The sequence below is a fragment of the Phyllostomus hastatus genome, unplaced genomic scaffold, assembly GCF_019186645.2.
Source record: "Phyllostomus hastatus isolate PE091 unplaced genomic scaffold, TTU_PhHast_1.1 phas_contig_159, whole genome shotgun sequence".
Taxonomy (NCBI): Eukaryota; Metazoa; Chordata; class Mammalia; order Chiroptera; family Phyllostomidae; genus Phyllostomus; species Phyllostomus hastatus.
The window spans coordinates 41,577,613-41,853,624 of NW_025333640.1; the positions used below are offsets into that span (position 1 = coordinate 41,577,613).

At 46.9% G+C, this 276,012-nt stretch overlaps 9 protein-coding genes across 19 annotated transcripts; 3 read left to right on the forward strand and 6 right to left on the reverse strand.

Moving 5' to 3' along the window:
• Positions 1-5,236: 5,236 nt before the first annotated feature.
• Positions 5,237-22,388, reverse strand: LARP7 (La ribonucleoprotein 7, transcriptional regulator). 5 transcript variants are annotated; one of them, XM_045831227.1, is made up of 13 exons: positions 22,203-22,388; positions 16,739-16,939; positions 16,151-16,251; positions 15,990-16,073; positions 15,709-15,873; positions 15,530-15,623; positions 15,097-15,450; positions 14,846-14,990; positions 13,158-13,291; positions 12,236-12,351; positions 9,180-9,339; positions 8,855-8,946; positions 5,237-5,570 (listed from the first exon to the last, which is right to left on the reverse strand). In XM_045831227.1, the coding sequence occupies exons 2-13, from the start codon at positions 16,935-16,937 to the stop codon at positions 5,490-5,492; spliced, it is 1,725 nt and encodes a 574-aa protein (XP_045687183.1). In that variant the 5' UTR covers positions 16,938-16,939; positions 22,203-22,388; the 3' UTR covers positions 5,237-5,489. The 5 variants fall into 5 exon arrangements, with proteins under 5 accessions (XP_045687183.1, XP_045687184.1, XP_045687187.1 ...); XM_045831228.1 differs by having other exon boundaries at positions 22,246-22,387; XM_045831231.1 differs by lacking the exon at positions 22,203-22,388 and adding an exon at positions 21,951-22,069.
• A 153-nt stretch (positions 22,389-22,541) lies between these two features.
• ZGRF1 (zinc finger GRF-type containing 1) lies at positions 22,542-73,736 on the forward strand. Of its 3 annotated transcripts, none has more exons than XM_045831267.1 (31): positions 22,542-22,677; positions 24,161-24,228; positions 25,370-25,460; positions 27,015-27,095; positions 28,486-28,545; positions 29,860-30,045; positions 30,352-32,536; positions 35,601-35,674; positions 37,221-37,283; positions 38,371-38,454; positions 40,107-40,292; positions 42,820-42,922; positions 43,029-43,117; positions 45,800-45,923; positions 47,403-47,992; positions 48,650-48,788; positions 49,248-49,429; positions 50,512-50,708; positions 51,768-51,907; positions 58,388-58,531; positions 59,516-59,630; positions 61,129-61,391; positions 63,360-63,519; positions 65,133-65,210; positions 65,408-65,555; positions 68,087-68,214; positions 70,618-70,741; positions 71,901-72,077; positions 72,214-72,348; positions 73,053-73,314; positions 73,469-73,736. In XM_045831267.1, exons 3-31 carry the CDS (start codon positions 25,440-25,442, stop codon positions 73,636-73,638), a joined length of 6,408 nt encoding a protein of 2,135 aa, XP_045687223.1. In that variant the 5' UTR covers positions 22,542-22,677; positions 24,161-24,228; positions 25,370-25,439; the 3' UTR covers positions 73,639-73,736. The 3 variants fall into 3 exon arrangements, with proteins under 3 accessions (XP_045687223.1, XP_045687224.1, XP_045687225.1); XM_045831269.1 differs by having other exon boundaries at positions 22,564-23,137; XM_045831268.1 differs by lacking the exon at positions 24,161-24,228 and having other exon boundaries at positions 22,554-22,677.
• Positions 73,737-84,894: 11,158 nt separating this feature from the next.
• Positions 84,895-85,641, forward strand: NEUROG2 (neurogenin 2). Its single transcript, XM_045830808.1, has one exon. It carries the CDS (start codon positions 84,895-84,897, stop codon positions 85,639-85,641), a length of 747 nt encoding a protein of 248 aa, XP_045686764.1.
• Positions 85,642-96,889: 11,248 nt separating this feature from the next.
• On the reverse strand, positions 96,890-153,297 carry ALPK1 (alpha kinase 1). The gene is given in 16 exon segments (XM_045831825.1): positions 96,890-98,515; positions 101,788-102,035; positions 103,166-103,352; positions 104,590-104,752; positions 105,746-105,899; positions 108,001-110,059; positions 110,744-110,848; positions 112,098-112,193; positions 114,909-114,985; positions 115,576-115,662; positions 117,058-117,117; positions 119,086-119,284; positions 131,845-131,999; positions 132,165-132,296; positions 133,901-134,054; positions 153,173-153,297. Coding segments are annotated over 14 exon segments (3,807 nt in total). The 5' UTR covers positions 134,013-134,054; positions 153,173-153,297; the 3' UTR covers positions 96,890-98,515; positions 101,788-101,814.
• Positions 153,298-156,591: 3,294 nt separating this feature from the next.
• Positions 156,592-162,046, forward strand: TIFA (TRAF interacting protein with forkhead associated domain). Of its 2 annotated transcripts, none has more exons than XM_045831412.1 (2): positions 156,592-157,053; positions 161,175-162,046. In XM_045831412.1, exon 2 carries the CDS (start codon positions 161,197-161,199, stop codon positions 161,752-161,754), a length of 558 nt encoding a protein of 185 aa, XP_045687368.1. In that variant the 5' UTR covers positions 156,592-157,053; positions 161,175-161,196; the 3' UTR covers positions 161,755-162,046. The 2 variants fall into 2 exon arrangements, with proteins under 2 accessions (XP_045687368.1, XP_045687366.1); XM_045831410.1 differs by lacking the exon at positions 156,592-157,053 and adding an exon at positions 157,682-157,958.
• Positions 162,047-163,976: 1,930 nt separating this feature from the next.
• Positions 163,977-183,564, reverse strand: AP1AR (adaptor related protein complex 1 associated regulatory protein). Of its 4 annotated transcripts, none has more exons than XM_045831493.1 (10): positions 183,187-183,561; positions 178,017-178,065; positions 176,969-176,995; positions 174,985-175,010; positions 173,232-173,328; positions 171,882-171,980; positions 169,997-170,052; positions 169,287-169,360; positions 168,398-168,526; positions 163,977-165,807 (listed from the first exon to the last, which is right to left on the reverse strand). In XM_045831493.1, exons 1-10 carry the CDS (start codon positions 183,258-183,260, stop codon positions 165,527-165,529), a joined length of 912 nt encoding a protein of 303 aa, XP_045687449.1. In that variant the 5' UTR covers positions 183,261-183,561; the 3' UTR covers positions 163,977-165,526. The 4 variants fall into 4 exon arrangements, with proteins under 4 accessions (XP_045687449.1, XP_045687448.1, XP_045687451.1 ...); XM_045831492.1 differs by having other exon boundaries at positions 169,997-170,055; XM_045831495.1 differs by lacking the exon at positions 171,882-171,980 and having other exon boundaries at positions 183,187-183,564.
• A 19,214-nt stretch (positions 183,565-202,778) lies between these two features.
• Positions 202,779-220,089, reverse strand: LOC123813927 (uncharacterized protein FAM241A-like). The gene is made up of 2 exons (XM_045831373.1): positions 219,870-220,089; positions 202,779-203,211 (listed from the first exon to the last, which is right to left on the reverse strand). Exons 1-2 carry the CDS (start codon positions 220,005-220,007, stop codon positions 202,966-202,968), a joined length of 384 nt encoding a protein of 127 aa, XP_045687329.1. The 5' UTR covers positions 220,008-220,089; the 3' UTR covers positions 202,779-202,965.
• A 1,496-nt stretch (positions 220,090-221,585) lies between these two features.
• Positions 221,586-232,442, reverse strand: LOC123813673 (histone-lysine N-methyltransferase PRDM7-like). The gene is made up of 10 exons (XM_045830809.1): positions 232,374-232,442; positions 232,116-232,242; positions 231,924-232,031; positions 230,862-230,911; positions 229,166-229,322; positions 228,449-228,550; positions 227,975-228,246; positions 227,496-227,563; positions 226,141-226,334; positions 221,586-221,728 (listed from the first exon to the last, which is right to left on the reverse strand). The coding sequence occupies exons 1-10, from the start codon at positions 232,440-232,442 to the stop codon at positions 221,586-221,588; spliced, it is 1,290 nt and encodes a 429-aa protein (XP_045686765.1).
• A 13,262-nt stretch (positions 232,443-245,704) lies between these two features.
• On the reverse strand, positions 245,705-256,319 carry LOC123813674 (histone-lysine N-methyltransferase PRDM9-like; the record flags this gene model as incomplete). The annotated part of the gene is made up of 12 exons (XM_045830810.1): positions 256,225-256,319; positions 255,897-255,993; positions 255,501-255,596; positions 255,000-255,123; positions 254,606-254,713; positions 253,575-253,621; positions 251,389-251,545; positions 250,667-250,768; positions 250,196-250,467; positions 249,717-249,784; positions 248,390-248,583; positions 245,705-246,390 (listed from the first exon to the last, which is right to left on the reverse strand). Coding segments are annotated over exons 1-12 (2,046 nt in total), but the record flags the coding sequence as incomplete, so codon positions are not given.
• Positions 256,320-276,012: the final 19,693 nt, after the last annotated feature.

Here is a 276,012-nt window from a genome sequence, read left to right on the forward strand (position 1 = left end):
CTGGGTTGCAGGCCATAACCCCCAGCAACTGCACATTGATGTTTCTCTCTCTATCTCCCTTCCCTCTCTAAAAATAAAAATAAATAAAATCTTAAAAAAAAAATAAGAATGAGCCCTGGCTGATATAGCTCAGTGGATTGAGCTCGGGCTGAGAACTAAAGGGTCAATTCCCAGTCAGAGCACATGCCTGGGGCTGTGGGACAGGTCCCCAGTAGGAGGCATGGGAGAGGCAACCACATACTGATATTTCTCTCCCTCTCTTTCTCCTTCCCTTTCCTGTCTCTAAAAATAAACAAAATCTTTAAAAAATGAATAAGGATTAGACAGGTACGTGTTTGAATGGTTACTCTGTAAGTGATTCCATAAAATGTTCAAGTAGAAGAAAGTAACACAAACTCCAAGAAGCCGGACAGCCGTTACTCAGTCACAGCACGCAGGACTTCCGGAAGCACAAGTCCGGGTGTATTCCAGTCAAAACAGACCAAAGCAAGAGGCTTATCAAGTGGATTCAAGACGTAAAACAGCCCTTTCTTTTCCTGTCATCAGCTGAGCCTTTTGTAGAGACCGAAGTGCTTGACATTCATAGATGATTCTTTCATCTGAGTAACTGAGTCAGGACCAGTGATTACTCTCAATACTACCATTGGTTTTTGGCTGCACTGTAGTTCCTCCATATTGGCTGTCCAATATGGCTTACTACTGAAATGTAGTGTAAGCCACATAAAATAATTTTCTAGTGGCCACACTGAAAAAGTAAAAAGAAACAGGTAAAATTTGTTTTAATAAGATATTTAGTGAACCAAAGTGTCGCAGGTTCGATTCCCAGTCAGGGTACATGCCTGGGTTGTAGGCTATGACCCCCAGCAACCGCACATTGATATTTCTCTCTCTCTCCCCTCTCTAAAAAATAAATAATAAATAAAATCTTAAAAAAAGATTAAAGGCATTAAAAAAGATATTTAATACACAAATAAAAATATTTCAATGTTTTCAATATGAAAGATTAATAACATCTTATAATTATACCAAGTCTTCAAAAAGTTGGTATCGACATATATATTCTATACTTACACCTGAATTGACCTAACCACATTTCAAGAATTTAACAGCCACATGTGTACTGAACTGTGCAGCTCCAAGTAACTATAAATTAATTAAATAAAGAAAAAATGTACATAAGCTTTGGATTTCTTTATCCTAAAGAGATATGCCTATTTGCTTCTACAGCAATCTCTACAGATAGTTCCAAGAAAGAAATTCCTACAAAGACCCGACTGCAACGTTGTCTTACACACCTGCATGCTCTTCAAGGCCTGGCCTACCCCTGTGGACAGGAAGGGGCTGGCTTTGTTTCTCTGCACATCTTATCACCTCCCCTAAAAGAACTGCATAATTTCCTTTGTAATATGAAAATATGCTGAAGTCATACTGTCAGATTCCACATTCATTTTGAAATAGCTAAAATATACTAATAATTACATTTTTAAACATATTTTTATCAAGTAATGAACATTTGCAAAAGAAAGTACCTGCTTCCTGACATTCTCAACAGCAGGGTACATATGCTCTAAAACCTTGTGCTCTTGCCCTGGCTGGTGTGGCTCAGTGGGTTGGGTGCTGTACTGCAAACTGAAGGGTCTCTGGTTCAACTCCCAGCCAGAGCACATGCCTGGGTTGCTAGCCAGGGCCAGGTACCCACTTGGGCATGTGCGAAGGACAACTGATTGATGTTTCTCTTGCACATCAATGTTTCTCTCCCTCTCTCTTTTCCTTCCCCACTCTCTAAAAGTAAATAAATAAAACCTTTACAAAAAACCACACAACTGTGATCTTTGCCAATTTAGTACGTGGAAAATGGCCTTTTGGTAGTTTTTACTTGTGATTTTTCCTATTATGAATGCAGATTGTATTTTCACATACCTTCAAGCCACAGTCGTTTGTAGTTTGTTTTCTGTAGACTGCGTTTATAGTATATACTCTTTTATTTTGATTTGTCAAATTTTCTTTCAATACAATCATATCAATTCACAAAGCACTATGCCTGACCACACTGGACAATACCAATCCTTTTATTTTTGTCATTCTAATCAATCAGGAAAGATGGGAGGGTGCACATTCTACTTTTGTTTATATTTCCTTCATTCCTAATGTGTGTTTATGTGTCTATTCACTATGTTTATGTTTATTGCCTGTTTGTACTTCCTAATCCTTGCCTATTTTTCTATTCCTCATTGATCCATAGGGTTAAAACCAAAACCACCCCACTTTCCTTATGACCCAGCCTTGGTACTCAAGACTGAGCCAATTGAAAGTCTCAGTGGCTGTGTGGAGTCCAGCCATGATGACAGCTCTGAGCACTGCTTGGAGTATTCCTGAGTCAGGGAAAGCCACCTGTCCTATGACAACTGCAAAATTTTTTGTGTGGGGGGCAGACCCCACCTAGAGACTCCTATTTAGTCTCTGTCCCTGAAGTCCCCACTCAGGTGATGATCCAGTCTGTGTGCTATGAATCATGCCTTAGACCTGCACTGCTTGGGATGCTGTTCCCTTTGCCTTGTGTGCTGGGCCGCCTGTCTGCGTGCCAGCATCTGGGAAGTCACCAGACAACTGTGGGAAAAGCCCAAGAGGCAGGGTTGCCTTCCTGGTGTGCCGTCTAATTTCCATTCTTGTTGCTCTTCTATATTACAAGCTTCCCAAGACACTTAACAAATCAAATGTGTGATCTGTCTTTTTAAAGAAAAGCACTGCTTTAATTGAGGTTGTATTTGGCTGCAAAGAACCACCTCATGCTAACCCAGAAATACTGCTGTCCCACACCATCTCTGGACCTCAGAGGGCAAGAAGCAGAGCACAGACATGCAGGACTCACAGACACCCCATATGGGAAAGCCATTTTATATTTATAGAGATGTTAATAATTACATAAAGTTTTTCATACCAATCAGTAGTAAAATCCATCCTATAAAAAACACAGGAGAGTAATTCACTGAGGACAGAGTTAACAAGCACGTGGAAAGTTCATGAGTGAACTTGGTGAACGTTCACCAAGCTCATGAGTGATCAGGGACTCACATGTTAGTGACATGCATTCTTGCCTCTCAGAACAGGAAAAATGAAAGACCAATTAGATACGGTATGAATGACAGTTTAGCGTAAGAAGTGCCTGAATGCACCCTGGCCCACTTGCTTAAAACGTGAGGAGCTGCACAGCCCCCTGTGCTGTTTCAGATGTACGGCCCCACACCCCTCGGCCACCAGCTCCTCCAGGGTCTGTGCTGAGATGGGGTGTTCACTGCAGCAGAGACTTGTGTCTGAGCACAAGTCCCCACAGACCAGACGACCCAAGTGACAGTATGTGCATGTCTGCACAGCAGTGGCTGCAGATAAGGAAATGAGGAAGAAAGAAGGAAGGCAAGAGGGTGGGACTGAGGTTGGTGTCTGGAGCAGGAGAGTCCAGACCCCACGCCAGCCAGTAACCAGGACCTTTGACAAGTGCTTCAGTTTCTTCACTTGAAAGTGGTGATAATAAAAGCACCACTTTACTGAGGTAACACAGCAAACATATTAACAACAAGGGCCAATAAGATTTTGTTTTGTGAAAGTGATACTGAGCTACTGCAAGGTGATTAAATAACAATCAGTTTCACAGTTCAGGAAGCAAACTCTGCTGAGAGGCACAAAGATAGGTACACAGTAGGCACTTTAAAAACAGAAATGTGAATCCTGAGAATCCGCAACCTGAGAATGAAAATACCCTTCATACGACTAAATCATAACATTTGCAACACACATTCTACTGAACTCATTTAAACAAATATTTATTAAGCAATTACTATTTAAAGTGCTGGGAAAAGAAGGGTGTTCACTTACCCACAGATTACAGGCCCACAGAGACCTGCAAGATCCTGGACAATGAGGACTTGACTGTCACCTACAGTCTTGATCGTCACCCTGCATTCCCAGGGCTGCAAATCCCCAGGGCAGGGGCCTTACCTTTTCTTTGTAGTTCTAATGCCTACAGTGTCCTTGTCTGATATTTAATGGAATAAATATTCCATTAAATGAATTCAAGAATAAATGCAAGTGTAAGTGAATGGAGTTTCTCCTCCTCCACCTTTGTTTGTCCCTAGGACTTATCCCACAAACTGTGATTTTCACTTATTCTCACTTACTGTCTCTCCCTGTTCCTGGGGCAGAAGCTCCAGGAGAGAGGGATCGGAGTCTGAACTGCTTCCCTGTCATCTCCTGTGTCCACACTCAGGCATTTGTCTAGGGAGCACTTATGTTGTCTTAAGACTGCCAGGGGGAGACTTTCTGAAATTCTACCTAATAACCCGTCCAAAGTCACCTTAAGACCATCTTACTAAGGTCAACTGAGCTCTTGGAACATACGTTTACTGTTGATGATTCTGGATCAGCTGGAGCATAGGGAGTCACAATGCTCACAGCAGTGTTGAGCAACTATTAGTTAGGTCTTTCTCTCCCTCATTCAGTATGCCTACCAGCTCTGCTTCATGGATAGAGGAGAATGAGTGAGCCGCCAGGAGACCTATTTTTGGAAGGAATAAGCTTCCAAAAATAGGTATGTGACCCCAACAAGAGAGGGGGTCACCTCTTCCAATCTCTGGCTGCAAGCCCCCACAGCGCACCAGAGGGGCAGCCAGACAAGGGCCCACCTCTGGACAGAGCTGCTGGAACAGCGCTCTGGGCCTGAGCAATGAGCCACAGGTTGCCCAGGGCCTTTCCACACACTCTGGGGAGACCGAGTCGCAAGTGGCACAGGCCCCCGGGGTGAAGGTGGGGGCGGCTCTGGGAAGGCCTCCCCTGCTCCAGCCTGGGACTTCCTGGATAACACGGGAGACCTGAGTCATGCTAATGCCAGCCCCTGGATTCCCGTCCATGTGTTCTTAGTATCGGGTACATTTTATTCTGTCTTCACTTATGGAATCCAAAGGCAATGCTTTTGAAACTGGATATTTTAATTGAAAACAGGTCATAGGGTCTGTTCAGTGGAAACTCAGACAGGCCAAGTGCAATCAACAGAACAAAAGATCATGTACATGTCTCCGTAGAGTCAACCTGAGCAGGTACGCATGATACCTAGAATGCAAAAGCACGCTACAAAACAGGTGCAGGGAAAGCCTGCTCCTGTTTCTCAATGATGTTTTTATGTAGTACTGGTTTTTCATGTGGCAAGTGTTATTATTTTAGTAATATAAGAACAACAAAATAACAATAATGTTCAAGGCATTTATTTACTAAGTCACTTTGAAGTTGATTTATGTAAGATAATTTCACACATAAAATGTTTAATTAAAAAGCATGGTTTACAATGTACTTGTTGCTACAAAAAGAATCTTATTTACAAGTTCTTGTAAGTAGATGTAAGTTAAAAAAATTCATTATGCACTACTAATATAATGAAAATGCATTTCTTAAGAGCAGCTCAAGCATCCAGTGAAATCTTAAGAGATGAACCAACATTTTTTTCATTCATACTCAGAAAATCTAATGTGCTTACTTGCTTGTTGAGTCTTTGCAAGTCTGATCTTTTCAGCTTTGGTGATCAACTACAGAGAAAGAAATCAGAAATGAGAATGTATTGTGTACCTAAAAACAAAAAGATAATTATGACTAGAAAAATTATACAACTATCAGCTAGAATAAATTTTTTTTCAAAAGACAGAGAGAAAGACAAATAAGATAGTAAGGCTTAGGTCAAATCAACGACAGAAAGAACTGTCAAGATTATGATTTTCTAAGTAGAATAGGTGTTAAATCTTTAAATTAGCTAAAACCCTCCTACTTTAATGCCAGATCACTAACAATTTTTCAATTAAGAACAGCCACACTCCATGCAGGCAATTTTTGTTACCTGCTAGGAGGGTTCAAGACCCACACCTGTTTGCTGCTGCCTGTTGCCCTGGGTCTGTGTGGTGACCCCCACAGACACTCCCTACAGGCTGTGCGGTCAGTGAGCACACTGGGCTTGAAGACTCCCACGCTACTGGAATGAGACGGCATGTCTCAGGCTGACTGCTATCCAAAGGTTTGCTTACAAATTTAAACATGAAAATATCCCAAATACAATCTGCTACTCAGAGTACTTATTCGATATTTATTACACCAGAACACAAACAAGAATATTTTCAAAGGTGGCATGAAATTATGTGGAATGAAGAAGACCAATAAAAATGTCTAAATAATCTAGAAACATTTTACATGTTTTATTTGGCTTTGGAAAAAATGAAAATCTCATTCTCATAAAAATACAGATTCTAATGAGCCATCACCAACACAGGTTCTTTCAAGTGTCTGGGGACATGTGGCTACTGGCAGGGAGTCACTGCTAGGTTACACTAAAGGCCTGTTCCTCAGTGAAGCGAGTCAAGATGTAAAAGCTGTCACATCCACACGCTCTTCATGAATTTTATGAATTCTGCCTTTACCTGCTGAATGTCTGACATCAGTAACTTACAGAAAACCACCATTTGATAAAAACAACAAAAATTCAAATATTCTTCCCTTCACTCAGCTATGGACCAGGTTGGGCTGTCATGCCGGGAAAGCATCTCTGTCTCACTGGGGGCTGCTAACCTCCTCAGGGTAATGCACCTCCCCTTACCAAGGTGCCTGCGCCCCGCTCTCCAGCTTCGACCCCTCGCCGTCACCCTCCGGTCAAGGCCTCTGCACCTCCCATGGCCGCCCTGGGGAGCTGTGCCCGAGTGCTCTGGCTGCTACCTCCCTCTCCTGAGGTCCCGGAAAAACCCAGCTGATGAGTAGCTACCATGCAGAACCTCATGGAATTTTCTGCACAACACTGTCACCACCTGACTGTGCTTGTCCTTCACGGCTGTATCCTCAGTGAGTGCTAACCACAATGGACACTCACAAATATTAACTAGCCCTGGCTGGTGTGGTTCAGTGGGTTGGGCATTGTCCCGAAAACCGAAAGGTTTCCAGTTCAATTCCCCATCAGGGCGCATGCCTGGGTTGCAGGCCAGGTCCCGGGTTGGGGACATGCAAGAGGTAACTGATCAATGTTTCTCTCTTTCTCCCTCCCTCCTATCCCTCTCTACAAAAATAAATAAATAAAATTTAAATGAATATTCACCAAATGAGCCAACAGAAAAGTCAGATGACAAGCGAACCGTGGTCCACCCTCTCCTCTGAAAAGCCTGGCAGTACCTGCTTCCTATGGCTCCTGTATTTTTCACTTCACCACACAGGAGCCACCTGGCTGTTCTGAGGACAAGCCTGCAGGTGCAACAGCTAAGTGGGGTTGGTAGGACCCCATGATTCAGTGACAGAGCTTCTCATGGTGCTTCAACCCAATTTATAAAACTCCCAGTGTTTACTTCCTTGCCTCAAATTTACAAGAATGGGCCCTGGCTGGTATGGCTCAGTGGAGTGAGCATGTGTCTATGAACCAAAGGGTCGCCAGTTCAATTCCCAGTCAGGGCACATGCCTAGGTTGAAGGCCAGGTCCCCATGGGGGGCACCTGAGAGGCAACCACACATTGATGTTTCTCTCCCGCTCTTTCTCCTTCCCTTCCACTCTCTCTAAAAATAAACAAATAAAATCTTTAAAAAAATTTACAAAAATGGGATCTTTCTGAAAAAAAAAAAAAAATTAATTTTACAAATATAAAATTTACATAAAATTACACACCAATTAAAGGTAAAGTATTATTTAACAGAGTGATTCCATTTCATTTTGGTGCTAAATTCTGGATTAATGACTTTAACATTTAAATAATCCCCAGCAGGCTTTCAGATTAACTGCTCCCAGACCTGAAAGGGCGCTTAGGAAGGAAGGAGGCCTAGCTTTTGAGCAAATGTCTGCATTCAGGGAAACAGAATTAACAAAGACCAGTAGGAAACCTCCCCCCAAATCACCTTAAATTTCAATGAATGCAGGTGACGGAAAGCTGATGAAAAACACCTTATTTTTAAGTTTAAGGAAAAAATAATTTTATAAATACAAATCCAAACTAATAAACCTAGAATACAGAAAGTGTGACTTTTTAAGTGCTAGCCAACGAGAAAAGGATGTACATTTTTGTAGGTTTACCCGACTATAATAATTTACATTTAAAAATTTTGATAATAGTTATTTAGTTATCACGTGCCCTGTTTTGGTCTAAGCACTTTAAAATGCACTAGCTTTCACACGCATTACAATCTGTTTTAAAATAATATACTTGACAGTTCACTAGAAACCATGATTTAATAAATCACTCATTGTCATTTAAAATAAAATGATTGAAAGAGAAGCTTGCTTTACATTATTTAATGTATTTAAACTTGTTTACATCACCTATTGACTGTTCTAGAAAAAAGTAACAAAGCTTATCGCTGATGTAGGGAACATCATGCATAAAGTTGCTCAATCTTATCTCTGAAGGCTCACATCCTTAAAAGCCACACTCTAAATACATTGTATCTTTGCCCTTAAGACAATGTTTAAAGAATCATTTACCACCCAACTGAAAACACAGCGGCCAGAAATCAAGACTGCTTTAAGTTATATCACTCATTAAAAAAAAGGAAGGAGAAATAGGGAACTCTAAATTAAATCACACACGTGTGGGAAAATAATTCTAATTTCATGTATTTCAAAATCTAGAGAATAAGAATTCCCTCTCAATTTAATGTACAGGATATACCATGTAAACATCTGTTATGTACAGCAAAACCAAGGATATTTTAGGAGCATACATCACTTTCAGAAGTATGTCAGCCTCCAAAAACAGTTAAGGCTACAAAACAAAATAAAACAAAACAACACACACACACACACACACACACACACAAACACCTAAATGAAAACAAAATGAGAGTAACTGATTACCTTCTCAGTGCCTCTTTTCTTTTCCCGAGGCTGGTTCAGTTTTGCCTGTCTGTCTACCAAGATCTTCTGCCAATACCTCTGTTCATGATCCCCTTAAAAACAAACAGTAACATTGATCACTGAACAGAAGGGCACACATGAGGAAGCATATTCGAGGCATTGCACTCTCAAAAGAAATGGAATAGTTGTCAGATTGTATTTAATGCTACTTTATGCATTTAAGAGTACCAAAAAAATATTCATTTCATTAGCCAAACTCAGAAAATATAATACAAGCACCCCACAAAACCATTGTTAAAAAAAGGAAGATTCCATGAAGTTTTACCAGAAAGAATCTCGAGTTTCCAGCAGTATTTCTTTTTAATTTCTGCATGTGCATCTATTACTGCTTGTGCATCCTCAGGGGATTTGAATCTCACATGGCATTCTGTGTCTCCTTCCAGCAAATCGACGTAAACCACCTCTGAAACTGCTGCCAAGGTGTCCTGCAGAAGAGGTTAGAAAGGTGAAATGTAAATGAAAAAGTTTCCTAAGGATGCTAAAGTTTTTATCACGGTTATGTTAGAATGTGTTATACCACCTGAAGCTTAAAATGACAAGTATCCTACATCAACATCTTTTCTAAAATATAAGCAAATACTCTTAAAAATTGACATGGACATACTTGAGAACCAATTTGACATCTACTCTAGTCATAACTTTCTTTAACTCAACCACATCCTTAAAAATCTCACTAGAATAAAAACGTTGCATAAGGACAACAGGTTCGTAGAGCAGAATGAACAAAAATCTCCTTTCCATCCCCACGTCAACAAGGGGGGTGCCAAGTCTGGGTGTAGTGAGAGTAAGAAACAGAACTAAAAACAAAATTAAAAACCTTACAATGGATTGTGGTGGAAGGTGTGTTTCTCCTCACCTATAACAAGTCAAAATAACTTATGACTTAAAATACACATGACAACATTCAACTTTTTACAGCAATTCATGCAAAACAAAAAGTTTCAGTGAATTCAAAATTCGAGGTTCCTGAGTGGGTCTTTAAAAACACAGCTCAAAAACCCTTCGTTTTTGGTGGAACACCTAAGCAGCCTCCAAAACTAGCTGCAGTCCCGCAAGAGTGGAAGTCCTCCCCCCTCCGAGGCCTGCTGTGCAGGCCAATTAACAGCATTCCTGCATTTGGAATCATCTCTTCACGGCAGGTTCTACAGTAAATACAATGTAATTATGCAGGAATGTTACACTAATTCCTCATTTATCAAAATCAATTCATAAAGCTAAAGAAGTAACTGAATATATCCCCCCCCCAAAAAAGGAAAGGTAACCATTTCATACCCTTTACCTTTGTCCCAAAATTTCAAGCCATGACTCATTTAGATTGATTTTAGAGTTGGGGTTTTAAAGTCTGAATTACAGACAGAACTGAGAAACAGAGAAATCTTATTTCATCAAAGAATGAAGGAAGTTAGTAGTTGATAATGAACGGTATGTATGTATGTAAACACCTGTGAGTCTGCAGCAGCCAGGGACTAAGTCTTAACATTTACCATTCTGCCTATCACAATGGAGGCACTTAATAAATGTTTGCCAATTCAATGAGAGAGAGAGAGAGAGAGAGAGAGAGAGAGAGAGAGAGAGAGAGAGAGAGAGAGAGAGAGAGAGAAAAAAAATATAATTGTCAGTCTTTCCCATTTCTTTACCTAGTTGATAGTACTAAATTTACACAAAAGGTTGAGTTGATAAAATCTGGCCATTCACTGGTAGTATAGCCAGGTAATTGATTTATGTAACTTATTAGAGCACCACCATTCCAGATAGTTACGAAATATGCATTACAATGTCAGCGTAATCTCTGGGCTGCAAAACCTCCCCAGAAAGACAATTAGTCTGGACTCCCACTGGGCAAGTCACCAGCAGTCAGCACCCTCACAGCTCAGTTTTGTTTCACACAGTGTAAGTAGCTATGAACTTGATTAATAGTTATTTTATGATTGATGACCATAAATGAAGAATTTATAATTGACATAAATCTGTCAGTCATTTCAAGTAACAAACGTTGAGTAGTTTTTCTATTAAATCTTCTGCAATCTAACCAACTGCAGCAGCATTTACATCCTCAAGTTTATCCCACCTATGTGAAATTCGACATTGCTACAATGCACTGCAAGCTGGTAATATCAATTTGGAACAGACCAAACCCCTCATCAGTATTACAAGGAGACTCTAAACTCACGAATTAGTGACAGCAACAGAATTTTAGGAGAGGGTTTCAGAGAAAGGGTGCTGATTACAGTGAGCAACTGAATGGTTATGCAAGTTAAAGTGTGACTAGTGTAAGGACAAAAATCAAAACATACTACAACTTGTCTCGGCTACGTTGAACACCTTCTCACCTAACTGGGTGACAGTCTAAGGGTAAATAAAATACTGTACTGCCTCACCAAAGAATACATCAGTAAGAAAGGAATATTGCTGTCCTAGTGTTCAAAAAGCTGTTAGATGAATTACATGAAGTGGAAAAAAAGACTGTCGAACAGTACTTGCAATGTAAATTATGGAGAACTCTGGATATATTTGAACATGCACACAAAACTCGTCGTTTTTTTCAAAATACTTGACACTTTTCTGTAATTGCTTCAAATTTTTTAAACAATGAGCATGGATTGAAAATACCAAAAAAGATTTAACATAAAATTTTAAAAAAGGCTTTTTTCCCTCCAAAACAAAAAAACTGTAATTCTCAATAGGATTCATCAACAGACAAAAACACTAAATACAAGCGAAGAAAAAACATATACCTATTATCTCTTTTACTCCAAAATAATTTTGACTTTTATGGGGTGAAAAAACTTTTAGGAGTTTACTGAAAGCTAAGAACGCTAGTGAAAACGAAAAGGATCCAGTTTGCTTCAAAACCTGACACAAGCAGATAATTACCGTTTTAAAATAATTTCAGACCAAGCCTAATGTTGATTAAATATTCTAAAAATGTTGGCACTGAGTATTTTTCTAAAATCTATTTCTCTGAAAACAAAAAAAGAAATAGTCCCCTAAAAATGGGATACTGGGAGAGCATTTTAGTGCATCCACTCCTCCAGTTAACAAACTGACTACAGCCGGGTCTCCGTCGCACAGCCACCGTCCTTAGGGGCGCCCATCAACACACAGAAACCGCAACTTCCCTGTGGAAGGGCGCTCGTGCTCACAGCAAAGGTGACCCAGCCAGGAATTCGGTCTTTCGATTCTGCTTCAAGTAGAATTTAAGAGTCACTGTGGACTCAAACCCCACAAGCACCAGAGGAACAAATTCTACTGCAACGTGTTTTCCACATTCCAAACAAACGCTCACAGAGGAGCCAAGCACCCTGGGACTCTGGACCTTACCCTGACTTGCTTCCTGCCCGGCAGAGGCTCAGTGCTGACGATCTTCACAATCACCCCGCTCACAAACTGCGGCCCCACCGGAGGGACCTTCGGGGAACAGCACTCCTCGGTTGCCGCTGATTGGGTAGAAAAAGGCCAGAAATAACTTACACTTAATCATTTAACACTTAGGATGTCTCTTTAGAATAACATCACCATTTCCTTGGTTGCTTTAAATACTTAATTTACTTAATTTAAAACTTATTTATGTAATTAACTTATGCTGTAAGTTACTGGGGTTCAGAACAAGCCTCCCTGACAGAGTCACACAGCTTGTTGTTGATACCATGAAATGAAATGCAAAAACTATTATACCCGTAAGTGCAAACTGTTACTTTTAGAAGAAAACACTTGTAAATTCTTAAAAAAAACAAAACAAAACAATGCACCCTCTCCCTGAACCGAATAACAAAAAGTACTTAACAGAGAAATACACAGGCATGGAATAATATAGAATATTCAATATGATAATTCAGATGTGAAAATTTAAATAATCCTAATATTAAAGATTTCACAAGAATCTTGTTTTGATTTGTTTCTGCTTGTGGGTAATACTGTGGAATGAAATTACAAGTGAGCAATTATAACCTTTGTCTATAGAAATTTAATTCATAAACTATGAACTTGTTATTAAGTCTGATTTATGAAAACTAGGGAAAATTTAAATAACTGCTTATAAAAGATACTGGTTTAAAAGAGCCCTTCAAATGTTCTTATATCAAGAATAAGTCACAGGTCTGGACAACTTGCCAATCAATAATTTTTCTAATGACAACTGCATACTTAAGTTTTTGAAAATTAAACTTTATCCTATAATAACTCAGAAATAGTATTTTAGTATATAATACAATGTATATGTTACAAAAACGATCATATTGTTTACATTTTTCATTTTTTCCTCCATGGTCTATTTCCATTCCTGACTCCAATTTTATTTGGGATATTGTTTTTTTCAAAGAAGCCATACTGGCTTTCTGCAGTGCCAAATATTCTTTTTTCAAATCCATCCACTCAGTCCTGTAATGAAAATAAAAATGTACATTAGAAATAACGAATGATTAAATATGCACACTTACTTAAAACACTCACATTATTTCCATAGCTCTAAATCCATCCAGCAAGCAAGTATAGGGAAGTTGCCCTCTTGCCCCAACATTCAGATTAAATGTTTTTCATTTGTCAATTCAAGTCTTGAGCATACTTCAATTTTAAACTCTTGGAAATAAAAGTTTTAAGTTAATTAACTGGTAACCTATACTACAACAGTCATTTCTGGGGGGGGGGGGAATGAGAGATTAAAATTTAAAGATTACTTGTTAAACTGCTTCCAATTTCAGAGATAACATTCCTTAGTATTTACTAGAACGAAAAGGAATTCCTAAGGAAAAAACACCCCCTGGAAGCAACTTATTTACATGCATTTAACATGTAGATGCTTCTTCCAGCAGCTTGAGCCCCTCCAGACAGAAACACAATGGCCCTCCGGGCTCCTCTGAGCCCTTATTGTTAACCCTAATCTCTGCCATCAAACAAGCAGATAGGAGAGGTTTTTAAAAAGGAGGAGATCTTGTGGTAATGGTTTTAGCTGTTAACATTGACATCTGTATACTTCAAATAAAAAAAAAAAAGTTCCAGACCCACCCAGGATCATCCCATCCCAGAGAGCTGAGACATTAGAATATCAAAAGGCTCTTAATGATTCTCAAAGATAAAAAGGCAAAAGGAATTCAGAGTTAAGGATCCTATAAATACAGGAGCCTGAAGCCTTTGCCTTTTAACCTTCCCGAGGAGGACAAGACTCTGTGGAGGTTCTAGTCCAGGAAGACTAAAAGCTTTCTCCCAGAAGGTATGCCTGCCGCTCTCTCCTCCTTGGCTCTCACCCTCGAGTCCAGGGGCTCCCTTTGACTTTAACATGGAAGTGCTTTCTGTGACCTAAGTAGTAAGTGCTTCCATGTTTTAGTAGAAGTGAGTCCCAATTACTGCTCTGGATGCAGCATGGTAACCTCACCCATTTCCAGAGGCCACGGGGACCCCCTTTGCTCTAACATGGGAGTGCCTGCTGTGTGAAACAAAAGTAAGTGCTTCCATGTTTCAGTGGAGGTGTCTCCAAACCCATACTTCTGGACCCAATTTTATTTTGTGAGCTCACTTTACAGGTTAAAGGAAGATCAGGACTGCAAGATTTCCCGAGACTAGGCTCCCCACCACTTAAACGTGGATGTACTTGCTTTGGAACTAAACAAGTAAGTGCTTCCATGTTTTAGTGATGGTAAGTCTTGCTTTGCATTTTTCAACCCCGACCTGCCATCTGTGGTGTATTTCAGTGAAGCCCTAAGTCGGTTAAGAACACCCACTACTTTAACATGGAGGCATTTGCTTGGCAGATAGAAATAAGTGCTTCCATGTTTTAGCGTGGTTGTTGCTTTTTGACCCTCCATCGTGTCCTGCTGTGCGCAGACCTGGGCTGAGGCCATCACTGTTGCTAATATGCAACTCTGTTACCACAAACTGGAATTGCACTTTAGCAATGGTGACGGCCTGGGCTGACTGTCGACCGTGCCACCTACTTACTTAGATAGTACACGCAGGGGAATAACCTCTTCCCCCATTCTGTGCCTCTCCTTGTGTTTTTTCTTATGCTTCCTTTTAGCTTTTAAGAGCAATCCCTCTTTTACATCTCCTGTCTCCTTTTCCTCTTCAGTGGAGACTTCTAAATCTACAAAATAAAGATGGGGAAATTGAAACAACTGTAACAGAAAAATTAAGACAAATCAAGAAATAGTGGTTTTGAGTCCCAACCTTAGTTATAAAGAAAGTCATACCTTTGTTTTCTTTAGACACTTCTGAGGCTTTTTCCAGGTTGTCTTTCTGGTCCATTTTCTTGACTTTGGATTTGGGAGTTGGGCAGCCTGCATCCTCAGAGCTACTTCGTTTCCTCTTCCCTGTTGGGACCAAAGGTAAGCTGGTCCCTTCAGCTTTAACCCGCTTTTTTTTCTTCTTTGAGGGTGGCTTTTGGGGTTCAGTGCTCTCCCCTTCAGAGCCCTCTGACGTGGTCCTGGGTCTCTTCCCTTTGCCAGCACTGCTCGCCTTCCCTGTGTCTGCATTTGCCTCTTTGGTCTGTGCACGGTCTTCCTTCTTCACCCTGCCTTTCTTCTTCTTTTTCTTCTTCTTTTCTTCTGTAACAACACTAACATTAGTGTTTACTACTGCAACTACATCCACTTAAATATTTTTTAGTTAAAGGTCTTAACTCACCAGCTACTCTAAGGGCAGGAATGGGCTTATTTTTCACGGTTTTGGGGAATATCCCAGGTTTCCTTGGTGCTTCCTCTGGTGGGTTGTTAAGAAACTGAAATAAAACCAGCAAAATTCTGCTGCCATTTCAACACTCGCTAATTTTCTTGGCTTATTTTCTTTTTAGATTCTGGACCTACCTCAATAGCTTTTGTTGCTTGTTCTTTTGTCTCAAATTCCACAAATGCAAACCCCTTTGGATCTCCAGTAGACTTGTAGTGTGGTATACTTATGTAAACAACATTGCCACATTTCCCAAACACTCTTTCAATCCAGCTGTGGTTAACATTTTTGGGAAGTAACTCCTAAGATAAATTAGAAGCAAGGATTCTTCAACTTCTTGGTCAATGAACTTGTTACCTGGGTTGAAATGTTCTGCTCTGCCTGGCGGCTGTGAGCGCCTGGGGAAAGGCAGGCTTACCACGTACACGGTCCGCTCGTCCTCGTCCTGGGGCCTCTCGCCCAGAGGCTTCTTTCTCCTCACCCGGGTGCCTTCCAAGTCCAGCTGTGAAGGCATGCACAAAGTTAGTAATCCGGTATAATTATGCGAGGTAAATACTGTGTGATGTGAACAATTCTTACCTCTACAACTGCTGAACTTCTCAGTGCTCTGGCTATTAATTTTTCATCCGTGGTCAATTTTTTCATTTTGTTAAAAGACACCAGAAGGGATATGTCAACATCTAATGAAAATGTAAAAAAGTGAATATAAATAGTTTCAATCTCCTGTAGTCATAGCTAGAAATCTTAACATTTCCCACCTTTTAAAGCTAATAAAAGGGGTTTCAGAATTTGTTTTATGAAACTGCCTTGTCTTGAATTTCACTCCTAAGCACGGGAGATGTCTCTAATGTTTGTCCATTCACATCTGAAAAATACACATGGTAAATGAAATTTCTAAAATTTGTCTTTAGAAGGATTTTGGAATAACTGCTTTGGTCTGAACTTCTAGAGTTCTATTAAGCTCTTAATCATGAGCTACAGTAGTTTTTAAAATTGAAGTTAATATGTGCACATGTTCTCAACTAAGTATATATAATACACTATAATATAGAAGCAATACAGTACATATTAGAATTACATATTAATTCAGAAGTAAATAAGTTAGTCAATGGCAGCACCCATGAAACCTAGGCCTTAAGTAATTTTTTCTTATTGAAGCAAACTTACATCCATCTCTAGATTTCTCTATCTGCTCTCGAAGAAATCTATCCTTGTGAAGATTGGCATCACCAAACCAGAAGTCCACTTGCTTAGTGATGTCTGCAAGCACCTGTTTAACTCGGGACCGCTTCTTTTTCTCTACCTCTTTTTTTTCTGTACTTTCCTCTTCCATTGCCTTTTCTGGGTTTCCTTCTTCCATTTCCATTCCTATGAATTAAGAGATTAAATGTAAGTCTGGTAAAAGTGGAAAATTTAGATCAGTCCTTAAGTGTCTGAAGGGAGAGTAGTCAACTGGATAAACTATTGGCCTGTGTTCCTTTAACCAGATTATCCTAGTATATAAAATCTGTACCACTAAGCTACACTTTAAGTCTTAAATCAAGGTGTAACATTAAGGAACTCAGACATTTCATTCCCACAGACCTCAAAGTTATTCACATTTTTATATACAACTTCCAATAAAATAATTAATTCTTGATGTTGAATTTTTAGACTGTTCATTTCAGCTCACTATGCAGAATTTGACAGGTCAGCTGTGGAATCACCTTTCACAGGTGACCATCCCAGACCACCACTGATTTATTTTTTGGGCACCAATTCCCAGCCCCTCCTCTCAAGCTGTTCTGAGTGGCTCCTTAGCTCCCTGAAGCTCTGAAACATACTATACTGGGGTAATATGGCTGCTCCCTCACTTGCTGAAGTCTTTTCTGTACCTTCCTAGGCGCCGAATGGATGAAATCAGTGGTTTTTGTGTTTTTACTGATGCACCCATCCCCAGTCCCTGGTACACAGGAGTTACTCAAACATTCATTGAGTTTTGTCATTTTAATTAAACCACGAGAGATACACAAAAAATGAATACCTGAGCAAAGCCTTAACATTGGGCCTGGGTCGATGCAAGCCTGCCTGAGGAAAGGTCCAGTCTCGTGGTTTTCTTGGAAACAGGAGGGTTCAGGCACATGGGGAGAGTTGAATCTGCCCCTCTGGACCCTATCAGCTGGTATGCTGACCTTGGGCCCACTTGACCAGACGACATAACAGACTGGAGGGCAAAGGGAGCTGAAACTTACCCATGCTGGGGTGACCTAAGATGCTTTGGCATCTCTGTGGAAGCTGCACACGTCTGTGGCAGGTAAGGGGCAGTAGCTGTGGGTTAAGTGCTGGATTTGGGCAAGTGCTGGGGCAGGCCTCAGAGGACAGGAAAATGCTGTCCCTACCCCATCTGCTGCCTTCCGTATCCTCCTGTAAAGCTCAGTAAACAGCCCTGGATGATGCCTACTTGAGTCTCTGAGTCTCAGCGAGAACCTGTCCCTGCAGCAGATGCTGTGCCCAGTGACAGGGCACAAAGCCCCCTTCAAATGTCCACAGTCAGCACGAGAGGACCTTTAGAACAGGCTTCCCCTGACCAGCCCAGTGTGCACTTTTAACATAGACCTGTAAGGAAGTATTTATTTAAACAATGCTAGCATAACACACAAAATGGAGCTGCAGATGAGAACTAGTCTCAGAAAACAAGCGGGTGATTTCAGTGCAGCAGCCACACCCTTCACCCGATACTCTCACCTGAGCCCACCCAAGGGGCTCCCTCCCACCGTTCTGCAGAGCCTGAAGACCATCGGCAGTTCCACCATCCGACCTCAGCAGCGTCTGAGGTGAGAACTCCCCGAAAGACTTTCTTCTTCCTGGGGCTTCCAGGAGATTTTTCCTCCCCAACCTCCTTTTCTGGACCGCTGCCCCCGCCCTGCCTTTCACCTGCTCTGCCCACTCCACTGTGATGCTGCCTAGCACTGGCCTCAGTCCTGGCTCTCTTCAGACCCACACACATCCTTTCAGAAGGTCCCGGTTTAAGCTGCTTGGCTTTAACTGATGGTTCACAAATCTCAATTCTCCAGCCCTGACTTCTCCCCTTAGTTCCCCATTCCAATATTCAACCATCTATGTGACATCTCTACTTGTTTATCTGAACTATATCTCATTTAAAATGGGAAAAAATTAAACTCTAAAATTTTAACAAGCTTATTTTTTGCCTAGTTTTCCACACCTCAAAATACCAATTACAGAACTGCAGAGAGGGCAATCCCAATTCTTACTCCCCCCTCCCCGCCCCGGGGGCAATCAATCAGCAACACAACCACCTGGTCTGAGGCAACACAGTCTCTGTGGGCACTTCAAACTTCAGCCAGCTTCAGCTGGCCTTCCACCAGCATCCAGTCACCAGACAACACACATTTATGTATGAGAGCCTGTTAACCTCTTGCACAAAATCCTCCAAAGATTTCTTACCACACTCACAATAAAGTCCCAAGTCCTACTCTTCTGGCGGGGGATGTCTCACTGACTCTTCTCACAATCCTCAACAGCAGCTCACTGCAACCAGGACCCACCACCTTTCTGTTCCTTCAACAGGCGAAGGCCCTGCTCACCTCAGAGCCTTTCCATCCTTAGCCATCACTTGCTACTTCATTCAGGTCCCTGCAAGGGTCCCTTGCTCAAAGGCTTTCTCTTGACTCGAACTAAGGTGTTCGCTCCCTGCTAACTGTACCCCCACGCACCCCCAGCCCCCACTCTCATTCTGTCTGCTCTTATCACCACCTGGAATTAGGGTTTTGTCTGTCTGCCCACAGAATGTACACACTATGAGGGCAGGGACTGCACCTCTACATCTGTTGAATAATTGACTCATGTAGTTTAAAGGGTCTTATGAACTGCGAAGTGTTAAGCATTTCAAGTTCTTTTGTAAGGGGGTGGGATTATAAATAAAATTCAAATGTATTTATGATTATTAGTATAACAGGATCCACTGCTAACTTTCCTTTCTGAAAAAACTAGAAATTACAGAGGGCAGACTACCAGCTCTCCAATGCTCTGCTGGTCAAAGCCAGCATTTGAAGACGCAGCGACAGCTGCACACGAGCCACAATTCTCCAGGAGGCCAGTTTTCCATCATCCTCATATCTCAGCCCAGAGAATTTCCTTCACTGCTTCTCCCAAGAATTACTTTGGTGGCTCGGAGAATTAGGTCAGAAACTCTCGCCTGGGTGCATAATACATGCCTGCAATTGCGATTTAAAAACTATTCTCTGTAGATAAACAAAATATACCTTCGTTTTAGAGGAAGTTATGGGTTAAATAGAAGGCAACAAGGCCTGGTACAATTCCGCTCCTCTGCACAATGACCGAGGAGGACAGGAAGCTGCCCAGTCGGCTTTCTCAGTGTCCGGTGATAACACACAGCTGTGTAGCCACCCCATTCATTCCAAATGATTGTTTTTCCCACCCAGGCTTGTTCTTCTCACCATCCTCATCTTATTTAAGGATCCATATTCCCCTGAGCTAATCAATCAAGCTATTTACTTAGCTGCATGGATTTTTAGCAAGTCACCTCATCTCTCTATGGACTTTACATAATATGGGTAAAAATCATACCTACACAATAGGATTTTGTGAAGATTAATCAAAATAATGTACACAAAACATTTGAAATTGCTACTATATAGCACACACTCAATAATATGTAACCATTATCATTTATCATTTACCAAATCTGTCCCCAAATCCTAGCAATTCGATGTCCAGAAAGGCTCTTATCTCCATCTGGTGTTCTCCACAACTACTGTCACTATAACATGGGGACAGTTTATAAACTGTCGTAACAGTCATCCATTCTTCCCAGAAGCTGTGTAACTAAAACACATCTGATTTTGTGACTGATGCTAAAACTCAGTAGAAGTTTCTTAGCACCATTGTGTAACAGAGCACGTATTTTTCAAAAACTTAAATGAACCAGTGACATCTAACTGGCTTCTAAAGAGAAGTTTTAGACAAGGGATAAAAGTTACTGTGTAACAACCAGTTTACACACATTGTTTTAAATCCTCACAACCCCAGGAGGTGGTTTTTTTCCAATTTCTTTTTACAGAGGCTCAAAGGTTCAGCGATGTGGACAAAGCTCAGTGAGCTCAGGCAAGGGGACCCCACATCGCCTCCTGTCCCCAGGCATCCATTCTGTGTTCTGACTCAGGACCTCTTAACCTGAGTACATGGAATTTGAGGTGGGTTTCAGGAATTCCTGTGGAGCTCATGAAATTGTTAAACGATAAATTTCAATGGTAAGGTAAAATTATGAGTCTTGTACAAAGAGATTTTTCAGTAATTAATCAGGGAAATAGTAGTTTTAAAAACCAAAGGCAAATTAAAAAATCAGACACACACAAATATTGGGTTGGCCAAAAAGTCCACAGTGTTTTCTCCATAAGATGGCCCTAATAGTGATTAGTCATCTTTAACTTCTTTCAAAACAATTTTGTTAGACTGTATTGTGACAGTCATATCAGCGTGCATTAAAAAAAACTTATCAAAATTGAATTTTTGTGTAGCCATTTTAATACTGAAGGTTGAAGAAAGTACACAATATTTTCGGCATATTATGCTTTATTTCAAGACAGGTAAAAACACAACTGAAACGCAAAAAAATGATTCCTGCAGTGTATGGAGAAGGTGCTCTGTGACTGACCAAACATGTCAGAAGTGGTTTGTGAAGTTTCTTGGTATTGTTGACATTTTGGCCAGATGACCCTTTGCTGTGGGGCTCTTACACATTGGAAGGTGTTTAGCAGCACCTCTGCCCTCTGCCCCCTGGAAGCCAATAGTGGGAGGGAGCCGACATATTCAAATATCCAGCTCAATGACGTTACTGGTGAAAATGAAAAACGTGTATTTTATGGGAAAAAACCTATCGGGCTTTTTGGCCAACCCAGCATAAGCACCGAGGAAGGCTGAAATAAATTGGTTAATAGATGCAAAACTGGTCAGGGAAACAACTGCAGAAGGTATGAGCTGCAAGACCAATTCCACTGTTACCGTTTTCTGCAAGTTACCCAGTCGCAAAGCAGCCCAACGACTGCGAAGGGCACCGAGCACCTGGAAGAGTGGTAGACAAGACACCAGTATTTCCTCTTCTCCGCCACTTCAAAGGCTCACAATCTCTCCTGGCAAGCTCTGTGCACGTGTCTTGACACTTGCACGCATTTCCCCGGGAAAGCCTGTCCGTGGTTTTTAAGGAACATGGTGCGCTGAAAGGGCTGACAGCCGTGGCGCTGGACGCCGCTGACTGGCCTCTGCCTTCGGTGCCAGCCTCGCCGCCTCCACGCCAGGTAACGACCCTGCAGCGCGCCCCCCCCCCCACCCTGCACTCGGCGCACCGGGTTTGCGTCCTTACGCAAGGGCTCAAGTCCTGACAAAGAAAGTGACTTAGAGGGAAGATTCAGGTCCTCATTTCCGATCTCCTTGGGCCACCACAGCTCAAACCTGTGACGTAGCCCAGCTTCCCCTCCGACTCCCGCCCTAGCCACCCGGTCCCAGGCGGGGACGCAGCGGGACACCCGGCCCGCCTCCGCCCCCCAGCCCCGCGCGTGCGCACTGACGAGCTCGCGGGGGCGTGGCGGGGAGACAGACAACGGGATGCACTGACCTATATCCCCACCTGAGCCGCTTCGGGCCCAGTGGGAACTTACTCCTTTCAGGTCCCAAAACACAGGCCAGAGACGCGTCCTGGAGCCCTTTCCGTCTCCCGAGTCTCACAGTCGTGGTTGTGACCGCGTCATCGGACCAGCGACACCTCAGAAAGCGACAGGGTCTCCCGGACGCCTCAGAAAGACGCTCCGAGGCGTAGCGCCGTCGCTACGTCCCAGGCGTGCGGCTCAGGGGCGGGGCGTCGGAGCTGGAGGCTAAGTTTGATTGGCGGGTGGAGATGGCGGCGCGGGCGGAGCGTCGGGTCGGCTCCTGGGTAGTGACGTGAGGACCCTTGGCGGGAAAATTGGAAGTGGGTTTGTGCCCTGGATGGGAGACGTGCGCGCGTCCCGGCTTCCCGGGACTGAGGGCGTGGGAGCCGAGGCGGTGTCGCCGGCCGGGGGGAAGAAACGGAAGAGGCGACCGCTGAGCGGGCGGTGAGAACGCCGTGCAGGGCGGGTGGTCCCGGGGTGCGGGCCCCGCAGACGCGTCCTGGCTGACGCGGGGGCGGGGCCTGGGGCTCCTCATCCCTGGTGATACAGGGCTCGGCCGGTGAGATGGGGCCGCCCGTTAACCGGGCTTTCCTAAGAAACCATCCGAGTTAGGGATTCGGAAGGAAGACCAAACACGTGTGGCACTTCCCGGAAACAGTGGCCCGGACGTGGCGAGAGCGCCGAACGCTCCGCGGGGTGTGCTAACTGCACGTCGTGCGAGCGGGCTGGCGGCTCCGCACTTCGTGGCCGTCCCCTCCCCCTTTGAAAACACTTCCGTGCGTTTGAACTGTCTCCTAGCGGTGGGTCGACCCGGGAGACCCCGGGATCGTTTGACAGGTGGACAGATGGGGACTTGCTGGGAATGTCCTGACACGTCTCGTAGATACCTTTCCCCCGTTAAATGGTAAGGAAGAGGTGTTGGCTCTTTTTTGAATGTAGAAAGTAAGGCTCTTGTGAATATTCTAAAATCCAATCAGCCTTTGTGTTTGAGGGTTGATCCTTGCCGTCTAGCTTGCCACTTAGGAGAGTTTTGACCCTTTCACTTTCTTTTAGGTTGTAACTCCCACAAGTAAGACCTTTAAATTAGGAAAACAAGGTATCGTACTGGCAGGTCCTGAACAGCCTCTGAGGCATCCTGATCTGTCGGTTGTGGTGCCCGCGCCGGCTCTCCTGGGCGATGGACGATGAGTGTCCGGTCCAGCCCCGCCCGGCACAGTGGGCGCTCGGTCTCAGCCGCGGAGCGGCCACTGTGGGGCACCAGCACCAGAGTCCTGACTGCTTAGTCTTGAATTCTGAACCTTCCTTGTACTTTAGGGTCTTATAAGTTGCATAAGCAACTTAGGCAAATTGCTTATCTACCATGTACTACAGTTTCCTTTTTTTGTAAAATGAACGTAAAACAATAGTATCTGCACCTGTAAGGTTACGAGCATTTTGCCAGTGTCTGGCATATGCTTGCACTGAATAAATGGTAGCTGTGGTTACAGAGAGCTGATGGGGGTCCCTGCCATGTGCCTGACACTGTCGGCCATCTCATGGGCATCTGCAGAATGTGAGTCCTGCCCGGTGGCTGGGGCCTGGTTGTTCCCGAATTGGCAGTGAGTGCCTTGTTTCTCTGGACCTTCCTAACCCTAACCCTTGGCACCAGCACCTGCAGTGAGCTGGAGGGATGCAGGATGTGGGAGCTGTGTTTCTGAAAGGCAGTGTGATGCCTCTCTGGGTCTGCGCCCGGTCCTGCGACCTGTGTCACGGAGCAAGCACTCATGCTGCATCAGCCCACCCCAGAGCAGTCTTTGTAAGTCCCAGGTCAGGCTGTCATCGAGCGAAAATCCTGTGGTGGCCTCCTCTTGTCTTTAGACAGAGTCAAAACCACTCGGCATAAGATGGAAGAGCCTCTGAATCCTGTTACTGTTGTTCGCTTTTTCAGTCGCTTACACTTGATGCCTTAATTGCACTACTCCGAGTCTCCTGATCGTGCCTTGCTGATTTCCGCAGGTCTGTATATGTACATATTGATTCCTATTTGGAAGTACCGTCCTGCCATCTTCCATGGTTAATGGTATTTGCGCTACGGCTAGACATTGCGTCCTTCCAAAAGCCTTGTTTGATGAGCTGGGTGTCTCCCTCCCCCATGCTCATTCCTTTCACATTTTATTGTAATTACTGTTCATCGCTGCAATACTGAAAATTTTTTGAGGTTAAGAATAGTGTTTTGTTCACTTTAGTCTGTCAGGTAGTAAGTACTAAGTAAATGTGTGTAATTTATAAGTAATTTGTAGAGACCTGCTTTATATGTATAAATGAGAAATGGAATCCAGAATTACAAATTACAGCTTTATTGAAACGCCCCCACCCCTGCCCTGGCCTTGAGGCCAGGGGCTCAAACCCAAGCCTATATCAGTGTCACCTGCAGGGCTTGTTGAAACACTGCTGGGCCCTGACCCCACACTTCATGATTTCATAGGTCAAGGGTGGAACCCAAGAATTTGAATTTCTGACTAGCTACAGGTGATGCTGATGCTGTTGGTTCAGGGGTCTTATCATTGGAACCAAGGCTTTAGGGAAAAAATAATTTTCTTTGGCATCTTGGCGTCTTCAGCAGTGATTTTAGATTTCTAAATTTGCCCACAATACCAATTTTATCCAGTGACATAGAATAACTGCAGAACTTGCTGCAGCAATATTGAAAAATTTTTTCCTTGCAGAGATTATATATATATATCTGGCATGAGATAGTGTGGTATATTGACTTTTCAGATGTAAAAGGAAAAATGTCAAATACAAGGGGGCCCTCTTGTGGTGACAATAGCAATTCACAAAACTTGAAAAATCAAAGCTCTACATAAAGAACCCAACCTGGGGGCAGGAGGACTTGTATTTCTGATACATGTTATGGTACCTGGAGAAATTTTTGCAGACTTCTAATCATTTACTTGTTTTACTTTGTTTTCTTACCTGACAAATGAGAGTGCTGTCCCTCTCATTGTGTCCCCAGGGGCAGGTAATTGGACAAAACCTGGGTTTACCTTGGTAACTCTCTGACTCCTCTCTTGAGTCAAGAGTTTGTGGGGAAAATTACACTTGATACTTAGTTTTTTCATCAGGGTTGAGTATTCTTTGTCATTTTTCATTTTAGGTGTTATAAATAGTTGAATAACCACTGATTATTTTCTGGACCTTTATTGTTTATAACTTCAGAAGAAACCATGGAAAACCAAGAATTTATTGTAAGTCTTACCTCTATTCTTTTTCTTCCTTCCACATTTTACAAATTTTGCTAGAGTTTCCATATTTAGCAAAAAATCCTGAAGTTTAAAAGCAGGACTCTTGGTTAAATTTGCATATCAGACAAACAGTAAAGAATTTTGTGGTTAAAGTGTTTGTGTTTCAAACATTCCCCGATAGTTTAACTGGCAGCCCTTTCTCTTGTCTACTATGCACATTTGTGTTACAAAGTCCTTTAGAACAACATCTGGGGAAGCTTCGGGATCAGAAGGTAATTTACTTCTCTTGCAGGACTGGTGCACCTTTTCTATCTAGACCTGTGGTCTTAAACTGTTTGGTCTCAGGACCCTTTTCTATTCTTGAAATTATTGAAGACCCCAAAGAATTTTTGATTATGGGGCTTACATCTATTGATCCTTTTTATATTAGAAATGATAAGAGAAATTTTAATAGTACTTATTAAAAATAATAAACTTATTACATTTCACATAAATTACATTATGTAAAATGGCTATGTCTTCCAAAACAATTGCAATAACAAACATTGACAAGAGTAGCATTGTTATACATTTTTTGCATATCTATCCCCTTAACAATTGACTTAATTCTCAGATCTGCTTCTGCATCCAATCTGAAATTGAATCTTACTGTGTTGCACATGAATAACCTATACATAACTCCACTATGCTTTCCCTAAGGAATGAGAGGGGAAAGGCAAGTAACTTCCTGAAATTAGTTTTGACCTCACAGATCCCAGAGAAGTCTTAGGGACCAGCAAGTCTCTGGACTGCACTTTGGGAATTCACAGAGTGGGAGTACTGTGTAACCCAACACATTTTTCCCTTCCCACGATGACTAAGAAGCTCAAAATTAGTTTTGTTACTCAGTTAACTTCAGTTTTTACTTAGATTTTACTTCTCTTTTCTCTCCTCACTTACTTTTTACTACCTAGTTTTTTTAAAGATTTAATTTATTGCCCTGGCTAGTGTAGCTCAGTGGATTGAGTGCCAGCCTGCAAACCAAAGGGTCGCTGGTTTGATTCCCAGTCAGGGCACGTGCCTGGTTTGCAGGCTAGTCCCCAGTTGGGGGCGTGTGAGAGGCAACCAACTGATGTTTCCCACTGATGTTTCCCTTGCACATCAATGTCTCCTTCTCTTTCTCCCTTCCACTCTCTCTCTGAAAATAAGTAAATAAAATCTTTACCAAAAAAATTTATTTTTAGAGTGAGAGGGAGAGAAACATCAGTGTGCAAGAGAAACACTGCATACTCCCTACTCGCATACTCCCTACCAGGGGATGTGGTCTGCAACCAGGCATGTACCCTGACCAAGAATTGAACTGGCAACCTTTCAGTTTGAGAGACAACACCCAACCCACTGAGCCACACCAGCCAGGGCTGTATTTTTTTTTAAATGCTTTTTTATCATTGTTACAATATCTGTGCTTTTATTTTGATAAAAGATGTCTTAAATATATTTTGTTTGTAGAAGGGTATAAAATATATAACATTTAATATTTATAAATAGAAACCATTTCTTTATGCTTTTGGATATAAGGTACTATATACTCATCAAAAGATGAAGAAATCAAAAGTGTGGCAAGATGGCATTCTGAAGATCACTCACTTAGGAAACAAAGTAAGTACAAAGCCATCGATGACAGAAATCAGGAACTCTATGTCTAGTTTCAGTAACTGCAGTCCATATGAGGTCATGTCCTTTAGAGAGGGTTGGTATTTGGATATCTCTATATCACGTCATTATAATTTTTTCTTTTCTTTTTTATTGAATTTATTGGGGTAACATTAGTTAATTCTTCTGATTTGAACAGATGAATGTTTAGCCTGTCCCCATCTACGTATCTATCTATATCTATATTTTTACATCCTTACCTGAGGATATATTGATTTTATAGAAAGGAGAGAGAGAGAGGGAGAGGGAAAGAAAGAAACATCAATGTGAGAGAGAAATAGCAATTACTTGCCTCCCATATGTGCCCTTACAGGGAATCGAACCCACAACCTCTTTGGTGTATGGGGACAATGCTCCAACCAATTAAGTCACTCAGTCAGGGACCCCATTTATGTATTTTTTAGTCGCTTGTCTTAAACTAATTAATTCATTCACTGTTCAATGTTATTCTGTATAGTTTTTTCTTTAATATTCTTTCAGTTTGGTTAGAGCCAAGTCTTCAAAATCTTACGGAATTTGTGTTATATTAAAAAGACGTCTGACTGGACTGTGAGTGTCCTTCATGTCTTCTTGTGATACAAAATCATAATATTAAGGTCAAGCTAGTGGTTTCCAACTTTTATTACCTCATGTATTTATGTCTCCATTATACACCTCACACAGGTGGATTACAGGAGCTCAAGATACCATATTTTTTGGACTATAAGATGCATTCCCCCAAATTTGGGAGGAAAATTGGGGTGCATCTTATAGTCCGAATGTAGCTACCTGGCTTGCAGCAGGGGGCAGCGGTGGTGGAGTGAAGTCACAGGTTATTAAATATTTTACCACATTTTTTGCTTCAAAAATTTTTTTCCTATTTTCCTCCTCTAAAACCTAGGTGTATCTTATGGTCTGGTGATTCTTATTGTCCTAAAAGTACGGTAAATTCAAATTAGCCCCAGAGGTTTTCCATGATTCCACTATTAAGTGATACTTAATAACTTAATAGTATCACTATGTCCTTAGCCACTGCTCACACTAATCCTCTGCTCTAGTAAGGCCTTTTTCTCTGCCCATGCAAATTCTTGCTGTCTTCCATGAACTGGGTCATCATTCACCAGACATTGCTGGTTGGCTCGTTGGTCAGGAAAGGGACAGAGTTCTGTGTGTGCCTCTGCTCCCTTCACAGAGTGAGGGGCGTTGAAGACAGACACGCTTGCTGATCCAGGTCAACAAAGCGGGTGATCCTTTCAGGGTATGATTTACAGACAGAACAATTTTAGATTTGCTTTTGAAGATGTTTAAGAAAAGCAGAATTGTGTTCCATTTTAACATTAATTTTGTTTTAATACAGGCAATCTTATATGATGACAAAGGACAATGTTTGGAGAGTTTATTTCTGAAGTGTCTTGAGGTATTGTAATGTGTCTACCTTATTTTGAGTAGGGTTTAAAATCTTTAAATATTTTTTTCTATGAATGTTGTTAAATAGTATAGTTAAGGTACTAATACTGATCATTATAGCTAGTGTTTATTGAGCATTTATTATTAGCCAGACTCTGTGCTAGAAGCTCTTAGATATTGTTGGCTGTGACGCTCACACAGCCCCGTGACTGCAGATTAGGAGTGCAATGTGGAAAGCTGGTAACGAGTCCACGTTAGTGTGGCCATGGTGGGGCTGGGCTGTGAGCCCAGGCAGTGACTCTAGTCTGATTCTATGACATGGTTTTTGACGGGCAGAGCATGACAGTAGGAACTATTTGTGGAGTTACTCCTTTTTAAAAATCTTGTCTCGTACATTGGTTCTGTGTTTCCTGTTGGACTGGGAAGGGAAGGGGACCAAAGGCAGGTTGAGTGTGAAGACTTCAGACGGTGAGCTGCGTGTTCCAGGTCATTTCCCACTCTCCTATCCTCCTGCAGCTCAGCGTACGTGTCTGACGCCCCTCTGGGACATGCCAGTGTGGACAGACCGCTGGCCCGGCTGCATCTGGGGAAAGCGCAGTTCAGCACAGGGACTATAAAGGTGTTGAGACATATCTAGTCATTGTGCTGATGTGGGCCATAGAATTTAATCTACTTTTAAATTTTATGTGACACTAATAGTGCTTGTGATATTTCTATCAAAAGAGGGTCTAGAAGCACTGTTTTAATTGGTGCTTCATTGGTGGTAACTCCTGTTATTTCATTTAGAATCATTTTACTAATTAAGCACATTATCTGTGATAGTACACAGATTTTATCAACTAGGTTAGTAATTTTATTTTTATGCTACAGTCAGAGATGGTGGCAAATGTTATACTTTGTTTTCTTCGGTGATTAAAATACTTTTTTGTAATATGGCTTAAGCAACTAATAATTTATAATACTTGTGATACAGATATATATTTGATAGTTAATAGCTCTAGTTTTAAAAATTACAGTTAGTTGTATGGATTCTGCGTGAACTTGAGAGGAGCTGTACCTTCCTCGCTTCCCTTTGTACCTGCAGCCTGTCACAAAGGGCCTCCTGTAGGTTCCCGGTGTAGAGTTGCATAAACACATTCGTGACGTTTTTGTTATATTATTATCCTTTTTTTGTGCATGTTGGTACTTAACTAGTACATGATAATAAATAAATAATTTAGATACTGTCCATTATGTCTTACTAGTGCTAGTAAGCTTACAAGAACACATAAGCCATCAAATAATTAGATGTATGTGATTTTGACATTTGTTCTTTAACATCTAGGTGAACCCTGGAGATGACTTAGAAAGTGATCGGTACTTGATCACAGTGGAGGAGGTTCGAGCTGCCGGAAGCAGAGCTGTTCACCAGAAGGTTGACCAAGAGGCGTCCGCGCTCCGTCCAAGGCAGTTGATGTCCTCTGGCCGGTCCCTCGGATGCCAGCCTGCTGGCTTGAAAAGGAAGTTCACTGTAAGTTCTCTGTGAAAGCACTGGCTCGGTGTACACCTGGGAAGTCATTTCAGGAAGCAGTGAATTTTGAAGTGGTTGTAGTCTCATTGACGTGGCACTTCATAGTAGATGCTTAGATAGAAGGTAAAACCTAATAAAAACTCTTAATAAAACTCTTAATAAAAATGAGTTTATATTTTAACTCTGCAAACCTTATGTCTTAATTATTACTTTACCTTACAAAACATACACATTCCTTTTTAGCCTGTTCATTTCACATTTTTTTATAGGCAATGGAATAGCTAATGATTGTTTTAATATTTTTAGGGTTTTCAAGGACCACGTCAAATGCCAAAGAAAATGGTTATTATGGAAAATGGTGAACCCACTGTGTCACCGGAGGCTGCAAACCCTGGCCCTATTTTTCTTTCTCCATTCTTGAGGGTACCTCCTTTGTTTTCTGTTGCTGGCAAGAAAGACGTAAACAGTGTTGCAGCAGACCCTGAGGACAGAGGACAGTTCCTCTCCAAGGACCGAGGGAGAAATGGCCCGCCTCTCTCTTCAGTTGGCTCAGCCCAGTCCTCCAGGGGTGACCTGGAGGTGCTGTGGGGAGGGGAGCAGTCCGTCTCTTTACTGGCCAGTGAGCCCATGGAAAGAGGTAGTTTGGCATCTCACTGTTTAGGAGCTGCACAGAATGTCAGGAGCAAAGCACAGATCCTAGCTCTTCTGAGGTCCAGATCTACTAGTACGTGCAAGGAAACAGATTCTGCCATGGCAGGACATTTCCCTCGGGTGCAACCACAAGGAAGTTTAAACATTCCTGCTAACCCAGAGTGCCTAACTGATCAGGAAGAGTGCGCTGAGGGGAGCACAGGAAGCCTACAGTACCAGCAACCATCAGGAAGTACCGTGAGAAGTAAAAGCCGGTGGGCTGCATATTTATCCTCACAGAGCTCACCTGTTCATTCTTCTGCTGTAGATGGAAATGACCTAGAAGGGAAACCCATGGCTCCAGGAGATAACATAGATTTAAATTTGAGAGACCTTTTGGTACAAAAAAATGTACAGTTCTTTGAACCAGATGCTGAAAATAGGAAAAACTATGATGAAGACAAGCCAGTAGTCAATACTGATCCATTCTGGGATCGGGAAATAAAATTAAAAATTCCTTCATTCTGTGAAAGCAGCTTACCTGTTACCTGTGGCAATGTGGAAAATAATGGCTTAGTATCAAAATCTGATGCTCAAGAAAATACTAACATACCTGTCACTCAAAATGATTGGATGTGCACAAAAGGATCACTCGTTAGAGAAAATGTTCAGGAGATAAATACATGTGGAGTACCAGAAAAGGGGTGTGAACAAACAGTGTCTTCCCTGCCAGAATCTGACTGTCTACAAATGGAATCTTCACTAAGTAGCACCTGTAGGATCTCTGATGCCATTACTGACATGTTGTCTAGAAGAAGTGCTGATTGTGAAAGTCTTAGTATTCAAGAACCCATAAGGAATGTAACACAACCATTTTTGGAGGTAAATTTTAATCTGAACAATTTTGAAACCAGTGACTCCGAGGAGGAATCCCAGGAAAATAGCGGAATGCCCCAGGATCCAGAGGGCTGGGAAAAGGACACCTTGGCTGGAGACTGCAGTTCAGGTGTTCAGAAGAGAGGTGAGGCTGTGCGCTGTGAAGAAGGTGGCAGCGCACCTCTGACTCTCTTATTGCCTGTTGGGGGAAAACCTACAGGGACATTTCCTACCAAAGAGGCTCTGCTGTCACGGCTCTGGAGTAAAGCTGGACCCGGTGGAGATGGAGTACAGGGGTGGGGTGACCCAGCTGTACAGTGGCCAGATGAGGTGTATGTGGTTAATGAAGATGTTGAAACACCCACACAAGTCAGAAGTAACTCTCATTTTGCTTTACTCCCAAATAAATCTAAAGGCATGAACTCGAATTTACATATTCCTCATTTTTTAAGCATGGACACTAATCAGACTCTTGAAAGCAACCTATTTTCAGAAACGACTCAGCACCAGCCTTTCATTATGGAAAGTGACTTAGGTGAAAATGATAACCAGGTTTTACCATTGACCTCTGGCAGTGACAACAGTATCCAGCTAGTAAGTGCCAGTCAGAGTCATGCAGACGGGTGCATTGCTCTTGATAAATCAGACCCCCAAGTTCCCAATTCTTTGTTTTACCCTCTGGGAAGAAAGCAGCCTATTTCCAATGACACAGAAGCATGCGTTCCTGAATCTGAAGATGTGGGAGGGATTCCAAGTTTAGCCCAGGACCATACTGAAGGAGATAGTGCTGGAGAAAACAGACAATACTGGAAGAGTCCTAGACATTCTTCAGAACCTTCTGGATTAGGAAGCAGCATTTCCCTTTTAAAGTCATTGACTGAACATACTACAGCTTTAGAAGGCTTGGAAATACTGAAAAAGAAAAATGCTACATATACACCACGAGGAATGCTGCAGACCCATGGGCCAGCAAGCAGTCCTGAAGGTTAGAATGCATGTCTGTTCTGGATTGTTCTCTTTAGAGCGCAAAGGATGGGAAGATACTTGCTCTGGAGGCTGCATTAGAGAATTACGTGATATTTCAGTAGGTAATACACAGACTTGGTGAGATCACTTCTAATGCAGGAAAATACAGTGAGAAGTGAGTCCCCCTTCTTTCACAGCTCTCAGCCCACTCCTTCAGCAGCGCACTTTCTGTCCAGAAGTGTCCTATGCACACCCAAAGGCCCCTGTCATCTCACGTGTGTATGTGTATGTGTGTATTACAGTCCATTCCTATTGTACCATGCATTTTTGGGCATGTGCTAGGTGCCACTTTAAAAAAAAGTCTTGAGTTCATAGTAATGATCTCTGATTGCACCTCTGCACCACATGGTTCTCTTTCCTCCATCCCCTAGTTGTTTCTTTCTTTGTTCCCAATGGGAAAGGGCCCAGGTTCCCAGCCATGTGGTGTGTTTACCGCCTCAGGGCTGCAGTGCACACCAGGTGGTTTCCAGCCTGCTGCCCCAATGTCACTGCCAGTAAAGAGCAACATTTGTAGAATTCATCAATCCTTTGCAGAGTTTTTGATTGTTTTTGGATTATATCCTACTGAGAATATAGAGTTGCATGTTACGTTCAGAAGTTGCTTGGGTTCCTTTTTTTTCTTCCGCATGATTAATATAAGTATAGCTGTTTATTGTTTAAGTTCAGAAGAAGAGCTTTTTTGGCCGTCCATGTTGATTTACTTCTGACTGTAAAATATTGGCCTGGTTCAAAAGTCAAAGCCATGTAAAGGCATGTACCGGGCTTCCCTTATGCCTCCCACCCTGTTCCTGCCTGCCTGCTGTGGGTAAACTCTGAGTCATACCTGTGTTTCCTTTTGCAAAAATAAAAGAACTCCATGTAGAGTTTGTTTTCCCTTGTTCAACAAAAGGTACCGTGCTCTACACAGTTGGTAGAACCTTGCTTCTTTCCACCCGGCCATACATCCTGGAAGTCCCCTCATTCCTGGGACCCGTGCTCCCTCTGTTCACAGCTCTGTAAGACTCCTGTGCAGAGGGACCCTCAGTTCCGCAACCAGCCCTCCATGGCTTTATGCTTATGAACAATGTGACAATAAGTAACCTCATAAATCTTTGTAACTATATATGGGCTTTGTGACTATTATTGGAGGTATGCAAATACCTAGCAGTAGGGTTGCTGAGTGAAAGTGTATTTATAGAGAACTTAAAAATTCCCTCCGTAAGAATTACACCATTTTCTCATCCTACAAGCCACGTGTGTGTGCCTGTTCCTCCACAGCCTCACCAAACTGGCAGATGGGAATTGGCATTTCATTGCATTTCAAATTTGTATTTCTGTTACTTCAAGAGAAATGGAGCTGCTTCTCATATGTTTAAGCATGGTTTGTATATATTTTCCATGTACTGTCCTACCCCTTGTCAGTTTTCTAATGGTTGTTTTTGTTCTTGTTCATTTGTAGGAGTTCTTTATGTATTAGCCCTTACCAGTGCTATATTGCAAATATTTTCTTTCGGTGTGTCATTGGTCTTTTGACCTTGCTTATGGGGTGTTGGCAGCAACATCTCTAAAAGCATTACATACAGGACATATTAGTAAATATACACGTTTATACACATGTGTATGAATGAACTGTGTACTTTACAGTATAGAAAGGTTAAAATTAAGCTCCTATTTGAACATCTCAAGGAATTCCTAAAAAAAAAAAACAGGGATCAATGATTGTACGTGCTAAAATGTTTCTGTAAAATGTAGTTAAATTTGATGATCATTACAATTTATTCTCTAAAAAATTAACAATAAGCAAAAAACTTAAATAACTTGGGTAGTTATAGTTATATACTGTTATGAGGATACAACTTCCCAATCTGAAGATTTAATTACAGAATTTCATTTCTGGAAATTGGTCTTTTTTTTCTTATCAAGTTGGAAAAGGGCTACAGCTGATTCTCTTGATTTTCAGTCATTATGTTACATCAGGTCACCACAGTCACTGACAGAGGGACCAGGAGCCATTGCTTTCAGGGCAGATACAGGGTTGGGCCCCTTCACACCTCTGGTCAGAACATCTTCATCAGCTCTTCAATAGGAAGCCTGGTTTTATGTGTGTTTCCATTTAAAGACACCTTAATTTACATTGTCAACTCAGGTCTATGACTAAAGGTATACTAAATAGACTAGGAGAAGGACTCAGTTTACAGTACTCATAAGATCTGAAATGAAGTTAGAAGTGCTAATTTAGGATTTTTTCCCAGGGTGAAGGCAATAAAGGGAAAAACATCAGTTCTCATCCAGTTCTTTAAATAAATAACATCAAGTTCCAAAGTCCACTTTTTTTTTCTTCATTAATGCATTTCGAGTTTTTAACAGCAAAATAATGAAATGAAAAATAAACAAATTGGCTAAAAATGAAGTTTTTACCAGGTATAGATATGATGTTTTTTGCAGTAATAATTACTTTAAAATTCTCGTGTTTTTTAGAAGAAATTGAGATGACTAAAAATGCACTTTTTCTTTTAAGAAAAGAAATCTATTTTTAAACAGATACTGTTGAGGTGATCTGTCCCAGCCACCCCCTGCCACTCCACTCTCCCTCTGCGGGGCCTGTGGCCCTGCCTCTGAGTCCCTTCTCCGACAACTGGATGTTGCCCCACACAGCGGGGTTTCCCTTGTCGGGTCTGCTGAAGGGTCTGCTGAAACGTTACTTCCTGTGAGAGGCCTGGTCGTCATCCTGTCTGAAACTACTCTCCCGTTTCATTGATCTGAAACCCTTTGTGTCTCAATCTGAATTTAGCAAGTTCATTTGTTTATTTTCTTTGTCCCTCCCTTTTTGAGGGACCTTGTTTGACTCGCTTGCTTTCCATTGCGTGGCACACTGAGCTTTGAAAATAATGGGAGTTTTTTTCCAACAATTATCAAGATTTTGCCACATCTTAAAATTTAACTCATATTTCTTATTTCATTTGGTTTTAAAAATAGGTTTAAAAATTTCTTAGAGCACTGCTAGATGTATGATGAATAAAATCATTGGGTTTTGTCCATTGTAGCCAGGAAACCATTGGTTACAGTAGTTTCACCAGCTGTTCCAAAGTCTCCTCATCTGACCCAGGATTCTCAGCAGGTACATTACTTTATCACTGTATGTGTGTTTTGTTTTGATATTGGATGTTCTGTACTTTGTAATGAGGCCATAATAATACGGAGGGCCCCACACTATCTAGTTTCACGACCTCACCTCTCATCTCAGTCGTGTTTTCATCTTTCAGCCAAAAGAAGCACCGAGCAAGTCCACCTGCCCAGTAGTTAGTGGTACTGAACAACTGAAGTGTTTATTTTTCTGAGTTTTATTGAGATGTATTTGACATGTAACATTGTATTAGTTTAAGGAATACAATGTAGCATGATACACATACATTGTGAAATGATTACACAAACATTTACTTTTTAAGTAAACACAGTTACTAATGGAATGCGGGCACTCAAGGGCACCTCACAGCTTCTCAGACCTTCTCAGATGAGATTTCTGTTCTAGGCTGATTCTCCCAGGTGAATGGATTTTTTGCCATAGCATTTCCGAACACCCCGTTTCTCGGGACACGATGCTGTTGGGAGAAACGGCCTGAGAGCCGAGCTGCCCCGAGTTAGCAGGGGGTCAGGGTCTCACGTCGGGAGACACTATGCTTCCCTCAGATGTGGAACGTTGGCAGAGCCCCAAAGCACCACGCCGCACAGTTTGGGAACCATGGCAGTCACATAAAAATGACAGTACTAATGAGGGCGAATTGAAATTCTAGAATAAGTCATCTAGATGTGTGCCTGTCAGTGGGGACAGCATTTTTGGAGGGACAGCTCTTCCATTGTAGGCACTGATCTTTCTAGCAGGTGTGTTGAGAAGAAAAGGTGAAATGTTCCATTTGCCCCTGTTTTGTACCTTACTCTAGTTTCCATATTACCGGTCTTTTTTTTCTTTTAATCTTGATTTTTCCCTCTTCTTTTTTAAATACAGAAAAAGATTAAGATAAAACAAAACCCTACCACTCAGATAGTTATTACATTTCCAGATAGTTATTACATTTTTTGGCCTGTTTTTAAAAACATGGTGAGGTTGATGTGTACAAATAATTTTACCTGACATTATCCTTTAAGGGGAAATCCTTTCCTCTTAATGTCATATTGTATTTTCTCACATTATTAAAAACTTCGCAAATGTCTTTCAAAGGTTATATACTATTTCATCTTGTGCATACCCTACACTTTAGACAAACAATCCACTAGTTTTGGACATTTTAGTTATTTCCAGCATTTTGCTATTTAAGTAAAACCTTAATAAATGTTTTTACACATAAATCATTGTTTACATTTAAGTTATTTTCTTATATTAGATCCCTGGAAGTCTAACTAACCTGAAAGGCTAAGAACATCTTCCTCTGGTTCTTGATATAAATTGTCAAATCTAAGTATCGTACTGTTTACAAAAGGGTACTTATTTCACTTCATATTCATCAGCAGTGTTAGTCTTCTGAAATTTTTGCAGTGTGAAAATGGTGTTTAATTAACATTTAATTTTTTTATTTCTTTGGTCATTATGGTGTTCTTGCATTTATGTCTATAGAAGTTTGTATGTTATTTTGTAACTTATTGTTGCTTTTTGGTTCCCCTTATGTTAGTGTTCTCCAGGGACGAGGGAAGAAAATGAAGTTGAAGCAGGCGAACCACTGCAGTCTTTGCAGGTGAGTTAACTTTTAATTCGTAATAAAGTAGCTGGAAGTTACATGTGTGCATGTGGGTGTGACCTGTAATTCATGTTTGCATTTTATGTAGTCAGTTTTCAACCTCATTTGGAACCAGTTAGCTGAACCTGCTGTCTTCTGTATAAGTGTCCCGTGTGGGTTATAGGATTTGGTCAATAGCCATAAATTGCCATAAATAACCATAAATAGCTTTTTTCATAAAGCCATTTTACAAACTCGCAATTGTCCCCTGACCCACAAACTGCTGTTGCTGGTTACAGTGGTACTCACAGCCCTGCTGCCCAAGACAGAGCAGGACAAGTGGTCCCTGTTGGGGTAGCTCAGTCAGTCATCACCATAATGATGAAGTCCAGCAGGCAGCAACTGCCCCGTTTCGCTTACCAATGACCACATTCTTGGTGGGTCTTTTTCCACTTGAAAAAATAGGGTTTAACTTTTCCAAGGACAGTTACCACCAAGTATGACCTGCAGATAAACACCATCAGTGTATTTCCCTCCAGAATGAATTGCCATTGAAAATAAATGTCACATTTTTTAAGTAAAATCTTTTGTAATCTTACAGCCTTTCAAAACAGATTTTTAATCTGTTTAACATTAATATAGGAGTACATTTGTATTTTTCTAATGATTTTACTGCCTTGAACTAAAAAGGATTAGTTGCTGTTATTGATGTCTTGTGGTTTTCAGTTGCTAGATGATTCATTCTTAGATAAACTGTTATACAATTAACAGTTTTTCCTCCTTTAATTTCATACTGGTTTTTTAATTAAATAATGCTCATTAACATAAGCATTAGGTCTAATGGGTGATTTGTAATGTGCCTAATAACTTTTGTGTAGTGTCAAAAGGTTCAATTAAAGTTTTGGGATTAGGATTTTGTAATGAGGGTGAGGTCGGTCCGCATGGTGCCTCCTCTGCTGCAGTGCTCCTGTGTGAGCTGCTGGTCACATGACTAGAGAGAAAGAAGCAAGATGGAGAAGACAGGGTATTTTCAGAGGGAAGCCTGACTTTCAGTTTTGGAGTATTTTCCCATCAAACTCATGCACACACTGATATTTTATTCTAGTTCTTTTCCTTGGGAAGTGAAGAAGAGCCAGCTTTTCCACCTGTTACTCCTAAACAAATAGCAAGAGAAACCTGGGACCCTCAGGTAAAATTTGTGAAGAACATTGATTTCCTAACAGTGTGTTTTCCTGCTGTTTTTACAGAAGCATTGGAGTTTTCCTAGGCAGAAGGTGCGTGAGTGTAAGGCACAGGTGGCAAACACAAGGCCCTCAGGCCGAATCCCGCCCTCCACCGTGTTTTATCCAGCCCTGCACCTTGTTTCTATCTGGCGGCAGTGCCGAGTTCTCACTTAACTCTTAAGGAGCAGTTACATTTATACAGACCTCAAATTACATTCGGCCCTTTGAAGGCAACCGGGAGGCTGATGTGGCCCCCCGTGAAAATGAGTCTGACACCCCTGACGTAAGGAGTTCTGATTTTAAGAACAAGAGAAACAAGAGACTCCTTCCCTGTGTTTGAACTTGAGTCCTCTCCCTGTTACTGGTGAGCTGAGCGGGGCGTGCATGGGACCCCCAGGGGGCTGGTCGTGAGGGTGTGCAGCACAGTGATGAAGGTTCCTCTCAGCCTGGGTTGCACGTGGCGCCCCGAGTGGGCTCCGCTCCACGTCAGAAATTGGTGGTGACAGCAGTGCCCAGTGCCTGGCTGCTGGACCGACGCCGCTCCCGAAACCCTGCGGGCTTCGGGAAGGGAGCTGCGGCTACTGGAAATGAGGAGGCCCCGTGGCCCGTGGAGAGGCGGCGACTTCCCATCCACCTGAGCAGAGATGCTCAGCCTTTGAGAGGCGAGACTGTTTACATTGAAATATTTCAAAATTCAGAATACTGCTTTCAGCAAAAATCCTGTCAAAGGGGCATTGTAGATTTGATTTTCCTTTCAAATGTATGATTTAGAATATTCATTTTAATTAAGAGGATATTCAGATTATGCATTATTGCCATTTTGTTCGTTTATCAGAAATATATCCGTCCTCTAGGTACATCCTGTTGGCCCTATTAGCAGTCTTATTTCCCACGTTCTGGGAGGGCTCGGCCACCCTGTGCAGTTCAAAATCCTGGAACTCGCCAGGGGCAGCGGAGAAAGCCACTGGGAGCCTGGAGCCTCGGCCTGTGTTGGGTCGGGAAGCCCTCTCCAAGCTGCTTCCGTGTGGGGCTCACACAGGCCTTTGCTCCCAGGCACTGGGGTCAGATCTTTGGGAGCCAGAGCCCTCCACCCCTCGGAGCGGGGCTGATCCTTGCTAAAATCTGGAGTGAAAAGGCTCCCTGCACGCCTTCCCTCTCCGCCTGCGCCGTGTCTGCTGGGCATGAAATGGTTTTTGGTACGCTGGGGAAGCAGCGGTCCAGTCCTTGGGTGGGGGGCTTGTGGAGGGGCTGGTTCTCAGGGTGGCGGCCGGTAAGTCTGCAACGGGACATCTAGTACACTAAAGAGTGGGGAAGGGGGCAACCACGAGTTTCCAGCTTAATTAGCTCATTATTTCTGTGTCCTTGCACTCAAAGTAAAAAATTTCATACTTAACTACTGTTGAACCGGAACTCAGTTAAATCGATGCACTTTAGTTACCTCTGACAAGTTCTAGGATAACAGTATTTTCTGGATTCAGCCATAGTCCCTCATTAATTATTTACATTCAGTAATGCTGGGTAGGAAGTTGAATGGTGTCTTCTTTTCTATGCATAAGCACATTGTAAGTGCGTATGTTCACCTACACTCATGCAGTGCTCGTTTCTCATTTACTTCCAGCCTGTTGAGTTTCAAGGGCATCGAGTGCAAGGATCGGCCACCAGCGCCGTGACGGTCCGAGGGTACAGCTCCCAGCCGGCCTATGGTCAGGCTCCCGGCTGCCTCGAGCCGCGTGGCTGCATGGCAGGCACGCGCTTTCCGGTGGCAGGTCCTCCTGGGGCTCGTCTACAGGCTGCCCTCTTGCAGGTACAAATATTTTTATAGTTGCATTTTGCCAAATCATTTTCTTTATGTCAGTGGTAAATTTTGTAAAGGGAGAATATTTAAATATTTGTACAGTCATAAATTAAAATGGACTTTAGTAACTTGACAAGAAGTATAACACCTGAAATCAAACTAAACAAGGCAAAAATACTTTATTTGAAAGATTTACTGCTTTTTTAAGAACGGGAATTTAAAGGATTACTTTTCACTTTAGAGAAGATTAGGAATTTGTGACCAGAGTGCATGGGCAGGTTAAACCCAGAAAATTTTTTCCCTTCAATTATGCCCCTGAGCACGTGTGTTGCCACCTTCAAGGCCAGGCAGGTCCATGGTATTCGTGCAGATGGAAAAACATCCACGGAGCCGTCGGGATGTCTGACATGCCTTCATTCATGGGTAGGTGAGCCACGCACACTGCAAGCTGCGTGTGTCTGCATGTCTCATGACGTGGCCCCTGCTCGCCGGCGTGGCACCGGTCCCTCTGCGTGTCTCTCATCACCATCGCCCCCAGCAGGGAGTCCCTACCTGTTTGAGTACTAGAGGGGAACAAAGCTGGAAAACTGCCAGAACATTACGTAACATAACATAATTCTACATAATTCCGTGCGTGCGAGCCCACTTCACGTCATGGGAACAGTTAATCAGACCCAGTCTCGAGGCTGTGAGAACACTGGTTATAGGCCCCTCCACGGCTGGGGGACGCTGCTCCCCTGAGTCATGCAGACACCTGGGTGAGGAAGCCAGGCTGCCTCCACTGACCCTGCAGCATGACACCGAGTTGTTCTCATTGCTACCAGATGGAGTCATGCAGAGAGGGTGGCATGCATCTTTGAAACTGTCTGTTAAAGACATTTTAAAGCTTCCCTTTTGACTGAGCCATAATGCACACACAGAATCCACGCACACACCGCCCAGTCATTACCACAGAGCGAACCGCCCTTAGGAAACAGCATTCCCAGAAGTCCCCCTCTGCCCAGTGCTGCTTTAAAAATCGTGTATAGTTTATAAATAGAGTGATAGGCACTTTCTTGTGTCTTCCGTTCAGCGTGGCAGTCTGGAAATTCATCCCGTCGTTGCCTGCGGCTGCAGGCAGTCGTTTCTGTTGCTGGGGTGTGTTCCGTTGTGTGAATACGCCCCAGCCCCAGCGGAGCCGGGCTGCAGGCCGGGTTGTTCGCATCTGGGGCAGCCACAGCTGAAGCTGCTACAAACACGTGTGTGCTGTCGTGAACATGGGCTCACAGATGTGCTTCTGCTGGTTACACCGTCAGCAGCAGCGTCTCCTGTTGTCACTTCTAGGAGACGCGGCCCAGCTGCTCTCCCAAAGGCAGCGCTGCCGCTCCGTCGTCTGGGCTCTCCTGCGGTGGGCGCTTTGGCTCCACTTGGTCTGAGTCGACAGCCCACACTCTTTCCCCTCCCGCTTCACACGGATTGCAGTTCAGGATTACCATTGTTCCTTACTGTTCTTACAGATAAAGACGTGTGTTTCTCATGCCCTGTGTTTTTGGAGAGGAGTTTACAGTAGAAAGGTGCTCTGTATTGGAAGACAAATTCATGTCCACTTGCTTTGTGTCTAATTGTTTTCCACACCTCAGCATAGTCATGTTTACATTGTGAGTTTGTAAGCAATGTTCCAAATGGCTGGACCTGCCAACAGAGAGGAGCGTCTCTGGAGTCAGTACAACAGAGGTCCTGCAGAGAGCAGTCTCGGAGCTTAAGAAACGCGGCTGCATGCAGTGCTCAGCCTCCGTCGCTGACTGAGGAAGCACCGATGCGCACCACTATGGAAGGGGGCCGTCGCTGGCAGGACACCACGCTTCACCACCTAGACCTGGACCTCTTTAGTAAACGTCTTTTGTGGTGGTAAAAACCATGACATGAAGCGTACGGTCTGAGCCATTTTTTAGTACAGTCAGTAGTGTGAAGTTGACTCACAGTGGGATGAACAGGTGTCCCGAACCCTCCCCTTTCACTTAGATTTTTCATGTCACATTTATTGAACCAAGTCTTAGATGGGTGTGGGCTTGGATTCTTGCTGTGTATCACACTGCTGTGTTTTCCTGCCTTTCTGTGAACACAGTACTTTTTTGTTCAATGATAAATCATAGTGCAGTCTTTTTGAAGACATTTAATCAGCAAAATGCCTTCACATGTACTGTTAGCAGTGCACAGCTCATACTGAAGTGAGCGCTGTGTAGCCTGGCTGATGTGCGTGTTGCTGCACACGCCCAGGTGGGAACGGTTGCCACTGTTGCTTGTGCTGTAGGTGTAAACATGTCATCACACGGAGGATGCACTCCTGTTTCTGCAGTGCCAAGGTGTAAGAGATGTGGTTCATGAGAACCGATGAAATGTGCTGTGCCCTGCCCTCCATGCATAGTACTGGCTTCAAAGCATTCCTGTTTTTCTGTCACAAACTGTTTGTATGTGTGTAAATATAGAGAGGTACAGATATAGGCATGTACACACACACTTCTTTCTAAATAAGCTGATAAATGGATCTGTTTTCTAGTTCCCAGATGAAGAAAACTTTCCAAAAGGAGGTGATATCTTTAATATTGAAGACAATTTTCAAGTGGTAGCTGAATCTAATGAGGACTCAACTGCAAATGATTGTAAGTAAATTGTAACCATGAATACAAGTAACATTAAAAAGTTATTTGACATCGAACACATGGTTATGTAAAGATCTTTGCTTTTCTTTCCCCATGACAATTTTAGATTTTCTTCCTAAAGATTCAGAACTCTCATGTCATTATTTGGATTATAATTTCAAATCAGCGGAGAGGACTTCATGGGAAGCAAATAAGGTATAATGTCAGAAAGTTTTACTAGTTGGGAGTAAAACGTTTTGGTGGTCTTATAAAAAAATGAATCTATTAAAAACTAAAAAGATGAAAATGTTAACACTGGATGATTTTTTAACATGATCAAGAAAGTCTACCAACAACTAACCAACATTATTTGAGTGATGAAGCGGCAGAGTAACTTCCGGTAGAATGAAGAGAATGCCCATCACTGCTATCTCCTTTGCTACTTGAGGATGTTTTGACTTTTGCAATATGACATGAAATGAGAGGCATACATAACTAGAAGAAAGAAATAGAGTTAGAATAATCAATTAAAATGAGAAGTTAAGAACTTTAGGAGATGTACAGCCTAGGCATTATCTTAATCAGAAGTGTGGGAGACGTGTGGAATACACTGAAATTTTACTGCGAATTATAAGACTCTCGAGTAAATAGGAACTCATCAATATTTACTGAACACCTTCTGCAGGTCAGAAACTTGTAAAGGCAGGTGTAGAGCGACGGGCTGGACAGCTGTGCCTTCAAGGCCAGCAGGGGAGACGGGTGTTAGTCAGGAGAGCAAACCAGCCGGTAAGTGGAGCTGGTGGCCGCTTCTGCAGCCCGGAGACCGAGGTGACCAGGGAGAGGACTCCTGCTGTGGGGGCGCCTGCTCCGAGGTTGCAGAACTGGTGGGCCGAGATCAGGGAAGATGCCCGCCAGCGGGGCGAGGAGGCGCAAGAGAGCACAGGCGGTAGCCGAGGCTGGGAAAGCGAGCCGCGGGACCACGCGCCCCAGGTCCTGCCGGTGGAGGAACCACCGGGGTGTCGTCACCGAAGGGGTTTCCATGGGGAGTTGCGTGACTGAGTGTCCACGCCTACAGGGCTTTGCTGCAGACAAGGACGGGACCCACAGGGTGAGTGTGGGAGCAGAAAGCCAGCGAAGAGGAGCCCTGGGTGACAGTGACCAAAGCAGGGGTGGTGGCAGGGGCCTCACGGAGGACTAGACCTGCAGGACGCTCATGGAGGTGTCTGGGTGGTTGTCGAGGCGGGGAGAAGGGAAGAGGGAGGAAGGCGCCTGACTCCCGGGGGTGGGCTCAGGCAGCGTCCACGGGTGGGTGAGGTGGAGGGGAGTGTCGGTCAGCTTGGCTGCCGGGACAGAGAGCCCCAGCAGAAATGTGCTCCTCCCAGTCCCCGGGGCCCGAGGGCCAAGACCCAGGTTCTGGCGGCTGCGGTTCTGTCCCACCTCACAGGGGGCTGCCTTCTTCTCTCTGTGTCCTCCCCTGGCCGTCCCTTGAGTGTGCAGGGATCAGGGACCCTCCCCTGTGACTTCGTTTAGCCTCTGTTACCTCTTAAAGGCCCTGTTCCCGGATACGCTAACATGGGGGCTTCAACACCCATTCTGGGGAGAAGGACACGCGTCAGTCATACTGGATTTTCAAGGCAATTGATCTCTGGGAGCAGCCACCAAATTAAAGGTTTCTGAAGAGAGTAAGAGGGAGTGATGGGACCGTTGAGGTCCGGAACACGCCCAAACACGGCACTCGTTTCGGAGCAGTGTCTGGCAGTTTGGGTGAACCGCAGAGCCACGCCAGACCTGTCGCTCCTGGGTCTTCCTGCTCCCAACGTGATGTCTCTGCCTGAGCCCCTCAGCCTGGAAACCGATCTTCAGAACCAAATTCCCATGACCCAGATCACTCAAGTCAGGATCTGACATAAATCCAGCAGGTTTTATGTTCTGTAGTTTACATAGTTTTTTTTGAGTAGCAAATAGTTTATTAGTAAGTACTAAGTACATGGTTTCAGGGGCAATAATAAGTTCTCCTGAACAGGAGACAGTAATGAAGTGAAAAGAATAACTGCTTGGTGACCATCAGAAACTCTGTGGCCTGTTGGGCCTTTGTGTAGAAATGCGGAATCGCTCAGGGCAGGTCCTGAAGAAGACCCGTCCTCTCATTAGTCAGTACGAATAGGTCCATGGTGCCCAGAATGTGCAGCTTGTGCCGATCATCACCTTCTCACAAACGTGACCTGCTGGCACAGGACTACAGCTTTCAACGAAATCTGATGGACTGTTGGTAGGAATCTCTTCTCCTTCCAAATCGATGACTCTTACAAATACTTGGTTTTGGGTCACTTGGGCTTTTTGCAATCCCAGTGCCACCTGTTTGGATGCCATAAAAATGTCAGCCGAGATTTTCTGTGAAGACAGTACCTGGATTTTGAGTTGTAGACTGCACTGCTGGTCCGGGACAAGTGACACCGCCTGCCTCAGAAGCACGCGGGGCGACAGCCGGGCTGACAGCACAGCCTGCAAGTTGCCAGGTTTTCCCCGAGAGCCCCACGAGGCATGTTCTGTGCAGGCTCCGCCGCCGTTGGCTAGGGCCTGCTCACAGTGCGCTCCTTGTTGGGTTGTGGCAGAGCTTCCACAAAAAATCCTTAAGAGTGTCTCAGAGCAGGAACGGGTGATCCGTGGTTTCAGGGTTCCTGGGACTCGGGGGCCTTTCTCACCTGGTCCCGCAGAGGTCCCTACTGTTGTTGACACTGGTGAATTTATCCTGTGACTTTTGGGAGACTGCCCACCATGGCTCTACCTCATCTGATCGAAGGCAGCATTTTTACAACATAAATCACTAGAACTCATTCAAACTGGGGACAGTGCAGCAAGAAGATTTTGGTCTGTGACTTAGTTTCTTCTTCTGGATAGGTGACGTCACCAGAGCAAAAGGTCTCAACATTAAGCCCTGTGTCTACTTTTTCTCTGGACTTGCAAGACGAAGACTTCGAGCTGGAATTTCCTGAGGAGTCCCTGAAAGCCAGGACCTCACCGGGTGAGCACCACCGTCTCCACTTGGAGAGATGTCCTTGTTGCTCTAATGTCGTCGGGGGGGGAAATTTTATTGTAGCGATGGCTCTCCCTTCCCTCTGGCTCTGGATCCTCCTCCCAGCTCCTCTGCTCTCCGAGGTGACCCCCGAGCTGGGCCCCCTGTGGCCCCTCCTTCCCAGGGGGGTATCTGGTCCACGCCATCGGTTGACCAACATACCCGCTGTGTCCCCTTTTCTGCTCTGGGGGCCTGGCAGTATCAGCAAGGTCTTCCATTGCTGCTACCCCAGCTGTGTGCCAGTCCCTGGGTCCTACTTCCCTGTGAGTAACTTCCTGCTTCTTGATGAGTGTCCTTCCTGTAGGATCCTGCCACTGATGCTTTCCTCTCTGTCCCTGTGATCGTCAGTGTGTCTCCCCCGATTCTGGAGTTAGGTTGGATGAGAAGTGGCATCATAGGCAGTTATTTCGTCGCGGGTGGATGATATGAAACCCTCGTGCATGGGTGTTTTGGCTGGAGCAGGTTGTGGGGGTGGTTGGTAGGCAAAACAGCTAGGAAAGGGTTGGTGTGGGTGGTGGGGTGTCTGAGACAGGTGAGGGGACGGTGCGGGGACGGGTGCCTTCACAGTCACACCGTAGTGTCTGCTCTGTGCTGGGGCTCTGACCTCCTGTCCCTGCTGCTCAATCACTTGTTAAAAGTATCGTTCGCTCACCTACTGCTCTGCTAGCTTCTCAAGTGATCTGCGGTTTATTTCCAAAAGAATGGAAACTGTCAAGAAGGTACGTTATTATAAAATAGGAAACACAGCACCATCCGATAAAATCTTCAAGCTTAAATAGTTCTCATGCAGCATTATTTGTTCATGTATTTATTCAACAAATATTGCTTTTTACATTTTTAGGAATATATCTATTACTGACAGCCAAAATCTGCCAAAGAATGAGTTTGCAAATCATGAACTCTTCTCTCATACCAATAGCTCAAACTAAAACTAAACATCTTTACCCTGAAGGTCAGCATATCAGCCCATGGTTGTAATAAAAATGTAGAGGAAGGTATAATGACACAGATAAAACATGAACTTCAGTCTCTGGAGAAAGAATATAGGGTTGAGAACAGGTTAGTTCTGGGGTCTCTGGATGTGTTGCCCTAGGCCTCGGTTGTCCCATCTGTGAAATGGGGGGTGATTCTGTTCTTGGCTGAAAATTTCAGTGCAACGTAAATATAGAGTGTAGTAATAGGTGGGGGGGAGGGTCCTTAGCTAAGGGGGTAAGAAAGTTTCTGGTTCATCCACCTTCAAAAAGTTTCAGAGTCTATTAATTCATCTTTTAAGATGTTTTTGAGACTGAAACCATTAAATTTTTTATTTTAAAAAAGGAAATAAAACTATGTGATTTTTTTTTCAAGGCAAGTTGGTATTTTTCTTTTGCTTAACCCACGGGTGTCCTAACCTTGATACATTTTTATTTAATCGGTTTTTTTTTCCAGTAACGAAAAAGTTCAGTTCCCCAGAGAGCCATGACCTTCCAAGGCACCCTGCATTAAGTAGAACTCGCTTTCCCCTGGTCACGGTGCCCGCAGCTCCGGGACCCTTGCCTGGCGGGTGTGCAGAGCCCGTGGTGGGTCCTGTGCACTCCAGGCCAGAGGACCCGAGTGAAGCCTCCTTGTGCCAGGCTCCCAGGGAAGTGAGCCCTGGGGCGGCTTCACGTCTCCATGGAACGCCTGTGCGAAGCAAGTGGCTGAAGTACCAGAACACGGCCCAGGGCGGCCCGTCCACTCCAAGCGGAGCTCAGCCGAGCGCCTCAGCCAGCTGTGCCGGGGCAGTTTGTGGGATGCGCTGTGGTGCTGCAGGTGGGAGCCCCTGCACTGTGGAGGACAGTCTCCTGGGGGGAGAGTCCACTCGCCTGTGGGTGCTGAGCTGTGCGCTCCGCGGGCAGCAGCCGGGCGCTGGCCCCCAGGACTATGTTTGCAGAAACAAAGCCCTTTTTCTGAGTTCAAAGCTGGCTTCGGACACGGAGGAAGTCCAGAGTATGTCGGGAGGGTCTGCGTGCTGCGGCCGTGACGTGACGCATTCACAGGTGAGGCGGTGGTCCGGGTCACAGGTGAGGCAGCTACTTTCTCCAGTAGCTGTTGTGTGAGTGATTTCACTCTGGGAGCTGATGGCTTTTTGATTTTGAGTTTTCTGTAACGCTAGCTACAGCCCTATGTTCTTTGATGTAAGATCTTTCCTTGCCTTTTGTGAGCGTTAACTGAAGTGACACATTTGGAAGTGGCAGGTGCAGAGTTTGGCACACAGTAGGTCCTCAGTCACAGCTCCTACTGTTCCCACCCCACTCCATTACTGCCATTATTGTGGCTCTTTATTTCACACTGTCAGCTCCCTGTGCTGATCAGTTGTCTTCCAGGTAAAGGTGCATCTCGTGACCCATTGATAGTTGTAATCAGGGAGGGAGATGTGCAGTGATCCCTTCTCATCAGCTGACTGTTTCCTAATGAAACTATTTAAAGCTCATTAAAGGGCTGACAAGAAAAGTTAGTCTTTATTGAAAGTGCCACATGTAGCCATTCTTGCTATATGGGCTTCTCATTTAAACTTAGAATACTATTTTTAAGGATTCTGGAAATTTTAAAAAAATTGTTTATTGCCTTAAACATATACTATATAGAAGTAATTTACTCATTAGTAAATAGCATTTTTTGTGGTTGTTATAATAACTTGTATTATTCCATTTTAGGAGGTAGATGTCTCTGAACTGTGCTTCCCAAGTCAGCAGAAAACAAAATGCGTGGCTCTTCCCCGAAGGCAGACTCACATACCGGCGGTGTTTCAGTCTCCCTCGCAGTACAAGCAGGTCTTCACGTCCTGCCTCACAGGTACGACGACACCACCTTGTCATGTCGTGACACCACGGCGGCCTAGTGTGAAGGGCGTAGCTGTGAGCAAGTGTGCTAGTGCACGCTGCGACCTTACACATTGCATTTCCTACCTGAGACTTGTTGTTCTCCATGTTTACTCCGGTTTAATATCAAATCAAAATTGAGTTCTAAAAATGGGAAGTGGCAGCATTATCTTTTTTAAGTTACAGGTTTTCACTTTCTTTTATACTTGAAGTGTTACAAATGGTTTTGTTAAGTAGGAAATTTTAAGTATGACGAATGGTTTGGTAGCTTGTTTTGTTGTACGAGGGCAGAACTTAGCTGTAAAAGTGTATATTAGTATTAAATTACATTTTACTCTTAAAAGGCTCCTTTCAAATTTAGCTAACAAACAGCACATATGTGACTCAAAGACAAAATTACTTTGTTTAATTTCCACCTGTGTCTTTTTTGTAGAGCATCTGAATATACTGCTCTTCGGGCTGGCACAGAGGCTGCACCAAGCTCTGTCAGCAGTTGACATGTCGTTTTACACATCAAATGGAGAAAAACTGAAAACTGTAGAAAATAAGGCACCGTCCTGCCATCACCATCAACCGGCAAAACTTGTCACGGTTCAAAAGGAAGGCCCAAACAAGGTCTCGCCCCCCTCCCTGTCCCGTTGTCCGCTGGCACTCGTCTCACCGACGGCGTGTGTGCCTGTTGCTTTCTGACAGGTTTGGCAGAAGTTGAGTCTGGACGCAGAGCCCTCGGCTTGAGGCTTTGGTAGCTAACAAACTCTCAGTACCTTTCATGCAAAGATGATCTGTGTGCAGGGACACAAACAAACGAGTGAAGACCAGTCTTCAGGTAGCTTAGGAACTCACTGCACAGTAGTGGGCAGAGAGACACAAGAGGAAACGATACCTTTGTGGCTGGTAAGGGCGGAGGGACACGCCCAGCTTCCAGAGAGAGCCGATGAGCCCGAAAGCGGTGGCCCTGCACTAACACCAGAGGAGGCCAGGGGACAGAAGAGCACCCGGACAGATGTATTTTGTTGAGTACAGACTGGGAGGAGTTGGTAAAATGTTTGTGTATCGACGGGTGGTTGGTCCTCATTATAAAACACAGGAAGAGTTTTCCTCTGCTGTCTGCATACTGAGTGTATAAACTTGCATTAAATGTGGTTGTTAGAAGTAAGAGTTCCTAGATAATGTTAGAACCATAGAGTAAAATGTTGTAGAACCACTAACATTTTTTAAAAGATTCTTTGGGGACATGGTTGCTATACTCATAGTATATTGTTGGCTATAGGGGTTAGGTTTTAGAGTAGAAATGTATTGTTACCTCAGTGTTGTTTTAAAATAAGAAACAGCTTACACGAGTGTGTCCTGTGTGCGGACGCCTCAGTGAGGGGGAAGGCTGGGCTGAAGGGTGCCCGGTGCATAGCTGATTCTAGGCAGCTTGCAGGTGGTCTCTAGCGATCATTTTAAATAAAAAAAAACAATAAATTTTATTTTTCAAATAAGCTTATATTGTAAGAATAATGTAACTTTTAGATAAGAAGAAAGCAGAAGGGAAACTACATGGTTTTAAATTAATGAAGAGATTAAGTTGTATAGTGGCTAATTTCCTGGAGTACATTAATGCCAAGCAACCTTTGTAAAAGTCTTAAACTATACAAAAACAGTAAAATGTAGAAACATTTCTCTCACTGAACTTTATTATCTTCTTCCCTTAGGGTCGACTTTTTTACACCTGTGATGCACCCAAAGCTGACCGATGTAAGTTTTTTAAGTGGTTCGAAGAAGTGAGCTCAGGGCATTTAACACAGGAGGAACCCCCGCCTGCCACCGTGCTGAGCGACGTGAAGAGCGTTGGCTTGTACTTACGAAGTCGGAAAGTGCCCCTCTATGAGGAATGCCAGCTTTTGGTGAGGTATGTTTTATGATAACAAATCATTGCCTCCAATTATATCAGGAAATAGTAACATCAGAGAACTATCATCAGTTTTAAAAGAGGTTGAGATCAGTGAAGTCTCTGAAAGACAGAGACCCTCGGTGTTTCTGGCCAAAGGGGCCGTCCTCTGAACCACAGGCCCTGCCGGCGGTCCCTGGGCCACTGCAGGAACGTGACTGCTCTAACTGTCGTGATGGACACTCACAGTCCCCAGGGAAACCCTGCTGGAGAGACCACAGTCATGGCTTTTGTCCGGGCAGGATGACAGGGGGCGCCTTTCGAGAGCCGAACGGCCTGGTGTTCAGGGTAATAAACCAGCGTGTTTTGGACACACGTCTCATAGAAGTGGGATCACCCAGAAAGTAAATATAATGAGCATTCGCTTGACAATGTAAAAATAACAACATGTGCTGGAGGCCTCTATGTGCTGGGCATCTTCCTCAAACTTGCGTGTCTTGGTGCATCGTCTTCATGACCTGTGAGGCGTGGACCTAATGGGGCTGGCATTTCACTCCCGTTTCACAGCTCCCACAGCTCCTCGGTCGCGGAGGTCTTCCAGATGCTCTCCCTGTCTCGGTCTCTCTTAAGACAGGTGATCGTTCTGTGAGGCCGCTCCTTTCTTCCTTTGACAAAACAGTGTTTTTATTTTGTGTGGATGCAGGAAAGAATATAAACATACACACATCCTGGTCCTTTCCGTACTGTATTTTAAAACAAGATTTTTTAACAATTGTACCTTCAAACTTCCAGCTATAAAACTGTAAGTCAGTCCTGGGAGTGTCATGGACGGCGTGCTGACTGGTCAGTAATGCTGTATTTAGTGCATTCGAAAGCCGTGCACAGAGGAAACCTTAACAGTTCTCATCACAAGAAAAAGATTTGTAACTCTGTGTGGTGATGTATGTTTATTAGACTTACCGTGGTCCTCATTTCAGTATATATAGAATTATAATGTTGTACACCTGGAGCTGATGTGATGTATATGCCAATGTGTACCTTAATATTCAAATTCATTTCTGTTTGTTACTCATTTTGCAGAAAAGGATTTGATTTTCAAAGGAAACAGCATGGCAAACTGAAGAAGTTTACAACTATGAATCCTGATTTTTATAATGAACCTAAAAGCAAACTTTATCTTAAGCTGAGTCGGAAGGAAAGTTCTTCAACTTACAGCAAAGGTCAGTCGATGTATCATGCTGGTGCATACAGCTCTGAAGACTCATTATGGATATGTATACATTTTTTGAAAATTTGATTGCTTTTATTTAGTTAACCAGGAACCTTTCATTTCTCCCAGAGCAGCGAAAGTACAGCTTTTGAAGGGATTTTTAAAATTCTCTTTTCCTTTTAATAACAGTGCTATGACGTATAGGGTGGTCCCTTCCTCAGTGGGTCATCTCATAACCTGTCCCTTCAGCTCTCGGTGGCAATGCTCTTTCAGCCGTACCTCCTCCCCAGTTTGTTCACGTAAATCCAATCCACGATTCCTCCCAACGTGTTTCTGTAAGAGCTCATGGCCATGTAAATAGATGTTGTACATTCTGGGTGTAACAGAAATATTTATATGCAGTGAAATACAAAACTAATTTTTGGTTGTATTGCTACATTTAAATGATGTGTGTTGCATAAATAATTGAAATATAATTCAGAAATCCAAAATTGTCCTGGAAAACTAAAACTGTCAAAAAGTACAAAACCACAAACAAAACTATAGTAAAAGTCAGTATTTACTTGTATAATTTATTATCTGTATATCTATAATAAGTATTACTATCTTAGCTCTGGCTGCTGTGGCTCAGTGGATTAAGCACCAGCCTGCAAACCAAAGGGTCACCAGTTTGATTCCTAGTCAGGGCACATGCCTGGGTTGTAGGCCAGGTCTCCTCTAGGGGGCGTGCGAGGGGCAGCCACAAAAAGGTGTTTCTCTCCCTTTTTCTTCCTCCCTTTTTCTCTGTCTAAAAATAAAATAAATAAAATCTTTAAAAAATATATCACTATCTTAATCTTAATTTTGCTAACAAGAATAACTTTTGGCAAAAGTGATCTATTTTAAATATCTACAATTTTCTTAAATTTTTTCACTACTATTTTAAATATATCTCAACAACTTATTTTCAAGGCAAAGAAACACAGACCTAATCCACTTCATGATAAGCACAAATGTGGAAATCTGAGAGTTATAATCTCAAAATTCTTTTATAAAGCAACCAGTCTAGGCACATTTTTTTAAAAGATTTTATTTATTTATTTTTTTAGAGAGGGGAAGGGAAGGAGAAAGAGAGGGAGAGAAACATCAATGTGCGGTTGCCTCTTGTGTGCCCCCAACTGGGGACCTGGCCTACAACCCAGGCATGTGCCCTGACTGGGAATCGAACCAGCAATGCTTTGGTTCACAGGCCCACGCTCAATCCACTGAGCTACACCAGCCAAGGCTAGTCTAGGCACATTTTTAAAAATCAGTTTATGTAGTTCATTAATGGGATGTTTATATAAACACATTGTATACGTTTTACGTTGACTGATAGTAGAGCGCGCGATAAAAACTACCTGCAAACAATGTGTAAATAAATATAACGTGAACACTTAAAAGACAAATAAAGACAAGAACAAACTTATTTCTGTACTCCCTTCAAAGAGACTTATTCAAATACAAGTTTAAGTAACAGGCTGGTTAAAAAAACAAACAGAGGAAGAAAAAATAGTTTTAGATGGAAAAGTTCCTTTGTCGAATGTGATTTTTTCCCCCTGAGATGCAGCCATTCTCGATGACTGCTCTTCCCCTCCGACTTGCTCCTTCCCAGGACGCAGGGGCAGCTGCGCCTGCTGCTCCACAGTGCAGGCCAGCTGCCCCTCCTCCCCTGTACACTCTGAATGACCCGACCCTCGAGCAGAGGCTCATTGCTGAAAACGTGGGGTGTTGCTCTTGGAGCCTGTCGTTTCCCCCAGAGCCTTCAGACCCACATACAGAACGGAGAACATGGGCTCACACTTCCTTGCTTCTGTGCTTGGTTTGTTTCTGTCATTTCTTAACCCTGGTGGGTTTCAAGTACGTCTTCTTCAGGGAACACTTTTGGGGAGAATTTCGTTCCAAACTGAAGAATGGCAACTACTTCCCTTCCGCCGGGTTTGTCTGCCGGCCTGTCCAGGAAGCGGTCTCATTCTGTCACTGAGCTCAGGCTGCAGGACTCTGCGAGTCATCAAAACACTGCCCTTCTCCATGTGCTCCTCTCCGTTGCTGTGACCCCAGAGAGCTGTGGGACTCCTTCTTTTTCCCTGGTTTGGAGTAACATTTCCGTTTTGGGTCAGCAGGTGTCTCCCGGGTCTGGGGGGAACTGCAGCGTCCCCTTCAGAAGGCTGTGCTGGAGGGTTTGCCGTGTTGCTGCTCTGGCTCCACGTTCCGTCTTGGCTCTTTTTCCTTTTGAAACACTCGCTGGCTTCTTTGCCAATATTTGGCTTCTTTGTGGTTTTGTTCAGTGGTAATAGTTCCTGCCTGCTGTAACTTAATGGCATGAAGTGTCCTTGGATGATGTTCTTCTGAAGCATCTTGGATGATTTCATGGCAGTGTCATTTTGTCTTGGTCTTAAAAGGCTTTGACAGCGGCTTTTAGCACATCCACCTTTTTCTTCAGAAGAGGGTGCCTTGCTAGTCTGGCATTGCTCTTCCAGTTGCACTGAAATCAGGCTTTCTGCAGATTTTTTTCAAAGTTGATATCATTACCAAGAGCAGATTTAGTTACTAATCAGATTTCAGTTCCTCTGTGGCATGGATCTCCTCAGGCGATCTTGTGGGCATCTTTGGTTTCTGAACAGTGAGTCTTCAGGACCCTCGTTGACTTTGGTCGGTCTGCTGCCCTGCAGTCAAACACCCCTGACAAGTTTTCAGATAACCAGAACCTGAATTCTCACTTCTTTTCCTCTTCTCCTTATTGATGTTCAGAGTCCCATGCTGAGCCTTGGAAGATCTAGGGCACAGGTGGCAAACACAAGGCCCAAGAGCCGAATCCGGCCCTCCACCTTGTTTTATTGGGCCTGGCACCTTGTTTCTACCTGGCGGCAGCATTGAGCTCCTTACCCCTAGTTAAGGAGTAGTTATGTTTATACAGTGCTAAAATTATGTTCGGGCCTTTGAAGGCCACCATGAGGCTGACGTGGCCGCCCTGATCCAGGGAGAGTTTGACTCCCCTGATCCAGGGAGAGGACCCACGGCTCCGGCCATGAACTGTCCCTTTCCAGAAACTTTCTATCAAAGAGGATTTTTAAAGGGATGGTTTAATGTAGTATATGTTGCGAATTACTGTATAATAAACCATTTCTAAAAGACCATTTTCTCCTCTTGGGCGCTCTCTGGACCTTTTAAATCTCGAGTCTGTTTCCAGAGGCCACTGGGTAGTCAGATGCTCACAGCTGTGTGTCCTCCGGCCTCCAGCGGCTGGACTCCCCTCCTCGGCCTTCCCGCAGCTCGCTGCGCGTCGGACACCAACAGCGTGGGCGTCCAGTCCACGTGTGCACACTGGGAAGCGGTTCCTTTTTAGTTGCGGGGAGTTGGCCTCCATCATTCCTTCACATCATCTCCCTCTGATTTTTATTTCCCTCTCCAGGACTTGCATTGTTCAGATGCTAGACCTTCTGAGTCTGTCCTCTGACTCTTCCCATTTCTGCTGTATTGTCCGGGATTTTGTCCCGTCTTCCTTCTAAACGGCTTATTTTTTAAATGCATCCATTCTGTTTTTATTCTCTTCAGTTATCACTTCACTTCATCTACCATACATTTCCAAACTGATATTTTTGTTCATGTCTTTTTCCCAGTTTCTTGCTCTCCTTTCGTGTTGCTGCTCCCTCCCCTTCCTTTTCGTCTCTCTCCCAGCCTCCCTTGAAGTCCCTCCTCCATCTGTTCTGGTGTCTCCTTTTCTGAAGGACTCTAACCCAGTGTGTTTTTCTCTTGAAGTCTTTGTGCCCCTCAAGTGTCTCATTATTTTGGCCTATAAACTGATTTTCCCCTGGGGCATCAGCTGTTCTTTCTAGCAATGCGGTGGGGGTGGGGGGGGCTGGGGGGGGCGACCCCGTCTGGTGCTGCAGTGAGCTCAGGAAGTTGGGCTCCGTTCCAGCTCTGCCATTTCCTGGCCCCCTGTCTGTGGATAATTTGTTTAACTTCACTGTCCAGAGAATAATAATACCTCTCTGACATTTAGGATGTCTATTGACCTGGAACATAATACAGGTTATTGTGTTTAACTGACAGGAAAATCCTCATAGATCCATAACCTGCCGTGGGACTTGGATCTAGTCACCTGTCGTTGGTGCCCAGCAGTCGCTGAAGTTGCCGCCCCTCCCCCAATAAGAGCCCTCCCTTGTCTGTGGTGCCCCTGGAGTCCACCCTGGTAGCCCGTGTCTGAGAGGGTGACATGCCCCAGTTCAGCCTCAGGACAGACCCTGGAGTCTGGGGTTGCTCCACCCTCCTTCCTTGCACCCCCGAGGCACCTCTTCTTGGGGCTGCTGAGCTTGGGGTTTTCCTGGGAGCCCACTGGGAAAATTCTCTTTTTTTCCCAGATTTTCTAACATTGGTAAGGACTAGTGATTTCCCAGCTTTGTAGGATTTCATCATTCTCTTTCTCACTTCCTGGGGCTCCCATAAGGATCACTTCCGAAGTCGGGGTGGCTTTCCCAGCCCTGACCTCACGCACTGTGCTGGGCGGCACTGTCATTTCCGTGGGGCACAGGACTTTTCCTGTCAGCTGCCTTGAATTAGAAGTCTCGCCCTGGCTGGCGTAGCTCAGTGGATTGAGCGCGGGCTGGGAACCAAAGTGTCCCAGGTTTGATTCCCAGCCAGGGTACATTCCTAGGTTGCAGGCCATAACCCCCAGCAACCGCACATTGATGTTTCTCTCTCTCTCCCTCTATCTCCCTCCCTTCCCTCTCTAAAAATAAATAAATAAAAAATAAAAATCTTTAAAAAAAAAAAGAAGGCTCATTACAAGTTGTGGCAAATGTTAAATAAAGTCAATATTAGCAGTTGGGAATAAGTTGTTTAAATATGTGTTACCCGAATTGGCAAATACTTTTAAATAAATTAGGTATAAAATAACCACGATATATAGATCAGCTTTTTCTAAAGTAGTTTCCTAAACATATTTACTAAAATAATAGTCCTGGGGGGCAGTGGAAAGACTTAATTTAAAGAAAATGTGTCATGTGGCTAAATAAATGTGGAAATCACTGTTAAACACATCACCTCAATGCAAGATTTTCCACAACCTTTCCTTTGTTGGTGTGCATTGGACTTTTCAAGGTGGGGTGTGGCTGAGACTCGTAGTTGGTCAGTTACTTTTAAAATAATGCATATGAACATTAAACATGAAATCTTAAAATGTAAATATATTTTTATTTAAAAAATAAATCTTTTGAAAAACAGCCAAGGCTTCTGTTCAGAATGTAGGTTTTCTGATTAGAGATCCTTTCCATCTTTCTTGTATGAACTATACCCACAAATCTACCACCCACAAATATGCCATTTTGAATTGTTAAGTATGGAGCAAGAACTTAGACACTTCTGGAGCGATCTAAGTGGAGAATGACTTAAACTTTTCCACTCCTTTTTCTAGTGTTTTGCATTTATCTCATCTGTACTTGAGTCAGAAGCAGTTTTTTGTGTTTTGGACCCCTTTGTTTAGCAAATCTTTTTAACTGTCTTTCTAAATTGTTTGCTTAAGTTTTCTTAAAACAATTTTTTTCTTCATACTCATAGTGGTTCAGATAACATGATTAAGTTATATAATTGTAACAATAGATACAGCTGGTATAAATAAATTTTAGAACAAATACAGTTGAGTCTTTGTAAGTGTAACTCTGCTGCTGGTAGAAACTGTGTGCAGGTGTTCTGGACAGTGGCCTGGCCTGCCGGCTGCAGGTGTGCAGTGTGCTGTGGGCCGGTGGGCAGGTTCAACAGCGAGAACGCAGACCGTTCGTTACTCCAGAGACTCAGCTGGAGGTTCATTACTCCAGGTCTGTTAAGAGAACGTGTATTCCATCCACGAACTGCTAACCTTATTTGAGCATGGAAACCGCTATGTGCTCTCTCTAAGACCGTCGATTTTCAACCCATGTGTCACAAGAATTTTTAAAACGTGCAATACCTGACTGTTTGGTCAGGGGCACTGACCCCTTTTCCCTTAGATTGTCAAATAAAAAAAATTACAGTGGACAACAATAGCCTTGTGGTATGAATGAAGTAAAATTATACTGACTTTTTTTGGTCAGATTGGCAAAAAATGTATTTTTTGGTGTGTCACAGAATTTTAATAATTAGTTTATGCCACCAGACAAAAATGGTCGAAAACCATTGTCTGAGGCTAATAGTCTACCTTGGGAACATCTGATGTAGCCATAGAGCTGTTTTAGAAGAGAAAGATGAGTTAGATGTCTTTGCTTTATTTGTACTGTTTTTTATAATTATAAAATAAACTTTAAAAAATAAAAGTAATCTAGTTAAAAACGTGGAAATGAAATGTTATATGTTCAGGTCCTAGTCTGGGTGGAATCTTACAGATGACAATAACCAATTTTGTTTTTTGAGAAATAATGTATAGCTGAGCATCTAAGAAATCCAAAACAGCTTTGGATTGAGCATGGTTCCGAGTCCTTTAAAAGGTGTCTTTTTTCAGACGATCTGTGGGTGGTTTCCAAAACCCTGGACTTTGAGTTGGACACTTTCATTGCCTGCAGTGCTTTCTTTGGGCCGTCGTCTGCCAACGAGGTGGAGCTGCTACCTTTGAAAGGCTACTTCCCCTCCCGCTGGCTCACAGACAGTAAGTGTCACCGTGCCCGCATTAATTTACAGTGAAAGAGAGAAGCCGTGAGACGCACCGTGACCAAGATGCCACCCGGTGTGCGATTCTTTGATTCAAGCCGAGAGACAGCACCCGCTCCTGCTTTCTGCCCTGGTGTCCCTGGAAACACGTTTGACGGTCGTCCTTACAAACATCTCTGCAGTCCAGTCCCAGCGGCATCAGTGCGATAAGATCTGGGGCCCTCACTCAAGTACATTTTGTTGAAGTTGAATTTGCACAGCCTGTGCCTGATATTAAATAAGAAATCTGACAAATAATTTCCTATATCAAATTCTAATTCTTTTAGTTTCTTTACTTTCCATGGCTTGTTATTCTAATAGTACAGTCAGTAAAGAAATTGTTTATTTTTGCACGGAGAAGTTCCCGGATTTTGAGGAGACCCTGACAGCAGTTGGGCGGGAGGGCAAGTGATCTGTCCTGGGAGCCCTGGACGACACCGGCTGCCAGCGGGCCCTGTCTGTCTCTGTGCCAGGAGCCCGGGTCAGTCTCTGATAGGGTATGTGGTCCGTGACCAGTTAAAGACACACAGTTTTAACTTCCGATGTTTTCTGTTATAATTAGTTGCCTCGTGAAGTGGACATTTGTCACTTTCCACACATCTGTTCACGTTTGTTTCAATTGTTTCCTCACCAATATCAGCATCGAATTTCCTGCTCTCCATGTATTTCTATGAAATCATTAAGGAAGAAATGCAACAAAATGCCCAAAGAGCACACAGATGCTGCAGGCATAGGGCAGGCTGCTGACTGTCACCACAGCTGCGTGGCTGTGCAGCTGTGCGGGGTGCTGTGTCCTCCGTGTGGCCTGGGACCCTCATGCAGCGGTGCCTGTGCTTGGGGACTTGCAGTCGTGGGCTTCGTTCTCTGGTTTATGTGGATCCTCCACTGGGTCTCATGGTTTTTTTTCCTCACGCCGAGTGTTCATTCTCTATCCTCTCCACAGCAGTGGTCCACGCCCTGCTGGTGTGTAATGCCAGCACGGAGCTGACCACCCTGAAAAACATCCAGGACTACTTTAATCCAGCCACTCTGCCTCTCACGCAGCACCTGCTAGCGATGTAAGTCATTCTCCACGGGGCCATGATTCAGTGGGAACATGAAAATGCAGCAAAAGCACATCCCATAAATGTTGCCAACAAAATTTTAATTGTCTTTCAGAGACTGTGAGATTACTGTCAGTAGTTGGAAATTAAAAGAGAAAGGGAAGTAAGCCTTGTTTCCCATCAACCGCCCATTCACCCATCTGGCTGTTGACTGTGGTTGGGCTAATGATGTGACTGCAGATTTGTTCCATTCGCCTTAAGGAGCAAGAGTGTGGGGTTGTTTATCCATCTGTACTTTTTTGCCCCAAATTATTCAACACTTAAAGGAATAATTTTACAGTATCAAAGTATCATGTTGTGCACTTTAAATTTAATGTTATATGTCAGATTTATTCAATTAAAAATACTTAATAATTTTACAGCTTGATTCCAGTATGTATATTGGTACCAATTTTATTCTTTTTTTGGTAATTTTTATTTTAAAGATTTTATTTATTTATTTTTAGAGAGGGAATGGAAGGAGAAAGAGAGAGAGAAACATCAATATGCGGTTGCTGGGGGTCATGGCCTGCAACCCAGGCATGTACCCTGATTGGGAATCGAACCTGCGACACTTTGGTTTGTAGCCCGCACTCAATCCACTGAGCTATGCCAGCCAGGGCCCAATTTTATTCTTGATATAACTTATATCTCATTTTTAATTTCTCAAGCACCATACCCCCTTTAAAAAATTGGAAGTGATATTTTATTAAGCTAATTAAAATGACAAAAAGCTAGTTCCAGATTTAGAATGTTATGATCTGTTTGGTGGTGTTTCATTTTTCTCACTTCATTGAAGTCTTGTGTAAAAAAAAAAATCCATATTCCAATATGTGTTTTTCCTACTTTGAAATAAATTCAGTCTTTATAGAACTAAAGCCAATTAATTTCTTGACAGTTTTACTTGAAACAGAGGCTATATTGGCCCTTGCTCAGTTGTTTAGAGCATCATCTAGATACACCAAGGTTGTGGGTTTGATCCCCAGTCAGGGCACCTACAGGAGTCAGCCAATTAAATAAAACATCAAATCTATGTTTCTGTCTCCTTCCCTCACTCCTTCCCTTCCTCTCTCAAAAAAAGAAAAAACCTGAAAAGAAACAGAGGCTACATTAATTATCTAAGCCAGCTCACATAAAAAAGCATGGGCTTCAGTGTTGGTATAACACTTAAGTAGCTGTATGCTTTCTGGGAAGAACGTGTAATATTTTCTGTATTTTTGTTGGGGTAAATTAACTACTTCCTAGTATTGTTGTGTAGATTACAACAAATAATATATGCAGTGCTTAGCATAGTGTCTACACGTAGTAGGTATTCTACAAATGTCAGTTCCTGTCTCTCCTGCCCTCCTCCAAATTGGAGTGTACACGCTTTTGTGCCTACAAAAAGATGTCCTCTGTGATGGTTGTAAAGTGAACTCACCTATTTCAAAAGCCCCTCATTTATCTCTGATTTTATTTGCTGCCCTTCTATTAGGTCATCGTCAATTGCAGTTAGCAACAAGAGAGTGGATAGAAGAAAATTTATCCCTCCAGCCTTCTCAAATACCAACACAAAACGTGACCTGCCCAGCCTAGAAGCAGCATTGCAGTTAGCTAACGAATTAATCGAGACACACAAATTAAACGAGGATCAAGCTACAGCTCTCACCCAGATAGCTCGAATGGTGGCGTCACACGGACGTGCCGAGGAAGGGAAGGGGCCGCACACCTGCACCCTCCCCATCACCATCGTCCACGGTGAGGAGCAGGGAGAGCCACCAACACCGGGCTGTGTGTAACCCTCCGTCACCCAGTCTCCTGCTCAGAACCTGATTGGAAACCCGCCTCTGTAACTTGGTCTGCTCCTCTGTCACTTCCCAGTCAAGCACAGTTCCAGAAGAACTAATGAGATGCTTTGAGGCCGCTTTAGAAAGCTATAAGCAGCACATGAGCGATGAGAAGCGCTGTGCACCCATCACTAGAGTATCCAGATGTCTGTGTGTCGCTGTCACGGTGGACGTCACCTCGGATGAGCAAGGCCTTTATTAACTCCTGGTCGGCTCACTTCCCCAGCGTCCCCACAGCTGTCCCAAACCTTCCTTCGTCTTGTAGCTGAGCTGGCCCCCGCCCTATGCCCTGAAAGTGATCTTTCCTCCAACATAGGAAGATGCAGATCAAAACAACCTCCACTGCTCCTGCGCTTTCTATTCCTGCCCCTGGATTCTGTCCCCGTGGAGGAGCTTTACTCTCCATCTGGTTCAGTTCCCTCCTCAGCATCTTTCCTCTCTCAGAAGTCCACCCCAAAGCAGATCTGACTTTCTGTCCTGTTGACCGAGCTAGGCACCAAGGACTCATCCTAACTTAATCTTTCTCGCTAGATGAAGTGCCTTTCTCTTAATCCCCCTCCTCCCTGTCCTGTTCCTCTGCTGCCCCATCAGATGGCTCACTGAGATGTGTCACTTCCTTGTTTCTGTCCTTCATGGTGATCCTCTCCAGTTCCCTCAATCCAACCCTCTACCTACCTCCTCAGTCCCAGTGGGTGAGGTCGGGCTCTAGTCAGTCTTGGGTGGAGACGGAAAGTGCGCTCCCAGAGCCAGGGGGCAGCTGACTTGTACAGACTGAGGTCCCTGCCCCTGACCCATGACCGAGCCATCCTCGTGCAAATGAGGACTCCAAATTCTTACAGTTTGGTCCAAAAGGCACTGTCCTAATTGGTCAGAATAGAACTGCTATGATTGGTCAGTTATGGCTGCACGTCTCCTGATTAGACAGGGAAAGCTTCAGTCCCATTGGTTGAAACAGGATTCCAGGAGCTCCCCTGCAAGGGCGGCTCCGAGGGCAGGAACCCTGTGCCGCTGCTCCCTGCCGTGCAGTGTGCGGCTGGGCCCCCGTGCAGAGACTGCTGCGGGCTCTGTTTGTTCCCTGGGGCCCAGTTGTCCACCAGTTTCCCTTCGTATAGGTGCCTTCCTTCTCAGGGTTCACACTTTATATTTCTAAAATGCAATCTGAAAAACTAGTTGTTCCAAAACACAATCTGATTAAGTCAATTCCACTGCTTAAGATCCTTCAGTAACTTCCCCTGGCCCTCAGGGCAAATTCCATTTTTTAGCCATATCAAGCAGAACTCTTCTGACTTGCCCCCTTGCCTACCTTGTCAGCCTCTGCCTAGAGCGACCCTTTCTTTCTGGATCTGGATGTCTTACTTTGGGAGATAAGTTCTGCTACTTCCTGTTTTAAGAAGCATTGCCACCCCTACCAAACCAGAGAGAAGTGCTTTCTCTGATACAATCACAATGTTTCCTACCATGTTAATAACTTCTTACTAAATTTACTGGGGTAACAGTAATAGCATTATATAAGTTTCAAGTATACACGACTATCGCTTGACATCTGTGTGCGGTATTGCGTGCATGCGAGCCTCCCAAAGTCTAGTTACCTTCCATCCACACCCTTGACCCCCTTTGCCCACTGCTCCCTCCCAACCATGTGGTTTTATTATTGTTCCTTTCCTTGTCTGTCTTCCTAAGTGCATGGTGGTCTCACTAAGAGGTCTTCTGGTTATTTATCCCTGTGTTAAGCACATACTGGGCACTCTGCTAATGGTTTGTTTTTTTTTTAGATAAATTAGTTAAATAAAAGAGAGAGGAAGATAAATTATTTCTTGTGCTTTCAGAAATTTGCTTACAATATTCCCTTTATTTTTTTCTCCTGCTTCCAAATAATTAGGTGTTTTTGGAGCAGGAAAGAGCTATTTGTTGGCAGTGGTGATTTTGTTTTTTGTGCAGCTGTTTGAAAAGAGTGAAGCTCCTACAGTTGGAAATGCAAGACCATGGAAACTTCTAGTTTCTTCTTCCACGAATGTAGCTGTTGACAGAGTACTGCTTGGGTGGGTACGACACGTGTGTTTAAGGCTCGTGCTTTAGGGTTACTGTTGAGAGAGGTACTCTCTGCTTCGGGCCTGGTGCTGGGTTTGCCAGAAATGCAGGGTCTTGGTCTCCAGTTGGAGCAATAGCCAGGAGACACTAACCAGCTAACCTACTAGTCTGTAAGTTGGAGAAACTCAAATGTCAAACCTGACAGTTTTGGCACAAGGGTGGGGGGCTTGTGTAAAAATCCGAATTCAGCCAGGAGCACGTAGGGCTGAGAGGTGTACCCCCACTGGGATGCTGAGGACTCGGAGCCCTGATGGCCCTTATCCAGGACAGGCCCCAGGGTCACGTGGGCAGCTGGCAGCCTTGACTGACGGCTGGTGTCTCCTGGGACAAAGAGCTTTGCTCACTGCTTGAGCTAGGGTTCCCCAAGCTCAGTGTTCCTCGTACAGCTCACGTGCAGGCTCCCTCTGGACCCCTCCCCTGCCCCTACAGGACTTGGGGACCCAGGGGGCCAGTGCAGATGGGGTCTCTGGCTGGCCCCAGTGCCACGAGCGGGAGCCCTTGTCTCTGGGTCTGTTACCAGGGAAGGAGCTGAGGTGCAGATGTAGGAGCCCATGACAGTAAAACAGCTGAATTAGGGTTTTGGTTTCGATAAGGAGGCTCTGAAGGCAGTAACACGAGCTGTTCTGCAGATACAAAGTTTTTGTGATTTTTAAAAATTTTATTTAGAATGCAAAGAAGATGTTACAAGTACTTTACCAATATTCTAGTCCAAGGGTGTCAAACTCATTTTCACCAGGGGCCACATCAGCCTTGCAGTTGCCTTCAGAGGGCTGAATGTAATTTCAAATCCTTAACAGTTAAGGAGTAGTTACATTTATATAGTCCTAAAGTTATTAATGATCTCAATGTCAGCATAAATGACAAAGTTTAATTAGGAGGAATAATTTTTATGTGTAAGTGTAGGCTTTTAAAAACTAACTTATAATTACATTAGTTAATGCTTATGGTAAAAAATATGCAGTCTGTACAGGTATTGTATTTCTTTACATTTTTTTATACATACACACATTTTGTTTTCCAAACTTAGTATAAACAGTATATATTGTTTTGTGTTCTTTTAAATCTTCTTAGAAAACATAATTTTTGTAGCTCTATTATATGCCATGATTTGCTTATACCATACTTTAAGCAATATTTGATCAGTCAGTTCTTTCTAAATTTTTCCCATTGTAAATAATATTGTGACACAGATCCTTAAACATAAATCTTTATTTCCACTTCTGATTTTTTTCTTAGGAAAAAGTCCCTGCCCTAGAATAAAAGACAGGGACATACTTTGCAAGCCTGACCTTCAGAAAGGTTCTGCCAGGGTGCAGCGCCCCAACACTTAATGAGCCCTCACGGAAGAGAATGCGTGTTTTGAAATTCTCTATAAGATGCATCACAGTGAGAACTTAGCCACTGTGCATTTACTTTGAGTTCAGGCATTTCACATTGAATTATATGGCTGTAAAGTATATTGTCACACAACATTAATTTTAATAACACAAGTATTATATGAAACTTTGTTTCATACTCTACTTTCTAAATAATTGGAATCTATTTTACTATGTTTTGTTTAAAGGCTTCTCAGTCTTGGATTTGAAAAATTTGTCCGAGTCGGGAGTATCAGGAAGATCGCCAAGCCGGTTTTACCTTACAGGTGAGAATGCTCCGCTCCAGAAGTCACAGGGTGTTCACAGGAGTGCGATGATGTTACAGGACTCTTACCTTAAATCTGGTTTCTGTAGAGGAGCAGAGAAAGTTTCTTGGTTAACTTGGGAAATCTGTATTTAACTTTTTTGGAATATTACAAAAATGGAATAAAGAGGGAGACTCTTTTATGTCAACCTTTTTCAGCTTGCATGCTGGCTCAGAGAATGCAAACGAGCAACTGAAAGAGCTGCATGCGCTGATGAGAGAAGACCTGAGCCCCGTGGACAGAGTCCACGTGAGGAGGAGCATCGAGCAGCACAAGCTGGGCACCAACAGGACCCTGCTGAAGCAGGTGAGGGGACCCGGCCTCAGCTCGGCTCTTCACAGAACCCGTTTGGACCCTCCTCCTCCTCCTGCCGATGGGGAGTACTCCCTGTGAAGGACACAGCCGGCCTCGATAGCTTACATTTCACCGAGGTGTGAGTTTGTCCGGCTCACCGCCACTGAGTCTCCTTTTCCCTGTCTCCCTGTTTATCTTTTCTTAGTCTTAGAGAGGAAAGTGAAGAGGTGGGAATATATCCCTGGCAAGTTAAGTGAAACTTGATTTTTTTTTTTTAGGAGAAATAGAGGGAGAGAAGGTCTGACCCTGGCAATATGTCCAAGTGACATTTGTCTTTGGTGCTCCCTCGAAAGCCACTCTCAAGGGTCCGTCTGCGCCCAGGAGTCCTGGGGCCCAGACCATGTCCTAGGTGTCGGGAGCCACAGCAGGGCCCGTGGGGCTGTACTTTGTCCAGCTCTGGTGCGAGGCAGCCCGGGGCCAGAGGGGAGGAGACAGCAGTCCCTGGAGAGCTTGGGGAGAGCGGGGAGATGCAGGGAAAGAGGGCTGGGGGCTGTTGGACCATGTGGCCGTTGCTCACTGTCTGCAAGACACGTGGGGAAATCAGCCTGCGCCCGACCCTGTATTGGTCAGCGGTGGCTGAAATAATGCTGCCTAACAAATAAAACTCCACCCTGTGGGACAACAAAGTGAAGACTCTGGGCCAGTGGGCCGGGCTTGTTCTGAGACTGCTGCCCCTGGTGGACCATCCGTCCCCTGACAGGGTGGCCGGAGTGTGGTGCGAGAGGGCATCTTCGCCACCCAGCCAGCCTCCTGGGTCAGGACACTGCCCAGTCCTGGGCGTGGGGCAGCGGGCAGGAACTCACAGCCATCTGCCACAGCTTTGGGTCCACAGTCCTCGGAAGGGTCGCACTGGCCTTCTGCTGCCGGAGCTACAGAGCCAGCTCAGCGGCCCCAGCCCGAGCCCCAGGGCTTAGCAGGGCTGTGCTCAGTCCCCGAGGACTCGCTGACCACCCCCCACCCCCCACGTCCTGTTGACGTGTGAGAAGGGCTGTTCTCTGAGGCAGTTTCCGAGGGAGATCTCCATTACTGGGATGTGTCACTCACCGGTCTCGCCTGTTCACACGTGAAAACTCTTTCAGAGTAACATTTTTAAAAAAGCTTAACAAATTTCCAGTTATGCATTTTAGACCTGATACGTTACTAAGATGACATCTTTACAGTGGAACTAATTTTTAAAAATGCTTTGTAATTGATTGCTTCCTAGCTCAATAATAAAATATTTTGTTGTCAGAGTCTCAGCAATATGATAAATTAAAAGATACAAATAATATAATTTTTTAAAGAAAAAACTTTGTTCTTTTGGTTTTTGTAGTAGATATTTCTGTAAATTAAAAACCAATTGCTTCCTGATTCACAACTTCAGCCTTCTCACCTAAGGTGGTCTTTGTCAGATTCAGTTACAGACACAAGGTGCTGAGGGACCTCGTCGAGGGCGGCGAGCAATGTTGCTTGCTGAAAGGTGTCCTCTGCTGGGTCGTTTTATTTATTTTTTTTTTAACTTCTTTTCTTAAGATTTTATTTCTTTTTAGAGAGAAGGGAAGGGAGGGAGAAAGAAAGGGAGAGAAACATCGATCACTTGCCTCTCTCACATGCCCTGTTGGAGCCGAACCCACAACCCGGGTCTGTGCCCTGACTGGGAATCGAACCAGTGACCCTTTGCTTTGCAGGATGACATTGAGCCACACCCTTCAGGGCTCTGCTTGGTCACTTTAAAGGAACTGAGTGTTTAAAGGAATGGAGGTTCTAATATAAAAGTAGCTTTAGGATTTCTGTTTTGTAAAGAAAGAAAACCTACCTGACAGAGGGTTATGTATGTGATGAATGTTATTTACCATCAAAGAAAACAGTGTTGATAACATTTTCCTGTCTCATTCACAAGACCTCTGGAGGGAGTGTCTAATTGTAAAGCATATTTTTGTCAGTCACATTTGTTGATAGAAGATATGGTCATTGATTTTCCTCTTTTACATATTTCATTCTAGAGATTAAATATTAGCTTTTATCAGGCTTTTGCCTTGAGGATAATGCTGTTCTGGCAGAGTATTTACGGCTGTGAGGGTCGGATAAACTTACAGCTGCTGTACAAGTGCACTGAATACACTTCTGAGTCGCGAGTGCACTAGACAGCCAGGCCGAGGCTGCTGGTCGCAAGTCCAATGCGCTTCGTGGAGAACGTTGGCCTGTGCTGTGTTTGTTCAGCCTCACCAAGGAGGACAGATGATGTATGTTATGCTTGACGTCTTTAAAATCTTGGGTGTAAAAACGTGCCTTTCGTTCTTATTAATAGGCTGTGGCTTAAGTAGCTGTGTCCTGGGATTTCCACTTCTTATGTGGAGGTAGTGACTGTGTGGCCATAGTGACTCTTGGTTTCTGATCACCAGCCATCACCACCGACAAGTTCTAATCTCACTGCAAATCTTTGGAAAATACAGCCTCTCGTTCTTCAAGTAGTTGACAGTGACAGCGTTCTCCCTGTCCTGCAGGTCCGCGTGGTCGGAGCCACCTGTGCGGCCTGCCCTTTCCCGTGCATGGACGGCCTCCGGTTCCCCGTGGTGGTGCTGGACGAGTGCAGCCAGATGACCGAGCCGGCCTCGCTCCTGCCTGTCGCACGGTAATCCCGGCCCTTTCCGAGGGCGCGCGGGTGTCACAGCTGCGTCAGACACCTCCTCGGTCCAAACCCTTGCCGGCATTTGTGACAACTCTAGCAGTTCAGGCCCTAAACTGATTGTTTCTTAGAACGCAGAGGGAAATTTGGGGGTTAATGAATCAAACTTTTGTTAGATCGCAGTTTAGAAGTCCGATGACGTGACCCTTAAAGCTGGGTCACTCCCGAGCCGGGCGGACCCTCCCAGAGCCTCGCGGGCCCCTCCCTGGGCGAGAGGGGCCTCTTGGGCCTTTGTCCGAGACTCAGCTCCTTCAGCTGCCTCCACAGAACTCCCGTGTTTACTTTCTGAAGATGAATCTTAGATGATGGTGGTATATAAAGTATATGAAGAAAACAAGTTGAAAATTAAAATTTGTCTTAGAGTTTAGGGGACTATGAAGTCTAAGCTCTGAAACATTGTGCTTTTAGAGCGTCTCTCACTGAAGGCTCTGGAAGGCGGCAGATGAGTCCCGGCCTCAGCAGGCCTGTCCCCGGGGGAGGCGGGTGCTGGTCCCGGTCGACAGGGCTGGCAGGATCGGTGGGTCCCGACCACGGGCTTTCACTATTTCGACCGGCCCGTCCTGAGCAAACGAGGGGGCATGGGTACCCCTGCCTGGGAGCGAGGGGTGGAGAAACTGGAAGGTCCTGCAAGGAGGGGGGGAGGTTCGCTTTGGAGCACCCTCTGTACACGAAACACGTCACGTATGTGCTTCCTGAAGTCCTCACAGCAGCCATGCAAGGCACTTTCATGTACAGGTTACTGGTAGAATGTGAAGCTTGTGGAGATTAAATAACTTGCCGTGTCCATAGAATATAACAGAGCTAAGATTTGAATATAGGTTTTTGAAATGGGGGTTCCCATGCCGAATTCCAACCTGGTACTGGGAGGGGTTCCCCACCACCAAGTGATTCTCTGATACCAGCAGGGTATCCAGGAACTCAGCTCAGTTCCAACACTGTGTCCCGGGGACAGCCCCAGACCCGCAGGGTAAGGGCTCAGTCCTGCAAGACCCCACTTCAGGCGCCAGCCGCAGCCCTGGGCTTCTGACCACCTGGGTGCACACTGGGAGTTCCGGTGACCCCTCCAGCTCCAGGACGATCACAAGTCTAAGTTGTCACCTGGACTTCTGAGCAGCTGGCTGTGAATCTGAGGTTCCCGTGGTCCCCCAACCCCCCACCTCAGCCTTGGGTTCCATTAGTTTGCCAGAGAGGCTCACGGAGCTCGGAGGAACACATTAGCCCCTGGGTTGCGGCTGCCGGTGAAAGGAGGTAAGTCGGAGCAGCCGGGTGGAGAGCGAGATGCACGGGACAGACAAGGTGTGGGGGGCACGGAGCCTCTGAGCCCTCTCTGGCCTCCACTCGACCGGGTCTCCCCGGGGTCGCCAGCCCGGAAGCTCGGGACCCTCATGCTTTTGCGGAGGACTCATCACCCAGGTGCGATCAACTCCCCAGCCAGTGGTGACGGGTCCACTCCAGCCCCTCGCCCCTCCCTGGGGGTCAGACCGAAAGTTCCATCCCTTCAGTCACATGGTTGCCCTGGCAACCAGCCCCATCCTCAGGTGCTTTGCAGAAAGTTGCCTCATTCACAGAACAAAAGGCCTTGGTCACTTCAGGGTTTCTGGGGCTGGGAGCCAGGAATTGTGGATGAAGACCAATATGTGTGACAAACAGATTTTAGTTAATCTCAAGGACCAAGTATATATTTCTTATAAATTACAATATTGTAGTTTTTCTATAAAACTTGGGCATTTTCCCTGTCTTACTCCTGTTTGGAAGACATAAGCCCCTGAGAGCTGAATGTACTTCATCCTAAAGCAAGAGTTGAAGCCAAGTGACTTCTAAGAAAGCTTCTAAGTCTACATTTAAGATCCTAAAAGCCGTTGTTTCTCCACATGTGTTCTGTGGAACATGGGTTCCACGCAGAGACAGGGGACACTCAGTAGGCTTTATGTGGAAAACCATAAAGTTAATAGAAAGGGTTTCTTTACTGTGGAACTGCTCCACCATTTAATTTATGTATTAGCACTGTTAAGCCTTGTTCTCAGAGTGGTGGTGGTGTTCGAAGCCTTTGAAATGCATTTTAGAAAACAGTGCCGTGCCCTGGCTGATGTGACTCAGTGGATCGAGTGCTTGCCTACAAGCCACGGGGTCACCAGTTTGATTCCCAGTCAGGGCACGTGCCTGGGTTGTGGGCCAGGGCCCCAGTAGAGGGTATGCAAGAGGCAACCACACACGGATGTTTCCCTCTCTTTCTCCCACCCTTTCCCTCTGCCTAAAAATACATTTAAAAAAGAAGAAAGAAAATAGTGCCATAAGTGTCAGTGCAAGCTTTTCCTGTTGCTTGGGCTAACTTGGAATTCTGTTTTTCAGGTTTGAGTGTGAAAAGCTGATTCTTGTTGGAGATCCCAAACAGCTTCCTCCCACTGTTCAGGGATCCGATGCAGCTCATGAACACGGATTGGAACAGACTCTTTTCGATCGACTTTGCTTAATGGTACTGCTGCTAAACTCACACAGAACTACCACTGACTGGTTACACATGGCGTAGGCTGACGGGAAATGAAAATATTCCCACCAGCTTAACTGGAGTTGTTTAGAAAGCACTCACCTCAAAGATAAGTAGAACCCCGTAATTTAAGTTCCCTTTGTAAAATGTCTTTCTCCTGTGTATTTTAGTAGTAAATAGAAAGCATATTGACTTTGCTCTAAAATAAAATAAAACTATAATCTATTATCTATGTCCCTTGTCTACTTCACATTTAAATTATTTATAATTAATCGTTGTTATATTTTTAATGGAGGTGATGTTCACGTGACATAAAATCAGCCTTCTCAAAGTGAGTGAGCAGCATTTCCTACGTTCATAACGCTGTGCGGCCACGGCCTGCCTCTGCCTAGAGGCAGGCTTCCCCAACGCACCATCCCCCAGAATAAACCCCACACCAGGCAGCAGCTCCCCCTGCCCCCGGCAGCCTCCCGCCTGCTCCCAGGCCGTGTGGGCTGGTCCCTCTGGACCTCTTGCATCTGGCTTCATTCACCTAGCATGTTTTCGAGGTTCACCCACATTGTAGCACGTTTTAATACTCAGTTACATCACAGTCACCGTTACGCGAGGGGGTACGTCCCGAGACCCCAGTGGACGCTGCAGATGCGAGCCCCGCACGGACTGGGCGTTTGCTCTGCACACACGCACACACCGTCTGGCTTCTCTGGGCCATAGCTGGATTGCCAGCATCGCTGCTCTTGTACTTTGGAGCCCTTATTAAGAAAGTCGGGGTGACTCGAACACGAGCCCTGTGATACCGTGACAGCCCACCTGACTGATAACTGAGACTGCTGAGGGACTGACGGCAGTAGTGTCCACAGGGCGGACGCGCTGGGCAGAGGGAGGACTCACGCCGGTGGGACAGGTCAGGAGGGTGCGCGATTCCTCCACCCGGTCACTGGATAGTGAGTCCAAGGCCCGGCATGTGACGTAATAGTAACTTACCATGACGATATTTTTAGTAATTAAAAATATTTATTTACAGTCTACTTTATTCATTTACTAAGTACAATGTGGCAATATTTTTAACTTTTAAAATATATCTTTTTTCCCCTTCAGAAAATAATGCTGTTTCAAGTTCCTATTTTTCTGCATTTAAATGTCTTAGGGTCACAAGCCGGTTGTGCTGAGGACCCAGTACCGATGCCACCCTGCAATCACCGCCGTCGCTAACGACCTGTTTTATGGCGGGACCCTCAGGAACGGCGTGTCGGAGACGGAGCGGAGCCCACTGCTGGGGTGGCTCCCCACCCTGTGTTTCTACAATGTGCAAGGACAAGAGCAGGTGCCTGGTGCAGCGTGGCTGCGAGTCAACCCCGCTTAGTGTCCTGGCTTAATTTTATGGCTGCTGTTTGTATGGTTTTCTTGGTCTTTCCCAGACTTTCTGGGAAATGTAATTTCGGATCTGTTTTTCATTCCAGATTGAAGGAGGTAACAGCTTTCACAATGTGGCAGAAGCTGCTTTCACGCTGACACTGATTCAATCACTGGTTGCGGGTGGAGTGGCGGGCTCTGAGATCGGGGTGATAACGCTGTACAGAGCCCAGGTGTGCAAGGTGTGTGTTGCATCTCTGACTTTACTGGGCATTAAATAGTATCATTTTCCAGCACAGGGCTTGATATTATATTTGTAATGGTTTGGTTTGGTGCTTGAAAACTTTTGGGACCATAATTAATTTATTCAGAAGAAACATTCTAATTAGTGTCTGGTCTGGCTTTTTTTTTCTGTATAATTAAATGTAAACTTAACAAGGTTTAATTAAATTCAGTTTACAGCTGTTGGGGCAAAAATGCAAATAAACAAATTAGAGGGAAGAAAATGTGCTGTGTGCTCTGTGTTTTTGGACAGGTGGGACTGACTCTCTGTTTTCCCAAATGGTCTCTCATGATTATTTCATTTTATCAGTAAGTCAAAGATAGATACCAGATATTAATATGTATATGAGCCAATGACTTGTGACACGTTATTTTATTTTTAATTTTTTAAGAGTTTTTCATGTTTCATTATCAGTGTACTAATTCTAAATTAGCGTATCCAAGCCAGCTTCCCAGCATCAGGTAAATCAACACCTGTCAGCCTGTTTCATGATTTATAGTGTCACCTAGTTACTTATTTGTCATTTTAGAAACTAGGCAAACCCTTGCGAGCCCTGGAAGAGAGTGAAATTTCCGCTCGGGCTAAGCTGAAGGGGTCACTGCGAGGGCTCCGGCTTCGTGCCGCCTGCCCCTGCGCACGTGGTCACCGTCCTCTCGCCCACAGCTGTGCCACTCGCTCAGGGCTGTGGCCTCGGACCAGCCAGGCCTGCGGGCCGTGCAGGTGTCCACGGTGGACGCCTTCCAGGGAGCAGAGAGGGAGGTCATCATCCTGTCCTGTGTGCGGACCAGACAGGTGGGCTTCATCGACTCAGAAAGGAGGGTGAACGTGGCCTTGACCAGAGGGAGGAGGCACTTACTCATCGTGGGGAACCTGGCCTGTCTGAGGAGAAACCGGCTCTGGGGCCGTGTGATCCAGCACTGTGAAGGTAAAGCCAAGAGCTATAGGGGTCAAGCATTTTGAACTAAAATTGGCTTTGGATGGAGCGGGGCAGTGCTGACGTGGCCACGCTGGGAGGTGAGGAAAGGGCTGGTTTGGGGCCCACTGTGAAAGTCGTCACCTCACAGCTTGTGTCTCTTTAGGAAGGGAAGGTGGGCTGCAGCACGCCAGCCAGTGTGAACCACAGCTGCGCCAGCTCCTTCAGGACCGCTCTGGACACCACGCAGCAGAAAAGCAGAAGAAGAAGAGAGGGCACGACAAACCTGAAGATACCTCTCATTCACAAAAAGGCGTAGAGCCTTCGTGTTTGTAGAAACTCAAGCTCATTCCACACTGTACGTTTTCCATGTTTTTATTACCCCAAACCCCTAGTTGTCAAAAGTGCTTTATGATATTTAAATAACATTAAACAAAGGCATGCGAAATTTGCTCTTCAAGGAGTATACATTATTTATATTGATATAAGCATATGTTGAATGTAGTACAAAATCTTACTAATAAAAATGAGTAAAAGTTCTTGTAAAAATTAAGAATTCTGCCAAAAACAATTATACAAGGGGCAGGGGAGAAAGCCTTCATGGCTTTTTCAGTGTAATTTTAAATTAAGTGAAGATTTCAGAAGCTCACCTACTAGAACATCCACATAGTTATACCAAGATGTTCCTTCTGAGTGACAGCTCTATCAGAGTGTCTTAAATCTTATGCCCTATCATTTTATAACTAAGACATATTCACGATAAAAAATTTAACAAGTACAAAAAGAAGAAAAACACTGGAAGTCCACCCTGGAGATGCGGAGCCAGGGGCCGGGCCTGTGAGGGTTGTGGGGCGCATGAATGAGGGGCGAACAATTGGACGACCACCTTCGCTTTATTTTCTTCTAGCTCTTTTCCTATGTGTTCATTTGCCTAGTAATTATTGGTATAGATAGTATATAATGGATTTTTAAATTATTTATTATACATTGTGCATGTAGAAAATCATTGCTGACTTATTGCCTGTCTTTTTTCTATGCTTATATTCTGTATGTGAGTAAACTAAACAATTTGTCGTGATTTTGAGATATTAACAAGGGAGCATTGACTCATCCCACATGGAAAAATGGCCAAGGCTTGATAATAATCGATTATCAATGCAGTCCTTACCCATTAACAAAATCTGCTATCCAAGTCACTCAATATTCATCTTAAAGATGTGGAAAACGGCTTACTTGAATTACTTCGCAATAAAATTGACAAGTGTACCTCTTTAAAACCAGGACTTGTTTCGTGAGCCTCTGTCCCCGTCCCAAATGCCGACCAACTGTGGCCCAGGTGCTGCTGCCCCCGCCCACCTACCACGTGTCTCAAGCGTCTGACCGGCCCACGCAGGCGCCCGTGGCCCGAGTTCTGTCCCAGCTGCCCCTGCGCACCACCTCCTTTGGAGTTAGTTCCCAGCTAGCTGGAGCTGGGTCTCGGGCTTTTTTCCCAAGAAGAGTCTGTGGATAGGACACATTGGCGTCTGCCGGGTGAGGGCATGTCTGTCGCGTCCCTTAGGGCACTCGCTGCGTGAGCACGAGTGGCATGTCCCCAGCACAGTCACACAGGTGAGGGGGATGCTTTGCTCTTCAGAGACCTGGTGAGGGGAGCCAGGGAGCTGCTGACGTCCTCAGAGGTTAAGTGTGATCCATCGAGGGACACGGGTGCCAGTCGTGGTGGCTGATTTGTGATGCGTGCTGAGCAGAGCCCTACTAGCTGAACCCTGAACGCTAGCACGGCCTTTATTTCTACTTTCAGAAAGAAAGCCCATGACAATACTGGACATGGAAAATCAGCAAATTCCAGGCCAATGCCTGCTCTGTCTATTCTCTCACATTTCACCGTTGGGTAGACACAAATTGAATTTTTAGGAGTGTCCCATTCAGTAAACAACAGTAAAATTCCTCGTGATCTTACACGGTACTCAAAGTAACAGGCCAGTGCTACCATGAGAGCTGTTGCCTGTCTGTACACAGCAGTGGCGTGGGAACAGTGGTCTCGCCTGTGGTGCTCAGTGGTACAGTCACACAAGAACGCTCTAGATTTGTATCTGTGGAAAAGGTCTCTGCATCACACAGATGGAATGAAATTGTAGGCTTTAATCTATTCATCGGTTGCCTTTTTGCTTTGCAGGGTATGTGTGTTAGGCTTTTTTTTAAGATTCTTTCAAAACATGACATTAAACCCTAGTGAGGACAGGACCTTTCCCCAGTTTATAAATGAGGAAGCCAAGGCTCAGAGAAATCGAACCTGCCAGAAGGAGCGCCAGCAGGGCGGGACCCAGTCCCATCGCCAGGCTCTCCTGCCCAACCGCACACAAGCCTCGGACGCCAGGTCCACAGCCCTCACAGACCCAGACACCCACTTCGCAAGGAGTTACCTTGGTCTCTTTATTACGTAACAATGTGTTAACTGTTTATTTGTAGAACCTCCATCCTTCCGAGTGAGTGTCGCTGGAGGAACGGAAGGGTGGGCTTTCCTTGGACGGTCTCCATTGGCTGCTGGAAGACCCATTTTGCTACTTATTGAAACAAAAACTGATTGTTAACAAAAATGTATTAAAAGCTAAGCTGGTGATTCTCTTATCAAAAATTGATTTTAAAATAATACATTTTCATGCTCATCTCTGTAGCCCGCCCTGTCCTTATGAATATACACTTCAATATTTGAGTTACTTGAGAAAAATTGTCATTTAAAGTCTGAGATTATGAAGCCCAGCTTGAAACTTCATAATAAAACATAACTTTTAGTGTCCTTTAATATTTGAACAGAAAGACTATTTGAGTTGGAGATGCCAAAGCAAATCCCAAAGGCTGCCTGCCCTTGACTGTTTAATCTGAAGACAGCTGTGAAATAGCTTTGCATTAACTCAATTCTTTTATATTAAATAAGAATAAAAAGGAAATTGGTGATTTACTTGACAGATACTGGACCCCGAAAATTAACTAATTGTTCTAGAAACATTAGCTCAACACTGATTTGAAATGCCTGCTGTGTAATTAGTCATGAGTGAAACGTATGTTTACTTCTGTTGTGTTTTTTGTTCATATCAGCGTGACTCGATTATAAAAGAAAAATACAATCCACACATCTCTGACACATCTGCGGTCCTCTTACCCTGACACACTAGTTAGGTTGGTATTTTTAAACTCTGTTAGTCTTAGTTATGGATTCTCCTTACCATTCTTTCTAATTGGGCAAATCTGGTCCAATTTGTGTTTGTGTGTGATTGTGTGTGAATGTATTGAGTTGGCAAAAGAATTCCTTTTTTTTTTTTATACAATAGCCCTACTAGTGCTTAGTTCTCTTTAACTTTATTTGAAACACTTTTGTTAGATTGTATGGTGATAGCCATCATATCAGTGTGCATTTAAAAAATGAATTTTTGTAGCCATTTTAATATTAAAGATGGAAGAAAATACACAATGTTTTCAGCATATTATACTCTGTTATTCCAAGAAAGGTAAAAACACACCTGAAATGCAGAAAAAGATTTGTGCAGTGTACAGAGAAAGTGCTGTGACACATCGAATATGTCAAAAGTGGTTTGTGAAGTTTCATGCTGGAGGTTTCTCGCTGGACGATGCTCCATGGCCCGGTGGACCATTTGAAGTTGATAGTGATCAAATTGAGACATTAATTGAGAACAATCAACATTCTACCATGCGGGAGATACCCAGCATACTAAAAATGTCAAAATCAATAAAGTTATTGGTGAACATGAGAAATGTCTTTTATTAAACAGACTTTTGGGCCAACCCGGTATGTGCGTGTGTGATCAGATGGCATCTCCCACTGGTCTGTGACTCTGCTATCACAGGCCCAGTGCTGTGAGTGGGGAATGATGGCCTCCGGCCCCACATGGTGATGTCACGCGAAGACAGAATCAGGGCCTCAGGCGGGGTGTCGTGAACAGCCATCCAGGGCGATTGTGTGTGTTTTTCCATAAAATACACATCATCATCCAGAGAGAAATCTCCAGCACAAAATTCCGCAAACCACTTTTGATACATTTGATCTGTCATAGCACCTTCTCCACAGACTAAACAAATCTTTTTTTGTGTTTCAGTTGTGTTTTTACCTTTCTTGGAATATTAAAGCATAATACACCAAAAAGATGTTGTGGATTTTCTTCCATCTTCAATATTAAAGTGGCTGCACAAAAATTCAATTTTGATAAGTTTTTCTAAATCCACGCTGATATGACAGCTGTCACAATACAATCTAACAAAAGTGTTTTAAATGAATTGAAAGACAGCTAAGTGCCACTAGAGCCAGTGTCCGGAAAAACCGAACAAACACTTTGGCCCACCCAAAAGGATGTGGCTTCATTGCTGTGACTGGTGCTGCCCAGATGCAGAGTTGCAGTAAGAGTCCCACCAAACCCCCGAGGTGCGTCAGGGTAAGGATGGCGTCTGTCAACTGGGAGAGCCGAAGGCCTAAAAGCAGAGGAAAGCAAACTCAGAATCAAACATTCTCTCGATCCTGGTGACTTTTTTAAATGGAAGCTTTAGATGCTGTATTTTGAAGCACAGAGTGAAAGGGGAGGAAGTTTTTAATCACTATTGAGGGTAGAACAAGAGGAAACATATTTGAGAAAGATAAGATGTAAAAATTGCCTGCTAGCCAGTGTTATTGAATAAGGGAACATAATACTTTGAGACATTGGTGGGGGGTGGGCGAATCTTCAGAAATCCATCAAAACCCTATGATGTGAGCTCATCCCTGGGAAAATTAGATGTGATTTACCCAAAACACAGAGAATGGCACCACTGAGCAGGTTGCCTAGCGTTGACTCTCTGTCCTACGCAACAATGTTAGTTATATGTAGTTAAAGGGAACGTTTAGGTGTTCTTATCCAAGTTACAGCACCCCAAACAGCCCGACTCCCCGGCCTCGGCGTTGACTGGGGACACGTTCATCTGTGACCTCACTCACCCGCCCAGCTGTCTCCCAGCTGAACCTCACTTCCAGTCTTTGATGATGATCTCAAGAGCCAGAAGGGCAATGCTCGTAAAGTAATAATTTCTGACTGTAAATGTTCCACATTGTTTTACTGGGAAAACACAAAGAAGAAAGTTTACCCCTGTCCAATGGCAAAAAGGCGAGCACTGTAAATACTTGTTTCCCCAGGAGGCGCCTGGTCTCTGTCCCCTCCACCGCTCACGGTACGCACGTGGTCTGCGAATCGGGGTCCTGGTAAGCACCTACCATGATTTCCAAAAATTAAATAACCATTAGAAAAACTGTAAAGTCTGCGCGTGACTTGTGCTCGCGGCAGCACTGAGTCGCGTGTGGGGCGTCTCCGTGGGTGCACGTGGGCAGCCGAGCGCGCTCAGGTGGAGGGGGGCGTTCCCCCCGGCGCGTGGAAAGGCGCAGTTGCCGGAGAAAGTGAGGGCAGCACACTTCGCGGGGAAGAGACGGGGACCGGCCGGGGTGGGGGGGCGGGAACGGGAGTGGGGGCGTCCGAGCCCCGGGCGGGGCCTGGCGGGCCCGGCGCGCGTGCCGTCCTGCCCAGAGGGGCGTCCAGGGCCGAGTGAGAAAAACGCCCGCGGCCCGGCCTTCGCCAGCCGGTCGCCGCGGGCGCCCCTCCCCGCGCAGACGAGCGACGTCCGCGGAGCGAAGGGCGTGCGGCCCGGGCTCGCCCTCGGCCTCGCTGCCCCCGGGACTGGCGGGGCGTCCCGTCCGTCCCCCCGCGTGTCGGCTCCGGGCGCGCCTCCGATGCGTCGGCGTCGGAAGCTCCGGCGCCCCGGGTTTGCGCGGGAGCCGCGGCGAAGGGGCTGGGCCCGCGGGGGCCCCCGAACGCGCAGGGGAGCAGGGACGGGGCGTGAGCGCGGCCCCGGGATAGAGCCTTCGGTTCGCCTCGGCCGCCTCCTTCCTGTCGGCTCCGTCCTGCCTCCGGCGGAGGAAACCGCGGCCCCGCGTGTCGGGGGCCCCGCGTGTCGGGAGGGGGGCCCCCGCTGGAGTTTGTGGCGGTGGGGGCGGGGGCGCGGCTCCCGCCGGGGCACCAGACCCACCATCGGGGCCCCGGGGCGCGCAAAGCCCGCCGTGGCTTCCTCGGCACTGGAGAGGTGTCCGCGGCTGCAGCCTCGCGCCAACTGCGCGGGTGTGGCGATGGCGTCATCATGCTAATTGGTGTGACGTCAGCTATTGCGTCATCGTACGGGGCGCAGTGGACGCACCGGGCACGGTTGGCGCCGGGAAATGTTTTGGGGGCGGGGCGGGGCGGAAAGACCGGGTCGGCTGCGAGGTGCCCCCCCACCCCGCCCCGATGTCCTGGGAGCTGGAATCTTACTCGGGGTCCCTGAAAGTGAGGCGGCCTCGCCCTGCGCCCGCACTCAAGTCGCGGAGTCTGCACCTTCGCGCGGCGTAGAGCGCTCGGGTCGTGACCTTTGCTGTCTCGTGTGGCGCCGGCTCCCGGGATGGGTGGTGGCGCTGCTCCCGCCCCCGAGTGGCCTGTGCTCATCGGGACCTGTGCCTGCGTCCGGGGGACCCCAGGTCCTGTCCCCAGGGGCAGGTCATGCAACTTTCTTCGTTGAACCGTCCAGCGAGTTCACCGCGCCGTCGCCCTTTAATTTCTACCAGCGACGACCGGACTGCCCGTGTTTCCAGGAGAAAATGCATTTGGGGCCTTTCCACGGTGGGGACAGCGGCGCACCGATCCCCCTTTGGCCCCTCGCGCGTCGCTTGAACAAGCCCCACGCGACACGGGCCTGTCACCACCTCTCCGCGTCGCCACTGCGCTGGTCTCGCTGGTCTCGGGTCCGAGGCGCAGGAAGGAGAGTCCTCGGTGAGAAGGCGCCTGAGGGAAGCCGCTCCGGGGACACCGACGGAGCCGCCTCCGAGTGACGGTCGCCGGGACGGGGCCGAATGATCTGGGCGACAAAGCAGCTGCTGTGGCGGCGTGGTCCCCACGCGAAAGGGGATGGGCGGGACGCGGCAGGGAGTCCCACAGTCCGCCGTGCTTTGTGTTTGTCCCAGAGGCTGGTGTCCCTTCCGCGCTTCCCCGGCCGGCGCCCCCCCCCCCCCAGCTCCTGTCCGCATCATGCCTGTCACCTGAGGACAAAGGCGGGGACAACAAGGGCCACAGAGAGCCCCGCGCAGGCCCGACACTGCTGCGGCCTCGCCCGCGCCCCACGGCCCGCCAGCTGACACCTTGCCACCTGCGCCCGCCCACCCCCAGCGCTGCCGCGGTGCCCGGACCCAACGGGGCATCCTGCGGTTTGTTACCGGGGGGCTGGCTCACCGCCGGCGGGGGGGGGGTGTATTTGGGGGGAAAAGCACCCCCCTCCTGCAACAGCCGAGTCTGGCGCGGGGACCACTGTCCTCTGGCCATTTGTGAGGCGGAAGTGTGCACGTCGCCGGTGGCCCTGCGGCAACACCCACACTCCACGCGGGCGGGTCGTGGAGGAGTTCAAGCTCCTTAGAGCAACAAAGACTGTGACACCGCCTCCGCCCGTCCCCGCACGCACCCGGCCCCCTCTTCCTGAGGCCGGCTGAGTGTAAATCATTGTGTCCCGTTCCTTGATGACCGCCTGCTTTGAGCTTTTGTTCCCTTAAAGTGGGATCACGCCGTGAAAGGGGCTGGGGATGAACAGTTTGACCCTTCAGGACAGTTCACGCGGTGGACAGCGCGCCCTGGCCGCCACCCTCGCTGAGGCCACCCCGCCCTCCCCCTCCCCCGTTTCAGCCCCGCTGCACCCGGACAATCTTGTGGACCACACAAGTGCCTCTCGAATTCATTCCAGCTAAAAGAGGACTAGGAGAATCCAGCTAAGGACACTGGCATGGGTCACGTGTGCAAATCTGACTGCAAATACAAATTGCTTTCTTTCAGCAAAACCGAGCAAAATACTGAAGACAAAGAATTCTGGGACTGGGTATGAAACATTGGCTTCTTGAGTTCACTAGGTTGTTACATTTTTTAGTATTGTTTCTTCTAAAAAATAGTCTTCATAGTAGGAGATATTTCCAGAAGTGTTACCAGATATGATGCTTCTCTTAAAAGCAACTACAACACACACAACCAACATCCCTAGATGCACATTCAAGGTGCTGTACCTGGAGGCTGCTTTTGAAAAGGCCTGCCACCTGCACAGTCATCTTACACACCACATGGCATATACCCAAAGAAGTCCTTACTTTATTTTTAAAAAAATTTTTTAAAGATTTTATTCATCCATTTTTAGGGAGGGAAGGTGGGGGAGAGAGAGAGAGAGAGAGAGAGAAACATCAATGTGTGGTTGCTGGGGGTTATGGCCTGCAACCCAGGCATGTACCCTGACTGGGAATTGAACCTGCGACACTTTAGTTCCCAGCCTGTGCTCAATCCACTGAGCTATGCCAGCCAGAATAAGTCCTTACTTTACAAATAAAGTCCCCTGGCTGGCATAGCTCAGTGGATTGAGAGCGGCCTGTGAACCAAAGTGTCCCAGGTTCGATTCCCAGCCAGGGCACATGCCTGGGCTGCAGGCCATGACCTCCAGCAACCACACATTGATGTTTCTCTCTCTTTCTCCCTCTCTTCCCTCCCTAAAAATAGATAAATAAAATCTTTAAAAAATAAAATAAAATCCCATAAACTCTATGGTATCTTTACATTTACATGGAGACCGGTTTATGTCACCCTTTGAATATGTACACAACCTTAAGTTTCTTGGCATGCTTTTTCCATTTGAAGGAAATTTCTAGAATCAAAAACGTGCAGTTGCCCCGGATGCTTCACCACCACTGTGCACACGTCACTGCGTTAGTCACGTGCTCAGAGAGTACCGACGGCTTGGGTTTTGACAAAGGGAAGCCTCGACCTTCCAGTGCACCATAAAGACATAAAATCTCAGGAGGACACCAGCACTGGGGGTCTGACCCTCAATGCTCTGCACAGTCAACTAAAGGAGCCCCTTGTGTGTGTCACTAGCGCCGAGCAGTCTCTGTTCTGTGGTTACACAAGGCTCCTTGGGTTTTCCTTAAGTCTCCACCAAGCTGCATTCCCAGAAAATCAACCCGACACTTCCTAGCTAAACCAGCATTGTAAAACCTCCCGTCTGCAGAGGCACTGAAATATATCGTCCCCTTTTCTCCACTGGCTGTGGTGAGACGCAGATATGCAAGGTGCATGCCATCATTCCAGGGTTTGTTTCCAGCACTTCAGCCGTCTCCTCAGAACCTGGCTTTCTCGTTCTGTTTCAGAAGTGCCAGGAGAACCCCGCATCCACTCCCACGAGTTCCTCTGGTCTCCACCCAGCCAGCCACAGCCCTGGAGGGTTTCCGCGTCGTCTGGCATCACCAGCACCTGCAAACTCGTGCTACTGTGTCTTATGGCGTCTTTCTCTCCTGTCTTGTCTTTCACTCGACCCAAGTCTTTCATGAGGTTCTGATCCGGCAGGGTCATGGTGCAGATGGGACCAAAGAAGGATGGGAGGTGGGCGCTGCCTTCTGGAGAGGCTGGACGTGTCTCTCCGCTTTCTAAGTGTCTGCACCCCTAACAATGAAATGAAGCTGTTCTGAAAGGACTCAGGGGAACTGAGAAAATAATGCTTTTAACTTTAGGGAATTTGTTTTAAAAGGCGGGGGAGACGCAAAATAAATGCCAAGGAGCGAAGTGAAGATCGTGGCAGGACAGGAGGAAGTCTGGCGGTGGGAGACCCACTTCAGGTGACAGCCTGTCTCCTGGGACCCTAGGTTTCACCTGTTACTCTGTGCCCTCCAGCCCTGCTGTTACCTCCCTGAAGGAAACGTCACACGGATCGAAACCACTTCCATCTCTTCTGAAATACAACTTGCTTCCAATCCCTGCAAACCCCACAGGAGAGAGACGCACAGACACTATTCTTTTGTCACCTTTCAACTCCTAACATTCCAAGTGCTCTGGCTTCAACCTGGTTTGAAGACGGGATCCCAATAGACTGCCTCGCAAGCTGGAGCGGGGATCCCCGCAGGCAGCGCAGACTGCTCGGGGGCTGGGGGCTCTGTCCCGGGAAAAGTCCGCCAGGTCGACTAGGGGATGGGCGTGAGCGCAGGCGGAGCAGAGAGGGGCCTGCGAGCCATTCAGAACAAGTTCCCCTAGAGCCCAGTGGCCCTAGAGCCCGGTCGCCCTTGAGCTCTTTTTTTCTTCTTCTATTGAAAGGCCGGGAGAATCGGGAGGATGGGCCCCTTGTCCCTACGACGCCCCCAGCGCGGAGCAGGGGTCACGGAAAAGTCAGCGCAGCCCCTGCGCTTTCGGGACAGCCACTCGGCAGCCCAGCGGCTCAGCTCCTGCCTCCCGTGCGGGAGGGCTCCCGGGGTCACCCCGGAGAGGAGCCGCGTCAGGGCCCGGAGACTCAGTGTGTCAGACGTCCGTCCGGGGAAGGCCCCGCGCCCCCCTCCAGGTCCCTCCGGAGGTGCCTCCAGGCATCCTGCCAGTCCGGTCCTTCACCCTCCGGCGTCGGTCTCGGCGGAACCGAGTACACTGGTCCCCACGTGCCCACCGCGCGCGCCCCACACCTCGCTCCTCCCCAAACCGAGTGCTGCGTTCACAGGTGGTGCGGCTCCTGGGAGGCTGTGCCCCTCTGGCGCCGGGCGGCACCGGGGCGCGCCGCTCTCCCGGGGGTCGGACCCACATCTGCGGGCTGGGGGAGGGGGTCCCGCCGCCCGCGAGCCCCGGCCCCCGCCGAGCTGCTGAAAGGGAGCGGGCTCGGTGCGCGTGGCTCGCGGCCCTCACGCGGTCCCGGGCGCGGGGATTGGCCAGCTGCGTCTGGCGACCTCCATTCATTAATAAATTAGCGGCACGCTCCAGCCGAGCGCGAGCCACCAATCGCGAGGCCAGGGCCGGCAGCCTCGGCCTCCGAGCTCACAGCACAGCCTCGAGCTCCAGCGGGAGCTTTGGAACCACTTTATGCTGATTAGAGAAAGGGGGAGGGGGGGCCGGGCAGGAGGATGGCGGGGTGGAGGGAGGTTGGCAGGCGGGGAAGGAGGGGGAGGCGAAGAGAGAAAGAACTGAATGGCCATAAAGCGAAGAAAGGGAGCAGCGGGGAGGGGCGGGCGTGGGGAGGGGGAAGGGGCCTGGGGGCGATCCGATTGTCTTCTGAGGGGTATATAAGGGGTTTTAAGGAGAGTCGTGTGCCAGACACGCAGCCACTGAACCACAAACCGCTTCGCTTTAACTGGAGTGCCGGGGGGTCGCGTGCCAGGCGCCGCTGGCCCGGGGCTGAGTGACAGACGGACACGCACCGCGAGCACACGCACGAGACCCGCGCGGGAGGAGCACGCGTCCTGCCCTGGCCGTGCGCGCGTTTGGAGAGCGAGCTGAGTAAGTGTTTAACTCGGCGGGCGGTTTCAGCACCACGTCCCGCCGCTTGCAAGCGCTCTCGGGTCGCGCAGATCTTTGTCGCAGGGCCTCGGCCCCTTCCCGGGCGGACGCAGGATCGGGGGGCTGGCGCGGGTCCCCCGGCGCCGGAGGATTCCTGCCCAACTGGGCTCCTCTCAGCTCGCGCCCCTGGGATACCTCCGCTTCGGCGTTGACGCCCGTTTGGTGTTCTTTCACCCCCTCCCCGGCCCCCGCTCCCTTCGGTAGGATGTTCGTGAAGTCTGAGGCCTTGGAGGTGAAGGAGGAAGCGGACACGCTGGTGCTGCTCGGCGCAGCCTCCCCGGCGGCAGCGCGGACTCCACTGCCGTCCAGCGCGGACGAGGAGGACGAGGAGCGAGGCGCGCCGGAAGGGGCGCGCCGGCCGCTGGGGGGCGGGCCCGGGGCGCGGCTGTTGGGCCTGGGGCACGAGTGCCGGCGGCGTCCTTCCAGGGCGCGAGTGGCTTCTCGAGGCGCCAAGACGGCCGAGACGGCGCAGCGCATCAAGAAGACCCGCCGGCTGAAGGCCAACAACCGCGAGCGTAACCGCATGCACAACTTGAACGCGGCGCTGGACGCCCTGCGCGAGGTACTGCCCACGTTCCCCGAGGACGCCAAGCTCACCAAGATCGAGACCTTGCGCTTCGCGCACAACTACATCTGGGCGCTCACCGAGACCCTGCGCCTGGCTGACCACTGCGGCGGGGGCCTGCCCGGCCCGCTGCGCCCGGAGGCCACGCTGCTGAGCCCGGGCGGCGCCCTGGGCAGCGTGGGGGACAGCCCGTCGCCCTCGTCCACGTGGAGCGGCACAGACAGCCCCGCGCCGCCCTCCTCCGCGCCCTCCACCTCCACCTCCCCCTACAGCTGCGTCTTCTCCCCTTCCAGCCCCGTGGGGTCGGATCGGGACTGCTGGCAGCCCGCTCCACCCGACAAACGCCGCTGCGCGCCTCGCCGCCCAGCGGTCCGGGAGTGCGCCTAGGCCGCGTCCCCGCCTCGCGCCAGGCCTCGCTCCCTGCTGCCCCGCCTCACCCGCCGCGCCCCTCTCTGCCCCACTTCCCGCGCCCTGGAGACCGGCTCGAGCCCAGAGCAGATGCAGACGCCCGGCTTCGCCGCCGCCTGCCGGTCCCCGGCGACGGGCTTCCTTTATTCAGACAGGCTCTGAGTTACTGAGGCTGAGATGGAGACCGTCGCCAAAGGGATGGCCGAGTGCGGGGAGGGGGCAGCGCTTCTAGGGCTAAAAAGACGCTGGGCGGAGGCGGAGGCGGAGGGTGTCGCCCCCCCCCCCCCGGCAGCGCCGAAGACTCTGCCGTCGGAGTGAGTCTCCGGGGGACGCCCCGGGTCCCCGCGCCCCGTCCCCCTGGCTCCTGCATAGAGATGTTAATGTCGAGCAGAAAGAAACGCGTCCTGGCGTCTGAATGACGTCGCTGGTAATAATATTATCCACAGATTCGCGGTGCCTGGCATCTGCTCCGTTCCCAGCGCTGCCTGCGGGCTGTGGGAACTTCACCTGTCAAACCAAACTTCCCCTCTCTGACGTGCACTTTGTTCCGTTTCCCAGACTCGTCCCAACACCTATTGTCCCATCCTCCTCTCTCCTTTTTCTTCTCCATTTTGCCATCTGTCTCTTATGATTTATAAGGGAAAAAGTTGTTTTGTTAGAGGGCCAGGTTAGAAGTCATTGTATAATTTGTAGGCTTTGTGCTGATTGAATGCAAGCGTGGAAATCCAGGCTGAACTCTCTATCCAAAGCAAAAATGTGGAGGAAAAGGGAAGGGGGGGTTGCTTCATGCATTATTTATCTCGACCTTTTAGGGGAGAGGGAACTCCCCTTTCTTTCAAGAGATTAAAAATAAATCAACAGACTGAAAACCTAAGCAGACACGGAGCTCTTTGGGGATCAGCCACACACGTGTTCCCCTCTATTTATTATAAAGAAAAATTCCATGGGAAAAGTATGTATTTTTTGTATATTCTACAGAGTTTATTCTAGTATGTATTTACCTCTTGAAAAAGTGAGAAAATTGTTCTTGTGATTGAACTATAAATAAAATATCTAATTTTCATAATAATGGTCTAGTATTATAACTTTTTCCTGCTTATGTGGTTTTCAGAAGAGTAAGTTGTATTTTAAGAAGAGAAGAGTAACCTGTGTTTTCATGAATGTTTGTCTGTTAGAATCACACTAATGCATGAGGCCCAAGAAATCACAAGGAGCTGAATTATATGTGAAATGCTGGCACTGCGTGTAACTCTCAGCACAAACAAAACTTGGTTTTTAAGAAATCAAAAAATTGTTTTTAAAATCTTGTTTCTGAGCAAACACGACTAGTTAAAAAGGGGGGGATAATTAAGTCATGGTAATCTTCAAAGTTCAGAAACCCTGACTTGATAAATTAGTGAAGGTGAAATTTCTTGGTGGAGTATGTAGAAATTTGGTTTTTACACTTAACTCCTGGAGTTTCAAGGGCCATGTGTAAGCTGCAGGGATTTGGTGGTGATTTCCAAGGGCCCCTTCCAGCACCTGTGAGTAACGACTATAAAGTCCTTGTTGAAAGCTGATTCGCTTTCATCCCTTTTAACAAGCTTGTTGGTCTGAAAAGCAAACTCCCATAGAAAAGAAAATATTCAGAGTGAGCTGAAAGAACAGCTCAGCTTTCCAATCATCTTTGTTAAAATTTACATAGTCAAAACTTCTCCAAAGAGAAAGTGAAAATGTTTTCCTAATCTCCAAGATACATAATTCTAAATCTTGCACCTCAATCTCCAAAGCAGAGATAAATGACCTTTGCGTGGCCTTGGGTCAAGGATGACCAAGGAAGGCTGACCACATTTTAGGCTGGAGCCCCTTGAGGGAGGGTATCCATGACAACACAAGCTAAAGTAAAACACGTCTGCAAAGAAAAGTTGGTTGTTAAGCTTCCCCTGCCCCGTAGGTTTCCCATCTTCCTGTGGTTTGGGCCAAACCCTCCACTTGCACAAAGCTGCGCGTGTGTTTCCTGAGATGCGTCTCCGGAACCCCTGTGCCCACACATGCGGAAAATGTGAAGGGCTTAGTGTCTTACATCACTCCAGTTTTCTTTTTTGAGTCAAAGGTAGAACCACCACAGGGTCTGCTTGCTTTTCACAGCTGGGCTTGAGAGAGGCCTCTTGGAACATGCCTTCTCCTTTAAAGATTGTCGTCTTGTTGTCTGATGGGAGGAGACAGTGTTTCTTTCACCTTCACTCACGGTACTGGTACTTAAAAAGCCAAACTACCAAGCAAAGCAACTGTAGTGCGAGAGTTTTGAAACATCAGCGTTTCAAAGCTGAACAGCTGTTCTGGGTGAGGCGGCCCCGGGCGCCGTTGGAAACTCGCGGGGGAAACGGTTCCTGGCCCAGGCCTGTGGCCGCAGCCCCCCGGGCGGAGCGACTCTTCTGGGACGAACGGCGACACGGAGGACACCGGGGACCCCCCGCCGCCGACAGAAGTCCCGCAGCCACCTCGGCCGTTTCTCCGGCGCCAGAGCCCCGTCCAGCGGAGCTCACAGGTAGGTCCCCAGACTCGCCGGCAGCACGTGCCACCGGCCACCTGCGCGCGGACCGTCGCGCCCGCATCCGGAGCGGGCGTCGTCTCGCCGCAAACCGGTGCCGTTGCCCTGGTGGCGCCCCTTTTCGCGGCGGCTGAGAGGACGTTTCGGCCGCACGCGCGCTGCCCCCACCCGCACCCCGCAGCGTCCCGCCCCCGCCCGACCGTGTCCCCCCCTTCCCCGGCGGCGACAAGCCGGGCCCGTCTGCTCCCTGCGCTCCGCCCCCGGCCGCTGGCTGACGACTCGCTTCGCACGCGGCCGCCGAGGAGCAGCCGCCCGGGTGGCCGGGCCCTCGCAGCGCCGCGGCGGGCTCTGAGCTCCCGCCCGCGTCCCGCGGCAGCGGCCGTGCTCGTGCGTTCCGCGGGCCTGGCCCGTGTTCGGGCTCACTTCTCCCTCCGCAGACGTCACGTCGGTCCGCCCGGGGATGGATGTACCCGCGAGGGGAAGGGGCGGCGAGGTCCGGGCGCCCCGGGTCCCGGTGGCCGCGCACCCTCCGTCGGGCGGCCCTGGCCGGTGTCGCCTCGGGCGCGCACACCTGGCCCCGCGGGCCGCGCCTCCGCCCGGTCCCCGCTGGTTAAATGGGGCGGCAGTCCGGGTCGCGCCCGCGCTGGGCTCCGAAGCCCGAAAGTCCCGGCGTCCGGTCGGAGAAGGAAGACGTGCGAACCCGGAGACGCGGGGCGAGACGGGCGACACGCAGCTCCGCGCCCCGGGTCGCTGCAAGTGGTCTGCGAGGCTCGTTGTGTGACGGACAGTCCGCTCCGCCTTGTTTTTCGTAACAAGTGGGTGTTCGCACAATCACCGCTCTGGGCGCCGAGGCAGCGGCGCGGATTTGCGGGGAGGTCAGCCGTCGCCTCTTTTAAGGGCCCACTTTAATGATTAAACTTAAGGAATGTTCCCCAAAGGGAGGGGGCGACAGGCGCAGGCTGTCCCCTCTCGGACCGGAGACTCTGCGTGCTGCCCGAAGCCGGGGTCGGTGCGCGTCCCGGGGGCTCGGGGCTGAGGGGCGGCTCCACCCGGGGAAGTCCGGGCCCAGCACCGCCCTTGGGAGGTTTCAGAGGCCCCCGCGTCTGGGACCAGAGCAGGACAACCGCGTGGCCGGGCGCCGGCTGGGTGGCGGGGTGAGCGCCGCTGCCAGTGACTGCTGGTCCGCGGTGCCGGCGTCGCGGGAGCCGGGGGAAGAGAGCAGGGCCCCGGCCACACACCCGCTTCAACGGCCGCGCCAGCGCGACAGGGACTAGGCAGCCTGGGCCACTGACGGGGAACCGGACGAAAGGGTGGGACGGGGCAGGCGCCGGGGACCCGAGCACCAGGGAGTCCGGGACGCGGAGAGGAGGCGGCCCCCGAAGCGCCGGGCAGACTGTGGGGGCTCCTCCGGTGACCCACCAAGTCGGGGTCAGCTCCGTATCGATGCCGTTTTCACTGATCTTTCGTTTTACTGTTCGAGGCAACAACTGTGAGCATTAGGTTTTCTTCATACCCAGCGTCTGGCAAAAATCAAATCTCTTAAGAAATAGAAAGACTCGGGATCCAAGATTCCTCCGGATGGTGACACGCGTCACAGTGTTCGTTTTGGTTGGGTTCACCTGAGCGGGTGGACACGGTGCGGTGCGTGTGTTCCAAAGGCCCCAGAGACAAACAGTGAAAGTTATTTCAAAGGACCCTCGTCCCCTGGGGCGACCCAGGGTCGGGTATGCATCTGCTCTGGTCCGGTTGCTTTTGGGCGGACCGGGGCGCACCTGGAGCCAGTAAACAAGGGAGCAAAGAACCGACACCTCTGCCCCACCTCGCAGGACGGAAAACAACTAAGGGAAAGCGCTGCAGCCATGGAGAATGGAGGCAGGACCCTTCCAAACAGGCGGAGACCTGGCGCCAGTTCCCATGGCAGCAGCTGGCCATAAAGCCTAATTCCTTGTGACAAAGAGGTCATCTTCCTTTTGAGATGAGCTTGTGGTCCTCTGCGCATTGTATTTGCCCATGAAGGCTTCTCTGCCGTGCCAGGGCTCTGCAGGGACTCGCAGTGGGAGGTGGGGCGGGCGGTGGCTCCTGCCTCCCTGGCATGAGAACAGCAGAGGAGCCAGACCAGAACGGGGTGTGTGTGTGTGTGTGTGTGTGTGTGTGTGTGTGTGTGTGTGTGTGACGGGCGGCCCTGACACCGACATCACTTCCTTCCCACGAGGCGCAATCTTGCTCTGCGTTGAAATGGTTTTAAAATGAGGGCTCCTGAGATACCTTTGCCGGTAATTTGATTTTGCTTTTTTTTTTTCAACCTTTTACTTCTACTGAAACACCACATGCAAGCCAATGCAAAAAGATGGATTCATTGTGAGGACATGATTAATTTATTTCCTTGCCTTAGTTTCCAGATAATTCTGGAAAAGAAATCAAATGAGGTAAGCCTTAAACACCTGTGAAACTGCCCTGGCGACTGTGGCTCAGTGGATTGAGCACCAGCCTGCAAACCAAAGGGTCATGAGTTCGATTCCCATTCAGGGCACATGCCTGGGTTGCTAGCCAGGTCCCCAGTAGGGGGCATGAGAGAAGCAACCACACATTGATGTTTCTCTCTTCCTCCCTTCCCCTCTCTCTAAAAATAAAACAAAATCTTTAATAAAAACACCTGTGCAACTATGGGGAGGGAAGTCTAATCACAAACTTAAGCAAGTATTGTATTGATACATTAATACTCCTTTCATATCACAGTGTCTAGAATGGTCAACGTGTTTTCTTGAATCAAAACTGTGTAAACTAAGATATCTTCCTTCACTCTCAAAATCCCAGGGCAGCCGCTTAGAAGTGGACAAGGGAGAAAGTATGACTTACCTGGCAGGGTGAGAGAGCAGCTCTGAGTCTTGGGTTCAAGTCCGCATTTCTCTTGGATCTCGGGAGATTCGTTCGCTCCTACAGACACCCAGGCCTGTGCCCAGCAGCTCTCCAGTGGGATGATCGCTGGCCGCTGCCCTGGACGCTCCTGGCCTTGTCTGCAGACCTGCATGTCCATCTGACCGCAGCCTCAGTCTGGGACGTTCCAGAAAGGGCACAGCGCAAAATGAGTTTCATGTTTTTGGTGTGTGTGTGTGTGTGTGTGTGAACAAACAACTCTACAAGGATTTCAGTTCTACTTGAGTGGAACTGGTCAGGAATCGTAGCTGACATTGCTTTCCAATGGTGGGGAAGGTTTTCTAGGCTTCCCAGAGCATTTTCAGAGCACAGCGGTTCTGGGCTGCTGAGGGGCTGGCCAGGGGTGCCCAACCCGCCGTCCCGGTGTTCTGAGTCTCTTGGACCCTCAGCACACAAGTGAGGTGGTGATGACACACTAGACAGCAGGCAGGAGCCAGTCCCGATGAGGCCACGTCGGCCTTGGCCTTCCTGTAACCGCTGCTCCTGTCTCTTCCCCCAAAGGAGAGCAACGTTCAATCTTCTTCAGTGGCCCTCTTTTCCTACCCCGGCGAAACCAGGGGTATTACGAGATCTGGGACAAGGAGGCATCATAAATAGATAGCATCATGACTGTTTTATTCATGGCACACTTTTGAATTTTAGGAATTTCGCTAGCATGTTGGAAGGGATTGGGAGTCTGTGAGCAAAACGGAACAAGGCAGCTCCAGTCCCCCCACACAGGACCCTCACTGTGTTTCCCAGAATCCGTAACGTCGGCAGCCTCGGGCAGCTGTCCTCCCACCTGGCATTGCCGTGGGAGCAGGACAGGCCTTGTGCTGATGGTGCCCCCGCATAACCGAGGCAACCCACATGCGTGTTCTAGCAGACATGCTTCACATTGTTCCTACACGTCTCTGCCACTCCTGCTCAAAGCCTGTCACTTAGTTTCATTGCACTGCCTATTGTGGATCGTGCCCCGCTCTCTGCCGGCATCTGAGGTTCCCACCCACGGGTCCTCCACAGGCCCCTGGCAGCCACAGTATCAAAGCTGCTTGGGTTTCTGAGTGGCCACGTGAAGAGCAGTGGTCCCGTGAGACACCCAGTGGATGCTGCCTGAGGGAGAAAACCTTGGGAGTTACTGTATTTTCTGGACCATAAGGTTTTAGAGGAGGAAAATAGGAAAACAAATTTTTTTCAAGCAAAAAATGTGGTAAAATATTTAATAACACAAATAACATAGTATTTCACCAATGTAAATGTAAAGCTACATTCGGACTATAAGACACACCCCCCTTTCCTCCCAAACTTGGGGGGTACATCTTATAGTCTGAAAAATACTGTAAAAGCCACTAAGATTTGATGATTGTCAGTATATAAGACTGCGCTCAAATTAATATGGGTCTGTCTTTATCTGAGGACCACATAACTTATTTGTAGCAGAAAAAGTCTTACAACTAACTGAAACTTGGTGCTTCACCTCTGAGAAGTATGAAGATTCTGTTATAAACACCCTTTTTATTTGTATTCACTAGCTATGTAACAAAACTTTAATGCCTTGAAGTCTGCAGCCATCCTAAGAGTGATTCCTAAGGAAATCATTGTAATCGTTTTTGAGTGTACAGTTCAGTAGTGCTAAGTGCACCCAAGCACTGGGCAGCCAGTCTCCAGAACTTTTCACTGGAAAAACTGGGACTCCACACCCCTGAAACAACCACCCCTTCCCCTCCCAAACCCTGGGCACTGCCAGCCTTCTGTTGCTGTGAATTTGGGGGCCTTGCTTATTTTATGTAGCAACAGGTGTTATTTTTAAAGCATGAAGTGTCCATGTGCCCATTTTTCTCTATGTCAAAAATAGATGGAAAAACCAAGCATTTAGTTGCCTTTTATAACTGTGTCTTTGAAAATGGAAGCTGGGCACTGGCCAGGTGGCTCAGTTGGTTGGGACATTGTCCTGTGCACCAAAAGGCTGCAGGTTCGATTGCCGGTCAGGGCTCATGTCTAGGTTGTGGGTTCCATCCGGGTTGGAGCACGGTACAGGAGACAACTGATCGACGTCTCTCTTTTTACTTCCCTCTCTCCCTTCTTCCCACTCTAAGATCAATGGATGTGTCCTTGGCTGAGGATTAAAATAAAGTAAAAATGGGAGCTGGAGGCTGGAGGAAGCAGCCGGCTGTCCCTTGCCCGGGACAGCAGTCACACTGACATCTGAGACACGCTGGGTGTTTGAATCTGGTCTCGTTTTTTGTTCAGCACCGTGCTGAACAAAAGCTCATAATTCTAGGTGGGGGAGAAAAGCAAACTTTCAAAAATGATTTTTAAAACCTTTAAAAAACATTTTAAGCTGCTTTGAGGCACACGATGACTCTTTCTGTGATGCAGAGACTCCCATCCCCTCATCTCCCTCCACCGTAAGGAGTCTCTGATCTGGGCATCCCCAGTCCATCTACACATCACACAAGTAATTTAAAATTGTCCTTCTTAGCGGGGAAAACAGATTAAGTCTCAGCTCCCCATGAATAGCTCTGCTCTATCCTTTTTAATAAAGAAGAGTTAGACTGGACCAGTGCCGATGGCATATTTACCTTCGTGAGCCAAAAAAAAAGAAAAAAAGAAAAAAAAGTTAATTACTGCTCGGAGCAAGTTAGTCCGGCTGTCCTGAGCTGCCTTTTATTACTTGCTCCCTTCATTAGTTTCCCTCCCTGGGTTGGCTGCTAATAGCTGCCTGGTCGCATAGGCTCAAAGCTGCATCTGTGCCCTGAGCAGAGAAGCGGGACCCTAGCCAAGGGGGTGGAGCCGGGGCAAAGCGGCTGTTTGCACTTCAGCTCCTGTTAACAGGACGCCTGGCTTGCCCAAGGAGCACTGAGGTCGTGGAGTGTGGCGGCTGGCAGGGCATCCAGCATGGCATGGTGGTTGGGAGTCATGCTGGCCCCTGGGAGCAGGGTGCCCCTCTCATCGGCCAGAGAGATGTCTTTTCTCGAAGGCTATTGGCTGCACCACTGGGTCACTGAACCCTGTGGAACAGAACAGGAGTCCCAGCCTTCTGGCAAGTTGAGAAAAGTTTTACTTCTCAAAAAAGTCAGTATTTGACTGAAGACACTGTTGCCTGTACCATAGGGTAGTTGATGGTTTGATTAAAAACCGTGTGGAGCCCTGGCTGGTGTAGCTCAGTGGATTGAGCTCAGGCTGTGAACCAAAGTGTCGCAGGTTCGATTCCCAGTCAGGGTACATGTCTGGGTTGCAGGCCATGACCCCCAGCAAACGCACATTGATGTTTCTCTCTCTCTCTCTATCTCCCTTCCTTCCCTCTCTAGAAATAAATGAATAAAATCTTAAAAAAAAATCGTGTGGAGAGGAAAAAAATAGCATCTCTCTGTGGAAATCTGAATAAGTTACTTAGTGGTTCTGAACTCTTCTTTATTGATGTATAATTGATATATAACATTGTATGAGTTTCGGAGGCACAACACACTGACTCCATACAGGCACAACTCAGAGGTGCTCTGGGTTCACTTCTAGACCCCTGCAATACAGCAAATACGACAATAAAGCAAGTCACATGAATTTTTTATTTCCCAGAGCATATAAAAGTTGTTTATACTATACTACAGTCTATTCAATGTACAATAGCACTATGTCTAAAATACAATGTATGTGATTTAATTTAAAAATACTTTATTGCTAAAAATGCTGATCGTCCTCTGTGCCTTCTGTGAATTGTCATCTTTTTGCTGGTGGAGGATCGGCCTTGATGTTGGTGGCTGCTCAATGATGAGGGTGGCTGCTGGCAGCTGGGATGGACGTGGCAGTTTCTTAAATAGAACAACAAAGACCTTTGCTCTGTTGGTTGACTCTCACTCTCAGAAAGATTCTCCTATAGTGGGGGATGCTGTTTGATAGCATTTTACCCACAGCTGGGCTCCTTTCAGAATTGGAGTCGGTCCTCTCAAACCCAACAGCTGTTTCATCAACTAAGTTTGGGGAATATTCTAAATCCTTTGTTGTCATTTCAACAAGTTTCACAGCATCTTCACAATAAGTAGATTCCATCTCAAGAAGCCATTGGCTCATCCGCAAGCAACTCCTCATCCATTCAAGCTTTATCCTGAGATTGTAGTGATTCAGTCTCATCTTTAGGCTCCACTTCTAATTCTGGTTCTCTTGCTGCAGTTACTTCCTTACTGAAGTCTTGAACCCCTCAAAGTCATTCATGAGGGTTGGAATCACCTTCACCCAAACTCCTGTTAAGTTGCTATGTTGGCCCTGGCTGGGTAGGTCAGTTGGTTGGAGCATCATCCTGATACACCAAGGTGGTGGGTTCGATCCCTGCTCAGGGTGCATGCACGAGTCAACCAATGAATGTGTAAATGGATGGAGCAATGTGGCAATGTTTTTCTGTCTTCCTCTCTCTCTCTAAAACCAATAAATTTAAAAAATGGTTGCTATGTTGACCTCTTAACACAAATCATAAGTGTTCTTAATGACATCTGGAATGGTGAATTCTTTCCCCAGGTTTTCAATGGACTTTGCCCAGATCTATCAAATGGGTCATTATCTGTGGCAGCTACAGCCTTACAAAATGTATTTTCTTAAATAATAAGACTTGAAAGTCAAAATTACTCCTTTATCCATGGACTGCCGAATAGATATTATGTTAAGCAGGCATGAAACCAACATTAATCTCATTGTCCATCAGAGCTCTTGGGTGACCAGGTGCCTTGTCAGAGAGCAGCTGTATTTTGAAAGGAAACTTTTCTTCTGAGCAGTAGTCCTCAGCAGTGGACTTGAAACATTCAGTGAGCTGTGTGGTAGACAGCTGTGTGGTCATCCAGGCTTCACTGTCCATTTGTAGAGCACAGGCAGGTAGACAGAGCATCACTCCTAAGGGCCCCAGGATTTCCAGATGGTAAGTGAGCATTGGCTTCAGCCTGAAGTCACAGCTGCATTCACCCCTCACAGGAGAGCCAGCCTGTCCCTGACGCTGGGAAGCTGGCACCTCTCCTCTCTGGCTGCAAAGGTCCTAGATGGCATCTTCTCCCAATACAAGACTGTTTTGCCTGCACTGGAAATCCTCTTTAGTTCAGCTGCCTTTATGAATCACCTTAGCTAGGTCTTCTATATCACTTGCTGCTTCACCTTGAATGTTATGTTATGTTATGTTATGTTATGTTATGTTATGTTATGTTATGGAAATGGCTTCTTTCCTTCTAACTTTCAACTAACTTTTGCCAGCTTCAGACTATTCTGCAGCTTCCTCACCTCTCTCTAATTCTTTAGGGTGAAACTATTAGTCTTCTTTTAACCCTTGGGTAGTGGTACAAAGGAATGATTCTGAACCCTGATTGCTGTGGCTCAGTGAGTTGGGCATTGTTCCCACAAACCAAAAGGTCTCCTATTCAATTCCTGGTCAGGGCACAGTCCTGGGTTGCTGTCCAGGTCACCAGTTGGGTGTGCAAGAGGCAACCAATCACTGTTTTTCTTGCACATCAATGTTTCTCTCCCTCTGTCTCTCCCTCCCTTCCCCTCTCTCTACATATAAATAAAATCTTTAAAAAAAGAATAATTCCGAGATGAAGAAAAAAACAGGAAGCGAGAGCAGTGTTTGGTTACAGGAAGCTTAAGGGCCTGATTCACTTGTGGGATGTGCCCGTAATCTCAGTAATGCTCCCCCGGTCTGGCCAAAGGAGGAGGCGCACTCTGTAGCTCATGACACTTGAAAAACAGCCTTTTTATTGCACTTAGAACACCTGGTTTCTGAGCCAAGACCAATCATAGGCCTGCTTTGTGTCTTATTTTTAAAATAGTTTGTGCTTTATGTGAAGCAGATTATGAGACAGTGCATATAACGCAGGTTAGCAACATTTATCAATCGTCTTTAAAAATCAGGTTGCGATGCATTCTGGCGGCACAGGAAGAGAGCCCTGCTGGAGGAAAGAACTGTCCTTGTCACTGGAGGCCAAGGGCCGAAGGGGGTCACTTTCTCCAGAGTTGTCACATTGACAGATACATAAAATAATGATCAAACTCAACATCAACACAACACTGGGGACAGTTTTTTTGTTTGTTTTTACCAATTTTAATCTGTAAACCAAAAGTAGTTTAATTGTGTTAATTAAATAAGCACTAAAATAAAAATCATAGGAAACAAGGGACTGGCTGTAAGTAAATGGTGGAGCACTTGAGCATTTTCACTTTTTCTCCAGACCAAAAAAAGACAAATAACAAACAAACAAACAAACAAACAAAAAACCTATCCACCTAGGAGCTAATCCATTTTCCACACTCATTACCATTCAGATGAGTCTTTTGAAAAACAAAGATGTCGGCATAGCTCTTTCCAATGTCTGAGAACGCCTTTCTTATTCGGCTCCACACATAAAGAGGGCCCTCTGGATCTAATTAAGAGATTTTTCACCTGCCATCATTCATTCGCGCGGCTCGCAGACATGCACGGAACACGTGCAGGGTGCAGGGCGCGACGTGAGACACTGTATCGCACCGAGCGTGGTGCACAATGGGCCAATCATAAAACCGCACTCTCAATTCATCTTGTGAGTTTTAATGATTCCGTTCGCTCATTCAACAAGGCCTCACTGACAGCCGGGGGCCGGGCTGGCCCTGGGGCTGACACACTGAACTAGGTCCCCGCTGTCACGTGCTCCCAAGCTAATGGGGAGGCAGACACATAAACAAGCAATTACTGTGCGATTGAGGTCCTGGCACAGAAATTTGTGACAGTGTAAGGAAGCCTCTGTGTGTGATTGAGTGTGTGTGCACGTGTGTCTGTGTGCACGAGCACGTGTGTGTGTCTGTGCATGAGCCTCTGTGGGCGGGCCTAGGGTGGAAAGGTGGGTGTGTCTTCTCACTTGTTCCCTCCATCCCACAGCTGAGAGGGACACCAAGGGTCAGTTCTACTTAAAGTTGTGAACAGGGACCCTTACAGCTGAGAAGCAGCCACTTGGTCTGGATTTTTAAAAGGTCCCCCCCGCAAAAAGTGGGTGTATTTCCTTAAAGGTCACACTGTTGCATTTAGACTTAGGTGCTGGTGGCTCTCTGAACCTTACTTCTTTTCATAAACATATGGTTAGGGTTGAAAGAAAAAATAACTCTAGGGTTATTTTGCAGGGACAAAGGGAACCCATTTTCAGCAGAAGGGAATAGATAATTTTTTCAAAGGAAATACCCCAATAAATATGCAAACCTTAGCAGTCTCTTCTCTTCCAGCAGGTGCATGAGTCAGCTGTAGCAGACAATGAAGTCCTTCCTGAAAACAGTATTTTCTTGATAGCTGGGTTGATTTCCAAAATTATAAAACATTAATTTTCTTCAGGGATCAGTTCATCTTTTAGTATCTGAGATCCAATCTGGGTCGCAGATGTTCTGAGCAGAGCATTTTTCGTGCCTCTTCAAAAACTGCCAAGGAAATGAAACAGTTGATGTCCACCATATGACCAAGCATGTAATTCCTACTGATCTGCACTTTATTTAATTCTTAAAGTTATTGGTGACAAAGACTGGCCTTCCTCTGACATTGAGGGCAAGTTGGCGCTGTCGGTATCCTAACCATCAACTGCTGTGTAGCCACAGCCAACCACAAGAGGCTGCTGGCCCGTGCAGGGTGCACTTGCCCCCAACCCCCCGTCTGTGTCCCTCTGGTGACCCAGAGGGGAACGTAGTGAAGCTGATACTTGGCGATGCACTTTCAGAGAAGCCAAGTTTAATCCACCTTGATATGAGACCCTGTCGTCTTGCGAGGCTTGGGGGTGGTACTTTCTGCGTGTGTGTCCTTGCTCAGCTTAAACAGCACAGAGGCCACACCATGGGGACTCTGGGACGTGAGGGGCAGGAGGGATGGGCAGACCAGTCTGGCAGGAGATTGTGAGTTGCACAGAGCTGTGGTGCTCTCTCTAATACCCAGCTCAGTCTGGAAGCCCTAGGACTTTGGCATTTCAAATTTCCTTTGTTGGAACAATCTATGGCTTTGTGTTTTTGCAAAGGCCCCTGGGCCCCATCGCTCTGAACATTTACATGCATTGCAGAGTCTTCCTTGTGTTTCTGTGCTGGGCAGGCAGGCCGTAGGCTCAGAGGCTGTGTGCTGGCCTGGCCGGCCCGGCTCTGACACAAATATGCCCTGGAGGCCGGGAAAGGTGCAGCTGGCCAGAGGCTCCTGTCCCTGGGTCCTGTGCCCGCTGATGCAGGTGGCTCAGGGACCTCGGTCTGGCCCAAGGGGACACTGCAGATGCCCCAGGTGCCCTGCCCAGAGGGAAGGCTCACTACTGAGAGCCAGTCGCTGTGGGTCCTTCTGCTATTTGGAAAAGACAATGTCAAATGTCTAACAAAAGTGTTTCTACAGCCCCTCGTTGTTTTGGTGATTTGTATAGGAAGTGGAGGCTGACTCTGGCGTCGTGCTGCATGAGCAAAGTGCACACGGCCCACGGCTTCCCTGTGCCGTGACGGGACGTTTATGGAACGCACAGGCAGTGAGAGAGGGCGTGTTTGAGGATTCAGTTAAAGGTAACAGAGCATTCTTTGATTCTAAATCCCCTTCACTAGAAAAATGGCCTGTACTTTAAGAGAGAGTTTGCAGTGTCAGAATATGCACCAAATATAAATAATGAAGACATTTCTGATAACAGCATTGCCTCAAGTCCACCAGAACCTGAAAGGAATCGAGATTCTTTCTCTGTTGTCTGTATCTTTCCCAGTGTCTAAATGGCAAAACACAAACTGAACTTTTACATTATTTTAAGTTTTAAAAAATATTTAATTAGAAAGATATGTTCTTACAATAATTTTAATTAATGTACTTATTTAATATAAAATTAAACATTATGTTTGTATTTTTCTTTTTGCTTTTGAAAATCAGTTCTAAAAACAGCACATGCCCTAGAGATTCAATTATTTAAAAAATACTATTTTCTGTAATAGGATAAACATTTGCTTTGGCTTGGTAAGTTAAAGGCTACACCCCCAGCTTGCACTGTAAGCTCATCTCTATAGGAGATTCATGCAGGATTTTATTACTGTGTGGACCACACCACGGGTTACCATGTTAGAAACCTGATACTGTAGCAGCAGGACCCCTGATGCCCCTCAGGAAGTGCATCACCGTGTCTCTGTCACCTGTAGGAACAGCCAGACCAGGAAGGGGCGGCCATACCTGGGGATGACCTTGCACCTCCCAGGCAGGTGGGTTCTGCTTTGTGCCGTGGTCTGTGGGGGAGATAGGTAGATGGAAAATAACATCCTGGGTAAGTTTTCTTGTAAAATTCTGTTTTCCACCTTCCCAGCTTCTGTAAGGCTCCCCTGCCTGCTAGGGGAGCCCTTTGTCTGGGCCGCACAACAAGATAACCCACTTAATCTTCTGGGAGCACGTGAGTCGCCAAGTGCCGTTTAATCTGCAGAACACTGGGGCAGCGCCCTGTCACAGGCTGGCCTGACTTTTCCATGAGAAAGTGGCTCCCTGGGCCAATGATGGATTGCTCGTTCTCTTTAAACAACAGCCAAGATGGCGAAGGCCCCGGGGGGACAGGCCGAGTGCGGTGGGAATGGGCAGATCCGACGCGGTTCAAGTTCACCTGACAAAGCCACTGCTCTGAGAAAGGATTATTCACACTGGCTTTATGTGCTGAAAGCCCGAGCTCCTGGCACAGCTGCGAAGCTTGCTCACGCGCCGCTTATGCACCGTAACAAAGAGATTTGTTTTTCTCTCACCACCCCCACCCCACTTCACACCTAGTCTGCGTGCGTGGAGGAGTCTGTGTGCAGACGGCTGACTACGAGCTTTGCCTCCCACAAGAACAGTGCCCAACCTCCTGACATCCAAGGAACAAAACCAGTCTCCTCCTGTCTAACTCCACTCCTGGAACTTAGCTTTTTAAATACCATCCTCTCACAACTCCACAGGCAAAAGATTAAGATACAAAGTCATTTATTTAGTTCAGTTTAGAAAAGTGTAATGGAATTTTTGTAAAAAATCACTTGAAAATTTCCCAGTATCAACTTTGCTATCAGAAAGAAATATGAAAGACCAGAGAAGGAAATTAGAAATGTTAAAGACATCACTTCCCTGATGGCACCGAACACCCAGCTCACGTGGAAAATCCCTGCTTGTCCCCAGGTGCTGTTTTGTCGTTGGTTTCTCATCCCACTTTCAGGGGACAGACCGACCGAGGGGGAGCGGCCTCCGTCAGCGCCGCCAGCGTGAGTCCCCCCAGCCCGTGGACAGTGTGCCCTTCATGGTCACCTGGCCCGGGTCCATTTCATTAATGTAAGACAGAGACTTCCCAGTTCTGTCATTGCTTTATGCCCTGTTTGCAAAGAGCTTATAACCATGAATTGAGTTTCAATTTTAAGTCATTTTTTTGTATCTTTTGATATTATAGTATGATTTCTTCCCTTTATTTCGTTAATAAGGCAATTTTTCCCATTTCTTTAAGAGACTGGTTAGTATGGGTTCTTCAAGAAGCCAATCCCAAGAAGGGATCAGACACACGGGACACGTATTGGGGGAAAGGACTGTGAGGGAGGAACAGTGATTGTGTCAGAAGCAGGGAGCCTCCATGGGCCTCACACTGTCATTAAATGTGCGCCTGGAACCGACTGACACTCATCAGCTCCCCTCACAAGTCACGGTCCAGGCCCAGCCCCCCCCCGCTGGACCAGGCTGTGCGAGCCCCACGTACCTGCAGGAGAGACCTCGGCCCATGCCGTCAGCCCCCGACCCGCGCCGCCCGAGGCTGGTTTGGGCTCTCAGCTGGCGGCCTGGTCAGAGACAGACGACGGCAAATCTCATTGCAGGCCGCATGCTGGTGGTTGAAGAAGTAAGAAATGCCCCGTCTTCCAAAATTGGCAGCGACGCCTTTCTGGTCAGCAGAGTGGATCTGGGGGTCTGTCAGGTAGATGAGCCCCTTTCCGTCACCAGTCACCCAGCCTGGAGGGGAATGAGCAGGCCTGAGGGCAAGGCCCGCCGTGCGTGTCAGCAGAGCCTCTCAGGGAAACCGTCTGTGAGCTCCGACACTCACGACGCCGTCACCCTGTGTTCTACATTTAATGCGTTTCCGCTGGGGGGTTTCGTATTACAAAGTCCAATCATTGTTTTTAAGAAGAAAAAATGAATATTGGATAATTAAATTCGTCATATATGACACACCCAAACCACTGATTTTCAAGGAATTACAGAGCAATAAAATGTACTTACGTAATTACAAAAAATCACAATATTGAATGGTTTTCTCATAATTCCCACATTTCTTTAGTGTCTTATTCATGAATTTGTATATTAATTTGCTTAACAAACATTTATTGAGTGCACACAGTGTACGAAACACTGGTTCGGGTGCCGGGCACACTGCGATGGACAAGCTGTCGGCTGCCCGTGCTTGTCGAGCCACAGTGCCTGTGCAGTGAGGCGGACTGGAAGCCAGTCTCAGTCAGTGTAAGTCACAGTGCGCCCGGAAGTTGTGCCACATGCTGTGGAAGGGGACAGAGAAGATCTGGGAGAATGTTATCGAATCACCAGCAGAAATAATTAGAAGTAACCTCTTTTATCATTTAAACAAAGTGCAGAGTGTTGGCTAATGATTCTGATAAATAATATACCAAACAGAAAGAAAATTAAAATATGAACACAGGAGATGTAGAAGAAGTCAGATTCAAGGACACACAGCTCTTTGTTCCCTAATGATCCCAATATCACACCTGTAACAAAGGCAGAAGTTGGGAGCACGGAAAGAGCCAGAAGATTTTCACACATGGAAACATTCATCATGAAGAAACCTAGTCACTCAAGTCCACCAGGCAAAAATTAAAAATCTGTCACAGATTTGCTCCAGAATTTAGCTCAAAAGAACATGAGCCCAATCTTTACAGCGATTATTTGACGTCGTAGAGACATATGCTGTAGATATTTTCTCAGGCATCATTTGCTACAGAGTCAAATCAATTAATTCTAAATATTCACTGAATAGTCTATTAAAGAGTGACTGGTAGAACTAGTGACAAAACCCCATGTTTACAAATAAATAATTCTAAATATAAAAAGTAACCCCCAGTTTCACATACCTTGTAAATCTACCACAACTTCTCTGTGATTGGAAAACTCATAAGAAAAATGTCCATAAGCCAGGCCATATTCCGTGGCTTTGTATTCTGTTTTCACCACTTTCGTGTTGTTTGATAATTTTACAAACTCTCCTAGAATGTAAGGTTCCACACTGACACATCCTTGTATCCTCTTGCCCTCTAGAATCTGAAAAATAGAAACAGGGGCCATGTGACCTAATAGCAAAGGTACAGGCTTTGGGGACAAGCAGATACCACTTTGAACCTCAGCTTTGCCACTTAGGAGGTTTTTCACTTCTAGATTTTGGTTTCTTTATTTGCATGTAAAGTGCTTCACATGGTATAGCATATAATAGAACCTAAAATTATAGGGTTCACGGGAACAAACTTAAAGGACACATGGTCAAAAACTAAGGGGAGGGTGGTAATGGGAGGGAAGTGGGGAGGGGTGGAGAGGGGGCTGGATTGGGAGTAAAAAGGAGAAAACTGTATTTGAACAATGACTAAAATAAAAAAATTATTACTCTTGCATTGAAGTGCACACATCACACATGGGCTGTGATGGGCAATCCCCCAGGCAGGCTTGCAGGGGGCACGGCCAGGTCACGAGTGGGGCCCCAGGCCGCTCTCCCAGCGCAAGCACTTCCGTGTGTGACCGACTTTGTAGACTTGTTTCAGAAGGTGAGAGTTGATGTTTGTGAGATGCCTGGCATGGTACTCAACATAAAGACAGTGAAAAACAGAAGATAGTTTATCATTGTAATAAAAATGGGCCTAAATAGGTCTAAAAATGTCACAAAGTTGAAAAAAAATCCTTTAGGCGTGAATGAGGATTTTTGGAGAAGCAGGGCCTTCTCAATCCAAAGAGGAGAGAAATCGGTGGGGCAGTTGCCCTCATACTCAGAGAGGCATCTTTGTGAAGAGATTCATTAGCCCTGGAGGGCCCAGCAGACAAAGCTGTGAGTCGTGGGTAGAAATTAGAGGAAGACAGGTTTGGAGCAAAACCTTTACAACAGGTTTATTGGAAAGTGAAAACCTAATAATCACGTTTTCTCACTACAATGTTGAAGCCGTGGCACAGGGCTGGGGGCCAACAGGTACGAACTGGGGTCTGTGAGCCACGTTGAAGGGACAGGCTGTCAGGCGCAGTGTCTGAAAGTAGAGGAGACGAAGGGAGGTCTGCTGAGGGCTGCCCTGACCTCGTGGGGCCAGGCACGGGACCCACGTGTGGCCGGCGCACTCAGGGGATGGCCGGTCCTGCCACATTTACCTGTCTACGTGGATGAGGCAGGTAGAGGAGGCTGGTGCCTGAGCTGATTTTCATGGGAATGATGGTGGAGGAAAACGGATGGTAGGTTGGGGAGAAAAGTCTAACCTATGTTTATGGGCCCGTTCACCCGAGAACCTGCTCCCTTTAACCTTACCAGCAGTATTGCAGACGGGATGTAGAATATCTGCGTTGGGATCTGCTGTTCATAAAGTCTCTTGTTAAATTCGGTCACGTAGTGCTGGGCGGTCATCTGTCGCTCCACGTCGGAGAAATGGAGCCACAGCTTCTTCGGGTCCTTGTACTCCTTCCCAACATATCTACGGACAAACAAAACCACCTCGGTGGCTGTTTCCTGGGGGATGCAGCCATTCCGGCTCCCTGCTCCGCGCCGCCATCTCTGACCCGGGTCCCCTCACTGGGCAGCTCTGCCATGCGGCCCGTCAGCCCACCCGCGTGCAGGTGACTCTGGGCTCCCAGTCGTGTATCCACCTGGACATGATGCATCTCAGACCTCAAAGGGTTCTCTTGCCTTTTCTGCAGGCTTGTTTATATACAAAGTGTGGCTTTATAGTTTAACTAGGCTCCTGCTAGCACATTCTCCCTCTGCCCCAGACGCTCCACCTTTCCTGTCTTTCCCATAGGGTGGCCACGTTTCCATCATGGGTCTGAGTCATGCCGGTCTGTGCACGACAGCTGACAGAATGTCGGTCAGTTGGTGGAAACTGTTACCAATAAGTCAGTGGGGATGGAGGAGGAGCAGGAAGCTGAAAACATACATTCTGGCCAGCTTTCTCAGCCTTTTCAAAATCTCGTGATTACAGGGGTCCCTCCTTACCTGTGGGGGTGCATCCCCAGACCCCTGGTGGATGCCTGAAACTGCAAATGGTACTGCAGGCATTAAGTCAGGCATAGTAAGAGAGTAGCAACAGTGACTAATGGTAAATGCGCTGTAATAAGGTATGTGAATGCGGCACTGTGACATAAACTCGGGGCAACTTGAACTCAGGCACTGCGATACCTCAACAGCTGAGCTACAACAGAGACACTGCTAAGTGACCAGTGGGCGGGGATACACTGGACAAAGGGATGATTCATGTTCCAGGAGGGATGGAGGGGACAGTGTGTGGTGTCATCCAAATGGCACACATTTAAAACGTATGAGTTGTTTGTTTCTGGAATTTTCAGACTGCGGTTGACCGGGGGTAACTGAAGATGCAGAATGCAGAAGAGCGGTAAGGGGGCAACAGTAGTTAGCAGAGAGGAAAATTAGCCCTTCCTATGGGAGTGGCATCGATGTTTTCAAGCAATACCTCCCCAGAGTTTCTTCCTGGTGAAGATGATGGACCCAGAAAGCGTTTCTCTGTCTGCCTTTCTTCTTCACGTTCAGGTAGTCCCCCAGGTATACTACAGTTTCCTGGGCCGTCCACAATTCAGATTTCTTAGAATATTTCAACAAAAGAGCATCTGTAAAAAAGATGAGGAAAATGGATCTTATTTTCGATTATTTTCATAATCGATGGACAAAGTTGAAGTACCACAGGTCCTCATCCAGTGTATCTGAAATCTTCAACTTCTTTGTGCATTTCTCAAATGTTAGCCTCCTCTGTGATGACTAATAAAAAGGTATCAAAGTACAATAAGTAAAGAACGCTTTAGATAAAATGAAGAATAGCCTTTGAGCCACAGAATCTCATTTGTGATGGCAACTCTAAGAAAAAGGCAGGGTTTTTGTATGCAAAGTGAGGAGTGTGAAGGGCCTTGGAAACACAAGACCCCAGACAGTCCTGGCACAGGCCCCAAACCTTCTCCTGGTGACCTGGGGTGCCAGGTGTCATGGGCAGCAGTAAGTCCAAATTGTACCTCAGAGGTTTCCAGCAACTCCAGGGATCCTAGATTACATATTAAAGTACACCCTTTTCTCTCTCTCGTTTTGTCTAAGTTGGGAAGGTCCAGGAATTACTTGAAAAATTAAAGCCACTGTACCAAGATATAAACTCAACTGGGAAAGGGAAAGGCAGGATAAAATACTCTGCCTTGAAGAACGGAGGAAGTGGGTGAGCAAGAAGCAGCTCTTTGAGAGAAAGACTGACGTGAACCCCGAGGAAGAAGTGCTACAACTTAGGGTTCTGCATGATGTCACTTTCATTTGGAATAAAAAAAGAGAGAGAGAGAGATCGGAGTTGAGGTCACCAGAGGTGGAGGTGGGGCGGGCTCTGGAGGAAGGAGGTCAGACTCCAGCGTAAGACGCTGCGTCCACAGAATGCAGCCAACAGCGAGCCGACTGCCGCTGGCGCTGTGGTCGGAGGCCTGGGAGTGTTGTTCAGAGAGGAGATCCTGCGGGTTTTCATCATAAGGAGAATCTTTCCCCCCTTTTTTCCCTTTCATTTTTATTGTATTTATGTGAGAAAATGGATGTTAGTGAGCCTATTGGAATCATTTCACTTGTTATCAAACCTTCATGCCACATACCTCAAACTTATACAGTGATGTATGTCAATTATTTCTCAATAAAACTGGGAAAAAATACCGATGCCTGGGTCCACAGCCCGCGGTGTCAGACGGGCACCTCTCAGACAAGGCCTGGAGGTTTAGGAGCCTCTGTGGCCCACGTGGTGCCCGACTGAGAACCACCACCTGAGAGCCCAGTGCTTGGCCAGCTGCATGGCTTCTTCTGAAGTGCACTCGGCAGTATTTAAAAAAAAGTCAATACTTCTTCAGTATCTTAGGCATTATGATGGAACCCTCTGGGCTAGGGGGAGACCTTTGTCTTGTTTTCTTCCTGGAGCCTCTATCCCTCCTAAGCCGCCTTGGATATGCGCCTGGCGAGCAGCCACATCCCAGGCCCACTGCAGGAGGGGACCTCGGGCTGCTTCTCAGGTGGAAAGCCAGTGCTGATTGTGACAGGAGGACACCCAACCAGACCCCTCACTGGCTGGGCTGAGCCCCTGCTTTGTCCCCTGTCTGGGTTCTGACAAGGCCAGAGAGGAGTGACAGAGTGACGTGCCACCGTGGAACTTCTGCCCAGAGACTCGCCCGTGCCCCTGTGGGAGCCCAGGGGCATGTCCTCTGTGCTGTCTGCCGTTTCCCCTTCTGGGTCCACCTCGGCGGGGCTCCCTGTCAATGCCGAGACCCTCAGTGCACAGGGGTAAAACTCTCTGCCACTGGGAGGCTGGTGTTCCGCGAGGCCAGACTCTGTCTCCTGGGAGCTGTGTGAAGTGCCCCGAGAAAGTGCTGCTCATTAGTGAGAACAAACGAACGGGCGCTGCGAGGGAATGGCACCCAGAGCTGCCCCAGAGCTGACTGTCCCCGAGCCTGCTGAGATTCCCATCTCCGGACTGCCTCGTACGTCCTTCTGGCAAACCTCCAACACGGGTGGCCCGAGTCCTGGAGTCTCTGGAGCTGCCCAGCCAAGCCAGGGTGGCCTGCAGGGCACCTTTCTCTGCACCCTCCCAGCACGACAGGGCCTCCATCTCCCCTACACTTTAAGGGATGAACACCAGCTCCTCCAGGGCCCCCAGCATGGAGGTGCCACCCGGCTACACCTGCCCGAGGCTGCCACACTCACCGTATGCCCGGCGCAGCTGGCTGGGCTTGAACACCCCTGTGTGCTCCAGCCTCTGGAACAGCCACTCATGTGTCACCCCTGCCAGCAACCTTTCAATGTCATCGGGCTGCAGGGTGCGAGCCTCGAGGGTCCCCTGCCTCATTGACCCTGCCAAGGAAACGAAAGAGCTCCCGCTGGAATTCAGGTAGGACCAGGGGCTGTCCCCCTCCGAGGACCCGCTGGAGAACACGGGAGAGCTCCACCAGCTTGCCGAGGACGAGCTGGAGTTGTGGCTGCAGTTGAGCACGTCTTCAGGCGCATTCCCCTCCTCGGTGGTCGCGCAGTCCTCATGGCTTCTGGGGCCAGGGGGCGGCCCAGCCCCTGGAGCACAGGGCTGCCTCGGGGCACACAGCCCGGGATGGTCACGCGGCCCCATCAGGTCGAGGAGCTGGCCCTGCTCATCCACCGTGGACGCGTCAGGGTCGACGTCCGGCTCTGGGGCTGAGCCCTTGCTTTGTCCCCTGTCTGGGTTCTGATGAGGCCAGAGAGGAGTGACAGAGTGACATGCCACCGTGGAACTTCTGCCCAGAGACTCGCCGGTGCCTCCATGGGAGCCCAGGGGCATGTCCTCTGTGCTGTCTGCTGTTTCCCCTTCTGGGTCCACCTCGGCGGGGCTCCCTGTCAATGCAAGGCCAGTGCCGTGTGTGAGTTCTCCCTTGTCTCCTCCAGACCGGTCTCTGGCATCACAGCTGGTTTCTGGAAAGTCATCGATTATTTCAAAGGTCTCTTCTTGGACTGAAGGAGGGGCAGCCATGTTCTTGGGCCAACCAGGATCAGGAGACCAAGAAGCAGACCCAGACAAGGGTCTGGGATGAGCAGAAGCATCTCTGGAGCCTGTAGGTCTGACTTCTTGCATTTCTTCCAGACCCTCCTCCAGCCACTCTGCGCCGGAGGTCACGAGTGTGGCCCTGGCACCATGAGGGGGGCCAGTGGCCAAGGGCACATGAGGTGGACAGGACTCTAAACTATCTTCTTTGGACTCTGGGAAAGAGAGGCCACGAATCTCTGAAGCCAGTGAACACAGAGCTGTGCTTCCCTTGTCACTGCCCTGCACTCCCACGCCGGCTGCAGGACCCTGAGTGTCCGCCAGGCGCTCTCCACTAGGCTGTCCTCTGGTCGGGCTCTTGTCTCCGTGGTCACTCACCTCTTCCCAGCTGGTGGAAGCGCTGCACCCTGATAACTTGCTCCAGGAGCAAGAGCTCTGGCTGTCACTCAAAATAGCTCCCCTGCCGCTATGGTGGCCTGGTGACTCCATCTCGGTCCCCACATCTGGGTCCATGGGGACTCGGAAGGCATCTGAACAGGCCCAGCCTCTCCTTCCCGCCCTCCGGGGTACCTCCCAGCCGTTCTGGGCCACCTGAGAGCAGGACATCCCCCTGCCTGCCTGGAGACACGGCCTGTCTTCCATAATCATGGTTTCTATGCTTTTTGTGTCTGTTTTAAGTGCCGTGATGCAGACTCCCGGGTTGGAATCTTTCTGTTTGTTTTTGTTGTTTTCACAAGTGCTTTTAAATACTTCACACACGGAAGTGTGGTGCTGTGAGTAGGTTTCAAGGATTTTCTGGAAATCCACTTGCCTCTGCAGGATGGGATTGTGTAGCCCACACTCGAAACCCGCTGGGACATAAGCCCCGTCTTCTGAGGTTGCAAAGCTCTAAACCTGCAAATGGTCCCTCACCTGCCTAACAACACATATGACTTCCTGGGCGAGAACGGCTCGCTCCTGACTCCCAGCAGTGGCACTGAATGCGTACAGCTTCCCCATGGCCTCGCAGCAGAGCTGCTGGGCTGCCCGGCCTGGCCCAGTCTCCCCGTGGAGCCGGCAGTGCACCGTGGCCAAGCCGAATGCCGCTCTGAGGAGACTGTGGAGCTCCTGCTTTCCCGTTTCTGGCTCGTCGCGTCTCTGAGTGAGGAGGCCGATCTCGAAGGCCTCTCTGGCTTCCCTCAGATGCGCAGTTCTCGCGCCCGGAGGACAGTCGTTAGAACCAGTGTAGGACAGCAAGCACGTGCCACGGATGTTCTGAGGAAAACAACACATGCAAAATCAGACGTGGACCTGAGCACTGGAGGTGAAACAGGAAAACCGTGGAATTCCTGGAGAACAGTCATTAGAATACCATGAAGAAACAAACACGGTAGTGTAGGACGACAAGTGTGTGCCATGGGTATGCTAGGAAAAACACACATTCAAACAGTGAATGCAGGTGTTTTTGGTGACAGAGGAGGAGGGCCTGGCAGGTGGGAGGGGCTGGGAGCAACTACGCTCTCCTGAAGCCTCCGGTGTTTTGCGTCAGCGATGAAGTGACAGGAGTCTATGAGTGCGACGTGGTAAGTTTCTCTATGCAAATAGGGCTGCCGCAGAGAAACACATCGTTTGTTCGGTAATAGAACAATGGACTGGTGGCCCCGAAGCCTCCTGTGTGTTTGAGTCACCTGGGCAGTGTTTCAACACTAATGGTCTCTGGGGACCAACCCCAGAACGCTGCATTCACAGGATCAAGGGGGGAGCCCAGGGCCGTGCATTCTGAAAAGGCCCCTTGGTGACTGCGAAGTGCTGGGGACAATGCCCTGGAGCAGACAGTCTCCACTCCTCTGGGGGAATTAGCGAGGTCCCACCAGGATGTCCCCACTCTGCCCAGGAAACCTCCGCACAGGACCTCTGACCCTGTGATCTGACCATGACGCCCTCCCATGCACTGCTTACCATGGCCGTGAGCACGAAGAGCGGCGTGTAGGGACTGAGGGCAGCCGCTAGCTTGCAGGCTTCAGCGGCCAGCAGCAGGCGGTGGTCCACGTCCCTCAGCAAGCCCTAGGAGAGAGCGGGGGCCACAGCAACAGGCAGGCTATGAAGCCAAGTCTCAGGGGTGCCCTGCCTCACCCAACCCATCTCAATTGCTTGAAAACTGGGCCACAGAAGAGTGACTGTCCCTCCCCTGCACCATCCCCACCCCAGAGAGGGCCAGCCTGGCACCCTGGCAGCATCATCCGCACCGTCCACACTGGGGGAACCCCGTACATTCTGCAGCCAATTAACAGCTGGTCTTTGAATTGTTTTCAGCAGAGAGCCCTTTGATCTACAGTTTCACAGCAATTAGGTCCCTCCATTCAGTTTAGAAACGTGCACGAGCACCTTGGTGTCAGGCACTCTTCTAGATACAAGGACGTGCAGGTGGTGAGCCTGCCAGAGCTCGATTTCCGCTGAGGGGAGGGGACCCAACACCCTATGTGAGGGTGATGCACATGGGTGGGACCGGGGAGGTCTGGCGGACAGCTTCAGTGAATGAAGGATGGAGTCTTTCCCCTGTGTTTGTCTGGTAGCAAAAGCAGCAGCTAAGGTTCCAGTCACTGCCAGCAAGCTGCATGGGTGTGTCCTCATGCTGCTGGCACTGAGTGTGACCACCACTGTCACTTGACACTTCACAAAAATGGCCACCTTGGAGATCATGTGAAAACCTCAGCTTCTGCACAATGCTGGAGAGCAGGCCAGTGTCCTCCTGCCGAGAGAGACCCTGGTGGACAGGGGCCCTGGCTCTGCTCTGGGCGGCTTCCTTACAGGCTGCACACTGCACACCTGACCCAGTATCTCTGGACCTCCACTTATCTCTCTCTGAAATGGGGGTGACACCTGTTGCCCAAAGGACTTCATGTGGATCATATACACAGACATGCTTTCTGGATTGTAAAGCAATGTATCAACAGTAGGAATCATTATTAGTAGGGCTAGGGCCCTCAACAAGTGCCTGATGCTCTGATTTGAGTAGCTGATGATGAAATTTCAAAAATGTTTAAAAACTTAAAAAAACCCTTTCCTTTGTCATCGAGGTGGCTCAGGTGTGGAAATTGAATTCTGTGCTCATTTGGAAGCTCCTTCCCCATCACTGAGTGACCTCCGCACGTCTGGGGTGGGCCAGATGCGGGGGCAGCACAGCCCATAGGACACGCTGGAACTGTCCTGAGCATTGTGGATGTCACCCACGAGGGGAGACACCGTGCTCCCTGACTCCAGCACGGAGGGGGAGGCTGACGATCTGCACTGCGGTTTGGCGAGCGATAGTTACCAAGTTCATCCGTGGGCTGTTTTTAAACTTCTCATACTCTTGCTTGCTCATAGACACAAAGAGGTCTGCCAGAATCCCTAACGACGTGGAGATGCCCTGTAGGGAAAGGCAGGCAGACAGGCAGACAGACAGACAGACGGGAATTCACGGTGAGTCACTGCTTGTACTCCGGCCTGAAGGCAATCAGCCCTCCCTATGGACCGGCACTTCGTGTGACTGCTACTCTTGTGACACAGGACACTGTCCCACCCTGAGGCCACGGACACCATGAGAATGCAGTTCCTTCCAGTCGGGCTCGCTCGGCCAGCTCTCTCCACGTGGTGGGCTGTCGGCAGCTTGGAGGACGTGGCAGCCCGATGCCGCTGTGAATGGGAGAACGTGCCCGGACTGACACGGAATACACTGGCAGGAAAGCAGATCCTGCTTCTTCACTTCTTGAACGAAGATGTGACGTAAATGATTAAGTGACGTCTTTGCCCACTTCATTCAAAAAAAAGATTTTATGTAGAAGCACCTGGGTGCAGTCAGCTGGGCTATGGAGCCATGCAAAGGTAAATGCATGACGAAGCAGGCAAACAACTGGCTCAGTAGAAATAACTATGTAAGTGGATAGTTACGAATCAAAATAGAAACACTAGGACTTCTGGCCAAGGTGGAGGCATAGGTAGACACACTGTGCCTCCTCGCACAACCAAAAGGAGGGCAACAACAAGTTTAAAAACAAAAAACAACCAGAAGTGACAGAAAATTGAACTGTATGGAAGTCCAACAACGAAAGAGTTAAAGAAGAAACAGTCATCCAGACTGGTAGGAGGGGTGCAGCTGGGCAGCTGAGCAGAGAGGACTTGCGGCAAGGTGGTGGCTGGACGACTGGGGCTGACATGGCATGGCTGGCGGACCCTGCGAGACAGCAGCTGGTGGACCAAGTGGTTCCACATTCACATGCAGATAAACCGGGAGGAACAACAGGGGAGCGAGACAGACCTTACAACCCAGGGCTCCAGTGCAGAGAAATAAAGCCTCAAAGCCTCTGCCTGAAAACACCTGTGGGGGTTGAGGCGACAGCAAGAGAAACTCCCAGCTTCACAGGAGTGTTTGTTGGAGAGACCCACATGGTCTTAGAACATACACAAACCCACGCACCCAGGAGTCAGCACCAGAAAGGCACAATTTGATTGTGGGTAGTGGGTGAAGTGACTGAAAGTCGACAGAGAGCAGAGCAAGTGGCACTGTTCCCTCTCAGACCCCTCCCCCACAGACAGTGTCACAATGCAGCAACGTGGGTTGCGCTGCCCTGGTGAACACCTAAGGCTCCACTCTTTACTATGTAACAGGTGTGCTGAGACAAAAAAAAAATGGCCCAAATGAAAGAACAGATCAAAGCTCCAGAAAAAATACAACTAAGCGATGAAGAGATAGCCAACCTATCAGATGCACAGTTCAAAACACTGGTAATCAGGATGCTCACAGAACTGGTTGAATATGGTTGCAAATTAGAAGAAAAAATGAAGGCTATGGTAAGTGAAATAAAGCAAAATGTACAAGGATCCAACAGTGACAGAAAGGAAACCGGGACTCAAATGAACAGCATGGACCAGAAGGAAGAAAGAATCATTCATCTGGAACAGAATGAAGAAATGAGAATTCAAAAAAATGAGGAGAGGCTTAGGAACCTCCAGGACATCTTTAAACATTCCAACATCTGAATCATAGGGGTGTCAGAAGGAGAAGAGGAAGAGCAAGAAGTTGAAAACTTGTTTGAACAAATAATGAAGGAGAACTTCCACAATCTGGCAAAGGAAATAGACTTTCAGGAAGTCCAGGACACTCAGAGAGTCCCAAAGGAGTTGGACCCAAGGAACCACACACCACAGCACATCATAATTACATTAGTCAAGATTAAGGATAAGGAGAGAATCTTAAAAGCAGCAAGAGAAAAGGAGAGTTACCTACTAAGGAGTGCCCATAAGACTGCCAGCTGATTTCTCAAAAGAAATCTTATAGGCAAGAAGGGCTTAAAAGAAGTATTCAAAGTCATGAAAGGCAATATTACTCTACATCCAAGATGACTCTATCCAGCAAAGCTATCATTTAGAATGCAAGAGCAGATCAAGTGCTTCCCAGATAAGGTCAAGTTAAAGGAATTCATCATCACCAAGCCCTTATTATATGAAATGTTAAAGGGACTTATCTAAGAAAAAGAAGATAAAAAATATGAACAGTAAAATGACAACAAACTCACAGTTATTAACAACTGAGTCTAAACAAAACCAAAAACAAACTAAGCAAGCAACTAGAACAGGAACAGAATCACAGGAATGGAGACCACATGGAAGGATATCAGCGCGGGGAAGGGGGGGTGGCAGGGGAGAGGGAAGAAAAGGTACGGAGATTAAGTAGCATAAATGGTAGGTAGAAAATAGACAGGGGGAGGTTAAGAATGGTATGGGAAATGTAGAAGCCAAAGAACTTACATGTATGACCCATGGACATGAACTAAAGGGGGAGAATGCAGGTGAGAGGGGGTGTGCAGGGCAGAGGGGAATAAAGGGGGGAATGGGACAACTGCACTAGCATAATTAATAAAATATATTTTTTAAGAAAGAAAGAAATACTAACTATAGGCCAGAGTCCAGGGTGAGTGAGAACAGAGCAGCACAGGAGCAGGTGGCCCAGGCCCAGTCCTGTGCCCACGTGGAGCCAGCAGAACAGGACCAACGCAACCTGTAGGCAGTGAGGTGAATTGTGCCACAGGAGATAACCACCCAGGACAAACGTGTGCAGAAGAGAAGAGAAAGGTTCACAACCAACCTTCTTATCCGGCTGAGGAAGCGTCAGGTACCCTGCGATCGAGGCCCACGTTAACTCTGCTGCTTCGGACCACATCCCTGGAAAAAGGGGGGCATGGGGGTAACTGCTAGAGTCTGCTCTCATGACAGAAAATGCCTCGAAAACTACAGAAAGGAGATTCATTAGTGCCTGCCAGAAAATTCCAGGCTGGGTCCAGTTGACGGCAGACAATAATCTGCTTTCCGGTGTGTTTAACGTGGGTGACAGGGAGAGAGTAAGAATCACTGAGCATCACACATGTCATGCATGTCAGTGTAAAAAAAGTCACCTCCAGTATTTATGAGAATAACAATTACCTGCCTCTGTTAAGTTTTCAAACACTTTAGTGCCTGCATTTTAAAGTGTAATTGCAGTTCTGTAAACTCTGCTTGAAAACTCATAAGTACCTTCGAGAATTGAATGGGGATGGTGTCACTACGTCAGGGGACCAAGGGTCAGACACCAGAAATGTGAGAACCCCATGTTAATGTTCACAAGGAACAACTGTAAGTTTCAGAACTCAACAGAAAATGTCTGTTTCATGAGCATTCATCACACTCCTAGGGCCCTAAATGTCCTCCTCTCTCACATGAGGACACAGAGGGAGGCGGCTGGACGTTGCAGGTGCGGGCGGGCAAGCGGGGCACACCTAGCTTCTGCAGGATCTGCCCTCGGATCTGCATGCAGACGGACTGCACCAGGACCCGGTCACTTTTGTTTCTGTATCGCCAGCTGCCTGTGATAAATGAAGGAAAGAGAAATGCATTGTTGGTCTTGAATTTATGCAGGAATATTGTGGTGAAATAAAACCATTTCACAGAAGTCTTTGTGAGCACACATGGTGGACATTCGAGCAGCAGCCTCCTCTCGAACATAGCACGAGGTTCCAGCTCCTCCTCATTAAGGTCCAGGGACTAACTCCTCCCTCTGTCACTCTGGCCCCTTCGTGTCTCTTTTCACAGAGGCCATGTTCTTTGCTGGGACCACTTCCCCTTGGCTCCAGAGCAGACCACTCCTGCTTGCTCGGGTCTCAGTCTGCGATGTGGCCTCCCGGGCTATCCCGGTCAGCGTGGCCCCAGCATCCTTGAGTGTGTGGGCTGTTCATCCCATCTACCCAGACCACACACAGGAGAGTAGGAACAGGTCCAGCACCCACATTGTGAGCCTTTTTGAAGAGAGCAGGGCAGGCACCACGCTGCTCCACTTGACTTGGGCTAGGAAAGTGGTGAGTGGCTTGGTGTTTATTGTGACAAGGGCGGGGCTAAGATTCACTGGTGAGTGAATGTCAGCCAGTACAGACTTGGGCAAGATGGGGAGGGCAGGCAGGACAGGACCACCAGGGTGCAGCCCCGCTGGCTCTCCCTCCTTGTTATTCTCTGTCACGGCACCCTCTGTGTTTTTGCTCTAGCTTTTTGTTCCAGTGCGTGCATGCCTGTGCATGTATTTACACACATGTGCCTCTGTGTGTGTGCGAGGTGTAGAAGGTGAGAAGTTTGCACACTGCATGTTAGTGATGGTGGCCACAATGAGGGGCATGTGGTCAGTATTTGTATTCCAACCTGCTTCCAGGCTTTAAGGCACCGGAAATGTCTGCAGGTTTTAAGGTGCTGGGGACCTTATACCGAAGCACATTGAACTTAAACGCTACTGGAAATTGTATTCAGCTTATTGGGAAATTTCTTGACCAGAAATTCAGAAAAGATATTGGGAGGCTTAAGTGATTTGTCACCCAACCATTACCACTTGCTTCCATCCATGTGTGATTGAATATTGAAATGTTTTTATTAGAGTTCTTAGGTAGCAAAGTTTATTTTCCCAGCCATTCAAATGCTCTGTCCCCTCAAATTTTTCCAAGGCCCATGGAGTTACCTGCTTCAGTGGTTATTGTCCATTAGGGAACCCTCTCTACAATGAGGCTGGGAGATACACAAGAGGCCTTGGTCATTGCATTTTGTTTGTTTTTAATTAGAGAGACTGGCGGCTAGGGAAGGGTGCAACTTGGACAAAGCCCTTCCTTTATTGGTGGCAGGTGGAGTGGGAACGGCTAACACTCAGTGATATGGGATCCCTACCCTAGACCCCTAGAGACCCCTAGGGTGAAGATCGCTCTGAGGGTGTGAACACACTTTACCTGTTGCTCCATCATTGCTGATCAGACTGCTGAGGATATACTCTGCTTTTAGAAGTTTTCCTGAAAAGAAGCAGCCAAATACCACGCAGTCAGCTCTGAGCACAGCTTTACACACCACCCATGGGGCACGCTCTTAAGATCAATGCCACACTAGAGCAGGGCCGCTCTTGGAAACGTTCTGTTCCGAAATCTAAAACCTGTAACTTCATAGTCTACAAAAGGGAGAAGACAGACGAAGTCCCAGGAAGTGGTAGGTGGGAAGTCTGAAGTGGCAATCCAAAGCATCCATAGGAAGGGGCCAGTCACGTGCAGAGACTGTGGCTTGAGAGGGAAAGCAAACGTCTCAGCACAGGAGCGTGGCCCACAGGCAGGGCTCTCCCACCACTAAGAGGGGCTTAACCCACGCACAGCTGTCTCTCTGTGAGCAGGAAATGTAGTTGTTTGTTGTCTAATCCAGCCCTCCTCCCTGGTGCCTGCAGGCCCCTTGTGGCTTGTCCCCTGGGACTTCTCAGGCCTCATCACCAGGGACCCTCAGTCCACCCGCCTTGGTCACAGCGGCCTCCTTGCTGTCCCTGGGACCTGCAGGCCAGTTCGTGCTCCAGGTCTTTGCACCATTTCAGTCTGGCCACGTGGTGCAGGGTCTGCTCGCCCCGGCCCCCCAGTTTCCCCGTCACACCACAGCCACACCACGCACAGCAAAGGTGCCACGTTGGCTCTGTCATTGCCACCAGCTGCCATCAGAAGGAATGTTAGTGGTCAGCGTTCCCTCAGGCCCAAACAGTATAAAATGTCCCAGACCAGGGCCATTTAGAGGAAGGAATTTCTCCTGAGGTCAACTCCACCCCTGCGGTAGGGTGTGGGCACACTTCAGGACCAGCTGCAAGGACAGGAAAGCGCCTGGGCTCCGTGGGCTACGGTGCGGCAGGACCCGGAGGCCTACTCACATGTGGAAGCTAACGAGCACCCGCACCGATGAGCGGCGGAGAGACAGACTCCAGATCCGGAGCAGGCTGACCACTATGGGGGCGAGGGGGGGACACCCAACGAGAAAAAAGGGGAACCACGGACACGGACAACAGTGCGGCGACTGCAGGGGGGAGGGGCGAAGGTGGGAGAAGGTATGGGGGACAGATTGTGATGGAAAAAATGCAAAAAACAAATGAAAAAAATTAAAAAGAGAGCAAATGGGCTCGGGTCTGAAATGGGCTCGGGTCTGAAAAGCCCATTTCCGCCCCGTCCGGACACCTCGGTTCTCTCTGGAGTCCGCAGTCGCCCCGTGAGCGCAGTCGGCCCAATCCCTCGTCGGAGGAAACGAAGGAACGACGTTTAACCTCCCACAGACCCGAGTCATCGGCTCCGCAGCAACGGCGGACACCGTTCGTGAAAACGAGCCAGTCCTGCTCCTGCGAGCGGAGGCTTCCGACGAGGGCCTTCCTCCTCTCGCTCTGGGAAAGGAGACCGGGGGGCCGCGCGTCCGCCGCCTCAAGGCTCAGGAGGGCGGAGTCTGCGGATGGGGACTCCGTGGGCCGCCGCAGGCCCCGCCCCCTCCTCGCCCCGCCCCGCCCCCCACCGGGCGCCCGGGGTTCGCGCGCAGCCTCGCAGCCCCGTCTGCCGCCGCGCGCGCTCGCGGTGACGGGAGGAAGGAGCGTGTTTCCAGCCAGATCAGGTGCAGCGCGGGCGCCGCGAGTGACGGAAGCCGGCGGATTACCTCAGTGTCTGTCAAGAGCCCGCCAAAAGGAGACGGGACAGCCAAGAGAAAGCGGAACTCTAATCTGCTTTTTAAAGGCTCTTGGGCAGAAGCACAGCATTCAGAGTCCCTGTTTGAAAGCAGCGGGACGGATTTGTCAGAAGACAAAGGCTCCAATTAGTACTTTTCACACCCTTTCACCGTGTTCTCCGCGGCCCCGGCTCTGAGGCCCTTTATGCCAGCCCTTTGTGCTGGGGATGAAGGCCCCGGCGGGCGGCGGTTGGCAGGGCCGGGAGCCGCGGGCGGGGGCGCCCCGGGCAGGAGGGGCAGGGTGCGCCTACCTGCGTTGACCGACACTCGGGCCTGGCGGATGACCAGCTGCGGGGCCATTGGCGCGGCGGGCCACAGCTTGTGCAGCCCCTTGGCCACCTGCAGGACTTGGCGGGACGCGTCGAGCCCGTACAGGAGCCGGTCGCTCACGAACAGGATGGCCGCCGCAGTGGCGTAGTCCCGGGCGAGGATGGAGGCCTTCAAGGACACCTGGAGGTCGTGAAGGGACACAATGAGCAGGCGAGACAAGGCGCCCAGTCAGCAGAGAAGACAGCGGTCCTGGGACCAAGCCTAGTCTGCCGGGTGTTGTCTACCTGACAGGGACAGCAGCGAAGCCTAGAGCAGGAGAGGAAACTGTATTAGTGACTGAGTCTGAGGAAGAAAGTAAGGACAAGTCCAGTTCAGCGTGGGATAAGCAATAGTCCTTTCCTTCTATTTCCTCCTCCATTCCTAAGATCGTACAGGTGATAAGTGCACACTCAAGGTCTGTCCAGAAAAAGTCCAGCCGTTGTTAATATAATGAGAACAGTTTGCGCGACATGGATGTGACCTGGCAGCCGGGGAGAGTGGACTGGAACGCACATGTGTGAACAATGACGACTTCACTGTACCAGTCAGTGGGGGTGGTAGACACCACTGAGTGGGTGTGTGTACTGTGTGGTCTTCACATTCAAAATGACTGAGTGAGTAGAGCAACAAATCCACATCAGGTTTTGAGTTAAGCTCAAACATTCATCCACGGGAACTATTGGAATGACTCAGAAGGCCGCAGCTATGGGCAATTGGTGATTGGCAGCTTCATCACAACAATATGCCTGCTTGTGCATCATGTCTCCTGCAGAGTTTTTTGGTGAAACATCAAATCACTGAGGTGATTCATCCACCTATAGCCCAGATTTGGTGCCCTGTGACTTCTGGATTTTCCCCAAACTAAATTCACCTTTGAAAGGAAGAGATTTCAGACCATTGATGACATTCAGGAAAATATGATGGGGTAGCTGATGGCAACTGGGAGAACTGTGTGAGGTCCCAAGTTGCTTACTTTGAAGGGGACTGAGTCGTCATTGTCCTGTGTGCAATGTTTCTTGTATCTTCTTCAATAAATGTCTCTATTTTTCATATTACATGGCTGCACACCTTCTCAACAGACCTTGTATTTTCATATGACACAAGGTAAACATGACAAGTGCCCCTTTGTTTCCCGACTCATTTCCTGTCTCTGCTCTGTGACCCTGGGAAAGTGGCTGCCTAACCCAATTGACACGTTTGGGAGTGGGACCTGGGCTGTTCTTTTTCTTGGGAATAAGCAGACTGAAGGAAATGGATTCCTCTCTGCTCTTGTGCATCCTGTCTTACTGGAAAGCCACCCTGTGTGAGCTGTCCTGCTTGGCCTAGTAATTCCTGTGCCTGACTGGGAAAGTCCACGTAATTCTGGGGTTCACGTGAGCAGACCCCCTGTGCTCTAATGCAGAGTTATATCTTCCAATTTAGCCTTTACCAGAACTAGAAGTAATATTTAATCTTGTGTCTGCCTAAGTCTTTTGTTAAAAAACCCCTCTTTCTGCCTCCAGGATCCAGGAGGTGAAGGGAGGTGGTATTTACTAGACCCACCCAAGGACCCATCATTCCCAGGCCTGATAGACCACAACCTCCTGAGGCAAACTGCTGTGCCCAAGGCCCTGCCTCTGATATAGTCACGTATTTTGCTACTTGACCTTCACCCCACCTCCCCACCCCACCACCAGCTCAAAGCTAAGCTAAGAACAACCACCTGTACCTGGCTCCATGGCTTTCTGAACTGGCTTCAAAAAATGAACTTATTAATCTGAACTAAGAAACACAGAAAGAATTTCCCAGAGACAGGATGGAAAGAAACAGGAAGTAGGGTTTAGTTGGGACCCTTCTATGGGTATCACCAGAGTGAAGACCCAAGAATGATGACTGAACGCCAACCCACCATACCACTAGTGCACTTCCCTGGGCAACAAGCCTCTTTTCGGTCCCACATGTGTCTTTGTAGTAATATAGCTTCATAGTAAAAGATGTCCCATTTTATGAGTTTCCTTGAGTGAGCCTCTGTACCTTCCCACTAAAAAAAACACAAAATTGAAATGCTCAAAACTTCTATTGGGGTGTGTCAAATAACTCACCAATCTGAAGAACACAAGTTTTTTTTTAATTTGTTCTCACCCAAAGACATGCTTATTGATTTTAGAGAGGGGGAAAGGAAGGGAGAAAGAGAGGGCAAAAACATTGATGTGTGGTTGCCTCTTGCACGTGCCCTGACTGGGGACCAAACCCACAACTATGCACGTGCCCTGACCACAAATCAAACTGGCAACCCTTCAGTTTGCAGAGTGAAGCCCAGCTGACTGAGCCACAAGGGCCGGGGCTGAAGAACATGAGTTTTAAAGAAGAACAATTCATTCATTTCACATTCATAGAATGTAAATTCAAAGATGGAAAAGAAATGGGTGTTTTATGTCTGCCTGCTTTGTTTCCCAAAGTCGGTCTCTGGGGGAGGTCTCTCTGTGCTGGGTGCATAGAAACCCCATCTCTGGTCTGCAGCCTCGGCCACTTTCTGCAGAACTGGTGGCTTCTACCACTGCCAGGTTCTCTATTATCTCATTTAATTTCATTGTAACTGAAAAATCCAAGTAAGATAGGGAACCTGAGGCTGAGAGGTTATGTGACTTTCTGAAGTTACAAAGTTGAAAGGGTTAGGGTAAGGAAGGAACTCAGTTCTCTACCTTTTGCCTTCTTTTTTAAATTGTGGCCATAACACAGAACATAAAATGTACCATATTCACCATTTTTACGCGTACATTTCAGTAGTGTTAAGTATATTCATCTTATTTGAATCAGACCTCCAGAACTGCTTTATCCAGCAAATATGAACTCTAAACCCATTAAAGATCCCCCTTTTCCTTCTCCAGCCCCTGGAAACCACCATTTTACTTTCTGTTTTTATGAATTTGACTACTCTGGGCACCTCATATAAAGGAAATTGTAAATTATTTGCCTTTTTGGTGGCTGGCTTATTTCACTGAGCATAATGCCCTCCAGGTTCATCCGTGTTGTAGCAGGGATAGGATTTCCTTCCTTATGAGGCTGAATATTACTCCACTGTATGTGAGGGCCACGTTTTGTGGATCCATTCATCCACTGACAGACATTTGGGCCGCTCGAAGCTCCTGGTTATTGTGATGAATGCGGCAAATATCTCTTCGAGATCCTACTTTCAATTCTTTTGGACAAATGTCCCGGGGTGGGGTTGCTGGATTGTGTAGCAGAGGGAGTGCTATACTGTTTTCCATAGAAGCGGCACCATTTTGTGACCCCCCCAACAGGGCACAGAGCCCCGGTTTCGATGTGCTGTGCTGTGCTCTGTCAGGCCTGGAGGAGATGTGGGTTGGATGCTCAGCACGGCGCCTGGCACACCGTGGGCGCTGAATAAATGACAGGGAAAACCAGGGAAGAATTAGGGGAGAAAGTCGATCCACGCATTCCCACGGTTGTGTATGACAAAACCGCGACGCACAAAAACGGTCTCCTAAGTTACAGTCAGTGGGATTTTCAACAGAGTAAAAAGTAAATAATAGTCACACACCAAACACCCCTAAGGCAGAAAATAGCTAAACCTCTCATTTTAAAGAATATCTTTCTTCTCTTCACCCCCTCTGAGGCGTGTGGTTACTGAGGTGACACGGATGGAGGCTCCCTGTCCTGTGCACGTGCGGGTGGCTCTGGGCCATAGGGGACCCGCCCGCCCGCACCTGTGAACAGGCTGCAAAGCCCACTCTGCCCCTCGTGAACACGCCGAGTCTCTAGCGTGGCCTCATCTATTCCCCCTCCTGTTCGTAATGGATCGGCACACAAAAGCCTGAGAGAGGGTGACCTGCCAGACAAAGGCCCTTTGAGCTCCTTGGAAAGTAGACTTGGAGGAGATGGAAGGGGTCCAAGTGGCCCTATTATTTCCACTTGCACTAATTAGACATTTTTCTGTCAGCCATTGAGCACTGCTGAGAGGCCAAACTCGCTGAATTCATTTCTAAAGTGTTTACAGAAGTTTGCATCTGTTTGTGTCTCTTCAGGAGGAAAATAAGCACTTCAATAGCATTGTGGGAACCCGAAGGAAGCCGGGCTGGAGGGCCTGGTACCGCAGCTGCATAACTTAGCTCCCTCCAGGCTGCAGGCCCTTCGAGGATGCACCAGGAGGTGGGGGCAGGCGGTGGGGGGGCATGTCCTGCCTGGCTGCTGGCTTCTCTCCCCTTGTGACCCGTGCCTGCTGCGCGGGACACCAGACTGCGGGTTTCGTTCTCGGGGCTGGCAGCACTCTGAGAAATTAACACCCACTTTCATTTGCTGCCAAGGGCAGGCAGTAAATTCCTCAGCAGCAAAGCAGAGTCACCAGCATCCTGGGAAAGTCCCCCAGGAAGCTGGGAGCCATGACAGAGGCCTGAGCACGTGGTGGCGGGACGTGGAGGAGTGGTCCCCACAGTCCCCACAGGCACTGGGCCTGGTCCTGCACAGTCAGATCAACTCGAAAGAGTGCTCTGCTCCCAAAAGGCAGAAAAAGAATACAACACAGGCCCCGCAGGGCAGCCTGGGAAAGGCGTGCTGTGTGCAGGGACTCTACCGGTTCTTTCTGTTTGCCTGTAGGCCCACAGGGACCGACACCGCTTGAGGACCCGGGAGTACGATCCTCTTGGATGTGACACGGTGGTGGAATCCAGTGTTGGCCCCGCATCGGGTAACCTGAGGTAAAAGCGGACAGGAATGCCGTCCCTTCATCCTTCCTTGGCACTGACCTGGGGGAGCCCGTCTGCAGGGCCACCACGTCGGGTTTTTCCTGTTGCGTGATCACATTTAGTCCACACACATGGCTGTGGGTGCGGGACCGTGCTGCGTGTGCAGTGACAGGCCACACGCCAGTCCCCTCACATGTGTCTTTGGGAGCGGAAATTCGGGTTAATTGAGTTTAAGGCACAAAGGTAACTTCAGGGCAGGGAGGCTGAGTCAGGTGCTAAAGGAATTAAACTCCACAAAAAGATTTCAATACATGGATGATTGAAAAAATGCTAACGAGCCTTTCTCAGGGCTTTTGCCGAACCGCAGCAAGGGAAAGTGTGCCGTTTTCATGGCTGCTTGCATTAGCACCAGCCCCTCCCAGCGCCCAGCAGCAGCGGATCCGAGATGGGTTCAAAGCGCGATGTGCTCACAGCAATGACAATGGCAGCTGATCTCATGGGGGGCGGGGTGAGGGGACTCAGCACAGAGGCCATCTGGCACTGCGGTTGCCAGGAGCAGAGTTAAGGGAAACTTCGGCTGCAGAGCCCATTGGGAGGCCCCAGGCAGGCGGGGAGAGGCGCTGCAGAGGTGAGAGAATGCGGGAGAGGTGATGGGCGCCCACATAGCTGTGCACATGGTGAGCACGCCCACCTGCTGCAGGGCTGGGGTCCTGCGCTCGGGGTCTGCCTGCTTCCTGACCTGTGAGGAGGAGAAGGGGAAACCCAGAATGCTAACGCTTCTCCAGTCCTTCCTTCGCTTTCCCAACACAGCACAAAGACTCAAGCACTTTCGGAAGGTGGTTATAATCTTTTCTATCTCAATGCCTCCTGTTCTCCCCAAATCTACTGTAAACAATGCCTGTCTGTTTAAAGAAAAAGAAAGCAATGCCAAAATAGACAACCACCTCCACATCCTGGGGCCAGGTACCTGTGAGCCTGACCTCTGTCCTGGAGGTCGATAAGGCCCTTGTGGCTCCAGCATCCACCCTGACTCACTCAGTGCCCTGGGCCCTCCCACCACAGCCCCCTCACCCACTTCCCATCTGCGCCCATGGCAGTGGGCCCTGAGTACTCACCTCAGCAGCATGACAGAATCAGCGCGAGCACTGGATGCTCTGAGCTGTGTCTGCAAGTCCCCCAGGTCCCTCCCCCCAACAAACCTGTTACCCCTGGGGCAGCTGCACTGGGCCGTCTGTCAGTCCCTCCGGCCCTCACTCGCCTCTCACCTCTCTAAATTCCACATACATTGGTGCAATGACTGATAAAAGGCATTCTTCACTCCTGTGCCGCTGTTTCTGTCACGTGCGTCTGGTCGTCCCAGCCATGGTTTCTGTGGGAGGAGGGTGGTGGCCTCACACTGGAACTACTAGGGGCCTTGAAAGATCCAGACGGCGCTGGGACCCATCAGGGCAGAATCTCTGCAAGTGCAGCCGGTGGCTCAGGGCACACCGACTGCAGAACACTCGAGCTAGCCTGGCCTTCCCCCCTGCCAGCCCTCCTCCCTCCGCCCTTCCCAGGCAGGTGAGTTATCTGATCTGGCACACCTGCTGGGCTTACCTCCTCCTTCACACCTTCCTCCCTGTTGTGCAGTGAGGGGGGCCCTGCCAGGGACCACAGGAGTCTCAGTGAAGAATTCTCCCACCCACGGCCTGGATACCTAATGCTTTACTCTCTACCCATTTAGAATAGTTCTGCAATTGTCTTCTAGTGGGTTCTGAACACAGGAGAGGAAGATGGATGTTATTTATTCTCACTTAAAATTCCCAAATTGTACCTGATTCTCTGCCTAACTCGAGCACTATCCAAGCGAGTGTGGCTGGAGGAAAACCCACAGCCATGATGCAAGAGTTTGTGCCCCGGACCTGACATGGGCCCCCAGCAGGCCTCCCAGCCACGGCGCTGACCCCTGCACTCTGCAAGCTGCCACGGCCCTTCCACCTCCTCCCACTTCTTACTTCACCACGAAGCAGTCCACGAGAAGGCTCCTCCCTGTCCTCGTGCCCGCGCCCGCGCCCGCCAGCCCTCTGGCGCTGCCTGCACCGCATCTCCTCCGCCACAGGCTCAGGCCGCCCAGCCTCCGCTCTCAGCTCCTCCCTGTCTTCCTCCGGGACACCCACCTTCTCCTCCGCCCCGTTCATTCCCCCGACCCCGCGGGATCCTTCTCACCAGCCAACAAACATACCCTGAGAGCTTCCACGCCAACACGTCCTCCCCTAGCTGTGCGTCTGTCTGTCTGTCTGTCTGTCTGTCTGGATGCTGTAACGAGAACAGCACAGGCCGGGGGTTTGTGAGCAAAGGAAGCGTGTCCCTCAGGTCAGCAGGCTGGAAGCCCATGGCCAAGGCGACGCAGATCTACTGTCTGGTGAGGGCCAGCCTCTGGGCCCACAGACGGCACCTTCTCACCGAGGCTCCCGGGGACCTTGGATGTACAGGCACTGACCCCAAGCAGGAGGGCTCATCACCCCCGAAAGCCTCCACCTCCAAAACCGTCACCCTGAGGTGAGATCCCAAGGCACGAACCCAGAGGACATAGATGTCCAGGGCACGGCAGCCTCTCTGCAGCTCCTGTCCTGGTTCTCCATCTCTTTGCGGCGGTCTCCAAGGCGTGTCCGACGTCACTGTCTCCTCTGCCTCACCTCCAGCTCTGTCTTCACACTGTGGCTCCCACCCCCAGCTCCCACGAACCCACCACCCCACCCTGTGAGGAGCCCACAAACTCCCAGTCCAATGACTGCTTGTTGACCCTCCTCTTATTCAAACTCCTAGAAGCATCTGCTGGTGACAGTCGTCCCTCTGGTAATCGTGTGACTTCTGGCATTTCCCACTGTCCTGGGGATTCTGAAAGTGCACCACAGCCATCCATCCTTGCACACCCTGACAGCGACACCCAGACAGAGGCCTGGGTGCTCCCTCTGACCTTGGCTCAGCCTGTCTCGCCTTGTAACTGCACCTGCATTAGCCGCCGGCCAAGCGTGGCCCATCTCTCCACCCCGGTGGCGGGGACGTGGGCTGGGGCTTCTGCTTCTCTCGTGTTTGTGCCAGAGCTTGAAGTGAAGTATCTGCTGCCCACGCCAACAGTAACGCTTTGCGGAACAAAGGAATGAATGTGCGGTTTGCATTCTCTTTGCTCTTTGCAAAGAGAATGATGAAAGAGAGCTGAGCTGGCAAAACCCCAGAGCACAGAGCTGAAGGTGAAAACTTCCTTTGAGAAAATTAGTTGCTGAAAGAGTCATAGTCCAAACGACACTGAGCTCTGCGGCCCCGTCCTCCTGTGATTGACAGGAAAACCGGTCCTGCAGTGAGCGGTTCTCAGCGCGCTTTCAGAGCGTGAGTCAACCGAGAGCTTATCCGCGGAGGGACCTCCGTCGCTCCCCCGAGAGCCTCCCCTGCCCTACCCAGCCAGCACACCTGAGTCGCCTTTCAGCTTCCTCATGAATCCACACTTCACTTACCATTTCCTAAAGTCACACTAGAGGTTTTTAAAACATTTCTCTGCCATCTTGTAACACTCAACCCTTATATGTGTTCCCATGTATTTATTTTTTAGCTCTTGACCCTTTCATAGTTTAAGTTGTTCAACAATTAAAATACCAACAACTTAAAGCACCAAGTTTAAGAAAAAATTGTTCTGGAAGCTGAATTGACCAAACGTGACTTATCCACAGATTTTTTTCACCCGAGATAGCATAAGAGATCAGCTTGGCACTTATGTTCTTGGTCTCCCGTGAAAGGCTGTGAGGCGGCAGAGACACGCCCCAAACGTCTGTGGCGTGAAGGCTGTCGATGACCCACGATCACAGTTGCAAAGCCAAAAAAAAAAAAAGGAAAACAGACCCTCCTTCTGAGCCCGCTGCCTCTCCTCAGATGGCACTCCAGCCAGTGAGTCATAGACACGGCCCTCTGGCCCCCGGGCAGGAACACTGCTGCCGATTCCCAGGGGGGAGGGAACCAGGTATCAGTCGCACCATCCTCCCTGCCTGGCACCTCAGGCCCAACCGCCAAGGCGGGCACGCCCTGTATCCGCCTTCGAGAGCTGTGTTTTCATATCCCCTACTCATCGTGCAGATACTGTTCTTCTCAGAAGAGTGAACGTCCTTGAAACAAAGGTGGCACCCACGCCGAGGCCGGCCGGGCCCCTGGGCCCTCACAGCCAGGCAGGCTCCGGGCTGGAGCAGCGCCCGCCTGCCACAGAAGCTAAATGCCTTCAGTACTTTCGAAAAATCCATCAAAGGTTTCCCCAAATGATATTTATAAGAGCCTCACTGTTCTCTTTCAGAAACTGAAACGCCTTCCCCAGCACTTGAAAAAATTGCTCGTGCTTTTCATCTCTCCCTCTCAGAGTGTAAACATTGTTTTGAGTGAAAAGAGCTGAAGGAGAGCTTACTTTCCCTTGAAATTTTATTTTTAAATAAGAGAAGGAGAAAATCCTTTTTCTTACTGATACTAATAATACAGGTCAAAGTGTCAGGCAATATACAATTAAGCAGAAAACAAAAAGCTCCCCCTCTTTCCCAGCGCACAATGGCCTGGGATATAAATCAGCGATGGAGATGAAATCACACTTCAAAGCTGCGGGGCATTTCTATGGCTGAGGAGACCGTCGGAGGACGGTAACCCTGGGCGGCAGGGCGTCCCTGAATGGTCGGAAACTAGTGAGAGCCGGAGTGAGGTCCCCACAGCCTGTGACCCGGGATGTGCTTTGTCCCCCAAGGGCAGCTGCAGTTATCAACAGATGTTTCTGCAATAAATAACTGGTATCATCCCGGAAAGGACCCACCTACCTGGGGAGAGGACACAATGCCAGAAACCCTGCCCGGCTTTTCCAGCCTCATTAGTCTCCCATCTCCCAGGTTTCTGGGGTGTCCGCAGGTGTTTTCGGGGAGAGAGGGCCTGACTCTCTTGAGTTAGCCAGCTCTGTGTGGCCGCGAGGGAGGGCAGCTCCGACATGAATGGCCTGTGGTCACTCACCGGAGCAGGGCAGGGAGGGTGGGACGGGGACAGGGCAGCGGGGAGGGCAGGATGCATGGCACAAAACACACACACATCTGTCTCGATTAAGTTCAGCCTAAGAGCGTAACATGTGAAGGGCCCACACGTCAGCCACTCAGGCACTAAGCTGTCAACCACTCGCCCCGAATCTTACACATTCCATTCAATCTTCTGTCTGTGAAACTAACTCAAACCCACCATGTTTACACTCTATGTATAATGATAATTTTAAAAAGGAGGGAAAGCATTTTATGGGAAGGATTCATGTAAGGAAAAAAAGGTAGAAACCTTAGATGTATGGGGAAAAACCGTAAGAAGAGATAACTTAACAGATGGACTCGGCAGCCTTCAAGGATTTCTTTGTGAGAACAGAATGTTCCCTTAACTGATCATTAAAGGTTGGCCCATCAGCCTCAGGAAAGTCTACTATTGAAGCTGGTACAACGGGGAGACCTGCAAACTGTGGGATCTCCTCCATCCTTTCAACAAACCAGAGCAGGGCGGTGCTGCGTCCACAGGCGTGCTGTCCACAGGCGTGGCGACCCCCGGCCTCTGCAGAGCACACGGCCCCGCCACGGTGCGTCGGTTCGGTTTCACTGGTGTGGCTGCGTGACTTATCGCTCCTGGGTGGGCCCAGGAGGAGATCGCTCCCGGGGAATCCAGTAGACCCAGTAGAGGCCAAAGAACCCAGTGCGCCGACGTGAGCAGCTGCACACACACTTCTTACCATCCACCTGCCTCCGTTTCCCCCACGGGCAGGAACAGGAGGGAAAGCAGGAGGAATAATGAGCCGATTCTCACAAGGGCCCCACAGCTGAGGGCAGCTTGTCTTCCTGCTCACACTGCCCTCCCTCCCCAAATGCAGCAGGACCGCAAGCTGCTGAAAACCCCCTTTAGTCTTTCAGCTGGTGTCGGCACCGGCTCTGAACGCAGGGCAGACGCACGGAGGAACGCAGGGTGACGTGGTGTGGCCCCTCGTCTCTGAGGACACATGTGAAATTCAGAACTTTCTAGGCACCAAGGCCAAAGCACGGATTCTGCGCTCGCCTTGTGGAAGCCTCGTCAAGTGCTCACGAGCCACCACCCAGCGCGATCATGCAGGACTTTCCCCAGAAGCAACAGGAAAGAGGTTTCTATTCTACCCGCTGCCTCACCCTGGCCTCTCTGGGGCTCCTGCCTGTCCCCCCCACCCTTCACCACCACCCCACTGTTCTCTCAGGACAGTGGGTCCCAAATGCTAGCATCGCGGTCACCTGAGGGCTTGCCTGGGGCTGGTGGACAGACCCGCACACCAGAGCCTTCTTTGACTTGGTGACGGACGGGCCCAGGAGTGGGTGGCCTCGGGTCTCCAGGTGACCCCACGCCTGCTGGGGGAGGTCTCCTGCCCAGTGTTTCTGTGTCTGCGCTATGCTGCCCGGTGGCATAGTGGCCTTAGCCACATGAGGCTATTTATGTGGAAATTAAAATACTATTAAATAAAACTTTAAACAATGCACTCTTCATTCTTACTGGACACATCTCAAGTGCTTACGAGCCCTGTGCGCCTGGGGCTGGCGCGTGGGGCAGCAGGTGGGGCCACTTCCGTTGCTGCCGGTGTCCCCCCAGACGAGGCTCCCTTCAGGGTGAGCTGCCCCGAGCTCTGCACCTGGGCCCCTCCGGGGACAACTGGAGTCCCCCCTGCCCACCCCCACTGCCACTCACTGGCCTGTCCCCTGGGCCAGGCCAGCTCCCTGCACCGCACGCCATGTTCTTGGCGGTCAAGTGGGAGCGTGGAGGTGACAATCGCTGGAGAGTGATTGCTTTGGGAATTCAGTGAGACGACGCTTGTGCAAGTGCTTTGGAGACTTCGCGGTGACACATGCGTGACAGTTACCGCTGCACTCCTCGGGGCCGCCAGCACGAGCACTCGCTCAAAGCCGGGCTCAGCCTCGCACTCGGCCCCGCCGTCCGCTTTGCTTCGCTGCAGCCCCCCTGCTCAGCCCAGCCGGGCTGTGTGGCAGGGAGGGGCTGGGGGAGGGGGGTTCCACTGCTCCTGCCAGTTCCACAAAGATGCTGTGATGTGCACATCGACCGGATCTGTCTTGGATTTTGTTCAGAAGGTGAAGACGGTGTCTGCACACTTATTTGGGTATGACCCCAAACACATTCCCACGTAAACCCATAAAATAAGAAGTTTATCGTCATTGTTTGTAATTCCTGGTCTGCAGACAAACATTTTTATGTGAGAAAAAAGTGCATATAAGCTCATACACTCTCTTCCTTGGCAGCGTCTGAGACAAGGTGGATGAGGAAGGGTGTTTCCAGAAAGGCAGCCAGTGCTGCCGAGGCGGCCTCAGAACCTGAGCAGGAACTGGGGCCCAGACCCGGCTTGGGCTCCGCTCCGAGGCTCTGGCCTTGCTGGGGGGCCGCGTGGGGCTCTGGAAGGGGCATGTCAGCGGCTCTGACGTGGCGGAGGCGGCGAGGGCACAGGACGCTGCCAGGCTTCAGTGGCTCGGGCCGAAAGGGCAGAGAACTTACTTACAGGGTCGGGGAGGCAGTTTACACTTGTGCGTACGTGAACACAGAGCTTACTCTTGTTTTGTTATCACATTATTTTCCACATGAACAACTGTAAACCTGCTTTTGCACCACCCCGTACTTAAGCTACCCAACTGGTAGAAAGTAGTGTTTCAAACCAAAAGTGCCGGTCGGCGCGGCACAGCCAAACCACTGCTCAGGCCCACCCGGCCGGTACGTGTTCCAGGAGACGGGTTGCTGCTCCCACCCGCTGAGCACCCCCCCTTTCACTCAATCTGGTTTCCCGACGGCGGGTCCCCGAGGGCTCGAGACGCTTGTCTGAAAGCCGTTTCCCCCATTAGTCAGTCTGGCAGGGGTGACCACGGGCGCACCTCAGGGAAACTCAATCTATTGCACCACCTACGTCTCAATGCTTGGCCGGCGGTGCGGGGGGCGGGGTGGGGGTCAGAGGGACAGGTGGCGTGGGTCGCCTACCAGTAGCGGCTGCAGCCTGGCGCCAATCACGTCCTGCAGGTTGACTTTGTCCTCCGGGCCCACGGCTTGTTTGTACTGCCACCTCTCAGGCACGAAGGGCCACTTCATGTCCTTGGCCTCCTGGATGAGGGTCCTCAGCTCGCTGGGGAGGGGAGCTGGAAAGGTCAGAGTTCAGGTGAGGAAATGGCCCTCAGAGAAAAGGCCGGGGGCTCCCCGTGTTGTGACGGGCCGAAGCACCTCGTGGCGGCGGAAACACGCCCCGCGCCCTGCCCGCTGGTCTGCGCTGCGGCTCAGGCGCCCGGACAAGGGCGAGCAGCTACCTGTCCCGGCGGCCCCGCAGGTCAATGGGGGCAGCGAGGCATGAAGAAGTGTTTTGAGCAGGAAGTGAAGCACTTCGGCGACCGTCTCTGCATGAAGAATCAGAGACAGGAATGCAGGAGATGCTATTTTCCCTGTAAAGTGAGAAAGGGGCTGAGCCAGAGTGGCAGCTGGGGCCCGCGGCAGCTGGGGATGCAGACTCTTTGTTCTCCAGGCCTCATCTCCCCACACTTCCGCTGTGGACGACGTCCGAACGCAGAACGCGCTCACAAAACGCCCAGATGGAACTTGAATGCCTTCCTCCACAGTTGCAGACATGTCTAATTCCTTCAGGGCCACCCAACCTAACTCGTTACACGAGTCCACGATCCCCTGTGCAGACTTTGTGGACCCCCAAATCTCTGGAAGCTTGAAGGTTTTCCTTAAGCGTGACACCCAAAGTGACGTGAAGTGACTGGGGGCTGTTTGCAAGTGTGTTTATCCTACCGAGGGAGCTTAGTCAAAGGTTTTGCTGCAAAAATGTTCCAACTGGCTCTGGGTGCTGCCCAGGCCCTGCTGGGGTGCGGACGTCCCCGAGGCCGCAGGGAGCAGCACGCCCCGGCTGCCCAAACACCCCGAGCCCTGGGGCGTGCGCCCGAGGCCCCCTCCCGGGACTCCAGCCAGGCACCTCCAGGTGCCCGTCCTGCGGACACGCGGGCTCCACACCCCTGGGACGGGCTCTGCGTCTCCTCCACCCCGTGTGCCCGCTTACTCGCTGCCGCAACGGACCCCCACCGTGTCCTTCACCGAGGTGCCCAAGTCTGACACCAGGACTCCGTCCGGACCGTTGGGTCTCTCGTCCTGTCCGAATCTAACTGGGCATTGCTTCTGTGGACTCTGAAATCCATTTCCCTCTCATTCCAGCGATTCCTGTCTGTCTCCCTGCCCAGCTTCCACGTTGCTAAGACATTTTCCTAAGACAGGGGGCCGGGTGCCGGCCTGTGCCGAGCGGCTCCCCAGCATGCTCACGCTGTGCGCCCCGGGGGCTGTGTGCGCGCCGGCAAGCCCGTGGGGAGAAGCCCCGGAGCCTCGGTTACACCGTCGCCAGCGACAGACGACGCGGGTGTGAGCGTGCTGTGTGGGGACCCTGCTCCTGCGAGGGGCCCAGGCCACTGCAAACACACCGAGAAACAGGAAACGCACACACGAGGGGCGCGGATGGAAATGGGGGACTGGACGGAACCTTCCTGCACAAGGCCTCATCTACAACTGGCGCACAGACTACGGAATGAGCGAAAACCCACGTTCTTCTGCCCTGATCACAGTGCAAGGTGGATTTGTCGGTCCGCGTGCCGTCATTTCACAGGCGGCGCGTGAATGTAACTGAGAAACGCGGTGACGATCCAAGAGACAGAGAGACAGGGCCGTGGGGGGACAGGCCTGTGGAGACCAGGGACGTCCATGGGGACTGACGAGGTGCAGAGGCCCAGTCTGAACAAACCATGTGCCACCACTGAGAAGTTGCTCCGATTTTTTAGTCATTGAAATTTATGGCACCGGCCCACTCAGAGCCTTTGTTCTTCTTGAACTAAACTGTTTCTTGTAGCCTCCTGTTTACTGAAGCCTAAAATGAGAACTGACAGCAATTCAGGGCGACAAAGTGGGCCTCCTCCCGCCCGCAGCCCCATCCCATTCGGGCCCCATCGGCCCTCCGCGGGGTCACCTGCCCGGAGGGGAAGCTGGGCAGTGAGAGCCTCACCTCCGCTCAGCACGTCCTCGCTTGCGTCCGGCGCGGGCGCCTCGGGCAGCCCGGCCAGCAGGCGCCGGCAGTCCTCCAGGAGCGTGGCCGCGGCCCCCCGACGGTCCTCCATGGCCCCCGAGGAGGCAGCGTCTCTGGGTCCGCGCTCGGTCACCTAGGAGAAGACATCGAGTCTCAGCCAAGGAGGCCGGTGCAGGAGTGTCAGTTATCTGCAGGACTCAAGCAGACGCCGTGGGGTACAGGACCACCCGGGGCTCCGTCCTGGCAGAATCTGAGGTCCCACGTGGGTCACCTCAGAGTGAGCGTGCCCCTGATTAGGAGGCTTCTGCGTCCTTGAGGCCAGCCTCCTCAGGGGCCACAGCGAGCTGGCCACTCAGACACGACCCAGGCAGGCTCAAGGTGGGCCCTTGGAACCACAGATGACTCCCCGGGCACGCTCTTCATGCCACCCGGACCAAGACCGGCGACGACAGATGTCATGTGTACAGCCCTTTACAGCCAGGCACACCCCCAGATCAGAGGGGAGCAACAGAAAACCCAGCTCCCTAAGTGCACCCTAAGTGCGGACACATGGGCCTCCTTCCGCTGCAGCCTAACGCACTGGCACGCGGGGCCGACACTTGTCTTCTGCGAATACCGCCACATTGTCACGCGCCGCTGCACTCGAGGTCACTCAAGAGCAAACTGACTTCTTGACAGCGAAACATGCCTGGCAAGTCAAGACCAAAAAGTTACTTGATCAGCAAACCTTTCTGTCTGTCTTCCCTTTATTAAAGAATTTGTATTATGAACAGAACAAAAGAAGTTACTCTCTTTCTGACTTTTCCAGAATGGGCAGTGGAGCCACGGCTTGCGCACCTTGCGGGCACGTGCAATCTGACCACCAAAGCAAGAGCGTCTGGAAGGGAAGAGACAGGGACACCAGCCGGCTGACTCTAGCTCACCCCTGCGACGAAGTATGTGACCCCACATACATGAAACACGGGGCTGCCCGTGGTGTTGGGGCCACACATGCGCTCGTACTCAACGACGTTGGTTTTAAAGATGAAATTGAAAGCAATAATTTTCTCATCTTTTTTCTATTCTATGACTTAACAAGAATAGAAAATGAACTAGAGGATCTAAATGTTGTGTTTTTGTTCTAATCTGAACGGCACACGTCCTACGCTTTGAGTTTTAAACGCATGCACAGCACACACATAATGTGCAAAGTTGTAGGGTCAGCGGGCTGGTTTAGTTAGAATCATCATGTATTTGTTGACAAAGAACAAGCAGAGTTCTTGAAGACAACATTCCTGTTACTGGAAAGAGTGTTCCCGTAAGTGCGGTGGTGAGGACTCAGTCACTGGGAAGTGCAGACTCCATCTGCCTCTGTTTGAGGTGCTCCCTGCCTGGGCCAGGCTGTCGGACTAAAAGGTTTCGATGTCTCCTTAAGCGCCAGTGTTTATGAGTCAGTGTTGTGCGGTGCCAGTGCTCCCGGAACAGGGAGCCAGGGGCCGCAATGGGAGGTCGGTGTGGAGGCTGAGGGTTACGGCTGCAGGTCGAGAAGGTTATCGAGTTTGCTCAGAAGGAGCGGTGAGCGAGCGTGACACTCACTTTTCTTTAAGTCCTACATTAAAACAAGAAGCCCTGGCTGGTGTGGCTTAGCTGGTTGGAGTGTCATCCCCATAGACCCAAGGGTCACAGGTTCAATTCCCAGTCAGGGCACATCTCCAGGCTGCGAGTTCCAGCCCCGAGCACTCTGGGTGCATACAAGAAGGCAACCAATCGATGTTGCTCTCTCACACTGGTATTCTCTCTCTCTCTCTCTCTCTCTCTCTGAAAGCAATGGGGAAAAATGTCCTCAGGTATGAATAGAAAAATAATAATAATAAAGCAAGAAGGGGGGCTCTCTTCCCTCAGATCCTTTTTAAGACTGGTCTAGAAAGGCAGGTGTAAAGAGGAAGTGTGAACAGCTGGGCCCAAGGCACTATCACTACCACGTCCCTGCGATAGCTCGCCCCTGCTGCCTGAGGGCTACCGCGCCATTTTATGGAGCAGGACCATCCTCTCAAGGTAGAGAGTAGCCTCGAGCTATTCTGCCAAATTAGAACAAATTTTAATTGCTCTGTTTCTATAAATGTCTTAAGCAGTGACAGTATGTATGCAGTGATGAAAGCAGAACCTAGAAATAGTGAACCAGAACACGTCATAGAGCCCAGGGATACTTGCTGGCCGGTTCTGGTTCATGCTCTGTCACTGGCGTTTAGGACACCTCGGGGGCTCACTTGAGCATCTGTGCTTGGAGGGGGTTGTTTGGAACAATTGTCAAGATCCTTCCAGGTCTTAAATTACATGCTCAGCCACAACCCACACAACCCAGGTTGTCTGTGGCAGAAGAATAGCTGATTTTATTTACTGAAAAACTCCTGGCTCTTTTGAGAACCCGTTGTATAATATTTTTACGTATACTTTTCTCTGTGATCTAGAAAGGCTGGCTTGAACCTAAGGGGTTGATTACTAAATAAATATGTGCTTGCTTTTTTTGTCCGCACTTGACACCCAGTTCCTGCTGCACACGATCGTAAATCTCTCCTTTTGTCTGAGTGCTGTGAGGGACATGGGGTGTGCAGGTCTGTGACAGAGCTGCGGCCTGACCCAGCCACTTGGGTAAAGTGAGGGCAGGTCAGGGGATCCCCCCGAGCGGTGATGCCTGGATTCAGCTCTCAATGGGCACAATGCTTAATGAGGGAAGAGAGAGTGAAAGGAAATAGAGAGGGAACGTGAGAAGGGCAGGTTGGCTGAACCAGAGATAAAAGGAAGAGGGAGGCTGGAGAGTGTAGCAGGGCTCTGCGTATCAGGTAAGCACCTTTGTGTTTCTCCACCAGTGATGGAAGTTCCTGGTGGCCGTAGGAACACGATCAGCTTGGCATTTGGGAAAGATCTCTCGCTTTGGCTGTAGCACGCATCGGGGGAGGGGAGCAAGAGAGAGCTGCAGGCGGCTTGGTTAGGTGCTTACTGCAGCAACCCAGGTGAGAGGTAGCAAGACTCTGGACCAGAGTGAGTATGGAGATGCAGCAGATTGGCAGACTTGCGGGTCGTGTGGGGGCTAAACGCAGTACCGGCCCCCGATGGGTGCGACGGTCATAGAGATGAGTCCTAAACTCTGCCTCATCAGGACTGAAAGCTGAATGGATGCTGTTACCATACTTGAGACGGGGAATGCAGAAGTGCTCCTCCTCTTGCAGGAAGAAACCCCTGCAACAGGAGACCCACTCTGGAGCCCAGCTGTCCGTGCAGACTCGTGAGGGTTGTGGTCAGCAGAACAGAGGCCGCAGCCGCAGAAGTGCCCCTACAGGCAGTGGTCTTGCTGGAGACTTTGGCCAGCTTCACTTATAAAAAAGTTGTTTTCTATTTCAACACTTACCAATTTTTGCCCTCCTGAACGATTTTTGGCACTCTGTGAACTATATGTTATTTCTAAATTGAATAATGGGTGTTTCCTGCTATTTTTGTAGCCTACGGATTTTTCTTCACTTTTTAAAATATTTTATTTATTTATTTTTAGGGGAGGGAGAGAGAAACATCAGTGTGTGGTTGCCTCTCATGCACCCCCTACTGGGGACCTGGCCTGCAACCCAGGCATGTGCCCTGAATGGGAATCGAACCAGCAAGTATTTGGTTCATAGGCTGGCACTCAGTGCATTGAGCCCCACCAGCCAGGGCTATTTTTTCCTATTATAATGCCCCCCATATATTTTTTTTCCTAAAAGTTAACTAAAAAGAGGCTATAAAAAGCAATCAGACATAAAAAGAGATAACTCTGGAATAACACCAGATACCCAAGAAAGGGAATCATTCACACTGAGGCTCATTACCTACATACCCCCAGCCCGAGGCCATACTGGTTCAAAGGGGAGGCCTCCGATGCTGCCCAGGCTCTCCTGCCTGGGCCTCAGCCACGGCTCAGCCAACCCGGCTGCGCAATGAGAGTGTTCCGGGTCGTGCACGGGTCACCTGCCGGCCTCAGGAAGACAGAAGAAGAAAGAGAAGGCCCGTCACCACGGGGCTGCGCCTCATTCGGCTACAATTACCTCTCCATCAGTACTGTGACAGGTGACAGACATCAGCCTGGCCTGAGGCTGGGAGAGCAACTCCTGAGGTCAAGGTGAGTCAGGCCTGCCATCTGGTCCCGCCTGAGGCTCCAGACGCCCCTTCCGGGAGCGTCCTCTTCGTGTCTCTGCAGCCCAGGTGAGTCACAGGCACGGAAACCCAGACACGCTGACTCGGTAGGGCCACCGAGTCCAGGGCCACCATGACACCAGGGGGCATTCACAGAGCCAGAAAACAAGCTTCAGAGACTCGGACGGGCCTTCTGTCTGAAGGGTATATGCTCTGGGCGGCGGGCATCGTCCGCCCAACTCCAGGTAAAGCGCACGGTGGGCCAGTGAAGAGGCAGAGGAGAGGCAGGACGAGCAGCTGGACCAAAGCCCTGAGCAGGGGGCGGGAGAAGAGAAGTCTGCTGAAAGGGAACTCTGTCCATCTTTAAAAGAACAGATGACGCCGTCTGTGCTGCCGAGAAAGAGGCCATGGAGATGCCCGTTCAACCGCCAGGGTGCACACCCACGGACGCCCCACGCCGGGGCCGCAGCCATGCAGTGAAAACGCGTGGGGCACCTGTGACAGGGAACCGCCAGGGCCGGGGAGTTGACGTACTTCTCGTGAGGTCGGTAACGTGGGGACTCGGGTTAATCTTTCAACAACATGCTTTCAACTCCGTGTTTATGGTCTCCACAGCCGGGAGAGTTCTTTTGCAAAGAGCCACGCGCATCTCCTGAAGTTAGAGGCAGCCCACGAAGGAGCAGTCTGTCTTGCGGAAAGGGGATGCGGGAGAAAAAAGTGGCATGGGAAGGAAAATTGCTTTGCCCCGCCTGTCATCAAAGGCGACCAGTTCCTCTCGCGCAGCTGCCGTCACTCCCTGGGCCTAAACGTCGGTTCTGCTCCTACTTTCTGCTGACCACGTCTCCCTCTCCTTGTGGAAGGGGTATTAACGTGACCAGTCTCACAGAGGGTCATATTTTTTTAAGGTCTTATTTATTTTTTAGAGACAGCAGAAGGGAAGGGAAGGAGAAAGAGAAGGAGAGAAACACTGATCAGCTGCCTCCAAATGGGGACCTGGCCCACAGCCCAGGCCTGTGCTCTGACTGGGAATCGAACCGCAGGCCAGCACTCAACCCACTGAGCCTGACCAGCCAGGGCTCTCGCAGACTTTTTAAAGGAACAGTTAACATATGTGAAGCACAGGAGCCTACCAAGTAATAAGTGCTTTGTATCAGATACTGTTGTCAAAACTTTTTTTCAAAAAATAAAACTCCATTTTTTAAAGGGTTACCCAATTTTTCTTGGTTTATTTGCATTTTGGTTCCTTGTTGGTTTCTTTAGCATTCATGGTTTTGAGAAAGGAAATTGCTTGGTTATGCAAAGTCTTTAGGTTCTCAATATTTTCCCCCGCTCAAACCATGTGATAATGGGATTACCCCCATAAATAATTCTCCAGATCCACACTCAACTCATGAATAGAAATTCTGTTAGAGAATTGAAACCTTATGTCCAGGTAAGACGTCTTCGGGAAGAAAGATGTGAGTTTTGTTTGCACTGAAACAAACCTGAAGACCCAGCGGACGTGGTTCGGCCAGCTGGGGCCCCAGCCCAGGCTGAGGCGAGCACCGCGAGCCCTGAAGTGCCTCAGGGACAGCGTCCGGATTACGGATCAGACAGAACACGCCGGCCCCTCATCCCCGTCTTTGCTCCGGGACACACACAAAGCTCTTTATTTATCTTATACTTAGAGTGTCAAAGCGCGGGGGTGGGCCTCTGGACAGGGGACTGCAGACCGCACTCCCGGCGGACAACAGCCGTGCGCCGAGTGGCCGCGGGATCCCTCCGCGTGCGCGTGTGGTCAGCGGGGCCGCCGCAGCCGGGGGAGCCTCCCACTGGCCGGGGAACCAGTGGGGGCTCGTGTTCCCTCGAGTGGCAGCCCCTGTGACGGACACCCGCTCAGCGCCCGCCCCTCAGGGGACCAGACGCCCACACCCCACCTGTTCCAACACAGGGGCCACCAAGCACAGCCCCGCGGCCAGGGCTCTGCGGACAAGGGGGTTTTCCTTCTGCTGTGTGATCTTGGGGGGCAGCATCCACGAGACAGGATAGCACATTGGAGCTTTTGCTCGCCCACCTCTTGGCCGTCGGGCTCCCCTGGCCAGCAAGACCCCTCGGAGCACCAGGCCCCTCTCTCCACAGCCGCAGAGCCGGGCCCGGGGCCCTCCAGGCCGGCTGGGGCAGTGAGAGGGTTAGGGTTTCGCGGCTCCGTTCTCTGCGCGGGTCCTGCTCCTGAGTCGAGAGCTGCGCAGAGAACGTGCTCCTGGCTGGGGGCGCCCCATTGTCCGTGCGCCGCTGCGCTCGCTGTCTTTGGGAGCTCCTCAAGCGGAAGAACTCTCATTTTCTCCTTTCTCTAACGAGGAGGGCAGAGATCTGAGACGTGCTATTAATTCTGTTCTTTGCTTTTGGTTAATGAAGGAATATTCGGGAGTGTAAAACTAGCAGTGATACAGAAAAAAATTTTAAATGACTGAATCACATTAGGTTTTTCTAGTTTCCTTAACGCTTGGATTTAATAGCTAACTTAGAGGCTTAAAATATAAAATAATATGTGCTGCGTTTACAAACTCCTGGATGATGGTTAAGCATTTACCGAGTATCTGTTACACACTGTGCTTCATACTTTTGAAGGTGACTGAGAAACTTGTCCTCAAGACAAACTCCCCGGGGCAGCAACACAAGCACGAAGCCGAGTTCCTGGAAACCCCAGAGCAGCGTTCTCCCCACGGGGCGAGTTCACTGAGATGGGACACGCTGGGCAGGTCGTTCCATCCTTCACACTCTTGCGGGGGGGGGGGGGCGGGGGGAGTCTGAGATTTGGGGGCGGGGGGGGAGGAAGTGGCGTTAACTCGCAGTTCAGGCAAGATGGACTGCAGACCGTCCACGCTGACGCTGAAGGAAATCACGTCGGCTTCTCACACAGCCCCTGTGCTCCTGAACACGTCTGAATTTTTCATAATAAACAATGTGCAAGGTTCTGTTTTGTGGACAGTAAGCAAACAGGAACGGTCTGGCTAAATGCTGAGAAGCGGCGAAAGGCCATCCTGAGCGCACTCACGCCTGCCTGGCGCTGGCCGGGCGCTGGCCCCGCCGTGAGCTCCAGCGTGCAGTGCAGCCCAGGCTGTGACTGCCCTCAGGGGTGTCTGTGTCACCGTGCCCACGGCCCGTCCACCTGCATCCCGCACGGGGCCCTTCTCGGCGCCTCGGCTGCCTTTCCCTGCCTGTATGGGTTGAAATCACACCGCAGTTCAGTATTATTTGAAGCAAAACAAACAAAAAGGTCTATGTGGCGCAGAAACCTTCATGCCCGTCACTCCAGAACCAGCAGCCCTGGTGGCCAGCCCCGTCTGCAAGACCGGAGAGGCCGCCTCTCCCCACCGCAGGGCAATCGGAGGAGAAGCCGCGCTGGTTTCTGCCAAAACTATTCTACTTTCCACAGAATTAAAACGTTAGATGGTGGAAACAGGAATTCCAGACTGTGGGAAGAAAACCTGCAGCTTCTCTCTCTTCAGAACGTGTTAAATGGGAGCCCTGGTCTGCCGACTTGCATGCTTGGGGTTTCTGAACTAAGTTCCCTGCCGTCGCTAACCCAGGTTTGTGCCCACAGGCTCCGGGCGGGTGGAGGGGACTCTGTCCTCGGGACACGCTGTCCTCCAGGTGAGGGCTCGAGACTCAGGCGGGGCCTGGGGAGGCAGGCTTATCATCCCTCCTCCTGGGACAGGAACGTCAGGGTGGGGTGGGTCCAGTCCTTTGCCCCGCCACACACCTGCTAAGGGCATGTTTGGGCTTCCCAGGGGCTTTGACCCCACAGGTGTTTTTAAAGCCATTTGCCTTCCCGGAAGGGACAGAGCCCTGGAAACGTCCCGATGCATGGACATGCGCACGAGGGCAGGCTTGCTGGAAGGAGTGGGTCCTGCCTGACGGCCCACAGATCACCTCCGTGAACACACTCACGGTGGTGCCCACGTGCCTTTCACTTCGCTGCTCCACCGGCTTCCGCCCAGTCTGGTCCCGAGAAAGCGAATCAGCTTCTTCACTTGCTCTGAGTACACTAGGAAAGACACACCGAAACGTCGGAGACTCATCCAACCATCACTCCTACTATTTTCACGCCGGGGAGACGACGGCTAACAACCGAATTCTCCCCGGACCCCAGACCCCGGACCCCGGCGAGCGGTAACTCAGGCCTGAACACCACGACGGCTCTGTGTTCGCCAGGGAGGGGAGTTTGTCTCCTGACAGATAATTAAAGGCCTGGCAATGCACTTGCCAGGATTTCTCCGTCTCTTTTTCCCCTTATAAAAGAAGAAACTTTAGCTTAAAGATTAGATTTTTCTTCCTCTTTCTAAAGCTGGGTGTACCAACTGGCGTCGGCTGTATTAAAATCAGGAGAAACCTCGATCAAAAAGCTCCGTGGAAGGCAGACTTTGTTAATATGCAGCCACATGAAAGGCTTTCTTTTCATCCTATACAACTACAGTGTGTAAATTGCGGGGGCTCGCTGGCGTGGACCTCGGCTGCGACCTCGGAGGTAAACTGGATTTACATTACTTTCTGACAAGAATTAAATGAAGGCCTTGTGGAGAGGCGAGCAGCCTTCGAGGCTGCAGCAGATGGGCATGAATGTGCTCCCTAGGAAAACGGTCAGTGACATCTGTGTTCTCCGAATTCTGGTGGTCTCAGCCAATTACGGGGGGAGGGGTGGGGGTGGGCGGGGGGCTGGGCGGCTGCGGCACAGAGCGGGGGAGCAGGCACAAGTGTTTGTGTTTGGAGCCGGCTCGGGGCGCCCGCCGCAGCGAGGTTAGCCCTTCATTGTCGTCACTCAAACGGAGGCTGCGGCTTACAAGCTATTTGTACACCCCAGTGAGGGTAATATGATTTTTCTCGTTTGCTGGGAGGAGCCGGCCCCCCGGCAGCTGATATCATATTTCAGGGCAGTCTCTTGGAGACCGGAGTGTACCGAGCTCACTTTTGTGTCTCCGAGGCAGGCTGATGGTGTTGCTGTCTGCTGGCTTACGGGGGGCACTCACGTGTCACGAAGACGCGAACTCTGAGACAAAACAGAGACCTTCCCCCACAACATCCCTCTTCAAAACCCCCTTCTTTCCTCCTTCAAAGGGGTGTTTCCCGATTTCACAAGGAAGTCAAAATCAGTGCTTCTTAATTAGAACCAAGTCAAGCGAAATTACATCAGGGATCTTTCAGGAAGGGACAGACGGTGCCTTGAAGAGACAGCAGGATGCGCCCTGAGCCCAGCCGTCGGCAGGTATCAGAGCTGCTGTGCAGGCGGGAGGGGAGCCGGGCGAGCCCAGGCCAGGCCAGGCCAGGGGTCCCGTCCAGGGGCCCACACCCGGCTCCCGCACGCTCTCAGCCCAAGGCCAGGATGGACTGGTCTGGAGCTGAGGGCTGGGGGGCGAGGCAGGGTGCCCTCGCTCGCTCAGCCCCAGAGGAAGTGGGGGCGGCCTGCAGCGTGTCCCAGGTCTGGTGCTGACCAGCCCTGGCACAGAGAACAGAAGTTTTGGATCCAAAGTGCCAAGTCTGGCTCGACCACATGCTGGGTGTGAGACAGCCAGCAGGTCACTTAGCTTCTGTGAGCCTCAGTTTCCTCCCGTACAGCGCAGCTCACGGTAGTACCTGCCTCTTAACGAGACCGAGATACACGCGCAGAGAGCTGCTGCTGCGGCTTTGGGAGCTGCTCTCAGCCTGTCCTCATGGAGAGCAAGGTGGGTGGCCCAGCCAGTCCTGAACCCCCAAACTGATTTTTCAAGATGAAAAGCACTATGTTCCACTAGTTTTTGGGAACTTAGAAAACTGACTTTTCAAAAGAAACTTTTTATTTTGCTTTTTGGAACCTAAGTTCATACTCTAAAATTACATACTTTTTTATAATGCATAAGATTTTGAAATTAGGATTTCCTATAATGAACTTGCTAATCATCAAAAGCAGCTAGGTATCTCTAAATTACAAAATAGTCGGCCAAGAGGCTAGTAAAAGAATTCATTTAGACAAAAAAAATCAAGTCATATTTTTAACCCCTTTTCCTAGTTGCAAAAATGGAAGCAGGTCGCTTATTACACGGGAGGTTTAAAAGACAGTGGTTGGATATAAGCTGTTTACCACTTTGTCCTGGATGCTGGGAACACAGTTCACAAAACGGCCGTTCAGAGCAACAGCAGCAACACAAGGAGGCCTGTGGACCTGCCAGCCCGGAGCGCCTACTGCTGGGAACGCCCACCTTGCTGCACGTGAAGCAAATTCTCTCTTACTTCCTGCTCTGCAGGGCTTTCTAACGACCCGGGTGCAGGAGCTGCGGTGGGCAGAGCCCGAGCAGCGTGAGGTCACTTCTGGGGGAAGCCTAACTATCAGCCCGCAAAGACGTCACCTCTTCTTCCTCCACAGAACTTCTCTCACCGTGGGCTCAGTGACGAGAATGAAAACAAATGCAAGCCCAGTTTTTTAAGATTTTACAGATTGTGAAGTTTCTGTCCTTCTCAGACTACAATACCACATACGATTTGGTGTGACCCTGTTGGTGCTGAAGTCTCGATGTCGAGCGGTGACCGGCAGAGCGGCCTTTGTCTGCGCGGGACCCAGAGGAGAATCCGCACGGAACAAAAGCACCTGTTGTTCCCCCTTGTAATGGCCTTAGAAGTGACCGTTGGCTGCCTTCCCCACACTCCTTAGGCTTTTCCCAACACTGCCGTCTCACACATCATTATTGGACGTAAAAGGAGAATAATTGAGGAGAAGATCAATAAATTTAACAGCTCTTGAAGGAAAGACATAATGAATTTGGTACAGCACATATTTCTAGATCAAAGATGCCTTTGAAGTGACAAAACCCTAATCCATAAACCACTGAGGCACTTCCTTTCTCTCCCAAACTGCTTGTTGTCAAATAAAATGGAAGTTAAGGAAATTATCTTTATCTGAAAATGGCCAAAAGAAGCCATCAGCGAATGACAGCCTTGTCACGAGCCACAATTGGGGAGATTGTGGGGAAGGCCCGCCTGGCCGGCGGAGGAGCGGACTTGCCGCGAGCCCCGGCCTGGCCCTGCAGCCGCTCGCGTGACACAGGGCGGCTTTGTGAGAGCCCGCAGCGCCTGCAAGCCCGCTCGGTCATGAATATGTATTATCCCAGGGAGAGACAAACCCTTCAAATCCGAGACAGAAGACACCCAGAGAGCCGAAGCCACTCGGCCGAGTGCGGGGAAACTCGGGGTGCTAATGACAGATCGTGGGTGGGAACCCAGGGCACAGGCCCCGGGTCGGGGTGTCTCCAGCACCCAGGTCCAAGCTGATCAGGCCCTGGGTTGGCTGCCTGTGAGGTGCCAAAGACACAAACTGGAAAATTAAGATGAAGGTAAAGGGTTTTCCAATAATGAGCAGAAGGACATCGTGCAGAAAAAACTAAAAATCACAACTAAGGAATTTAAAAGTGAAATGGGGAAAAACCTACTCTGTATGCCCTTTGTAACACTAAACCAGTGTTTTAAAAGATTGATGTTCTGTGGATACAAAGATGAATTATGCCACCTCAGTCCTTGAGCAGGGATCTAGTAAGATGCCATTGAATGACTGAGCTTTGTTTTTCCTACTGACTTTGAAATTTAATTTAGTTGAAATATAAATGTATATATATTTAAATTAACTTTTCATAGAAGCAGATACATAAGGCGGATAAGAATAAGATTTTTCTTTTCTACTTTTGCTTCTGATATGATAAAGTTTGGTTTCCCACTGTGCGGGAGACAAAGCTCAGTTTGGAGGATTTTCGATCCTGGGCATGTTTGCCCGAGACATCTACATTCATTAGCATCCTCGCCTCCGCGGGAGCCGCCTGAAAGCCCCGCCAGCTCAGGCTAATCCTCTTCACAGAGCTCCAGGCTCCGCTCCATGTGGCCGCAGCACTTTGAAGGCCAGGAACAGAGTCCTCTTGTGCACCGTCTGCCCACCGACCCCCCCACTCCCCCTCGCAAGCCACTGCGTTCGAGCTGTGAAACCCTTGTGTTCATCCAGGAGAATTACGGGGAGGCTGGAAGGCTGAGCTTCGCTGGAGGAGATGTTATGCTGACTTCACTTTTCCTGAATGTCTGTCCACGATCCTTTCAGCTAAGATGAAAATGAACTGTATCCCAGCATTTTTGTTCCTTTGATTAGGATCAAGGGCTCCCCACGGCTCTGTCAGGGACCCTAATCCTGGGTAATCAGAGGAGAGGCACTCGCAGGTCTCTCTCCTCGTACCCGAGTTTCTACGGGACAATGTGAAATTAGAGACAGTAATTCCCGGGTAGCTCCTTTGCTACAGATAACGATCACTCTGCTGAAAATAAGCATCAGGTGGATAGCACAGTGTCCAATTTCAATCAAATGTAAAAGTAAAAATTATAGTGTGGAAAACCTATGTGATTTTCGGTTGTTGTTGCTGAAAACAAAGGCTAACGAGTGACTCCCATCATTCTAGTGATGACACCCCCTCACTCTGCCCAAAGTGCTATGCTCTAAACAAAACTGCTTTTGTTTTTCTTATTTTATGATAATTAATTTGTTTAAAAGAATTGGTTTAAAAATTGTTTGTAATTTTGAAGTAATTATCTCATAAACAATTGCTATGGAAGCTGTTCATTATACTGCATAATGTTATTTTACTTCAGGTCCCACGGGCAAGTACCCCCATGACCGCAGTGGGGTTCACGCCTCTGCCAGCACCCGTGGAAGGGGGCAAGCGAGCTTGCCAGCCTTAAGGAGAGTTAAATAAAACCCCAGATCCTGAAACCTATTCTTCCATCCCCACAATTTCATTACCCCTAAATAAGCCCCTTGCAGAGTGAAATTTTATGTAATCTCCTAAAAAATGTGTCTTAACCAAAATAGGACAAAGGCAAAAAAGTCAATTTTATTTGATATAAATTTGCTTGTTTACTTTCTACATTCTGCAAAATTCGTAGCCTGCGTATTATAAATTCCATGCTTCTCAAAGCTAAGGATTCTTTAGAATTAAGCTCTGTGGCCTTTTTCTTCCAACATGAATTGTCCCAAACTTGTCCCACAGGGTCTGCTGTGTGCCGGGTCCCAGGGGTGTGGGTGGACAGACACGGTCCCGGAGGCTCAGCATTTAATGGAGACGACAAACAGAAGGGCACCTCATACCCAGGACTGAGCATGACCAGATGTGGCTGAATTCCTGGCACAGCATGAGTGAGGAATGGGGAAGGGGAGACTTAGCTGTGATTGTTTGTCCAGAGGGCTGGATATGGGCTAAACGTTGATGGATGGGCAGGATGCAGAGCAGGAAAACACGGGAGAGGCAGGGTCTGGGGACATGGAGGTGGATGCATGTCACACGCACAGGAAGCCAAGGTGCGTGAGGACCTCAGGCAGTGACTGGATCAGCAGGGGGTCCAGGGCCTTGAGTTCCCTTGGAAGCGCCCACGGAGCTGTCTGCAGGAGGCGGGAAGTGCAAGCTCAGTGTGGGAAGCACCCACCCAGGACTGATCACTGAAGCCACTGCCTGAGATTAAAGGAGACAGAAGACACCGACTTCTGGGGAATTCCTGCACGAAGGAGACACACCGGGAAACAGTGGCCTGTGGGAAAAGCAGCTGAAGATGGGAGAACGAGGAAGAGGGGAGGCAGGTTCCTGGGGACACGTTGTGCAAGAAGCCACAGGGTGAAGCCTGGGAAGAGGCGCCCGGGTCTGGAGGCTGGGAAATTCTCCCAGAGCAGAAGCTGATGGACAAGTGCTGGACCAGAAAGTGAAAGGGACGAGTGAACGACTATTCTCAGAAGCACTGCTGTTATGGGAAGAAAAAAGATGAAATACAGTCCCTTGGGAAATGAATGTTTCATAAGAAGCATTAGATTTCAACAAGTATAGGCCAAGGAGAAGATTAGAAGGCAAAAAAAGAAGGAAAGAAGAAAGGGAGGGAATGTAAATGATGATAAAAATCACAAAAGAGATATTGGGTTGGCCAAAAAGTCTGTTCACATTTTTTCTTTAAATAAGAGACACATTTTTAATTTTCACCAATAACTTTATTGATTTGGATATTGTGAGCATGTCGGCTCTCTCCACTCTTGGCTCCTAGTGGGGAGAGGCCAGGGGTGCTGCTAAACAGCTTCCAATGCACAAGACAGCCCTAGAGAAAGAATTGTGTGGCCAAAATGTCAACAGTACCAAGAAATTTCACAAACCACTTTTGACACATTTGATCAGCCACAGCACCTTCTGCACATACTGCACAAATGTCTCTTTGCATTTCAGTTGTGTTTTTACCTTTCTTGAAAGAATAATAAAGCACAACATGTTATGTATCTTCTTTCATCTTCAATATTATAATGGCTGCACAAAAATTTACCAATTTCAATAAGTTTTTTTAAAATGCACATTGATATGACAGCTGTCACAATACAATCTAACAAAATTGTTTCAAATGAAGTTAAAGACAATTGTAACAGACAATTGTTAAAGACAAATGTAACAAAATGAAGTTAAAGACAATTAAGTGCCCCTAGAACCATCGCTCAGAAAAAACGTAACAGACTTTTTGGCCGACCCAACAAAAAGGGGTTGGTTTCAGAAAACAGAAGGAATAGACTAAGATATACGTAGAACATTGTTCCTCTGAAGCAGAAGAGGAGGAAAAAGAGTCGATAACGATCTGGAGAGAATCAGAGCGGTCACCATGGACAACGCAGTATCCTGAGTCAAACAGACTGAAATCGGGGACAGAGGGTGGCAGTGAGTTGACCTGAAACAGGGATCTGAGGTGGAAACAGCTTTGGGCAGAAGTGCAGGGACAATCAACAAAGACAATAAGAGGGTGGACAGGCCAGCGTGAGAACCCAGCAGCAGTGCGTCAGCCACGGAACCGCACAGAGTCCGTGGGGGTCTTCTCGGCTCTTCCTGGTCTGGAAAGTACATGTAACGGAGGGCAAAGGAACAAACCATCTAAACTGCTGCAAAAACACGGTCACCTTTTAGCCGGGGGCTAGACTCGGAGGAGGTTCAAGGGGCTGGCAGCGCGTGCTGAGCCTGGGCAAACCGGGGCTGGGAGGTGCCCGTGAAGGTGAGTGCAAAGGAGGAAGTAGGGCTCCTGTGCACACCTGCTGCTCCGGCAGGATTGCTGACCACTGACTCAGAGTCCGACAACAGCGAGGAGGTCCAGGTGGCACCTCACAACACTTCACGTGGGCAGCGTCGTTTATTGCTGCTTGTCGGCTACCCAAATTCTCTCTTGCAATGCTCTTTTCCGAAATCCATAAATTTTACCTTATCCATTTTATTTATTGTTAAATAAATAATATAAATGGGTAGAAAGAACTTAAGCTGTTTTTGAGTCCTATTTTTAATTTCAAGTCATTTCCAATTTGAGGGTTGAACGCAAACTAATTGATTTGGGGCCCTGTTGTAGACAACTTCCCACTTTTCTCTCAAAGTGTGACTCATGAGTTAAATGTGAGATTGGAGAGTGTGTATCTTTCTCACTAAGATATCAGCTCCACTAGGGCGGGGGAGGTGTCTGCTTTGTTTCCTCCGTCAGCCCCGGGGCATTTGGTATCTGGAGTCGCTCCCAGCACGCGTGAGGTGCTCCGAAAATATTCGTTGTTGTTCAGTGTTTACAACAGGAAGTATTGGCTGAATCTGGGCAACCTCTCTTACTCACTGAAGCCTGTTGGTTGCTTGCTGTATGTTTGACAAGTCAGCCAAAAGTATTTCCTTGTATTTCAGCAACATCTGTACTGTTCAGAGAAGGTGAGATGCCCTTTATTGTCTCTGTAACTGTGAAACTCTCGGCCTGGGCTCGTGAAGGGGCAGGAATGTGCTCACCTGTGTTCACCCTTTAATCTTTAACCTTCAAGTTTCTGATGTAAACTTCAGAAATCTCTTGGACTCAGTCATCAGTCTTAGAAATTTCCACAAATTCATGACCTTACTGTATTTTAAGGACATCACCAGATTTTCTGAAAATTCTGTGACAATGTTCAGTCCCAGTCACTGAGAATGAGCGAGTTAATTAGGCTTAAGCCCCGGGGACCTTTCCACCCTCCACCCCCACCCCAGCCTGGCCTTTTCTGTGGTTCAAGGGCCTGTGATCTGCACTTCTTTCCAGCGCCTCTCTGCCGCCCTCTTCTGGTGGCTCATAATAGCACAGGAATGTGAGAACCCTTGTTGTGTATGTTTACTTAGGAGGGAAAAGAACGTTTTGTTTTCAGGACCCAGAAAGATCTAAATAAATCGCAAGACTTAGTAATGACCAAAAGAAATGGATAATTTCTGTGAAACATTGAAATAGTGATGAATATTATTTACCTGGTCAATAATCTTTTTAAACTCGATCTCAGTAAAAATTCATTAATCTTCTTGGATGTCATTATAGAAAAAAAATTCACTAATTCACTGTCTCAAAATTTCAATATAATAATGATAAAAATTACACTTGCACTATGTATGGAGAAAGAGTTTGCTGGCCAAGTTAATACCACAATAAACCGGGTCTTTAAGCACTGCCTGCCCTCTGCCCTCTGTGCAGTCCCCAGCCACGGGCTCCTCCCACTCATCACACGCAGGGGACCTGGGCTCTGACCCTGGCTGTCACATACTGGTCCCTGCCACACCTCCACTTCTGCCTCTTTAAAATTAGGGGGTGTTGCTAACTAAGGTCTCTAAAGTCCCTTCCAGCTCATCGACTCTACAACACTATTTCCACCCTGTGAAAATGCAGCAGGGAGTGCTGAGGAGCAGTGTCCACCCGGCCGGCCAGGTAGGGCCTACGTCGGTGCTGCCGGGCTCGACGAGGGCTGGTGTTGGTGATGGCCCAGCACCGTGACGAGGGCCTCAGTGTGCACACTCCCCGGGCTCCTACAGAAACAGGGCCGGGGCCCACAGTGGCTATCGGCCAGTCCTGGTCACACAGTAGAGGGTGGACCGAGCCGACTCCCGCAGGGCGGTCAGCCCTGGGCTCCAAGGCACCCCAGGTTCCCACCCATGCCTGACACCTCAAGCCCGGGACGGACGTTCTGCTCAACAGAAAACAGAGAGGGAGTCCCAAGGGCCCATACAGCCAGACGCAGAGGAAAGCCAGGGATGCGTGGTGAGAGGCAAGCCAGTCACCAGCGCTGAAATTTCAGAGAGAGAAAGACATGAAGTCTTAAACAGTGGCCCTTGGATTTGGATAAGGTGATGAGAGGTCATTTTAACAAGTGGAAGCGTATTTTTAAAATGTGCCTTAGGAAGTCCCTGAGCAGAGTGGGAAAGACGAAGGGCTTTGCCTCATCTGCAGGAAGGGGCAGGTGCCTGCATGGCCCAGGACGACGGCTCAGGGTGTTGCAGGGTGTTTCTGCTTCTTGCGAGCTGGCCTGTGGCCTGGGGGAGGCTCGCCCCAGCCCCGGGTGTCCAGTCTCACACCCACGGGGAAGATGGGCCGTGGGGTGGCTGACAATGCACCTTATTAAATCACCTGCAACTTTGGGAAGTACACATCAGACCTCCTCCATTAACATCTCAGGAGAGATGCTGTTCACTCACATTTTATTATCCCCCTCGTGACTTAGGACATGACTTAGGGAAGCAAATTGCTGGGTAGGGATATAGTTTTCTGGGAAAATTATGACCTGTGGCGTCCAACCTTTAATGAGAGGTTAAGTTATTGTGGAGAAGTAGTGAAACCAAAGGACACACAAGGAGGATCTAAATGTTTCTTTTTCAGAAATGAGAGACATTCTGAATGGACAGGGCTTCCTTGGTAACTCTGCAGGTGTTTCCGGGCTTGTACAGCAGGGGGCGCACTCCCAGCCCAGTCCACGTAACTGGGCACCTTAGGGTGCGATAGGAGTGTCCACAACGATACCATGCCTGAATCTCAGTACACTCTGTGCAGACGTGACTCATGAACCTGGGTCAGCGGGTCGATTCGCAGTCACAAGACGCTCCCATTCCCCCTTCCCTCTTCTCATTCAGAATGACTGAGTGAGCAGAGCAACAAATCTGCATCGAATTTTGCATTAAGCTTGAACATTTCCTCTGCGAAAACTATTTGTATGATTCAGAAGGCGGCAGCTATGGGCAACTGGTGATTGGCAGCTTCATTATGACAATGTGCCCACTCACAAATCACGCCTCATGCAGAGTTTTTTGGCAAAACATCAAATCACCCAGGTGACTCAGCCCCACTATAGCCCAGATTTGCCACCCAGCAACTTCTGGCTTTTCCCAAAACTAAAATCACCCATGAAAGGAAAAAGATTTCAGACCATCAGTGAGCTTCAGGAAAATATGATACGGCAGCTGATGGTGATTGGGAGAACTGTGGGAGGTCCCAAGGGGCCTGCTTTGAAGGGGACTGAGGTGTCATGGTCCTATGTACAATGTTTCCTGTATCTTCTTCAATAAATGTCTCTATTTTTCATAGCATGTGGCTGGATACCTTCTGGACAGACCTCGTATGTGTCTATCATTTTACTTTTATCCAATCCTAGAGTAAATTCCCCCCATTTTCTTTGTCCCACTTCCAGGGCATTTCAGGGAACTGCCTTGCCATCCTCTCCTTTTGGGCTGTAATGTATAAAATAAGCTGCAGAATTGCCATTCGCTGGAACATTTCCTCAATCCACTGAGGCTTTCCTTCCCAGTACTTGTTGTCACTTTGACTCAAATAAACTCACTCAGTTCTCTACAGGTTTGAATGTCCCTTGCATTGCCAACAGTTAGGAAGTTCAACAGATTGTATTCGTCAAGTAAGCTCCACAACCAAGGGCCAGTGAAGTTCAGAAAACCGCCACTTCACAAACACATGAGTGCAGTGCTTCCAAAACTTTAGGCATTCACAGGTCACCGTCAGTGTTTACCATAACTGCATATTACCTGTACTAGTAGTTATTTAATCATTTCCACGAAATCAATAATAAACTGGCTCCTTCTCTTTTTACTTAACATCTTCCTGAGCAATAATATCTATGATGTCACAGATTTTATACAGTAATTATCATTTTAATTCATATTAAATGAATCATATAACTCAAATTTTCAATGTCTGGAATGAGCCACCCCAAATCTGTAGCTTATATATCACACATTTATGCCATGTTCTGTACCCACATCTATCGAGTTTTGACATTTAAAGGTTGATACTCACTATTGTCTTGAAGAAGGTGAAAAACACTCTGAAGAACGTTAATTCAGCACAACCTCGTAGAAATGCTATTTCTCATAAACAGCTTCGGTTTCAGGAAGTGCAAATGTGAAAGAAAACAAAGCCAGTCACTGTCTCACATGATTGTGTAACTTCCAGCAGTTTTGTACCTTAAGACACACCCCTTTACGGATCTCTTGGGGACGGGTGTACTGGGAGTTGTATTACTACAGGAAGTTCCTTCTTTGAAGCAGAGTGCAAGAAAACTCGTGATTTGGGTGTAGAATGGAGAGCCCGCCCCCTGACCGTTGAGGAAAGAGAATGTCGGTGAGAAACAAGGCACACGACGTGTTCTGACGCATCACCAAAAAGCAGCCTCACATCACGGCTCAAGCCAGTGCCCGACCTGCTCCAGAACGAGACGGAACCAGAGTGTAGACGTGAGCGCGTTGTCACAAGGACACGCATGTGACCGGATGTATCTGAACTGGAAAATGAAGTCAGGGTTTTTCTCGCAGAAAACCTCACCAAGCTGCTTGGGCAGGGGGGACTCTGTGACTGGGCTCCATGGCAGACACGGCCCTGCATTGACAGTCTGAACTGCAGCTGCACATTTTGACCAGAAAAAAAAATCAAAAGCATATGAGATGATTTTATATTTTAACATATTCTATTGAAAAAATGATTTTCTCAAACTATAAGACAAAGTCTATTTAGAAAGTCACAGAAAGTGAGCTGTAGAAGAAATGGGCTCAAGACACAAGTGAGAGAAGCGAAAGAAGCAACGCTCTTGGAGCTGGGGCGGGGGGTGGGGAGAGCGCGAGCGCAGTCCGGGGGCAGGGAGGGAGGAAAGACCCAGGCCTGCTCCACAGGGAGAGCCACGCAGGTCCCACCACAGCGTCTTTATCTGGAGGTCCCAGGGGAGGGTCCCTATAGACTATTTCTCTGTGTCCAGGTGTGTCCTTCCAGGGTCTGGTCTCCGCTGATGGTCGGCGCCAGGACGGCGGTCATGAGTCAGTGCAGCTGGTCCTGACGTCAGCCGCGGGTCACTTGTCCAGTTTTGCTGCTTTTCCGGGCCTGGAGCTGAAACACGGCTGAGGCCTCTAGGTGTTGTGTGCGGGTCAGAACGTCATTGTCCTGGAGGCTTCATGCGTCAGGGCCGCTCTCCGGCCCCGCCACCGGGGGTCTAACCCTCACCACAAGCAACACGCCAGGGGAGGAGAGGTCAGGGGAGGGTCCGAACCGCCTGAACAGCGACGTGAAAGGTCAGGGGTCTGCCAAATTGCATGACCGGAGGTACGCTGGAGGAGGCAAGGCCACCCTGTTGGCCAGGTCCTTGCTGTCCTGGGTGGTTGTTCTCTTTGCCCGTCGCTAGGCATCTGTGGCTTTCCGCCCCTGCGCCCCGCCCCCGCGACCCTGTGTACCTGGCCCGTCTCTGTGCTCGACTCAAGTCTTTCTGCAGACCACGCTCCCCCTCAAGAATCTTGGCTCTGATGGAAAAGTTATTGATGTCAACAATACCTTATCTTTTCTGGTCCTTTCTGACCCTGCTGGGTTAAAGAAGGGTGCTCTCTGGTGAAGGAGTGAGGGCTTTCACTGGAGTAATTCGGTAAGCCCAGTGGAAGCCTTTTTGGTTCATGGGTAACAAATTCCAAGGCCAATCGGATGGTTTCCAATTCTGCTTCCAAACAAAAGCAGACAAGGAAATACCCAAGTACTCAGCTATATACTGAAGTACTAAATACAGTACTCCATATTTATAACACTTCAAACATGTTTATAACAGTTCACCATGTAATTGTTAATATATGACCTTAGAAGTTCAAATAACCGCATGACATTGCTGTAACTAAGCTCTGTCTCCACTGACTGATGTGGAGAGGTTCTCTGTACACATTTCTGTGGGTGCTGTTTTATTTTTGCTACCAGTAACATTCATCCATAGTACGTTTTAAAGAAAACCCTAAATCTCATTGATAAAGAAATGCGTTTTTATGAATTCATAATACTTGTAATGTATAAGTCAGTTTTGAAAATTTTTAATACTTAGAGTCTATGGCCAGAGGAAGTAAAAATGTTACATTCAATGTCCACATGATTTTACTGTGAAGAAATATGGTAAAGCAAACTTATAAGCATATCAACTACTTAATAGTAGGAGAAAATTCTATGAAAATTTGAAGGAGATAAAAGAGTGATAGGAAATCTCCAACTGTTAAGCTTTTATATGTGCAAGAATTTGTACGTGTATTTTAAAATGGATGATGGTGGGCATCAAATCATTAACGTATAATTTTCTTTGGAAATGTTTAAAAGTTATTAAACATCTGACTTAGATCCTTTGCAACTATTTGAAGTTATGATAAAGATGAATATTAACCTAAAAATGTATGAAGAAGTTATTGTTTTTATAAAATTCCTTTTGAGGGTTGCTGAGCAAAAATGTTAGAAATTCGGTGTTTCGGAGCAGAACCGAACGTTCTGGGGCCTGGAAGAGGGCACCTGGGGATGGAGAGACAAGAGTGTGGGTCCTGCCACCATCCCACGGGGTGGGGTGGGGGGGGGGACGCGCTGAGGAGAGGCTGTCTTCCTCACCATGCGGACAGCAGTCACATCTGCTGCAACAGTGAGGCTGCCTGGGACCCTCAGAGGCAAAGAAACACCAAGAAACAATGTCTCATTTATAACTGCAGTGTTGATTCCCCGGCTGGCGTGGCTCAGTGGATTGAGCGTGGTCTGCAAACCCAAGGCTCACGGGTTCCATTCCCAGGCAGGGCCCATGCCTGGGTTGCGGGCCAGGTCCCCAGTGTGAAAGGCAACCAATCTATGTACCCCCTGCACATCAGTGTCTCTCTCCCTCTCTCTCTCCCTTCCTTCCTTTCTCCCTAAAACTAATAAAATCTTTAAAAAAATCCTCTGAGTATCTTCAGAAAACTCAGTAAATTAAAATTACAGAAAGAAATGGCCATATTTCCTCTTGGCTCTGGGCCTTCCAAGCTTTTAGATGTTTTCTGGGCCTTTTGTTGGTTTTCAGGAAGTTGAGGAAGCCACAGTTGCAAAACTCTGCGCCTCAGGTTTTTCTTTTTCCTTTTCTTTTTTTATTATTCTGATCTTTATTACTAATGTTTTGCCTCTAGAACTTCATAGAACATTGAACTGAACAGTACATGCATTTTTATTTTTATATATTTTATTGATTATACTTCACGATTGTCCCAGTTTTCCCCCTTTGCCCCGTCCACCCAGCCACCCGTCACTTGTTTCTGTGCCCGTCACTTGTTTCTGTGCCCGGGGGGGCGAAAAGGGAACGCAGGGTCAAGGAGCTGCCTCAGGGAACAGAAACTCCAAGCTTCTGCTCCGCCCTTCCTCAGCTTTGCTCTTCCTCATCTTCCCTGGCGTTTTCAGTTTTGAGACCCATTTTGTTGAACCACTTGCCAGAGGCGGAAACCGATACTGAGATGAGGTTCTGATTTAGAATTGAAGGCTTATTTCAAAGTCTCATTTTGGGGCATTTAGTAAATCAAATACTTCGTCTTAAAGGAAACAGGGAAAAAACCCAGCACCATGAGTTTTAGCAATTGCCGCATTTTCTCTGTTACTGTTACCAGTAACACGTCGGTCCTTTCCGGCATACGCACGGCCATATATTTCATCTCAAAGGTCAGAGACCAGAAATTCCAGTTCCGGTAATATCATTTTACTGTGTGAGTTTACTGATAGTCGAATGTCACGTCTTCCTGCTGCTCCCCCTTCTGCCGCCGAAAGCTGAGACTCCTGCTGTCTGTGCGTCAGAGAAGCAGTAAGACACGCTGACGGTTAACCACCAAGAGAACTGCAGCCTGACCGGAACCCGCGCCCCTGGCGGACGCACCTGCCTTCCCCAGGTGGGACCCCTGACGGCACCTACCCCAGCTCGGCGAGCCCAGAGCTCAACAGCGCCCCCTCTCCGTCCCACCCTCACCCTCACCCCACCCTCACCCCCCCCCCCCCCCACCCCCACCCCCACCCTCCTCTCCCCGAGGTCAGGGCGCTTCCGCTGTCCCCACGCCGCCCTTCCCTGCGGAGCCCCGGGCCCCGGGGGCAGCGTCAGCCTCGCTCCGGTGGCGGGGGACCAGGTGCGGGCTCAGGTGCGGGCTCCTGGGCGGCTCACAGTCTGCTCATCTGTCAGGGGACCTGCTCTCCCGCCCGGAACCCGGAGGAGACCGAGCGCACCGGGCCCCTCGCTGCCGGGTGACCGGCTCCCCGCACCCCGTCCCCGGCCGACACTAGTTGCGGGGCGCGCGGCGGGGGTTCGTCCTAAGGTGGAGCCACTCCGTTTACTCTCGAAGTCCAGCTCTCAAGTCACAGCCCCCCCGGAGGGCGCGCTCGCGTGGGGAGGTGCAGCCCAGCGGGTCCGAGCGCCGCGGCCGGGCCTGGGGCTCCGGGGGCGGGAGGGTCGGGGAGGGGTCGGACGCGGTGGGCGGGCGCTGACCCGAGCGGCCCGAGCGGGGCGGGGCGGGGCGGGGCGCCCAGGGAGATTGCCTCGGGGGCGGGGGCGGAAGGGCCAGAGCCCGCCGGGGTCTCCGAGCTGCTCCGCGCTTCGCGAGGGGCCGGGCCGGCTCCGGCTGCGCGTTGGGAAGGAGAGGAATTCGTGGTTTCCCGGGACTTTCCCGGCTTCGGTGGGGAGGAGGCGTGCCCATCCGTCCGCGGTCCCCGAGCAGACCCTGGGAGCCGCCGGCCGGCCGGGGTGAAGGAAGACGCTCCCCGAAGAAAGCGCCGCGTCCGCGCGCCCTCCGGCGAGCCCGCCGCGGTGAGTCCTGAGTCCCCGCCGCGCTGAGGCGCCAGCTGCCCCCCCCCGCACCCCCCACGCGCGCGGAAGGGCGGCGACCCTGGGAACTGGCTCCTGCCCCTGTTCCCTCCCGGGAGCTGCGTGCTCTTCGGGGAGAGGGAAGCCGTCGGGAGGCTGCGGTGGGAGGGAAACTCTCAGAGGGGCACGCGCACCGCCCCGGACCAACTGCGCGCGTTCCTGCAGTCGGCCTCGCTTTAAACAGCAAACGCTGAAAGCGCGAGGAATTGTCGGCCTGCATGACCGCGCAGGGGCGCCCAGCTGTTCCACAGCGCGGACACCTGGCTCTTTTAACCCAAAATATCACTTTCCGCGCGCGACAGTTGAAGGCCGAACCCCGTCCGCGGGGCGAGGATGGTGGTGTCTGCGCTGGCGTGGCGGGACCTCGAGCGGGAGGCTGGGGCGGGGGCGGGGGCGGGGGCGGGGCGGGGCGGGTGCGGGCGCCGAACACCTCCGCGTCCCCGAGCGCAATCCGACGCCGACCCCGAGGTCCCAGGTGGGCGCGTCCGCGCGCCGTCCTGCGCCGTCTGCCGAGTCCCGCCTCCGCCGCGCGGGAACTCCGCGGCCGGCCTTGGGTGCGCGCTGGTTCGGAGCGCAGAGCCCCGCTCTGTGTCTGTCTATCTGCTCGCTGCAGTTACGTGCCCACTGCTGACACCGTCACGGTGTTTTACAGCCTCTGCGTGTCAGGCGTCACGGTTTACAACGTTACTGATACTCAGCTGATCTCCACCTTCACTGAATTCCGCAAAATCAGATGGTTCGGGGTTGCGTGAAGAAAATATTTGTGAAAATTTGAACAGATAGTAGGTGCACGTGGCACAAAGTTCAAAGGTACCGAGTGCGAGGGGTGCGGTGGGGAGTCTCGTTCCCGGACCCCAGGTCCCCTCTGCACAGGCGCCGCCGTCACCCCTGGAGAAGCTCATTGGTGCACTTGTTTCTTTGGTAACTTAGGTCAAATTTGAAAAAGCTGCTTTTGAGCTCCAAAGATTGGTGTCTGCGTGCCTTGAGGTCAGAGACGGTGGTTCATCCAACCGTGGTGCTCCCCAACAACCTGCCCAGTTACCAGTGGGCACCAGTAATATCCACGAGCCCAGGCGGGACCCCGGTGGCAGCCGGGCGCCGCTGAGTCTTTCCCTGGTGGGAGACACAGGGCGCACCCCCGCAGCACCAGACTCCAGCCAGGCTCTTGCTGGTTCTGCGTCGCACACCTCGGAGGCTCCGCTCCGGTGCTGCTGGTTACCCTAATTAGAGGAGCTTGAGGTCACAGTCCGGGGGGATTTGCCGAGTCTCCCGGTGTGTGCTGGTTCTTGCTGCCTTCGGTGTCCTGGTGATTTGTACCACAAAGCGGCCCGTGATTTTGAGTCTCCTTTCGGCTTACAGCTGGGCCTTGGGTCTGCTTGAGCCATGCACTACGATTCGATAATGGGCCAAAAAGTCGATTACAAAAGTAAATTTAGAATTAAAATATATTCCCAAAGCAATAAAAAAGAAACTTGCTTAGCTATGTCACCTGTTGAATAAATTGATAGTTTGACTCTTAGCAGCATAAGTTTGAGAAACAAGAAAGAATTGTATGTTAGAAGTAAATAGCAAGAACCATAGAAAGAAAACAAGGCATTCTGTGTTTTAAAACTAGCTCTGGTGTTAACATCCACTACAGACGGCACACCGGAAACACTGAAGCTGCAGTCAGCCTCACTGGCAGCTGTGGGTTCCCCAGCCCCGGGTGCAGCATTAGAGAATGCTTCCCGGTGCACCAGGTTAGCGGTCTCAGCCCAGCCTGTGACAGATGAGGTGCATTCATATGTGTGGATGTGGAAAAAATCAGGTGTTTGCGTTAGTAGTTGAAAAACGCAAGGTCTGTCATGGCTGTTGTGTGAAGAATTTTTGTAAGAGTAAAAGCAACTTTCACAGCAGCTGACTCTAGAAGAGGAAACAAAGGATTATGGTGGAGGGAAGATACTTTCTGTTGTTATTGTTATTTATTACAGTTGTCTAGATTTTTTTTTCTTTTTGGCCTCCTCCACCTGTAGAAGATACTTTTTAAAAAACCTTTTCTACTGTTAGAATTTTGTGATCATGTGCGTGTAATTCTTTTAAAATAGTTTCTAAATGGTAGTTCAGTGTCAAAATAACCTCTCAGAGGTTTCAGGAACTAACTCTCCTACTGTGCTATGTACTCGGCTCCACTGACTGTGAGAGGTGCGCGCAGAGAAGTGCAGGTGCGGGTGCGGCCGGCGGGGGGGCAGCGGGCTGTGGTTGACAGATGTTTGTGCTGCTTGTGGTTAGTGACAGTTTATCTGTCCGCTCATTAGGAACCACTGACAAAAATAAATAATCCAGTATGAGTAGAGGCCATATTTAGGGTTACTTAGAAGTATTTAGGAGGTTTTTTTTAAGTTATGTAATGTCTAAATTTTAAAATCATAAGAGTAACCCTGTCTGGTGTGGCTCAGTGGATTGAGTGCTGGCCTTCCAACTGAAAGGTCACCAGTTCGATTCCCAGTTAGTGCAAATGCCTGAGTTGTGCGCCAGGCATCTAATCAATTTATCTCTCCCAGATTGATGTTTCTCTCTTTCTCCCTTCCTTTCCCTCTCTATAAAAAAAAGTAAATAAAGTCTTTTAACAATATTTAAAAATCAGAAGAGTAAAATAACCTTTTTAATAATTTACTATTTTTAACCATTTACCTACTAAAAATATAAATGAGGATAAAGGTAAATGTTGCAATTATTTATGGCTTTTAAATTCTTTCTTTAGTCAAGTTTCACAATTCATATACATCTAATTATAACAGTTCATAAACTGCAGGGTTTATGTATATGTCTGTTGAGGGCATTCGAACCAAGGGCCATTCGAACCAAGCACAGCTGTTGCAGTCACTGTATTTGAGCGAGAAGGAGCCCACAAACCACTTTATTATCAACACTTACTCCAAGATTACCTGTATGATCTTTTCCTCAAAATGGAAATGAAAAATAAAGAGATAGGAAAAGGTAACACACCAATTCACAGGGTTGGGATATGACTTCACATATGATTGAAAGTATCCTATGTATTCTTTTCTTAATATAAAATCTAAATAAATGCCTCTCAGAAGATGTTCATGAAATTGTTAGATCCGAGCTCCCGCTGCCTGGCTTCGGGAAGGAACTAATGTGCCGCTGCACCTCTCGCAGGTGCCGGGCCTCTGCTGCCGACATGTCCGGTTTCGAAGACGCTGACACGGAAGAGACCCTGACTTGCCTCCGGGTCACCGCTTACCATCCGGGCCAGATGCAGACTGGGATATTCCAGTCAATAAGGTTTCATAACCGAGAGAAACAGCCCTCCTGCGAAGTGCTGAAATTTGGCCGGAATTCCAATGTCTGTCATTATATTTTTCAGGACAAACAGGTTTCCCGAGTTCAGTTTTCCCTGCAACTGTTTAAAAAGTTTGATAGCTCAGTTCTCTCTTTTGAAATTAAAAATATGAGCAAGAAGACCAGTCTGATTGTGGACAACAAGGAGCTGGGCTACCTCAATAAGATAGACCTGCCGTACAAGTGCATGGTCAGGTTTGGCGACTACCAGTTCCTGATAGAGAAGGAGGAGGGAGAGTCCCTGGAGTTCTTTGAGGTTCTGTTCATGATGTCTCCAAGATCCCTCCTGCAAGAAAACAACTGGCCGGTACAGATGCCCATTCCTGAGTATTCCAGCATTTCATCCTGTTCCACCGGAAGCACTTCTCCTATAGAAACTGATGAAAATGAACCATGAGCACGACAGCAAGAGGAGAATTGAGGATGGGGAGCTGTGCAGACACTCCCCTGGTTGTGTGTATTAGTGTGGTGCATTCCTGTCATGTTACGCTATCAAATTTGTGGTCTAGTGCTACCATTTTGAAGTCTGTTGTTTGTGTTAGACATGGAGTTGGTCACCTGCTGCATGCCTGCATGTGTCAAGGATAATTTTAAGTGTACATCTGTTGAAGGTTAATGTACAGAAAGTATTCTTTGTGATAAAGAGAGTGTTCTCAAATAAAGTTACAGTGTTTTCTTTTTATGCTTGATTGTAGTCCTGTGTTTTGTTTTGTGAGAACCATCTCTTGGTCATATGATTTCACAGCAGCCACTGGTTTTCAAGGTCAAGGCTATGGGCAGTTGTTACTGGTGTTGTAGCCTGTTGGTACTTGTGGTACCAGAGTTCTGGGAAAGAGTGTATTGTGTTTTGGAGTGGTGTCTGTGCATCACTGTGGTTCTAATAGAGGAGCTTATTTGGGCAATAATATCTTGACTTTCTATTTTCTTTCTATGGAATTGTAGTGTTTATTCCCAAGAATAAAGTTCTTGTCTATACTCAGCATCTAAAAACAATATTTTAAACATTTTAATGAACCACTGTGTTTAGTGTAAAATTGTTTTCCAGTTTTCTTACCAAATTTTAAACTGATTTTTATGTACTATAGAATTTTAAATTCCATGAATTCAAAATGTTAACAGCACATTCATGCACGCAATAAAATCAAAGCCTAATCCTCTGGCCATTCTCTCTGAAACTCCTCCTGAGGAAAGAACTGTCCTGGGACTGTGGTCAGGGCCAGTGTGGCCAGTGGGGGCTGTGCATGCAGACACCTGCAGCTCCGCCCCTCAAGCATGTGGGGGCGGTGTTCTCCACCCGCCCCTCCCCCACAGGCCAACACATGCCACCAGGAGTGCCCAGGTGCTACGTGACTGACCAGCCACCCAAAGAACATGATCTCCCAATTCCAGCTCCACCAAGGGTCCACCTGGGTACTGAGGTCACACTGAGTTATGGCTGCTCAGAGGGTGGGGGGTGCTGGAGACAAGGTGCTGCAGCTGAGCTGGGAAACTTCCGACGCACCCCTTATCTGCTCATTTGTCCCAGCGGGCAGACTGCCCAAGATCTGTGGTGAGGGCCCCTGAGGTGAGGGCCTGTGCAGTGAGCGCGTCACGGGCGCCCGCTGTGACCTCTGACTCCACCCCTCCTTTTGTCCCCACATGTAACCCAGTAGACAGTCTCGTGGGCTCCACTTCCAAGATTCATCTGCTCTGCGTCCCCACAACCACGGCACAGGCCGCCCTCTGACAACCACCCCTGCACAGCAGCTGGAGCAAGTTTTCCAGAATGCCAATGTGCTCACTCTGCATGCCGGCCTCCTAGTCCACACAGACTCAGACCCGCCCTGAGTGGTCTTTCCACGCTCAGAACAGGCCATACGCTCCTGCCTCACCCTGTGCCCGCTGGTCCCTGTGCTCACCTCTCGCTGCACAGGCCCCCTAACTGGGCTGGGCTGGGCCAACTCCTGCCCAACAGCATCTCAGTTCAAATTGCATCTCCTCAGAGAAGACTCCTGGCTTACCAACACCAGTCTTTGGGCCCCTTGCTACCCTTTATCCTATCATCTTGCATATTTCTGTGATTTTCTATGTGTATGTTCACTTGTTATTGTCTGTCACCAGAATGTAAACTAAAGAGCAGAAGCTTGGTGTCTTTTTGCTGCCACATCCCCATCACCCTACCAGACACTGCAGATTCTTTGATATGTATTCTCTGGATAAATCAATGTCATTTCTAGTGTTTTTATCAATATGTAAAGAAAGTAATATCGTTTCTACCCTGGCTGGTGTGGCTCAGTGGGTTAGGCATTGTCCACAAAGCAAAGGGTCGCCAGTTGATTCCCAGGTCGCCAGGTCAGGGCACATATCTGGGTTACAGGCCAGGTCCCCAGTCGGAGGTGTGGGAGAGGCAACCACACACTGATGTTTCTCTCCCCCTCTCTCCCTCTCTTCCCCTCTCTCTAAAAATAAAATCTTTTTAATAAAATCCTTTTCTTGTCTGCTAAAATACACACATCCTCAAGTTTAGTCCCAGCCTGCTTTCCTAATTATCTCCTTTTTTTCTTAGCACATTTAATAAAACAATTATGTATGTCAGAATTATTGCATGTCTGGAATAAAGCAAGTAGTAATAAAAAAATGTTTTTAAATGTAAAAATGTGTTTATTCACAATCCTTGAGAAGTTACCATTCCTTCAAAAAATTCTTTATGAACAAAATGCCAAAAAAATTACAATAGTAGCTTATGGCAAACCAAAAATATACATCTGATGTATACAAACTTTAAAAAGCATAGCACAGGCACTGGGAATACAAATTACCTTGAAAATATTTCCCATGACATAGTTACAACTTAAATTTTAAGACAGACATAAACAATAGCATTATCTAAAATGTTTTCATATTTGAAGTGTCATATTTATTTCTATGAGCTAAAAAGAGATGAAACTGTAGGTGTCATTGCCTAGCAGTTCAGCTGTGGAAAGGACCATGTGGTTTTTCTTAAGTACAGCCAGGACTGTAAGTTACTATGTACACCTGACCCTTCTACACCGTTGGGAACATGCACTGCCACTGTTGCAAGAAAAGAAACACGAAGGCAAAAATTAAGAGTTTGCTTCCTGAAATCACATCAATCCTCAGCAAAATCAAGACAAGCAATTAGGGAGTGTCTTATGTCCTTGGCCTTTGAAACTGATACCTAACTTCAGAGAAGAGTTTGTTGTATATCACAAAAAGTAGTTACATATATTGATATATTCAGTTCTATCCCATTAATGTGCCTTGTATTACAAGGCAAAGGAAAACAATAAAAATCAACAAATCCTTTCACACCAGAAAGGATTTTATTTACTTTGAAATACCCGTATTACCTTTTAAGGTTTCCTTTCTTACCAAACCATGCACAAAGAATATGTTCTGTGTAAAATCTTTCTAAGACCAATCATTGGAAATACAAAATTTTAAAAAATGACAACTACAAATTTAATTTATCAACAAACTTAAAGTCAGTATTCATTTATAGTGCATGTAAAAGGAAGTGAAAAACCTAAGTCTATTTATTTTCTTCGATATTACTTCTGATTACCAGCTTTAACTGTTCAAACTCTGAAAGCTTAGTTTGTCGTATCATATCTTTTGTTTCAGACTAAATCAACATTATCAGTCTTGGATGCACAGCAAGTGTAGAAAAAATGATACTTGAGCATTTCTTTAAGGTCAGCTACTAAAATTAATTGTGGTTACTATGAGACAATCAAATTTAAACCAGTGGTAGGAATAAATAGTGTTGGAAAAAATCCACTATTCTAACTCTGAATCTGGCGGTCCATCCTCATGCTCTCTCAGGTCTGCTGAGCAGTAACACAAAATGCCTCAATGTTTTCAGTTAGCTACTGAAATAAGCTTACGAAAACACACTAAGTCAAACTATTAAAGTTATTTTAAAAATGAAAATCTACAAATATTAAACAAGAATCCTACAAAGGAGTTAAAATAAATGCAATTGATAACATGACAGAACCATTCCCTTGTTTTTGGACAACAGAAGGCAGATGATGAATTGCACTTAATTCTGAAGCACTCCGACACAGCCGGCACTCCGAGCCTTTCCAACAGCATCTCCAACACAGACCCTGCCCCCCTGGAACTGCCGGCCTGGGTCGGCACTGGGTCTGTGCCGCTGAGCAGGGTCACAGGACCTCACCCTCTCGCTTCCGCCGATCTGCACCGGGCTGCTTTGCGCTGGAGTCGGAGAGTTCTAGGACAGGGTTCACAAACCCAGAGTACTCGGAATTGCCATTGTCGTCCACATCGGCGCCCACGAAGTCGCTCTCCCACTCCAGCCCGTTGGAGTCATCGGAGGCTGATGCAGCATGACTCCCTGGCGTCCGGCCCCGACCATGGAGCGCTGCCCGGAGGATGTCTTCCTCTGTCTTAGAACGCTCCCTCACCGGGAGCATTCGATTCATTCCTTTATTGGGGAAAAGGTATTACAAATCTCAGTGAAGATTAAAAAGCTATATTAAAAGAGTTTCCAGTCTTGCCCTGGCTGTTGTGGCTCAGTGGAGTAAGTACTGGCCTGGGAACCAAAGGGTGGCTGGTGCAATTCCCAGTCAGGGCACATGCCTGGGTTGTGGGCCAGGTCCCCAGTAGGGGGCGCACAAGAGGCAACCACACAGCGATGTCTCCTCCTCTTTCTCCCTCCCTTCCCCACTCTCTAAAAATAAATAAAATCTTGCAAAAAAAAAAAAAAAGACTTCCCAGCTTAACAATACAGTTTTTATTGAACAATCAAACTTGACTTGTGTATTAACCTAAAGGGCCAGCACTATGGGGCCTTCTCAAGGGTAACTGACGCGTGTCCCCCTAGAGCGCGCCTTAGATAGAGATGATGTTGCTCCTCAGCCAAGGACAGTTTTGACGCAACAATGACCATCTGATGAGACGAAATGTCTGAAGAGCCATAAATCAAACAGAGTGGGCGGAAGGCCTCAACAGCTCTTAGTCTTACAGGGACAAATCCGGAACCAGCCAAACCCTCTCCTACCAGATGGTAGTTTCCTTTCCCAGGGGTGAGAGTAACTAATGATAACGACAACACTACGCACGTCTATCCATCCTGCACTCGGTTCCCGGTAAGGCTCTGTGCGCGCCATGCGTGTTATGCGCGCGTCATCCGGCTCCGCTCTGCAGCAGGGAAATCCGGCCACATGAAGGGTGCTGCCCGCAGTCCCAGCGCCCTCCCCTTCTCTGCCACCGCCAAGGAGCAGAGATGTTTCCAGGAATACTATTCTAGACCTATTTCTGAACATAAATTTGGCCAGTAAACTGGAGGAAAAATAGTCATTGTATTGGCAGAGGAAGGAGAGAAATTTGTAAGTGTAGGATCAACATTAGTAATAGAATTAAAATCTAGGACTAGAACAGGAATAAGAGAATACCCATGGACACATTCAGTGATTTTGTTTTCTGACCTTATAGAATCAAACCCTACAGTTACAAAATAACACTTAAATTTGTATCACTATCTGTCACTTGTGAAAAATCAGACTCAACCCAGCAGAGCAAGATATTTTTATAGACAAGACAAAAATATGAGCTGCATGCTAATATAATTTTGTGGATTTGTATATAATTAGAAATAGTAATACTGTAGTATAGTAAGGCAGCTGGTTCCTACTAGTTTCTAGTGGGCTCTGTCCTCACTTAGCTAATTAATAATTCTGTTAAGGATTTAAATAATGACCTCAAAAGTTATATTATCTACAAATCTAATTAGTATAGGGCATGGATGACAAAACCAGGAGTTAAAATAACTGAAAGGCTTCAGATCAAATGGAACGAGATGATAAAATAAAAATCAATTTAAGGTCTGCTGGAATCCACACTTCATCTTAGGCAAAAGGCCAGGAAGCGACTGCTGATTGGAAACCAAATATGCAGTAAGGTAAGTACAGGATTAGGGAAACAGTATTTAGATGAAAAGAAGACTTAAGTTAATGCAGTCTTTGGTAAAATTATTCAAGTCCCTGCTGTATCTGCTGCTTCACTGATAAAACAAATGGCTTTGACTGGAGGCAATCTAAGGTCCATTCCTTCTCAAAATTTGATGAAAAATTTAATGCTTATTAATTTTCTTAAAGTCCTGCATTCTATAATTGGTTCCTCCTTTTTGGATTATTTATTTCTTAACATGAAAACCTGGACTTTATTCAGTGGAATAGACTTTTTTAAAAAAAATCCACATTTGCCCTGGCTGGCGTAGCTCAGTGGATTGAGCACAGGCTGTAAACCAAGGTGTTGCAGGTTGCATTTCCAGTCAGGGTACATGCCTGGGTTGCAGGCCATGACCCCCAGCAACCACACACTGATGTTTCTCTCTCCCTTCCCTCTCTAAAAAATAAATAAATCCTTTAAAAATCCACATTTTAGCTATAATTTTGAGTACTTACTATGTGCAACACCCTGTATTTGGTGTTTTATAGAAATTTTATTTAATTTTCACAATACTCACGCCTTCATTTGTTCTAATATTTGTTAACTGCCTATTCCGTGGCAGAAAGGATACACCAGTGAATTATCCTTTAAAGTAGGCTTACTATTCTCTTTTTATGAATACAAACTGCATCTTAGAGAAACAAAGAAATCTACCTAAAGTATGACATCAAGGAGAACATACAGGTAAAATTCAAACTCAGTCTGTGTTACAGGTTCTGTAGTGTAGGTTTATTTATAATATACCAAGGTAATTGACTTTGGCTTTAGGGTGCCCACAAGGGGGCAGCAATTCTTCTTACTGATGATCAAGGGGCTGGATTAGAAAACCCTTAAAATGAGAAATTAAATTCTCTAAATCTTAAAAAACATTAAAAATTAAGCAACTTTCTAAATAATGTATTAGCTAATGATAATTACTAACAACAAGAGTCTAAGAAATGTTTATACTGACTTTTCTAAGTCTTGTATTCATTTCAGTTTAAATTACAGTAAAATACCCACTTGATATCTATACATTAACACATTAAATGAAACATTTCAGGTACATGGTGAATATAAAATACCTTCCTCATCTTCCCACTCTAGATCTAAGGATGTGCTGTCATCGTTCCCACTGGTCGATTTCGTTTTGGTCATTAAGTCACAACTGCTTTCTGTGTTTGGTGTCAGAACGGTGGCGTCCGACGAGAGTCCTAGAACAGACACCAGATGCCAGTGAACGTGGGTGTCTGTGCTCCTCCCCTCACCCGCCTCTCCTGCAGTAATCATCTCCCCAAACGTCACTCAGCCTTTTGCTGTCACAGGAAACGATGACTGAAACCACTACATCTGTGCGTTTGTTCAGAACACATAGGTTCTTTGTTCTCTGTTTTTGTTTTTATGTTTTGCCATCTAGCAACACAATAGACATGCAAATGTAAATGCACTATCGCTTTTCAAGTACAATGAACTCCTGGTATTATTCTTAATAGTCTATTACAAAGGCAGCAAAAAACAAATGAAAAGAAAAAATGACAGAACCAATGAAGAGACGTCTGTATTTTCAAGAGGAACCACTACCATGCTTGTATTGTTGGGCATTTTCATGTTGCAAATGTGGAGAAAACCATTTTCATGCTGAGTCAATTTCTAAGATTTAAAATAAATGCACTTTGCACGGCTCCCCACCTCCCCTTTCTTTTCCTGGGGGGAGAGGTGGGGTCAGAAATGGAAAGCAGAGACCCTGACTCCCCATACGAATCTACACAAATAGCCTGAGACTATATTTCAGTCCAACTCCTTTTGGAAAAGGAAAGAGGATGTGGTTGAGTTATGGACTCTAACTGACACATCTGGGCAGCATGAACCGAAGGGGGGTGTTCCACAGAAACAGGGCCAGGACCTCCAATTACCATCTGTCTAATTTACCTAAAGGAGACTTAAAATGGACACAGAATATTTTAAAAGACTTACTACTGCCTCGAAAAACTTCATATTGTGACTTTACATTTCTCAAACAAGATTCAAAGTCGTCTTCTGGTCCGGAACTGTATTAAAAGTGAGATAATTTTTTATATATTCATATATTCGTAGTAGATATAACATAATGCATATTTAAATTAACATGACATTTTTGGCTTGATGGTTTATCCCACCCTAATTCATAATTGCTGTATAAGTGGAATAGTTCAATGAAAATAGGTCTTGCTTTTCTTAATGTTAGCAATAAATTGAAAATAAGATTTTGGTTAATCCTGATGTCAAATCTCCAAAGCTTAGCCGCAAGTATAACTTTACAATGTACAATAACGAAGTGTGGGAAGATTCTCTCAGTGAGGAAACACTCTTCCGACCGAAAATGACCGCACAGGAGCTTTACTGTGAGAGGAGAGAGGGTGAAGGACACACACGGCAGGGTGTGAACAGCTTATCCCAGGCCTTCCATGGGGTGCGGCATCCTTTTCTGCACAGAAGATGTGACCACTCTTAAAGATGCGATACAGTCCATTTGGACAAAGGATGATCATTTTTCAAGATAAAGAAAGCAAATGGTCTCAGTATTCTTGCAAGACAGGGTCTTTGAGAAGCACTCATGTTTAGTTAGGGACACGCAAACTTGAGTGTGCGTACAGACATGCAGAGACAATATTTTCTACCAGAAGGGAAGGGTGTTCGCTAGTCACCTTGGACACTCGGCACCGGCGGAGGGGCGGCATCCAGGCACGGCGCTTGGCCTTCCCTGCTTTGGAAACACGAAGCAGAGCAAAGTCACTGCTGTACAAATGTGGTGGTTCAGACCATTCGTGCAATGCCAAAAATGTACTCTTTCATAGTTTAGAAGGAAAAACTTAGAAAGTTACTCTACTGAAGTCTTTTTCCTTACATTCATCACTGTTCACTTCTACACGGTTATATTTATGGGTAGAATTTCTCTCAATTTATCAGTGTATAATCCTTAAGTGGTCAGAATACTCAGTGTTTTAAAAAAATAACTTTAGAAACACACACACACACACACACACACACTTAACATTCTTATTACACATGGGAACCAGTGGTAACTAGAAAGATGAGGGCAAGAAGGGCCTGGCTGGGACAGCACAGAGCTTCCCTTCTGGGTGACCGCAGCAGCAGGGCCCAGCAGGCTGGGCAGAGCGTGGCTCTGTCAGCGACTAGCTGTGTGTCCCTGGCGTGTCCTTTACTTCCTGTTTCCCCATTTGCCAATTACAGAGGCTGCGACATGCCCTGGCAAACGACCAGCAAACGCTGCGGTGAAGGCCAAAGGTGCTGGCCTGGGCCTGAGCGCCTGTGTGCAGGCTGTGGCGACCGTTACGCGCTCGTGTTTCGGTTCAGTCTGGGAAGTGCAGAGTCAGAGAACCCAAAGAGACGTTGCACAGGCGACACCTGCAGTCTTTCAAAGGCGAGCAGTAGAGAATCTATCACAGTAAAGGAGTTGTCTACATTATAACCAGAAAAGTACTTTTATTTCTTAGTATAGGTGAGTTAATTTTTAAACTTTCTCACTATTTAGAATTTATTTAAAAAAATCATTCCCCCGTGTAATGTGATTATTCTGCAGAAACACACAAGAGTGAGAGATAAAAGACACAGGTCAGAAGGAAATCACACGTCCTAGGACAGGCAGGACTGCTCAGTTTCTCCAAGTCTCAGCGGCCGACTGTGGCGTGATCTGCACTGCGTCGGTTCATGCGAGAGCAGAGAGTTCCCACGGGCCAACTGCGTCGGCAGGTACTGAGCGGGCCACTGGCCAGGTGCTGGGGCGCGGGACTCTGGCCCTGCCGTGTGCCGGCTGTAGAATCTGCAACAGGCACCTCACCTCTCTGCTCGTTTTCCTTGTCTATGAAACGGGGGACTCAATACACTGCCCATCCCCTGGGATTGTTGTGAGGATCCCAGAAGGCGAAACTTGTGAACTGCCGAGGACAAACCTGACACTTAGCCAGGGCCCTGTCACGTGTGTTAGTAAAGCTGTCTGGCATTGTGACGCGCTCGCTGCACGTCATCAGCACCGGGCAAAGATGCGTAAACCTGTTGCCTTCTCTGATAAGGGGCCAAAGATTTCTCAAGACCCAAACTCCCAGCCTCCCAAAGACACAAGAATAAAGATGAGAAATACGGAACATCCCTGTGGGGCAAGATGCCCAGCTTACCCGACTCCGGGAAGTGTAAGAAATTCTAGCAATTAAAGGACTTGTTTAAAAAAAATGAACAAAATTAAACTTACAAAGGCCATTTTTGCCCTGTTTCTAAGAGTACATTTATTTTTCCAAAAGAATACTGGATTGTAGAAAACTGAAATTGATCTTTGGGATAAATAAGAGTTAGTGTCTGCTAATCTAAGGCAAGAGTATTCAGAATCAAGGATGTAATTTGATGTTATTTCCAGCTGTTAAAAGTTCAACTAATTTGCCCTTAAATTCCTGAAGATTTGGGCGTGAATACACTTGTCAAACAGAAAGTCCTTGGCTCTAGGGGGCAGGGAAGTGCCCACTCAGCTGTCAGGGAAAAGCAGGAGCGAGCAGCCCCGTGGGGGCTGGTCTCCCTCACCTCCTCGCGCCTTCGCTGCATGGCTGCCCTGGCTGCTTCACGCTGGGCAGCGTATGAAGCCTCTTCTTCTAGTCTTAACTTCTCCTCTTGTAAGGCTAACTGTGCATGAACAAAACAGTAAGGATTAACAAAAGCAGAACCTGTCTAACTGCTCTAGAAATAAAATGTTCCTATTTATAAAGCAAAAAATAAATTATTAAAAAATTGATCTCTACAAAGCATAATGGAATTGAAATTTTTGTGATTTCTCATTTCTATTTCTCCTTTTACAAAATAACTAAAATGAAATCAATCATATTACAGAATTCTTTAGAAACTGAAATTCTGACATAGCAGCATCTAATCTGCATAAATATGAAATTGCTTCTTTCTCAGAAATTCTCAACAATCGTTCCAACACCTGTCACCTGACCAGGTGAAGGGTTCTGGGCCTCAGACAGCCCATCGCGTCACCATCGACCAAAGTGAACTAAAGGGGCTTCCAGGGGTCATGTCTCGTCATTCCAGGTCTCCTGAATTGTCTTACTATCAAGTTGTTCAAAAAATCACTTTTCAAAGTTAAGTTCTTGTCCTTCTAATAGAATGCAGACTACTTTAGTGATAATCTATTGCCTTTCAAATGAAAGTTAAGCATCAACCTGGCTGGTGTGGCTCAGTGGATTGAGTGCTGGCCTGCAAACCAAAGGGTCATCGGTTCAACTCCCAGTCAGGGCACAGGCCTGGGTTGTGGGCCACATCCCCAGCACAGGGTGTGTGAGAGGCAAATGCAAATTAATGTTTCTCTCCCTCTTTCTCCCTCCCTTCTCCTCTCTCTAAAAATAAGTAAATAAATATTTTTTTAAAAAGTTAAGCATCAAATTTTAAACAAAGTTATTTTTCTTTAAGCTAATATTATTAGCTGTTATAGATCATCTATTATAATCATAGGCCATTTTGTGAATATATTATAATTACAACATTTAGGATTATAAGAAGTGCTAGCTTCACTTACTAAGAACAAATTTATCTGAAACAAAGACTTTTAAAAAAAGCACACTTATTGTGAAACAGTAATTTTTAAAAATTGGTTTTAAATACAAAGGTGCACGAGAGTCCCTTCTTCTAAGTTAAGACTTTTTTCTTAGGGGAATGTATTCTCTTCATTTTTGGCTACATATGATTGCTGACATTAATTAACCTAAACTGAAACAAATTATAAAAGGCTGCAATCATTTTTAACTTTTAAATAATTTTATCTGTGTATGTCTAGAGGTCCAATGACTTTGTATGCAATATATTATTTAATGACAACTTTCCCCTATAAACAGACCCTTTATAATAACATTTAAAGCGACATAAAAGATTTTTTACCTCTTTTTGAATTTTCATATCAAGATCTTTCTGTTTTTCAGCAATAGAGTCATAATGCCTCTCTTTCAAGTCAACAATTTCTTCCTCAGTGAGAGGCCTACACAAAAATGAGGGTGAAAAAGAAAACTTCTGATGACTGAGTCCAAATAAAACACTCAGAAAACCAGTGAAATTCTGACAATTTACTATAAAAATGTATTGACGCAATTGGATGTATAACTTCATTAGAGTGAAAAGCAGACATTCTAACCCTTGCTATATTCTGGTAGAAAGCTGAGTAAGATGACGTGTTACAGAGCATTTTTAACTACAACCATCTTTGAAGACGTGTCAGCTCCACCTCACTCTGGCTCTGCCGCAGCCCTCTGACCGCCTCCCCGAGTGTTCGCCACACAGTGTCCCAGGCTGCCCGTCCCGACCACGTGCTGGCCCACGTCCCCCCAGCCAGTGTGGGTGCTGGCCTTCTCACGACACGCCGCATTCCTGTGCCCCTGTTGTGACGCCTCCCTCGCCCCGCTGACTCACTCTGACCAGGGGTGGGACTCACCCCTTCTGCTGAGAAGTGTCAGAGAAAGTCCTTGCACGTTCAGCCCTTAGCCCCCAGCAACAACCCTTCCTTGTTCACGGCCAAGTGCCTCTCACACCCTACCCCAACCTTCAGAATTGTCACACAATCCCTGAGTTCCTCAGTCAAACTCTGTTCTCTCTAAAGCCAATCTCACCCCACTCTGGGAAATGGGGAGCATGCATCACCAAGTCCTTTGAATTCTGCCACCCTCTTACTGAGTCTGCCCTCTCCCCAGGCAGAATCCTCAGCCTGCCGAGGCCTCTGCTCCAGGCCCACTCCTGACGCTTTCACAATGGAACTGTCCCCACCCCACCCGGAAACTCTGTGCTGCTCCGCCTGCCAGCCTGCACCCTCAGCCCACTCTCGACCTGCTTCCACCTCTCTTCAGTGGGAAGGAAAGGAAATCCTTCATCTGACCTAGGTCTACCTCCTGCTACTGCTCTTTCTTTCATCCCCTTTCAGCCCAGATTCCAGCAACTGGATGTCCAGTATCAACAGCACACCCAGCACTTAGCATGTGCCACACTCTCTTCTTGGTGCTTCGTGTACGCTAACTAATTTTACTCCTCGCAGCAACCTTGTCGACGCAGAGGTCATATGTGTGAGGGGAGTAAGGGAAGACAGTTCCACGTCAGCACCCAGGACGTGGCAAAGCTGGAGCCTCAGCAGGCCAGCTCCCCGCTCTGCTCTGAGCTCCTGTGCTTCCTTTCCCGCCCTCTGCGCACGTCCCCCCTTTTCTCGGCCGTCACGGCAGCTCCCCCTGCTGCATTTCTAGTAGTTCTGGCACAGGCAGTCACAGGTAGTACTGTGGTTCTAGTTACTACAGAAAGATATCTAAAAACCTGTAATTAGTAAAATGAGGTTTAGAATGTCATAAGAAAGTGAAAGGAGATAAAGTTAAAAAATTAAAGAAAATGTAAATGGTTTTTTATTAACCAAAAAAACACATTAGCAACCTAGGAACAACTCAGGTTCAAGAGGAAAGCAGTGAGGCACTCTGCACATTCAATCGTTTAAGGCTCAAGACAATCTTCTGAGGCATGTTTATTTGCCTCAGTCTCCCAGGAGGAGAAAGGTCGGGGTCTGACATGGGAAGTGTTCAAAGCAAACTGACGACAGAGCCCAGTTCTTGGAGAGCTTCTGCAGTTTCAGCAGAAGTTAGACAGACAGACAGACAAACCTTACCTATGACTGCTTCCTGGGCTTTCCCCCTGTGCAAAAAATTAATTAAACAATTAAAAATTTTAATTAGCTGAATTCTATTTTAAGTAAGCCAACACAAATTTTATGTAATCAAAACATTCGCACTTATCTATTTTTCACACAGTAAACAAGTTTAATGCATAAATGTTTAAATGAAAAGCTTTAAAATGTTACTGTTTTGGAAAGGCAAAATTTCATTTAATATCTAGCTTAATTATATGAAAACAAAATGCAGGATATTTCTTAATTTTTCTTACAAATATTTATCCTGTACCCAGTGAACATCCGGGGTCAGCTCGTACCAGACACGTCCCCTGTGCCCTCATCACTACCAGTTCTGTGTGTGCAAATTCACCGACCAGGGAGGGTGTGTTAGCAGCCTCACAGCCAGCGCCTCCTGCACGCTGAGGGTCCCTGGGAGACCAGCACGGAGCAGCAGACGCTGGCGCTGCCCGCCTGCGTGGCCTGGCAGAGGTAGAGCACACAGCGTTTCGCCTTGTCTCAGCTCTCGTGCTGTGTTCTTTCTACGGGCCATTTCACGCACACCACATTTCTTGCAGCTGTATGCTTTTATTGATGATTTCACTGTTTAAAATGACCCCATGCACAGTGCTGAGGTGCTGTCTAATGTTCCTCAGCACAAGAAAGCTGTGACATTTCTCTTATGGAGAAAATACATGTGTTAGACAGGCTGAGTTGCAGTGCTGTTGGCTGCGAGTTCAAAATATTATTAGTGACCCAATAACACAGATCAAAATAAGGTGTCAAACGGGAACATAAAACAAGTTTATACAATGATCAAAAGATGGAAATGCTGTGAGCAGGAGCACACAGGAACCGAATTCTGTTTGTCCTCTCAGAGTGAGTTCCGGAAGTCTCCACTCCAGCACCACAGGGACTTGATGAAACCTAACTGCCGCGAGTGAGAATCAGCTGTTCTCGTTGTCTGTTACAGGATATGAAATTACTTGCAGCATTTTGCCTCCAGGCAAACCGTAACTAATTTCAAGACTGATTTGGGTTCATGTGTCTGTCTTATACAAATATGTTACTCACATCAGACAACTAAAATATGTGACACAGTAACAGTAGAAATAAAATTCTAAATGGTCTAATGAATCTAGGAAACAGCACTACACAATAGTTCAACCAGACCAAACACAAAATATGACATGCCAGAGAAGGAGCCTGGTTCACAAAAACAGAAAAAAAAACACCTTAACCCAACAGGCACCTTAGGAAAGCACCTCAGGAAAACACACGGAGCCATAGATTCCTTTAAAAAGCAGTATGGTCCTGCCCAGATGGCTGGGCTGGCTTCAGCGTCGGCCTGGCATGCCAGGGTTGCGGGTCTGATCCCCGGTTTGGGTGCCCATGGGGGCAACTGATCCATGTTTCTCTCTTCCTCTCCCCTGCCTCCCCTGCCTCTCTCTAAAAATCAATGGACATATCCTCAGGTGAGCGTTTTTAAAAAAAAACAAGATAATGGCAAAAATCAGAAACTGATAGTAGAATGAATATGTATAAATTCCACCCTCAGAAATCCATTAAAACTATGGTTAAAAAATAGGTCTACTCTGGACTGTTGAGGAATTTTACCTACCTAATGGCAACAGGTTAGAAACATCTCTTGTTAAAGTTCCTTGAGTTCTAAAGAATGCTTTTAAAACCTGTTTTATATAGCTGATATGTATAATATACATAACTGACATATAGAACTACATATAAAATTGCAAATATATGTTTTATAGGAGATAGAACTATAATTATAAGTAATTCTGAATTACTTGCTAAAACTAATTAGTAAAAGAAGGAAATAACTAAACAGTAAAAATAAACTCAAAAGATAAAATTCTAAAATAAAATAAAATTAAGTAAATGTTATTTAAAAACTAATTAATTGTTAAAACTAATTAGATGAGTAAAGAAAACAATGTGAATTGTACACTACTGTGGAAATACTTACTTCATCACTTTCTACTAGATTCTCAAACTGAAAGAACAAGAAAGCAAGTGTTAGGAGAAAGATCTGTGTAAATGTGACAAATAATAATGTCACATTTTCACCTAAAAAATAATGTATCTTCGTATATTTCTTTAAAGTCTCTTTTTATACATCAGTTCGTTTGATGTATATTTAACAGCCCTAGAAGAGAGCCAAGACAAGCTGCTATCTTTGATTTGTGACTTTACACGAAAAACAAAAGGGAGAATTACAGCAAGTTCCCACATAAATCAGAAACTGATAAACAAACTTTCCCCTGAATCAGGTATTTCACACAGATGTTTAAACCCACACTGCCAGAATTTTCCACTTGAATTCAGAATAATTTAATGTCGTAAGAAGGAAAATTACTAAAAACAAACAAACAAACAAACAAACAAAAAAAAAAAACACCAGGGACTGAAAAAGATACCTGAACAAGAATTTCTCTTGTAACATTTCTATTTATCTAGTCATTCATGTAGATATTCATGGAAAATCTACTAAATAGCAGCACTGCTCCCAATACAGTGTCTTCCTAGAGATAGGAATGCAAACAATTTGATCATAATGTGATGAACAGTACATAAAATTACCTAATGAAAGTCATTACTATTGAAATATTTGAATTTTAATTTAATAAATAATCACTTGAAAGAAAAAAGGGTTTTCTTGTTAATATTGGTTTGTTGTCTCAAGATCAGGAAAACAATGAAAGGTTCAGAAAATATAGGAACCTAAAGGGGTTACTTAAAACTGTTTGAAATTATGATCTGCAACTTATTTTTTATGTTGGTTTGTGATTTTTTAAAAAAAACTAACTTCTGGTTTTTATTTTCAGGACCTGGATATTCTGTCAACTTCTCCCTACTTCCCTTTCCACCAGCACTTCAAGTCTTTCCCTTTCATTAGCACCAGTAACACAGAAATAAGATGGTCCACACAGCATCCAGGTCCCGACCCTTCTCCCCCTGTTGAAAAACGCCCCCCAGAGGCATTTGCGTCCAGTCAAACCAGCGACTCCACTCACCTCTATAGTTAAATGCTCGCCTCTTGAGCATGTTCTAAAATATTTGGATCTGGGAAGAAAAGCAGAAAAACAACTTTAAAATCAAATTTAATCCTAAAATGAATTAATATAATGGAATAAAAACATTTCCTCAACAGTACCTTAAATTCTTTAACATATTAGTACCTTATATTTATAAAAATAAACCAGCAAATTTACCTAGGAATATAAATAGTCCAGACTTTTAAACCTAGTTATGAGTTTAAGTGTTTAGTCAAACAATTTTTTATGTTGGTACTAATATTTACTAAAGCTGTAATAAAATAATTTACTACATTTACTACATAAAACAGAATACAGGTAAATTTAAAAATACATCTCATTATTTTTACTGTATCAAGAAAACTACCTTGTTAAAATACTGATGTAGTAAATGCTTATGATAAGCGTATCTTCCAACTTTTGTTAAACATATGAAAAATGACAGAAATCTAAAAGGATTAATGCCAATATGCTGACAGTGGTGGTCCCTGGACGGTGAGACCATGTTTACCCAAAGCCAGGTGCTGCTGCTTCTCTTCCAAAGCCCACGCTTGGGAAGAGAGATAGTAACACATATACACATCAACCACGTAGTCTGTTACAGTAATGTTTCCCGTGGGGGCCAAGTAATGCCTTTAATTTTAATCTTTCCCTGCATGATGTATACAGTTTTCTCAATTATACCTCAGTGAAGCTGACATTTTAAAAAATCATTCTCTTCTGCTCCTAGTAGTAAAACTTACATGTAGTCAAGCAAGCATCTTTGTCATGTCTGCTCCGCAGACACGTCCACACCGTACTCAGTGTGCATGTCAGTCCAGGACAAGCCACTCGGACTGCTTTATTGTGGGAAGGACCAGGAGACTGTGACTTTCACTCATCATGTGGCTCTCCTTACAGCTGCCAAAATTGATGGAAAGGACTCCTCCCTACCCTCCCCACACCCCGTGTGCCCTGTGCCACTCAGCTGGCCCTGACTCCAGGTGACCCTGTGAACGAGTGTCGTGCCCAGGGTCCTATCCTCATGGCCCCGAGCAGCCCAGGAGACTCTGCCGGTGGCTTCTTTCATGGAGTGAATCCTTTGGGTCTCCTCTCTCCCTGCGGCCACCCTGTCCCCGGCATCACTGTCTTCCCCGAGGAACCCCGCCTGCTCACGAGGTGCCCAGCAGGACAGCTGCAGTCTGTCATCTGCCACAGTGACATTTCAGACATTTCTGGGACCCACTGGTTCATTTTTCTGAGGGTTCCGCGTCTCCAACACCCTACTGCAGATGAATCTGTGTTTCTCATCAGCCTTCCTCACTGTCTGACTCTCACACCCGCACGTCCTAACTGGGGGGGGGGGGGGTGGGCGGTCCCAGCCTTGGTCTCTAAGCACTGGTCTGGGCTCCTGGTGACCTCTCCTGGTTCCCTTGAACCAAGGACAGCCCAGGCTTTAACAGTCTGGGCATCCTCGGCGCCTGTGTTGAAGTTATGCGTTTCTTCTGCAGCCATGATTTCTGTCTTCCTGAGGGTCAGACGCAGTCCTGCGTTGCCACTTCCTTCTCGCGCTCTCGTCAGAAGTCGTTTCAACCCTGGCTCCTTTCTGCCAGGGAGGTGGGGTCACCAGCAGGGCTGGAGTGACTGGTATTTCTTCCACCTAAGGGCTCCTAATGTGTCAGGATTCCTGGACAGGAAGCTCCCCTTGCATGAATACTCAGGTACATTAGTTATGATGATAGCTGAACTGCTGAACCAAAAACACTGCAAGAACAATGATTTTAAGAAAATAACAGTGGATTTTCCCTCTTTCTACTAGTCTAAAGTTCTCTAAAGCCACCCTGGACTTTACATGAAGAAAGAGATAAAACATACCCCCGAATCGTGGTGTAGACCAGGAGGCAGTGAGCCATGGTCCATGGCCCAGACCTGGCCCAGTGCCCATTTCCGTAAATCCAATCTTATCGGAACAGTCACATTCATTTACTTGAATATTGTCTCAGCTGCTCCGGTGCTAAAGCATGCAACCTTGAGTAGCTGCAACTTTCTGACCTGCAAAACCTAATTATCTGACCCTTTATAAAAAGTGTTTGTCAATCCCTGATACAGAGTAGATTTAAACCTGTGTAAAATATTGTTTCCTCAGGGAGATATGATTGTCTCAGGGTATTGTAACAGGCTCCATAGGGAAGGTTAATCTTTACAGATAAGAGTTCCCTGAGACAAGAAAAGAACTATCACACATAAAGGCGCTGGAAGGAGCCCAGTCTGCAAGGAGACGGGATACTGAGGGTGTGCAGGGGAGAGAGCGACGGAGACCACTGATTCACAGACGGGCCCTCCCTGCCCCGTGCGGCCTAACTCGTGCTCAGGGAGCAAAGTCCTCAATGTCAGTGCTGTAGTCTAAGGAAAACATGACTAGGCTGGTACAACAGAATAAGGTTAGATTATCCTGTTACTAATTTAAACTGGATACTACTCTCAGTTGGAAGGTTATCATTTATCAAGAAAGTTGAAATACGAAGGTTTCAGAATGAGTGTAAAATTAGAATAGATTCAGTGTTTTTCTTTTAATGTTGTTCTCACTGATGTGTATGGACATGCCTTTCTGAATGAAAGAACAAAAAGTGAGATTACACTCTTTACCCAAAGCAAACTGCATATAATCCTGACTATGTAGACCTCATGCTGCACACCTGACTACCACAGTTCACCCCGTCCCGGGAAGAAAGGTGGGCAATTCAGCCTTAGGAGCTGGATGCACAGGAAGCTGTAAAGCCGGGGTGGCATGATCCCGAGTGGGGTCCAGGAAGCCAAGCTCCCGTGACATTAGGGATAGGCGCTGGAGTACGAGCTGCAGCCCCGAAGCCAGTGGACAGCCATGGGAAAGATGATCCCTGAGGGGGAAGTACAGCAGAAGGAACCAGGTTCAGCATGTGTTAGGGAGAAATTAAATAGCTCATAAGGGAGAGGGAAAGGATGATGAAGTTGGTGTCTTAGAAGACTGAGTGAAGCTGTTGAGGGAATTAGAGAATACACTGAGCAGAGAAAGAAGAAATCTTTTTCCTCCAGGGGGAAAGAAAAATGCACTATTTCAGATACTTACTGATACACAGACATTAGATAGTTTAGATAGGCTGACTTAACGAAACTTGGCACGTCCAAGTTTATCTCTTCAGTAGTCAGATGTAGCGCTGAGCCTTTGTAAAAGAGATCTGCTCAGAAGACATAAGATTTGGAAGTGGTGGTGATTGAAATCATAGTAATGGATGAAATTTCTTCAGGAGTAGAGGCATATGTGGAGGGAACTAAACAAAGGAAAGACAGAGGAAAATGCCAAATTTAACAGACGGATAGGATAAGAATGTCAAGGAAGATAAAAGTGACCCTGGCCAGGCAGCTCAGTTGGTTAGAGTCATCGCCATGCACCAAGGTTGCTGGCTCAACCCCCGGTCAGGGCAAATACAAGAATCATTCAGTGAATGCATAAATAAATGGAACAATAAATTGATGTTTCTCTCTCTGTAAATACCATTTAAAAAATTCTGAAGAAGATAAAAGTGGTGTGGCAGAGGTTAAGTGCATGGTTTCAAGGAAAGAATGGTTCATCACACAGAATCAAGAACCAAGTTGTTGATCTATATACAAGATACTCCAGTGACAAAGTACAAGATAATGCACTGAGAAATAATGGCAACCAAATATCTGTCTACAAAATAAAGAGCCATGAGCTATGAGACAAATATAAATTACATCAAGTTTTTATGATTACCCCTAATTTTTTTGCCCTTAGATGAACTATTAGTTAGCTATCTATAGCTGGAAAAAAAAACCCTATCAGGTGGGAAAAAAACAGGTAAAACTTAACCTTATTCTGTAAATAACAATTACACATTCACCTGTGCCTACATGTTTACTAGAAACTCCTAAAATAATATTAAAATGAATGTAGAACAATAATTTTATCCAGACATTCAAGTAAGGGAACTTGTACAAACCTATGTTTACGGATTAAAAGAAACAGATCAATACAACATCATATTTTATTTCTTTTTTATTGATTGAGTTTGGAGGGAGCACAGGAGGGTGAGAGAGAAACGTCGATTTGTTGTTCCACTTACTGGTGCACTCATTGGTCAGTTCTAGTGCACACTCTGGCCAGGGATCCAATGGCACCTCGGTGTATCGGGACGAGCTGCCCGGCCTGAGCGCATCATATGATTCTAGATGCCCATGTCCACAGCCCACAAGCTCTCGTTGCCTCAACAAGGCTTGTTTGTTCAAGGAGTTCTGCGCACAAGCAGAAGGGCACAGATGCAACATTACAGTTCCTACCTGCGGTTACAGACAGATCCAGTGATGTGCCCTCCCATTTGAGGGACACAGGGAAGCCCCCGAAATGTGCCTGATGACTCCAGAGGCCCAGGATCCAAATTATAAACCATTTGGCTTCCATTTGCTGATGCTGAACAACCTTATGACCTAATAATGTTGGTTAAATGGGCCAGATCCTGATAACTTCGTGATCTGTTCTAGAAACTGAAAAGGCCTTATTTCTCAAAGTGGCTTGGCATAGTTTCAATTCTAAGTGTGAATTCCTGGGATATATTTATTAATAATAGCAAAGCTAATTCCCATGGACTTTGTTCTAACCTTTTCCACACCCTGTAAAATAAAAAGCACACAATTGACTAATGATATTCGGTAACTGTACGGACAGGCTTCCCTGGGGTTACAGAGCTCCGGGCCTCTCCAAGTTCCAAAAAATTCACGAGAAAAGGCTGCGCAAGGCCTCCGCTACAGGAACCGAGAAGCTGAACGACAGCGGAGACCTCGCGAGGCCAAGTCCTCGGTCGCGGCGTCGCTCCGCCCGCAACCAGGTGGCTGCACCCGAGGGCCCTCCGCGGCGCCCACGCGGGCGGCCAGTGTCATTGCTGCGCCCGGGCGGAGAACGCAGGGACGCTCCCGCAGGGCGTGTCCTGCGCTGGGGGGCCGGTCCCGCGCCCACCCTGGAGGCCTCACCACCGAGGACGCGCCCACCGGGCGGGAGGCTAGAAGGGCGCGGGGGTGCCTCCCCCAGGTGCTCCCCGGGCCCCGGCTTTGACGCCCGCGAGGCCACACGGCAGCGGCCGATCCCCGATCCCGCGGCTGCGGCAAGGGCCCGGCTTACCCTCCGCCGCGCGGCAGCCGCCCCGCGTCCCTGCGGAGCCAGCCGAAGCACTGGGTCCAGCAGCAGTTGCCCATCGCGGCCGCCAGCGCCTCCTCCGCCCGCTCCAGGCCCAGCCCACAGCCGCATCCGCGCCGCGCGAGCCGACGTGCGCCGGGACCCACGGCGGGCCGGCAAGGCCGGGCGGCGTGGGGGGCGCGGCTGGAACAAAGGCGATGACTATGCCCGTGGTCTCCCGGTGACGGCTGCTCGAGGACGGAGGGCCGGGGTGCGGCCTCTCGCCCCGCCGTCGGTCCGCATGGCGCCGCGCGCGCTTCAGCTCTCAGCCCAGCGCTAGGGGCCGCCCTCGCTGCCAAAGGTTGCCAGGCCCCGCCCCGAACGCCCAGGCCACGCCCCCGAGGGCCCGGCTCGGCGTCTCGCAGCCACTTCAGCCACGCCTCCAGCTTCACCGGGTTCGGATAGGGCGATCTCCCACGGAGGCCCCGCCTCCTCCGGCAATTTGTCTGACGTCATTTCCGACAGCTTCTGGTTAGGCAGCCACCACCCTGGGACCCGCTGGATTCCGGGGAATGGATGTTTGTTTGGTTGGACCTTGACCTGACCGGGAAATCCCAGAAGTGACGACGTTGTAAAGAAAGGATCCAGGAATGGGGCTGGACCTTTGCGGTGGTGGAAAACCTGTATCTTGGTTGACTCAATGTCAATATCCTATTTGTGATACTGCGCTATAGTTTTCCAGGCTGTCACGTTGGGGAAAACAGGGTAAAGAGTACAGGAGACTTCTCTCTATTATTTTTTACAACTGACTGTGATACCACAATTATTTCAAAATGAAAAGCCTAATTTTTAAAAAGGCAACTATATGCACTAGATGAACACGTTTTCCAATAGGCATTCTTACAAACCTTTAAAAGTAAATCTGGTCTCAGTTAAAGTCATGAATGATCCTTGGAATCAATGCAAATGATTAAAACATTAAAAAATTGGCTTCAATGCCCTGGCTGGCATGGCTCAGTTGGTTGGAGCCATCGTCCAGTAAATGAAAGGTTGCTGGTTGGATTCCCAGTCAGGGGCACATTCCCAGGTGGTGGGCTGGATTCCCGGCTGGGGCACGTACAGGAGGCCGCCCATCCGTGATTGTCTCTCACGTTGCTGTTTCTCTCTTTCTCTCTTCCCCTCCCTCTCAAGTGAGAATAAAATAAATCTTTTTCAAAAAATTTACTTCACTAATCAAAACAATGCAAATTAAAACTCATTATTCACTTGTCAGGTTGACAAAAATTTACAATTCAAATGTTCAGTCCTTACAAGAGTACGGTGAAGTAGTATTCTGAATTGCTGGGGATAGTAAAGCTCTGAAAAATCCTTTGGAAATATTTACCAAGAGAAAGAAACAAAGTAAATGCTCAACAATTGAAAGAATAGTTAATTCGTTGGTGTATTCTTACAATATTATGTTACCATCAGAAATGGTTTTGAAAAAACTTTAATAACATCACAAAATGCTGCAGAATAATGTTGGATAAAAAAATCAAGGTAGAAATAATATATAATGGGTTCCAAATCATGTTTAAGATAAAGCATATACATCTTACATACACATATACATTTATTCTTACATTCATATATTCCTAGGGGAAAATAAAAATGCTATGGTAAATATAAAAATATTAGCAATAATTACCTCAAGATTGTCGCTTTGAGATTTTTTATACCCCTCAATTTTTCGACAGTGGTCATTTAATACTTCTGTAATTAAAAAAAAATACTTTTTTTTTAAAGCTAACCTACTGGCAGAAAGAACTGACACCAAATTCAATGAAGTCTGGTAACAAATGCAGATATTTAGAAAGTGATGAGAACTTGAATGTGGATAGATTATAATAAACTGAGTTCAGCTACTTATTTTTTTCTAGAAATGTGTTAATCACCAAGCTGATATAAGAGGTTATTGGAATTAACCATGCAATTTTTCAAACCAAATTTGAATCTTATCTTTATTGTAATATATGCTTAATTTTTTTAATGTAGTTTATGTGTTTATTTATTTTTTAAAATTCTGACCTGAGGATATGTTTGTTAATTTTGGTGAGAGAGGATGGAAGAGAGAGAGAGAAACATGGATGTGAGAGAGGAACATTGATCAGTAGGTTGAACTGGTAACCTAGGTATGTGCCTTGACCAGGGATTGCACCTGCAGGCAACCTTGTGTATGCAGGGACGATGCTCCAACCAGCTGAGCCATCTGGCCAGGGCTAAATTTTAAAGAATTAGTTGCACTGTGCTCTGCTCTTAGTTAAGCAGAATTAGCAGAGAGAAACTCCCTAACTGGGAGGGATGTTTTAACTCAGTTTTACAGATGAGGAAGAGGACTCCTGGAGGGAGTACAGTCATGCATCATTGAACGACAGAAGTGTGTTAAGAGAAATGTGACATTAAGGGATCTAGGTGATTTTGTCATTGGGTGAAAGTCATGGAATATAATTATACAGCCCAGATGGTCCAGCCCACTGCACACCTGGGCTGTAAGGTGTAGCCTACTGCTCCTGGGCTACAAACCTGTGCAGTATGTTTTTGCACTGAATACTGTAGGCAACTATAACACAACAGTAGGTACTTGTGTACCTAAACATAGAAAGAGTAAAGCAAAAATATGGTGCAAAAGATAAAAATGGTGCACCTGTACAGGTGCTTACCGTGAGTAGAGCTTGCAGGACTGAACATTGGTCTGGGTGAGTCAGGGAGTGAGTGGTGAGTGAGTGTGAAGGCCAGGTCATGACTGCCCACTACTGTGGAGTTTATACAGGCTGTATACTTAGGCTATACCAAGTTTACAAAACAACACAAAAATCAAGCAGTAGAGAAAATAAATACTGCACCAAGAGATGCAGTTATATAAGATACATGAGGCTGCTGCCAGCATAACATGGCATACTGTTTTACACCAAACTTTTTAGAAATGGAAATAGTACATTCTAAAATAATGATAAAAAGTATACAGGGTGGGGCAAAAGTAGGTTTGCAGTTGTGGGCATGTGAAACACAGAGTTTATTCTTGCATTATTATTTATTATTATATTGTTTTCCATACAGATGACTATAAACCTACTCTTGCCCCACCCTGTAGCATAGTGACCACATAAGAAGTGTACAAACCCATGGAGAAGTTTCATAAGAGTTTAAGGCAAACTGATGACATGAGCTGGGGAGCAAGAGCTCAAATGCTCCTGAGAATAACAATTGTTCATTTCCTTTTATGCATTTGAAATTGAGGGAAGTAGGAAAATTACATAGAGTGGGGAGAAGGCAAAGCAGGAATGGATTACAGGACAGTTAAGAAGATCATGTGCCTTATTGAGGGTTCCTATGCCATGTGGGGGGCCCACTCCTGGCATTTTGCAGGAGTGTGACCGCCACTCACAGGAACAATGGACAGCGTTGGCTTAAAAGCTTTCACTAAAGGAAGTCTAGGCCGAGGGCGGGACTGCCCATCCTGACCCGCCCAGTTACGGATTTATGGTCAGACCACTGTGGGAGGTTACTGTCTATAGAACCCCCTTTATTGTTGTCCATGTAGTAAATGCATCAATGAGTAGCATGCTTGATCGTCATCATCAAGCATTCTGTACTGCACACAAGTGTATGTGCTGTGCTTTTATGGGACAGGCAGCGAGGCAGGTTTGTTTACACCAGCTTCACCACAAAGGTGACTAATGCACTGCCACTGTAAGGCAGCTGCTGTGTAGGAGTTGTTCGGCTTTGTCATAACCTAATGGGATCACTGTCATATATCTGGTCTGTAGTCTTTGGTTACACAGCATGACACCATTGTTGACAGTAATAAGAAAGAGCAAAAGTTATCTTTTTAGTCTTTTGATAAAATTATGGAGCAGTCTTTCTGATGGAATTTGGGCTAACACTCTAACACTGTAAAAATTAACTCAGAGAGCGGTTTTAATCTCCTCTGCCAAATTCTGGGGAGTTTATCCTTTTCAGGAATTACACTTTCATACATTCAGCTTATGGCAGCTTATTAACATGCTTAGTGGGTATTTCTTATATTTTGTGATGATTTTTTCAGCTGTTTTGCCAGAAAGTGATAGGTTTTGTTTTTTTCTTTAAACATAGTCAATGACATAAATAAGAGAATGTCACATCATTAAAAATGCAACTTTATTGATTTTGAGGTATTTAGAATTTTTTCAGTATTTAGAGTGACTTGAAATACGCTGTATTATTTTCTGTGGTAATATTTTAGCTTGTAATTTCTGGCATGATATAAAGAGGCAGTTAGGATGGCATAAATAGTATGTTTTCAGTGTCAGAAATGTCATTTGAGGTGCGAGTGAGGATAGTATGAAGAAGTCCAGAAATTTATTGGTAATTGGCCCTCGACCTGGACAAGGGTCAGACCTAGAGACAGTGGAACTGAGAGGCAGGGCAAGCAGCAGATGAGGCCAACAAGAGGACGTGTGCAAACGAGAGATGCTGTGTGGTGTGAAGGGGCAAGGGCCAGCCATTGTGCTGGGCACACACTGTGCACTTCGCAGCGGACCACATGCTGAGAACTGACCAGCTATTGAGGAACACTGTGGTTACCCAAAGAAAAATAAGCCAGTGAGAGAGATTGAAGAAGTAGGAGAATCTTTTTTCTTTTTTTATCAAGGGCTGGGGTATTTCATAAAACTTCTTCTTCCCCAGGGTCCTTTCTTCCAGGACTGATACCTACACAAGTGTCTGCAGTAGCTGGCAATGAAACACTCAAAGCTCACTCTACAAGAAAATTACCTTCTGTGCAACGAATAAAGCCAACAGCCCCGGCAAACGAGAAGATTGCTACATGCAGAGGCCATGGGATGGGAATGTAATAGTCAGGGCTTATAGGTTAATTATTAGGCTGAGTTCCTCATCACCGCTTCTTACATTCTTCTGCTTTTAGAGGTGGAAACCTTTACTTGATAAATACAGTTTGTCAGACACTATTCTATTTTGAAATAAAAATTAATTACAAAGCACTTTCTAGAATACAAAGCCGAATCTCTACAGTGTTTCAACCTTCAGGGAACTGTTGAAACATTTTTTATTACGGAAAATTTCAAACATACAGGATTAAAAAAGAAAAATATGACGCTCCATTGCCCATCACTATTTAACAATTATCACCCTTTGCCAGTCTCGTTTCCTGTATCTCCTGCAAGCCCCTCACCACACAGGTTCTCCCACCGGGACGGTGAGAAAGAGCAGGGCCACCTGCGGAATCCCAGCTCTTGCTGAACCGGGCGCAGAACTGCGGCGGCGAGGTAGACAGATAAACTCTGCGGGGAGACAAGTCCTCCACAGGAGAAATGGCACCTACGTTCTAACCTTCCGCAGAGCACCGAAGGAAGAGGTGGCCGCCATAAAAGCAGGGTTAAAAAAAAAAATAAAAAACAGCTAAAGATTTAACTGGAAAGGCTGACGGAATCTTGGGGAACTGCAGAGCCTCATTCACGCGTCATTCTTCTCCACTGCCCTCTCCCCGAGGCTCCCCAGAAAGCCGGGGTGCGGCGGGCAGATCCGAGAGCACGCCCCTCCGTGGCACACAGACGTGAAGATCTGGCGCCTACTACACTCTTCTCACGCGCAAAGCAAAAGCCGCCGGCAGCCGGGGGAGGGACCGGGCACACTCGGCTCGCAGGGCCCAGGCCCGGACCTGTTGCCTCTGCGGGGCACGACCGGCAGAGGCCCGGGCCGCTGCAGGGGGACGGGAGGAGACCCTCCGGCCGCCAGCCCCAGTCCCCGGAGCCGAGGGCGGGGCAGAAGCCGAAGCCGCAGGACGGAGGGACACCGAGGACTGAAGCCCCTGCCCGGAGGGTCCGGAGGCGCCCCGCGCTGCTGGCGCAGGACCGAGTCCGGGGAAGGCTGCACCCAGGTCTGCGGACCCCTTCCTTCGCGCCAGGAGCCAGCTGCCCGTTTTGGCTCTTTTTATTGTATCTACTTCCATCTATCTATCTATCTATCTATCTATCTATCTATCTATCTATCTATCTACCTACCTATCTATCATCTGCCTATCTATCATCTGCCTATCTATCATCTATCTAATCATCTATCTAATCATCTATCTATCATCTATCTATCTATCACCTATCATCTATCATCTATCCATCACCTATCTAATCATCTATCATCTACCTATCTATCATCTATCTATCTATCATCTATCTATCATCTATCATCTATCTATCATCCATCTAATCATCTATCTACTTTAAAGTGAGGCCCGAGCTGGTTCTCAGGACTGCCTACAAGAGGGTAGCCGGAAACACTTAGGAAGCTGCCGCCTTCAGGCAAAAACATAGAGTAGATTTCATGGGCCGTTTTTTCTTTTGAATGGGATCGAACGCGTTCTCAGTGCCTGCTGGTCATCATTTAAAGTTTTCTGGCGCCCTCTTTCTGCCACCGACGTACCAGCGTTTCCGCGCTTTTCCTCCCCGAGTTTCCTGCATGCCCAGTCCTTTCCTCCAGCGGCATCCCCTCCGCCTCCCTTGCTAAAACGGTCCTCTGCTGCAGCAGGAAGTGCAGGTGACAAGGTTTCTAAAAGGCAATGATGGAGATTAGGAATTTAATTTTCGATTACTTAGTGTGTAAAAAGTCCTAGGTTTTGTCACATGTAAAAACATTATGTTAGATTTCAGTCTTCACAAATTAGAAATATGCTTATTTAAATGTTTTTTTCTTTTCTTCCATGAATTATTTTTTAAATTTTAGATTCATCTCTAGGAAGTATCAGTTTATAGTGACTGTATACACAAGGCCACGGTCTTCTTTTATTATTTCTCTCAGTCTCTGGGTTTTTCTGAGACTGGATCGCCATCATTAACTTGTCCTCAAAGATCCTTTGTACTGGTGGCTTTTTTCTTTTGGTCTACGGTTAGATGGTAGTCACCCGTTTACCTTATTTCAGCTGCGATGTGAAGGCACGAGGGAGCCACGCAACGACCAGGTGCATGGCTCCCTCAGGCACCTGGAGCCTTAACCCCAGGCCTGGAAGAAGAGGCCAGAGTCAGGTGGGCACGTTCTGTTAGTAATCTGAGCAATACTTCTGACCCTAAACCCTGACCAGAAAAGGCCGACCTCCGAAACAAAACAAAACAAAACAAAACATCTCAGCACACAAAGCACAGGGCACATGAAGTCACAAACTGCTCCCCACGCAAATGTCTGCGGAACACACAAGTGAGACATTTTTACTTTGACCATTGTTTTGAGAAAATATTGAAAACAAATAATAAAAACTTCCAAAAATCTGTATTTAGATGTGCTTTTCTACTTCGTCGTGTTCGAGCTTCTGCACGAGTGTCCCTGGAGGAAAGCAAGGAAACAGCATCGGGCTCGGGGGCAGCCGGGCCAGCGACTTCGGTCCTTCTTCGCGCAGTGACGCGCAGTCCCGGGCTGGCCCGGTGGAGCAGGTCTGCAAGCACTTGCAGTTCTCACGGAGGGCGCGCTTCACGTTCAGTGCGTGGGAAGCGTGGGTCTGCTGTTCACGTGATGAGAATAAAACAGGAATCATCGCCGCCTTGAGGGAAACGCCGGGCTGCGTGCGCCCGCCTGGCGCTGCGGAAGGTTCGCGGCCGAGCCCCTCCCGGGCTCTTGGTGTGGAGGAGGAGGAGCTGCGAGGAAGGGAACTTTCCGAAGCATGTTTTCAGCGATTCCAGAATTTAAACTTTTATTAAGGGATCCCAGGTAGGCAAACAGTTCAACACACGACTGTAAAAGTTAGGTTCACAGTAATAGCCAGTGATAAAACGGCCTCAGTTCGAATAGTGTCCACCGGAGCGCTGACCTGCCCTGACCTGACGCTCCTTTCCCGGGGGCTGCTTAGGGCCGGGCCGCGCACTGCGGCCCCAGGGCTGCAGAAGGCTGTCCTTTCTGCCACCCACCCGTGACCGAGCCCCGCTGTGCGCTCGGGCCGACCACTCATGCAGTTTTTATGTCGGCCAGTGAAAGCTGTTTGGAAATTTCCGTCCTGAAGGCCAACACCTCATGGAAAACTTTGAGAAGCATTTTATTTCTTAATAGAAACTCAGTTCGTTAACATCCTTAGTTTGCATTTTTGCAGAAACTTTTCTCTTTTTTCTTTATTTTTAAGTTTTTAAAATTTATTTTTAGAGAGAGGAGAAGGCAAGGAGAAAGAGAGGGAGAGAAACTTCAATGTGTGGTTGCCTCTCACATGTCCGGTACTGAGGACCTGACCCGCAACCCAGGCATGTGCCCTGACTGGGAATCGAACCAGCAACACTTTGGTGTGCAGCCTGTGCCCAATCCACTGAGCCACACCAGCCAGGGCTCTTTCTTTTGGGGGTGGCATTGGTTAATCATATGTAGGCCTCAGTGTACAGTTCTACAACACGGCATCTATAGTTTGTGGTGTGTTCACCCCCAAGTCAAGTCTCCTTCCAGCCCCACGGATCCCCCCACTGTCCCTGTGGTAATCACCGTCCTGTCGTCTGTGCCTGTGCTTTCCTTTTTCTTGATTAAATAGATTACCCTTTAAAAAATAACTTTTCTGCAAGGCAGAGATCAGGTGGAAGGAAGCATACATTCACATAGACTGAAAATAATAACCTTTTCCTATTCATGTACATGTACTGTATCATAGGAAATAAATTAAGCAAAAACGATTACCACATTTTTGAACTATAAGATGCAACCCCCCATTTGGGAGGAATAATGGTTGTTAATGCTGCTGTTGAGTTCTGTTTACATATACATTGGTGAAATATTATGTTATTTATGTTATTAAACATTTTACCACATTTTTTGCCTCAAAAACATTTTTTCTATTTTCCTCCTCTAAAACCTAGGCGCATCTTATGGTCCAAAAAATACGGTAAATGAAAACATGCCCACCACTCAGGATCACCACTGTTAACGGCTTACTATATCTCCTGGAAAATGTATGTACAAATAAGTAAATATAATAAATATTCCAAGTAAATATTCGATTCCCAGTCAGGGCACATTCCTGGGTTGCGGGCCAGGTCCCAAGAAGGGAGCGCATGAGAGGCAACCACACACTGATGTTTCTCACCCTCTCCTTCTCCCTCCCTTCTCCTCTCTCTAAAAGTAAATAAAAGCAAAATCTTTTAAAAAGAGAGAAGAGTTTAAAAAAGGAGAAGCCATTAGAAACTCAAGTTGTACAATAACACAAATCACTACATTTATAGTAAAGGAGATAATACAGTTATTGACATGATTAAGGATTCAGGCAGAAATTGTTAGATTATTTTTAAAAATATACTTTTAACTTTAGAATAGTTTTAGATTTATGGAAAAGTTGCAAAGATTGTATGTAGGTTTTCTGTGTGCCTAGCATACCTTTTCTCCTATTGTTAACATTTTGCACTTATATTTATCCTTACGGTGTAGTCCCTTTGTCACAAATAATGAACACATATTGATAGATTTTTTATTAAAGTCCATATTTTATTCAGAATTCCTTTGCTTTCTCTAATGTCCCTTTTCTGTCCCAGAGCCCTTTCTATGCTATCACACCGGACATCTGACAGCCACGCCTGCACAGCCTCCACTGGTGGGGAATCCACCATTTAGATTCCCCTGGTGTTTGCTGACCTAGACAGTTCTGAGGGATACCCATCAGACACTGTGTAGAGAGCATCTATACTTTTTACAGAAAGTGTAGTTTGGTTTTTTCAGAGGTTTTCCCTACAATGAGTCTGGAGTTAGGGTTTCTTGAGAGGAAGACCCTAGATGTGAAGCAACATTCTCACCCTGTCCTGTGGAGGGTGTGTGGATGAACAGGAGCGATTACGCCTGCTCCCCGCCACACCTACTGGGCGGGGGGCTGTGCTCCACCTTCTGGAGGGGACCATGTCCATATAAATGATTTGGAATTCTTTTCTACGGGGGATTTGTCTATTCTCCCCATTAATTTATTCATGGAATCCTTTATTTATACTATCAGGATGAAATCATGGATATTTGTTTTTACTTTGAGTTATAATCCTCTACTGTTTTATATAATGGATTGCTCTAAGTGTTCCCATTTTGGTTATTGGGAGCTCTCTCAGGGGCCTTGATACCTTGTGTGTGTGTGCGCATGTGTGTGAGACTTTGGCACTTTCTGACTCTCTGGAACTGTAAGTCCACCCCCCACCCCCGTTATCTTGAATATTCCCTGCACAGCCCTGGGGCTGGCTGTTTCTCTAGGGAGCCCAGCTTCCTCCCTTAGAAGAAGCAAAGCTCCTGTCACTAGTGGGCATTGTTACTTCTAGGCGCTCCCGGCTTGGAGATGAGTGAGTGTGTGCTGTAAGGGAAGGAATATTTCCCGCTGTTCCCCCAGGTTCAGGAGCTGGATCTTACAGTAAACTAATAACAGACAGATTACAGAGGAACACAGGTACATGAGCATTCACTACATTTTACTGTTACCTGCATAGCAGCATTTCAGGAAAAAATAGCCCCTCCCATCAATGAGATTTCAGTACTTCAATACCATCCGAGGGGGCGGGGACACAGGTAGACAGCAGGCAGGGGGCAGGGGGTGGCAGACGGACAGGGGCACTTTCAGGAGAGGTGAGTGGGGCCATAGGAGAGCCGGTGGGGGGTGAGTGGTGGTTTCTAACAAAGTGTGTCTGGCGTGATGCTGACTTCTAGTATCCCTGCTGCGACAGGCATCATTGGTGTTGCCTGGTTGATGGAACTCCCAGGAGGGGCTTTGTGACCATGGAACTCCTCCTCTCGGAGGCTGTCCAGCAGATCTGGGAGTTTAGAGAAAGTCCCTCCTGCATTTGTTGTTTTGCAAGTGACTCAGCTCAAAATAAAGGAAATGACAAGTGTATCAAATGGCATATTTTGGGGGTGACATGTCCTAAACTACTTTAATACTAGCCTCTTGTATATGCACACATCTATACTTCTTTCTGTATTTATTCATCTGTGGCTGTATTAAGGTAAATGTGATGTTCTTTGTCCTGTATTTAAATTTAAAAGTTGGCAGCAGATGGTGCCTCACAGCAAGTTTCATTTCAGTCTTGCTAAGATCATATGCGCCAAATCTACTACGGAAAATCGTTATCCAATCTCTAGGCCTCCTCTGAGGGTGGGGCCGCACTGATGAACATGGTTCCATGGGAGCGAATCCCTGCCCAGAAGTGAAGGAGCCGTGAACCTTCAGGCCAACAGGATGGATGGCAAGGGAGTCGTGGGTACAGTGTTAGGGTCTGCGAGAGCCACTTCTGCTGGCGTGAACATTTCTGACACCCAGCGAAGGGGCTTATCTGGCGAACAGCTAAGTCGGCAGCAGTGTGTCTTACTGGTCTGGCAGAGATGAAGCGATGAAGCAGAACCCCCAGCCCTTGGAAATGGCATCAGGGGAGAACCTGCAATTTAAAACAGGTATTAACGTTCAGGTCCTTTTGTGTCTAAGTCTTTCTGCATTGCAGGAATGATGTCTGCTTTGTTAGCCTGAGGCTCTTGCAGGCCAGGTTCATGGGGAAGCCTGTTGCGCACCTGGGTCAGTGTCTCCCTCACAGCCGGAGCCATGGCGCACTGGAGAAGCGGTTCCTGCACTGGAAGACAGGAGAAATGCCTGGGGAGGCCTGTGTGCGGCCAGCACCTGCTGTATCTTGTATCTGATGAAAATACTGACAGCCAAACTGACCATGAAGGAAAATGTGGGAGAACCAGTTTGGAAATGCACCAGAAGCCGGAAGTAAAGACGCCATAGCTCATTACGCCACATTCATATCTGTAAACACCTGATCTGAGAAAGTTTCACTTGGCTGATGGAGAAAACTACTTGAGAGAAAAGGAAATAGGAGAAGGAAACACGACAGAACCATGTAACTGAAGACTTGAAAAATAAGCATGACTCAAATTTGTATCAGGTTTTAGCATGTTGTCACAGATTAAAAGATAAGACTTATGAAGGTATGAGTAATATTCTTTTAAGCACTACATATGAATAGTCTTCACTGGCTTATATGACCTGCCTGAACATAGAATGTGTCCACGTGTCCTGGCATGTGCTGGGTATTTTATGTGAGAGTACTGGTGTGCAATCGTATTTCTCTCTGTAAGACATTTTCAGTGCGTACTGAAAGCAACATTACATGACATAAACCAATAGATTAGTCTGGAACTTCACTTTGGAATCAAGATACTGTTTGTGATTCTATACACATAGCATAATATCTTGGTCTATACAGTGGCGTATAACTTAGAAAAGTATTTTCAAAATTGACTTTGTTTTGTGAATTTTCAAAGCAGAGCAGAATTGTGTTGGTGAGGGTGATCCCACACCTAACTTTGCCACGGCAGAGGAGCAGCAGCAAATCACAAGAGTGTGGTGACCACTGCCTAGAGACAGCAGAGGCCTCTCTTCAACTGCTTAGAGCCTTCATTCCCTGTTTTTATGGTCATTTCGATTCATGAAGCACCAATAGTTCAAATTTGTGAGCGACCTCACAAAGATTTAATCATGAGGAATTGGGAATTGGCAACAACAAAATAATCAGATGTTTTAAAAATAATATATTTTATTAATTATGCTGTTACAGTTATCCCATTTTTTCCTCTCCTGTATTCCCCTCTGCCCTGTAACCCACCTCCCACCTACTATTTTTCTTAGGTAAGTCCCTTTACATTCCATACAGTAAGGGCTTGGTGATAATGAACTTCTTTAACTTGACCTTATCTGGGAAGCACTTTATCTGCCCTCCCATTCTAAATGATAGCCATGCTGGATAGAGTAATCTTGGATGTAAGTCTTTGCCTTTCATGACTTTGAATACTTCTTTTCAGCCCTTTCTGGCCTGCAAGATTTTTTTTTAGGAATGAGCTGACAGTCTTATGGGAACTCCTTTGTAGGTAACTGTCTCCCTTTCTCTTGCTGCTTTTAAGGTTCTCTCCTCTTTCATCTTAGCTAATGTAATTATGATGTGCCTTGGTGTGTGCTTCCTTGGGTTAAACTTCTTTGGGACTCTCTGAGCTTCCTGGACTTCCTGGAAGTCTATTTCCTTTGTCAGTTTGGGGAAGTTCTCCTTCATTATTTTTCAGATAAGTTTTCAATTCCTTGATCTTCCTCTTCTCCTTCTGGCACCCCTATGATTCAGATGTTGGAATGTTTAAAGTTGTCCTGGAGGTTCCTAAGCTTCTCTTCATTTTTTTTTGGAATTCTTGTTTCTTCATTGTGTTCTGGTTGGATGTTTATTTCTTCCTTCTGCTCCAAACCATTTATTTGAGTCCTGGTTTCCTTCCTGTCACTGTTGGATCCCTGTACATTATCCTTTCTTTCACTTTTTATAGCCTTCACTTCTTCCTTTATTTTGTGACCATGCTCAGTCATTTCTGTGGGCAACCTGATTACTAGTGTTCTGAACTCTGCATCTGCTAGGCTGGCTATCGTTCTTTCATTTGGGCCATATTTTTTCATCTAGGCGTACCTGTTACCTAGTAAGGGCCAGAGCCTTAGGTGTTCTCTTAGGAGACTCCCATCTCAGTGCTGTGGCGCTATGTGTAGGGGAAGGATCAGCGGGAAGAGTGCTACTTGCTCAGCTCTCTGGCTTTCAGTCACTTCCTCCACTACCCACAAGCAAACTGGGCCCTTCGGGTGCTGATTCCCAGGTGAGTGGGTTTGTGTACATTCTAGGACCCTGTGGGTCTCTGCAATGAACTCTCCTTGAGGCTGGGAGTTTCTCCTGCCTCTGCAACCCCCCACATGTTTTTTTAGTCAGAAGTCATGAGGCTTTATTTTCCTGTGCTGGAACTCTGGGTTGCATGGTCTGTCTCACTCCCCTGTTGTTCCTCCTGGTTTATCTGTGTGTAGATATGGGACTCCCGACTCCACCAGCCGCCACCTCTGCCGGTCCATGAGCTGCTGCATTGCCTGTCCCAGTCCTCTGCTGCCTTGCCACGAGTCCTCCTCACCTTGGCTGCCTGTCTCTGCCCCTCTGGTCTGGATGAATTATTTTCTCTAATTTCTTGGTTGTTGAACTTCCGATACAGTTCGATTTTCTGGCAGCTCTTGTTATTTTTTGTTTTTAAATTTGTTGTTGTCCTTCTTTTGGTTGTGTAAGGAGGCAAAGTGTACTACCTACACCTCTATCTTGGCCAGAAGTCCAAAATAATCAGATCTTTTATGGCTGTTAATGTTTGAGCTTTCTGTGGATAGTGAAGAAACATCCTCTCTTATATGTGTTTACATTTAATAATAATGAGTTGTGTTCATTGAAAGTTTGCTATGATTGTAAGGTGCTAGCTAAGATATGCAATGATATACTCAGTTATAACCATTACCCTATTTTTATAGGTGAGAGCCTTGGAGTTTAAAGAAATGTGCATATGACTCATATAAATTGTACATTTATTAACTGGAGTCTTATATCCAAGTCTGACATAAAGAGACATTCGTATCTGAACACTGGTTTGCATGTTGTCTGGAGGCTTTCCTGTACCCAAAGGGAGAAGTCAGGCTCAGCGCTGCCCCGGTTTTGCTGATTGGCTCAGAGCCATTGTTTTGCTTGATCTTGCTTACTCCTCAGATTCCAGGGATAAAAATAGCAGCTAAAATTACTCTTAAGGGCCCCCAAAATATTCTGAGCCAAGCCTCAAGAAGGCTCTTTTCAAGTGCTTACTGAATTACCAAATATGGCCACTGAGATTTTTTGTGCTAAAAATATAAAGAAAAGTAATGATCAGGGCCAAATCTCCAAGTCATAAATCAGTTGCAATAGTGTGTTCAGTGGACGGCGGAGGGGATAAGGTTTCTGTACAAGTGACTTCTGCTCGGCCATTGCAATTCCTATTTTAAGCTTGCTCTAGAAGTCTGAAAATTCAAAATTCTTTGGAACTTGGGAGAGCTGGCAGAAAGCACAGACTTACCTACGTCTGGACTGAAACGTGCCCAGCTCCCCAGACACGCACTGGCGACGGTTTGTCCTGATGTCTTGTGAGGCCCTATCTAAGGGACTTACTAGCTCATAAAGGGCCTTGTAAAACGTATTAAGAGCAGTAAGGGCATTAAGAAGCCACTGAAAAAATTCAGGCCAAGAAGATCTGATTTACGTTTTAGAAACATTTTTCTAACTATAAAGTGGAAAACTAAAGGCAGAGAAATCAGTTAGCATTCTGAGATAGCCGTCTAGGTGAGATGGTGGTGGTACGGATTAAGGCAGTGACCCTGGGAATGGAGAGAGCAGGAAGGCTAAAGACATATTTAGGAAGCAAAATAGACTAGGTTGTTAGTTACCTGTAGGCAGTGTAGGAGAGGATGGTGTCATTTGCCGAGATTGGAAATGCAGCAAGAAGAGGTTTTAGACATACAGGGTTGAAGGCACAAACCTTGGGCAAGCAATTGGACGTGCGGGCCTGCCGTCCTGCACTGCGCCCTGAACTGGAGATGCAGACGGGGCGTGGTGAGTGTGAGAGGTGACTGGAGCCATGGGAGGTGAGACGTTGTCCAAGGTGATGTGGAGAGCGACGAGAGAGTAGGCTGTTGGAAGGAATCCAAAGAACACCAAAAATTAAGGGTTTGACGGAAAAGTAAGAGTTACCAAATACCCCAAGTCCAGTAATAACCCTGAAGTCATAATTTGTACATTAGTTTATAGTCTCCTTGCCCAAGTCTATTACTAGAAGTGCCAGCAGGTATGAAAGTGTGATTTTCTTCTGTTCTTTCAGCTTGTAAAGCCATGAGTTGTCAATGAAAACACTTTAAGTAGCCTGTAGTCAATAAACATTTGCAAGATAATGTAAACTGTAATGTACAAGCCAAGCACACAGCCTTGGTGGCTCAGCCCAGGCGCGGACTGCGTGCAGCCTCCCAGCCCACCGCCCCACTGGCCCGGCCCTCCTTCCCTGAGGACCTGGCTCCCGGTGGCCCAGAGAGGCTTCTCGGCTGCAAGCATGCGGTTCCATCGAGAGATGCTGGTCAGAAGACAACCTGGTCAGGACTTCCACATGGAAAAGGTCCCAGGACAGGGTTGAGTAGGTCGATGGGGTCTTGCCTCCATAGCTTCCTTTTTTTCTGGAGGCGCAGCAGTGGGGATGTGGCCGGTAGAGTGGCTGATCGGTGGGGTGCTGATACAGGTCTAACAACTGGCGGGACAGGGGAAAGAGCCCTGATCTGTTGTGTTCACCAGCTGTTGCCGTGTAAATACTCCCGCCCCAGACAAGTTCAAGCTTGAGATCCCTGCAGGCGAAGCCCAGGAAAGCATGCACACAGGCCTGGTGGGCCCGGGTGCCCGCCGGACCCAGAACCAGCGGACTGGCGGCCAGCAATGGAGATGCCTTGTGCGTGGCAGCTGAAGACGCAAGAGGAAGGAACTGTACAAAACAATGAGTTTTTACTCAAGGAAAAGTGATTTATTCACCTCTTCTCACCCCTGCGCCCACCCACCCCTCTGACATTTACCCGATGCTCTGCTCCAGTGAGGTGAGTGGGAGAAGACCGCGAGCATGACGCAGTTCTTGGGCTCAAGGAGCCGGGCCGACAATGTGGGCACTGAAGTGTGAAGAAGAGCAGCCGCTGAGACCGGCCGGGTGCCCAAGGACACAGCCGCCGTGCTCATCAGGGGGTGCAAGGAAGCCCTCACCTGCAGATCACACGCAGCAGCTGGATCTTGGCAGGGAAGCAGGTGTGTGCTGAGGATGGAAGATCATCTTTTCCGTAAACTTATTTAACTAGTGAGTGTTTTCCTCTTCTCCTCATCTGACTGCATTTTCGAAAACAGGAGTGGTCCCAGCAGCAAGGTTAGTTTTCACTTTGCTGTAATCCTCCAGGTATCTCCTGCTACAGTTTCTCCTTCCTTAACCTCTATCATCCCCAAACTCAGCTGCTGGGTAATACTTTCTTACTCGGTTCCTCTTTCTTCCCTCAGTCTTCTCAGCTCTCTTCCAGCCGTGCTCCAGGTCTGTGCCCCCGCAGCATGCCCAGGTGGGTCACGGGTGCGCTCTACTCCTTCTCTTGCTCTTACCCCTCCCCCATCTCTCTGTTGGACTAAGAACTTCTCCAGGGTTATCACCAAGGCCACAGGTGCATCTTTGTTGCTTTCCCCCCTGTATTATCTTGTGGGAAAGGTTCTTAAAGTTTCGGTTCTCTCTTATACTATTGGTGGAAATGTAAATTGGTAAAATAGTTGATGAATGAGTTAGCAGTTTTTCACAAACCTGAAAATGCATGTATTTTCAGATCCAAGAATTCCACTTTCTAAAATCTATCTTAAAGAAGTGTTTACACATTTGCAGCCTGAAGATATTCATGAAAGCATAAATTTGCATTTCAGAAAATAATCTTGGAAAAACCTACATACCTATGAATAGGGCTCAGGTTAAATAAATTATGGTATGTATATATTATGTCACACTGTGTAGTCATTAGAAAGAATAAAGTGGATCTATGTGTTCAAATCTTGGCTCCCCTGTTAATAAGCCATATGACCATGGGCAAAATTACTCCTCTGTGTCTCAGTTTCTGTATTTGTAAAATGAGGAAAATCTTTATAAAATTTGTATTCATCTACAGTCAGTTTATTTGTAGGTCTTTCTTTGTATTGAGGGCCAGTGGTATGAGTGATGAATACACCAATCATCTGATAACATAACATTATAACTTTTATGTCTTTATTCATAAGCAATAGCAGTTTCTAAACATGGCTTTTATCTGAGATTAAAATAATTGAGAATCATTTTCAATCTTACTCCTTATATTATAAACTAAAGGAATTGCCAGTTTCTTTGTGTTTTAGGATATTGGTATAATTCACATTTTAATATATTTCATAAAGGAAAATATTTTATTTCCACCAAATAAGCAGTTTTTTCTCACCAAAGCAAGAAAAACTGATAGTATACTGCTCTAAACAATAATATATAAAGAGAAACAGCGAACATCTCATTTCTTTATGTAGTTTAATATGTACCCTGTGAGTGGTGTGCGGGTGCACAAGTACAAACGGTATGCTAAATAATCACTATGGAAACTTACTTTCAAAATATTTCTACTGGGCACTGGTGCAACCAGAGCTGATATTGAGCACACAGTTTTTTTTTGTTTGTTTTTTTTTAACATTCTAAAGGAAAATTAAAAATCCCATGGGCATTAAAATGAATGTACTTTTAAATATTTCATGCATATAGATATACAAGATCTTATGGATTCTATTAAAAACCTCACCTAATGTGCACAAAGACACCTTTTTAAATTCAAGTTGCACCTGTGCAAGGTTCATAAAGATTACTATAAAAATAGTGCAAACCCAATAAAATCACAATGATACAGTACAAAGTTTTTTTTAAGTAAAACTTTGAGAGGTCTGCATTTATACAAACATGTAATACTTTTTAGTGCTCTCTTACTGGCATTTTTGTTCAGAAATAGATGATTTTAGAAATTTAAGTTGATTATTTTAAATCAATTTTCTGCTTCAAAATGGAAGACACTGAGGACATACAGAGTAAATTTTTTTATAACAGGGTTGGGCAAAAACTTTACAAAGTACAGTAGCAAAAACTTTACGTGCTTTAGTTATTGCCCTTCGAAAGATAAAAAAGCCCCATTGTGCCACTTTCCTGATTTAATTTTAATTTCTAGATAATTATCTTAACTACACTTCTTTTGTTTATATAGAAAGTCTCTGAGACAAAATGTAAAGATTCTAAATTCTCTAACAAATCCAAAATATCAGTCAGTATATTTAAAGAAATGCTTATTTCCACATAAAACTCCACCGTGTTGAATTAAGACACAGTAATTGCGTGGCTGGCCAGTTATTGACTTAGCCTTTTTATCACTGGCTGTTAGGTTCCAGATTTAAGCATCTGGGTTTATGCTGCACTACTGTCCTCCCCCATACAGATATTAGGGGGAAAGCTCACTTTTTTCTGAAAAGAGTAGTAAAGTATTTCAGCTATAATACAAATCATTTGGGAGGGATTATGCCAAGATAAAAAAATAGAATCATTGCTACAAAAGAACTATAATCTGTAAATTTCTGAAAAACAAAAAAACAAAAACAGACACTGAAAATGTTTCAGTCAGCTATGGTCCTGGCTTCTGAGACTTTAACAATTCACAAAAAGTAAAAAGCACCAAAGTTTTCTAAAACTTCAAATGATATGCTGAAGTCATTCAAGTCCCACAAAAAGTTATATTTAACTTGGAAAGTTTCCCCAGCAAAAACAAATCTATTCCTTTCAATCTTTAAAAGATGTGCTAGCTCTCCTGCTTTTCATCAGAATCTTTACGTCGTGTGCAGTCATCATCACCCAGACCGTGGCTAGGCATCAGCAGGGACAACACAGATCTAAACTATTTCCCAAATAACATGGGATCATTTGGTGAGGGTGGGTGGGGAGCGTTTCTCCAATTAAAACTTATTTTTAGCTTCTTGTGTCATCCTTTTTCTTCTAAAGTGTTTCTGGGACTCTTTACAAGACATATACTATTGCCTGATTTGAATACCACACCCTGTTATTTTCCCTGCTCACTCTGTGGTGTTGTTAGTTAAGATTCGACCCAGGAATAGGGGTGTTTAAAAGTGGATGCACATCACATTAGCAAATTAAGAGTTTTGAATAAGCTGCAAAATGTATATTCAACCATGTTATAACCAAGAGTTGAGTTTAATTTTAAACAACATCCAGTTATAAGTTTAATTACAAAATAGCACACGATTTGAAACAAGGCAACCTTTTTGGCTTTCATGTAGTAAAATACGTAACTTCACCAATTACATACATGGCTGCCAAATGTTGAATACCAGCCCAATTGGCCATATTTTACTGCTGCATATAAACAATGACAAGGCAAAGAACAGCAACTAGTCCAAGGGCTTGGAGGCCAAGGAACCACAGCAGAACCCAGAAGAAAATGACTATCACTGGTTCCACAGCATGTTCTCCAAAGTACATCCTTGTGAAGCCCATGTTGAGGAGGCTCTTGTTCAGTTCCCCGAAGAGGGTTCCCATCTTCTTGTAGTCATCTGCAATGTGATCGCCAGCGTGGTTATGTGATTCTTCAACATCCTGAAACAGGAAGGAAGGATGGATGGAAAGAAGGGAGGGAGAAAGGAAGGAAGGAAAGAAGGAAGAAAGGAAGGAAGGAAGGAAGGAAGGAAGGAAGGAAGGAAGGAAGGAAAGAAAACATAAACATTAAATGAGAAATAAGGAAATGTCTTTAATGATAGTGTCTATCTCATAGTTCTTTATCTTTCAAAGACAATTCTTTATATTACATTATCTTTGTTAAAATAATTGGTTTAGTTTCTCTCTCCTTACTAGATCCTAATATTTTTACAAAAGAAAAACTATGTCATGCAGGTGACATAGTTGTAATTAGAATTTATTAAACCTAATTTCTTTTATGAGTCATGATTCAAATCAGCAATTATTTATTGATACCCACTTGCTCATAATAGGTGCAAGATTGAAAATTACTCATATTTATTTTAAAAGCTTTAGAAATAGGTTTTCACATAATGAAAAGTATTAAATACATTAAGTATGCAGTCCATGCCAAAGTTAAGTTAATTAGCTTAACAATACAAAAATCACCTGCCCAGAAGCACCCAGGAACAGGAGGAAGTTTTGAGGGGCTCTTCAAACATCTGACTTGAGCCTAGATTCCTTTCGTGGAAACCAACACAAACTCACCACTGTGTGGTCCTGTCAGTGACAAGACACGGTGGCAGGACCACGTCTCCTTCTGGAGGCTCCGCGGGGACCCATTTCCCCGGCCTTTCCTGCTGCCAGGGTCACCCACGCTCCTTGGCCCCTGGCCCCGTCCTCTCCGAGCCTTCCTCTGTAACTTTCCCCTCTGACCTCTGCTCTTAAGGACCGGTACGATTAGGTCTAACCCACCTGGATGATCCAGGATGATCTCCCCAACTGAAGACCCTTAAATTTCATCGCATCTGCGGCGTCCCCTTTGCCGTGCCAGGTGCCACATGCACAGGCTCTGAGGGTTAGGTGGTCATCTCTGTGGGGAGAGGACCATTGTCCTACCTCCAACAATATATTATATTAAAATTAATTCTTTATTTCCTGTCATTGGTTTTGACAGGAAGGTCAAGGTTGTTAAAGGCAAGAATCAAGTGTTACAAATTTGAACACTAGGCTTCAGTATATTGTGCTGTGCTGGGCCATCGTGGCCTCATAGTAAATATTTTTAAAATATAGTAGAAGTATTCTACAATAACAACATAAGGCAAAAACTAAACAAAACAAATTAAAAACCCACTTGACACATAAAAGAGTAACCAGTACAGAAATGCTAGTGTCTTTCCCACCCTAACAGTAATCACTTTGTGCCTTTGCCCAGTTTCATTGTTTGCATGTGGGGTCCCCGTGGAAAGATGTCTCTCAAATCCAGTTTCCTTTGTGATCACATGACACTACTGACTATGACATGCACTTTGAAAAACAGTCTCACCAAAATTGTGATTTTCTTTGGTCTATGATAAAAGACATACATAAAAATAAAGGAGTATTGTAAATGATTCAGAATCCTTTACAGGCATACAGAATTAATAATAAGAAATTAAAAGTGAACCCTTAAATAATCATAGGATTTTTAAGAGAGAAAGACCCTTGAAGGTAATTAAGTCAAAGTCTCTTACTTTAGAAACAAGGAATAAAAGGTTAAGTCACACTGTCTACTAAAAAAACACAAGCTTTTGCTCTGGCTGATATGGCTCAATGGATTGAGTGCTGGCCTGTGAACCAAAGGGTTGCCAGTTCGGTTCCTAGTCAGGGCACATGCGAAGGTTATGGGCCAGGTCCCTAACAGGGGGCAACCACACACTGGTGTTTCTCTTCCTCTCTTCTCTCTCCCTTCCCCTCTCTAAAAATGAATAAATAAAATCTTTTTAAAAACCCATAAGGTTTGGAAGTAAACGGGGCGTATTCTGATCGGACTCCATCAGGTATGCAGAGAATACAACTCACCACTGCCCCTCAGTGGTCCCGTGAGGGCCACAGTAATACCTGCCTCGTGGAGTTAGGATGATATAATGAGGAAACAGATGAAAACGCTCTAGAACATATACAGCAATCACTTAAAGTATGGTAGCTATTATTTTACTATATTCGTGGTATGATTTATGTCTTGTGATTTTTATTGTATCATGCTGTCTGCATTAATCAATGCCTTAGTAATCATGTCTCATGATAATTAAATTCAGTTGTATTTTTCTTCAAGTACTATGACAACTTACTATGTAGAAGTGGAGGTGGGATGTTTTCTCACCTGCGGAGAAACCTGTGCACATCAGTATGGCTGTGCCTGTTTATCCACTGTAAGAAGAGAACAAGCTACGCTGCCCCACACACAGCCTTCTGCTGAGTGGGTCACAGTTTAAGGTTCACTTTCACCCATTTTCCCGGGTGCAGCATGACCTTTTTGTTGTATCTTGCATGCAGCGTGGAGATATACTGGTTTTGCTTGTCAGATATTTATTCCACCTTCTTCTGCTAGCTGCATCTTGATCTAATTTTGGGAAAACTGGCCCCTACCCATGCTTACTCCATGTGTTTTGGTGGAAGATGTCCCCTTTGCCCAGCTCCAGGCCTGGACAATGAGAACATTGCATCTCCTTGGACTTATGTTTAATTAAGGAGTGAGCTGTAATTCGAGAAACACCAATGAGAGCTCTACCTAAGACTTTTGCTGCAACTGTTGGAGAGGAAATGCGTTTTTCCCTACTGGTCTGCTGGGCAGATGGGGGAGAGCTTGCTGTGAATGAAGCCAATGTAAACTAAAGCCCAGAAAAAACATGTTGCTGTAGTTTGAATATTTGAATTCAGCAAGTGTAGCTGCCTCAGGTCTTTTTAATGACCTGAGCCAATAAATTCCTATTTTGCAAAGTCTAGTAGGAATTGAGTTTCTGTCACTTGGAACCCAGAGTTCTGACTATAGAGGATGATGATGATAAAAACAATAGCTATTATTAATGAAATCACAACTATATGGCAGACATTGGGTTAAGCACTTTCCATTCATCATGCTTTTTGATCTTCACTCATTACAATAAGTATTATAGTTAATTTCAAAGCCTGTGCTCCTAACTGTGGCACTCAAGTACTTCCTCATTCAGTTGGTTTTATTGTTACTAGCATAATTAATGTGAAGACTGTATTAATAAAATTTTAAAAATCACAGTTGATAGGGGTCCTCTGAGTGAAAATTTTTAGCTATAACTTTATAAAGGTTTTTAAAAACTACATAAGAATAAGAATGCTTAAATATTCACACAACACAAAAGAATAAGGAGTAAAACTAAGGTGCCAATTTCTCCTTGCACCTTTGGTTGGTCTTCTTTAGCTGTCATGTAGAGCCACCCTCAAAAACGGCAGCCCGTGGACATCAGAACTAGGAAGGTCATTATGTTGGGTGTGCATCTTGAGATGCACACCAACCAAATGGGAATAAGTTTTAGATAACACACAGTAGTCTATGAATTGAGGTTTATTGAATGAATGAATGAATGAATGAATCCTAAACTTCCTAAAATGATGAGACCTAAATCTTCCTCCTACTCTTCTCTTTCTCTATCCCTCTCCTGCAGCTAATTTCCTAACCTGCTACTTCCCAGAGATAAGAGAAGTAGTCAGAAAAGAGCTTCCTTAACTTTACAACACAAAATAAGTCAACTACCTGTTCGGGCCCATCTCCCTGCATTCTTTTGTTACAAATAAGGAAATAAGGAAGTAGTCCTCCTTTGTCTAATTCCTCTTCCCTGAGCTTGGGCTCACATCCTGCTCTACCTTACACGACCCCTTTCCCACTTTCCCTGTGTCTCATGCATATTTAATCTTTCCCTCTCAATTGGCTCCTTGTCATCAATACTTATAAATGCTTACATCCTTCCCTAATAAAACACTCTATGCCACACCCCCCACCAGCTCTGAGCCTGTCCCTTCCCTTCATAACCAAACTGTTGGAAACAATTCCATTTCTTCATCTTTGTCAAGGACTGTGAAGAGACTGGCATTGTGTCCCACTTTCAAGGTAGCAAGGTGGCTGGTCACAGCTTCATGGATGCTGCAGGACACCCAGATGCCTGGGTCAGAGGGAAGGGACTGCATCGCAAACATTTGTTAATGTAAAAAGCCCTAACAGCTGCTGAATGTCTATGATGTGCTGGGCAGTGTTTTAAGTACCTTGATCTGCAGAACATAGAACATGCAGGACACTGAGGAAGAGAGAGTGTAATTTAGTCAAGCCCCGCCCCCCCCCAGCCAGTGAAAGATACACAGGTCCAGGTGCCTATAGCCCATGCTCCAAAGCTCTGTAGGCATGCTTTCCTCACAACATCAAAGCCATCCCATAGCCATTCACATACTATTTGCTTTACTGTATCAGTTGTTAGGAGCAGTTCAAATAGTTATACTTGTCTTACATTGATATTCAGCAAAAATCATTTATAAATAGTTTTGTGGTGTTTACCTTTGTCTAACTGTACAGTATGACTCTGTGAAAGTGAAAATTCTATTTGCTTATGCTATTTCAATCTTTCCCATAGAAAAATTACATTCTGAATATTTACATTTGAAAATTACTAATGTAATTTTCAATTATTCAGAATTACATTTGAATAATTAAAGAGTAACACAGATGATATGTCTAATAGAACTATGCAGTATATGAATCATCCTTGCTACAGTGTAGTTGCCTTTGAATTAACTTTTTATGATTAATTTCTAACTAGAATCTATATAATGGGATTTGGTCTCAGTTCAAAGTCAACAGTACTCATTTCTCGAAAAGCCGTCAAAATACTACTCACATGACAATGTTTGGCGGTTGTGTACTCACTGTGTTCTACACTCCAACAGTTTCTTGTTTTTTGTATTGCAACTTTTGTCAAATCCAGTAAGCTGGCTATTTTTTTCTTTGCATTTCTGAAATAACCACTGTAGTGGAATTCTTATTCAATGATACGTCTAATAAGTTATCTATCAACCATCTTGACTAAATGAGGGAAAAAAGTTCAATGGGCTTTTATTATTCATGACACTGAGGAGGCTATAGGAATCTAGTCTTGTCAATCAAGGATGTGGGTTCGTGTCATTTCTTGTGGGAGAAATGCTGAAACCAGTGCATCTACGTAAACTACCTTGTTTTGTCACACAGCACGTGAGTTGTGATTTTAGGCGATCCACTGAAAATGACCACAAGTGTCTGCTTTTGTCCTGCGTCTGTAGTTACATTGCAAAGTCACCAGCCTCTCCACTCAGCTGGTTTGCAGCTGCTTTTTACTCGAGATGCGCTCTGCAGGCCGAGGCAAGCCTGTGCAGACGACTGATTTGCCAGCGCAGCAGCTCACACTCTCAGGAAACCACAGTCTGGTATCTGTCACGTCCTGCCTGAGAATACTCTCCTGTGATCACTGAACTCCAGGAACTCACAGTCCTGAATCACAGAACAGTCTGGCCTACAAAACAAACTCTTCAGTTAACTCACCTCAACTCAATAAATAATAATTGAATGTCTACCGTGAGCAAGGTGAGTGCTGTGGGGGACATGAAATAACCCAAACTGCCCAACATTCTGCTGCTTAATATATAAAGAAACGTATGTTCTCAAATCAGCATATTAAGACACAGCATATTAAGGCACCCTTCCTGGTGAACATGACCCGGACCTTCATACAAGATTCGTAGTTTTCTTCTCATCCTTCTCAGCCTCACTTCTCAGCTCAGACACCTCCTCAGATTTCTGGACTTGGATGTTGCACATTCAAAATTTCCACATGGGTGTCTTCCAGGAACCTCTAAGTCAACATGCCCTGTACCCAACTATTTATCACCTGTCCTAAAAATGGTTCTGCTTCCTGAGTGTGGACGATGTCTGCTCGTCACTCCAGACACGCCACCCGCCCTGCCCTCGTTGTCAACCTCAGTGGCTCACTTCCCTCTGAGCTCGTGGGAGAGCCCACGGGATGTCTCTCCTGACCCTACAGTCTCTCCCGAGGGAGCTTTCATGCACTCGAATCACGTTGTTAACGCTTACATGCTTTGTATCCTGAAGGTGCTCACCCTTTGAATCACCCTGGCCCAGAGAAAAATTTTAGTGACATATTTTAATCTCTTCAGAAAGAAAAAATTCTCTGCAGTTTTCATTTGATTTTCCCGATTTTAAAATGTAATTCCCCCATATTATTTGCTTATTAGCTATTTGTTTAACAGCGCTTTTAAACACCCATATTCCAAGCATTGGCTCCTCACAGAAATGCCATGAGGCGGGTGTAGTTAGACATTAGGGGTCAACTGCTGTGCCCAGAGTCGGACAGCCGCCAGGGTCTGAACGCAGGGTCTTTCACCATGAAATCGGAGCCCTTCCTGAGAAGCTGTGCTGCTCACCTTTGAACCCCTTATTGTAGAGGAATGGAAGCAGGTATTTTTAAAAAAGCAAATATTGAAACAAATTCATTATAAGGTGTGATTAAATGACGATACTCCTTAAGATATGTACCCTTAAAAGATAAAAATTACTCACTGAAGTCTATAACTAACTTACATTTTCCTCTCATTTTTCCACAAAGAATTTGAATTTGCTTATAGTAGCAACAAATGAGACGTATGGTAATAAAACATAGAGAACTGCCGGGGGATGGGTGAGAAAGAACTGAGACTCTACAACTCAGTGGACATGTGACCCCAGTTACTGAGACTGAGCCTCCAGGTTGCCCCCTCCCCTTCCCACCCGCAGTCAGAGCCAAGGGCCCACAGCTCAGGATTCCCCCCACAGGCCTCTGCTCGGACTCACCTCGGTGAGCCTTCGAGGCCACTGACTGAAAGAGCAGCCCTGTCTACCACCTACACTCCCAATCCACTCTTCTGGCTTTTATTTTTTCCCATAGCCCTGCGAACCTGCTAAAGTATTGCTCATTTCTTCACTGTCTCTGTCTCCCCACTACAGTGCAAGGTTGACAAGGGAATAAATGTGGGCCTGTTTCCGTGTGTGTCTTTGTACTCCAAGTGCCCCCAGAGCAGCACCTGCAAAGCGGTAGGAGCGAGACATATTTTTTGAATGAATGAATGAAAAGCTATCAAGAAAGTGTATGCTAGCCAGACAAATAAAGAACGAATAATAGGTACAAAAAACTGCCTCTCATACAATGGCTATAATTAGTTGATAAAGCAATTAAGGTTCAATGATACAAAGGAGAAAACAAATATCTTTAATACGTGGCCAGGAAGTCAGAGTAACTGAAGTCTTAAAATATGGCTAAATACTGAGTGCCCAAACACAGAGTTCCAAATAGTTAATCATTTAAACTGCAAAGGCAAAATACTGTCATCTGGAAATGACAGAATCATCATACCCTTTTCATTATATTACTGTTAAATAAACTGTGCATACATTCAGAATAAGGTAGGAAGAAGTTTGGTGTTTATTTTTTTCTTAATATATTTATTCTTAAGGTTTTTTATACTGGTTATTTTTATTGATACTAAGGATGGTTAGGCTAACTGTTTACTTGTCTGTGAAGAAATCACTTCATTCTTGCCTTTCTTTAAATTTAAAAGCTTAAATTGAAGGTCATTCTATATTCCTGTGAAACTCTTAAACTCGTCTCTGAAACCAACAACCATTCGACATGTGGAGAAATTATGCCGGGATGGCCTGAACAAGCAATCGGGGACTGTGTGCGAAATGAAGATTATACATAGCTGTGGAATCCTTTGGGCACTGATCTCGTTCTCCTCAAACTTGTTTTTCAGTAGCTATCTTAGGACCAGGTGAATTTTAATTATATAACTCAGCAGAAAGAACTTCAAGTATTAGTCAATCCTTGCTTTCCACAGGCATATAAATCATTCATTTTGACATTTACATTGAATGTACGTGTACAGTGTTACCAAAGAAGAAGATTGGAATAGAATTAATATTTTCTAGTAGCATGAGTTATTGTAAAGGGAGAGATCATTCCCAAATTATCTACTCTGTGTAGCAAAATTTAGAAACTTTTTCTTAGAGTACTAAGGAAATTAAGAATAAGCAAAAACAAAAACCCGGGGTGTCTGTTTGGCAAACTAAGCATTGTTTAGAACACTGTTCTGCCCTTTTACAGGTCGGTAAGTTACAGACGGCTGATAGCAATGCAAATGCCTTTTAACTGCAGATGTGCAAACAAATTCATTCTAGTGCAGGTTCAACTGTCTTTTCTCACTTTGACGATGGAAAAACCCAGTTAGTTTCATGCCTCTTCTCAAGTTAGCCTCAATATATCCTTTCTCCATAGGCATTTTTTTTCTTTAGTTTCTCCTTTGAGTTGGCTGTAACATTTGCCTAGTCCCCTCATTAATAAGGAGTTAAATAAAATCCCTAACATTTGTTTTATATGAAATGAGTACTATAGTTTTACCTCTTTTTGAAAATTATCCTCTATCTTTACCATTATTGAAATGGCTGATCTGAATTTTAACTTGTATTAGTTTTGGGTTTCATTTACTACCTTTCCTATGTTCAGCTCAAGAAAAATTAAAAATGAAATTACAAATTTAGACCAATTACATAAATTAATAACATTTAATATTCCCAAATTCTATGTTTGTTAGTCTCTATCTTTATTGATACTGTGGTGTTTTTTAGATGCAGCGTATAGGGGAACACGATCCTTGACTGAAAGTATCGCGGGGCTCCTCAGCTCGACACTGTTAACACCACTATTTTCTTTGCTGTGGATTCTGAAAACAGAGTATGTTCCTGTTAGAAGCAAAGTTCTCTCTCTTCAAAACAAAACTTTTTGTGACAGTATTTTCCCTGGGAAGACACACTGCTTCAGCAAAAATATCAGTTGAGTTTTTACCAGCGGTGTCATTTTGGATAGACATTTTTACAGACTCTCTAGGACCTCAAAGATGCCAAAACAATTGTCTGAAGCATTTGCCATGTAATGTGCTCTCTGCGCCCATGGGGATTATATTGTAGAGCCAGCCTGGGAAGGATGAGTGGGAAGTGGTGAAGAATAAACACGTTAACAAACAAGGTAATTTCAGCTACTGAGAGCTATGAGGAAAATAAAACTGCTTAGAGACAGATGCGGAGCCTGGAGGTCTTTCTGTAGAGGAGGCACAGCTGGGATCTTGCAGAGGTAACAGGCAAGATGAGGACAGGAAGCTCTGCAAAGGCAAGGTCTGGGGGTGGGAGTCCAGGCGGGGGCTGCAGACAGGATTGAGCTGATTGGGCCAGTGCAGTGATTATGACTGTGATGCACAGTGAGAAATCCAGTTCCTCTCATGACCCAGAACCCAGAAGCTGCAGTTCCACGACATGACACTCACAGCACGTGTGAGGCCCCCTGCTTACTCTCCACTGAGTGGACGTCACAGCCAACGCTAGCTGGGTGGTTGAGAGCTCAGACTCTCAGTGTGAGTTTGAATCTCAGTTCTGCAATTTACTAACTGTGATGCTTTTAATGTGTTGCTGAACCTCCCTGTGCTGCAGTTTTATGCTGCAGCTTCAAAGTGGGGACAGTACGACTATCTACTCATGACGTTTGGTACCAGATTTCCCTCCAGGAAAACTAAGCTGATTTATCCTCTAACTTTAAGGTATTCTTATTTCATATACTGTTTCTCAAAACCCCACACTGTTCGCCTTTTTAATCTTTAATGAATAGATGGGTTAAAAATCATCCCTAAACCCTGACTGGCGTAGCTCAGTGGATTGAGCGCGGGCTGCAAACCAAAGCATCGCAGGTTTGATTCCCAGTCAGGGCACATGCCTGGGTTGCAGGCCACAGCCCCCAGCAACTGCACATTGATGTTTCTGTCTCTCTCTCTCTTTCTCCCTCCCTTCTCTCTCTAAAAATAAATAAATAAAATCTTTTAAAAAATCATCCCTAACAGTTTAAAATGGGTTGCTTTCATGCTGGGTGTGGCTGAGTATGTTCCCTGCTCACTGGGTACTCCACGGAACTGCAGCTTCATTCCCTACAAAATGTGCCATACATGTTCAATGCAAAAATTTACTAAATTATGTTAAATAAATATGTTGCACGTATATGTAAAATACATGTAAAATATGAAAACTTACTAAAATGTAAAAATGTAATAACTTGGAACAGCTTCACCTAACTGCAGCATTATAGGTGATATAATTTATAATGTATTTGCTATATATATAACTTGTGTCATTTACAATTAAATGTTCATCTTTTACAGTGAACTCCCTCTAAACTACTTTGAACAAGTAAAAACTATTTTCAAGGAGATAGATAAAAATCAATGAGAATATAAGGCTAATTCTTGAATTAGACTTTGAAATTACTGTAAACTGAAAAATACTAAAATTTGTATTCATTTTAGTTCTAACCATCATTGTAAATAGCCACAATCAAACATCTGTCCTTAAAAATGATTTTCCTTCTCAATTCTGGGCTGTGGCAGCAATAAGAGCTTCTGCTCCCTGTGATGACTTTTGAAAACCAGAGAGTACAGAGTTCTGAATTCAATCAGACCCATGACCTTTGCTGGTCACTGGAAACCAAAAATTCATTCCTTGTCTCTGAAGATGGCCTGCCTAAGTCCAAGGAAAATTCTGATCAAGAGGATGAAAATAAAACCAGTTTTTAAAAATTAGTGGGAAGAGGGAATAAAAAAACTCAAACAGATGTTAGAAAAAATAGTATCAAAGGGAATAGAAAAACTGCAAATAGAAATTTCTTACCACCTTGCTCATATGGTAAACATTAATAACAACTTTATCCTTCCTTCTCCATTAACTTCAACCATTGGTGCCAAGTCTCTCTCAGATCGAGCTCCGACAGAGTTGCTGCTGAAAGAAAACAGTAACAAGAGCACAGCCAGTGCTGTGGTCTCCCCTCCTTTTGCCAGGATAAGGCGCAGCTGGTAACGTGGTGGCATGGAAAAAAACACTAGGTATTGGACAAATTAGATTGGGAGATAGAAAGCACCTTTTCAATTAAGTTAATTAGAAATTCAATTTCTTTGCTCTCATAAAACTACTGTTTGCTTGTATCGCTTTTATCAGTTCCCTGAAGTACACACACAGGAATATACAACCCTCTTCATGAGCTGAAACGTGACTCGGGGGGGACTCAAGGTGTGTGAAGAGGGCGCCTGCCGCAGAGAAGAGGGAAACCGAAGAAGGCGAGGCCAGGGCCCGTCGGAGCCGTGACTGGAGATACAGTTTCTCCACGGGCCTCGAAGGGCAACGGCCAGTGCCTCGTACTCCCTGGGCGGTTGCTTGACCACTTCTCCTGAACAGGAAATCGGGAGTAGGTGGCACAGAGGAGGGTGGGCCTTCCTTCTCCTAAGAAGGATCCATGACCCACAGCAACCACAGAAGAACTGAAGAGCTACAGAAAGCAACCTAACTTCAGTTTGGGGTGATTGTCTTTTTAGAGAAATGATCAGGAAGTTGTAATCATTTATTCAGTAAGTCAATAATATTTATTGTGTGGATATCTGAAAATTACACATACTGAAATACGTTTCTAGTATGTGGTTAGTTGAGAGGAATGATTCAGAGACTCCGCTGTGAATAATACTTGAAGGAGACCCAACGATGCCTTTATGATGTGCAAACATCCTTCCCTGGGTGACCCCAGCAACTGGCGGGTGAATAGGATGAGATGAAGTTTAGGCCTGAATTCATCTAGACTCACAGCACTTGCTGGAGTGAGGCTTGTAACCGCTTTGAGAGGACATGACAGGAAGTGGGTGAGAACTGCTCGACCGGAGGGAGGGAGGCCCTGCGGGAGGGCTCTCTGTGTACACAAGCACACCTGGGCTCGGGTCTGCTCCCAAAGGAGCTGCGTGTAGGACCTCGAGCAAGGCGCTTTGCCTGGGACAAGTTCCGGCCTTTCATACCTTACCAAGAGTTGAAGTATAACATCTATGGAAAACAGGTAAATCACCGTCTTATACATATGTATCATCACTGATCCTACATGGAAGGATAAGTGTGGTGAGTGCTGTGGGGTGACTTATTTATTCTCTGTGCCCAGCTCACTCCAAGTGAGGCAACGTCAGCATCAGTTCTCGGAGACGCAAAGCCTTAGGCCTAAGCCAGACCACTTAACAAGAGACGACGCATACGCACATTAGTGCTGAGGGGCACTGTTCAAGTCCACTTTCCACCCCCCCGGTGACTTTTTAACTGCAGAGTCTGGGAATCCCAGAAACAACATTGCTTCACATTTCTTTTCAGTTAGGGCCCTGCTTGGAAATCAGGTGCAAAATAAAACACACACCAACCACGCGCCCAGTCTGCCGCAAGCACTGTACACACGGCAGGAACTCATAACCCTCCCCCAAGCCATGTGGGGTCGCTACAGCTACTTTCCCTTTATGCAGATGGAGAAACCAAAGCCTGAGAGGTTGAAGGTACAGCTACTATGCGGCAGTTAGGAGTCAAACCTAGGTATTCTGAACCTAGAATCTATACTGTTAATTACATGCCTGCTGCATGGTGAAACAAAAAGCATAAGACCTTCCTGCATTGCCACTGTTTTTTTTTTAAAGATGATCTTGTGGAACATATTTTAGTAAGCATTGTTTACAGAAGTTCCTCCATGTATTTACCTAAATATCTAGGGGCCAGTATTGGTCTGAAAGTTCCAGGTACTGCAGATGCAAGAAACAGAAAGGCAGTATTACCATTTGAAAGGAAGAAAAACCAACCTCTACCTAGTGTGGATGATCACATACCTGGAAGTTGCAAAATAAACAAATCTAAGAGATAGTGGTATTTATTAGTATTAGAATTAATAAAAGAGTTCAGAAAAGTAGCTGGTTAAAAACTAAATACATAAGAACCAATAGCTAGAAACCAGCAGCAAAAACACAATATGGAAAGAAAACCTGTTCACAATAGCAACAACAATATAAAAGTTTAATAACAGTCTTAAAGCTGGGCAGAAACTGGATTATTCAGTGACTAGGGGAAAAAAGGATTAGTCCCACACCTCACATTACACATGAAGTTATTCAAAAGAGATTAATATTCAAAAGAGAGTGAAAAAAGAAAACCATAAACACACACACACACACAAGAAACTATTGGTAGGTATTTGACTGATTATAGAATTAGAAAGACTGTTCTAAACAAGTATGTGTGTGTGTGCATGTTCATGGAATTACCAAATATCCTCTGGATGATAAAAATGTAAAGCATTTCTAAATCAAAAAAATCAGAAGCAAAAGTATAAAGTGAATAGCAAGCAGGCAAATATGTGAAATAATGGATAAATATAGTGATGTCAGAAAAAAATGGTCTAAGAACATGATTTGAAAAGAAATACAAAAGTACAACATGTGTATGAATGATTTAGTAAACCTCTTCAGCAATATCTTACCATAGTGAGGCAGTTGTGCCTACTAAATTGGCAAAGATTAATCTATAACTGCACTGCCCACAGCTGGCCTGGATGGTTCCCCTTGGCTCCCACAGCAGAATGCACAGCAGTACACCCTTTCTTGGATGCAAGTCTTTAAGATGTTTCAGATTTCAGAGTGTGACTCACTGACCTAGTTCCACTTCTAGGAATCAATTCCAAGATGGAGCTTGAGGATTTACAAGCAAAGATTTTTTTCTTAGAGCATTATTTATAAAAGAAAACTTAAGGCAACTCAAATATGTCGCGTTGGGGGAATGGGCAATTAGGCAGACCTAAAAATAATTTTAAACTGAATTTTGATACCTTGGAAGAATGATACCATGTGAAAAGTAGATAAAACAAGAAACCAAATTCAAACATTACATTAAAATATGTTTAAAATATATTATGTGCATATGCATGCCTACAGAGAGGTATATGAATGTACCATTACTAAATGTTTGATATTTTATAAAAAATTTGACTTGAAGTAAGATTCCAAATGCTTTTGTTTTTCATATTGGATCTGTCTATATTTTACATTATTCAAAACACACCTTACTTTTATAATCATAAAGAAAGGGCTTAAAGCTGAAGATGATGATTCTAAAGTCAACCTAAGGTGGACGGGGCCTCTCCTGGCTCCAGGTAAGCAGGTCCATCTCAGGCTCTCCAGCCTGTGGACTCCTGTACCAGAGTGCATGCCACTCACATGTGGGAGACACGTGAGAGAGGGGGCCACAGATGGTTAGCCCCTAGCTGTGAGCTGGGCAGACACTCCTGCATGAAGCCACCTGGCATCCACAGTCATGGACAGGACGGATCATCACTCATGCACCAGACACCCAAGGCACGAGGGGACTGTGCCTGTCACTGCAGCTCCTTGGGCATCTTGTCTCCCCCCTGGCTTATCTCTCCTAGAGGCTGGACTGCCTCTGTCAACTTCACACAATTGCTCCACCCAGAGGACTTGAATCATTCTTCCAGGTCCCTTCCCAGGATACACGGTTTTAGCTAGGACTCCTCTGTCAATCATCCCATGTGGGAAGAATCAGGCCAAAGGACAGAGGTGCCTCTAAAGACAAATTGCAAACTTAGATGCTTCCGTGTGGCCAGTAAACCTAACACTGACAGTATCCCAGTTATTAAAGAAACAACTGTATTAGTACCAGTATTTCATATTAATATTACTTAAAATAAATTCCTAAATTTAGGTGCATTTTGATCTGGTATCATAATAGCAATGAGCCAAAAATAAGTGTATATAGTCAAAGATGAGTCAAGAGCCTTTAGATTGCAGGACCAGCATGAGCCTTTCAGACAGGAGTGGAAAGAAAAGTCGGTGAAGGAGAGGATGTGTGTGGAGTAGCCTGTAGTCTAGGGAGGAAACCTGCCCCATAAAATTATCAGGTAAGGCAAAGCTCTGCGAAGGAAATAACTGCAAAAGGATGAATACAGAACAGCAGCGCAGGCTGGAGCTGCCGCACTTGAAGGAGCCTCCAGTTCTCTCTCCGGGTCTGGAACTGAGAGCAAAGAGTGGCCTCTGCCTCATCTTCAGCTGGTTCGTGTTTGTTCTTTTTCCATTTATATCATGCTTTCTATTGAAAAATTCAATTTCACTATTCACCCCAATGTTCATAGCAGCACAATTTCCAGTAGCCAAGTGCTGGAAGCAACCTAGATGCCCATCAGTAAATGGGTGGATCAAAAACCTGTGGTACATTTGCACAATGGAATTCTATGCAGCAGAAAGAAAGAAGGAGCTCCTACCCTTTGCAACAGCATGGATGGAGCTGGAAAGCATTACGCTAAGTGAAACAAGCCAGGTGGTGAAAGACAAATATCACATGATCTCACCTTTAACAGGAACCTAATCAACAAAACAAAGAAACAAGCAAAATATAACCAAAGACACTGAAACAGAGAACAGGCTGACAGTGACCAGAGGGGAGAGGGGAGGGAATTTCAGGGGAAAAGAGGAAGGGTTTGGAGGAACAAGTATAAAGGACACATGGTCAAAAACAAGGGGGCAGTGGAAATGGGAGGGAGGTGGGGAGGGGTGAGGCGGTGGGCTAGGATGGGAGTAAAAGGCAGAAACCTGTTCTTGAACAACAATTAAAATAAATAAAAATTTTTAAAATTCTTTAGAAGAAAAATTCAGTTTCAGTTTTAATTATCTAGTTTACAAACCAAGTTTTCAAAACTATTCCATTTGTAATTTGGAGTCTGTGTGTCCTTAAAACAACAAAACAAACACACATCCCCTTAAGAAAAACTCAATAAAGCAACCCCTTAGGATATGTTTTATCATTGTAATTCCATTTACTTCTACCTCAAATATCTTTGTATCTGTACTTGTCTCTAAAATCATTGCGAGGCAACGCATACCTTGGGAACCTCAGCTGGCCCACACGCCCCGCCGCCTTGTGAGTTCCTCTTGCCTTTTCCCTTCACTTTTCCAGTTGAACAACTAAAGTGAGAGGGAACTAAGCCCTTTAGCTACCGACTCATGGTGCAGGTAACTGGAAAAAAACAGCAAGAAGAGAATCGGGGATCTGCCACCTGCCAGCGAGTCCCTTCGTTGTCACAGGGTGGAGAACTACAGCCCATATGGTGAGTGACCCGACACAAAGGCATAATTCTTGTGGGCCGCACACGGCTTTGTTTCCTAAATCAAATCTTGAAAGTAAAAGTCACACTTCAGCTGTCAATGCCTTTCATGATGACACAGGACTCTGTGAAATGTGACGAGGAGGCACTGGGAGGAGGCACACGTCGGTGGACTGCGCGCCCTTGGGCGCTGCGGAGCGAGCCGGGGGTCCTGGCTCCACGGGCTGAGCTGGGGGCGGGGCGGGAGGGGTCCGTGGGGCCTCGCCATTGCGCCGCCGCGGGAAAGGCACCCCAGCAACCTTCCCATTTCTTTTACTAAATGTCCTGCCCAATCGCGGAGATATCGCACTGCACTTAGTGAGAGCACACTCGTCATTTCCAAAACTCCCGACCCCGCTTTCCCCGTGCCCGCGCGGGCCTCGCACGTTTCTCCTCCAACCCGGGAACTGAAAGCAACTGCTTTGCTTTTTCACTTTTAAAAGGAAACTGAGGTTGTCCTGCGCGTTTCTGCGCGGAACTCGCCGCGGGGAATCCCTGTTAGACGCCCGCCGGGACGCAGGCCTCTGGCCCGCCGCCCACCTGCGCCCCGCGCACCTGTCCACCGCCGCGCGCGAGGGCTGTGCGCGGGGCCACGTGCGCGGAAGCCCCCGGGCGGCGACGGCGACTCGCGCGCCTCCGCCGGCCCAGCGCGCCCCCGCCCCGCCGCGCCCTGGCCCCGCGCACCTGCTCGCGCTGCTCCGGTGGCCGCCGCCTCGGGCTCGCCCCCGGGCTCCGCTCGGCCCCCGCTGCTGCCCGCTCCGCCGGCGCGTCCCAGTGGTCGTGGAGCGCCCCGCCGCCTCTCGGCTCCCAGGCCGAGCACATCGCGCCGCCACCGAGGGCCGCCCAGAGCTCCGCAGCGCCCGCCCCGCGGCCTCGGGGAGGGCGCACCTGGGGCGGGGCCGCGGGGCGGGCGCGGCGGCGTGTCTGTGTGTGACCCGGTGCGCGTGGCCGACACCTGCACACGGAGGCGCTGTCCGGTGTGGCCCCTCGGAGGTTGCCTGGCGCTGGGGCGTGCGGGGGTGCTGCTGGCTGCGGGTCAGCGGCAGGCTCTCGTCTCTTTTGTTCCTTTGTCTGCGCTCCGGTGTCTCAGCGAAGTGCTCTGTCGCCCTGCCCGGCGCCTCCCGCCTGTACGTTGGTTGTCCGGCGTGGGAGTGTAGCTGCCTTTCTGACAATTTCTGTAATGGATGAGGATATGTTTCTGTCAGTGGCTGTCAAGGAGGACGCATGTGATTTATAATTCATTTTCTTACTACCTGTCATATTGTGATTTCATAATAAAAATATGTATATATAGCTGGTCTTCATCCTATATTCCTGGCTCAGAGCTGCTGAAACTCTTGGAATTTTCCAAGTGTTAAAAGTGACCAAGGTCTCTCTGAGAAGGACGTTTGGACCCATCTGAGAATGGGGCTGATGGGATGCAGCCCGCCCAGGGATCAGAGGGTTTGAACTTGCAGTCCCAACCCCCCACCTCCCCGCTCTCTGGAGGGCCCAGGGGCTGGAAGTTGAACCCATCACCAGTGGTCAGTGCGTGAATCAGTCACACTTAGGTAAGGAAGCCTTCACAAACCCCCAAGGATTCAGAGCTTCTGTGGTGGTGAAGCACCCGAGTGGGGAGAGAGGACCTGGGAGCTCTGTATATCTATCCACACACCTGGTCCAATCTGCCCTCCACCTGTGTCCTTCATAAACGACTGGTAAACGTAAGTAAATGTTTCTCTGAGTTCTGCGAGCAGTTATGGAAAATTGCAATGGAACCTAGGGGTGGGGCAGGTTGTGGAACCTCCCATTTATAGCCAGTCAGTCAGAAACACAGGTAACAACCTAGCCTAGTGACCAGCATTGAAAATGTTGGGGGCAGGCAGAAGTCTTGTGGACCCTCTGGAGCCCTTAACCTGTGACATCTATGATCTGTCTCCAGGTAGATAGTATCAGAACTGAGTTAATTTCTTGGCAGTGTTCAAAACCTCACATTGAACTACCCTGCCCTAGAGGGAAATTGAGGGGTGCTTAAATAAAATATTAAATTTTCTGTATCTCTTATCCGTACTTTGAGAAAATGAAATGATGGAGTATTATGTAGATAAAGCGTCCGGCTCTTTGTCAATGGAAAGTAACTGTGTGCCTGGCTATGGAGAAGAAGAGCACTTCTCTGGGATCTTGGCTCCCAGCCCCTCGAGTGTGACAGACCACCGCACCTCCCTGCACCGTGCCAGCCTCGCCCCGGAGACGAGATGCTGCAAGTGGAGGGAGCAGATTTGGCTTTTTTGAGTGTCTGGTCACCAGGGCTGCTTTAACTCTGGCAAAGCGGGTACTGTCAACATCAATGACCCCTTCATTGACCTCAGCTATATGGTCTGCGTGTTCCAATCTGAGTCCACTCATGGCATGTTTGAAGGCTCAGTCCAGGCTGAGAATGGGAAGGTGGAAGGTTGTCGTCAGTGGAAAGCCCATCCCCATTTTCCAGGAGCCAGACCCCACCAACATAAACGAGGTGATGCTGACGCTGAACATGCTGTGGAACACACTGGTGTCTTCACTACCTGGGGGAAGGCTGGGGCTCACTTAAGGGTGGAGCCAAGGTGGTTATACCCTCCTCCCCTTCTGTGGATGCTCCCATGTGTGGTGGGTATGAACCATGGCAAATATGGCAACAAGACTGTCGGCAATGCCTCCTGAACCACCTGCCCATGGTCACCATGACAACTTTGGTAGCAAGGAGTGACCGCTGCCACCCAGATGACCATGGGCCCACGTGTGAGAAGCTGTGGTGGCCCAGGCACTGCCCAGAACATCATTCCACCTGTACTGGAGCTGCCAAGGCTCTGAGCAATTTTCATCCCTGAGTCGCGTGAGAAGCTCACTGGCATGGCCTTCTGTGTCCACACCTCCAATGTGTCAGTTGTGGATCTGACCTGCCACCTGCAGCAAGCTACCAAATACAATGACATCAAGCAGGAGGTGAAGCAGGTGTTGAAGACCCCCCTCCAGGGCAAGCTGGGTCATACTGACGGCCAGGTGGTCTCCTCTGACTTTGATGCTGGGCTAGCGCTGCCCTCATTGACCACTCTGTCAGGCTCGTTTCCTGGCATGACAATGAATTTGGCTACAGCAGCAAGGTGGTGGGCCTTATGGTCCACATGGTCTCCAGGAGTAAGAGCCCCCTGGGAGTACCATCAACACCTGGGAAATTCTGGCAAGAGGAAGAGAAGCCCTAAGGCACTGGGGAGTCCTTGACCCAAATCGATCTTGAGACTCTCCAGATCACCAGTTTCCTTGCAGACCCCCTCAGAAAGGGGAGAGGCCTCAAGAGCTCTACATTATCATGCACCCCCAAAAGTTATTTTGGACATCCTATTAAAATATCTCCAGGAACAGACAGGGAATTAGAATGGGGGAACTTTAAGTCTTATTTTAAACAACTGTTTCCTGTTTTTCTTAGTCAGGGAAATAGAAACTAGAAAATATGCCTTTTGCTATTACAAATTAGAAAGAAAAAGAGTCTGGTTTATTTCCTTTCTTATAAGCCATTTTGCACCCAGAGGAAAGTTATTACACATATAAACACTTCAGAAACGAATGTTACAATGGGAATCCTAAAACATTCCCTCATTTACCTCATTGCTTTCCTTTAATGTCAGCTCTCTCATCCTTGAAATTTTGCTTTGGCCCCTAGTAGTTTTTGTTATAAAAGTGGCTATATATATATATATATATTTAAAATACTTTAGAATTATATATAATGGCACCTAGAATGCAGAAAGCAAAGAAAAGGAGGAGAGAATGAAGAAGACATAGAAAACAAAGAATAAGGAAAGAATGGAGAGAATGTAGAAAACCACAACAAAAAATGAAAGGAGAAATGCAGAGGATGCAGAAAATAGAACATGGAGAAAACAGAAAGAACACAGAAAATGGAGAGAACTAGAAGAGAATGGAGAGAATGCAGAAAACAGAGAAAATGAGGAGAGAACTTGGAAGATGTAGAAAGTGGAGAAAACACAGATAACAGAGAAGAAGAAGAAAACAGAACAGGGAAAATGAAAAGAATGAAGAGAGAATGGACAGAATGCAGGGAATGGATGAAATGAGAAAAGAATGGAGAGAACGCAGAGAGGATGGTATGGATGCAGAAACTGCAGAGAACAGGAATGGAGAGAATGCAGAAAACAGAGAATGAGGAGAAAGCAGAGAGAAGGAGGAGAGGATGGAGACAAAGAGCCAATAATGAAGCAAATGAAAATGGGGAGGACATAGACAATGAAGAGAATGTGGTTAATCTTATTAAAGTGTATTTTTACTAAGAAATCACCCATTTTCTCAAGGTTTCTAGTTTGATGCAATAGACTTTTCTTATTTGAGTCCTAATTTTTCTCTCTATTTTTGTACAGAATTGTTAAAATTAATAAACAAATATTAATACATTCTTCTTAACTGAATTCTATATTTTATTCAGTTTTCCTACATTCAAGGCTCATTCTCAGTCCTGGCCTCCATTTGTTCAAGTACTCGCTGATCTTCCAACCAGAGAGGTTGATGTTAACATATGGAATTCCTTTTGAGTGATGGAGTGGTGTGGTCTGAACTAAAACCAGGAGAAGAAAGTGGGGCTGGTGTGGCTGTTGTGGCCTGAGAATTGAAATGTTGTGAGTTTGATTCCCAGTCATGGCTCATGCCTGGGTTGAGGGCCAGGTCCCCATTTGGGGGCATGGGAGAGGCAACTGATCAATGTGTCTCTTGCACATTGATGCTTTTCTCCCTCTCTTTCTCTATGCTCTCCTCTCTCTCTGAAAGTAAGTAAAATCTAAAAAAGGAAAAAGAAAAATAAAGTGGGGCCTGATGAAGAGTCTCAACATTGTACCTATGGTAGACACTTTATTCTCTAGACTGGGGTGGGGGAAGCTGTCGCTAATTGTCATGCATGGGAAGTGCCAGGATTAGATCCCTAATTTTGACAGATTGAGCTGGTCACAGTGTGGAGGTTGGACTGGATGACAAAGGGACAGAGAGAACAGTGAGAAGACTGGTGAAAGGAGGTGCTGGCCAGAGCTGAGGCGGGACCCTGAGTTTGTTGAGGAGCAGGGGTGTGAGGACCAGAGGCTGTGGTCAGTGCTGCCTTGAGGAGGAAGCCAGACTGGTGCAGGAGTTACTACCTAGTGGGACTTCCGTTATCTGAACAGTGGTAGGAGAGCTCATTTTGCTAAAAGGAGACTATTTGCTAAATTCTTGATGTATTCAGCCCATAGAAGGAAAAGGGACAAAGTAGGGAAAAGAGAGGGAGAGCAAGTGTTGGGCAGGAGCTTCATGGAATCCTTCCAGCCACCCTGAGAGGGAGCAATTACCCCATCTGGCAGAGGACAAGACTGAGTTTCCCTTTCTTTGCCTAAAGTCACAGTTAATGAGTGGTTGGGCTGCTGGAGGACAGGCAAGAAGTAGAAGTGGGGAAGTCACTGTAACAGGGATCTCATACTGGTTGTGCTCCTGTGAAGGACCAAACCACCTCCTCCCTCCGGACCTGCTCCTTTCCCAGCTGCTTGCCCAAGTCCCACCCCAAACACCAGCTGGGGTGGGTGTGTGGCAAGGTGGACCTTTAGGTTATGAACACAGTTTCTTCAGATAGAATGACCAAGATCCAACCCAAACCTGTAAGGACTATGGGATTCCTCTGTTTGTCCAGAATACTGTCTGTGCATGCTCTTCTGGCCCATCTTGGCTCATTTCAGTCTCAGTTCTGGACTTTGAACTATATTAGAATCAGTTTTGAGTTTAAATACTCATAATAGGGAATTTACAAATGCCCCTGCCTCATCTATGTGGATTGAAGATATAAAATTAGATACATGAGGGGTTTAAAGTACGAACTGTATGGAAGTGAGCTTATTACAGGGATCTGGATTCTAACTTTAATGCTGAGAGAATGGAGCCTTTCAAGCAGGAAAATCCTCTTTGCTGCCATCTCGTGGGCATTTTTGGAATAATACAGTGGTCATGACTAGGAAAAACTTTCTGCTGCTACCTCGTGGACATCTTGGGAATAACACTTGGTTGAAGGTTACTAGAAAAAGTATTTATCTGCTGAAATCTAGTGTATATCTTGAAAATAACAGATGGATGCTTGTAATCACCAAATGATATTCTTTGCTACCATCTCGTATGCATCTTGGATATAACACCAGAATGTATGTCATCATGTTATTCTCTGCTGCCATCTAGTGTGCAACTTGTAAATAACACCAGAGTGCAAGCAGTGATTTGGGACCATTAAGCTATGTGTATTCCTGCCGTATAAATTTATTATTTACCATGAGTAGTAATGTTTTTGTTACAAACACATCAAATAATAAAGAGATGTGCAAATTACCTCTAGTCTCTCCTACTGGGTGTATATGAGATTATCTCTCCAAAATAGGTGTCATCTTTTCATTATAATCTTGTGAAATATTAAAAGTAGTACCACATCAAAGCTCTTCTAATTTGGTCAACTTCTGGAATCAATGCTTTTTTTTATTTTATTTATTTTTTTAGAGAGGGGAGGGAGGGAGAGAGAGAGAGAGAGAGAGAGAGAGAGAGAGAGAAACATCAATGTGCGGTTGCTGGGGGCCATGGCATGCAACCCAGGCATGTGCCCTGATAGGGAATTGAACCTGCGACACTTTGGTTTGCAGCCTGTGCTCAATCCACTGAGCTATGGCAGCCAGGGCTAGTGCATGAAGAATTTTAAAAATTTGCACAGAAATTAAAAATATAAAAATTCTTTGTAAGAGTCAAAGGTATATGAAATGAGTCCTTAATTTCTAAAACATCTGATATGGAAATTTTTGACTTTAGAGGGGATTTTACTGTACTTCGGAGTTGGACCATCACCATGGTCCAACTTTGTTGGCACCAAGGTCCCATCCAACTTTCTAGGGAAAGTTCTTTTCTTTCTGTTTTGAGGAAGAACAGAGGTGCCCACCTCTCCTGGTCGTAAGCTCTCTCTTCCACTTGCTGCCCCACTTGCTGCCCAGCTCCTGGCCATACTCGTCCCCATACCAGACCAGCAGCTCAGAGCCCAGCCTGATGACCCAGCAGGTTCGATAGAAAATCTGCCTGTGGTTTTGAAAGGCCACCAGGTTCTGCTCTTCATCATCCCGGGCACAGTTCACATACCTGGGATTGAGGCAGAGGAAGGGAAAGAAAACCACAGTGATGAGTTCCCACTACCTGTTACATCCATGTCCAGCTCCTCACTGATTCTTAAGGCCTTCAGGCTCTGATGTTGCCCACTGCCACTAATGCTCCTGGGGAACCTTTATTCACTGTCTGAGCGTCTGTCAGCATGTCATGTGAACTCATGTCTCCAAGTCCTGTTTGCAGTGCTAATCCTGCCTAACACCATTTTCTAAAAACCCAGTTCTAGACTTAACCTCCACCTTGATTGGCCATAATATCCAGTGAGCTCTGGGTTCTCTAGACACTAAATCAAATTCTGTTTGACAACCCAGAATCTGGTGCTTGATGTAGACTCAGTTTCTAGATTAGTTCACGTCATTCGATAGTCAGGCTAAGCCCATCTTCTCTTGTGAGGTCTTTCTCCAGGCTCCCCACACTTAACTTGGGGTACCATTCACTTGTCTTCCCAAGGTTCCCATAGAAAGTTGGAGGTCTCTTTGTCTTAGCAAAATGACACAGAATAGTAACAGTTGATTCACATTCTGTTTCCCCTGATGAGAGCCTCTCTCAGAAAAGGGGCCCATGACCATTCCTCTGCAGACCTCAGAGCCCAGCTGTAGTTTGAAGTGAGGCTGGGATGATTTGCTGCCCTCATAGCTGTAGGCCATCCTTGGTTTGTGCTCTCCTGACACTGCTCATCTCAAAAAATAGGAAAATTACAGTTAAATATTTCTGAAAGCAATTGTTTCATGTGTGTCTGCAATAAGTCTTTCATGAGGACATGGTTTGTGTGATCTCTTTAAGTAATAAATTCCTTTGTCTAAACTGGAACATAATATGTGCTTAATTAGTGTTGATTAGATCAATAAAAGTATAATCAAGGATCCCAGGAGAATCTAGGCTCTTCTAGGTTTTTCTGCCCCAGGGCCCAAATTTGGTCTAGCATCAAAAATTTTATAGAATTTTTCTATAGAAACTCTTTATGTTTTCAAGAATATATGCTATATTTCTATCTCCTTTTTTTCTAAATGTCTCTTGATATGAAAGAACACTGTGTGGAGAAAAAGAGGAACAAAGGGTTAAGAGAGACCACTGGGGAGGTGTGATGACAAGGAAGAGGAGTATCCCCTCTGGCACCCAGTGACCGGTCGACCTCACCTCATCCAGTTGGCCCAGGATTTGTCCTTTCCATCCACATACTCATAGCAGTTTCTCCTTTTGGTGATCTGAGTTTCAGAAAAGAATTTAAAGACCTTTTATTTTTTTGGTGGGGAGGTAATAGTCAGAAGAATTATTTTACCCTACTGTGATCAAAGCTCTTCTAGTCTGCATGAGGACTCAACTGCCAGTTGTGACCACATGATATTTTTCTTTCTCATCATCTACACATCTGAGTCTACCTGTCCAATCAGAGCAGGAGCCCCACAAGGGAGGAGCCAGTCCTTTGTGTCTGCACCACTTTGCTCCCACTTACCTTCTGATCCTTAAATAGGAGCTCTGTGTTCATGGAAAGTCCAGTCAGTACACAGAGCTAATATATTGTCCCCTCCATGTCTAGCATTAGGAGGTGAGGTCCCACCAGGCCACAGGGAGGGTGTGGGAAGCCAGAGGACAGGGGAAGAGGTAAACCTTCTCACCAGCCAGGAGTAGCCGCCATTGGCTGCCTCTTCATCTTCTGAGATGTGTCCTTCATAAGGGCCAAAATGCAGACCCACTGGCAAGTCAGCTGCCTCATTCCACACTCCAAGCCCAGCCTCAGGGATGCCTAATGGCCCGATTCTCAACCCAGGGGGCAGGGTGAGGGCTGAGCAGTGGAGATGCCCCTTGTCCACTACACTGTCCATTACAAATGTAGGGGTCCCATGCACAGCACAGCTGTCGATGAAGAAGTTCTGACACTTCTCACAATCTGGAGATGAGAGCAACAGAGGTTAGGGAAGGTATAGTGCTTGTACCTGGACACAAAGAGTTTCAGAGGGACAGCCCAGACCCTCATATCACTGAGCCCCAACCCTGCACTCCTGGTTAGTGGAGGGAGGGAATGATGTAGGGACTAACTGGCTAGATGCAATTATTGTATCATAACATGCTACTAAGTGATGGTCACTTACAAAGGTAGTCATCATCCTGGGGCTCACTGACCTCTTGGTACATATGGCCCTTTCTTTCTCGCAGGCTATACATCTTCACATCTACCTCCTTTCTCCTGGATTCTAAGTTGGAGAAGTGCTAGGTTGGTGGGGTCTGGAGTGTTAGTTCCCATTTTTCAGAAAACAGTCAATCTCCTCCCATCAAATTATCACCTGTCCCTTCTACATACTCTGGCATTTAGAAGGTTTCCTAACTATTGGTTCAGAGAGACTAAGAGTCCACACTGACTACAGATGATTGATTCAATATTAGTTTCTAGATCTTCCCAGGATCAGGGTTAACTTCCCAACCTTCACTCATTCATAAAATATTGATGGAGTGCACATTATGTGTTAGGCATTGAGGAAAGGCCTGGGCACACAACACCAATAAAGTGTGGTTGCTATAATCACAGATGGATTTATTGGACAACTTGCATGTGTCAATTATTTTAAATGTAATTTAATGTTTTCAAACAATATATGAGTGATGTTTCCTTATCTTCACTTTACACATTAGCATTCGGGAGCTCAGAGAATTTATAGGATTTGCCTAAAGCTCCAGTGCTAACTTCAGTCTCAGCTTAGCCCAGCTTAAATCCAGGCCCATCCAAAGTCCACCCCACAGACCTAGGACATATTTATCAGTCCTTTTGTAGGACTTATAGGAGCTAACATTTCTGAATTATTTTCTCTTACCTGACTTTTCTCTAATGTGCTCTCCAGAGGCACTTGTTTCTGCAGGAGGGGACAGTGGTTTCTGGGCCTGCTCTGAGTCACTTGCAGTCAGCAAATTCGCTGTTCTGGACAATTCCTTCAAACTAGATTCATTGCTTAATGATGGTCTGGACATTGCCTTCAATGTGAGGGTCATATATTAAAAGGTAACATGCATTTATTTAATTATTAAGGGCTTATGATATATTCTCACATGCATGAGTGTAATTAATACTTCAGCAGCCCTTGGAAATATCTGGGGAGTATGAATATTAGAATGATAAGAAAGGGCCTATATGGGTATTGAATTCAAGACTAGAACCCATGCCTTAGGCTCTTTCTTTTAAACTTTCTCTTTGATAGTGAGAGTGAGGCATATGTGGAAGAGAATAAAGAAATATTTGGAAGAAACATAATAAAGAAAATGATGCTAAAATTCGCAAACTGTTGTATCTTGGAAAGAATATTTGTAATCAGATTAGCTGGTTCCCACCAATTTTGTTTGAATGAAGTTGTACCACTAGCTAGTTCTCTTCAGTTTCCTGATCTACAACACGCTCATTCTTATTGTTACAGTGACCATGAGATACAACGATGTTCACTGTGTATAACAATATAAAGTGTTCTGTGAGCTGCGTAATACAGTATGGATGTGAGATTACAGTCCTGCCATCAATGTTACCCTCAGCTGTCTCCATATTTGATATCTCACAGAAATTATCTTCAGTGTTCATTGGCCCATTCTAGTTTAATTTGCAATTGTGAAATCATTTATTCAGCAAATGTTCAGGGGCCCTTGGGGCCATGAGACTTCTGAGAAGAATGCAGTATGGACCAGCCTTGGAAAGAGCTCACAACACAGAGGTAGGCGGTCGGTTGGCTAAACAAATGATTCCAAACAGGGTGAGAGTTGTCTCATTAGCACTCAGAGAAAGAAGCTGTTACTTCCTCCTACAGGGATGGGCATTTGAAATCGGTTGCGGATGGATGAGTTTCTGTTGAATAGTGTGTAACCTATATGCAGTCCTTAAGCCATTTTATCACTTGTTTCTCAATCATCAAACCTGAAGCTCCTGAGGGCTGGGAGATGCTTTCTTAGAGTGGGAGGCTCTGGTGCTGCGGAGCCTATACCCTTCTTTATGTGGCACTTTCCACTGTACAAACTGCCTGCACATCAGACACTTCCCTTGCAGGGGTGTCCAGACTGTGGTCCGCAGGCTGCATGCAGCCCAGGATGGCTACGAGTGTGGCCCAGCACAACTTTGTACATCTACTTAAAACATTTGTGATTATTTTGTGACTACATGTTGCAATGTATTTAATGTGTGGCCCGAGACAACCCTTCTTCCAGTGTGGCCCAGAGACGCCCAAAGGCTGGACACCCCTGCGGGGTCTGGCTGCGTCTCTCACTTCAGCATAGCGGGAAAGAATTTCGGATGGAATCATGAGTCAGATGAGTGGTGTAATGATACATAGAAGAGACAGTGTAAACTCTATAAAACTATGACAGTTTTACTGAGTAAGTGGTTCAGAGAAGGAGCTACAGATTAGATTGCACTGCCTCTAATACACAGGATCAAACACTTCTATGTCTCTGAAATTCTGCATTCTCCTACTCTTACCTGCATCTGTATCCACGGGGAAGTTCTTCTTGTCAGCAGGGTTCGGAAACACTCACCTTGTGGTGTTTACTCTGCTCCCCTCTGAAGGCCACCCAAGAAGGTTTGACTAAAAGATGATGAGAAATCAGTGTTTTGGTTGGTAAATGTTTCCAAAATCTAGAGACTCTCATTAGGTACCCAGAATTCCGAATCAGAGGGTAGGCCAAGGGCAATCCAAGGATGATGGAAATGTCTTCTGAGCCATCATTAAGGCTTAAGCTTCTATTCGGGGCACCAAGTAATATTCTTAAAATGCTTTGAAAAAAAAACTAGACAAAGCATCCTATGTGCTTAATCCTACATTCATAAAGTATTTATTATATATATTAAAAAATAAATTAGCCCTGGCTGGTGCAGCCTGTGAACCACAGGGTCGCTGGTTCGATTCCCAGTCAGGGCACAGGTCTGGGTTGCGGCCGGGTCCCCAGCAGGGGGCGCGTGAGAGGCAACCACACACTGATGCTTCTCTTCCTCCCTCCCTAAAAACAAATAAAACTTTAAAAAGCCTTCCTTACTTAAAAAATAAATTCGCCTTTCATGACAAAAATATAACAAAGGTCCTGCGACCGTGCAGGGGCGCCGTGTACAACGTCACACGACCGTCCTCCGTCCTGTCTCCTTCATTCCTGCGGCACCGTGGCCGCCTGGCGTCTCCCCCCACGGGCCGTAGGCGTCGTCGGGCTCTGTCGGCCGCACGCAGTCTCGGGAGGACTTCCCGCCACGACCACGCCCGGACCTCGGCGGTGCGATCGCAGACGCGCGAGAGCGGACCAGCCCCGCGGACCGGACCGCGCGCCGGGTTGGACGCCGCCCCCGCCGGAGAGCCCAGCGCCCGCGGGCACCAGCGCCCGCGGGCACCGCGGGGAACGAACGGCGCCCCCCCCACGCTCCCGCGCGGCCGGCCGGGCACTGCGGGCTCCCGCGGCTGGCCTGCGCGCCCCTCCTCCCTCCTCGGGGCGAGTCCGTCGGACCTCACTCGCGTCCGTGGCCGCTCGCCGGTGCGCGCGCGAACACACGCGACCACGTGCTCGTCTGAGGACTTCCCACGGACGCCCTCGGCGGCCCGCCGCGGCCATCACCTCGCTGCCTGGGCGTCCACTCCTCGTCCGAGTGGTCGCTGGCCGCCGCCCGGGGCGCGGCCGCCCGCCTGCGGCGGGACCTGAAGGCGGGCCGCGGGGCCCGGGGACCTGCGGAGAGACGGAGCCTTGGCCCGAGAGCGCAGCGCCGGGGCGGGCCGCACGGGGGCGCCGCGGGCAGCCGGCCGCCGTTACCGAGGCCGAGCAGCACTTCGTAGTTGCTCTTCACGTTCCGGTACCGGCCCTTCTCCCAGGCGCCCATCGCCGCCCAGTCTGCCCGGGAGAAGTAGGCGGCGATGTCCTTGAAGGCGTCGTCGTCGGCCTGCAAGGGCGGGAGACGGCGTGGGGGCTGCGGCCGGCCGCCTCCGCCCGGGGGCGCCCTCCGCCTCTCGCCGGCCCGCGACGCCGCCCCGCGGCAGCCGGGTCCGCGCTGGCCGCCGCCCCGCCGCTCACCTGCGCCGCCCGGCCCGGTCGCGCCGCGTCCCCCTCGGGGCGCTCCTGCGGCTCGCGGTCGGGGCTCATGGCGTCCCTCCCCGAGTCGGTGGCGCCTGTGGAGGGAGAGGGCGCTGGGAGGGCCGCACGCTTCTCCCCCCCCCCCCCGCGGCTGGCAGGGCGCCCGGAGCGGGGACGTGGGGGCCCAGCGGGACGAGGGCAGTGGACGGGCCACGCAGAGCCGCCCGCGGCGGCGCACGGTCGGCCCCTTCCCTCCGGGGGCCGCCTCAGGAGGAGGCGCGCGGCCCGAGGCCCCCGACCGGGAAGGCGGCTTTCTGGGGAAGGGGCGCGGGGCCGCCCCGAGCCCTGGGGAGTCCGCGCGGCCGAGGCGCGGTCCCCAGGAGACGGCCGTCCGTCGGGCGCCGGGGCTTCGGGGCCCTCAGGACCAGACCCGGGGCTTCCAGGCCGAGCGCGCGCGGTGCTGGCGGCGGGGGAGGCCGCCGGGCCTCCGAGGCTGAGGAGACCGGGGGCCGCTCGCCGTGGGCTCTCCCGACCCCGCGTCTCCGGACGACGGCGTCTCTGAGTTTGGGGAGATTCGGTCCCTGTGGGCGCGCTGCCGGCCGGGTGCCCGGGCTGAGGGGAGCTGGGGCTGTCGGGCTGTTCGGGGGTCTGAGCGTCGGGGGAGTTAGAGTATGTCCGGGCGAGGAGGTCTGGGGGTCCCGCGGGTTAGCGGACTTGGGGCCCCCGCCCCCAGCCTCTGAGGATGAGGGCACCTAGGCTCTCATAGGCTGGACTTTGGAGGCCGTGGGCTAAGGGTTCCACGTGGCAAGGTCCCCGTTTTCCTGTCAGTCTCCCGGATCCCCTGCCTCGCTGCCCACCCTGGCCTTGGCTTCTCAGCTTCTGTCTTCCCGCCCTCAGGAGGTGTGACGCACGGGGGGCGAGGCTCCAGCCAATGTAGTGCAGCGGGCACAAGCAGCCAATCAGTGCTGAGATCGCAGGGTCTGCTCGCCAATTGGCGGTCAGAAGAATCTGAAAAGGCGGGATGGGGGGTGGAGCCTGTCTGTCAGTCTTGGTTTCCCAGGCCCGCCGCATCCTGCGGGGATTGGCTGCTCTGGTTCCTGCGAGTGCCTGTCACTCAGCCTGCAGCGAGGACCGCGGCTTGGTGGTTTCCGTGGCTAGTTTTTCAGCCGCTGGTGAGGGACCCTCCCGCAGGACATGGGAACCTCGAGCCCGGGCAGGTCTTCAGGGTGGATGTGGCCCTCCTGCCACCTGACAAAGTGTCTTTGTTCCACCAGACTGTGGTCGGGATCTCCAACTTTCGTCTAGGCCCGTCTGTGCCCCCCCTTATCGAACCCACTTTCAGTAAGAGCTGTGTAATCAGTGAGGACGCGGTCAAGACTGCATTGCATTCTGGGAAACTGTTGTCAGTAAATTCTGACCACGCAATTCCTAGACACAAAATACGTCCCAGAGGGCCCAAAGACTGAACACATGGAATAATAGGTATACCAGAAAAGCCATGGGGAGAAGTGGTGATACGAGTAATAGGTTTATTGAAGTAGCTTTAGCAGGTCTACAAAGGCTTCAGAAATAAGAAGACAAGATATAAGCAAACAGAAATGAAAACAAACAAAACACCTTGAGAAAACCTACAAGTATTTTGCACAAATATAAGGCACCTAATCTGAGGACCGGGGTCCAGGGTCAGTGTAGCTGCCACTGGCTTTCATAGAAAAAAACGGAAATAGGGTTTCGGGCCCTCACCTCATTTTGAGCACAGAAAGATAACTTCATTTCCATGGGTCAGAAATAAGCCAACTAACTGTAATTATTACTGTGAAATTGCATAAAGGGGAACCTCACCAAAATGGAGTTGGCGGGTGAGAGGGAGTGCTCTCACGTAGCACCACCCTGGGTCAATTACAGGAAAAAGTGTCAACCACAGGCCCCCCCCAGGAAGATGTACTGGTGCCTCCCAGCAGACACTGACTTCCCAGCAACTCAGCCAGAGAGAAACCGTGGAAGTGCAATATGACTTACTTCCATGGAAGTCAACCCACAGAAGTTCTTTACATTCGAAGACCACGGTGCACTCAGGAAGACACCAGCCTTCCTCATCTCAAAATCTTTCATGGAATCATAACTTCTGCAGAAATCTTCATACATCTGTTTTATCGGTTCAGCCACAGCAAACTTATAGAAAGATGCACCCCCCAGAGTCATACAATGATGGCTCCAGCAACATGAAATCACAGATGGCTGGCCTTAAGGCCACACATCCGGGGTTTTGTCAAGGCCTGGAAAAATGGTAGTTACATTCTCCTGAATAACAACGTCCTTCCTTGGGGTGAAAGGGATCCCAACTTAACGCTAATTCAGGTTGGCCAGTTGGATCCTGACAAAGAATTTGGACTTTGTATTATCAATAGAACATACAAGAACTATGTAGAATGATCTGCCCACAATAATTAGTAAATGTTTATTAAGTGATGAAATTCACTGTCATGAACATACAGGGTGGGGAAAATGTAGGTTTACAGTTGTGAGTGTTCAAAACAGAGAATTTATTCTTGCATTATTTATTAATCATTGTACAATTTCCCATACAAACCTACTGCTGCCCTACCCTACATGTGGTTCTATGTAGAATAAGATGAGCAGCAGTTATGAACCACATCTTATACTTCATATGTTTATACAGATTATATTTGCTGAATCTATGAGTCAAATTGATTCTGTCTTCTTTTTTAAATGAGAATAAGATTTACTCAGCCGTCGCGAGGGCAGTAACTGTGAGGATCAGAACCAGAGTCATGCCTGTGTGTGAGTGCCCAGGCTTTCTATTCGGGACAGAGGGTGGGAGTGGGCCCTTTTGTTACAGTGCTGTTATGGCTACAGGGCACTGATGAATGGTCGTTGTTATTTTCTCCCTGCAGGTGCACCTGCTCTTGTTTTTCTTCTTCTTTAACAGGACTCAGAGCAGCAGTAACTGGATCCCCCACTCTCACTCACAGGACTCAGCACTGACATCCCGGCACCCCCAATCTCTCAGGCTTATCCCCTCTACACAGTCCCATGAACCTATGTGACAGGACCCCTGCTCTCTCAGGGGGAGCCCCTCCCCCAATCACAGGGCTCAGATACGAGGTGGTGTCAGGGCTCCATATTCTCTCGGGTGAGACCCCTCCTCACACTCAGAGAACCCAGAGCTGATGGGACAGGTCCCTCTGTGCTGGCAGAGTGGACCTGCTGGCTCTCAGACGCCCACTGCCTGGAAATGCTCTGCTCTGCTGCCATCTAGTGCACATCCTGGGGATGGCACCTATTTACTCAGCAGCTGCTCAGACCGTTTTGCGAGGAAGCTTGGAATCTCCAGGGCACCTCACCCCATCCCCAGCTCAGCAGGTCTTACATGCCCATCCTTGTTGGGCCCAAAGCTCACGTGACAGGGCCCATTACTGCCACTGGGGGGACCTTTCCCCAAACTAATTTGACAAGACCCCTGTTCTCCCAGAGAGGGACCCCTGTCCATGACCACAGAACCCAGAGCTGAAGTGACTCGACCCCCTTACTCTGGCAGCTGGGCCCCTTTGCATACTCATAGGCCCCGAGCTGATGTCACGGGACCGCTGCTGTCTCTGGGTGAAACCCCGCCCCATGCTCCCTGAACCCCCTTAACTGGAGTGGATGCGACACCACCCCTGTTCTCTCTGATGAGACCCCTCCCAGCACTCGGACGATGCAGAACTGTGACCACAGGACCCCACTCTCCCAGATGGGCTCCCCAGTCACGCACAGGGCCCAGACCTGGTGTCACAGGCCTTGCTGTTCTCTTAGGAGGGACCCCTGGCCGTACCGATAAGACCCTGTGCTGAGGCAACACGGCTCCTCACTCTCTGGTAGGACCGACACCTTCTTATAGCCACAGGAGCAAAAGCTGCAGCTGCCGTGCCCTCTACTGTCTCCAGTGTGACCCGGCCCCCATGTCACAGCACCCAGAGCCTATGTGACAGGACCCCCTGCGCTCCCTGGGAGGGACCCTGCACACACTCGGGGGCCCCAGAGCCAAGGGGACAGGAACCACTCTTCTGCCTGGTGGGACAGTTTTCTAGACGCACAGGGGACAGAGCTTGTGTGATGGGCTCCCTACTCTGTCAGGTGGGAGCCCTTCCCACCTCCACGGGTCTTGGCTGTCAGGCAGGACGCCTGTCTTTCCCAGGTCGGGGCCCTCTTCACTGTGGCAGGACCCCACTCCTGGCAGGGACAGGCCCCTTCCCACACGCCCCAGACCCAGAGTTCAGATGGCAGGGCCCCCTACTTTCTCAGTGAGGGGCCCACCCCACATTCACAGGACCCCAAGGTGATGAGACAGCACCCCCGACTATCCCATGTTGGACCCCCACACACTCTCTGGGATCCTGGCTGATGTCAGAAGACCAGGTGTCCTCTCTGGTGGGGCCTCTCCTCCTGCTCACAACACCCAGTGCTGACTGGGAACCACAGCTTCCTCTTCCTGGCGAGGTTTTCTTCCTGCAATTCTGGGACCCAGGGCTGAAGTGACAACACCCCCAGCTCTCTCTGCAAAGCCCCTGTTCCCGCACCCACAGCACACAGGCGATGGGACAGGACCTGTCACACCCACAGGTGGGGATGTTCCCCGAAGTCACAGGGCTGATGTGGCCGAGCCCTGTGCTCTTGGAGGAGGGCTGTCTTCAGGCTCCCAGGACCCACAGCTGAAGTGACAGGACCCCCTGCTCTCTCAAGTCGACCTCTCCCCACAGTCACCGGGATCAAAGGTGAAGGGTCAGGACACTTGCATTTCACAGGGAGGGGCCTTTCTCAACCCTCACAGGACACAGGTGTGCAGTGACAGGACACTCCCATCTCTCCTGTAGTCCTCTCCACACTCAAGTGGCCCAGGCCTGAGGTCACAGGACCCTTACACTCTCAGGTGGGGCCCCTCTCCTTGCTTATAAGACCCAGAGCTGACTTGACACCACCTCTTATGCTGTCTGGTGAGGACCCAGAGCTCATGTTATGGGGCTCCAGCCTCTCAGGTAATAGTACTTCTCCCAGCAGTCAGAGGACCCAGGCCTGACTTGTCAGGACCCCTTTTTTACACTCTAACACACACCGCCATCTAGTGAGCATTTTTGGAATAGCATCTGAGTTGAGGCCAGCAGAAAATGTTACTTTTTGTCGCCACCTCGTGGACATCTTGGGAATAGCACCTCTTTTGTAACATCTGCTCCTATCATTTTGCAAGGTCACTTTGAAGCCCTTCTGCCCCTCACACCATCATAGCCTCAGTACATTGTATGTGCCCACGTTTCCGTTCTATGTCTGATGTTCTTCTGCATGTGGGGTTCCTGACTCTCATGTGAGTGAGGTTCCCATGCCTGTGCATATCTCAAAATAGGTTGTTTCATTTGCTGATCTGTGTTATACCTGTTGGATTGTTAGACCAGCCCAAAGATTCTTGAGGCTAGAGGAAGGATCATTTCTCCACCATGTAATCAAACAGTCAGATATTTAATAGCAGTTGAATTTGTGGAGTACATGTTCGTAACCATTTACTTAAGTAAGATTTAACAATTTAACTGAAGTAACTTATTCTCAAAACTGAATGATTATGTCGATGAAGTATGGAACAATGTACTAATGTAGCTTGTTGCTATAAAACTTTTATGTAAAGTTTCAGAGGCAGTCATGAAGAGGGCCAACATTTTATACTTGGCACGTTGATTTTAAACAGGCTGTTAAGAAAGGGGAGACTGGGAAATTACTCAGGATTGACATCTCATTTATTCCTGAGAGATTTAGTTTCCAAAACTGGGTTTAGGAAGAGAGCTTCAGCACAATCACCTCAGTTTTAGACAGTAAGACTTCCTAGGAAGAGCTTGTCGACCCTCTTACCTTACTCCCTGTGTCTTAGAGGTTTGGGGAGATAAAAAATCTCATCACAAGTGGTGAATGTGTGTGTGGTCCTTTTCCCACTGAAGATGCATGAACATAAGCAACATTTTCAGCCCCTTTGGCTTTGTCACTTCAAGAAAGGTACAAGCACAACTGCAGGGCAACAAAAGGTTTGTGGTGTGTGTGGAGATGTTGCTGTGAGTGATGGAATGTGTCCAAAGTGGATTGTGAAGTTTCATGCCAGAGATTTCTCACATGCAGTTGCTGCTCGGGTAGGCAGACCTGTGGCAGTGGAGAGCCATGGAGGGGAGACATTCACTGAGGACAGACCACGTAATGGCATGTGGGAGACAGGTGACCTACTCAAAGGATCGAGATCGAGCATCATGAATTCTTTGCACCAGCACGGTGACATTCATCGCTTTAATGCTGTGTTCCACAGAAGTTAAATGGGGTGCTGGGGGGGGGCCTTTTGACTGAATTTCTACAAGCCATTCTCCACTGAAACCTAAGGAAAACATTCTGCTTCCAAGACAAGTTTTGAGGGGGGACAAACTGTTGATATGTTAGAATAATGTGGAATGGGAGAGTTGAGGGAAAGAGGAACCACTATCAGCAGGCCCTCCAAAGGGCGGTCTTCATTCAAAGGAGGTGATGTTGTGTATGTGGTGGATTCCTAAGGGTGTTGTGCAGTAGGAGGTCCTTGCAGAAACCAGCAGGTTTCTCCCATCACAGCAACTGAAAGTTGCTTGTGGGAAAATGTTCAGAATTTGTCAGCAGAAGATGCAGAAGGTGCATGGCCATTTAGTTCAGTCTTTCCGAATTTCTCTTAATGGAGAAATGGAATGGAGTTCCATTCCCTGGAAGACTGCAGAAGGCACCTGCAGTCTCTGCTCCAAAGGAGAACAATGCTCTGGCATGATGGAATGAATGGTGAAGTTGCCTGAAAAGTGGCAGAAGGCAGTGGAACAAAGCAGTGACTACATTGTCCAGTCGTTGTTCAATCACATTTTTGGGGGAAAATGAAAAGTGTGCCTGTCATGGCACCTGATGGTAAAAAGTGAACTAACTTCTTTGCAAGCCAGTAAGTGGTTCCATGTGTTCCAAGTGTCGGTCTGTGCTGCCATCTCGTGGCAATTTTGGGAAATGACGCCTTAGTACAGGTCAGCAGTCAAAGTGGTTGATACCAGTGGAATATAAATGACTTTTGATGGCAGAGGTCATTACGAGTGGCAGAGGTTTTTACGAGTGCATTTGAAAACCAGTAAATGTCAGGGCTGTCCATTTACCTTGTCACTGGTTTCCAGATTAACGGCCAGGAGAGCAATTAGTGTGTTTTATGTGACATTTCCTGGATCTGGCTGTGTAGTGTGATAGAGCCGGGTTTCTACAATTTCCAGGTGTGCTTGAGAATTGTAGTTTGCTTTGTTGCAGCTTTCTTAAACAACTCGGAGGTAAAATTTATTTAAAATTCTCCACCAAGAGTTCAAAGAAAGTAAAGTAAAATACAAGCACTCTCATTTTATGTACGTGCCCTACAGAGATGTTTATGGGCTCATTTCCTCAGCTCCGCCTAGATTGACTTTACTGTTTTAGGTTCATTGTACCGGTAAAAAGCCTTTTTGTGAAGCCAATAGTACCAGTGTGTTTCCAACTGTCAGTCTCTGCTGCCATCTGGCGGTCATTTTTGGGAATGACGCCTCAGTTCAAGTCTGCAGGAAAAGTGACTGATTTCGGTGGAATATCAATGGCTTTTGATGGCAGCGGTATTTACCAATTCATTAGAAAACGTCTAAACATCAGCACTGTCCAGTTACCTTATGAGTGGTTTTCAGGTTAAGGGCAAAAGGAGCGATGAATGCGTTTCATGTGACGTTTCTTGGAACGGGCTTTGTAGTGTAATAAAGTCAGGCTTTGACGAGTTGCAGGCGTGCCTGAAAATCTTTTGTAATTTGTGTTGTCTGTTGCAGCTTCCTTAAACAATGAGAAAAGTAAAGATTTTTTTAAGATTTTATTTATTTATTTTTAGGGAGGGAAGGGAGGGAGGGAGAGAGAGAGAGAAAGAGAGAGAGAGAGAGAGACATCAATGTGCGGTTGCTGGGGGTTATGGCCTGCAACCCAGGAATGTACCCTAGCTGGGAACCAAACGTGGGACACTTTGGTTCCCAGCCCGCGCTCAATCCACTGAGCTACGCCAGCCAGGGCTGAGAAAAGTAAATTTTATTCAATTTTCTCTACCATGGTGTAAAATACAAAATAAAATACATAAATAAAATAAAAGTGTCACCGTTTTGTGTATGTCGCCTTAAGGACATGTCTTGGGGCTCTTTTTCTCTTTTTTGTCTGGATGTCCTTTACTATTTTAGTTTCCTCATATGGGGCAAAAACTGGTACATTTCCAGTTTCTGGTTTTTATGTGTATTTCTGCTTGAAAATTTCTTTCTGAAGTTTCAGTGTGTATTATGTTAAGCATATTTCAGTTCAAGTTATTTTGTATCTCAAATGGTGATTCATTTTGGAGATTATTTAGGTGTATGTTTCATAAATACCAAACAACAGAACTTTTTAACCACCCACTTTCAGTGAATTCTAGCTTAAGTGATATGAAAGCAAGAAATTCACTGTATATGATTTCAAAGCTGCAATGCTGATTGAAGCCTGCTTTATACTGGGTTGGCCAAACACTCAGTTCAGTCCCTCACCAACCTGCCTTCACTCTGCCATCATGTGACTCTGGTTCACGCACTAGTCTTTAACTTTATTTGAAACCCTTTGGTTAAACTGTATCATGACAGATGTCCTATCAGCATGTGTTTAAGAAAAACTCATCAGAACTAATGAGTGTGTGGTCATTTTCATATTGGAGATGGATGAATAGAAGTAATATTTTCAATACATTACACTGTGGCACATCAAGAGGGTTAAAAGGCCAGTTAAATGGAATACAAGATTTGTGGCTTGTGGAAGAAGGTGGTGTGATGGGTTGAACATGTCAGAAGTGGTTTGTGAAGTTTCTCATTGGAGATTTCTTGTGTGGGGGTTCCCCACGCATTGGATGGACAAGTCACAGTCAATAGCCATCCAGTCCAGACGTTCATCAAGGACAGAACCCATTATGCCACCCAGGAGACAGGTGATGTACTCAAAAAACCCAAATGAAGCGTCAAAAATCATTTCCACCAGTATGGTTACATCAATCGCTTTGATGTTTGGGTTCACAGAAGTTAAGGGGGGAGGAGGAGGGATCCCTGCCTGACCACATTTCCACATCAGACTGTCTGCTGATACACAAGGAATATGTTGTATTACAAAGACAAATTGTGGACAGGGGGATGAATCATTGATATTTGACACTAATGGGGACTGGGAGAGATCCTGGGCACATGAAAGGAACCACCAGCAGCCACTCCAAAGTGTGGTCTGCACCCAAAGGAGACGATGCTGTGGACATGGTGGGATCACTGGGGAGTAGTGTAGTAGGAGCTGCTCACCAGAAACCAGGCAGTTAATTCCACGGTACTGCTCCCCATTGGACCAATGGAACTCACTGCCCCAGGGAAAGAGTCCTGAATTTGTCAGCAGAAGACGTGTAACTGTCCATCAGGAAAAGGTGAGAGAGCACGTTTCTCTTTCTCTTCCAGAGAGCAGATGAGGAGCCCTTGAGGCACCCACCTAGAACAATCCTCTCCATTAAACAACCATCTTCTGGGCAAGGGCAAGAGGCTTGGAATCCATCCGACATCAGGCTGCAGTCACTTCTTGGAGCCTCTACTTCAAAACAAGGATGGTGGTTGCCAGCCACTGCCAGGTGGGCAAGGGGGGTGTGTGTGTGTAAACACCCAGTTCCCTGCACAAGGTGGTCTGAGATTGTGTGAACTATGCAAGCAAGGCTGAAACAAAAGTCTCTTTCTGACTTAGCTTCGAGAGCCACACACCATTTTCACAACACCGATCAGCTCAGTTGTGTGAAGGAAGGAGTGTACAAGGGCATGTGCATTTGGTGGGTACCTTGGAGGCTTGCAGCTATACTAGGAATGTGGTTTGCTGCTGAAGGGGAGGGAGAGGGAACAGACCTCTCTACTCATCTTGAATCACTAAGCCTTCTGGGAGAACTCCAGGGTCTGTCCTGGTGGGGTGTCATGGTGAGCATCATGTGGCAGTCTGTGGGTTCCCCTTCCCACTGAATTCAATGTCAGCCTCTCTGCCAGCATTACAGCAGGACTCTGCACCTCTCCCATGGCCCATGCTAAAAGCCACAGAATATTGAGTTTATGGTACTCTTTCTGGGCTGTGCTGGTCTGGGGAGAAACAGGGAAGGGAAATAAAACCCAAGAAATACACCTTCCTTTAAAAAAGTATAAAAGGAAATAATAGTGGGTATTTATTATTGAAATCCACATAGTTTATGTAGACACTCTTCTTCACAAGCCTGGCATTGGGAAGACAGAAAGGTCATTGTTCCTGGTCATGGTGGTGGGTGTCCCCCTTTGGGGATCCCACCCCAGCAGGAACAGGGTGGGTCATGCTTAGGTCTCCCTCATGCAGGAGAGGGTATGATGGGATCCTTGCTAATTGCTATTTCTCTGTATTGAACTCGGCTGTGATTCTAAGAAAAGTGTGACCTCTGGGAACTGTTAGCACCCTTCCTTTTGCTTATGCAGATACAGATGTTTACCCTGTTCTCACCTTGAGTCTTGCTGGACTCCCACTATTGGGCCCACTGGAATTTTGTCCTCCTGGGCCATTGTGGACAATATCTGGGAAGGGGTGGCCAGGAATGAACAACATTGTGCATGTCCATTATCCCATCTGGCTTGACCTCACAAAAGTTTAAAGATACAGTAGGTACTAATTTCAAGATGGTGTCAGTGTGTATTCAGCCCTGTGGGGCCCAGGTACAAGGAGAGTGCATTACGGAAGCTCCTGTGTTGCAGGCTTCATGAATGCCATTTGCAGACTGGGTGCACCTGTCACAGGAGAAACTTGGTTCTTCTTGCCAATGCAAGAAGGGTTACAGATCAGCAAGTGTATTAGTGTGCAAGCAGGGTTTGTTAGTGATATGTTCTCATGGAAGAGGACAGGTCTTGCTGAGATGGAAGTGAAAGGGAAGAGCTTGGGTGGCAAGAGCACCAGGTCCTTTGTCCTGAGGACTTATATAGTTGGTGGGATGGGGGCAAAGAACTTACATATTGATTGACTGGTAAAAGTGGTGTCAGCTTCCACAGGGGATGAGAATACTCAAACGTAGGTATGTATGGGGGTTGGTAGCCCAAATCTTTATCTGGCTTCAGACCCCATTTGGTCATCTTGTAAAATAGATATGAGATAGGAGACAGTGAAAGTTAAAGCAGTCACCCAAAGTTATCTATGGGCTCTTTCTGTAAACATTAGGGACCCTTCATAAAACAGACAGTGGACAGGGGCAGTTAGCCAGTTTTGTTTTATGGATCCTTTCCTTGAGTGCTGTGGACCCCCTCCCATCTTCTAGGCCTTGGGATGAATAGTTTCAAAGCCTTTCTTTCCCAGATGGTGGAAATGATACCTAGAATTTCAATGTGTCAGCATGGTGTGTCTTGGGATAGTGGAACATCTGGCAATGGAATTGGACCAGGCTCAGGACTGCTGAGTTAGTGGGTGAGACATGTCTTCCTCATCCTCCCCATCTTGGCTTATTATCTATCCTACCTAACACACCAATGTGGGCAGATGTTGCTCCCAGTGTCAGTTCTCAGCAAGGGGTGGGTGAGGGTCTTGTTTCACAGGTTATTTTCAGTACCACCCGCCTGTGTTGAGGCTCTGAGGGTGCACAAGCTCAGTGAGAGGGTGGTAATCTGGAGGAAGGCACATCCCCCACCTCACGCCTCCTTCTCCGGGCAGTTGAGTCTATGTGGGGAAAGCAGTGGGCTCTGCTCAAAATCTGAGTTTGGTGACAGACCTTTACCCTGTCCTTATCTTCCTTTGTCCAATGCTAAAGACCTGGAAGACAAGGGCACTGATGACTGTTCAGCAGGACTTGTGATCTCAGCGATCCAGTCGCCAGGTTCTGTCTGTGCTGACTCAACTTTGAATGTCAAACTGAAAGGCTGGAGTTCCCATTTCCAGTGTACAGACTAGGAATCGAGCAGAGAGATGAGAATCTTGCCTTAGGTCACACAGCTGGAGAAGACAGAGCTGAGGCTCACACCCACTATGGACTGATGTGGGATCTATATGCTGTGCACCAGGAAATGCTGATGCTGAAGGGGCAGGAAGGAGGAAGACCAGGTGCCCAGACCAAGCCAGGCTCACGTCTGTGCACAAGCATACATCCCTCCCTGCCATTCACATCTGAGGCTCCAGAGGTTGTAGGAAACTAGAAGAGCCAAGAGAAGTGAAGGGAGGAGGGCAGGGAGCCTATCAGGAGAAAAAGGCCCCCTTCCCAGGAGTCTGGGGAATTCCCTTCCCTGGTGAGTCTGTCTCAAATTCCTCTCTCTGGGTAGTAACCCAAGTAGACTGTCTCAAGACTTCCCCATTTGTAGGGGTTGAATTTCTGTGGCTGAGAGGATGAGTTCTTTGTGGCTCTTAAGGAACCCTCTGCTTTCAGTGATGGGGAATGAGGGATGTGGGCTTCATATTTGTATGGAGAAAAAACTCTTTAGAAAAGCACATCAAAAACCCACAAAAGAGATTGGTACTGATATCCCCATATTACTCATGGAACTGTTTGTTCATCTCATCTCTTGTCATGAAACTGCAGGGTTTGTTTAACCAGTTACTTCTGTACTAATTACAATCTTGGGGAGAGTAAGGTTCCATAGACTTCTTAGGGCTACTGACATGTAATTTAATGGTAATGATTCATTCACTTCACCTGCAAATACAGGGATTTTCCCCAGTGTGTCCTCTGGTGTGTGATGAGATGTGACTTCTGTGTAAAGCCTCGCCCACACTCCCTGCAAACAAAGGGCTTCTCCCCAGAGTGTGTCCTCTGGTGTGTGATGAGAACCAACTTTTGTGTAAAGCCTCGCCCGCACTCACTGCAAACATAGGGCTTCTCCTGAGTGTATCCTCTCTTGTGTGATGAGACTTGACTTGTCTGTAAAGCCTCGCCCACACTCCCTGCAAACATAGGGCTTCTCCCCAGAGTGTGTCCTCTGGTGTCTGATGAGATATGACTTTTGTGTAAAGCCTCGCCCACACTCCCTACAAACATAGGGCTTCTCCCCTGAGTGTGTCCTCTGGTGTGTGATGAGACTTGACTTCCACATAAAGCCTTGCCTGCACTCCCTGCAAACATAGGGCTTCTCCCCAGAGTGTGTCCTCTGGTGTCTGATGAGATGTGACTTCTGTGTAAAGCCTCGCCCACACTCCCTGCAAACATAGGGCTTCTCCCCAGAGTGTGTCCTCTGGTGTGTGATGAGAACTGACTTCCGTGTAAAGCCTCGCCTGCACTCCCTGCAAACATAGGGCTTCTCCCCAGAGTGTGTCCTCTGGTGTGTGATGAGACTTGACTTCCAGGTAAAGCCTCGCCCACACTCCCTGCAAACATAGGGCTTCTCCCCAGAGTGTGTCCTCTGGTGTCTGATGAGATGTGACTTCCGTGTAAAGCCTCGCCCGCACTCCCTGCAAACATAGGGCTTCTCCCCAGAGTGTGTCCTCTGGTGTGGGATGAGATGTGACCCATCACTGAAGCCTTGCCAACACCTTCTGTGCTCGATTGTTACAATTTTTGACATTCCTACTTTCACAAATACCTTGCCTGTGCCCTCTGGACTCTCTTCCTGGCCTCTGCAGGGCTCTTCCTCCATCATTCTCTCATGCTCACTGGAGTTCTTCATTTGTTCTTTGGAAGGGTGGAAAAAGGGTCTTAAGATTCTCCTCTGACTGATCCTTTTAAGCAAAGGTTTGGACCTTTCTTTGACCTCTTGACTTTCAGCTTTGTCATTCCAGCTGTGTGTACTAGTATGTTGCTGCTGCCGATTCTGATCCTTTGGACAGGGTTCCTCTGCTTGGAGGTGTTTTCTTGCAGATGTTTCCGGGAGAATCTGAGAGGGATGATTGAGTTTCACATGTTGGCTGAGGAATTTCTGACTGGAGAAGGCCAGAGAGCAGGTGGGAGATGGATGCACCTCTGGCTTTGGTTCTGCTGAAAGAGAAAGGTTTGGTCAGGGCAGGTGTTGATGAGAATGACTGGGCCCCATGATTCACATTGTGGTGACAACGCAACCTCTGTCTCCCAGTGTCCACTTGCTGTCTATTTTCCTTTTTATGCAGTGCATCTTCTTCAGAAATGCAGAAAGCCCACATCAAGGGTCTTTTCTAATATTGCCCGGACAAGGGATTTTCGAGGAGCATCAGAGGCCATTTTACTCCCTGTGTGGATGGAACTGCATTGACCTTTCCCTTACATAGGTATTTTCTAAGTCATGTGAAAGAGGAAAACCACAGGCCCCAACTAGGAACTGCTTCTCTGTTTTCCAAAACAGTAAAATAAAATGTCCTTTCTGCCCTTGCTTGTGTGGCTCAGTGGATTGAGTGCCAGCCTGCTAAGCAAGGAGTCGCAGGTTCAATTCCTAGTCAGGGCACATGCCTGGGTTGTGGTTCAGGTCCCCAGTAGGAGGCGTATGAGGGGCAACCACACATGGATGTTTCCCTCTCTTTCTCCCTCTTCCCTCTAAAAATAAAATAATTTTTTTTAAAAAATGTCCTTCCTCAAGCCTCATACCAAATATTTATGCTTCATTTATTCAGTGTTAGCCCATTTCAAATACACTGAGAAATCCTGTTTGAAAATATTTCTCCAACCACACTTCTTATACACCTGACTCCTGTTCCTCTCTGGCCAATCCACCATGCGCTCTCATTTGCAGATGAAGTAATTTCTGAGGGGATTCCCCACTGGAGTTTATTTTCTAAAAATTAACAAAGCATAATCAGAACAGAGAACACACTTTCACTCATGAAAGTCCCCAGTGTCTCAACTCGGGTCATCGGCACTGCATTTCCAGGCTGCTAAGCACCTATCTGATCTCCATTCTTACCCCCTATGCTGAGAGGAGACCTGAGTGACCCTCAGCCAGTACAATGCCCCACCTCTTCTCTTCCCTGCACTAGCTGCTCCCTCTGCCTGGGATCCTCTGCCCGAAGGTATTTTTGTAAATGTTATCTCCTGAGGCGCCCTTTCCGGACCACCTGCCACACTGCACCTCCCCTCACACTGATCCCTGGGCCTGAGTTTCCCTCCTGCACCCATCAGTTCAAGAGCAGTGATTCTGATCCTCATGTTAATCTGTGTTTCCAGGTCCCAGGACCCTGTGGCACAGAGTGGGGTCTCACATGACAATTCACTGAAGTGACAAATGAATGTGCCCTGCCTGAATGGTGCGGCTCAGCAGGTTGGGTATTGTCTGAAAACTGAAAGGCTACAAGTTCGATTCCCAGTCAGGGAACGTGCCAGGGTTGTGGGCCAGTTGTGGGTGTGCCATAGACAAATGATTAATGTTTCCCTTGTAAAATGATTTTTTTTCTCCCTCCTTTCTACTCTCTGTAAAAATAAATCAAATCTTTAAAAAAAGATTTGATTTATTTTCAGAAAAGGGGGGAGGGAGGGTGAGGGAGAGAAACATCAATGTGTGGTTGCCTGTCACCTGCCCCTACTGGAGATCTGGTCCAAAACCCAGGCATGTGCTGCAACTGGGAATCAAACTGGTGACCCTTGGGTTCACAGGTCGTCACTCAATCCACTGAGCCACACCAGCCAGGGAAAAATCTTTAAAAAATAATGAATGCTTATAAGAAATGTTTTATCTAGAAGTATGGAGGAAAAATAAGAAGAAACAGCTGATTAAAGTGTGAGAAAAAATGCCTTCGTGAGAGAGCTGATTAGTGCTTGAAAACTTTTCCTTTTTGCCTCTTAGCCCTTCAACACTGTATGTGATTCTATATTTTGTGTATGACATATTTTTAGAATAAAAAAGTATAAAAATTTTGCCTAAGAGCCAAAGGCATATGAATGAATTTTGAATTTCTGAAGTATCTGATTCGAAACTTTACTGATTTTACTCTACTTAAGAGTTGGATCATGAACATTTCTATGGAGAATTCTCTCTTTTCTTGCTGTTTTGAAGAACAGTGGTGCCCACCTCTCCCGGACGTGAGCTCTCTCTTCCACTTGCTGCCCCACTTGCTGCCCAGCTCCTGGCCATACTTGTCCCCGCACCAGACCAGCAGCTCACAGCCCGGCCTGATGACCCGGCAGGTTCGGTAGAAAATCTGCCCATGGTATTGAAAGGCCACCAGGTTCTGCTCTTCATCATCCAGGGCACAGTTCACATACCTGGGATTGAGGCAGAGGAAGAGAAAGAAAACCTCAGTGATGAGTTCCCAATACCTGTTACATCCATGTCCAGCTCCTCACTGATTCTTAAGGCCCTCAGGCTCTGGTGTTACCCACTGCCCCTAATGCTCCCGGGGAACCTTCTGTTCAGTGTCTGAGCGTCTGTCAGCATGTCATGTGAGTTCCTATCTCCAGGTTCTACTTGCAGTGCAAATGCTGCCTAATACCATTTTCTAAAACACAGTGTAGACTTAACCTCCACCCTGATTGGCCATAACATCCAGTGATCACTGGATTCTCCAAACTCTAAATCAAGTTGTCTCATACTACAGAACCTGATGCTTGATCTAGGGCTCTGCTTCTAAATTGGTTCACTAATTATTCAGTACTCAGCCCACATCTATTTTCTCTTGATAGGCCTTTCTCTAAACCCCCTACACTTTATTTAGGGTACCATTCACTTGCCTGGCCCAAGGTTACCATAGAAAATTGGAGGTCTTTTTGTCCTAGTTAAAATAAAACAGAACAATAGTAGTTGATTCACATTCTGTTATCCCTGATGAAAGAGAGCCCCTCTCAGGAAAGGGGCCATGACCATTCTTCTGCAGGCCTCAGAGCCCAGCTCTAGTTAGAAGTGAGGCCGGGATCGTTTGCTGCCCTCACAGGTTCAGGCCACCATTGGTTTGTGCTATCTTGACATGGTGCACTTCTTGGAAATGATAGTTAAATGCTTCTAAAAGCAATTGTTTTATGTCTGTCTGTGAGAAGTCCTTCATAAGGACATGGGTTGTGTGATCTGTTTAAGTAATGTATTCCTTCACCTAAACTGGAATACCATAAGTGCTTAATGTTCATTTGATAAATTAAATTATAATCCAGTGTCCCTGGTGTATCTAGGCTCTTCAAGTCCTTTCCAGTGCCCATATTGTGTCTAGCAGAGAGGTTTATAATTTGAGGACATATGCCATATTTTGTTCTTAAATGTCCCCTGAAATGAAAGAACACTGTATGGAGAAAAAAGAGGAAAAAGGGATTAAGGAAGACCACTGAGGGAGGCATGATGAGAGGGAAAGATATATGGGCTTGTGGGGGATGAGAGTCCCCTCTGGCACCCAGAGACCTGTTGACCTCACCTCATCCAGTTAGCCCAGGATCTGTCCTTTCCATCCACATATTCATAGTAGTTTCTCCCTTTGGCGATCTGTGTTTCAGAAAAGAAGTTAAAGACCTTTTATTGTTTTCATGGGGAGGTAATAGTCAGAAGTATTTTTCCCTACTGCCATCAAAGCTCTTCCATCCTGCATGGGGATTCAACTGCCAGTTGTGACCACATGATATTTTTCTTACTCATCATCTACACATCTGAGTCTACCTGTCCAGTCAGAGCAGGAGCCCCACAAGGGAGGAGCCAGTCCTTTGTGTCTGCACCACTTTGCTCCTGCTTACTGTCTGATTCTTAAACAGGAGCTCTGTGTTCATATAAAGTCCAGTCAGTATACAGAGCTAACCACATTGTCCCCTCCATGTCTAGCATGTAAGAGGAGAGGTCCCTTCAAGCCTCAGAAGGAGTGTGGGAAGGCAGAGGGCAGTGGAAGAGGTAAAGACTTCTCACCAGCCAGGAGTATCTGCTCTTGGCTGCCTCTTCATCTTCTGTGATGTGTCCTTCATAAGGGCCAAAGTGAAGACCCACTGGCAAGTCTGCTGCCTCATTCCACACTCCAAGCCCAGCCTCAGGGATGCCCGATGGCCCGATTCTCAACCCAGGGGGCAGGGTGAGGGCTGAGCGGTGGGGATGCCCCTTGTCCACTGCGCTGTCCTTTACAAATGTAGGGGTCCCATGCATAGCATAGCTGTCGATGAAGAAGTTCTGACACTTATCACAATCTGGAGGCGAGAGCAACAGGGGTTAGGGAAGGTATAGGGCATGTTCCTGGATGCAAAGAGCTTCAGAGGGAGTCCAGCACTGACATCATTGAGACTCATTCCTGTATTCCAGGTTGCTAGAGGAAGGGAATGATTTGGGGACCAAAGGACTAGATGAAATTATTGTATCATAACATGCTTCTTAGTGAGGGTCACTTACAAAGGTAGTCATCATCCTGGGGCTCGTTCACCTCTTGGTACACACAGTCCTTTCTTTCTAGTAGGCTGTACCTCTTCATGTCAATCTCCTTTCTCCTGAGTTCTAAGTTGGAGAAGGACAGGTGAGCAAGGTTGGTGGGGTCTGGAGTGTTAGTTCCCTGTTTGTCAGATAACACACAATCTCCTCCCATAAAATTATTACCCATCCTTTTGCATACTCTGGTATTTTACTTCATTCACTATTGGTTCAGAAGAGTAAGACTCCACACTAACTACAGATAACTGATTGAATTTTAGTTTCTAGATCTTCCTATCACCAGGTGTACTTGCCAACCTTTAATCATTCATATTTATTGAGTGCACTTTGCATGTTAGGCATTGAGGAAAGGCCTGGGCACACAACACCACTAAAGTGTGGTTACTGTTATCACAGATGGATTTATTGGACAACTTACATGTGTCAATTGTTTTAAATTTAATTTAATGTTTTCAAACAATATATGAGTGATGTTTCCTTATCTTCACTTTACACATTAGCATTCGGGAGCTCAGAGAATTTACAGGATTTGCCCAAACCTCCAGTGCTAACTTTAGTCTCAGTTTAGCCCAGCTTAAATCCACACCCATCCAAACTCTACCCCACATCCCTAGGGGCGGAGTCATACTTATCAGCCCTTCTAGAGGACTTAGAGGAACTAAAGTTTCCAAATTATTTTCTCTTACCCGATATTTGTCTAGTGTGCTTTTCAGAGGCACATGCTTCTCCATGAGAGGACATTGATTTCTGGGCATGCTCTGAGTCACTTGCAATCATCAAATTTGCTGTTCCTGAACATTCCTTCAAATTATATTCATTGCTTAATGGCACTCTGGATGTTGCCTTCAATGTAAGAGTCACATATTAAAAGATAACATTAATTTTTCAAGGCTTAGGATACATTTTACATGCATGTCTTTAATAGTTTGATCCTTGGAAATACCTAGGGAGTATGAATATCAGAGGGGATAGGGCCAATGTGGGTAATGAATCCAAGATTAGAACTCATGCCTAATGGCTTTTTTCTTTCAACTGTCTCTATAATATTGAGAGTGAAGGATGTTGGGAAGAGAATAAAGAAATAGTCGGCAGAAACATATCTAGACAATAAATAAAATGGTGATAAAATCTGCAGTATTTCTTAGAAAAAATATTTGTACTTAGATTAGCCAGTTCCCACCAATTGTTTGAATAAGGCTGTATCAGTAGCCTGTTGTCTTCAGTTTCATGATCTATAACATGCTAATTTCCAATGTTACAGTGAATGTGCAATTAAATAATGCTCACCAAAGTATTCTGTGAATTGTGTAATACAGTATGAATGTGAGATTACAGTCCTGCTATCAATTTACCCCTCAGCTCTCTCCATAGTTCAGTCTCATAGAAATTACCTTCAACACTCATGGATCATCTTCTAGTTTAATTTGTAATTGTGAAATCATTCATTCAGCAAACATTCGGGGGCCCTCTCTGGAGCCCTGATATGGGCCTGTGACCTCTGAGAAGACTCAGGTATGGTCCAGCCTCTCAAAGAGCTCACAACGCAGAGTTAGGCAGGCTGAACAAATGCTTCTAAACAGGATGAGAGTGGCCTCATTGAAACTGAGAGAAAGAAGCTGTTACTTCACCTTACAAGCAATGGCATTTGAAATCAGTTCCAGACAGATGAGTTTCTGTTGAAGAGTGTATAACCTATATGAAGTGCTTAAATCATCTTATTATTTGTTGTTTCTCAATCAGCAAACCTGAAGCTCCTCAGGGCTGAGAGATGCTTTCTTTGATTAGAGTGGAAGGCTCTGATCCTGGACATTTTACATTCTTCTTCACCTGGGACAATCCACTGTACAAACTGCCTACACAGTGTACACTGTCCTTAGTCAGAGGGTCTTCGTGCATCTTTCACTTCAGCACAGCAGAGAAGAACTTTGGTTGAAACTGTCAATCAGATGAATGATGTAATGACATATGGATAAGACAATATAAACTTTAGAAAACTATGAAAGTTTATTTTTCTAATTTTTAAAAAAGATTTTGTTTATTTTCTTGAGAGAGAGGAAGGGAGGAAGAGAGGGAGAGGAACATTGATGTGAGAGAGAAACATTGATCACTCGCCTCTCATGCACATGGCAATTGGAAACCTGACCCACAACCCAGGCATGTGACCTGATCAGGAATCAAACTGGCAATCTTTCCCTACGCAGGATGACACCCAACTGAGTCACAATGGCCAGGGTGAAACCATGAAAGTTGTAATGAGTTTGTAAGTGGTTTAGAGAAGCAACTATGGGTTGGATTGCACTACCACTGATACTGAGATCTTAGACATATAGTCAAACATTTCTATATCTCTGAAAGCTCACTTCCCTCATTATAAATGATGACAATTATAGTACGTACCTCATCAGATTGTTGTAATGTTTGAGTTTATTCACATAGAATTGTTAGAGTCTGAAACACTGTGAGAATGAAATAACTGGTAGTTACTATTGCTGCTGTAGTTGTTAACCATTAAGATGATGATGAGTCCTGGCTGATGTGGCTCAGTGGATTGAGCGCTGGCCTGCAGACTGAAAGGTCACCAGTTCCATTCCCGGTCAGAGCACATGCCTGGGGTGTGGACCAGCTCCCCCACTTGGGGGCATGTAAGAGGCAACCTATTCATGTTTCTCTCCCTCACTTTCTCCCTCCATCCCCCTTTCTAAAAATAGATAAATAAAATCTTTAAAAAAGGATGATAATGTCAGACAGTATGTTGAAGAGACCAGGAAAGGAAGGCAGCAGTTCCTAGGATATTTTCTTCATTTTCCTACTCTTACATGCATTTCTATCCATGAGGAAAATTTTGTTGTCAACAGGATTTGGAAATACTCACCTTCTGGTGTTTACTGTGTTCCCTTCTGAAGGTCACCCAGGGTTTCACTGAAAGATGATGAGAAACCAGTGTTTTGGTGGGTAAATGTTTCCAAAATCTGGAGATTCTTATTAGGGACACAGAAGTCTGAATGAGAGTAGTTCAAGAACAATCCCAGGATGACTGGAAAATGTTTTCTGATGTTCATTAAGGCCTATGGTTCCATTGGGACCATGTACTAATTGCATTAGAATGAGAAAAAAAATAGACAAAGTGTCATCCATGCTTCACCCTATGTTCATAAAGCATCTATTACATTTATTAAAGAATAAATTGGCCTCTCCTGACAAAAATGTAATAAAAGTAACTGCACAGAAACTCCATGTCTTCAACATAACCCTTTCTCCTTCCTGTTTTCTTCATTCAAACTGGTCTTGTCTGGGCTGAGGGCACCAGGGCCACCCGGCCTCCTTTCTCTGGTATCCTCCCCACTGTGCATATACTGGCCACCCACGCCCTTCCTTAGTCATTAGACTCTGGTCAGCACCCAGTCTGCTGACCTCAGAAAAGTTGAAGATCACATCTTGACTTCCCCTGTGTTTCAACCCCAGACCCATGAAAGTGGACCGACCCCACCCACCGAACACTCATGATACTGGACAGAACGGCACCGCGGCCCACATCAGGAAATGATCCGGTGATCAACACCTCCTGACCGTGGCCCCCCCCTCCGGTCATCACCACAGTTAACACTGCTCCCTGTCCGTCTCCATGCAGGACATCGGGCGCAGTGACTCTTCTGAATTAGTTACTTCTTGCTCACTTTATGTTCTTACACATTTACTGCTTATTAATGCATCTGTCAATATACATATGATTATGTTGCACACGTGAAAGTTTACGGGAACAGCCCCTCACTGTACCATACACTGCTGTGAATCTTACTTGTTTTCTGGACCAGCAAACCTGTTCCCTGGTGACGTCCTGAGATGCCGCCCGACCCAAACCAGGTCCGAGTCGGGAGGGCAGCTCTGGCTCCTCCTGCCGCTCACCTTGCTGCCTCGGAGCCCGTTCTTCATCAGAGTCCTCACGGTTCCCCTCCTGGAGCTCGGTGGCCTGCCTGCGATGACCCATGAAAGCTGGTCGAGGGACCCTGAGACCTGGAAAGAGACAAGAACTTTGTCCTGAAGCAGAGAGCGTGGAAGAGGCACAAGCCCCAGGAAGCCCGTGGAACTGGCTCAGATGGGACTGGAGCGTCTACAGTGAGTTGCCGTGAGCCCCGTACCCTCGTCAGCACCAGCCCCGCTCTGACTGAAGGAGCAGTCTCCCTGCGACCCCTGTCCGTGCGGGAGGGAGCTGCAGGCGGATGGAGCCCCCTGAGCCGGGGCCAGCCCAGCGCCTGCCGGGTCTCCAGGGCCCCGGGCCCAGCGCCTGCGCACGCGCTACCTGGGCTGGTGAGCGCGTCCGAGTTCCTCTTCACGTCCCGGTACCCGCCTTTCTCCCCGTCTCCCACCTCTGCCCACTGCTCCCTGGAGAAGTGGAGGGCAGCGTCTTCCAAAGCCTCTTCCGCCTGGAGAGGAGAGTGGACACACCCGTAAGTCAGTCTGTGATGCGAGTGAGAATGCACTGCGGGTGGGAGGGGGGGCCTTCCCTGCGCCGCCCCGCTGCCCCCCGTGCAGGGAGCAGGCGGGGCCTCGGTGGACCTTGTGCCGAAGGCACGGAGCCCCCGTCTCAGTGGAGATCCGGTCCCGGAGCGGCTGCTCCTCGGGGGTGTGTCCCGGGGCCCTGCTCGCACGCTGGGCCTTCTCCCACTTCCCTGACCGGCCCTGCCCCGCGGAGGCCCATCTCTCCCACGCGCACAGCGCGGGTCACCCCAGTGAGGGTCACCCCGAGGGCAGGGTGTCTGCGGAGCTCTGTCCCCACGCTCCCACCGGCCCCTCAGCTCACCTGAGGCGTCCGCCCCATTCGTCCCGCTTCTCCCTCAGGGAGCTCCTGCGGATCCCCGTCGGGGTTCATGGTGTCCGAGCCTCGAGTCCGAAGCGCCTGCGGAAGGAGAAGGAGCTAAGAGAGTCGAACTCCCTTCTCCCGGTTGGCAGGGCGTCTGGAGAGGGGGCCACGGGGGGGGCGCCCTGTTCCCGCCCTTTCTCTGAGAGGGCCCGGTCAGCGGGCGAGCCTGTGGCGCAGGGAAACGCGCTTCTCCGGGGGAAGCGCCCGGAGGTGTCTCTCGGGCTGAGAGGCCCGGGGTCCCTCAGGACTCGATCTGCGTCTTCCGGGCGGAGGACACTCAGCGTCCCGGGGGAGAGGGCCAGACCGCCGCGGCTGAGGGGAGTTGGGGCGTCTCACGAGGGGCTTCCGGGTCCCCTCCACTGAGTCGGTTTCCAGGACGACGGCATTCGGGGTCTCTGGGTTTGGGGAGGTTTGGTCTTTCCGGGCGGGCGGGCTGCAGGAAGGGCGCCCCGAGCTGAGGGGAACTGGGGTTCCAGGCTGTTTGGGGGGTCTGAGCGTTGGGGGGTCAGGAGACGTGGGGTCCTCCCGGGTTAGCGGACGCGCGCCCCTCGGTGCTGAAGGGGTTTGGGGGGCCCCTCGGGATGAGGGCATCTGGGGGTCTCTCTGGCTGGACTTTGGGAAGGTCTCGGGCTGAGGGTTCCACAGGGCAGGGCTCCCCGCTTACCGGTCCGTCTCCCGGGGCCCCTGCCGCGCTGCCCACCTCAGTTGCAGCGTCCTCTCCGGGCTCCGGGGCTTCCCGCCCTCGGGAGGAGGTTCCATCCTGGACAGCCACGTGGGCACAATCCGCCAATCAGTGCTGGGGTCCCAGGGCCATGCCCGCCAATGGGCGGTCAGAAGAAGCTGAAAGGGCGGGGCAGAGGGGCAGAGCCCCCTGGGTTCGGGACAGGCCAGCGGATGACCCACCCCGCCCCGCGGGGATTGGCTATCCTGGGTCTCCGAACGCCTGTCAGCAGCCTGCAGTGAGCACCACGTTTCTGTGGGTAGTTTTCCAGCGTCTGGTGAGGGACTCGACCCGCAGGAGCTGGGAGCTCCGAGCCCGGGTCGGTCTGTAGGGTGGACGTGGCCCTCCTGCCCCCTGACAAAGTGTCTTTGTTCCACCGGACTGTGGTCAGGATCCCCAACCTTCGTCTAGAGCCCTCCATTCCCTCCCTTGTCAAACCCACTTGCAACCAGAGCTGCATAACCAGTGATGATGCGATCAAGACTGCACTGCATTCCCTGGAAACTGTCGTCAGTAAATTCTGACCACACAATTCACAGACACAAAAGAAGTCCCATAGGGTTCCAACATTTAAACACAACAAATAGAATAATAAATGCACTGGAAAACACACTAGGAGAATTTCACATCTTAAAGAAGCAGCGTTATGAATAATAAGTATGTTGAAGTAAGTCATGTGTAAAAAGATTTCAGAAATAGGAAGACAAGATAAAATCAAACCAAACTAAATAAATTTTTAAACTGCTTAGATAAACTACAAGTATTTTGCACAAAAATACTTGTAGTAAGATATCGAGTTTGAGGACAGGGGTCCACAGAGCAGGGTCATTGTAGCTGCTACTGGCTTTCTTAAGTCCGCAGAGTGCCTCTGCTCCTTACCTCGTCTTGAGGACGTAAATGTAACTTGATTTCCATGGACTGGAAATGAGCCAAGTAACTAGTCATTACTGTGAAATTGCATAAAGGGAAACCTCACTGAAGTGGAGTGGGGGTCAGTAGGGGTGCTGTCACATAGCACCACCCGGGGTCAATTACAGGAAACATTGTCTGTCACAGGCCCCAACATGAAGATGATACTGTGTGCTCCCAGGAGAAACCGACTCCCCAGCACCTCAGCCAGAGAGAAACCATCCTCACCCTGAACTGAGGATTTTCTGCAATGCACTTTCATTTGAAATGACCACTCCCAAGTTCCTCCTTTCTCCCTGTGAAATAACGTTCCTCTCCTTTACTTGTGGAGCTTGCCTATGATTTTTGCTACACCTTGCTTGTCTTAAATTGTAATCTTTTACTGTTTCCAAATAAACCCTTTATCTGCTAGTAAAATAACTGACTGCTATATTTTTAAAGTCAACATAATTTGGTGGCCCGTATGGGGATCCAGAGGACTTCTGACATGTCTGAGGCTGATGAGCAAGCAGGTGCAGTGTCCTTGCTCTGAAAGACTCCGGGGAGGGTCCTTTGGTGCAGACATCCCAGTGATCATTTTGAGAATAGCCATCCAGAAATAACACCCTCATACCCTGTGATCCAGAAATTCCACTTTTCAAAATTTTCTCCTAGTAGCCCTGGCCTGGTAGTTCAGTTGGTTAGAGTGTTTTGTGTATATGCCAAGGTGGTCAGTTCATTCTCCAGTCAGGGCACATACAAGAAGCAACCAATGAATGAATACATAAGAGGACCAACTAACTCTCTCTCTCTTTCAAATTAATAAATGAAAAGAAAAGCATGAAAAATTCCCCCCAGTTATGCTTCCCTGTGTATGAAATGAAGTATGTTTAATATATTTTATCCAACACATAATAACATATATTTTTTAAGTTTTTAGTAGAAGAGAATTTGTTAAATTATGGTTTGCTCACACTGTAAAATATTATAGAACATTAAAAATGGGTGAGAATATATATTTCACTGAAGAAATAAAACCTAATAAGGTGGTTCTAATGGATTTTAACAGAGAATGATTTGTAAATAATGTTATTATGAGAGAAAAGTATCCTGCAAAACAAATTATGTAAAAAAAAATAATAAAAACCCAGGCAGAAGATGTGCTGAGAGGAGACACAGGGACTAGTCACCAGGACCAGGGCCTGGGCAACGTGGAGGGGAAAACTTGCTTTTCCTTCATGTCATTTGGAATGTTGTGTCATTTGTTTTCTCCTTTACTTAAAATAAACGTATCTATAAATATTTTTGTAGATAAAAGAATGGATGAGAAATAGTTGGTTATTTATGTATGCATTTAAACATGACTCAACAAAATTTCTGCACACCCTCATTAAATCCAGTGGCCCACACTGCCTTCCTTATCTGAATAGCATCGTGACCACCCAAAGTGTCCAATTTGCATCCAAAACTGGATTCCAGCAGGAACATTTCCATAGTGCAAAATATATGGTGTCACACATTTACTGTTTGTGAGATGAAAACCATTTATTATAAAAACAATAAATTTTATATTTAAGTATTGGATCCAAGGTCACTTATAGAATGCTATTAAGAATATTATAAGCCCTGACTAGTGTGGTTCAGCTTCCCTGTGTGGCATCTGGCAACTAGGGTTCATTGTCCAGTTCCAACTCTGGAGTCTGGCTGTGGGGTCTTGGTTACGGATCTGGGTCCTGTCTTTAAGGTCTGTGGCCTGGGTTTGAATCCATTTGGCTATGGGTCTCAGATCTGGGGTCTCTTTGGGTGTGGCTTTGGGGTCTCTGGGTTTGTGTGTGGGGTCCATGTGGCTGTCTATAAATTTATAGTTGTTGGCTCCAAGTCAATGCCAAGAGGAGTCCGGAGGCTGGGGTGTGGTGAAGGAGGAAACTTTAGTGCAAATACCTGAATTTTAATACAGAATGGCTGTGAGTACAGAAGGGTTGTTAAGAAGCTCAGTATTGTTACAGGTGAATTATGAAGCGCCACACTGTGTATCAGCTCAGTAGTGTTGCTTCTTAGTTACTTGGCATCAGGGCTGTGAGGAAGCCCTGAAGTGAGGCAGCCCTGGGGCAAGTCCCTCCCCTGCTGTGCTGCTTAGGGCTTCTCCACTTATCTACATGACTTGTCATCTAGACCTTCATTTTCTCTTTGCTTGGCTGCATTTGTACATGAAGAAGTGAAAATTGGATGAGGAGCCCCTCTGAACGAGGAGATCAGGCCGGGTGAGCAAAGAAGCAAAGAAAAGGCCTCTGGTGTTGTCCCCACAACACCAGACTAGATTTTTATCATTATTAAAATATGCCATGTTTTCCTGTAGTACTTTTTAAGCCCAAACTGAGACAGCCTTTTTTGTTGTTGTTGCTGTTGCCGCTTAAATTATATAAAAATAAAAATAATTGAAAATCCTACCCAAACAGGTAATAACTGCTATTATATTAAGTATATGCACTTCTAAACAAGGTGGGGGTGTGTGGGGTGGGATGGGCAGAGGAAGGCAAAGGGGAAAAATTGGGAAACTGTAATAGAATAACAATAAAAATCATTTAATAAAAAAAATAGTATACACCTTTCCAGACATCACTACTTGCACATTCTTCCACTTTCTCTGAATTTAATTTATTATTTGGGATTTGTAATATGATGGAAAATTGGTACATTTTGAGGCTTTCTCCCTAATGTGTGGATTTATCAATACATTTTCCCAGACTATTTTTTATGTGCTATTTTTATTATCATTCACTTCAAAATATTTTTTAACTGCAATTGTAATTTAATTTGTGGGTTATTTTGAAGTGTATTTTATAGTTTTTAAATATTAGCACTTTCTAGTTATATTTTATTACTGATTGCTAGATTACCTGCAATGAAAACAAGAAACATACTTTATATGATTTCAACCCTTTGATATATTTTTTTTTGAAACTTGCTCCATAGTACAATATGGTCAATGAAAAAAAAAAAAAAAAAAAGCTCCAAGCATGATTCTGTGCTGCCATCTCTTGTTCATTTTGGGAATAACACCTTAGTGCAGGTCAACAAGAAAAATGGTGGATCCTGGTGGAATCTCAATGGCTGTTGATGGCAATGGTATTTAGAATCATATTTTAAAATGTCTCAAGGTATAGACTGTCATTGTGATTACCTTGTGACTAGTTTCCAGATTAGGGCAAAGGAAGCAGTAATCATGTTGTATGTGCCATTTGTTGGAAGTTGCTTTACAGTGTAATAGAGTCTGGTTTTTAGAAGTTCCAAGTGTGCTTGACAATCATTTGTAATTTGCTTTGTTTGTTGCTTCTTCCTTAAACAATGAAGAAAGTAGAATCTATTTAAAATAAATTTTAACCCAATAGGTTAAAAAGACAAAACCGCTGTCATTTTAAAAGTGAAAATTGAATGAACTATTTGGCCAAGCCACTAATACGTGTCCCAAGCACAATCACCTAATGTTCAGACAGTAAGACTCCTAGCAAGAGCTGGTTGATCCTCTTACTGAACTCCTTGTGTCTTAAGGTTGTGGGAGTTGCCCAACAAAAATCAACCTGCTGGGTATGCTGCCTTTTTTTCCTAAATTACCTGCATGTCTCCTATTTCACCTTTGAAATATAAGACTCTATTCTTCCATTTACCAAAATACCCTATACATCATATTACTTCATTATGTTTGGTATTCACTTTAATATGAATTCTCTTTGCCCTTGTAGTAGACATTGAATACCTTCCATTAATCAGATTATGTCAATTTGATTGTTATCCCAGCTGTTAGAATTTACAAGGCATGACAAAAATAACTTTGTATTCCCACACAGGTTTTGTGAGCTGACCATGTGACATTCATGGCTGGGACACTAACTTCTGGAAAGTGCAGCCTCTGAGAGATCATGGGCATCTCCTGGCAAAATTAAGCATTATTGTTATTTTTTGCTCTGTCTGCCTCTTTGGTCTATTTCTGCAGGGCTTGGCATAATTTAGTAGTGCCAGGAGTGATTTTCTTCCCTTGTACACTTACATTGGTATGAAAAACTATTTCTGAGGCCAGCTGCTTGGACTTAGAGAGTCAGGAATGTTCTGTATCGGCTCCTGGCTCTGTTTACATTGTGAGGACTTGGTTCTGCTCCTGCATCTGGCAACTGGGCTCCATTGCTCAGCTCCAGCTCTGGAGTCTGGACAGATCTGGGCCATTTCCAGATCTGGGTTCTGTGGCCTGGGTCTGTGGCCTGGGGTTGAACCTGTGTCTGTGTGTGTGGGATCTGGGGTCTCTTTGGGTGTGGCTTTGTGTCCTGGGTGGGTGTGTGGGGTCCACGTGCAGCTCTGGTGCTAGGGTCTGATGCACAGAACCTGGTGTCCATGGGTTCTCTGTCAGTCTCTGGTGTCTGGGGTCTGGCATTCAGGGTTGAAGGTCTGGCCTGGGTTGTGGGGACAGTTTTGGGATTCGGGCTGAGATATGGGGTTAAGCTTTTGGTTCTGGGTCTGCTCTCGGGTTCAGGTTCTGGACTCCAGACCCTGTGTCTGTTTTGGCATATGTTGTCTGTGAACTGATTGTCATTGGCTCCAATTCAATGCTAGCAGGAGTTCCAGAGTTAGGGTGTGGGGAGGAGTGAAACTTTATGTAATAGAAATGGCTCCACAGAATGACACATAATGGTTTTGACACAGAATGGCTGTGAGTGTGGCATTGTCTGTGTTAGGAAGCTCAGTATTGTTACAGGTGAATTTTGAAGCAGCACCGCTGTGGGTCAGCTCAGTAGTGCTGCTGCTTAGTTGTAAAGCTTCAAGGCTGCCAGGAGGCCCTGAAGTGAGGCAGCCCTGCGGCCTGCTTCACCTCAGGCTGGGCTGCTCTGCCCATTCTGGTCTGGTCCTGTCACTTCCTCTCCATTCTGCTGCATTTGCACACAAAGAAGCGCCCTTTGGAAAAGGGGCCCCTCTGAGGAGATTGGGCTGGGTGAGCAGAGAAAAGGTCTCTGGTGTTGTCACCACAGCAGCCTGGGTTATTGTTACTTTAATATTATGCCAAATTTTCTTCTTGTACCTTTTTTTAACCCAAACTGAGACTGCCTTTTTTTATTGCAGCTTACTTAACTATATAGAAAAATAAAACATAATTGACCCTTACTTAATTATATAGAAAAATAAAAAATAAACCTACCCAAACAGGTACTAACTGCTGTTGTTTTAAGTATATACCCTTCGAGACATCTCTCCGTGCTCATTTACATCCTTCTATTTTCCTGGATTTAATTTCTTATTCTGGGCTTGTGATATGGATGCAAAAGTTGTGAGTTTTCAGCTGTCTCCCCCTAATGTGTAGATTTATCCCTACATTTTCCCATGGGTTTTTAATGTATTGTTTTTATTATTAATCAGTTCAAATAATTTTTAACTCCAATTGTGATTCTTTTTTAGGGATATTTAGACATGTATTTCATAACTTTTAAATGTAAGTACTTTGTAGTTATATTTTACAAGTGATTTATAGATTAGCTACAATGAGCACAAGGAACATACTTCATGTCATTTCAATCCTTTGAGTTTTTTTTTTAAACTTATTTCATTACAATATGGTCAATGTAAAAAATGTTCCAAGCCTGCATCTCTGCTGCCATCTAGTGGTCCTTTTGGGAATCACACCTTGATGCTGGTTATCAGGAAAAGTTGGGGATAGTCTGTTGGTTACTTGTGAATGTTGAATCCAATTTGCTGCTCATGGTGTTTCTTGTACCCTTACTGAATTTTGTGAGGTGGTCTCTTGTTTCTGAAAGAGGTATGTTCTATCTCTGATGAGAGAGGTTTGTTAAATCTATTATGATTATAAATATTTCTTTGTGTCTCTGTTGTATATAATTTAAGTTTGTGATATTAAGTACATGGTGAATTTGGATCTTCCGGGTAAATTAAGCTTTTTAATGTGAAGTACTCATCATCTCCAGTCATTCTTTTTACCTCGAAGGCTACTACATATTATCCTGTAATTTTTATGTGGTTTATGTTTCTGATTAAAGCTACTTCTGTAGCGTCTTATGTATCTTTTCCCATTTTTTCACTTTCGATCTTCTTTCACCCTACGTTTTAGGTAATTCATATTTTCTCCCATTTTGTGTGTTTTATTTGTATTGTCCAAACAAGTTCTTTTTCAGAGTTGTCTTTAATTTTATGAAGTATATATTATTAACGTATTCTTTATTAAACTGCATGTCCACAAGTATACTTGATTCCTGGCTATTTTTGTTTAAATGGACCACTAGAAATCAAAGCCACAGATGAGGTGTGGGGCCTATGTAAGGTAAGAAGCAGGACTGGCCTGGAGGTGAGAAGGGTCACAGATGTGGGTGGGGCCGGGTGGGAGGCAAATTTAGGCCGGTGAGCAGGAGGGATGGGCAGTTCTGGTGGACAGATGAGCAACCCCATGGACTGGAGGTTAGGCGCTGCCGGTCGCCAGTCTCCATGGTCACGAGGTGATGCTCATGGCCTAATGTGATGCAAGCAATGTGGTCCAGGGAAAGGAGGTGAGCAGCATGGGGGCTATGAGGTGAGGGAGGTAGCGGGCAGATACAGCCACCCTGTGGGGGAGCAGAAGGGGGGTCCAGACTGGGGTACACATCTCAGGTCCCAATTTAACTGACTACTTCCTGTGGGACCATTTTTCTATTTTAATCTACATTATATTACATTTGTAGACAACTTTGGTAAATGGGTACCATTGTGTGTTTTTTTCTGAAAACCAAGAACATGATGATACTTTTCATTTGTTAAAGTTTCTGTTATTGAGTAGCAATTTCGAATTTTCTTCACACAGATCCTATCTACTGTTCAGTTATTTCCAGGTTTTTAAAAAAACCTGTTTTGTTGGTATTGAGTCCAAATAAAATTATATCTGTAACTTAGTATCTCTACATATTTATTTCTGCATGTTATTTTCCTATAACTGCACTAAATTCTGTTTGTGATACTTTTCAGTTGATTCTCATGAGTTATGAAGGTAAACTTGCTCTCATGCAATAATGATCATTACATGGTTGTAGCTGTATGTGAACTAGAAATAGTTAAAGCTTGAAAGAAAGCAAGAAGTGAGGTAATGTGAGGAGGCAGAAAAATTCTCCTTGATAGTCATAAATATATTAATGACTAAATAAAAGAATAACATCCTTCTTAGCATTTTAAATGAGTTTTTGGCCTGGAAGCACGGTGTCCTAGAAATCAGAAGTATGTTGTCACAGGAAGTGTGCCCCCAGGTAGGTAATCTGAAGAACACAGAATGTAGCAAATGTCCACATTTTGAAAGAAAAAACTGGAGATGGTAAAATCTGGAATCTAACAGAGTAAGACTCTTTGTTCTAAGTGACATTATAAATCAGTTATTAAAGTGATATGTGAGCAATGGAAAGAAGCAGGGATCCTCAGAGGACTACTGTGTGTAATCACACGGTGATCTGGTCTCCTAAGTGGACAGATCTTCCTTTGCCTCCTGACTATTGCCTAGGACACTTCTCTCCAACATTTGCAAGATGGCTTGTACTTTTTGTTCTTTCAGTTTCAGCTTCAGGCTTTCTCTTCCAAGAAAGGCAGCCTTTGAGATCTAGGATGCAAAAGGACATACTGTTTGTATTCTAATGAAGTCTTCATGATATAGAGCAGGGTTTGTCATTCTCAGTACTATGGAGTTTTTGGTCCAGAGGATTCATTCTGGGGGAGGGGGGTTGTCCCCTGCATTGTAGGTGCTCATTAGCATCCAATACCTCTGTTCATTGCCAGCAGCCTCGCTTCCCTTCCCATCAGGACAGTCTAACATGGCTGAGAACATTGCCTGAAGTCCTCTTGGGGGCAAAAATCACCTTTGGTTGAGAGAGAGTTTGAAGGTTTTATCATTTTTGAAACTAGAAATATCTTGGTCTGGTATGCAGTCTTTTTATTATTTTTCTATGCAAATTATTTTCTACTCTGTGATTTATTTTGGGAAGGTATTTAGAAGTGTATTTTAAAACATCTAAATATAGGGAATTTCTAGTTACCTAATGACTGGTTTCCAGATTAATGGCAAAGAGGAATAAACATAGTTTGTGAGACATTTGTTGAAACCTGCTTTATAGCTAAATATAGTCATTTTTGAAAATATAGTCATTTTTAAGAAGTTCCAAGTGTGCTTGAAAGCATTTTTTAAAGATTTTATTTATTTATTTTTAGAGAGTGAAGGGAGGGAGAAAGAGAGAGAGAGAGAGAGAAACATCAATGTGCAGTTGCTGCGGCTCATGGCCTGCAACCCAGGCATGTACCCTGACTGGGAATCGAACCTGCGACACTTTGGTTCGCAGCCCGCGCTCAATCCACTGAGCTATGCCAGCTAAGGCTGAAAGCATTTTTAATTTACTTTGTTGCTGATTACTTAAACAATGAGAAAACATTTATTCAAAATTCTATCCCAAAAGTTAAAAAGAACTGCTATCATTTCATGTATATACAATTGCATATATATTGACATGCACGTTTCTGTCTACTGTCTCTGGATTTCATTTACTATTTTAGCTTATAAGTGTAGGCACAAAACTTGTATATTTTCAGCTTTTATTTTTGATAATGTTTCTTTGAAGGGTGAAGATTTTTTTCATAACTTTTAGTACGTAGTATCTTTATCCCATTCAGTTTATTTTGTAATTCAAATAGTTTTATTTTTGAGGTTATTTATAAGTATATTACATAACTGCCAAGTATAAGGACTTTCCAGGCACTCAATTGTAGTGAGTTCTGGCTGAAGTCCAATAGGAGCACTTAGGGTACATAGTGTATATGATTTCAATGCTGTGATGCTTGTTGAAACTGGCTTTATATTGGCTTGGCTAAAAGATAAAAACTTTTTGGAAGATGGAATAATGAAGATGACTGAAAGTTGGCAGAATAGTGGGACAAGATGGTGAATACGTTGTTCAATGAAATTATTGGTGAAAATGAAAAACGTCTCATTGTGTCTTTACCTAAAATCCGAATGAACCTTTTGGCCAAGCAAATAGTACAGTGTGCATCTCTGCTTCCATCGCGTGGGCATTTTGGGAATGACAAGTTAGTAGCTGGTCAGCAGGAAAAGTGGTTGACTGCAGGAGAATATGAATGAATGTTGATTGTAATGTTATTGAAAACTTACTAAATGCCTTGTGCATTTAGTAAGTTTTAAAGATCAGGACTTAGTCGTTACCTTTTGTTCCAGATTTCTATATTATCAGCAATGACAGAAAGAAACATACTGTATATAATTTCAGTCCTTTGGAATTTCTTAAAACTTAGCCTTAGCACAGGATGGTCCCTTTGAAAATGTTCCAAGTGTGGCTCTCTGCTGCCATCTCGTGTGCAACTTGGGAATAACAGCTTCGTGCAGGCCAGCAGGAAAAGTCATTGGCGACAGTGAATTGTCTACCGAGGGTTTGTGGAATATTATTTACGAAGTGTCTTTCATTACATTTAAATGATAGGACTTTCTAGTTATCTTCTCTTTCTGACTTCTACATTAGCAGCCATGAGGCGACACATGTGTTTTTTATAATTTCAGTCTTTTGAAGTTGGTTGAAAACTGATGGAAGGTACAATATGGTCATTTCCAGTGTTCTGTGTGCATACTGCTGCCATCTCGTGGGCATTCCTGCAAATAACACCTTCGTGCAGGTTGGCAGGAAAAGTGATTGATTCCAGTGGAATATCAACGACTATTGATTACAATGTCGTTTAGAAGTGTATTTCCTAACCTTTATTTATTTTTAAGAGATTTTTAAAAGATTTTATTTATTCATTTTTAGAGAGGGAAGTGGGGGGGAGAGAGAGAGAGAGAGAGAGAAACATCAATATGCAGTTGCTGGGGGCTGTGGCCTGCAACCCAGGCTTGTGCCCTGACTGGGAATCGAACCTGGGAAGCTTTGGTTCACAGCCTGCACTCAATCCACTGAGCTACGCCAGACAAGGCATATTTCTTAACCTTTAAATGTAAGGATATATTAGTGACATTTTGTTCCTGATTTTTACATTAACAATGAGAGTAACAATTATAGTCTATATAATTTTTGTTCTTTGTAATTTGTTTGATCTTGCTTTATGGCTCATTATGGTCACTTAGCAAAATGTCCTAAGTGTGGCTCTCTTCTTGTCTCAAGTGCATCTTGGGAAGAACACCTTAGTGCAGGCCAGCAGGAAAGGTTGTGAGCTGTGGTGAATGATCTATGAATGTTGAATGGAATGGTAGTTAGTCATGGATGTTATTACTTTCATATAATCAGACTTTGCAGTTAATTTTCTCTTCTCTCCCCCACGTACAACAGCGGAGTCTTTATGTCAGGTAACTAGGTGCCTGTTGTGGGCCAGACCTGTGTTCATGTTTCAGCCGTGTCCATGTCTTTGTGGTCAAATGTCCCATGTGTGTCGACATCCTGGCAGCATCGATGTCCCTCCTGTGTCTACATCCTCGCCACACTAATGTCCAAGCCTCGCTGAAATCGTGACTGTGTCCAGGTCCCCTCTGCCTGATGTCCTGGCCATACTGCTGTCCTGCCTGTGTTTGTGTCCCTTTCACATCACTGTCCTGTCTGTGTCGATGTAGAGGTCCTGCTGCTCTGTGGCCTGCATTTCAATGTCCCACATCTGCACTGATGTCCCCGCTGTGCCGCTGCCCCACCTGCATAGATTTCCTGGTTGTGCCACTTTCCTATCTTTGTCGATATCCCAGTTCCCTTGGTGTCCCTGTCGTACTTTCTGAGTCAATGCCTTGACCAAGTCAATATGTGAGCTGCGCTGCTGTCCTTTCTGTGTAGGTGTCTTGGCCTTGTCAATGTCCTGTGTGTGTCGGTGTCCTGGCTGTTACTTTGTCCTCCTGGATCAGTTCACCTGCTTGTTGATGTCCTCACTGCATTGATGTTTCAAACGTGATTGTATCCCGGCCACCCGATGTACCAGCAGCACTGAGGTCCTGACTGTGTCATTGTCCCACCTGTGTGGCCATGGGTTGCCTCCTGGTTGTGGCTTCACGATCACCTGACTTGCACTCGTGGGCTCCACTGTACTCCACTGGCTGCAGGCTGAAGAGGATGGTCCACAGTGAACTGGGCAGGGACACTCAGTCCTTTGACCCCCTGTGGGCAATGAGCTGGTCGCTCCCTCAGGCTGTGTCTGCTGCTGTTGCCACAAGATTTAACAATTTTAGCAAAGTAACCTATTCTCAACTGAATGATTACGTGGATGAAATTTGGAAGAGTTTATTAATTTAGCTTGTGTCCTATAGTTTGTGGGATTGTCTAGCAGAAAGTAACATTCCACGAATGCTGCACTTTTCACAAATTACCTGTCAATCACCCACTTTACTGCCATAAGACCCTGTTTCCTCATACTCCCCAAGGCCCTATATACCTGATATCACCTCATTGTCTGGTAGTCATTTGTACTCATGCATGGATTAAATGTTGAATGTCTTGTATTGATCTGATTATGTTATTTTAATTATTATCCCACAGGTATTAGAGCCAACAGGGTTGGTGGAAAACAATCCCTTTTTAATTCCCCACAGGTGTTTTAAAAATACATTTTATTGATTATGCTATTACAGTTGTCCCATTTCGCCCCCTTCACTCCCCTCCACCCTGCACACCCCCTCCCACCCACATTCCCCCCCTTTAGTTCATGTCCATGTGTCATAAGTTCTTTAGCTTCTACATTTCCCATACTATTCTTGCCCTCCCCCTGTCTATTTCCTACCTACCATCTATGCTACTTATTCTCTGTACCTTTTCCCCCTCTCTCCTCCTCCACTCCCCTGTTGCTAACCCTCCTTGTGATCTCCATTTCTGTGGTTCTGTTCCTGTTCTAGTTGTTGGCTTAGTTGTAGTTTTGGTTCTAGGCACGGTTGTTAATGATTGTGAGTTTGCTATCTTTTTACTGTTCATATTTTTTGTCTTCTTTTTCTTAGATAAGTCCCTTTAACATTTCATATAATAGGGGCTTGGTGATGAACCCCTTTAACTTGACCTTATCGGAGAAGCACTTTATCTGCCCTTCCATTCTAAATGAAAGTTTTGCTGAATAGAGCAATCTTGGATGTAGGTCCTTGCCTTTCATGACCTGGAATACTTCTTTCCAGCCCCTTCTTGCCTGTAAGGTCTCTTTTGAGAAATCAGCTGACAATCTGCTGGGAACTCCTTCGGAGGTGACTGTCCCCTTATCTCTTGCTGCTTCTAGTATTCTCTCCTTCATTTTAATCTCGGGTAATGAAATTATGATGTGCCCTGGTGTGATCCTCCTTGGGTCCAACTTCTTTGGGACTCTCTGAGCTTCCTGGACTTTGTTGCTCTTCCTCTTCTCCTTCTGGTACCCTTATAATTCAGATGTTGGAACGTTTCAAGATGTCCTGGAGGTTCCTAAGCCTCTCCTCATATTTTTGAATTCTTGTTCCTTCATTCTTTTCTGTTTGGTTGTTTCTTTCTTCCTTCTGGTCCACTACATTGATCTGAGACCCAGTTTCCTTCCCATCACTATTGGTTCCCTGGGCATTTTCCTTCATTTCACTTAGCATAGCCTTCATTTTTTCATCTAATTTGTGACCAAAAGCAACCAATTCTGTGAGCATCCTGATCACCAGTGCTTTGAACTGTGCATCTGATAGGTTGGGTATCTCTTGGTTGCTTAAATGTATTGGCTCTGGAGCTTTGATCTGTTCTTCCGTTTGAGCCACTTTTTTGTTTGTTTGTTTGTTTTTTGTCTTGTCGCGCCTGTTATGTACGAGGGGAGGAGCCTTAGGTGTTCATCTGGGCGGGGAAACCCAATTGCTGGGTTCTGATGCCAAATGTGGGGGCGAGGTCTGAGAGGGAACAATTGCATTTGCTCCGCTCTCTGTCAGACTTCAGTCCCTTCTGCCACTTCCCACAAGCAAACTGGGCCCTTCTGGTGCTGGTTCCCAGGTGGGTGGGCTTGCGTATGTTCTAGGATGCTGTGGGTCTCTGCAACAAACTCTCCTATGAGGCTGGCAGTCTCTCCCAGCACCTCAACCCCAACAAGTGTTTCCAGTCGGTGCTTTCAGGCTTCATTTCCAGGCCCTGGGGCCCTGGGTTGGGTGGTCTGTCTCGCTCCCTGTTTTCATCTGGCTTATCTGTGCGGGGATGTGTGTCCAAGGTCAGCCAGTGGCCTTGTGAGCCTCACTGGGTCTGCCCGTGGCCACCCCGTGCCAGGGGCTGCTAGCCTGTGCCTGCGCACCCAGGACCTCCAAGCACCGCTTTCTCCTGCTGCAACCCCTCTCTGCAGACCGAGGACTCTCCCCCTCTTACCAGTCAGGATGAATGGTGGTCAGACTTCCGTACAGTTCAGTTTTCTGTGAGATCTGATTGGTTTTTTTTTTTTTGCTTCTAAATTTTTGTTGTCCTTAATTTTGGTTGTGTGAGGAGGCACAGTGTGTCTACCTATGCCTCCATCTTGGTCAGAATAATTCCCCACAGTTTTGAAAAGCCGGCAGTGTGGAATGAATTGTGAGACAGCACTAACTCCTGAAGCTGTTGCAGCTGAGAGACCAAGGACATCTGCCATGCAAGGTCAGCATCCTTTTTGTTCACTCAGTGTTTTGGCCTGTTGTTGCTGGGTTTGGTAAAATTTTGAAGTTTGCATTTGGAGAGACAAAGGTTTTATCATACTGAATCACAGGTGGTTTACAGTGTGAAGATCTGGTTCAGCTGCTGCCTCTGGCCTCTGGCAACGGGGGCCCAGCATCTGGCCCCCAACTCCAAATTCTGGCCATAGCATCCTGGTTACAGATCTGTGTCCTGTGTCCAGAGCCTGTGCCTCAGAGTCAAAATGTATTCGGTTGTGTGTCTGCAGTCTTGCACCTCTTAGGATGTGGCATTGTGTCCTGGGTTTGCCTGCAAGGTCCACGTGCAGATGAAGATTTAGGTTGTGGTGTATGGAATCTGGCATTATAAGGGTCCAATGTCAATCCCGGGCATCTGATATTTGGCCTTTGGACCACATGGTCTGGGTCGGGTATGGGCACAGGGCTTTGCTCCCGGAGTCCTGGTTTTGGTTTGGGTCCACTGCAGGGTCCAGGTTTTGGAGTCAAAGGTATGTGTCCAAGGTCCTGAGTTTGGCTCTTGTCTCTGGTGTCTGGCCACAGATGATCATTGTGTCAAATTCAATGCCAATGTGAGTCCCCAAGTGTATGGAGTTTAGGCAGATTAGTAAAAAAGCGAGGAAAATTCCTTGGCAAATGGAATGGGAAAACTGAGTTTGAGAGCTAAATAAGGCCAGCGATGTACAGCCCGGTCATAAGTCTGAGGATCCAACTTCCCTAAGCAAGGGCATTGGAGAGCAAATGGTTTACAAGTTTCAGTCCACGCAGGGGAAGACCCACCTCAGTCCCAGCCCTTCTCTGGGACTCTTCTGAAGGAGAAGTTCACCAGAGAAGGACCCTGACCACTCTGTGTGCTCGCTGTGTTGCATCAGCACATCAAAGGGCGCCCCTGGAAAGCTGAGTATTCTGTGGAGCTGACTCTTCTGAGACCTCCTCGAAAGTCCTCAACGTTAGAAAACAGGTAAAACCCTAAAGACAGAGCACCCAGCACGCACTGTTTGTTGAGCACACATGTGCCTTCCCTGCTCTTCTTTGCTGCGTGTCTTCACTGTGTTGCTCCTTATCTCCTTATCCCTGTGGGACTTGCAGCCAGGGGAGCAGTGGGCAGCGGCAGCTCGTCCCGGGTCACCCCCGATTCTGTCTCCAAGGACCTTCTTTGCATCTGACTTTTCTGTTTCCCCAGAGGCAGTGCCACCTACGCTCACTCTTGTTGCTCTGACTGTGCCTCTTCTCTCTGAAGCCCTTTCTTTGTTTCACTGTCCTTACATTTAATATACAAACTCAAAATTCCCTAGGTTTGTGTTATGAAACTTTTTACTGCACAAAGTCAAGTGTCTACATGTATGACACCTTGCCAGGGCAAACCTGCCTTGAGTAAAAGTCCACTAACTTTTCGGTGACAGAATAACCAAATTTTGTGTATTCATTTACTTGTGGATGGACATTTGAATGCTTTCTACCTTTTGGTTGTTGTTAACAGTGCTGTTAAGAATAATCATGTATAAGTTTGTTATAACATCTGTCTTCAAATTCTCAGGTATGTGTTTCGAAGTGGAGTTATTGAACACAGTAGGGTAATTCTTTTGAGGAAATGCCAAATCATTTTATAAAAGGTTTGCAATAGCTTTCTTAATAACTCTTTATTTTATTTTTTCTTTTTTTAAACCATTATATATATTTTTAAAATATTTTATTTATTCATTTTTAGAAAGGGAAGGAAGGGAGAAGGAGAGAGAGAGAGAATCACCAATGTGCGGTTGCTGGGGCTGTGGTCTACAACCCAGGCATGTGCCCTGACTGGGAATTGAACCTGTGATGCTTTGGTTCACAGCCCATGCTCAATCCACTGAGCTACGCCAGCCAGGGCCTTGGTTTGCAATAGTTTACATTTACAAATAGAAATGGTCAGTCATTCTAATTTGTTTGTTTGTGATCATAAACATTTCTCAGTTTTGCTTTCTCATTATAGCCTTTGTAGTGTCTGGGAAGGGGCATTGTGCTGTGATGTAGCCATGGGACATCTTCTCTGGTATTTTTTTTACCACTTCTATGAATGTCTTCTCGTTAGAAGGGACTATTCAAGTTTTTTTAAATATAGATGCCTGCCTGGGTGGTGTGGTTCAGTGGATTGTGCACCGGCCTGTAAACCCAAAGGGATCTCCGGTTTGGATTCCCAGTCACGGGTATATGCCTGGGTTGCAGGGCAGGTTCCTAGGAGGGGACGCGTGAGAGGCAACCACCCACTGATGTTTCTCTCCCTCTCTTTCTCCCTCCCTCCCCCCTCTCTAAAAGTAAAGAAATAAAATGTTTAAAATAATATAGGTGTCTCTTCATTGATGAGTCATAAAGTTCTTTGTTGTGGAAGAAAGAGTCTTACTGAAAGTATAATGTGCAAGCACTTTCTTCAATTCCGTGCGTGGTCTTCTTACTCTGAGAATAGCTTCTCCTGCTACCCAGAATATTTTAATCAAGAGGATATCACGTTTATTGGTTTACTTTCATCAGTTTTGCTTTGGAAGGGTGTGCCTTGATATGCCAGCAGCAGCCTCATGCATTTCAGTCTTATGTGTATCATCATTGCATTATTTAATTTGCTTGATTTAATATAACTTGTTTCACAGAAACCTGCTTTATGGTTTTAGACATGAGATGATGACCTTTCAAGGGCTAACACATTTAAATAGGAGGACACAGTGTTCTCTGCGGTTTGATGTCCAGAGTCAGGGACAGGCTTCGGGCACCCGGTCTGGTGTCTGGTGCGTGGCATGGTTCGGGGTTAGGATTACGGGTTGGGGTTGTGGTGGATGACATGACTTGTCTTGAACCTCATTCAAAACCATCATGTTAGACTGTATTGTGACAGGTGTCCTATGGGTGTGTGATAAAAAAATCTCACCACAAGTGGTGAGTGTATGGTTGGCCATTTCCGCAGTGAATATGCATGAACATAAGCAACATTTTCGGTCCCTTTGGCTTAGTCACTTCAAAGAAGGTACAAGGGCAACTGTACGGCAAGAAAAGGTCTGTGGTGTGTATGGAGACGATGCTGTGACTGATGAAGTGTGTCAGAAGTGGACTGCGAAGTTTCGTGCTGGAGAGTCCTCCTCCCACAGGCAGGCAGACCAGGTGCAGTGGAGAGCCCTCAACAGCAGACGTTCACTGAGGACAGAGCACGTCATGGCAGGCGGGAGACAGGCAGCACGTTCAAAGTGCCCTAATCAGGCTTTGAAAACCATTTGCACCAGCTTGGTTATGTTAATTGCTTTGCCATTTGGGCTCCACAGGAGTTAAGTGGGATGGTGGGGACCCTTCATGAGTGCATTTCCACAAGTGGTTCTCCACTGAAACATAAGGAAAATGTTTCATTTCCATGAAGATTGTGTGTGGCGGGGGGTCGGGGGGGATGAATCTTTGCTGTTTGAGAACAACCTGGAATGGGAGAGATTGTGGGCAAACCAAGGAACCACCACTCGCCCCTCCCAAGGGCGGTCGTCATCCAAAGGACATGATGATGTCCTTGTGGTGAATTCTGGAGGGTGTCCTTCAGTAGGAGCTCCTTTCAGAAAGCCAGCAGGTTACTGGTGACAGGTACTGCTCCCCATCAGACCAACTGAAAGCTCCGCCTCAGGGGAAGAGTCCGGGGAATTTGTCAGCAGAAGATACGGAAGGTTAGGATGAGGTGAGAGAGCACATTTCTCTTTGGTGACCAGGAAAAACACTTCCAGCCTGGCTGCGCAGTCCTGATTGCTCCACAGCACTCAGGAGACCTTGCTCCTTCCCACAGCCATTTAGTTCATTTCTCTGAATGTTTCTTTGTGAAGAGAAATTTCCATTCCCTGGAAGAGTGCAGAAGACACCTGGAAGAGTTCTCTGCTCCAAAAGAGAACAATGTTGTGGGACGATGGAATGGTGAAGTGGCATGAAGGGGGCAGAGGGCAGAGGAAGAAAATGGTGATGACATTGTGATGACATTATGTTGTGGGGGGGGGACAATGAAAAGTGTGTCCGTCATGGCATCTCAGGGTAAAAAGCAAGGGAACTTTTCAGCCCGGCCAGCAGTTGGATATGCATTGCATCAGTCCGTGTCTGCTGCCATCTCGTGGCCATTTTGGGGAATGTCACCTTATTGCAGGTCCGCAGGAAAAGTGGGTGGGTATACTGTATCATCTAGGAATGTGGAATCCAACATTATTTTGATGTGCATTTCATCACTTTTAGAAATAAGGACTTTTTGGTAACCTTTTGTTACTGATTTCTAGATTAACCGAAATTAGTGCCAACAATCAGCTTTACATAATTTCAATGTTTTGAAGTTTGTTGAAACTTGCTTTACAGTACACTATGATCACTGAAAAAATGTTCCCAATGCGCCTCTCTTCTGCCATCTGGTGTTCACGTTGGGAAAACACTTTGGTGCAGACCAGAAGGAAACGTTGGGTGTAGTGGATCATCCCTAAATGCTGAATCCAATTTTGCTGCTGCATGTTAAGTTTATTTTTTTTAAGATTTTATTTATTATTGTTAGAGAGGGGGTAGGGGAGGGAGAAAGAAAGGGAGAGAAACATCGATGTGTTGATGTGTGTAAGAGATACATCGATCGGTTGTCTCTCACAGACTCCAAACTGAGGATCTGGCCCCCAACCCAGCCATGAGCCCTGACTAGGAATCCAGCCATGACTGTTCGGTTCTCAAGCTGGTGCTCAGTCTGCTGCTCCACACCAGCCAGGGCTCATGTGAAGTTTTTATATCTCTACAGGGTTTTTTGGGGGTGTAAACAAAGCTACAGGTTTGATCCCTGGTCAAGCCACGTGCAAGACAAGCAATGGCTCTGACTGGTGTGGCTCAGTGGGCTGGGCATCCGCCTGCAAACCAAAAGGTCACCAGCTCCATTCCCAGTCAGAGCACATGCCTGGGTTTGAGGCAGGAGATAGTCAGGAGGAAACTCCGGAGGTGCTCCAGGGACAAGATAAAGGACGTTGGTACAGGACAGAGACTGTGTTCTGAGACCAGTTGTTCCTGCTTTCTGGGAAAGTGCTGAATCATGGCGAATCATAACTGCATCTGTGCAGAAGACGCTACATGACCCCTGCCTCATTATAATAGCATTATAATAAACCAGCATTGTGGGACCCCCTTCCCTCATTGTCAATTAAGGAAGATCATGGGAGACCACATGTACAGTAGGTTTACACTAATATAACAACATGGGCAATAAAACCCTGCCAAAACTAGCC

Bases quoted from the DNA above. Each gene is read 5' to 3' on its own strand.
- LARP7 (XM_045831227.1), bottom strand. From the start codon at position 16,937: ATGGAAATGGAAGAAGGAAACCCAGAAAAGGCAATGGAAGAGGAAAGT. The intron at 12,352-13,157 runs GTAAACAATATG...CTACCCAATCAG, and splicing joins TGGAGGAAAAAATGAAAAAT to CGGCAACCGAGGAGTGCTGT. The intron at 9,340-12,235 runs GTAAGGTCCAGA...CCTCTTCTGCAG, and splicing joins CGGGCAGGAAGCAAGTCAGG to GACACCTTGGCAGCAGTTTC.
- ZGRF1 (XM_045831267.1), top strand. From the start codon at position 25,440: ATGGAAAACCAAGAATTTATT. The intron at 61,392-63,359 runs GTGAGGAGCAGG...CCAAATAATTAG, and splicing joins CCCCATCACCATCGTCCACG to GTGTTTTTGGAGCAGGAAAG. The intron at 63,520-65,132 runs GTGGGTACGACA...TTTTGTTTAAAG, and splicing joins GTTGACAGAGTACTGCTTGG to GCTTCTCAGTCTTGGATTTG.
- NEUROG2 (XM_045830808.1), top strand. From the start codon at position 84,895: ATGTTCGTGAAGTCTGAGGCCTTGGAGGTGAAGGAGGAAGCGGACACG.
- TIFA (XM_045831412.1), top strand. From the start codon at position 161,197: ATGTCCGGTTTCGAAGACGCTGACACGGAAGAGACCCTGACTTGCCTC.
- AP1AR (XM_045831492.1), bottom strand. From the start codon at position 183,260: ATGGGCAACTGCTGCTGGACCCAGTGCTTCGGCTGGCTCCGCAGGGAC. The intron at 178,066-183,186 runs GTAAGCCGGGCC...TTTTCTTCCCAG, and splicing joins CGGCTGCCGCGCGGCGGAGG to ATCCAAATATTTTAGAACAT. The intron at 171,981-173,231 runs GTAAAAAATCTT...GTTCATGCACAG, and splicing joins ATATGAAAATTCAAAAAGAG to TTAGCCTTACAAGAGGAGAA.
- LOC123813927 (XM_045831373.1), bottom strand. From the start codon at position 220,007: ATGTGCTCGGCCTGGGAGCCGAGAGGCGGCGGGGCGCTCCACGACCAC. The intron at 203,212-219,869 runs GTGCGCGGGGCC...TTCCTGTTTCAG, and splicing joins CACCGGAGCAGCGCGAGCAG to GATGTTGAAGAATCACATAA.
- LOC123813673 (XM_045830809.1), bottom strand. From the start codon at position 232,442: ATGAGCCCCGACCGCGAGCCGCAGGAGCGCCCCGAGGGGGACGCGGCG. The intron at 228,247-228,448 runs GTAAGTGACCAT...TCTCATCTCCAG, and splicing joins CCAGGATGATGACTACCTTT to ATTGTGAGAAGTGTCAGAAC. The intron at 227,564-227,974 runs GTGAGAAGGTTT...TCTGAAACTCAG, and splicing joins ATGGCGGCTACTCCTGGCTG to ATCACCAAAAGGAGAAACTG.